Below are 220618 nucleotides of genomic sequence, written 5' to 3'. Positions count from 1 at the left end.
GTTGGAAAATCAGGTCTTATGGTAGTTAATGAAAACAGTGAACAGGGAGTGGCAACAGGACCAGGAAATACCTCGGGTAAGATAATATAAATACCTTGGTATATATATAAATGAAGACAATAGATACATGGAAACACAGGAAAAAAATTGGCAGTGGCTTAGCTCGGCTATGGCAGGATATACGCATCGAAAGCTAAGGCATAGCATGGTTAGCCTTGGTTAATCTTGATTGCAAGTCCAGCTTAGTCTGGTTGTCTAGCTATGTCACGGCCTTTATTTATCCAGTCGCTCGGCACGCTGTTCGCTTATTTCCTGGGCGATTCGTTTCCTCTTCATCTCGTTTCGATGTTGATTCCAGGTCTCCTCCTGCCTATCAGAATTGTCGCCATCCATAATGCCGCCCCAACTGTGGTTGCGGCGCATGCGAGCTCTCCTTTTAAATTCTCCGACATGCGACATGTTATCAGGCATGTGACGCAGCTGGCGAAGTGAGTGGAGGCGAGCGCAACGACGAGGAACGTGGTGTGACGTTCCTCATGTGAAGGCGCGGGGCTGCGCAGCGGCGGAACACCTGTGGCTCGGTGCTACTAGTGGCGCATGCGCAGCAGTGAACATTGATTCGCAGTGGAGGAAAAGAAATAGGAAGCTTACCAACAAGCATGCGGCCTGTAGGGTGAGCAACAAAGAATGTCAAGCGGAAAGCCAGTGAGGCTGAAATAATCTCATCGGTGGCGGCAATGGAAAAGAAACCTGCCAGGAGTAACTACTCAAGAGGCAAGAACGAAATCAGGAAAGAAGCAATTTATGATAACTTAAAGGGAAGCTCATTACCTTTAGAAGCGAGATCAGGATGCTTTAAAGCACGCACCTACAAAGTGAGATATAGGAAGGAAGAAGAATTATGTGCTTGCTGATGTAAAGCAAGGGAAACGATGGAGCATATTTGATTAGAATGTGAAGACATCTGCTCAGCGGTCGATTTAGGCAGCACTGGCCACCTTCAAGCCCTTGGGTTCACCAAGAGCAGTGGAAAAGTAAACATGTCCGCAGTAGAGATTAGTAACAGGCGATTGGAAGATTGGTGAAAGGAAAGTAGAGAAAGAACCAAAAACGGAGACGTCCAAGAGCAAAGTTCGTAAAAGGGAGTCAGAAAATTTGGTTGTGGGAGTTCATGGTGTTTTCTTTTCTGTTTTTCTTTTTTAACCTGGGTAGGAAATTAGGCAGTACAGTAGCGAGAGCTAGGCGGCGCAACCCACCACCCCGTTCCAAAGGGGACTCTCATAATATCACTCCATCCATCCATCCATCCGCTAGGCATGGAAGGTAATGAAAAAAAGACTTGAAGCAGCCGATGAAAAGCTGAATAGGGCCGCCATTGGGAATGAGTATGGTCCTTACAACGGAACGCAGTCCCCCGACGTAGCAGGAGAGGGAGTGATAGCAAACCACGTGGAATGTTTCCAACGTGGGGAGGAGGTAGCTGGAAAGAGCGGCACCTACCTTGAGACCGCCACACACAAAAAGCAGAAGCGCAGGAGTCAGTGCCCCTTGTCAAGTCTGAATCACGCGGAAAAGGACAAACGGAAGCAGGGAGAGGTAGTTGAGAGAGAAATGGTAATTATCGCCGGTGACTCAAACCAGGCTAGATGCTCAGAAACAATTGTGGAGAGGGTGAAAGACGATAAAAGAGGGGCGGTAGGGACATTTGCAGGGTGGACAGTGGGTTTTGTCATGGAGGGGGCGAAAACAAAGCTCGCGGAAAATGCCAAGGAGCGTAACCTTGCCATAGTAGCAGGTAAGCTAAATGACGTCCTAAACAGTAAACAGACTGGACTAGCCCAGCGCTTGGCCAATGGGGTGGACGACTTGCGCGTGCTGTCCCCTCAGGTGCAGATCGTGGTGCGCACGGTCCCGGAGGTGCCTGTACGCCACAGTCACGTACAAAGAGCCGTAGTGGCTGCTAATGAGGCGATATGGAAAATGAACCGAGAGAAATGTTTCGAGGTTGTAAAAGAAAACAGGGAAATGAGAAGGTGTGGTGGTTTTGTACGAGACGGGCTCCACTTCAATTACAGGCTTGCACGAGAAGCGTGCTGGCGACTTGCTGGTGGCGCTGTTGCTTTATTCGTGGGCCCGCGGATGCTCAGGAGGCCAGGAGGTCAGAGGATGCTCAGGAGGCCGATGAATTCTGAGGTTCCCCTAGGGGAACCTCAGAATTGCATCGCCGTCAATAACAGAAAAAAAGAGGAAAACAAGAGAGCTTGCCACGCAATAATAATAATAATAATAATAATAATAATAATAATAATAATAATAATAATAATAATAATAATAATAATAATAATAATAATAATAATAATAATAATAATAATAATAATAATAATAATAATAAGCCAGTTTTATGTTCAGTGCAGGACGAAGGCATCTCCTTGGACCTCCAATTACACCTGTCCTGCGCCAACCGATTCCAACTAGGGCCCACGAATTTACTAATTTCATCACTCCACCTAGTCTTCTGTCGTACTCGATTGTGTTTCCCCTCTCTTGGTACCCATTCTGCAGCCCTAATGGTCCAACGGTTATCTAACCTATGCATTTTTTTCTCTTGATGTCAATTAGAATATCGTCTATCCCCGTTTGGTCTCTGATCCAAACCGCTCTCTTTCTTTCTCTTAACGTTGTGCCTAGCAATCTTCGTTCCATCGCTCTTCGCGCGGTCCTTAACTTGTTCTCAAGCTTCTTTGTCAGTCTCTAAGTCTCTGCCCCATATGGCAGCACTACTAAATTGCACTGATTGTACACTTTTCTTTTCAATAATAATGGTCATCTTCCAGTCAGGAGTTGGCAATGTCTGCCGTATGCTATCCAACCCATTTTTATTCTTCTGTGAATTTCCTTCTCATGATCCGGGTTCCCTGCGAGATATTTACCTAGGAAATTGTACTCCTTCACAGACTCTAGAGGCCGACTGGCGATACTGAACTCTTGTTCCTTTGCCCGGCTATTTATCATTATCTTTGTCTTCTGCATATTAATCTTCAACCCCACTCTTGCACTCTTTCTGTTAAGGTCCTCCATCATTTGTTGTAACTCATCGGCATTGTTGCTGAGTAGAACAATGTCTTCGGCACACCGAATGTTGCTGAGATACTCACCGTCGATCTTTACTCCTAAGCCTTCCCAGTTTAATAGCTTGAACACTTTTTCCAAACATGCAGTGAATAGCATTGGAGAGATTGTGTCTCCCTGCCTGACCCATTTCTTCATAGGTATCTTCCTTCTTTTCTCGTGTGGAATTAAGGTAGATGTAGAACCTCTGTAGATATTTTCCAAGTTATTTACGTAAGCGTTCTGTACTCCTGGATTACGTAATGCCTCTATGACTGCTGGTACCTCTACTGAATCAAATGCCTTTTCGTAATGTATGAAAGCCATATAAAGAGGCTGATTGTACTCTGCGGATTTCTCGATTGCCTGATTGATGACATGCATGTGATCCATTGTGGAATATTCCTTCCTGAATCCAGCCTGTTCCCTTGGTTTATTAAAGTCCATTGTTGCCCATACTCTATTGCATGTTATTTTGGTAAATATATTATTTAATACTGGGATTAAGCTAATGGCCCTAGAAGTTTTTAATTCTTTGACGTCTCCCTTTTTGTGGATTAGTATAATGTTTGCATTCTTCCAATTTTCTGGGACCCTTGCAGTCGATAGACACTTCGTATCAAGAGCCGCCAGTTTTCCAAGCATTTTGTCTCCTCCATCTTTGATTAAATTGACCGTCATTCCATTTTCTCCTTCCTCGTTTCATGTCTTGCAAGGTCCCTCTGACGTCATCGCTAGTTATAGCAGGACTTTCTGTATTCTGTTCATTACTGTTTCGAATTGAGTTATCCAAACTCCTCTGGGTACTGTACAGGTGAGCATAGAATTCTTCGCTGGTTTTACTGTCTAGCTGGTTTTACTGTCTATCTTTGAGATTGCTGGTGATATTACCCTGCTTATTTTGTAGTGCATACATATTGGTTTCTCCTATGCCAAGTTTTTTTCTCACTTATTTCCGGCTTTGTTCATTTCTTACGGCTTCTTCGGCCTTTCTCACGTTATTTATTTATTTATTTATTTATTATTTATTTATTTATTTATTTATATAGTTTCAAATATCACTTATTTTGGCATCATTGATCAGTTTTGACAGTTGTTTTGACAGTGTTGTCTATAATTCCCTAATAGTAACTGCTGCAAACATTTTCCGAGAACTTGGTCTAGCAAATTTTCAACCACTGCTTATGGAAACAGGGGTCGTCAAGCATTATTGGAATTGCGCCTTGAAATTAAATAATGCCACCCCTAGATAACTTTGAAAACACGTCCATTATGCAGCTCCTCCTAGAGCCAAAAGATATGGTGCGGCCAGTCTCTGTGGATATGTGCATAACGTTATTTAAGAAGTTACAGAATAAAATCTATAACGTGACTTCGAAAAGCACTCTGAATGAATTATTGAAGAAGCTATCGTAAATTAGTTAGCTTGCAGAACATTTCAACATCGTAATATTTACTTCAATTTTTTGTCTTTTAAATATAATAACCAAACGCTGCATTGTTCTTCTGTTGCATTTGTTGTAATTCACTTCTTTCTTTCTTCTACATGTCTCATCAATTGATGTATTTCCTTCACCATGTGTATCATGACCCTAGGCACCTCCTACAAGCCAACTGAGGCTTATACTGGCCTTTTCGCATTGTTTTGCAATTTCGGGTGTCAATAAACATTATTATTATTATTATTATTATTATTATTATTATTATTATTATTATTATTATTATTATTATTATTATTACACACGCCGGACACAGATAATTCTTAAGAAATTCGAACGAACACGCGCTAGTTCTCGACACATTATTCTTGATTTCCACGCCATGTTAGTGAAAAACATGTTAATTTATTTCAAAAATGTTAAAGGTAGGATTACAGTTCTTTAGCAACGAGGCTTCTGTGTCTAAAAAGCGCCTTGTGTGTTTCTCTAATTTAGCACAGCGTTTCGTGTAAAACACGATGTGCTCTTTGCAACCAGTGCAACACGTAGGGCGTATTGAAACAGGCTGCCATCCGCATGACTTGCGCTTCATACTTACCTGGTGCCGAGTTCCCGATGATCATTCAGGTCGGGGCTCCGTGCCGAGGCTAACCATTGCACTGCGGTTCGCTGAAACACGCCACTACCCCAAACCGGGGCAGATGGGGCATGCAATTTTTGGTAGTGGGGCTAGGCGTGCGCGCCAGCCCCTCAATGTTTAAATAAAAAATAAGAACACTTCCGTGCTCTCTTCAAGTAGTGCCCGCTCAAACAAAAACGCAGTGCGCCTGATGTTACTTGAGAGGCAGCATATCTAGCTAGAATCCACTCGCAGCTGGCTTTGCTCTGCTAATGTATATGCTAGACAAATTTCAAAACGAAGGTAGTTCTTTTAAGCTAAAAAAAATCACCGCCCGTTCTATTCTGTAAAGATGCTCGAACAGCGAAGCTGTGCTGTTACACCGATTGTTACATCATGCTAGTGAAACTTCGCAAGCAGTTTATAATGAAAACGTTTCGTTTCACCATTACTTAACCTAATTTTCGGTTTTGCGTGCTTCGCGAGGTGAGCATGCTTAAAGAGTGCTTTTTTTGCGGTTCTCCCAGTGCAAAACAAACACAGAAACCTGTTTCTGTCTGTGCGTTGCCGTGCTTTTTTTTCGCGTGCAATTTGCTCAGACTTGTGGTCTTACCATAGTTTTAGCCGAGACGGAACTTGCGGAAACACTAATCTAAAGCTCCGAATACTGGGCGCTAGGCCCCCGGTGGAGATGCGGGCGCTGCAATCGTTTTGATGACTGCTTGTATTGCTTTGACGATTGACGTCTTTGAGTTTCTTAATAAGGTTACACACACGAAGAGCTGCAAATGGGAGATCGACGTCAGTGACGGTTCTCGAGTTTGTTCGGTGGCGTGGTTACCAGCATCAGCCCTGCTGTGCCGCTTCGTCTACTTCGTCAACTTCCCCAACTATCGCTTTCTCTCTCGCGCCGAGGAAGACAAGGTGAACTGTCTCATCCGCCAAGCCTACAAGTCGACCCTTGCGCTCCCCGTCTACACCCCCACTTCTCGTCTGCTGGCGATGGGCGTCCACAATGCTCTTTCAGAGCTTGTTGAGGCCCATCGTAAGGCGCAACTCGACCGCTTTTCTCGCACCCCCTATGGTAGAGCCCTTCTCTCTTTCCTCCGCTTGAAGTATGTGTCCCCTGCCTGTGTAACCCACCCCTTAGCCTCCTCTGTATCTTCCATGCTCACTGGCGACCCTCTTCCCAAGAACATGCACCCTGAGCATCAAGCCGGCCGCCGCTCTGCCCGCGCCTCCACCCTCTGGCCCCAGTACGGCACACAGTCAAACGCTGTGCATATCGATGCGGCACCATACAATTCCCACCCTACCTGCGCCCTTGCCACCACTTCCCATACACTTTCTCCTGTCGCTGTTGCCACTATACCTGCCCCCACCTCCACTGCCGCAGAGAAAGCAGCTATTGCGCTCGCCAATGCCACTACCCTAGCCCGTTTCATATTCAGCGACTCCAAAGCTGCAGTTCACAACTTTGCGAAGGGCTACATCTCCTCCTCTGCGCCCAGAATCCTTAAGCACTCCCCTCCTCCTTGTCGTCGTATCCAACTCCTCTGGGTTCCGGCTCACGCGGGGCACACTAGGATGGCACTCCGGGATGGCCACGTGCCACTCCCTCCTCACCTTCGATGACATCAGCCTTCGTTACCGAAACTCTAGCCTATCCATCCCTCCCTCTCACAGATCCTTGTCTAAGCTCCAACAGAGCACGTGGCGCCATTTACAGGCCCACACTTTCCTCTCTCCTGCCCGACTTGCGTTTATTCAGCCCGGTGCCTTCTCACCCGAATGCCCGCTTTGTAGACACCCACGAGCAGACTATGCCCATATTCTCTATTCATGTCCGAAGCACTCTCCCCCTGCCTCTTGACATGTATTTACTCCGCAGCTGCGGGAGGCTGCTTTGGTCAGCTCGGAGCCGGATGTCCAGCTACGGCTAACGATCTGGGCAGCGGAAGTTGCCGCCATGCATGATCTGGTCGCCACGACCTGCAGCCTGAAGGCCATCCACAGAACGGCAGCCTCTTAATTTTCTTTTCCTTTTTTTGGCCTTCACGAAATAAAGTTTGTACCACCACCACCACATTCAGCGTTTTCCCGGCGTCTTCTGACGTTGCGTCAGCTGGCGTCGCTCGGCGTAAAGTGTCTCAAGGCGCAGAAATTTACAATTGGGACGACGCTCACATCATCGAAGAACAAGTTGCAGCTTGACAGGAATGATGTGCAATGATATATGTGGTTACTTACAAGGTGAAACATAATGTGGAAAACGTTACTCTTCGTTTTTTTTCTCTCTTCGGAATGTTCTTTCGATAAAACAACGTATTCATCACGGTTGATCATTGACTATGACGTTATGCTGCTAAACACAAACTGATGGCCTCCCTCCACGGTGACAGCTTCCGCCTTCCGATGTGAGCGTTACTGAGAATTCCTTACTTTGGGCACGCGTTAAAAAACTCGAGATGGTGGAAATTATTCCCTGCCTTTCCATTATAGGGCTTTTCTTATAACCCACTGTGCTGTTTCAGGGCGCTTATCCTTGCTTTCTTATTTTAACAGCAACCGCAACAACGCTACAACACGCATTCCTTAGGAAGGCTATCACAGCAGCGCTTGCAGAGGCCAAAGCGTCACATAGACAGCCTCTCTATCAGAATTTCGGCACGTTACCCGCGCCAGTGAATATTGCGCACTAGCGTCAAGCGACGGCTGAGTTCATGAATACGTGTAGCACAGCACGTACTTCACACATACATGCAATACTGCGGCAGACTGCACTGCATTACTTCGCGAAGCAATGTGCAAATACGATTTATACTAGACAGTGCAGCAAGTCTACTTACCCGCGAATGCCAGGCAAGCACACTTAACGTGAACACAGCGGACGCTGCGCTTCATTAGCTACAGAGAACAAGCGCTTACTGCGTTCATGTTACGGCAACTGTTTCGCTTCATCGTTACGCTCACAGATGAAACCCGTTACGCGTTCGTCACAAATAAGAAGTCACCTTCAGGATTTATTCGCTGGCATGCACGCGGGAACAAGTTTTCAAGAACACTGGAACCATGACGCTGTGATCAGATTATGATATCATTCAAACAAGGCCTAACTTACCGTATCAATATTTTTGCACGCCTATTCGGGGTGTTTCCTACGCGACTCACAATACTTGAAACTGTGCACTCATTAATGCCGATAGCATCACCTGCTGTAATCAAGAAGTTTTCAGTTGCAAAACGCTGCAGGTCTACGATGACTTGAAGCAGTGGTGGCACGGCCATGCTTCGACCCGTCCGGCGCTCCAAGTCCTCACCCGCCTTTTCTGTCCACCGTTTTCACCGTCGCGTCCGAAGTGGTAACGCCTACGCAGCTGGTCCTCACTCAGAACGTCCAAAGGGCTTGTTCGATCGCGGCAACACACGGTTTCGCAAAAAGTATCCATTCGGTGTACAATTAATAGAGCGAAGATACGCGCACTCCCGCTTGACCAGCCATGCTCAAATGGCTGGTTTGGTTCTAATTGTTCCTAGATTTCCCTCAAGTTCTGGAACACTTTTCTCTGCTTGTCCCCTGCAGAAGCGCAGACTAGAAGTTGTCTAGCGAACATTTAAGAACACGCCCTTAAATTCGTTATTATATTTGTTAATGAATGTTCGTACAAGCCACCCGAGGTCTGGTATATTTGTGGATATATATACGAAATTGTACATTGGAAATTGGAAATATATACGTTTGGCAGGCATTCTCAGATCATGAACAGCAGGTTGCCATTATCCCTCAAGAAGAAAGTGTATAATAGCTGCGTCTTACCAGTACTCCCCTACGGGGCAGAAACCTGGAGGCTTACGAAAAGGGTTCTACTCAAATTGAGGACGACGCAACGAGCTATGGAAAGAAGAATGATAAGTGTAACGTTAAGGGATAAGAAAAGAGCAGATTGGGTGAGGGAACAAACGCAAGTTAATGACATCTTAGTTGAAATCAAGAAAAAGAAATGGGCATGGGCAGGACATGTAATGAGGAGGGAGGATAACCGATGGTCATTAAGGGTTACGGACTGGATCCCAAGGGAAGGGAAGCGTAGCAGGGGGCGGCAGAAAGTTAGGTGGGCGGATGAGATAAAGAAGTTTGCAAGGACGGCATGGCCACAATTAGTACATGACCGGGGTTGTTGGAGAAGTATGGGAGAGGCCTTTGCCCTGCAGTGGGCGTAACCAGGCTGATGATGATGATGATACGAAATTGATATGCGCGCCGAATGTAAGTACCATCAAACGGGCTCATATAACGTTTGTACGCTCTCTTACAAAGTTGTGCAAGTAAGCACATTTGTGTTCTGAATAACATAAAAATAAAACTAATCCTGCATAATACCCCAACAAATAATGTCGTCTCACAGGTATTTCTAAAGCAGATCGCCCTTCTAATAGAGTATTAAATGAATTGATTTATTCAATTTCTTTAAATAATAGAGCCGGTATGTACAACTGGGTGTGCGCGCGCTCTTGGCCAGTCCTCTGGGATGTTTATGTGCCACTGCGACTCAAGCGCAGGATCCTTAATTAAAGGTAGCTATATATGCGTGGCCCATCTCTGTGCATGGCAGCGGCCCTCTCGGACCCGCGGAAGTAGCGAGGAACCAAGACCTCGAGGAGCACAACGCACGAGACTGACGTAGTGGCCGCGTCGCGGTAAAAGCTTGTCCTCCCTGCGTGGAGGGAGCCTAACCGACTCTGCAGGCATATTGAATAAAGTTGTTCTCTCTCTCTCTCTCTCTCTCTGCACCTGTAATCGCCATTATTCATTCGAGAAGCGTCAAACATCATCTTCGTCCTCGAGGCATTGCTGCGCAGACATCTTACTGCGCTCATTCGCGTGATTTGTTCTTGTTCTTGTTCCCAAGTGAAATGTCGCAACCCATTCTTGGGGATCGGCCGTGAATCGGGCGGTGAAGTAACGGTTTGCTTTTTCTTTTCTGAATAAAGTAGGGTGAAATGAAATAAGTATATTGCAATCGGGATTTAAAGTGTCTACTATTACAGGTATGAATAACCAATTATATAGATATTTTTGTGACTTTTGTGAACATTAAAAGAATTTTGAAGAATTCTAACATGTAATTCGTTTTGTCTCACGCAGAAAGATGCAGAGCGCTTCACAAATGTTCCTGTAGCTCTAACCGAGTAACGTAGCCCCAAAGGAAAGAATTATAGGAAGAGTCAAATTCAAGCCAAGTTTTGGAAGGGTTCTTCTAATAATCTTTTCCTTTGAATAATGAAACGGCAATATGCCATAAAGAAGTGCTCCAGGGATTCAATCCCGTTGCATAAAGGGCACAAGGGCGATATAGCCAGACCAGACCTGTGGAGGTAAAAGTTCAGTGGGGGGGACTCGGCACTGTAGTCTTGTAATCGTTACTCAAATTTTCCTAGAGGAGCACCATTTCTTATTCCAAGAAAAACCGAGATGTGGTAAATCAGATGTTGCCAATGATGACTGCGCAAATTTATTTGTAGTAGTATATTTTTTGAATGGCGCCGCATTGATGAAAGCTGACCAAGGGAAAATGGGAATTATAGGACCATCGTGGGATGCTACTGCGAGTGTATCTGCAAATTCGTTTAATTGATGCTAGGCCTTTGTGACCTGGCCCCACACTAACCAAACGAAACGCGTCTTTGGAGACGAGAATAGAATGTTTTTAATGAATCTGACAATTTGGGTCTTGTTAGCGAACAACAGGCATTTGTGTTTGCATTTCTACATAGCTTACCAGTGGTAGTGCTACAGATAAAAGTTTTATTAGAATAATGTTATGACCTTCTTGATGAATAAAAAAACTTTTCTAAATTTTAAAGACGATGCAATCAGGATGCGATGAAAGTAAACAAATATGCATGGATCGTTATTTAGTTATACGCGATTCAATAAACCGCTTCACATAGCTTAGCTTCACATAGTTCCAACATATGTGCTGTATCTGCATACTTTTTGCTGCCAATTCTGTCCGCTAGTGGCAAAGAAAAACTGCGGTATCTGAGCTGCGGTTCCGTTCTGATTCCTCAGCTTACCCATTAATACATCAGTTTGATTAGCCTGTAGAGACCACGTTACAGAGGGCATTATATCATGTTTGACGGAATAGCCGGTGGATTAAAAAAAACTCTGGTGTTTTACGTGCCAAAACCACTATCTGATTATGTGGTGTGCCATAGTGGGGACTCCTGAATAATTTGGTCCACCTGGGATTCTTTAATGTGCAGCTAAACCTAAGTACACGGGTGTTTTCGCATATCGCCCCCATTTAAATGCGGCCGCTGTGGCCGGAATTTCATCGCCTGACATCGTGCTTACAAGCTCCACACCATTGCTTCTAAGCAAGCACGGTGGGCGGAATGGGGGATGTGCCGCATTTCGTCAGCAATGGTGAATCAGTTTTGGCTTCTCATTGTAGTCTGCAGCCAACAATTGTCTTTTACGTATGGACCGGTGACGCAAACTGCTTTATTAAAAAGATATGAATTTTTTTTTGTCGATAAGAAAGAAGTTTAGTTACCCTAATTACCAGCTCTCTCAGAGACGGAGTGAAGATATTTCTAACGTCCTTGTCTTTCAAGGAAGTCCGCAGCACCTTGGAATAAAACTGTTGGACTAGCACATTCCTGGACAGTGCACAGTAAATTTAGACATAAAGTTGCGAACCTACTGTGCATGTTGAAATTGTCACGTGACGCTGCATCCGAGTTCTTTTATTGCCCGTGTACACGAAAAATATATCAACACGTCTAAGCATGTAAAGACAAGTGTATTCAGTACAACTGATTATTCTGGCACAGTTATGTGAATCCGCTTCGAACTGTAAAACACCGAACCGGCCTCACGAGAGATGTCACGTGAAATAGCGGTCGACTTTAGAGTACGTCTGGCTAACATGTTTTTCAGTTGATGTTCTTGGTGAAAACTGTTCCTCCAATCCAACAACACGTTGAACGCGATACATATAAATAGTTGCGCGCAAGTATCAAGAATTTTACGCAACTGGCATTTCGCATAGTTTTTCAATATCCTCCTGGAACACTTGTCCTTGTCGTGTTTGAAGCGTCTTGAATTGTTACGTGAAAACCTGCTTCCGGAAAAGCGGCAAATGATTCTGCCTCAAGGATTTCCAATGTGCAAAATGCTATAAGTGAAGAGGTGTCCAATGCGCAAAGTGCTATAAGTGAAGGGGTGTCTTAAAATTCGGTCGAACTCGTAAGCATAGACACCTTTCACATTTGACATGCATACTGAGGAAACCAACAGCTACAAAATATTATCGCACGTGCCTGTCACGGTTCTCTGTATGGTACAACTTTTTAAAAATAAATCTTTAGAAGTGGCCCCAATGAACTCACATTAGATAAAATCCATCGATCGCAGTATTGAACTCATTCTGCCCATTCATTCAATATTCACAGTTTACAGGAAATGGAGCATAAAGGAAAATATGCTAGAGAAGCAGCCCTGACATCTCCAGGCTCTCTGCTTGACCCCCACAATTTTCTCGTGGTACCGGTTCTGTGTCATATTTACAGCTTTGGCACACAAACTTGCAGGGCAATTTCATAGCATCAAAGTAAAATAATATCATTATCGTGTGTACTGCGCTAAGCAAAACAAATTTCAGAAAATAATGTAGTAAAAAAATTGAACTAAACACAAACTAAACAACATTGAGCCCGTAAGGCACCGCTTTTCGTGCTAAACGTCGCGCGCGAGCATCCCTCAACGCATCTCGTGCGTTCACGACAACGGGCATTTGGTTGCCTTCTTCATTGCCGCCGGGTACGAACACGAGAAGGTAGCCTCAAACTCGTCGGCCTGTCGGGCAGGAGTGTCGCATCGATGAGGGTCTTTGTCCGTGCACATCAGCACACAGGCATCGAGGAACACATTGTGTGCCTCGGCTCTGTCTCTGGGTTTCTCCATGTGGCCTTCGAAAAAAGCACGCACCGTTTCCCGCAGGGCGAACACATCCGCTATCCGTGATGCGTATGCTTGCGTGGAGGATCGGTTAAGCCGGAGACAGCCACCCAAAATGTCCAGGTACCCCGCCAACTTGTCCGCATGTTTGCGATCCGGATTCTTCTGGAGACCCGTGAGAACCAAGTTGTGGGCCAGGGACCTCATGAGGGCCATGCCTAGAAATCCGAAGTTGGGGTGTTCGGTGTCTCTGTAACTGAAGAGTGGCGGGACCAGCAGCACGGCAGGGATGTACGCCATGTCGTAACCGGTGAGGACGTTGGGAAACGCCGAGAGCATGGGCAACAGCGAGTCCGACGTGCGCCCCAGCGAAGCGTTCCAGGCGGCGTGCGCGGCCGCGTCAAAGTCACGCGCGAAATCGCCCGACACGGCAGGCAGGTAAGAGTAGTGGTCGTTGAGGAGCGCTATGCCGTTCTTTCGCGCCGGCACCCCACGCGCGAAGTGGAACTTGAAGAGGCGGTCGTTCATCAGCACTTGCTCTGTCGGCGACAACCACTTGGCCTCTCCCACTGCGCTCGCGACGAAAGTCTTCATTTGGGTAAGGAAGATTTTGACCTTGGCCCGAGACTCGTCCTCACTGCTGGTGCGCAGAAACGGCGCGTGCGCAGCCAGTCCCGCCACGCGCTCGACGCAGTCGAAGCAGCTGTCGGCGAGCGTCTTCTCCTGGAAGCGGGACGAAGCGAAGCACGCCCGTCGGTGGCGGAGAAACTCCCAGGCGAGGTAGGCTTTGACGTTCTTCAGCGCGAACACCTTGCTCAGGAATGGAAGCAACGCGCTGTTGGCTAACTCGACGATGGTGTTCAATCCGAAAGCCGTGCCGCCGTACCGGTTGAGTTCCGCAACCAGAATCGCCGAGCTCAGTCCATACTGATCGAGTTCCGCCAATGTGAACACCTCAGGGTTGTAAACCAGTAGGTTTCCCGCTTCCTTCCAGCTGGCGTGCACGTTGTCCATGGCGGTCAAGACGTCCGTCGCGTCGATGTTGTCTAACGAATCGGTGGCACCTTGGCCGTGGGCTGCCGCGTGTCGCCGTCGTCTTCGATGGCCTGCCGACGAATCCCGGTTCTCGGCATGTCGCGCGAAAAGCCCGTTTCCCTTGACTAGTAGGCGCCACTTCGATTCTCCGCGCCGAGCTGCCACCGTGTCGAGCCAGAAGAACGCGCCATCCTGATAACGGGCTGCAAGTCGCGTCGCCAGTTCACCCGCGGTCTCGTTTGTACCGATGAGGGAGCTAAGTTCGCTGGCGCTGACGCTTTCGAGAACGCTCGTTGACGAGTCGATGTCATCGTTCTCCGCAATTTCACGGCATTCTTTGTAAAGATTGGCGGCGCGATCCACGGCGGGCCACTGCGAAGTGCGCTGCGTCCCATGCCACAAGGCGAGAGCGTCGGCCGCTAGAGCCCGCAGGTAGCCCCTGAGAAGGCCCTCGAACGGCCGGCCGTAGCACACTCCCTCGCCACACACAAAGTGGGACAGACCATCGCAGGGTGATCCTCCACCGTGTCCGGCGCAGGATGCGATGAGCTCCGAGTAGCGCCGGCAGAGCGTCGAGTTGCAGGTCACCGAGCTGAGCAGGTGCTTGGCTGGAACCGGAAGCGGAACGTCAGTCTGGTACCGGTCGCTGCTCGTATGCCGCAACATACTGTCGATGAGGAAGGCGAGGCCCGTGATGAGAGCGAGTAGGAGGAGGGCTATGGCCGTGGCGACCACCCAGCGCGTGAACTCGTTGACGTCGACGCTGTCGACAGTGTTTGGCGTCTGCAGAGACTGCACTGCTCCGAGCCGTGTCTGGGTATGGGTAGAACGTTGCGTGCATAGATGTGTAAGCATTAGATTCCTGTACATAAATTACTAGAGGAAAATATGGCTGCAGTGTCTATGCGAACTGTAAGTATGGCGGCTGACTAAGAATGGCAATGACATGTAGTGTGTGGATTATCCAATATATTGTCCTTTCTTCAGACTACTTGGACAACTTCAAAATTCGTACTATTCATAGGTACATTGCGCTATAAGTGCAACAATTCACAGTTAGGCGCGCGCCAAAAGACAAGTTATTGCCTTTACGCCATATGGAAAAAAGCGAATTCTTAGAAATTGAAAAATTTAGGGCATAAAAGATAATGCCACAAGAACATATTGAAGCCACAACCACTATGCTTAGCCAAATAATGACACGTTGCGTTTTAAATGCAAGCATCCCCAATTATCCATGTGCAAAGAGACTTACTGTATCTATGCGTGCTGAAAAAGAAATTCTCGTTTGGCAATTGAGGAAGACAAAGTCTAACAAATAAAGGCGTGAGAACGTTAAAAATTACGAGAACAACGATTTGACAAATCCATATATACTGCCCATCACTTTTACGGTATACCTGAGTGTTTGTACCGAATTCGCATCTATTTTCTGAACATGGTGAGAGCAAAGCTTGAGCGCTCCAATGAAACACTTTTTCGTGTTGTGCGGGGTTCTTTCAGGCTGCGAAAAACTTTTATATAGGAAGTATTGAGCCACAAGAAGCTGGATCGTAAACTTTTTAGGTTGGTCTGCAATTTTCTCATTGATAGTTTAGCTCCGAGAATAACATCTGAGAAGTTGAACAAATAATAATAAATATTTATTTGGGTGAATGGAAGGAATAGCCTGACTTGCCTGAAACTACGGCACAAAAAAGAACATTACCACATTTGTGTCCGTCTAAGTGACACTTCCATATATTTTCCTTTTAATTTTTGGCACATGTTCCGTGAACCGCATGATATAAACGTTTCGCTGTAGGCTCACATTCACAACAATTATCAATTGTTTTTATAGAATTCTTACCGTGCAATCGATATCAATAAGATTGATTCATGGAGCCGCATAAAATATAAAGGTATATATTGCCGAAAGGTTGTCAAAAATTGTGCAATTCTAACGCACAATTCTGGATCTACTTGCAGTGAACTTTTCGTGAAGCGGTAAAAAAGTAATATAATAGTTCATCTTCTGCAACGCGTTTTGCAGCATAATGCCATTGCTTTCCGGCAAACCAAGGCACAGAAAACCCGACCACGTGACCTACATTTTACCGGAAACCATGCATTACCCGTTATTGATCGTGCTATTTGCGAGATCGGGCTATTATAGTATCGCACTGTCTCTAGAATCGGCCTACCTTACAAGGCATAAAGCTAACGGTGCAAATGCACCAAACCGCGAGAAAAGCTGACATAGAAAATTGTGCTTGAAAAAAGGACTGCGTGCCTTAGGGTGCACATTTCTTTGCAGTGAAGATATCTAGTTATATTTTGTTATTTCATTGCGAATACCGCAACACTGCCGGCAAATGCCACGTCTGTAGGGGCAGTACAAATGGGGCCACATATAAGCGGATTCTTCATGCTGGGGCTGTCCTGCATGCGAGCTATTTGGGAAGACAGCAGCCATGGTCAGCAAAGTAAGGTTGGGTTCACCTAAAACATCTGCTTTAAGTTTAAACGAAGGAACACTTGCGAGATGTAATGTTAGTGAATGAGCAGACTCTGCGCATTGCAATGTGGCGTCAACACTTTGAAAATTAGAAACGCTTTGTGAAGGGTATGTCTGGGGTGACGTGCTGTGCGCCTCGTCTGTCGCGATGACATCTCGTTGTTCTGGACAGTCTTCCAGAGCGAAAGCTGTATATGACTAACCTTCCCTAGGTTTTTCAGAGTCTGGCAACAGAAACTAACTTAACGATTTCTAACAAACCCATACGGGTGCAGTGCGGCGGCGCAGATGTCAAAATGAAAAACGGATTAGAACGCTCGCCGTGAACAGTAGCGTGACGTCAAGGTTATCGAAGTATGTAAGAAGGAGAGGTGTCGTTGCTAAAAACAGCTGCGTTATCGATAGGGCGGACACGTATAGTTCGTGCACCCTAAGAACAACATGCGTACGAGGAGCAGCACTAGAGGGAACAGCAAAGAGAATGAGCGAGAAAGCACCGGCGCGAAACGACCACCGACAAAGAACGTTCCCGCGATGCTGAACGAAAACAACAATCGCGAGCCCGGCCACCTCCGAACGAGCAACGACGCCAGACTCGCAATGCAAAAAAAAAAGTGACCACCATTCCACGTTGTGAAGATGGAATGGCAGCGAAATTAATTTGGTTTTCGTTTGAGAGCTTTGACCGTCTTCAGCTTTCGCAGCCGTTCCATAGTCACAGAGTGGAATGGTGGTCATTTTTTTCCGTATTGGAGCGCTGGTTATTACAGAATTTAATTCTTTTTGATGTGAAATTTTAAAATATAGAAGTCGCCGATAGCACAATTTTAGTCCTCGAGTGGCATTTCTCAAGGAGGTCAGCTCTATGTACACAAGAATGAAAGCACGTATTCGACAATATACAAAATTTTGCGAATTGTTTTCTGATTACTTCACAGGAGATATTAAAATTTACGAAATGTACCATTCTTCTTGAGAGGCACATCCACTGCGAAAGAATTCTGAGGCAGACACGGGCTTCGAGTAAAACTCTTGCTTGAGCTAGTTGGTTCATGCTTCAATGACTAAAGGCAAGACGCAAAGGACCAGGTCTGAAGAAGGACACAAACGATAGGACCGGCGCTGGTCCTGTCGTTTGTGCCCTTCTTCAGTCCTGGTCCTTTGCGTCTTGCCTTTACTCATGCAAGGGTATCGAGAGATGCGTAATTGCAGACGCTGTAAATTTGGTTGTTCAACTTCCTTCTTGCACAGAACACAGTCTTATACATTCATGGAGGAAAATAATTGGAACGCATTTTCGTCGGTCCCTTTGAAAATGGTTTCCGTATCTAGGGTCATCATGACATTTTGTTCTAAGCCAATTCACCCGCGAACTCGCTGGCCGAAATTCATTAATTGAAGCATGTATGTAAAACACTTTTACTTATTTTGCTCGATTTGGACTAAGATAACCCTGCAATTATTATTTTGAACTTCCCGTTCAAGTGGCGTTCCCCTCTTCGAGGAACCGAACTTAACATCTAGAATTATGCTATTTGTCAATAGTAATATTTAGAAAGTCTGAGTGGTCTCAAATAAAGCGCCCGGTATGCGCCGATACCCGTTTGTGGTCCGCAGACTGGCTGTTGTAATTAAGTCATGTGTAATGTGCAAGCTATAAGTCAGGTAACGAACTTTTCTGTGGAATTACCACCATCGCCCACCGCCACCAACTGCTGTTTCCCATTAGGGCTACTTCACTTAGATTGCCACACTTTAGAATAAAGATCGTTACCACGAGCTTAGGTTCAAGCTTTCAGCATTCTTACTAGCTTCTGAAATGCTCTTTGTATGCTTAGAGCAATTTCCTGTTTACAGTGTAGGCTTGTATGAAGCTCTCCTTATAATGAAACTGCCGCCATGGTAAACGTTTTTTAGGCCGTGACTGGTTTAACTCTAACGCCGTATTGTTGCATTATAGCGGTTATGAGCAAGCTGAAAGTACTCGCTAGCGACAACATTCCAGCTCGAACTGCAGGATGTCTCCTGCGCGGGTATTCTCATCTTTGCGCCACTGCGCTGCAGTCTGACATTTGCCAAGATATTAGAAATAGTAGACGTGATGATGCGGCTCAACCAAACATCAGAATTTAAGTCCACGACGGCTTACAGACATGGCTGAACGGCACTTGTGATCACGCGCTCTTGCGTTGCGTCTGGGAGGCCAGTTCGGACTCCTACTGTGAATATACAAGCTGAAAGATATTTTTACAGCATTTTTACAGCATCCTTGAGGCCATCCCTTAAAAAAAGGCGTTTTCGCTACTACTACTACTACTACTACTACTACTACTACTACTACTACTACTACTACTACTACTACTACTACTACTACTGCTACTACTACTACCACTACTACTACTACTACTACTACTACTACTACTACTACTACTACTACTACTACTACTACTACTACTACTACTACTACTACTACAGTACTATTCATATCGAACGATCCACAAATCCGCTCTTTGCACTAACCGCCATAGAAGAAACTCCGCTGGTGCGTCGGATGCAAGCAAACCCTGTCGATTCTGAGCTCACTGGATCCGAGGAGAGGGCCGCGGTTCGGGGCAGTTACCCAAGGAAAAACCGAGCACAAGGCTGGAGAGTCGGTCAGGAACGACGTCCTTCACGAGCTCCCTTGGTCTTCTTCTACCGCCGCCACGAGCTGCACGCGTCTCATCACGCAGCAGCGCACCTTCGATGACAACGATGACGATGATAATTAGAGCGATTTGTTTTTGTGAAAGGAAGAGCGAGGTATGGCATCTTAGAAAGCGCCGAATTCCTGGCCGATGCCCCGCAGTGGGCATGTGTCATTTGAGCAGAGGACCATCGTAATCATCCCCATCGTCACCAGCAGATCGGCAACATTTGTGCACCTCTCAAAAATGACAATGATGATGATTATTATGATGTTCGCATTGAATGGAGGGGATATTTAAGAGGCTTATATCGGCACCGCATTTTTTATCGTACTCTCTCCATATACTCGTAGACCCTAGAAAGGGAATTTAGGAACCAGTTCAGAACACGATGTTCACCTAATTTCTCGTTTTCACAAGGGCAGCGCGTTATAGGTGTTCTTTTTGCTGCCTTGTCTTTTCAATTTCATTTAAGTTCTTTTACTTCTAGGCACTCGGCATAGGCAGTATACAGGATTAGAGAATTATTGGGTGCTGTCTTGAAGCTTCATAAGAGCTGTTTCGAAATTAAAGAAAGGGTCTTCGAAAACGCGAAATAAAATTAAAATGACGTGTATGAACGTATGTGAACGGGCAATTCGGAAATTGACCATAAACCTACCCGCTGGCGTAAGAAAGAACGTGATAGTACATCGAAACGTTGAAGATTCGCTGAGAAATGCAAGACATCGTTCAATGCAAGGTTTGTGGGCGAAAGGCATTGCAAAGATGTGGCTACAAAATAAGATGAAGTGAACCTTCGTCTCAACGTCATAGCAAAACGAGCACAGTGCTAGAATGTAGCTTTACAAAGAAAACCTCCTAATTGAAATACATGCGAGCGCAGTTTCGTGAAGACGACTTGAGGTATTTGTGTGGGACAGAATTTTTAGTGCCGTGGAAATAAGCGATTTCGACGCAGAGCAACATTGGTAATGTTAAAGATGAAGCCGATTAAGAGATAGCAATGTATACAAGTGGTGCTGGGAAATTAGAAAAGAATAAAGACGAAGTTATAAAACATGGCGTACCAATCAGCTATATATCATCAAGAGGTGCTAGTCTCCATCCTTGATCGTCTGTTTTTCCGGGAGTTGCCGCAGAGCGTACGTAGTTGAAAAGCTTAAAAAAAGGGGGGCTTGAAATAAACGCCTGCCGTCATGTGTCATAGAAGTATTAGTAGCAAGCGTTAGCTATTTGCTGTCTGTTATCCATTGGGTATAGCACTCTGGAACTTTAGGATTTAGTATGGCTTAATTGAGCATCTTTTGGATCATGTCCTCAGCACTGGGGCAAAGCCAAAAAAGTTGATGGAACCACCGCAGACAAAGTTGCCGGTCATCGAAGACACGCTGCAGTCTTTTCACTCACTGATCCTCAGGCGCGAATGACCGCACCCGTTAAGGCAATGCCAGCCAGACGCCCCCGAACACAGATATGTTTTACGCGACTATTTCAGAGCCTGTGTACAAAACTAAGAGCTCACACACATTTGTGTGCGATGACATAATGATTGAGACTTGGTAAATTGGACGCCTCTCAGAGCCAGCGGTATACATCCAAGGTTGCATGATAGATTGTTGTATATAAGATCATCATTTCTACAGTTTACACGATTTTTCCGTGAAGTGACAAGCGAACAGCCATGAAACGACCATCGAATGCAGATATGAATTCTGGCGAATAATGACATAGTGAATTTTAAGGAGTTCCGATAAAAATAAGAAGGTCGTAATGCCACCTCATACACAAATTTAGCTACAATTTCAGAGCATTGTATGAAACTTCGCAAGATAATAGTGTACGCCTAGAACTTTCACGTGTACATCCGTGAGCAAAAGTATATGGACCAGGGATTGCGCGATATAACTAATTTTCTCCTTTTTCTGTGAATGCAACTTAAAAGGAAAGATTGCAGTTCAAACTTGGAATTACGAATTTTCTAGTGCAATCGTCAGTTTCCTTTTATGCGTGTGAATTACGAAGAAATTCTGTTTTTTTTTCTGGGGACCCCGTGGTCCGTATACTTTTTCGCGCGGGTGTACATTATTTTGCCTCTAAAGAAACAAATTCTTCTCCAACACTTTCGGGCTGTCTCGTTATTAACCATCATTACGACGTCACAATACTGACAAGAGTTTACCACCATACTAAGCAACATTTCTGGTTCATGTTTAGAGCAACGTAGAACAATCAAATTCTCTTCACGATGAGAAGTACGTCTGTCACCGTCGGTGTTTATTCTTGGTCTTAATTACGGATAGGAGTGAAAGAAGAGCTCCCTCAGAAATGAAACCCGGATTGTGTATGTCGAGCTGAACCAAAGCCTCTTACGTAACACTTACGTCTGTTCCATGCAATACTGCAGCGTGCGCGCCACAAACGAGGACAGAAGGAAAGGGCAACACATGAGCGCTTCCTTCTGTCCTGGTTGGTTGTGTGCCCGCTGCAGTATTATAAGGAATGAGAGCAAACTAGGCTCACTTTCAGTAGTTTCACAATTACGTGACACACTCGACAAACTCGGTCTTGGAGTCGAGACTGAAGCGCTAACTTTCCCGGTGAGAAGAAACCTTTCATCGTCGTCCTCGCCTAAACGCTACATTTACAATACAGCCCTCTGTGGCACCTTATAAATTCTACCAATCTCTACTGCGACATTTGTGGTTCTATAGAAACGGTAAAACAGATGACTTTTTGATTTCCAACACAGAGAAATAACTTTAGACGAAGGCCAAATAAATAAATTTGTTGGTCACCATGCAGTGACGCTGACAAACACATTTGGTCAGAGGCGTTGGTATCCTAGGCAGCGTCAAGCCTAAACCTTGTTGCTTGCTCATCTTCGTTATATTGGACTGCTTGACAGGCTTTAGAAAATGCGTACATACGTACACATCGAAATTATAGAACTTCAGCTCCACGTTGTCTTCATTTTGAATGCAACACATTGAACATAATTCCATCATTTCACATCAAAAAACCCACTTCATGTTTTTCAAATGCATTTCTCTTCTTCCGCCTATTCTCTCCTTTGAGGCCTTTGAATAATTTATCCCCTCCCAGACGCACATTATCACTTAGGCGACTTTGCACACTCTGGCAAAACTTTCTGAGCTTCACGAAACACATTTATCTCTCTTTCGTCTCTGACCGCTAAAGATTTGCAAATGCCTGGCACAAGCAGTTCGGAAAGTTCAGGCTTCGTGACGGATCTGAGGTTGGTACATTCGACACAATCGTAATCTCTCGTTGTGCTTCCTAAGTCGCTTTGTGAACCTACGTACGCATGCCATATGAAGCATCTAGTTGCCGTGTTTTGAATCAACGAATGAAGTTTTGATTTCACAATGTGTCTTTAGATGTAATCGTGAGGAAACAAACGTAGGCTGCTGAGCAAGCGACTCTAACACGTCGGCCCTTATTTTCTGACGACTCCGCTCGTGTTCAGTCCTTTTGTCCCTTTATCGTTGCGTTAGAAACCGTAGTGCCGCCATTTTCTCCAGGATGAGACATGTGGCGCCAGGAGCATTATGAAAAGAATTACGCACAATGAAGTACATCGCCCGCGCCTATATTTTACTTGGCTTGGGCTGAGTATACCTTCGTCTCAACGAAATTTATAAGGCTGAAATTAATTTTTTATTACTCTTGTTAAATGTGAGCCTAACGTGTTGGGGGTCGTGTTATAAGTGTGCATTTGTCCAGTACTTATACGCACGCATTGCCTGACAAGTTAATTGATGACAATTAAATGATGATTAAATGCAGTAAATACTTTCAAGTTAAGTTAACAGCACATAGAATGTCGCCATGAGACACGTAAATAAATATATATAGCAAAAGCTAAATTGCTAGTACTATGAACGCTAGCTCGCTGTGGTCCCCCAACCGGACACATCACAACCATTGTAAATTTTTCAAGCATGTATTGCGACGAGCGGAGCTTAAAATGAGAGAGGGGACTGTATTACTTTATTATGTTTTATTGCATTCTAACGGCTCAGCCAGATCCACCGTAGTCATAGCTGCAAAGTTGTTCTTAATTAGATAGCTCTTCCTGGCGCTTACGTAATTTAGCTGACAGCGTGGAGGTACCATCAAGCACTTGAAGCGGTTGATGAAACTAAAGCGTCAATATCAGCTTTGTCGGAAATAATGTTCCTATTATGGTTTTGATTTTCGGTAACGGGAAGTAGCATATTCTCAAAAATAGTTTGCTGAAGACACCATTTCAAAACAGTGCCGGAGGATATAATGCTCCCACTTATTAATGTTGTTTATGCAAGATCATCTCATGGAATGCATTTTTGGCATTTCCCTTAGTGCTTGAGCAGTGACATTAGGCTAGTCGAAGCGTACACTCTGAGCTTAAGAGTGCTTGCTAAACGTAAAGCGAATAAGTTTGGGTTTTTGTTTGCAAAGGGCTTTGGCACAAATAAAAGTGTAGACCTCGTGCAATCCCCGAATAGGTACTTAGGGTATTTCGCACTTAGGATAATTCGCACATGACAAAACAAGTATAGGTTAGCAGATGTATTATTTTAATAAATCTGCGAAGCATCTGCGCAGTCAACAGCAACATGCATCTAGAGAACATATCTTGCAGGACAAACTTCACACCTGACTTGTTTTACAGCAGAGCTAAAAATGAAAGGTTTTACACATGCCATTTCTACACGATTATGCCGCAGGAATCAATGCTCAAGCACCGAAACATTAGAATTGTGTTTTATGCTAAACATTACGCACAAAAGCAATAAGACTGACAAACACACAAGTGGCAAATGCGTTCACTTGCCAGGAGTAGCATCACTACTCACCGCTGCCTCGCAGTTCAGCACACGCCCGAGAACATTTTCCTTTGAAGTACCACAATGGCACAGCAGAGCTACTGGAGGGCACTTTAATCTCTTTCCACCGTGAAGGTAATCCCATATTCATAGCAGGTAATTGGGCTGGCCTTGGCTGGCGAAGAACAGTTTCTTTTAATCAGACAACATCTTCATACATTTTTACAATACACAAGTTTCCTGTACGCTTCGTGATGCAGTTTGCTTCTTAATAAACAACAGACAAAGATAGAAATCAACCACTCGCGATGGTGTACCGAAGAATTTCGCTCTGACTGAGAAATTTCATTGGCAAGTTATTGTCATTCGATAACGCAACTCAGTTCACTACTAAAACTTTAACAAGTGGCTTCCAACACGCTAACATCGCTATCGAGTTGCGTTCATTCTACGCACTATACCGACAAATGCACGGAAAACGATAATTAAGAGACCTAGAAGGCACCTGTCGGGACATAAGAGGACAAGCATATTGAGCCTCAAATAAATTAGAGTTACATATTTATCAAATGAGTCAGCATCAAACACGAACAATGTACTGTGAGACGTGGCACAACATAAAAACAAACTGAACCACACGGAGTAAATGTATCTTGTTACAAAGTTCCTTAAAGCATAATATTGACAACATAGTATAGTAAACTAATACACCACTCGTCGTCTTCATTCAGTACGATAATTGTATAACAACAACGCTGGATTCAAACTTCGTCACCAGATCCTCAAAATGTCCGCCAAACGACAACACTTTGCGACCGATATTCGGCGCCTCAACTCGATGCGCCCCTTCTTCGACTGAGGGGCAAAACTTGCAACCCACGGGGGCCAAGAGTGGGGTGCGGCATCTCAGGGAAATAGGCTGCACCCGTCGGCGCCGGTGTTCATATGCTTGCCCGGAGCGCACCCGAAAGTGCGCGCGAAGTCCCTCGTCCGCCGCAACATGGCGTCGCAGTGGGGCTCGGCCCCCGGCCACAGATCCGGTACTCCGGCTATGTAGAACGCGGGTGACGGCAGGCCGCCGCCGGGACAGTTTGCGTAACAGGCGGCCACGAACAACAGCTGGGGCAGCGTCAGCGCCTCGAGCCCCACGAGCCGCTTGTCTCCGGCCTCGGCACGCGCCCTGTACGTGTCGAAGAGCACGTTGAACGACAGCACCTGCGCCACGCGTGCAGGAGGTCAAGACGCTCGTCTACGAAACGCACTCATGACCTGCAATGCAGCTGCCGAATGACGAGACGATCGGCAGGGCGAGAGAAGACGAGGCACCACATGAATGTAGCAGTGCGTGCTTCCCATCAAGCCAGTTATGCACCCGATATTACCGCTAGTTGTGACCGGAGAAGTGCCGAATACGCAGCACACGCTTTCTAGACAAGTGACTTGACCTCTGTACGAGGGAGCGCAGAAACTCCGACAGGACATCCCGGAGCAGTACGCCCATTATGGTGACGCCAGAAGCTCGTTAGAAAAAAAGAGACCTCTGGATCGAAATCTAACATCTCTTGAAGGTTGGAAGTGTTGTGGTTCGGTCAGCGTCGAAATGATAGGTAGTACATCGATTTGCGTCACCTTCATCTTTTCTGCCTTGAAATGACTTTGTGACTTTGGAAGTCGATTACATTCAACGAAGTAATGCATTACAAATAGCACAATTTGGAATATATAGGCGCGTGAGCAGTCGTATGCGTTAATGCGATGACTGAGATTATTGGTAGCGAATTGATACAATTATTTATGCGACAGCATCAATTGGTCCATTGAGCCAGAACACCTAAATTCCTATTTGTTGCGACGCCACGTCACCAGCACTCCGTGACGGAGCAGCGCGGGCGAAAGGGAGCACCTGCTGCCGCGATAGCACGCCACGCGTTGCGTGGCCGTAAAGGTCATCGCCGCGATGCCACGTCACCCTCACTCTCGCCCTCAGAAGCCTGTGCTACCCGCGCATTACTTGTCCGCGAAAGCTCTCGCCTGAGATATAATTGCGCCTCGCTAAGGCCAAATCAAAAGTGTGCCGACATTTCCATTGCCAAGCCCGGCTTGAAGAAAGTGGTGACGTCAACATTGCCACGGCTGAGTCCGTAGTGGCCCCATTAGATTCTGTGATAGTCAGAAAAAGTGGCACGGTGTCACATAGCTAAGTGCACTGGCCTTGGCCAAGGCATCTAAGCGCACTCACTTGCCCACGAGGAGTTCATACCTAGAGGGACCGTTCAGCAGCGTTCATCATCATCATCAGTCTGAGTAAACCAACTGCAGGGCAAAGGCCTCTCCCATACTTCTACAACTACCCCGGTCATGTACTAATTGTGGCCATGTTGTCCCTGCAGCAGCGTTGAGTTGGACATTATTGCTTTCGCATTCGCAACTTATAAGCAGTATGTAGATGTCCTCGTATTTTCACATGCGGGGCCTAATAAATAAATCTTCAATACTGTCTGTAGCCACAAGCCCAAAGATTACACAAATCTATTTAGCGGCTACTGAGCAAGCTGAAAGAACGTGATGCAGCATTTCCTTTAATACTATTAGTCTGAAATTTTATGATTATTATGCATGCTCTAAGTAAATCTATACCAAATTCTGTCCTTGCTGATGAGGACAGCTAATGACGCGATAAACAGCTTGCAGACAATTGGTGCTTTTACTGAAAGGAGCTTTTGTTTACGTTTGAACGCTTCGTTCAGACAAGCTTAATAAATCGACTTAAATTTTAATTTGAAGTAATATTATTCATTGACTTCGTTCATATAGCTTGGAGGTTTCAATCCAATTAACATTTCTTGCCTACTTCGGGCTTATTAAATCTATCTATCTATCTATCTATCTATCTATCTATCTATCTATCTATCTATCTATCTATCTATCTATCTATCTATCTATCTATCTATCTATCTATCTATCTATCTATCTATCTATCTATCTATCTATCTATCTATCTATCTATCTATCTATCTATCTATCTATCTATCTATCTATCTATCTATCTATCTATCTATCTATCTATCTATCTATCTATCTATCTATCTATCTATCTATCTATCTATCTATCTATCTATCTATCTATCTATCTATCTATCTATCTATCAAACGGGCGGGCGGGCGGGCGGGCGACCGACCGACTGACCAATGTCCCATTGTCGTCATTCCAGCTTCGTCATCGGACTCTCGTCATGAAGACTTCGTCACGCCTGCTACACCAAAGCAGTTGCCCAAGCTGCCTAATAGCTTGGGCCGCTATGCCTGTGCTCGTGGTGGTTATGCCGTTCTGGCCGTCTTATCCTCGTCATTCTCGTACATCGTCTGATCCGTTTCATGCCGTCGTATTCGCAGGATTCTCATCATACAGTCGTCATGTATTTCTTGTCCTATCGACGTCGTGATGCTGTCGTGGTCGTTCTATCCCCGCCAATCCAGCTTTGTTATCGGTCTCTCGTCTTGCCGTCGTCGTCATACCATCGTCGCCCTACAGTCTATACGTTCGTTAAAGTGTGGCACATATTTGCACATCGCCACATATTCAGTGACCCAAGCTGTTCCAATGGGTACGAACCCTGTTTTCTCAGCACAGCATCCGGACCCTTTACCCATTCGACTACGGCCTACCCATATACCCAGGTAGGCAGGAATATGGTTAGATGCAAACACAGTTTGATAGACGGATAGAGCGCGGAAAGTGCGTGAAGTATGCCAATAGTGCCAACGGATTAAAAATTACTTTCAGAATTCCTAGTATTCGTGATTGAAATTTGTAACCTTCCTATGAAAAGCTGCAATGAGCGCCTAGTGCAAAAATTGCAACTGAACGTGCATATCTTTTACCGTAACGTCGATTGTCTGAAAGCAGGAAGCGTCTCCATGCTTTGATGGCCTGCGAAACATTCGGTATTGCTAAGATGATTACACAGGGTGAAAATGGAACGTTTAGAAATAACCTGTTGCAGATAACATAATTCTAGTCCTTGAGCTGGAATATTCAAAGAGGGACGAATTAATTCAACGAATTAACATAAATTCACTATTTACCTTCCTAATAATTGATATTACGGCAGATATGGCAATTTAAGAACTGTAGCCGGTAGGCTTGGAAGGCCTGCCACCTTGGAAGGAATTGTTTTGGGACGTTAAGCACGACCGGACCGCATCCCGGTTACGGCGCCCGCATTTCCATGGGAGCGAAACGCGAAAACACCCGTGTACTTAGATTTAGGTGCACGTTAAAGAACTCCACGTGGTCCAAATTTCCGGACTCTCTCGCAACGGCATGCCTCATAATCAGATCGTTGTTTTGGCACCTAAAACCCCATAATCTTATCTACCCTTGGAATACATCTCCAGAATGGTGACAGTTTGAAGATATGTGCCATTAAATTTGCCATAAGGTGGACTGTAGTTGCACTTACTTTTTTACCAAAACGTTCTTTTCTGCATGAAGCACAACAGTAACTGGAACCCCCAGATATTTAGTTACACATTTTGGGCATTAATACATCGAAACTAGTGTCAAATTGGATACTCATTTCATGCGGATGCATCTTGTTAGCTCGCCAACTACAGTTAATAAATTGCAATATATATGCCATCAGATAATTAAGTAAGAAGATAATTAGTCATTTTTTGGCACTTGGTTGAATATATGTTCAAATTTATTTGTCTAGTGATGTTCGTCTCTTCAAATATCTAGCTGGACAACAATTATGCTATCTACCACAGGCAATTTTTAAAATTTTTATATAATCTAAAAACGATCAACCTGTATAATTTGCGCACTTGAATGGATGCAACCATGCGAGTGTCTCTGATGTTTCACTTCAGAATCGCAACCACCTTTGTTAAATGTGCTATGCCACAAAATATTTGAGGTGGAATTATGTATTTCATGGTAAACAGTGCGCGACCCACAGCAAGCTAGAACGTTTTGAGCTCATTTGCTTGGATAAAGTTTGCATTCGAGCTTTTTACATCAGCACAAGGGAATTGTACAGAATCCTGGAAACATTGAATCGTGACGAAATAAAATGTGTTCTGTGTAGACAATGTGCGTGGTAAATATGTGATAGCGCTTTCGAATCAGGGTATCTGTGGTCAACATGAGGCACGCTCGAACGAAATCGGCGCACACATGCTTTCAGAATGTTTTAGAGCATGCAAACAACGCAGTGGTGACCGTGCACTTAATCTTACACAAATAATGCTAAAGCAGTGGTTGCTGTTTGTGGGAAGGGCCTAGAGGCTGCTATCCCAAATAAAAGATCCACGTGAAAATGTGCGCTGTGAGCCTACCTTTCAGTGTGTAAACCCGTGATATAAACATGCAGGCCCGTGGCGGGTGTACATGTACGTTGCCCTAGACTTTATCTACGGTACAACGATAAACCGAGAGTACTTGGACGTCTTATGGCCACTTTAAGTGTGGGTTCGATTAGTCGCTTTCTAGCACTCTAACATGTTACCATGTGTAAATTGTTTTTCCGCTGCCTACAATGCGCCTTGGGAATCGTTTACCTGGGGATATACGTTCCCTCCAATTAAATAATTATTTCACCACACTTGACGATCATGGAACTAGGTTGCTATTTTTCAGATTTTGTGCAATTTCAGATTTATTTGTTGTAAAGTGTGCAGTTTCTCAATCTACTTTTGTTGAACCGCCCACTATTCATGCACAGCAAAATGCTTTTCTGTGTTCTTGAAATCGGAAATAAACATTCCGTAGTGAATTTGACAAGCCTCAGATTTGCGGTATTTAGCCTCAAACATTCGCAACTGCCGAAACACTGAGCCAGTGGTGGCGCGCAGCACTGGCCAACACCGCTCACCTGCATCATTTGACTCTCGTCCCGGCGCGCACTGCTGGCGTCGGGCTGGACGCAGTGCATGAACTCCAGGATTGGCTCCCGTGCTGGTGGCGAGCTGCTCCGGTAGGCCGCCAGGAAGAGCTCACCCAGCGCCTGCGCCACCTGCGAAGCCGTAATCCCCGGCAAGCCAGGCGTCAATGCGAGCCCTGGTGGCAGCTCTAGGGAGCGCACATTAAGGAGTGTTCATACCAGTGCTGTGAAACCACCAAAGCCAGTTCTCTCCCTAAATCAAATTTGAAACTCCTATACATTCCACTAAGTCTTTGCAAGATGCTGTTGTTATGTTTGTCATGAAGATTTTCTAGCTATAATTTATTGGGGTTATGAAAATAAGACTGCGGATTTTCCAAATTCATTTCTAAGCTCGTTTAAAACTTTCAGATATTTAAATCACTGTACAGATGTTGAAATGATGCTCCAGCAATGCAGGTTGTTGTGCTCCTCCTGCATTTAGCTATATTCGCTGAAGAACATATTAGCACATTTATACTTTATTCTACAAAAGATTTTTACTACAAGAACTGTCAATATTGACTCGTAACCTTACTCAGAAGAAGGACAGCGCAAAACACATAATGTATTTGTGTGAAAACAGTGTGCCAAATAGCATGCCACTTCACAACACTGGCCTAAAACATGAGGAATAATATTTTCTTCCATGTCGTGTAATGATATAGAAGACCCGCACGCTTACGCGCTTGCACGTCTTTGCAACAGCGCACGCAGATAAGCTTCCAATTTTTTTTCTTTCTTCGATGCCAAAATCGACAAACACGTGACTACTGGGGCTCTGTCCAAGGCTGTTCTGCTAACAGGCGGCGTCCGGTGAATTTTAGTGCACGCCTGCACAGCTGGCCGTTCAGCACAACTGCCCCTTAGAGTTTGGCTGATCCAGCGGGCACGCAGAGTGGCGCGAGCCAATGGGGCCCTCAACTAGCGGGTTGACCCTACGAGGAAGTCGGCGTACCTCATTAGAAATAAATTCTGTCTCTCTCTCTCTCTCTTTCTCAGCACTACGCGCCCAAATGGCTTAGCGGCCATGGTGCTAATCTTGCGTTCGCGGGATGAAGTCCCGGCCGCATATCGATGGGGGCGAAATGCCATAACGCCCGTGTCCCGTGCAATGAGGGCACGTTAAAAATCCCCCCGTGGTCAAAACTAATGCGGAAACCCCGACTACGGCGTGCCTCATAATCAAATCGTGGTATCGGAACGCAAAACCTCAGAATTTCAATTCTCCCGGCCCTATAGGTATATGTATCCGCTTATATATTGATTTGCCTGTGCTATTGCTGCATCGGCTTCTTTCGCTGGTTACAAATCATTATTATTGTGATGTGAATTGTATCGACGCTCCAGGCCAATTTCCGCTGTCGTCATTGTCGCCCTGATGTCTCGTATCACGTCCAGGTGCGATAACATCGCGGCCGCGTACAGCATGCTGTAGGTACGAGGGAAAGCCTGCCAGGGCGAGCCGATATGAATGGTGCTTGATGCGGCGATGTCTCCTCGCGCTCGCAAGGGAAGAAAGCGGGGAGGGTGCGCGCCGTCTTTTCACGCGTGCTAGGAGGCGGGGTAGTAGCGGTCAGGATAGTGCTCATCTCTTCTACTCCAGCTGCGGCGGCTGAGAGCGGCCGCACGAGTCCTATCCTGGAGGCAATCTACGCTGGGTTCACGAGCTCGCAGGCCTGATATAGCTGATGGCTTTGTGTGCACTGTGATATCGATCGCCCAGTTGACATTCAAGCGAGAATCGGCACGAAGGGGACTTCTCTCACTGCTGCTGCTCAATCGTGTCCGGTGTTCTTACAGCGAGTGGTCGCGGTCATCAAGTGATATTTGTCCGTGCTTGCTTGGGCGCGCGTGACAATGTGCTTGTTAATTTAATTAGTAATTGAACATTGACAGCAGTTTATGCTCTTTGTAAAACGATTATCCTTACTTCGATGGCCTCCGAATAATTTACTTTCGCAATCAATGCTACGCCTGTTGGTCGAAACTACCTTTTTTTCTCTTATTCAATATCCGCATAATTCTACAGTACTGCTAGAAATGTACGAATGACAATAGCGTAATAGTTGCGCTTAGTTATCGAGCCTAGGACATCAATTTACGAGATGCACTCATTGTGCTGCAGTGCAATGATGAGTCATGTACCTCGAATGCAGATTTTTCTTTTGTCGTTAATTAAATTAAAACATGCCGTCACTACAGCATTACCAGGGGCAGCTTGCACGAACATTCAATAACAAATATAAGAACAAATTTATGAAAGCGTTCTTGTGCGAACTAGGCGTTGTCTATTGAACATTTATGAATGCGCTCTTGAATACGTTATTATTTTCGTTAATAAATGTTCGTGCAAGCCACCCCAGGTTTCAATAATAAAAAAGATGTTTCTGACGTCTAACAATTTTTCTGTCGTACGTGTCATAGCGCGAAATCTTTCTTTATTTAGCCAAGTATTTCCCCTTTTCCACGAAGAAGGCTTGAAATTTCTTGATCAACGAGCATGCACAATGCTTCTACAGCGAGTAGGCGTGCTTAGAAGACTCCTTAGCCCACCACAGAAGACGAGTGTCTCAGTGTAATTCAATTGTGGCTTTGAAGATCTCAGCGTAGACATATAGCACCGGTGAAACATGCAATTCACCGTGCCTTGGGTTTGAAAGGTGGCTACACTACATACTAGAATGTGTCGCCACTTCTTGTAACCTGTTGGAAACCTGTCAAGCGCGATTGTCGATACTGCAACCTGTACGATCGGATTTCAATCAAAATCGCAAAATGTGTTATCTGCTCAGGAGAAACATAGCACGGCACAGTTTCTGATACAACGTGCTATGCGGAATCCCTCAAGGTGGATAACGCATCATAAATGTGAAAATTGTAATCCAGCTGAATGTGACACGTAGCTACAAGCAAAACCCATACGGGTTTTCCAGAAAGAAAGCTTCGCAGTTGAAGACCAACACGGAACCAATCCCGGACAAGGAGGAATTTTTCAGCAAATGTGAAGCCTGCTTTCTCAGAAAGCTTTGGGTTTCCTTTGTAACTTCGTGCTAACTACAGCTGGACGACAATTTTTCTTTTTTTTGAAGACGAGGGTAGATGACGAACAAGAATCATCAAGGAACAATTGTTAGTCAAGATAAAGTTCGAAAGGCTGCACAGAGCCCACTGAAGGAGTCAAGCCAGTTCGTTCTATATATAATGTAATCCAAATTGTGGAGTGAAGTAAGGTAAAAATAATCGATTAGTAGCATTTGGTAATCCTCCATTGTTTTCGTCATGCACTGACTGGTCACTTGTAAGCCGTCACTTGTAATTAAGTAAGCCAAACTTTAATCGGTTAAATTCTTTTTCTGTAACGTCTACGAGCCTTCTAGAGCATCACGATGAGCCATTTTCATCTTCCAATAAATGTTGGTCTGACCAACTGATGCAGAAAGTAGCCCACTAAACGGCAGCTTCAATATTGCAGCTTCACTATTTGACCTTGCATAATGGACGCAGTATTCTTAGTGATTAAACAAAAAGAAGATTGGCTCAATGAACTGAAACGAAGCAAAGACAGTGATTACTAATTACCATGCTCGATGTAGGGCAGCGCACTACCTCCATCTTTCAGTAATACGTATGCGTAAGAAGGAATACTATAGTACATTGATATTAAAAGCCAAATAGAATTCTAATGAAATTTAGGGAATAGTGAATTATATCATAAAGTTAACAAAACAGGGCAACGTACTCCCACATAGCAACGCATTAGGTGCTACTAACGGAGATCTTGCGGATTCATTTAATGACTACTTTGTTAATACAGGCACCACTACACAAAGCAACCAGGGTGTACATCATAGAGCTTGTTTCCTTTTTATCTGTTTCTCAAATTAACAGATTTGCTTTGTCAGAAATAACAAACACGAAAATCAGAGTTACTGTAAAGCATATGCCGTCAAATACGGCCATGGGTCACGGTGGCATACCGGCAAACTTACTCAAAAATGTATCGAAATCTTAGGCCCAGTGCTTGCGAACTTGGTCAATGGATCCGTTCTGTCGGGTACATACAGTGAATGCTCGTTAGTTCGAACTTCAATAATTCGAATTTATGGATAATTCGAACTGTACGATTTGGTCCGGCCAAGCTCCACAGAAGTCTATGTATAAAAAAGTCCGTTAATTCGAACGCGAGAAGGTTCCCTCACGGATAATTCGAACTACGCTCGCCTGGCACACGTCTAGAGAAACGCGCCTACTGCCTACACACAAGGCTGTCTTGCCTCCGAAACGGAGAGAACGGCGAGAGAAGGCAAAATCGGAAAAAAATCTAACCGACGCGGGGTCAGCCAGAAGGCAGCGGCGGTTGCCGCCTCTCCGTTCTACGTAACCTCCGAGACTTCTTGCCCATTGCGAATCTCGGAGACTTTGCAAATCTTGTACAGCTGCTAATGTTGTGCGGAGATGGCACGGCAAGCTCCAAAACACAGCGAATCAAGTACGTCGCAGCTGTGCTTGCAATCAAGAACCAACGAATCCGGGCCTTCGCCACCTTCACATGTTCAGCGTCTTTCTCTCGGCAGTCTTCATTGGTTGTGCACCTCTGTTTTCAGCTTAGGAAGTATCGGCCGTCGCGATTCATTGTGATGGTGTTAAGCTTCGGCTAACGTTCGTTTCGGTGGACATCGGTGGTGTGGCACAGTCGGACCCAGAGCTTCGACTTGAAGATGGCGTGTGCCCGCGGCACACGCCATCACTTTCTGACACGCCAAATTCCTGACATGCCATACTGCTTCCAAATCGCAGTGTACTGTTGCCCTCCTTCACTTTCGTTAGTTCGAACTTTCGTTAATTCGAACTGAAGCGGCTTCCCCTTGCGGTTCGAATTAACGAGCTTTTACTGTATATTAACTAGCTCAAAATCGAAAGAGTGGTAGCAATACGCAAAGCTGATGACCGAATTACTTAGCGAACTATTGTCCAACAGCTACATTATCATGTATTCATACGCTCTTCGAGAAACAGATTGCAAAGCAGGTAAACAATATTCTTGAAAAATACCGACCACATAAGCGCAAAGAGCCGTTCTCAAATAGGTTACTCTGTTAGAACTGCCGTAAGGTCCCTAACAGAAATGATAAACGAATCAGTTTAGAAGAACTACTTCGGCATCGGCGTATTCTGAGATGCTATAACAGCGTTTTACTCGGTAGATCACGATGTAATGTAAAAAAATTAGAACACATAGTTTTAGAGGGCAAGCATGTGACTTTTCTTGCAGCTATATGAGAAATCGTAAACAGCATGTGGTAGTTGGAGGCAAAGAATGTTTGCAAGGGACAGTGAGAACGGGCGTTCTGCAAGGGTCGGGATATACGGGATGCAATACTCTGATCTCTCTTAATTAAGGATTATCCTAAATGATTTTGTGATTCTATCTTACTATGCGGATGATACATCTCTAATAATTCCACTACAGTCACTACATGAAATAGAAGACATCGCTCCAAGTGAACGGCACAATATTTTAGCATGCATGGTTTGAAACTTTCAAACTGGTTTTGAACCCCCAAAAGTTCGAGTATGTATTATTTGCTTCTAGCCGAAAAACTACTCCTAATAAGTACAACTTCCCGCTCCGACACACAAATGCAACAAATTAGTAGTCATAAACACCTGAGAATAAACCTTGACTCGTTATTACATTAGGCGCCACATCTTGAACATGTAACTAAAGATAGCTTTTGGTTGGCATACTTTATTAAACGCGCGCAAACATTTCCATCCTCAAAGATTACGTCTAATTTATTTCAGCATTCTCCATTACCAAATAACGAACTGCATAGAATCACCGGTTTTCAACTACGCCTCGTACGTTGAACATTTCATGAAAATTGAGAAACGTACGGTCAGACTAATTGCGGCGGCCACTAAGGATGCGCCCCCTGCCGAGCTTTCTGCAAAATTAAGCACGATGTCATATATGCAAGTTCAGGACTATAACACAGTTACGCTAACCACGAACAAGCTAGAGCTCTGATTAAAATTTATCATACCAACAAGGGATACTATACAGGCTGAGCATAGCAAATTAAACTTGCCGAAATTAACAGTGTGCACGGCAAACGTTCCCTATCATTTGTCGGCGCAACAAATCAGAAATGAAATATCCAGCTTTTTTGTGAACTTGTAAATAATGTTCCCTCAATATAACATCACTTTACATCATGTATATAAGATGACCTACTTTTGCCTTTTGCCTTGGATTGTAAGGTATGCTGACTTTTGCGATAGAAATCCAAAACTTGTCGCATCAGCTAAGTATCCAGATGATGCTGACAAGCACTTTGTATAACACTAAGCCGGAATAAAGATTTCTTCTTACCTTGGTGACTGGAGCGGCTGTAAATTACGCTTAATGGAATGACAGAGAATGCGTAAATGCAAACCTAAACCTAAAACATGTGGTTAATATTTATCGGGAATAATTGCAAGATATAGTATATCTCGCAAATTTTGTAGCGTGATTCGTCCTCAATGGAACATAGATCAGTATAGGAGTGTAGTATCCAGCTCCCATGGTATAGTTTGGCCCTCCTTGCCACTGAGCTTAAATACAGACGAAACGATTGCTCCACGGTAAACAAAATTCCAAAGCTAACATTACGAAAGGATTGTTATGCTTTGCTTTTCCAACCAACAACTACTGCTATGTATGCGAAATTTCACCACGCATTGAACAAAGGAGGAGTAGTAACTATGGTGTAAGAAAGAAATGTTTTCATTCTGGTTTTAGCATCGTTCCACTGAAAAAAAATGACGCTCTGGTTCTGCTCCGTTACCAAAAAGAAAGCAATGAGCCGTAATGTTTATAACGGTTTTGGTTAGCCTGCAAAAATTTTGGAAGCAAAGTATAGATAAAAACATAGTTGTTTTTCCTAAGTAAGTGAATTGTAAATTCTGAAATCATGGTCAGTGCTATGAATCAAGGCACTGAGCATGATCTCAGAATTTACAATCCTGAAATCGCTGTTGTGAGACCGCTGTTCCTATAAAAGGAACCTAAGCGAACACACACGACCATTAAAACTTCGGTAACAAATCGTGGTATCCGTACAAAACGAAACAATAGGCTCTTCAGCGCGCAAGTCCTGGTTTCTGCTATGGTGCCGATCTGCTAGTGCACCGATCAACAGGCCTAATGTAGTGCAGTGCTGGACCGGCTATCGCTCGCTCTATTCCTGCCGGAGATACACGCTCATATTCCGACGTCGCCTGACGTCGGTTGTTTCGGATTGCGACTTTTCCTTTGAACTGGAAGCCGCTGAAAATATTTTGGTTTCACCCCGAAACAGAATAATAACTCACGTTTAGCTTACGTGTTCATTCTGGGCAAGAATATCTTTTATTTTGTCGTTTTTCGTTTTGGTTATCGTGCCGTTCAAACACACTGGTACTAAATATTCATGGAAATGACTTCCCGGAGACCAACAGTTCCTACCCTAACAGTTACCCTTAGGGTACCGATACCTCAGCCCCTAGCACTCAATTCTAAAAAGAATAAATGGTTCTGGAAGATGAATTAACTGATTACATATTTAGTAGGGGTGTGCGAATATTGAAATTTTCGAATACGAATCGAATACGAATAAGGCAAAAAACTGTCTTCGAATATCGAATCGAATATCGAATATATGTGTAGTATTAAAATATTGCAAAACGAGGTAACAATAGCTTTATTACCCTTTTAAAAATAATATTGCATTTTACGAGGTTGGTTCAGGTTAAAGAGGCACTCATTATAGGTAATGCACTCAGGTAATGTCAGGTAATTCTCTGTCAGGTAAACGTTTGTTACAGATTATCGCGAAGGAAAATTGACTGCTCAACATGTTCGCAAAGTAAGGGCTCTCTATGCACTGTGACATTTGTCCAGGTAACATTTTCTAGGTGCATATTTTATTGCACATACTTACAAAGCCCGAAAGTACATCATATATTGTTATGAAAGAGCCCTGGAATAAAGCTTGGTAAAAAAAATCGAAACTGATCATGTACGTCGCACGGGTCTTTTGCAGATAGACTGGAACAGAGCGTACACATTCATAGTAAGGTTCGTTAGAGCACTTAAGATCACAGTGCTGTAACGCTGTGTCGTCGTTTGGTACCTTCTTTTGTCCTTGTTTTGTGTTGCGCTGTAACAAACCTTACTATGAATCCCAACCAACTGGCCCAATTTGGCATCTTGATGCAGAGCATGCAGATAATGCGTGGATCATGTGAAGCTCTCAGTGAATAAGCATGTTCTTAGGAGAATGTGGAGCAAGCATATAATTCGTTAATTGCTAAATTATTCACAGTCTGTCCAAATATTCGCCGTTTCGACCATTATTCGGCCTTCCTCGAATATTCGGGAATTTACAAATATGCATTTCTCGAATCGAATACGCTTCGAATAAGGAAAATATTCGATTCGTATTCGAAATTTCGAATATTCGCACACCCCTAATATTTAGACAGACAGACATTAGACAGACAGACAGACATTAGACAGACAGACAGACAGAGACAGACAGACAGACAGACAGACAGACAGACAGACAGACAGACAGACAGACAGACAGACAGACAGACAGACAGACAGACAGACAGACAGACAGAGACAGACAGACAGACAGACAGACAAGCAGGCAGACAGGGACAGACAGACAGACAGGGACAGACAGACAGACAGACAGACAGACAGACAGACAGACAGACAGACAGACAGACAGACAGACAGACAGACAGACAGACAGACAGACAGACAGACAGACAGACAGACAGACAGACAGGCAGAGACAGACAGACAGACAGACAGACAGACAGACAGACAGACAGACAGACAGACAGACAGACAGACAGACAGACAGACAGACAGACAGACAGACAGACAGAGACAGACAGACTGACAGACAGACATTAGACAGACAGACAGAGACAGACAGAGAGACAGACAGACAGACAGACAGACAGACAGGCAGGCAGGCAGGCAGGCAGGCAGACAGGGACAGACAGACAGACAGACAGACAGACAGACAGACAGACAGACAGACAGACAGACAAGCAGGCAGACAGGGACAGACAGACAGACAGACAGACAGACAGACAGACAGACAGACAGACAGACAGACAGACAGACAGAGACAGACAGACAGACAGACAGAGACAGACAGACTGACAGACAGACATTAGACAGACAGACAGAGACAGGCAGAGAGACAGACAGACAGACAGACAGACAGACAGACAGACAGACAGACAGGCAGGCAGGTAGGCAGACAGGGACAGACAGACAGACAGACAGACAGACAGACAGACAGACAGACAGACAGACAGACAGACAGACAGACAGACAGACAGACAGACAGACAGACAGACAGACAGACAGACAGACAGACAGACAGACAGACAGACAGACAGACAGACAGGCAGAGACAGACAGACAGACAGACAGACAGGCAGACGGACAGACAGACAGACAGACAGGCAGGCAGACAGGGACAGACAGACAGACAGGGACAGACAGACAGAGACAGACAGACAGACAGACAGACAGAGACAGACAGACAGGCAGAGACAGACAGACAGAGACAGACAGACAGACACACAGACAGAAACAGACAGACAGAGACAGACAGACAGACAGACAGAGACAGACAGACAGACAGACAGAGACAGACAGACAGACAGACAGACAGACAGGCAGGCAGGCAGACAGGGACAGACAGACAGACAGACAGACAGACAGACAGACAGACAGACAGACAGACAGACAGACAGACAGACAGACAGACAGACAGACAGACAGACAGACAGACAGACAGAGACAGATAGACAGACAGGCAGACGGACGGACGGACGCCCGAAAAAGAGCCAGATTCGCTTATTACCCTGCAACTGGCTTTTGCACAACACTGACTGGAGCGCTTAAACTAGGTCAAATTGATCACCCAAAAGGCTAACCTCTCTGTTATTGCCGTCCTTTCTTTTTCCCCTTCTTTTATGGCGTGTGTAAACAACATACCAACATAACAACAACATAAATAAACTTGAAAGAATCCAAAAGAAAGCAGTAAGGTTTATATATAACACTTACGGACGAGCATCAGTCAGTGACCTCCTCAGAAAAAGTGGTTTACCCTCTATTCCTAACAGAAATCGCATATGTCGCTTAAAGTTTTTCTATCAAATAATTAATAATAATTTCAAAGTTGACACCTCCAATATCCTTATCTATTCCTCGGGGCACCAAACTAGAAATCGCCATTCGCTTTCTATAACACGATTAAATCCGCGAGTTAATTGTTTTAAATATTCCTTTTTTCCAAGGACCATCACTGATTGGAATAACCTCACAAATGATGTTGTCAGACAGACATCATTACATTCATTTCAAGAGCATTTGAATTGATTGTTATTAATTGACCTTGTCGCTGTATTCTCTTGTTGAATTTCTATGTGCAATTTTGCTCTCTTTGTGTCTGTAATTCTGTATCTTAACACAATGTTTTCCACCTGCTATGATCTTGTGTACAAGATCGCAGTATTCATAAATAAATAAATAAATAACAGTGACCTCACCTGGCTTCCCATGCCAGCGTAATTGAGAGCCCGCGCCGCGTCTTCGTCGTACAGAGGGTACGAGAAGGCGTAGGGCAGCAAGAGGAAGTCCTTGCCCACGTTTGCGTGGAAGACGAGCGCCTGGATGGACTCCGCCACGGCCGCTCTCTGCGGAGATCGCGACACGACGCGGGCGGCGGCCGCGGCAAGGCGCCAGTTGGTGACCAGCGAGTCACCCATCGCCACTGGTTGGCCTGACCAAACGCCACCACTGGCCACCGAGCCGACCCCAGACTCGGGACTTGTTCTGTCTACGGCCTGCGTCGAGCGCGCATTCGTTCGCGTTAGCCACACGCGCTCCGGGCCATTGGCCCTCAGTGTTTACGCACGACAAAAACAACCGCAAGAACATGCAAAACAAGAACAACGATGGCGAAGACGACGAGAAACAAAGTTCAGGATGTTTTCTTTTTTATTCTCTTGTTTTTTTGTGTGATTTTGCAACATGCCGCTGAAATAAACTGGTTAAGGGTGGAAAAACGCAGTGAGAAATTTGTCTTCCAACCTGAAAATAGCACGCGGCTAAATTCATACAAAGCCTCAATAAACTTAAAGTCTGTCGAGAAGCCACAACTCTACTACTGACGTTCGGGCATACATTGGAGCACCGTGACATTTCGGCTGGATGACATTTACTTTATGCCTCTTTTTCTGAACTTCGTCGATTTTTGCAGAACCTAATTGCTTGACCAAAGTTCGGGTCTACCTTTGCCACGAATTCACCAATTAGCCCTGTCTTGCGTTAGCTGATTCCAACATGCACTTGCAAATTTCCTAATTTCATTTCGCGACCTAACTTTCTGTTCTCCTCATCTGCGCTTCCCTTCCCTTGTCACCCATTCTGTAACCCTAATGGTCCACCGGGTATTTGTCCTACGCAGTACGTGGTCTACAGGGCTCCATTTCTAAGAAGAAGCGTTTTTTAGCCCTCTTCCTTTGAATTTCCCTACTGTTGCTGATGCCGCTGTTGCGGCGTGCAAAGCAGAGCCACATTAAAGCCCGCCATAGGGTCTAGGAAACACCACGGAAGCGGTCACTCGTCAACTCAACCTATCTGTGCCCGCCGTGGTAGTTTTACGGTTATGGCATTATTCAATGTCGCAGGTTTGATCCTGACTGCGGCGTCCACACTTCGACAGGGGCGAAATAAAAAAAAAATTCTCGTGGAGTTAAACTTAGGAACACGTTAAAGCACACCATGTAAAAACACATCGAGGTAGAAGAAAGGCAAGAGCCGAGGCTGTGCTCCGTTAATTCGGCAGGGAGAAAAACGCGTGCTTTGACGATGCAGCCGAATATCCGAATGGCCAAAAATACACAACCGTAGTCATATACGCAGAGTCCAAAATCAGAACCACATGCAGTGTATACATCAAACACTCAGAAATAGAGGAGGAATTAGCGATTGCGCTGGCCCTCACAGAACAGGAATGCGAAGTCGTACTAAGTGACTCGCAAACGGCAGTAAAGAATTACGCCAAAGGTCGAGTTTCCAAGGAAGCCCTGTCCATTCTGGCCAAAGCGGGCAGATCCAACACCGCGAGCTCGAGGATCATATGGTTCCCCACGCACGTCACCAGGGAAGGCGACGCGCTCCCCAACCTAAACGAGACGGCGCACCGGACGGCGCGAGACATGACCCGCCGCACCGAACAGGGCAGCGCCTCTCGCACGACAGGGAACGCTTCTCGAGCAGAACGGGGCAGGCTCACCAGATAGAACGACATAACCAGTGCATATTCGAACGCCAGAAGGATATACCCACTGCCGAGTCCGAAATTGAACAGGAGGCAGGCCGTCGCCTGGAGGCAACTCCAGACGAACACCTTCCCTAATCCATTCCATCTGAAACGTATCTTCCCAGATAAGCATCAGGACGACACGTGCAATTTGTGCCAGGGAGGACCAGCAACACTTAAACATATGCTGTGGAAGTGCAATGTAGTTATAGGAGGGATGGCAGTTACTCCGGAGACCCTGTCGTCGAGGTGGGCCTCCGCTCTGCGCAGCTCAGACCTCGGAATCAAGATGGGGGGAGTCCGGCAAGCCCTTGAGGGGGCGTTGAGGGAGGGCCTTGACGTTCCCCCGTGGGAGACCTGAGCCCTGGTCGCGTTAAACCTTGCCGGACGCACAAGAAGGTTGTATCCATCCATCCATGGTGTCAAAATTAATCTGTAGTCCACCACTACGGCGTGCCTCATAATTCGATTGTGTATAAAGCTTAATAGTTCTGCCACGATCGGATGAGCCGTGTGAGTGAATGAATATGCTGAACCCTCTGATGCGTCATGAAATGTCGCTGACAAAAACGCCTCAAGCAAACACCTCTCTCTTTGTGCTTTGTGTACTAGGCAGAGAAGCAGCAGTGGTGCACTCAAGGTAATGTTTAACAACTCACCACTCTCGTGTTGGACTAAACATTGATGAGATTAAAGATTCGCCGTCAACGTCACAGCTAACTATTGTCGATCGAAGCAAATAACACAGAAAGCTTCTTTTACATCGCTTTCCACAATGCGTAAGATCTGCATAATTTTTATCTTAATGTCAACTGGAATATCGCCTATCGCCGTTTGTTCACTGGTATATACACCGCTAATTTCCTCTCTCTTAATGTTACCACTAACATTTTTTGTTCCATCGCTCTTTGAGAACCTTCAGGACTTGGGAGTAGGCGTACGCACCTACAATTACATTAGGGACTTCTTGTCAGACCGAGAAGCAAAAATCCAGATTGGAGAATGCCAATCGGATGACATTAAATTAGGCAGCAAAGGGACCCCACAGGGCTCTGTGCTCTCGCCGTTTCTTTTCAATGTGGCCATGATCAAACTCCCTGAAAGACTGGAGGCTATTGAAGGACTAAATCACAGCATATACACTGATGACATTACGTTGTGGATAGCTAGGGGCAGCGATGCCCAAATAGAGGAAACCCTCCAAAGGGCTATCCAGGCAGATGAAGGTTATGTCGGACCTAGGGGACTTAAATGTTCACCGCAAAAATCGGAACTGCTTCTATACCAGCCGAAAGGCAGGGCCAGTAAGGAGGAACCGCAAATCTCTCTCACAGCTGGGGGGATCCCCATTCCAAAAGTGGACAAAATCAGAGTTCTGGGACTTTTTATTCAGGCCAACGGTTTTAATGGCGAAACAATAAGGAGACTAGACGGCTGCGCACTGCAGACCATGAGGCTGATCCGCAGGATCGCCAACAGGCGGTCCGGGATGAGAGAAGCGAATCTAGTTAGGCTAGTCCAGGCCTTTGTGATAGGTAGAATAGCTTATGTTGCTCCCTTCCTCAGTTTTAGGTCATTCGAGAAGAAGAAGATTGATGGCATCATACGTAAAAGTATAAAACAGGCGCTGGGGCTTCCCATCCGCACTGCAAATGACAAGCTTTTAGCTCTAGGGCTCCACAACACGCTTGAGGAGATTATTGAAGCAGTGAGGATCTCGCAGTATGAGAGACTTGCGGGAAGCCCTACGGGCAGGAAAATCCTAGCTAGGCTAGGCATAAACTATGAGGGGCAGGAAGGCATCAAAGTAGACCTGCCGCGAAGCGTGCGGAACCGACTAATAATCCCACCACTACCTCAAAACATGCACCCAATCCATCACAAGGAACGCAGACAGAAACGGGCCGAGGCTCTTGAGAAGCGTTTCAAAAACTCGAAGGACGTGCTCTACGTTGATGCTGCAGACTATGGCAACGGCCGCATGGCCCTAGCTGTAGCGAGCGCTGAAATTGGATTGATAGCCAGTGGCACAGTTCCAACGGATTGCTCTCAAATTGGAGAAGAATCTGCCATAGCACTTGCAATTGCAAGTACTTCAGCCAAAATTATAGTCAGCGACTATAAGGTTGCGGTGATGAACTTTGCCAGAGGCAGAATTTCTCCCGAGGCGAACAGAATCCTGCAGACCTGCAGAGCTACAGGAAAATTGAAATAATCTGGGCACCTGCGCACGCCTCCCTCGCTGGGAATGAGGTGGCCCACGAATTAGCTCGAGGACTCACATTCCGAGCTGGTGGGCTAGCCGAAGGCTTCACGGGGCGAGACCGCTTAGTGTGCTACAGAGAGATCACACAACACTACAGACTAGGGCGGGTTAAATATCCTCCGGCTGATGCATCCTTAAACAAGAGCCAGGCCTCCACTTGGCGCCGCCTGCAAACCAACTCGTTTCCAAGCCCGGTGTCGTGCAGCCTCTACTACCCGGGTCAGTACTCTAGCCAGTGTAAGCTATGTAAAGCCAGGGCTAATCTTAATCACATTCTGTGGGAATGCCCACAGGCTCCCTCTGAGGGAAGAATAACGTCTTTAGAACAATGGGAGACCTTATTACTCAGCTCCGATCCGGAGATTCAACTGAAGACCGTCCAACTGGCCGAAATCGCCGCTAGGGTCCAAGGACTCCTGGCCGTCGTCTAGGTGGGAAGACTTAAAACCTTCCCTACATCTGGTGGACAAATAAAGTTTTACAATCCAATCCATCGCTCTTGGCGCGGTGCATAACTTGTTCTCGAGCTTCATTGTTGAAGAGAACAGGAAAATTGTCATTCACTCGAATGTAGCACGAAGCTGCAAATAAAGCCCATACGGGTTTCTTAGAAAGAACGCTTCGCACTTGAGGAAAAATTCGCCCTGGTCCAGGATTTCAACTCGGGACCAACCCTTTTCCGCGGTGGTCACTCTACCATCTGAGCTAACCAGAAGGCTAGCAGACCGCAGTGCGACAAAAGATTAATCCACCACTCGAAGCACCGGGTCACGGAGCTTCTTTGTTAACCTCCAACTTTTCTTATCAGCGACAGTGATAAGCTTCCATCCATGACTTGGTAATGCGTGCCGTATGCACATCAATTCATTTGGTTAAAGCAAGTTGGCGGGCTAGTTGGTTAGAATCCATGGTAGAGTGCATAGGAGCGACTGAGCGAGGACGTAGAAAGAATTCTGTGTCTGTGTATCTGTTTCTTTCTACGTTCTCGTTCAGTCGCGCTTATAAACTCTACCTTGAATTCATTTGTATTATTCTCTAAAATTCCTTCTCATGTTCAGGCTATCCTGTGACTAATTGACCAAGATAAGCATACTCCTGTACAAACTCTAGACGCCAACTGCTGATCATGAATTCTGGTTTGCTTGCCACGTGCAACTGAACATTACTTTTGCCTTCTGCATACTGAACTTCAACCCTACTCTTATGCTTTCTCACTTAAGGTCTAAAATAATTTGTTGCTATTCGTCCCCGCATATGATCGAGAACCTTAACCGTGAAAGAGTAATAGTAGGGCTGAAGAATATTATGCAAAAGACAAATACCAGGTAAGAGAACACGAATTCATGATCGCCACTGAGCTTCTAGAGTCTGTGCAGGAGTGCAGCAATAGGCAAATATAAAACTAATGCGTAACACAATAAAATAGAGAGACCCAGTCGACACGCTCTAAACCCGCCGTCCCACATCAGTGAACGCTGCGCCACTGACCGACACGGCTCAGTTCACGCTAATCAAAGAACCTCTTGATTTAAAACCCCTTAAAAATTCTTTAGCGATTACAGCTCACCCGAACTCACCAAGAAATTAATGTGTTTTTACTTAACATTGCTGTTGTGCTATATAGAAGTGTTTCTGTGAAGGGTTATACATGTTGTCACATAAATTCCATTCATTCTTTCCGGTATAGGACACATGGGGCAATATAATCTCATTGTATTGACACGTGTACTTGTTTATCCTTCTTCTGGGGACTGCATTTCACCCGCTAGCAATTTAAAGTTATCGCTCAGCGCAAGACGCGCCTGCCTGATTTGGAACTTGCTCGAATGCCATCACTCATTCTATAAGTTCTCTATGTTCCCGCCAAACTTCAGGTACTCCGATTGCATGCGCGACGCGAATAATGTTGTAGTTTCTAGAAGTTAAGCGAGTAACCATCGATTACAGGGGAATCTGCGACAAGACATGTATAAAAGCCGACGAACTTGACCCGCATATCAGATATCGACGAGTATGCTCACTGCTATCATTGTTCTAATTGTTACTTGTTTTTCTGGGCACAGGTTCGCCCAATAAGCAGCTAGTTCCATGACTTGCCTTCTATTGCTGAGGTTGTTCATCGCGACTGCAACGCGCATTCACTCGGCTCTACTAATTTATAATCGCCTACAGCTCATGACTGGGTGATGTTCGCAATAACGTACAGTCGTACACCTTTACGGCGAAGCGCTTGAAGCCTCCGATATCCTTCGTTATACACGTCACTTCATTGTGAATGTCGGGCTCCGCACCGCTCACAACATAACTGGACTGTAATTATTCCTTCGTTATAGAGGTCATTTCTTTGTAGAGACGCTAGATTGTAGATGGACGCTGCTCGGACCACTGAGGAAGCGAGAAATGGAAAATGTATGGGAGTAGTAAACTATTTTCTTCAGCGAGTTAGATCATAACAAAGAAGGATAAAACAGTTGAGAAGAATAAACGAGGATGAGACGACTACGCGGGACTGGCACTGTCCTGTGTCCTCTCCTCATCCGTGTTTATTCCTCGCCATATTTTATACCTCATCGCTATTTGAATAGCATTGTTACATTTTACGCCCCTGGAACTGAGTTCTGAGCGTTCACCTAGTGGAGGCCTGCGCAATATTATTTTTCATTACCAAGCGCTCTTTACCGACAACTTAGGTGCTTGTAAAGGATCTTTCTGCTTAGTGTTTTTTATGTCCTGATCGTACAGCAGCCATCTTGTTTGAATGGCTGCCAACGGTAATCGTTAAGAAGCGATTCGATGAATGATAGATGCTCTAGTGTATGATTACCGACTAACTAGAACACCTGAGGTTCATCAAACGGGGAGTAAACAAAATAATAATTAAGCTACATAGTAATATCCTTAGTACATCTTAACACTTTTGCAACAGCAAAGCCATAACTTAAACCACAAATTAGGGCTGGACAATTACGTAGAGACACAAAAACGAGAGACGGTGGCTTAGAGCACCTCCTTGAAGTTTTCGCAAAAGCTTGACGAGCATGACCTCCGATTCCGAGAGCACGTAGCCGTGAATGAATTGTTTATTGATTAAAAAAAAACGTCAAACTCCAATTTTTCATAAAGTAAGGAATTAACACACTGCAAAGTTTGAGAACTCTTTATGCTCCGAACAGGCCACTTGACAATAAAAAATAGCTCGTAATTTATGACGTCACACATAATGTTCCGGCGCTCAGGTTTGAATAAAGGCTTCAAGAAAGTTTAGTTTTACCTTCCTTTTTTGGCTTTGATGGAAAATTTTACGGCGAATGACTGAACATATGATGAAGGAACACGAGTTGAGGCATGGGAAGAAGCTAAACGTATTTACTTATTCACGATCATAGGAACACCCACGCATAAGGTTGATAACATCTGTTCTCCAGGCTTTATGCCTAATTTTTTCCACGGTGTGCTCCCTATGGCAGTCTGGTTCCAGCATTTGCTCGGTCCAGCCAAGCAAAGGAAAAAAAAAAACAGCGTGCCTTGGAATGAGCTGCACTTAGAGCTACTTGTTAGTTGAACGTCTCTCCATCCACTCGTTTCCTTGTTTAGCGCGTTTTTTTCCTGGGAATTCTTATAATGCACTCAAGTTTGAAATTAGCTCTGAAAGGGTTTTTTAATGAAGTCACTAGCTGATTTGCCGTTGCTTCTTACTGGCCCCTTAACATGGATTACACATTCGATTCATTATCCTTTTTTCTATTGGTATCCACTGAAAACAAGCCCACCACAGCCTGTCGCTCAGCACAAAGTAGCACCGGAAGCAGACAAACCATCCATTGCACCGTACACCATATTTACAAATCGTACACTATAATTTCACATGAAACCCCAGCGTCGCCAGTCCCGGCTGCTATGGATGCGAAGGAAAAGAGACGCCATCCTTACCGAACGACAAACGACGCTTCATCACGCATCTGAACGTTATGCGCCGATCATTCGGAAGCTCATGCTCACACATGTTCGTGCTTCATGGATCTAAGTCGCAAACATTTGCCGTCATATATGGAACATGCGCACTTTATGGCATTTCCCCAGTCTTGATGTCTTGTCCGCGCCTTCAACTCGGCGGAGGCAGATGAGGCTGCCATTGCCTTCACTGCTGTGATCGGATTTACCATCATTATCAGCGACTCAAAGATCACCATATCCGACAATGCACCTTAAATCAAGGCACCAACCACGCTGCCAATACTGCGTCCCTCATCTTCCACCAAACAACAAGATAGTGAAGAACCCAACCCAACTGAATTTATATGGGTCCCGGCTCACGCAGGGAAACCGGGAAACGACGTAGCCCCTAAATGTGCTACAGGATTCGTCAGCCGAGCGGTGGGTTCCGCATCTGACCCGAGGGACCTCGTCAGCGAGCTACTGATTACATACCGGCACTGCACAACGCTTCCACAGACGGACAAATCCCCCACGCCCTCCCAAGCTCACCAAGGAATAAGAAATCAACTAGCGCCGACTCCAAACGCACTCCTTTCACAACCCACAAATATACACACACTTTTACCCTCAGTTGATAGACCTACACTGCTCACTATTAACGTCCACAGCCTCATGAGACCAAATTCTCTGGGACTGTATATAAGAACTCCACCGCCCCGACCAGATCTCCTTGCTGCTCACTCACCTGAAGCATGGGAAGCAATATTCCGGCACCCGAGCTTGGAAGTTCAACTTCGGGCCATCGAAAGAACTACATTGACGAAATAAAGTTGCTTGCTCCTCCTCCTGTCTTTCCTCCGCCACTCATTAGGCTGAGCTTTCTGGCGCTACTATCAACTTTGGAAAGCTTCAGCGCGCGATGCTTCTAAATGGTTTACATATAGACGTCATCGTGGTCGCTATATTGCTGTGCTAGAAAATCGAGAAGCCACGCGTACAAGAAGCGCGACAACACGAAAAGCGCATCTTGCTCCGAACGACAAAACGGCAACAGTGAAATCAATACTATGAAGAACGGTCACCGTTAAAATACAAAGCACTGTGCTCATGTTAGTATGCTGCACTAATATCATCGTGACTGTCATGCCCGGGTCCTGGCACAGTGGAAAGCTACATCCACGACGTTACGGGAACATTATCGACACTTGCCGAGAAGGCGACAGCAGTCGAGTTCCAGTCGGCGACGACCGTGACGTTGCTGTCCCGATGGGGCCACCTGGCGAGCAGCCTGTAGAACTCGCCGCGCACCGCCCTGACCAGAGCGTCCGCGTCCTCACGGGCGCCCGCGTGGCTCACCTCGGCGCTGTAGCCGGCGAACAGCTCGAAGCCGGTGAGGAGGTACGTGTGCGCCAGGCAGAAGACGCCGTGCAAGACGCGCGCGTGCTGCTCGCTCTCGTAGAAGCTGTTGATGAGGCGCTGGCTGGCGAACAGCGCTGCCACCTGTACGGGCGTTGAGTTTCGAGGCTAGAGCTGCTTAACAGCATATTTGAGTGATTGATTGATTGATTTACTTAGTGATTTGTTTAATGGTTGGCTTTCGTGATTTGACGTCCCGAAACAGCACAGCGGCTACCAGAAATGCCCCATTTGACGCATTCATATTAATTTTCCCCACCTGCTGTTCCCGAGCATGTCAGGACATATAAATACAGGAGTGTTTCATCGTTTTGCATTCATCGGAACGCAGCTAACATTGCCGGGCACCGAACAAGCAATCTCGTGCTCAGCATCAGAACTCCATAGCCGGTGGTCCATAGCCCTAGGCCGCCACCTCATGAAAGGAAGTGCGAACAATGATAGTATATAAGTTTTGGGTTGTGAAGTCATTCGTCATTAACTGCATAGACTTGGGGAGGAGCGCTAAACGACGGCGAACGAAAGGCAAACAAAGGGAGCAAACTAACAACCAATTTTTATTTGAAGGCAGTCCAATGAATTTGTCTATAGACGATGCGCAAGTAAAAAAAAAAAAACTATGCACTGCGACGCGAAGTAGTCAGCGCAGGTAGCAGCCCGAACGCACAACCAAGTTCAGTGCTCCTCCAAAAGTTTAAATGTACCAACAAGCTCAATTTACAACTCTTGTACGCAAACTGGCACATATGAAAATACATGTAAATAATTAGGTCTAATGAATCACTTTTCTCATTCATCCACTACTCTTGTTTACTCGGTAACCAGAACAGTAATTCATTTACGTTTTTCAGTAAGCAGTTATATGTAAGCAGCTACTTTGCTTACGCATTAAGCCGTAACACGTGACGTAGCTTTGAGCACTTAATTCTGCAGCAGTTCAGACAGGCTATTCGATGCACTCAGACTTTGTTCCCTCATCTTAATGTTTCACCACCTGTTGGCTGATGAGTTGAGCCTGTGTTGCTATGGCTCGATAACGATTGCCACTTTGGACGTTGATGCCTGTAAATCGCTTACGCACAATATTTGCAGCTTTCCATTGGCCCTACCTACAGCACCTCCTCCCAGCCTCTACAAGATATTGAGCGTTGCGCCTCATAGGGAACCTGGACACGACATGGCAACATTAAGTAACAACGACATTGTGCGGAAGTTGTATATTTTGCGTTCCACCGACACCATTCGGGGATAGAACCATGGAACAAGGGTCTGAGTGCGCTTGTCGGTACTTCAATTGGTTCATGAACGATGCATTTTGTACGCAGAAGCAAGAACATGTTGCAGCATATCGCAGACAAGAAAAACTCAATTATACATGCCAAGATCCCCACACGGTATGATATTGTTGCACTGTTCATTGAAGCGCAGTTTGTAGTGGGCGAATTTGATGCTCAGAAAATTAAGGGTAACTCTTTTAGACAAAAGGCAAGGAGTGTTAACAGCAGCCTTTTTTGAGAACCGACGGCGTCTCCTCACAAAACACGTTTCACTTTGGCACAGATGATCAAGAAATTTGCGGCGACTTCACATTGGACGAGGGACCCTGGTGGTTTCACGTCCACGTTTACCAGAAACACCCGCTGTCTCACCGTGGGCGAGGCGCTGCCGGCGCTCTTCTAACGGCGATGACATGAGATGCTTGGAATGGTACCTCACAAGAGGGCTCGCAGCTTACATGTGGAGTGCTTTATGGGGCTATGTCAACAGGGTCGTCGGCTAGAGACTTAAGTGTAGGACACATATTTGCTTCTGTGGCCCAATAAGTAGCAATACCTCCGAAATCGCGTTCCCCGTAACTTTTATTCGTAGGAAGTGTTCTTCTATGCGCTTCCCCGCACGGATTTAATTTGTTCGCAATAGTACAGCCGGCATCAAATGTATGCGACCCACAGGATGTGAGAAAATGGCCAATATTTCCTCAGCCTGAAAACTAAGCCACGCATTCACATTTTCAACCCGTACTAATATGCACACGAAAGAGTAGTACTGCGAAGTTTATTGGCTATCGTCACAAAGTGCTTGAAACCTAACCCTTTCACAAGATTCCGTGGTCCACAAACATATAAGACTCTACAGTCAAGTTAATATATAATCTGAGCACACCATACGCGCTTTCTTTACTTTTTCTGCGGAGGGCAACAGATATTCCTCATTGGGGCTGCCAATGCAGTCAGCCTCATGCAGCTTCCTTCTAAAGCATTCAGTATTTGCTCCACACAACCTGCAATTGCTAAATTTGCCGTATTTCCTTCATTCTAGGTTTGTCTGAATGCTAAGCGGACTCCAAAATCGGGAGTTTTAGAAAGAATAACTTCTTTAAAGGCAAGCAAAATGTGAGAAATAGTTTTCCGCGGTGAAAGAAACGCGCATTTTAGCACAGTTTCTTGGCTGTGATCACCAGTATGTGCAATGTTTTCGCGCTTTCTTTTTTCCTCGACGTCGCTGGCTTCTTTATCACCAAGTTCTCACTACAGGCAACCGTTTTCATTTCCGTCTAGGGTGCCCGAGACGGTACACTTTCGTAATGCCAGCATTATATATGCTCGCCGTAAATTAGAGCCCCTGCTACAGCAGTCCGGTTCACTATCAGTGAAGTATGTAATGTTAGGGTTGGCGTCTGACACCACGCGTTGAGAGAAATTTCAACCGACCATCTCACCCTGCCTCGTCGAAATGAGACGTGACTTCGCCTGCTAATTTGAGCGTCCTGATCCCCATGCTCAAAGAGCTTTCTGTCACCCGACCTTTTACCAGGCCTCGTCGAAATGAAGCGTGACTTTCTAATTCGCCATGACCGTTTCGAGTGTCTACCTGTCTGCCGGAAGCCCCGCAGTGTACAGGCCTCTTTTGTGTGTGTGTGTGTGCGAGGTGGCAGAGGCCCTTTCCTCGAATTGGACCTAGAAGAGAACTTCCACGAAACTGGAACGCGTAGAAGAAGTGGCAGGCGTCTACAATTCCAGGAGGCGGGACGACTTCTTCATTTCAGCAGGCTCGGTATAACCAGAGCAGGAGGGGCCCTCTTTCTGTGCCGGTCACGTTACATCGACGGAAGCAAGATCCAGCCCACGATTGTAGAGAGCCTATTTAAGGGTTTCCGAAATGTACTTTTAATCACTTCATGCTCTTCTTATTTTCTTTCATCTACCTTTGAATAAACCGTGCAAGTTTAGCACTAGAAATCGTCTCGCCCTTGCTTGGTCGCCATGGTCTACCGCATGCCTGCAGCCCGCCGACAACGCCACGCTACCCAATAAGTAACTTCGGTCGAGTTTCAATAGGCAGCCGCCACTACAACTCGGTAGCAGTACGATACGCTACCCTGGAGTACGCAACAGCAGGCATGTCGACGGCATTTAGACTAGCACCTGAACTTGTTCTGAGAAACGCCTGCAGCATTTCAAGCCTCCTTCGTGTTGGCCTGTAGGCTATCCGACATTACGGCAGCCTCGCAAAGACACCAGCAACATTTATTTTCTCCTCGTGGAGAGTATCTTTTATCGGTGGACAATATTCGCCGGCTGCAGCCAAACCAAATCTTCGTATTTAAGCCCGACTGCTGCTTCCTTATACATTATTTTGTTGAAATATGTGTCTGTCTGTATTCGAGCTAATACGTTAGCTTAGATGTCGCAGGATTTTAAAACATGCCCCTTAAACTACGAAAAATTTAGAAATTTACGTCAAACCTCTGGATAAAAACGAATTACGTAGATGGATCTGCACTGCACTTAAGGTAATTGAGAAACACTATCCGTACCTTTTTACTATAACTCTCCCCTGCTATTCCTAATGCCTATGCCATATTCCCCCACTGCCTTGTCTCCAGTCGGCTTCTTGCCTACCTTGGCATTGAAGTCGTCCATCAGTAAAGTGTATTTTGTTTTCACTTTACCCATCGCCGATTCCACGTCTTCATAGAAGCTTTCGACTTCCAGGTCATCATGACGGATGTAGGGGCTTAGACCTGTACAACCTTCATTTTGTACCTCTTATTAAGTTTCACAACAAGGCCTGCCACCCTGTCATTAACGCTATAGAGTTCCTGTATGTTACCAACTGTATTCTTATTAATCAGGAATCCGACTCCTAGTTCTTGTCTCTCCGCTAAGCCCCGGTAGCACAGGACGTGCCCGCTTTTTAGCACTGTATATGCTTCTTTTGGCCTCCACACTTCACTGAGCCTTATTATGTCCCATTTACTGCCCTCTAATTCCTCCAATAGCACTGATAACGTTCTAGCATTAAACGTTGTCAGGTTCATATTCCAGTGGCGGCCTGTCGTTTTTAAACGTACTCTGAAAAATGGCTGCCTATACATTCGAGTAAATACGTAAAGCCGCTGTAGATGTGTGTTTAATGTTCGTGTTAAGTCTGATGGCGGCATCAACCCAAATACTTGTCCTGTTGCTCTTATATGCATGGAGCGATACCTGCACGATGCACCAGGAGACGAACATGTGCGTCTCCGCTTCGCCATTCGACTCCCAGATCTCGATCAAGGTGCGCACGAAGTCGCTGTTGTCGTTGCGAAGCAGGACGTCGTGTGCCGCGGGGACTCCGTAAGAAGACAGGGCGTCTCGCCAGCGGGTCGCCAGCGCCGGCCGGCCCTTGAAGATTGTGCTGTTCTCCAGTGCAGTGGTCCGCGCAGTCCGGTCGCCCACGATGCTGGCCAGGGGATCCAGAAACTCGGAGTCCACGCGATTGGCGACCTCATAGGCTGCGCTCTGCATTCCCCGGTGGTTTGCACGCAGTGAAGAGGGGTACAGTGTGCATACCGAACTGTCTAGCCAAGTAAGTACAACTGATGAACTCAAAGGACAAACGAACACCAAATATGCGCCAATGAACGAGCCCAAGTCTGTAGATACATGTCTGAACTCATCGGATTGGATAAAAGTGCGAAGACAATTCAACCTCTTGTTGAATTCCATCAAAGGCAACGTCAACCTACGCGTGTTGGGGGTGAGAACGTGGCGGAGTGCTGTGCACTGTGCACACAAATTTATCGCGCTCCCCCTCGTGTAGCTAGGGCCAGTGGGAGAAGCGTTCACTCTTTCTTCACTCTTGTTTGTACAATTTATTTCGTAATATAGCGTATCCCCATACGTGGCTGGTATTGGTCAATTGCTCATATCAGTCAAGAAGGGTGTTTGAATCAACGTGCTTCTTCTCAGTGTTACCGTATATAACTATTGACATAGTTTAATAAACAGGCTGATGTAAGCCAAAATCTGCTTTCATCTTTCGATAATAATTAGGTACTTACGGAAGAAGCCGACGATCGTCTTCTCACGTTCCGCCTCGACCACGCCCGCAGGATCTGAACTTTGGCCATCCTGCTTATCGGCTTCCTAGCCGTAGACTAGTTTAGAATGCTCAATTAGCATCGAACTACGCAAGACTTGTCAGATAATACGCACGATTGCCAGCGCGTGCTCACTCGTGGCCCCTCCGGGTGAACGCCTTGGCAGATTTGGCTTCACAATGAGCTTCAAAATCGGCATGTAGAAAATGGCTACTATCCGTCGGTCAAGCTGGTGGAGTTACCCTCCAGTCCTCACCAAGTAGCTAAGCCAAACAGGTGCAAAGGAGAGCAACCGCACACTCTAACCCTGTCGTGCATAAAGCAAACCCTGAGCTTTCACGTAGCTGTGGTTTGCTACGTAGCGTAAACACCGGGGGCGCCGAGCGGTACAGGGACGAGTCCAATGGCTCATCGCACTGTGGCTCACTGAGGGCAACCGTGTTTCGCGCATTGTAGGCGATAAATCGGAAACAGCAGCGTCTACGTGAACGTCCAAACTCGAATTTGAACTTCTCGCCACGGTGACCTTCACTAGGAGGAGCGTTGTGGGCATGCCCGCTCCACCGTAGCCTTCGCAGTGCGAGGGACATATAATGCAAAACTAATTCAATAAGCTTGAATTCCAATCTCCTGACGTTAGATTTACGTATACGCTGACGCAAACATCGGGCGTTGATCCGCAGCGGAAGAACCCAATAAAACGCTCTCCTCGTTTATAGGAGGTCAATTTTGCTTGATTTCAAAACGACTAACATAGCCTACATTGAGCGCTTTTTGTTATCTAATTGGCTGTCACGATGCGAGAAGCACTCTCAAGTGGAGAGAATGTCGTTGGGCCCGAGCCAGCACATTGAAACTAGATAACCGGACGAAGACGGTAGTGGCGGCCTCTGCGATTGGTCCACTTCCCCTTAGGGAGCTTGCAGTGGCTTCCCTAAAATCGAGGCGGCGTGCAACGGAAGGTAAAGAATGCCGGTAAACCGGATCCTCAGCAAAGAATAGTTGGCAGAGCGATGTCGTACACGTGCCGAGAGGGATCGATAACGTTACACGGTCACGCAAGAAATTTTGTTATGCGCAAATAAACCCATGCTCTCCGCCAGGTACGAGTATCTTGTCACAGAGCGATCGGCGGTAGCCATCTTCTATTCCTTTAGGAAGGAGGCAGCCTGCGGCTATGCAGAAAAAAATGAAGATTGTTCGGCATATAAATGCATCTTTGACGCCTACACGTCACTTTGAGGCAATGAGTTTTTGCAGTTTTGTGACGTCAAATGAAAGACAGGTGGTATGGGTGCAGCCTGAAACCTTTTCACCGATAGCTGAGGGTTAGGGCGAAAAGGCGTCGAATCAGAAATAATTATTTTTCTTTTGTTCAGTCCAATCACGCATAATCAGTGGGTACAGGTCATATCAGATTGCGAGCTATCGCGCTTTTCATGACGTCGCGTGACAGACAGGCGACGTGTGGGTGGTCCAACAGAGCTTTTGACCAATCGTGGAGGGCTGATTGCTGAATTGGAATAGAACGTTTGAATTAGTTTGACTGTATAGCGCCCCTAGTCATTCACTGAATAATGTGCAAAGCAGTGCGTTTGATTGCCATAACTCCGCTTCTGCTGAACGCATTAAAGAATACTTTGCAGCAAAGTATTTCGGAACCAGTGTAATTTATACTTAAGGGGGAAACGGACGCTCATCAAAAAGATTGAAAGAAAAGAAATCAAGACGTTTCGGCTGCCATACGGGGGCCTTGTTCACAATCACAATAGACATTCACAACAGAGATTGTGAACAAGTGCCCCGTATGGGAGTCGAAAAGTATTTGTTTTCTTTCTTTTAATGTTCTTGGTCGGCGTACGTTTTACCCTTGACCATGAGCAATTCCGACCAGACGAGTTTTCGTTGAACTCTTCATTTCAGTGTAATTTAACTTCACATGCATTTCTCAACTTCGATAAAAAGTGATTCAGGGCCCCTTTAAGTGTTTTGACTGCACTACCTTCAGGTTCAGCCAAGATTTTGGACAGCACACGTCCACGGGAATGGCTTGAGATTGCCCTACCTTCGCGACCAGCCCACATGTCGACATCCCACTTTCCGGGATCTGCCCACGGGACAGGCTAGAAATGCATATATACCCGGTCCGGAAAAGTAGCGATAACCCAGTAAGAGATTGTCTTCAATAAAAAGCTGCGGAAGTCATTGTGTGCATGATGTAGCCCAGAAGAACACCAAAACACGTAAATTCTCCATAAATGCTGTTGATTAGGTTTTTCCAAGGGGTCCCTCGCCAGGCCACATAGCAAACTTTGGCTGTACGCTGAAAGTTGGTGCGTGAATTTTAGGGAGCGTTCTAGCACAAGAAATTTTTTCAAAATGGTTCATTAACAGCGGAAATAGCAATCTTTCAGTGTTGCCAGTCCGTGATCTCTGGAAGCGAGTGTTACACCCAACATCTCTCCACTTACCCCCGTCTAACGTCCGCAAGCGAAATTCCATCCCTGCGTTCTCCCATAGCGGAGCTGGAGGATAGCGTGACGCGTACGTAGCGGAGGCCCCGCCTTCTTTCTCTCGCGTTCTTTTTCTTTTTTGTATTGCACAGCACACGTTTGTTGACGGTCTCTCTCCCGCGCTCTTGCGTTTTCCTCGTTTCGCGCAGCGCGTGATTTTGAGGCCTGTGAATGAGAACACCTGACTAGCGGTATAAGGCAGTGCTATATACACGAACACTGAGGCAGAAGCAAGCGGGTCACAGAACATAGCCGCGCGCTGCAACACGGTAAAAAATGACTTATTTTCGCTCTCAGCGCGGGACTGCAGGATGTAAGAACAAGCACACGAAACGGAAGTGCATGTCTCTCGCTGCGGTACGAAGCAAAACAAAAACATGCAAGTATTGTGTTTCTACGTTCCATTATTTCTGTAAACATTAATTAATCTATTGAAAAATTAATGAAATTGTGGGGTTTTAAGTGCCAAAGCACGATCTGATTACAAGGCACGTAGGTAGGGGGGGACTCTGAATTAATTTTGACTACTTGGTATTCCTTAACTTGCACCTAAATCTAGGTAGAAGGGTGTTTTTGCATTTCGTTTCCATCTAAGTGCGCCGCCGTGGCCGGGTATTGCTCTTAGAAGCACAACACAAAAGCCACTAAGCAACCACGGCGGGTTGCAACAGGCTAAACGAATAACTCATGTTACCTTGAATAATTCTCGAAGTCACGTATCAGTATGGGTGAGGTCACAGCGCCACCATGTACGTAGGCGCACTTGTGCGATCGACGTCCACTCTCCGGCTGGGAGGGCGGCACCCGAGAGAAGGGCAAACGCCGTTCGGTTTGAAATTTAAATTCTTTCCGTGAAGCGTAGGGATAGTGAACAGACACCATCGTGAGCGCGCCTTGTATGCACTGCGCCTGGCAGCTCAATGTGGCCAGACCTGGTGAGGGTCCTTTAAAACCTACCCACGTGGAGTGATTTTCCGGCGAAAAAGCGGCAGCTGGCCACGCGGCAGCGTCCGCCTGGAGACCGCGGGCCGAAATCCAACTATTCGCCGCCGATCAAGCTGGGCTTGATACTGTCAGCCGGCGGCCAGCCGGCCGCCGGAAGTGGCGAACACAGGCAGCCAGCAAGGACCAATCAGGGCTCGACTACATCCGACTTCCGGCCACCAATATTGGACGTGCGTAACCATAAAATGGTTGTGGCCACTAAATTGGTGCGCATCACGGATAATTACACATCACAGGCTTGCAGATGCGACGGGTATTATGGGAGTTCACGTGCTCACCACAAGGACATTCGCAAAAGGGATTAGGGTGTGGCACGAGATTCAAGCGGCGATTCAAAGTGGCCCTGGCAATAAGTCAACCATGCATGCATCATTACGGCACCTTTATTGACACATGCGATTAGTTTACATAGACGCTGGCTGTTCCAGTGGCCGGTAAACAGCACCACATGCTGTGGTTCACTACGTTTATAGCGAATTGCACTAAACACTGTTTTCTCGTTGCGCAGTCATTCAAAGTAGGCAGCCGTAGCGAGTATTATCATCGCTCTCTTCTCTAACGATCAATGTTGGCAGGTGCATTTCTGTTCGAAGTCGGGCACGGGGTTTCGGCGCAGTCCGCACTCGACCTGGGGTCAGTGCATTCGATTCCAGCAGCGTGGCCGAGAGGAATGGGGGGCATTTGCTGTCCGAAACTTATCAGAAATACCGGCCCTGAGTGTCCGTGACTCCGAAATGTACGTGTCAGCGCAGGTCAGCTTCGATCGAGACAGCGAGGAGAGACGGGCAGTTTGCGATCGTGCGCGGGCCCGTTTGAGGCGTGTGAGCTTATAGGCTTTTGTGCCACTGAACTCGTGCGCTTGCAGTCTATTGTGTGTAAATCGCGTTGATCGACCTGGTCATCTCAACCATTCAGCTCATAAACCCAGATCGAACTCACCGCTGACACGTCGTCGCCGCCGCTTCCCAGGTTGTCGTTGAGAAGACCAACGTACGTTATACGCGCTTGTCGCCTGGCTTGCTGAGACGAGCGCTTCCGGGCCAGCATGCCGAACTCACGAGATAGTGTTAGCACGACGGTGTCCGTTTGTCGACTCGATGAAGGGCTTATGTGAGGGGGTTCAGCACGGCTGCCTGCGAAAATGGAAACTATTGTATGTGTTATCGAGAAGCCCTTTTGTTTAAATACAAACAGCACAGATGTGTCAGACGAGACGTGATCCAAGTGATCAATAACTGTGGGCGAACAAGGAAAGCACCAAAGTGGAACCAACGTTCCGGAAAGGATACTTGCCTCCGTAATCCGCTGTCAGTGGTTTTCTGGTCTAACAATTATATATTTCATTTCGCACTCATCACTACAGCGGTTTCCTTTCACTATATGTGTATACATCATTATTACGCGTTAACAATGTTCGCGGCTCCGCTGTTACAATCATCGCATTACGCGCAACTGACAACTAAGGTGTCGCTCATCGATTTACACTGATGAGCAATACCTTAGCTTATTGCCAAAGCGTCTGATGGCGTCACTTCACACAATACGTACGGAAGCTACGACAATTACCAGAAGTTCATAAAATAGCAGGGTGGAGCGTCCGGGAACTGCATAATTTACGTTATCAGTGACGCCGTAATTGGAGGCCCCGGATTATTTTGACCGTTTAGCGTTATTTTCCGTGCACAGAAAGTACGGTGCAAGCGCGTTCTCATTTTGTGATAGCAATTTTATGGACACTCCAGGTGGATTTCTGTCGTTGCCGTCTGCATCGCCGACGCCAGGATCTTCCTCATAAGGACGAAGTGCGATAACATCATCGCCGTGCGCCGTATGCTGTATATGCGAGTGAAAGCGGCGAGGGTGTGCCGGTCATGCTAGCTCAATCTCGCACACGCAAGGGAGGAAAGCGGGGAGAAGCGCGTGGTCTCCCGTCACGCGCAAGCCACATGGAGGAGGGGGGTCGTTTCACTACTGTGACACCTGCATATGGCACGGCCGCGCGGGCCATGTCTTGAAAGCGATCTGCGATGCGGACACAGTGCGCCGAGTGCTGATAGCTTCGTGTGCGCTGCGTTCTTGCCGCTTAGTTCGCGTTGAAGAGAAAGACAGCACGAAGGTCAATTCGCTCGCTGCTGCTACCACTCTTGCTCACTCCAGCGTTTTGACAGCGAGTGCGCGCTGTCATCGAGTGCGCGCTGTCATCGATTCCTGTTTGCTCGAGCGCGCGTGACACCATGCTCGTTAATTTAGCTGGTATGCCTATGTTTACAAGTTGACACGACCGATAAAGCTACGATCCTTAATTTGTATAGCTCACTACACTTTTGCTATTGCAATCGATGCTTCGACTTTCGGCCGAAACTGTGGCTTTTGTTTCATTCTACTCCAAATCGAATGCAGCAACCACGGTAAAGAATCGTACTTTCGACCTCGTGCATGACAACGCCGCGCCAAGGCACACTGATCCGCCCGCCGGTATAATTATCGTAACTGAACGTGATCTACTACTGAACACACGAGAGGCAGAGACGAGTGATGAACGTGCCAAGAAACGTAAGACAATACGAATATCACAGTTCTGTGCTTATCTGGTTGCTTTGAGCATTCGGGATTTTACAACAGACTCAGAAATTTGAACACGCAGATGTTCCCATGCCTACCATTGCAATTTAATCACACCGACGGAATCTATGCTTTGAATAGAAAACAGGTACCTATGCGCTTAGCAGGCCACTCTAACAGAGTCTTAGCCAATGACCCCGTACACGACGTACTGTCTGATATGTCCACCGACGAACTTAAAATAGGCTCATTGCCTTTTTGTTTAATGAGGGCGTGCAATCAATTTTCTATGTGTCTATTGATTTAGGCCGGCCTAACCCCAGAAAGAGCAACGTATGAATTTTGATTTGCTGAATTTCAGTTCTCAATACTTCGTCTTAAGTGCTTCGAAAATAATACAAAGACCGTAGTAAGGTTTTTGATGTGCTGGAGGAAAGTTTTAGCTGCCAACACTCGGCCCACGAAGTACCAAATAAATAGTTGCCATGATAGTTCATTTTTGCTCAATCCTTTATTCATTTTTTGTAAATATTGTTTCCATGGCCAGAAATACGCGTAAAGGGGTTGTTCTAATTTTCATTGACGCGCAGTGGTGTGTATGGGTTGTTTGCTTAACGCAAAGGCAAAACCAACCTGGCCGAATGTCAACGTGCAAGATGGCCGTCCAGCCGAGGTGAATGGCGGCGAACAGCAGAGTGTGCAGCGCATCCGGTGTACCATTCGCGCGGCCAGGCCATGCAACGCCAGCCTCGGCAAGGGCGCGCCTCACATTCGCCATCTCGTTTCTGTTATCCCTGCAACCGGACACCGAAAATCAATCAATCAATCAATCAATCAATCAATCAATCAATCAATCAATCAATCAATCAATCAATCAATCAATCAATCAATCAATCAATCAATCAATCAATCAATCAATCAATCAATCAATCAAGAAAACAGAAAAAAGTCAAACTAGCAACCGACCAACTAAGAAATCAATGAGTCAATCAAGCAAAATTAATAATTTATTTTAGTAAGACATTAAATACATAAATATTTTTTTCGATATCGAGCACACAAGGATTGTTACCGAAAGCAGAGGAAAGCTTGTTTTTATAGAGAAAAGTAATAACGACATGATGATGAGCGGCGGAAATAGGCAGAGGTGAAGCTACTCGCATGATTGAACAATTGGCTCTTTAGTTTTGAGAAAAAAAAATCGTCAGGCGTGTCAAGAGTAATGCGTTTATTGCATGCGAGAGAGTTCGCCTTTCAAGGTCTCGCTAGTAACCCTGGTCGCCGCAAAGGGGCGCAAGTTGATCGCATCTTTGCGGGCTGGCACTTAATCGCTATGCTGCAAAACGCGGTGCAAGGGATGAACACTTTTAGAGCATATGTATTACCGGTTAAACAATGTATCGCTTTACATGGATTTTAAGGACAAAGGCTCTCTCTGTGTGTCTGTTCTTTTCTTCTTACTTATGTATTTGCGCCTAATTTCGGAGGAACGGTGCAGTGAATCGAAACGCCTAGAAATTCACCGCTGACGCCAAGTGCGGCGACTCATCTCTCCCTGCGCACGCACCTGATCACGACGTCGCAGCTGTGGAAGAAAGCGGCGCCGATCTGCGCAGCCGTCCGTGGGTGCGACAGTGAGGCGCTCGCGGAGCGCGTGAATCGTGACAGCCTGGAGAGCGCGGACTCCAGCACGCTGAGCTGCACGCTGAGTACGTTGTGCTCCGTCCAGCCCGAGCACACGAAGCGCGTAAAGCTGTCGCACGGGTCGGCGGACGTGTTCATGGACTGCAGCAGCCTCTCGGCGTACTGCATGCACGAGTGGCTGCGACACAGTTCGGGCGGCCTCGACTGCGGCGTCAGGAGCATCACGACCGCGACGACGAGGCCCAGGACAAGCACGGTGACCACAACGCGCACCAGAAGATTGAACACCATCTCGCGGAACGATTGTTTGCCCTGTGCACGCGGCAGCCGATGGAGCGAGCGCTTCGCTGAGCAGAGCATCAGCGTAAACGTGAAATATGGGCCCCTATAACGTAAAACTATTCCAATACGTTTCTATTCCAATTTCCTGACGTGAAATTTGCGTAACCACCGACGGAAGCACCGCGCGGTCACCCGCAGGGTTGTCTGAACAGACCAATCAAACGCTCTCCTCGTTCATGGGAGGTCACTTTTGTTTGCTTGAAAAACGAATAACATTGCTTACACTTAACGGCTTGTCGTATCTAATTGGCTGACAAGAGGCGAGGAGAACGCTCAAGTGGAGAGAGACTCACACAGGCAGAGCCAGTGCACTGAAAATCGATACCCGGATGAAGAGGGTGGTGCCTGCGTCTGCCATTGGTTGGCTTTCCCTTGCTTAGCTTGTGGAGGTTGGTCGAAAATCACGGCGGCATGCAACGGAAGGTTAAGAATGACGCTAAAACTGGCCCTTAGCAAAGAAGAGGGAGCAGAATGAGGTAGTAAACATGCCGAAAGAGTTTGAAAACGTCACATGGCCACGCGAGAAGTTTTGTTACACGCAAATACACCCATGCTCTCCGGCAGGTGCGAGTAGCCAGCATCTCAGCGATCGGCGGCAGCCATCTTTTGTTCCTTTCGGAACGGGGCAGCCTGCGGCTACTCCGAAAAAAATTCAGTTTTGTTCGGCATATTAATGCATCTTTATCGCGTACACGTCACTTTGACGCGGCGAGTTCGTGCGGTTTTTTGACGTCGCGTGACAGGCAGGTGAAGTGGGTGCAGCCTGAAATATTTCTACCAATAGCCGAGGGCTAATGGCGTAAAGCGGTCAAATCAGAAATAACCGTTTTTCTTTTTTCTGTCAAATCATGCATAATCAGTGTGTTCACATCATATCAGATGGGTAGGTATTGCGGTTTTCGTGACGTCGCGTGACAGACAGGTGAAGTGGTGGTTGGTCGAAAAAAGTTTTTGACCAAAAGTGGAGGGCTGTTAGCAGAATTGGAATAGAAAAGTTTGGAATAGTTTTACGTTATAGCGCCCATGCATTGCTTGCAAACGGAGTCAGAGAGCACGAAGGCCAAGCAAGGTGATACCAAGGCGGCTTGTGACCGTCTTGATATCTTCCTGCTTGTCCTTCGTATTCTCTGGCGCCTCTCCAAAGCCTTGACAAGCCGACTATACTGACAATATGCCTCTTTCTTGGACGAGTTGCTTGATGTCTGTTGAACCACTGCAGCGCAGTTGAAGCGAACGCAAAGAGCAGAGGAATGAACTCCACGGGCACAGCAAGTACGAAGCGCACCAACTTTTGAAGGCTTTCCATATGACAAAAAGATCCACTGCTTTTGTCAGCGTCAAGTCTATGTGCCTATGTTCAAGCGAGATTCAGTTTTTCGATTCTCTTTGGTATGCTGCACTTCTACGCGTGCAGATTGTTGCATAAGGTGTTCCTGCTCGGCTGAAGAACTCCAGTAAGTCAGTAGTGACTCTATAGCGGCCGTGGCGTCCGCTCCTCTATTCCTTGCGTGCGTTTTGGTTGGTTTTTGCTTAATGATGCCTGTGACGGCGAAAATGCAGGAAACAGGACAAAGTAACATGCGACGGAGGCAGCAGTTACACAGCAGTGAAGGATTATGGTCCTTGTAGAACAAGCAATTAAAAACATGCAAAAACTAGACAAAGAAAAGTAAAAGCTGAGTGAAACAATCTAAAAGCCACATCATCCCATTTACCCCACGCACACGCCCGAGCATTCCAAAGCACCACAGTTCTGGTGGAAAGAGCGATGAAAGGTTTGCTGATACATACGATAACCTGTGGCGCTATTTGCATAGCTTGAAAAAGACTAAATTAGTTAAGCCCAAGAAATGAACTGGGGTTTCTTGAAACCGCAAGGTGGAAAAGAGTTCGACATGGTGACAATCGGTATTGCACATGACATTGTCTCCATTTGCCGACCAGAAATTCAGCTCTTTTATTGACAGACTGACAGGCGTGCTGACGCGCTCCCCTTCACTTTTGCTGCAGGTTCAGTTTCGTTGCAACGGTGGTGCCCTCTATCACGGCTGCTGTGAAAACACATGTCTAAGTAACTAAATAAGTAAGTGGTCCTGATCTCTTTTGAGTGAGGGCAGGCGTTGGTGAACGCCACAGGAGATGTTGAAAGCACGAAAAGGAAAGAAAGTAAGGCTTAGAAAGTAAGCAGAGAAAGAACATAAAACACAGTTTTGTCACAGTCAGTCTGTGAGGCTGTCTGGTTGGTTTTACTCCAGGTTTTCGGCTCGCCTGCCAGTCATTCCCACCATTCTAGCCGGGTCTTCATATATTCTCGGCGCGTGCAGTTCAGTCCTTCCCGGTTAGACCAGTCAGCGCCAGGCTCTCGGCCAGCGGGCACGACCGGGTAACTGCGGGAAGCCTCGGACATTGCGGTAGCACGTGGAGAAGGGCTTCTTCTGGTGCACCGCACAAGCGGCTCGTTGGATCCTCGCCGAATAGTTCGTCGCGGCGTTGGTTTGTGAGGAGAGCGCCAGTGCGGGCTTGAAACAGCAGTGCGCTGCTTCTATCCCCTCGGTATTGCGGTGATGGGCATGATTGCCGCTTGTGGTGGTAATATAGTGCCAGGCTTTGCTTTTTTGCCACTGTCTTGCGCCGCATCGTTTTTTCAGCATCATTGACTTTTTTGATGACTGCCTTGCGCCACTGTGTCTTAGTGGCGGGGTGTTTTGAATTTTGACTGTATTTCATGTCTAGGGACGTGTATTTCCGAATGAAAGCCATCTTTATGTATTTGTGTCTCAGCTGTAGGTACATTCTGCGACTGTAATTTAAATTTGCCATGAATTTGAGTGTGTCGGCGTATTGTAATTTCGACATCGCCTCCCTTGCTTCGTAGGATGACCAGTACACTTCCCCGCTTACTGCTGCGTTTGCAGTGACTATGCTGCCCCCTAGCAGCCAGCGGCCTAGTTCTGTTTGGTGACGCGCCAGGCATTTTATGGTTTCACTGGAGTTGGCCAGCACATCCTCTGCCTATGTTGTTGCTGGTACTGCTACACCCTTCCACACTGTGTGTCCAACAGTGTGTGAGATGTATGAATGCCTGGCGAAGTGCCAGGTGCGGCCGGTGAGGTGATTAGATTATTTTTGGTAATGCGTTTTGATCTGGATGCAGAAAATTTGGTTGATTGATGAGAGTTACGCCGAGGTATTTGTATTCGGATGTTTTTTTGATGAGGTTCTCTTGGAGGGTGAATTCGTCGCCAATGTTACTTGCAGTTATTCCCATCCACAGTGTGTTTTGTCATTGTTGAACCTTAGCTGGTCGTTTCCTGCAACTTGGGAGCAATTGTCGAGCTGGTGTTGGAGGTCAGCTGCTGATTGTGCTAGCAGCACAATATCGTCAGCGAATGGAAGACATGAAATTTGGATGTATATTTCTTGCCTGTCAGTTGCTATCGTGGACAGACGGAGGCCTGGTCCCTCATTTTCTAATGTCTGGAGGAGTCGTATGATGTATATGTTGAATAATGTTGGGGACAGCGGATATCCCTCTTTTAGTCCTGTCTTTTGCTGGACTTTCTTCGATCATAGTTCTTGTACTGTGTGCACTGTGTGCAATCTGTGTTTAGGTTCTTGAGCAGGTCTATGCTTTTACAATTTAGTCCAATGCTCAGTAGTTTTTGTGAAGCCTCGAGTGGGGAACACCGTCATGGGCTCTTTCTGTATCAAGGAAAGCCAGATGTAGCGCTGCCTTTTCCTTATTTTTCATCTCCATAGATTGGGTGAGAGTGAAATTATGGTCACTTTCCCTGCGGCTTGGTCTTAAGCCGTTTTGAGACTGTGAACATGATGTTTCATTCACAGAACGTTTGTAGTCTTCGGCTGAGGATTGCGCTGAACAGCTTTTGTACATTGCTCAGTATAGATATCGGGCGGTAGGAATTTAGTTCAAGTGGTTTTCTACGGCCCTTGTGCATGAGGGTATCTTTTGCATCTTTCCATTGTGTGGGATTTGACTTGAATCAAGGATGCTGTTCAAGTAGTGCTTTAGTCCCTCTCTTGCTTTTGTCTTTAGCTTTTGCTATCCCGGACAATGACAGATGGCGTCACCGTTTTATTGCAATGGAATCGTCGTGCTCTGCGTGTCGTCGCCGCAGAAAGCGCCCAAGTTATTGTGGACGACGCTGGGGGTATGTGATGCCCACAACTGTGTTGTTAAGAGAAAGGGTTAGTCCGGAGACTGCTGTCTAAATACATTCTAAAAGTGAAATCATTTATATTGGCAAGAACTGCACCGAGTTTTATGACATTTTTTTTTATTTATTTATTGGTACCTCAAATACCCCATTTGGGGTTTTAGGTGAGGGGTGGGCGTATTTAGATCATATTTTCAATGAATGCCTTGAACGATGAATGACTGGAGTGGTGTACCGCTTCAGCATGTAGATGATTCCAGTCTTTCGCTGTTTGAACGGAGAATGAGTTAAGATGAGCGGAGGTGCGAGCTGGAGGGGGATAAACAGCCTTTGAATGGCTATGACGGGATGAAGTGCGATGCGCGGGCGTAATGTCGGTTTGATGAAGTAGTGAGTGATAAAATTTGTAAAAGAGGCACAGTCTTGCTGTTTTGCAGCGATGCTCGAGGGTTGGAAGGTTCAGAGATTACTTAAGTTGATTAACGCTGATGTGGTTAGAGTAGTCAGAATAAATGAACCTTGTTACACGATTCTGTATGGATTCTAGGGCTGTTGTCAGGTTAGATTGGTGTGGGTCCCACACTGAGCATGCGTATTCCAGTTTGGGTCGAACGATTGTTAAATGTGTGAGTAGTTTTACTGAGGGCGGAACAAGATGCAGATTATGGCGCAGGTAGCATAGTACACGATTGACATTATTGCTAATGTTGCAAATGTGCGAGGACCAACTGAGGTTATTGGACAAGTTAATGCCTAGGTACTTACAAGAAATCACAACACATATTTCCGAAACGGCGATAATATAATTAGCTGAAATAAACGATTGGCGACGATGGAAAGTAAGTGGCGACGTTTTTTGACATTGAGGGACATTAGCCAATTATTACACGAAATTTCAATGACGTTAAGGTCGGACTGGAGAGCGCGAGAATCAGCGTCGTTAGTAATAGGACGATAGATTACACAATCATCAGCAAATAAACGAATTTTGGAAGAACAACCTATCGGTAAGTCGTTAATGTAAATCAAGAAGAGTAGTGGCCCCAGGACTGTGCCTTGAGGCACGCCGGAGATAACGGGTGATAAATTAGATGAGCATTGGTTAGCGTAAACGAACTGTTGATGTTTAGTGAGAAAGTTGCGTATCTATTGGAGAACACAAGAGTTAAGATTAAGACATGATAGTTTTAGGAAGAGCCGTTCATGAGGAACCTTGTCAAAAGCCTTTTGGAAATCTAGGAAGAGGGCGTCTATGGGTATGTTTTGATCAAGATGCGAGCTGATGTCATTAACGAATAGAGCTAGTTGAGTCTCGCAGGACATGTCTTTCTGAAAACCAGGTTGATTAGAATTAAAGAAATTAGCCGATGTTAGGTAGCTTACAATATGAGAATAAATTATATGCTCCATTAGTTCAGAACAAACACAGATGAGGGAAATTGGATGGTAATTTGGGCCTGATGATGACGGTCCTTTTTGGTACTGGAATTATTTTACCGATTTTCCAGTCTTGCGGTACCATTCCAGATGATAATGATTGCTGAAAGATATGGCATAAAAATACACTAGAGATGATGTGCGCAGTGTTCTTAAGCATTTTGGAATTGATTCCATCGATGCCGACTGAGGATGTTAATTTGAGGGATTCAATTAGCTTGGTGATACCATGTGCTTCGATTGCTATGTCTGGCATCGTTGGGTTGTTGAGGTAAGGACAGTCTTGGAGGTCAGTGTTAAGTTCAGAAGTGAACACGGAAGAGAAGATACCTTATGGTCTGGAACACGGTTATTAATTGTCGTTATCATATAGTAATGATGGTTTACGGTTATTTGGGTTAATGTATTTTCAGAATTGTTTGGGATTGTTTTGCAGCATATTAGGGAGTGTAGTTGAGTAGCAGGTTCGTTTAGTGGTTGCGGCCAAAGCAACCAAGTTCTTTTGACGTAATATTTTTCCCAGGCCGGCGCGGTATTGGAACGCTTGGCTTTACGAAACAACCTTTACTTTTTATTGTTGAGTTGTTTTAATGTGTTCTTGAACCATGGGGACGAAGGCTGCTCTGTTAAAATGATAGTTGGTATGTAAGTCTTAGTGAGGTCGATCATTTTATTTTTAAGAAGCGTCCAGTTGGTGTCTACTGTAAGCTTCGGGAAATCTATAATGTACCAGTTGTAAAACTCGGTTAGTGCATTGTTGATGGTGCTGTAATCACCTTTATCGTAAAGTGTTATTTTCTTTTTTGAGTTTTTGCACTGAGGTAGCTGCCAGGATAATTCTGCATGCAGTACCGAGTGATCACTTAGTTCTGGTAGACGTTTTACAGAAGAAACACTGTCGGGATGGGATGTTAAGATAAGGTTGAGTATGTTAGAGCACTGTTCATTTTTTTCGCGTTGGGGTAGATACTAGCTGCATCAAACGAAAGGTGAGGCATGTGTTCAGAAAAATTACATTCATGGTTATTTTTTAGACAGTGTTAAGGCTGGTTCGGACCATGTTATATCAGGAAAGTTGAAGTCACCTAGGAGAAGTAGTTGCGCATGATTAAATGACTTCGTAACAGTTTGCAGTGCCTCGTGGAAGAGAATAGTGAAGGAAGCATCTGCGTCGGGGGGTCGATAGCATACACCGATAATAGTTTGTAGGTATGAAGAACTGCACAATACGAATACAATTTCTAGAGGTGAAGTGATATTGACAATGGAGCAACAAAGGCTGCGATGAGCAGCTATCAGAACACCTCCTCCGCGTTTGCCTACACGATCCCGCCTAAAAATGTCAAAATCAGGAAGGAAAGAATTAAGGTGGAATTCAGCCACGTTTCTGTTAGTACAAGAAGCTTACAATCAGAAGAATCGATAAAGCTACAGAGTGCTTCGCCTTTCGGCAACAAGCTTCTAATGTTAGTATAAACCAATGATACAGGGATGCTATCTGGTTTTGCGGTAGTGCGTGATGGTAGCTATGAAGTTGATATAGCTCTATTTGTAGTGTTATCACACTTGTAAGTTCTGTTATCCTTGATTAGTTTATCGTACTGAAGTTTGAAAGGTTTCTGTTGCGACTTGCCGAACTCGATTAGTTGTTTACGTGCATGCCGACTGTTAGCTGAGTAGACTTCCGGTATGCTGTAGTTGGACTCTCTAAGTTGTTTAGCATTTGAAATAATACGTTGTTTTACTTTGAAATGTGCTAATTTGATAATTATAGGTCTGTTTCTATTAGAGCCGTATTTTCCAATTCTATGAGCGCGCTCTATATCTAAGGGGTCCAACTTTATATTAAGGCTAGAAGCACACAGTTCCACAATCTTCTCCGATTCTTGCCACGTTTCCTGCTCGGTATCAGATACCCCCAAAACACAAGGTTGGAACGACGAGCCCTATCGACGAGCCCTTGTTGGATTTATGAGAAAAAAAAGTTAAATTATAGTGACTGTTAGTAAAATTTTTATGTAGGCAGTCGACTTTTTTTTAAATTGCGAAAAATCTCTAATTTTCAGAAGATGAAGCTACCATATTTGTAGCAGTCCAAAGTCAGGAAAGGGGCTGACAGATGGAATAGCACACTGTGGTATCGAGGTCGTAAACAAGAATAAAGCGCCTCGGAAAAGCAGGGCAACGTTTCGATAGGAGGACCTATCTTCGGCAAAGGTGGCCTTGTCATTCTCGGCATGTAAGTTTTAAAGGGTTAGTATAGTGACGTCACGTGCGGTTGTTGTCGGTAGCGGCTGGCTGTAAAGGGAGAGATTTCAAAGAGAATGAGCGCTGTCGCCTCACGTCTGTGAGCGTGGTTCCTAAGACGAGGGTACAAGAGCGGGAGAGCGGGAAGGCGGGCAGAAAAGAAAAGAAAGGAAAGGTAAATAAGTACACAGAGAGGGGGAAAACAAGAAAAGAAAATGAAGGGCATGGGAGGGTGTTTGGGAAGTGAGCGGTTAGGGAGCAGTCAGAGGTGTCGTTGGCGGCATGTTTTTGTGGCTTTCCAAGAGCCGGTCCGGCGGTCAGTCCGCGAGCAGCAAAAAAGACACAAAAATACATCAATTGAAAGGATAACGAGTAGCGTAGGAGCAATCTGTCGGGTAATCTTGACGGAGGTAAAATGGCGGCAAGGAGTCTGGGGTGAAATACATGGGGTAACTGGAAGACAGCGGCATGGTCTTTCAAGGAACGTTAGCCCCAGTATCTCAACGTAGGGGTGTTCACGGCGGCACACAAATGCGTTTTGTGCTTTGGTTGATGATATGATAATTTCAGATTTAAGTTACAGCTTTTAAAGATTCAAAGTGGCACGAGCCAAGTTAATTCCCTTCAGGCGTACGCATTTAAACTTGTGTATGACGTATGATTCCGTATGTTGCCTGTCGCGAGGTGAACGGAAATTTGTTTGTAGTATTAGTTATACAGATATAGTATATAGTGTATTTGTAACAGTGCAACTCCGCAATGCAAAAGTGATATCACAGTCTAACCAATTGCATCTAACAGCACACTGAAAGCGGACAATATTGATACACCTTAATTGACTCTGATATACACCACTAATGTGGGAGTAGGATGTCTGCAAAACCCTGATAAACATTGCAACAAATTTACGTAAGAAAAAAAGTCAGTTTCGCCTGACAGCCGCAGTATTGCTTGCGATAGCCATTTACTTGACAGCTATGCAAAGTAAGTTTAGTCGTTCCATCAGCTGCATGAAGTGCGGTACACATTCGCCTACTAATTAAATCAGTCGCGGGTGCATGGGCAAGCACATACACGTCTCATTGGACGACCATGTGCAGTCACATGTCAGAGCGCTGACTTGATGAAGAGTGCCAGCAGCGAGGAGCAAAGTCGTTCTTTCCCTCGCTTCAACGCAAATTAGACGCGCGAGAACGGAGCGCACACGAAGCTATCAGCTATATGCGGTCGCCTACCCTTCGAACCAAGTGCACAATAATTACCTCCAAGATAAGGCGCGCGCGGCTGCGCTCAGCCGCCGCAGCTGAAGTAGAAGAGATGCGCGTTGATGTGCGCCCTCACCATGCCTACTAGCCTGTTCGCATCTCGCCGCTCATACCCTCGCGCGTGAAGAGGCTTCGACGCGCATTTTCCCCTCCTTCCTCCCTTGCGAGCGCAACAAGACATCGCTGCATCGAGATGCATACTTCTCTGTTCTCTCTCGCACAACCGCATGTGGAACGCAACTGCGATGTTGCCGCGCTTGGACTCTACACGGAACACAACGGCGACGCCGACTGCGACGCATAAATTCTCCTCGACTGTCCAAATATTTTAAAATATATCAAGCTTGTCCACTTTGGATATTCTAATGGATCCGCATGACAGGACTGCGCTATTTGTTTTTGGTGTTCGTGTTCAGGTCCTAAATCGAAATGGCACTTCCCACAGTCACTACAATTGAGCTATGTCTCTGAAATGCAACAGCTTTATTAAAGTAATCCCAAAGGCAATTCCGCAAGGCATTTTGGCGTTAACATGCAATTGATTTTGCGATGATGATGATGATGATGATGATGACGACAACGACATGTTGTGGTCCTCTTTTAAACTAGGTCGACCGACGATCACATGACCTACTTGAGTAAATCAGGTATGCTATGCCTGCTTTGCATTATAGTATATTTCTATTGCGACAGCAAATATATGGCTATAGTGCAAGTGAATTTCCGCCGTACTCATCTGCGTCGCCGTCAGCGTGACGCTCCGTATAAAGCCCAAGTGTAATAACATCGTGGCCGTGTGCTGAATGCTATGTGTGCGAGTGAAAGCATGGGACGGTGACCATAAGATGTCGGTACGATCTCACGCGCGTAAGGGAGATAGGCAGGGAGAAAGCGCAGCGACTTCTATCGCACTCGCGACAGCCGGGAAGGGGTGCGTTCTACTCCAGGGTTGGCTGCGTGTGGCGCGCCTGAGCGCGGACACGCTGGCACTATCTTGAAAGCTATTCGCGATGGGGGATAAAGTCAAGCAGTGCCGAGGGCAGGCAGCTTCGTGGGCGATGTGTTCTCGTCTCTTAGTTCGTGTTGAATTCACAGCCAGCAGGAAGGTCAATTCGCTCACTCCTTATGGGTCTCATTGGGCGATTCGCACTCCATTAGGATGAGCTTAGTAGTCTCCGGATTTTTGCTGCACCGTCCACGTGTCTCATCGTGTTGCGAATATTAGCTACAGTACCTTTTGGTCCTTAGGCAACCAGCTCGCGCCTCAATTGTCAAGGCACTTCCCTTTGTAGTGTCGTGCAGATTTTTGCTTCAGATGAGATTGATGAGACCCATGATCACATGAGACACATGATATCATTTCAGCCTCTCTGACTTTCTGCTTGAGGTTCCTTGTTGCTGTGTTGCCCACCCTACAGGCTGCATACTTGCTGGTAAGCGTCCTAGTTCTTTTCCTTCCCTGTGAATCAGTTTTTCCTGTACCGAAACCTCGACACTCTCCCAGCCCATTTACTTTCTTCCATATTCCTCAGCCGTTCTTCGTACTCAATTTTACTGCGAGCTTCCCTCACTTCAAAACTAGTCTAGCCCATATCAACCTGCACAGCTTCAGTTGTAGTCTTCCCGTGAGCGCCCAATGCGAGGCGATCCACTGACCTTTGGTTCCCGTCGAGCCTTGATTGTACCCTGATTTAAAGCAAGCAACCGCACTTCCAAAAGCAAGTGCTAGAGCCATTACACCTTTCCACATAGCTCGGAGCACCTCGTACCTATTGTATCCCCATAGCGTTGTGTGCTTCATTACGGCTACCTTTCTCTTCCCTTCGCTGTTATCGTTTCTTCCTTTGTTTTCATATATATATTGCCTTCGTTCTTCCATATACCAAGGTATTTATATTCTGTTACCCGAAGTATTTCCTTGCCCTGTATCTCCACTGTCTGTTCATTGTTTTCATTGAACACCATAAACCTGATTTCCTAGCACAAAATTTCAAACCTAAATTGTTGCCTTCCTTTCCACAGACATTAACCAGGCGTTGCAAATCACTTTGCTTGTTAGCTAGCAACACAATGTCGCCTGCCTGAAATAAACCTGGGAGGCGCTGCTCTACTACTGTACCCACCTGTTTGTATGAGAGATTAAACCTGATATTACTTCTTTCTAGCGCCCTCTCCATCCTCACCACGCGCATCATAAACAGCAGCGTGGATAAAGGGCCCCCCTGCCTCAGTCCCTTGTTGATAAGAACTTTGTCCTCGCTTCTCATCCCTTCCCACTTAACGCAAACGGCATTCTCTAGGTTAATCTCTCTCAAAAGCTGTATACAATCGTCACCTAAGCCTTCCCCTTCCAGACTATCCTACAATATGTTGCGGTCTACGATGTCAAAGGCTCCTGTAATGTCTAAAGAGGCCACATAAACGGCCTGCTTTCTACTTTTGATATTCCAATACACTGAGTAAGAACAAATAAGTTATCATCTAAACACCTGCCTAGTCTTAAGTCATTCTGAAGTTCTTCTAAAATGCCATTATTCTCTGCCCGTGCCTGAAGCTTTAATTTGATTGCGTGCATTGCTAGCCTGTATATTACCGACGTAATGGTCAACGGTCTATGCGAGTGAATTCTATATTTCTCCCCATTACCTTTGTAAATTAAATTCATTGTACTTTGTAGCCATATGCCTAGTATTCACCTATCTTATAAAGTTTTTTCCACTGCTTTCACAGAGCTTACTTACCTTTTGGTCCTAGCTCATTAATCAGCCTAACGGGAACCTCGTCTAGCCCTATGGCTGTCCGCTTAGGAATTTTCTCTTCCGCTTTCTTCCAGTAAAATTTGCAAGCACCAGCTCCTATTCCAATTGGGTCTCTTTCATGCTCTTTTTTTTCTTCAAATACAACCTCGTCATTGGCTTGGAAAGATTCGGTTGTTATTTTTCGGATGTAATTTAGTACTGCTTCTTCTTCCAGTCTGTTTTCATCTTCGGCTAGGATATGTTTTTGTATTGTTGTTCACTTCCTGCCTAATAGTTTTATGTGGTTCCAAAGTATTCTAGGTGCGGCCTTCTTTTTCTTACGTATTTCTGACAACCAACGTTCACTTTCACCTTTTAATTTAGCTTGCAGCAGTATTTGAACCATACACTTTTTCTCCCAGTATATTTCCCTTTACTAATTACTTCATCCTGCGGCAACTGCGACTTCTTTGCCTGCCTGCGCCCTCGGGATGCTTTCTGTCATTCGACAATCACTTCTCGTATCTCCCTGTTCCACCAGCTTTTCGGTATCTTTTTTCTCTTTCCAACGCACATGCTGTTTCTCCTTCCGTATTTCTGTCATAATTACACTTAGAAGCTCACCATAGTCCCACTGTTTACTTGGCCATTTCCCAAGTTATTTCGCTACTCTAGTGACTATGTTTGCTATTTGTTCAGCGTTCAAATTTGGACTGGCCATTTTGCGTTCCTTGCTGTCTTTCCGAAGTACATATACCATTTTGAAATGATGCGTTATGGGCACTGCCTATGCTGCTATACCCTTCCTCATCAATGACCTTTTCTCTAAGCTTATCATGAATTCCTTCTGTCATCAGACAGTAATAAATGTTTGATTGCCAGTTTTCCACTTCGCACGTGATCTGTCCTTCACACTTAGGCCCTGTATTCTCGATAACGAGGTTATAGTGATCACAAAGTCTAGCATTGACTACCGGTTGTTGTCGGTATAGCCATCTAAATCTTGTATGTGGGCATTCATGTCACCTAATACGACAATTTCAGCACCCTTCCCGAAACCTTTATTATCAGCGTTCATGCATTTCACTAACTCTTTATTCTTTGTGCAATTATTTCCGGTCCACAAATACGTAAAGCCCGGCCAAGTTTTTTTTCCCACTCATTGTACCTGATAACCAAAGTTGCTCTTAACATTTTCAATTTACTCTTTTCCATATGGCTCCCTGATAGATGAGTATTCCGAATCCACCTCCCCTTCTTTCCGGCTTAGTTCTGTTGCACCCTTCCCAAACCTAATTCTCAATAACTGGCGGCTCTTCTGAGTCTCTAAGGTGTGTTTCTGTAACCGCATACACCCCTATTTGTTCTCCTTTTAACTGCTCCTCAATCTCTGCCCACTTTTCCTTTCTTCAGCCGCCCTGCTTGTTTATGTAGCCTATTGCATGGCGAGCTCTGTTTCTTGCTTTCCTCCTTTTTCTGTTATCGACGACGAAGCTCTTCTGAGGTTCCCCTAGGGGACCTCCTTCATTACTACCTACTCTGGCCTGCTAAGCGCCCGTGCAACCCCTAAAAATGCAACAGCGCGACAGGCAAGTCGCCAGACCACTTTTCGTGCCAGCCTGTAATAGAAGTGGATCCCATCTCGTTTCAAACCACCACATCTTCTCACTACCCCTTTTCCCACGACAACCTCGAGACCTTTATCTCGGCTCATTTACCATATTACCTCATTAGTAGCCACTACGGCGTTTTGTACGTGATTGTGACTTACAGGCACCTCCGGCACCGTGCATACCACGATCGGCACCTGAGGGTATAGCTCGCGCAAGTCGTCCACCCCCTTCGCCAAGCGCTAGGCTAGTCCTGTGCCTTTCCTGTTTAGGACGTCATTTTAGCCCGCCTGCTACCATGACAAGTTTGCGCACGAGGGCATTTTCCGCGAGCTTTTCTTTTGCGCGCTCCGTAACAGAATCTAGTGTCCGCTATGGAAATGTCCCTAGCGCCACTCTTTTATCGCATTTCACCCTCTGCACAATTGCTTTGGAGCACCTAGCCAGGTTTGAGCCGCCGGCGATGATCACGCTTTCACACTCTCTTACATCTCCCTACTTCTCTTCGTCCGTTTCCGCGTGATTCGGGCTCGACAAGGGGCATTGTCCCCTGGGCTCCTGCTTTTTCCGCGTGGCGGCCTCAAGGTAGGCGCCGCTCTTTCTAGCTAAGCCTTCATCACGTTGCACGCATTTCACGTACATTGCTGACACTCCCTCTCCCGTCGAGTTGGGGGTCTGTGTTCCATTGTCACGTACATTTTTGTTCCCAATGGCGGCCCTGTTCAGCTTTTCCTCGGCTGCTCCAAGTCTCTTTTCAACTACCTTCCGTGCATCACGCTCCCTATTTAGCTCATTTTTAGCTCTTCCACCTGTTTGGCAAGATCTCCCTGGAAAGCTCCATTTTATGCAGCCTAGTGTCACCAACACAGTGTGTGCCGGTGGATTCGATGCCCTCTCCATTCTCATCCGTCTCCTCATCTGCCTCGAGGGACCCCCCAGGCACTGCCGGCTTTCCCGGCTTTCTCCCCATGTATTCCATGGCTATTTGCAAATACTATAATACTATATCAATGCAGAGCACGTGCCTTTTAGCAAAAACCGATAGGCACAGGGGCAAAATCCTCAAAATGTCGCAAAGCAACTCTTACCACTGTTTCAAAAGCAATCAACGCCGCGGAGACCGAAATGTATAACATGCTCTCGCACGCGCCCAACCACGCGGCCATACTCTCGCTTTCTTACTAAAACACGCACAGCAAAACCACTAGTAGCAAATAGTCATGCCACCTCCAAGCTACCATTTAAAGACTACAAACACTCAACGACAGTGACGCTACTGGTTGAAACAATTGAAGATTTTGCGAGGGCTTTGGATAACATGGGGTAAATTGACCGTATTTGTCTTGACATGTCCAAAGCCTTCGACAGAGTCCCTCATTCAGAGCTTATTGATAAGTTGGTTCACTTGGCATAGACTACAATGTAACACAACGGTTACGTGCATACCTAAAAGGCAGAACTCAGTACGTCGCAATTAATGGCTTCAAATCGGAATTATTAGATGTCACATCGGGTGTTCCACAAGGGTCGGTGTTGGGTCCAGTCTCATTTCTGGTTTATGTTAACGATATTGCGCAATGTATTAACACAGACATAAGGGTGCGACTTTTCGCAGATGATTGCCTCCTTTGTAAACAAATAAACAGCCAGGATGATTCTAAAATTAATAACGAAGCTCTGCAGGTGGTTGAACAGTGGTCTAAAAGCTCAAAAATGAGAATTAACAGAAACAAAACTTTTGTATTTGTTGTCACCAGCAAGACAAAACATGTTGTTGACTTTACCTAGACCCTAGGTTCATTTACATTTGCCGCCGTTGATAGACTTAAATATTTTGGCGTAACTATTTCCATGAATCTGAGTTGGAAGGAGCAAGTTAAAAACATTTGTTCGACAGCAGAAATGAAACTTTGGTTTTTGCGTAGGAAGGTTAAGCTTGCTTCGAAAGACTAAGTTAACTGCCTACCTATATATGGTAAGACCGACACTGGAATACGCCAGTATTGTATGGGACCCTTATGAAAAAGGATTGATAAACGTGATTGAAAGATTACAACGATGAGCTGCTCGATTATTTTGTCTCGTTACTCGTAAATTGATTCTGTTAAAGAAATGTTGCAATTACTTAAATTACCGAGTAATACTTGTTGGGGGGCTAGTTGGTGCATGTTTCCAGAAGAGGGTTAAAGCGCCGAAAAAACACAACACACAGCAAGCGAGACGGGACAGGCGCCTGTCCCGTCTCGCTTGCTGTGTGTTGTGTTTTTTTGGCGCTTTAACCCTCTTCTGGAGACTTAAATTACCCTCCATAGCCGAACGACGCCATGTAGCCAGACTTAAGTTTCTTTTTTTGCTTTGGAAAGGGTATTTTAACGTAAATGCAGCTTCCTATTTAGCACCAAAACAAGGTAGAACCTCAAGAGGTACACATGAACGTAATTTTCGGATATTTCAACTGCACGTTAATGCATACGCCAATTCTTTCTTCCGCAGAACAATAAATGGATGGAACAGACTACCAATAACCTTTATTCAATGTGATACGGTAACACAATTTGAAAACAACCTGAGGCGAATCATGTCGTAAACAAAATTATGTACATTATGTTAGATTAACAAAGATTGTGTTTATTGTCTCTGCATATTGGTGTTGTATTTGCGCTGTTACTAGTTTCCCTGTTTTCTTATGAATGTATGCTCAAAAAGAGTGTTTTATGTATAATTTGCGTGCATTGTATATAATGTACATTATGTTATTTTTCATTTTCTGTGCTGTACCCCGCCCCTGCAACGGCCTCCATGCCAACAGTATGACTTAAAAAAAAAAAACGTCCTATCCCGCTGCACGTGTTGAAGCACGTGGCGGGAAAGGATGCTCTAACCTTCCTGAAAAACCAAATGTACACGAAGCACACCCGCGCACCCGAAATACGAGAGACAAAGAAAAGAAAGAAAGAAAAAGGAAACCACCCAATTACTATTTAAAGGCAAAAAAACCCTTGCTATATCATCATCATCATCATCATCATCATGATCCTAGTTACGCTCACTGCAAGGCAAAGGCCTCTCCCATACTTCTCCAACTACCCCAGTCATGTACTAATTGTGGCCATGTTGTCCCTGCAAACGTCTTAATGTCATCCGCCCACCTAACTTTCTACCGCCGACTGCTACGCTTCCCTTCCCTTGGAATCCAGTCCGTAACCCTTAATGACCATCGGTTATCTTCCCTCCTCATTACATGTCCGGTCCATGCCCATTTCCTTTTCTTGATTTCAACTAAGATGTCATCTACCCGCGTTTGTTGCCTCACCCAATCTGCTCTTTTCTTATCCCTTAACGTTACACCCATCATTATTCTTTCCATAGCTCGTTGCGTCGTCCTCAATTTCAGCAGAACCCTTTTGATAAGCCTCCAGGTTTCTGCCCCATATGTGAGTACTGGTAACACACAGCTGTTATACACTTTCCTTTTGAGGGATAGTGGCAACCTGCTGTTCATGATTTGAGAATGCCTGCCAAACACACCCCAGCCCATTCTTATTCTTCTGGTTATTTCATTCTCATGATCCGGATCCCTGGTCACTACCTGCCCTAAGTAGATGTATTCCCTTACCAATTCCAGTGCCTCGCTACCTATCGTAAACTGCTGCTCTCTTCCGAGACTGTTAAACATTAGTTTAGTTTTCTGCAGATTAATTTTCAGACCCGCCCTTCTGCTTTGCCTCTCCAGGTCAGTGAGCATGCATTGCAGTTGGTCTCCTGAGTTACTAAGCAAGGCAATATCATCAGCGAATCGCAAGTTGCTAAGGTCATCATCATCATCATCAGCCTGGTTACGCCCACTGCAGGGCAAAGGCCTCTCCCATACATCTCCAACAACCGCGGTCATGTACTAATTGTGGCCATGCCATGCCTGCAAACTTCTTAATCTCATCCACCCACCTAACTTTCTGCCGCCCCCTGCTACGCTTCCCTTCCCTTGGGATCCAGTCCGTAACCCTTAATGACCATCGGTTATCTTCCCTCCTCATTACATGTCCTGCCCACGCCCATTTCTTTTTCTTGATTTCTTGATTTTCTTGGTGGTATTCTCCATCAACTTTTATCCCCAATTCTTCCCACTCCAGGTCTCTGAATACCTCCTGTAAACATGCTGTGAATAGCATTGGAGAGATCGTATCTTCCTGTCTGACGCCTTTCTTTATTGGGATTTCGTTGCTTTCTTTGTGGAGGACTACGGTGGCTGTGGAGCCGCTATAGATATCTTCCAGTATTTTTACGTATGGCTCATCTACACCCTGATTCCGTAATGCCTCCATGACTGCTGAGGTTTCGACTGAGTCAAACGCTTTCTCGTAATCAATGAAAGCTATATATAAGGGTAGGTTATATTCTGCACATTTCTCTATCACTTGACAGATAGTGTGAATATGGTCTATTGTTGAGTAGCCTTTACGGAATCCTGCCTGGTCCTTTGGTTGACACTAAGTCTAAGGTGTTCCTGATTATATTTGCGATTACCTTAGTAAATACTTTGTAGCAACGGACAGTAAGCTGATCGGTCTATAATTTTTCACGTCTTTGGCGTCCCCTTTCTCATGAATTAGGATTATGTTAGCGTTCTTGCAAGATTCCGGTACGCTCGAGGTTATGAGGCATTGCGTATACAGGGTCGCCAGTTTCTCTAGAACAATCTGACCACCATCTTTCAACAAATCTGCTGTTACCTGATCCTCCCAAGCTGCCTTCCCCCGTGGCATAGCTCCTAAGGCTTTCTTTACTTCTTCTGGCGTTACCTGTGGGATTTCGAATTCCTCTAGGCTATTCTCTCTTCCACTATCGTCGTGGGTGCCACTGGTACTGTATAAATCGCTATAGAACTCCTCAGTCACTTGAACTATCTCATCCATATTAGTAACGATATTGCCGGCTTTGTCTCTTAACGCACACATCTGATTCTTGCCTATTATTAGTTTCTTCTTCACTGTTTTTAGGCTTCCTCCGTTCCTGAGAGCCTGTTCAATTCTATCTATATTATAGTTCCTAATGTCCCCTGTCTTGCGCTTGTTAACTTAGAAAGTTCTGCCAGTTCTATTCTATCTGTAGGGTTAGAGGCTTTCATACATTGGCGTTTCTTGATCAGATCTTTCGTCTCCTGTGATAGCTTACTAGTTTCCTGTCTAACGGCGTTACCACCGACTTCGATTGCGCACTCCTTAATGATGCCCATGAGATTGTCGTTCATTGCTTCAACACTAAGGTCCTCTTCCTGAGTTAAAGCCGTATACCTGTTCTGTAGCTTGATCCGGAATTCCTCTAGTTTCCCTCTTAGCGCTAACTCATTGATTTGCTTCTTGTGTACCAGTTTCTGCCGTTCCCTCCTCAAGTCTAGGCTGATTCGAGTTCTTACCATCCTATGGTCACTGCAGCGTGCCTTGCCGAGCACGTCTACATCTTGTATGATGCCAGGGTTCACGCAGAGTATGAAGTCAATTTCATTTCTAGTTTTACCATTCGGGCTCCTCCACGTCCACTTTCGGCTAACCCGCTTGCGGAAAAAGGTATTCATTATCCGCATAATTAACTTTTTCATTATACGCATATATATTTCCCTTTTTTTCACACTTGAACTATTATCAGATAGTGTGGCGAAACACGACAAGCAACAATCTAGAGCATATTCACTTACTACTGAAGAAATATCTCCGTCATACATATAATGCTCCCTACACTGCATCGTCTATAACTTTCTTCATGAACACCGGTGTAATTCCAGCGTATAATCTGTACAAATATCGATTAGGTCACGTCTATAGGGCGGAAGTCTATAAGAATAATTTTATTCTGCATAAACTCACCCAATTGCAAACTAGAGCAGCAAGTTATATCGCAAGACACTTCGATGACTGGACAGTACCAAGACCACGGTCAAACTATGGGAAACAGTGCCTGAGGTATACATTACCCACACTCCTAAATTCGGTTCGTTTCAATCTTTTCTCTTCGTCTCTCAATGAGCTCCGACTGATGTATGTGATTGCTTCGTAACACTTGTGTGAGCATTCTATATGTATTTTTCCATTGACGCTCTTCGTGACTTTTGAGTAATGTATATGATGTGCAATATTAGGCATGTGCGGTATACATGTGTATATATTGAATGGATGAAAGAATGTGATGCTGCCTCTGCCTAAATGAGGGATGGTGGACTTGTCAAGCTGTCCAATGGAGAGTTCTTTTTTCGCCACCCCTCCATCTGTACCTTACAAGGTCTGTACCCTGCAAGATGGAAATAAACTTTCATTTCATTTCATTTCATTTCAAAAGCAAAAGCAAGCTCAAAATGTGCACAAAAACTTATGATTTCGTCGCCGTCATGGAGCTCCGAAAAGCACGTCCATTCGCCACAAAATTCGAAAATGAAAACGCACTCGAAGTGATGCTCGCCATCTAGCGGACGCGCCCAGAAACAGCCGATCCAGGTACAGCCATAAAGCGAAAGAGGTTCTCCTATCATGGTTATACCCTGTGTGCCTCGTACTTCTCGAATGGCCGTGATGCCACGGCGCACATACAAGAAAAAAAAACGTATGTGAAAATAATTTTGCAATGTACCGGTTATGCGTATCATCGCGGTTCAAGGAAAACTGTGTATTATTTGATCATTTCTCCAAAAAAGCAGGCCATGGGCATCAATAAAAACTGTTTCTCATTCTGATTCTGATTCTGATCAGGAAGCGATATGTGTTAGAAACTTGTGTATTGGGCACGTATTGGGTGTGTGTTAAACATGCTTGCTTGTTCGAAACATTTAACTCGGGGCGACTTCTTTATTCCCAGTTGGTAGACCATTGAGACCATTGCTTTCCTTTCATATATTTTTGCTATCGTGCAAGTGTTTCAAATCGCAGAGTTCGCATTCATTCAGGAAGGAGGTTTAATGAATTATGGTGATGTACGCTTATGTTTCATTTGGTTTTGTTAGTCCAGTTTGCAGCCCCAGCTTTAGTGTTACTAATGCAGTGGCCATATTCTCGCTAATACTGTTTTGCCCGCACACAGTAGAAGACACAGTAACTACCTTGAAAGGTCTGAAATTGGTCTTGACACATGTTATATGCCGCGAGGCAGCATCGTTTTGATATCATGCTTTAGTTGAGCGGTGTAAGCATAAGGTGCTGTTTCCTCATTGAACGCAGTAATTTCGCAGTTTATTTGCTGGAAAGAAATTTAGAACGAACTTCAAACAGCGCTCATTCCAGCTTTGGAACATTCAACTTGCGTGCAGCACCACTTGTTCGCATTCCAGCTGTGTCGTTAATTGTTTAAACTCCTCTCCAAGCCATATATTTACGTGATTACAAGTAACTGGCTTGAAACGAACAGCCTCGATAAATTTGGGAAACCTGCTAGAAGAAACCCGATTTGTTTCTATTGTTTGGTATTCACTTCCCGCGTTTCACCAAGGTTTGCGGGTGGCTGCCGTGTTTCGAAGCCCGGTCCCCACCTCTAAGACTGCCTACTGCGAGCGCGAACAAGCACCAGTCAATGAACGCAAGCCATCTTATCATAGGCATCTGCTATCTAAAAAAATTAAATTATGGGGTTTAACGTGCCAAAACCACTTCCTGATTATGAGGCACGCCGTAGTGGGGGACTCCGGAAATTTCGACCGCCTGGGGTTCTTTAACTTGCACCTAAATCTAAGTACACGGGCGTTTTCGCATTTCGCCCCCATCGAAATGCGGCCGCCGCGGCAGGGATTCGATCCCGCGATCTCGTGCTCAGCAGCCCAACACCATAGCCACTGAGCAACCACGGTGAGTCATCAGCTATCTAAAGAGAAAGGTGCACCCAAACTCATAAACAGAACTCTCGTTTGTTCTTATCCCAACACACAATCGCCAGGTAAATATACAGTATTTCAGCCTCGTCTGATCAGTGCACAATCTGTACACTTAGCTCCTGAAAGCACGAAAAACGTTACTGCGCATTATATTGGTGGGTGCTATGTGATATAGTTAACGTGAGTCACAGTGCGGAGTTAAGTTATAGGGTTTTACGTGCCAAAACGACTTTCTGATTATGACGCACGCCGTAGTGGAGGACTCCGGAAATTTCGACCACCTGGGGTTCTTTAACGTGCACCTAAATCTAAGTACACGGATGTTTTCGCATTTCGCCCCCATCTAAATGTGGCCGCCGTGGCCGGGATTCGATCCCGCGACCTCGTGCTCAGCAGCCTAACGCCATAGCCACTGAGCAACCACGGCGGGTCACAGTGCGGAGTGGTTTTAAGTCCGAGAAGATTCTACTATCGTCGCGTGTCTGTATGGGGGGGGGGGGTGCAGCAACCACTCACTATTCGGAGAGGCCTGCTACGCACAAACGTTTTGTTCTTTACCCTTGTGCTCGCTTAAAAGGCTAGTGCTCCTTAACTAACTCGGATTCGCCTTGCTAGGCAGGCCGGATGTTTGCACCCACGGCAGAACTATTTCCGCAGATTCGTCGCTGAAATCCTTGAGACCAATCTAAATAATGTGACCTGCAGCTAGAGCCCTTTCGGCTTCGACGAAGGAACTCGATTCGACACCACAAACGAGAAACTTGAGTGCAGAACCAAGTGAAGAAGACGCCGTGACCGTGGTCGTAGCCATCTTTGTTTATTTGGACAGCGTTGCCAGCCCAAGTGACCGATTCTGGTGTTGGCAATAGGCGGCAATCGGGGTTGCGAGGACGCTAAGGTTAGCTCTAACTCAGAGACTACTATATGAAACCAAGGGAAAGCAGGAGTCGCTTTTCTCGGCAACCACTGCACCCGATTACGATGTTTGTTGCATTCAAAAGAAAAGTTAAACTCTAGTCGCTGTAAAAAGTGAATGTACTGTAAGGGGCGCATGGCGTCAAAAACAATTGTTGGAATTCGCGTTATTTCCAAAACGAACTACGAAGTATAGAACGACGTAACTGAAAAATAAAATAAAAATGATCTGAACATTTTCTAAATTTTGGCTCATGGCACCTTTTAAAGCCGACCAAGCTGATGTACTGTGCGCCGCTCTGAAGAAGACCATCATTACATGAGTTCAACTTTTGCAAAACTCATGTATACATTTTAACAAGTTCACGTAGGCTGTGACTTATTATAACAGATTTCTCCGCTTTAGATGCACCGACAGGTGCGGTATAAGCACCTTTTTGGAGACTAGTTTGCTCTAGAGGAACGAGTAGCGCTTTCGGTGGCTCGCCGCACATTACCTGAGTCGAAACCGCACGAATAAGGAACTGGTAGTGCCTATTGGGGGAATCTGTTGTGAGTCACGTCCGCAGACTGCTGCTGCACAAGGAATAACTGTACTGCCGACCCTTCGCAATGCACGGCTTTCCGGGAGGTTGAAAAAATTGACTCAACCATCAGCGTCGCATCGTGAACTACCAAAGAAAAGATGTCAACCCTGGAAGAGTGACTGCGGCGAGTCATGCGTTGACAAAAGTAGTAGCACCTCTTTCTAGCATAGTAGGTTTCTCGAACGTTATATGCACAGATACCCCCCTCCTCCCTCCAAAGAAACTTACGCACAGTCAAGAATAACTTAATGGTCTCTCTAATCAATGTGCTGAAGCATGGGTGATGGTGACTATACCGAATGAACGCGAATATTCTAAGCTTAACGTTTACTAACGGTCCACAGAGTACGCGCGTGACTTGCAATAACACGTCTTTGCAACAAGCTATTACGCAATATTGAACACCTACGTTCCAAGCCTTGAGCGCAGCAATATTGACACGTGTACTTATCTTTATCGGGCAACCACGTTTCGCCGCTTAACAACAGTAATCGCAGAACGAGGGACGCGCCTGCATGTATCCGACGTTTCTGGAAAGTTATCGACGCTTCTATCCGCGTGTCTGTTGTCGCCGAACCTTGTGTTATCAGATTTCATCGCGTGACACGAATGGTGTAGAACTTTGTGGAAGACACGCGGGTCCCATCAGTTAATCTGGAGCATTCGACGACTGACCTATAAAAGCCGACGCGCTTGACCCGCTGATCAGATTTTCGACGATCGCCGAGCGTGTTCGCCGCTTTCGTTGTGCTACAAGTGTAGCCTGTTTTGTGGGCACAGGTTCGCCCAATAAAAGCTAGTTTTGTATTCCGCCGTACTGCTTCTTTCTTCACTGTCACTACCACGTGACATCTGGTGGAGGTGCTTGTGCGTTCATGTACCGAACGCCCCCGCAAAGCCGCGATCCAAGCCCAAAGCCCGAGGACAAAACTAACATCGCCGAAGACCAGCGTGCTAGCCGCAGACTGCAAGGACTGCCCCCAGAGCACGGACTTCTACCTGAGTCGACAAAGAAGATCGTGGTCAAAACAACCCCAATGGCTGCCCCAGCGTCCCCCGTTATCCTACAACACCCTCGGGACCCACCGACCTTCCATGGAGCAGCGACTGAAGACCCAGAATCCTGGTTGGAGACCTACGAACGAATCGCGACTTTTAACAACTGGGACTCCGACGACAAGCTGCGGCATGTATACTTTGCCTTAGAAGATGCCGCCAGAACGTGGTTTGAGAACCGGGAGTCGACCTTGACGACATGGGACCTCTTCCGTACCGGCTTCCTGCGCACCTTTACGAGCGTCGTGCGCAAGGAAAGGGCCGAAGCCATGCTGGACGCCCGAGTGCAGCTACCTAACGAGAACGTCGCCATCTTCACGGAAGAAATGAAACGTCTGTTCCGCCATGCCGACCCGGATATGCCTGAGGAGAAGAAAGTCCGCCTTCTCATGCGTGGTGTGAAGGAAGAACTTTTCGGCGCAATGATACGAAGCCCACCGAAGACCGCAGAAGAGTTCCTTCGCGAGGCCACCAGCATCGAGAAGACCGGCATCGAGAATGCGGAACCGGCAATTCAACCGCCGTACAAGCTCTACCCACTACGCCCGAGTTCAGTCACTCGCCGCCGACGACCTACGCGAGACTAACCGAGCTGTCGTGCGGGAGGAGCTACAAAAGCTGTTCCCATCATCACAGCCTCAAGTGGCTTCGATTGCCGACGCCGTGCGTGAGGAGCTCCAACAACAACTTGGAGTAGCCCCTGAATCGCCGCAGCGTGAGCCGCAAGCGATGACCTACGCCGCCGTCGCACGCCGTCAAGGACCCCCTCCGCGACCGCGCCAGGGTCCTGTCACGCCACAGTTTCGTCGTCCGCCGCCGCCGCCGCCAGCACGACCACCCGTCGCCCAGCGCACCTACGCGAGGAAGACGGACATCTGGCGTGCTCCTGACCACCGCCCGCTCTGCTACCACTGCGGAGAAGCGGGTCACGTCTACCGACGATGTCCGTACCGGGAGATGGGACTGCGAGGTTTCGCCGTCAACGCGCCGCGTCCACAGCTTGGCGAGCGCCCACGTGACATCGCCGATTACCTCGCCGCTACTCAGTGGAGCCCTCGACGGCCGTCCCGTTCGCCATCACCAGGCCGCTACCTGTCGCCGCAGCGCCGACCATACACTGGCCCAGCCCGGGGCCGGTCAGCGAGCCCATACCCGGAAAACTAAAAGCAGCAACCAATGGAGGTGCGGTTGCTGTTCGTCGAACTGACGAAGATCCTCCGCCGCCGACGAAGACGACGAAGAAACCATCTCGACGACCTAATGACGACACGCCGCCGTCCCGACGAGGTCTGGAAGCCAAAACTACACCGACGAAAGACGACTTGACGACGCGACGTTCCAACTTCATTCCAACACGACACAGCCGTGATCCAACGCCAAGACCTAACTGCAATGCCAGACAAAGAACAACCGACCTAGACGTGCTTCTCGACGGCCACGCAGTCACTGCCTTAGTCGACACAGGGGCCGATTACTCCGTAATGAGTGGACACATCGCCGCCCAGTTGAAGAAAGTGAAGACCGCATGGGAAGGCCCTCAGATTCGCACCGCTGGAGGACACCTCATCACGCCGACTGGGATCTGCACGGCAAGAATAACCATTCATGACCGGACTTACCCTGCCACCTTCGTTATCCTCCAACAGTGTTCACGAGACGTCATTCTCGGTATGGACTTCCAGGACCAACACGGCGCAATCATCAACCTCAAGTCGAAGTCAGTAACGCTGTCGGAAGATAAAACAATGCCGCCGGAGAGCCCTCGTAGTCACCAGGCCTTGAGTGTGCTTGAAGATCAAGTGAGCATCCCGCCTCGCTGCAGCATTGTTATTTCGGTCAGCACCGAAACACCCGCTGACGTAGAAGGCGTCATCGAAGGCGACCAACGTCTACTGCTAGACCGTGAAATTTGCGTCGCAAGAGGGATCGCTCGACTGCATGGAGGGAAAACTGAAGTGTTGCTGACAAACTTCAGCCAGGAGTTCAAGCACATCAACAAGGGCACGACGATCGCGTACATCGAGGAAATTCTGGAAACAAGTAATGCGTTTGTCCTATCGGATTCCGCCGCATCTACCCCGACGACCATGGTTCCCGAACCAGACTACGACATTAATCCAAATCTCCCTATGATTAAGCAACAGCAGCTGAGAAGTCTGCTCCGACGATACAAAGGCTGCTTTTCGACGTCATCGAGGATTCGACAAACACCAGTCGCCAAGCATCGCATAATCACTGAGGAATGCGCTCGACCACTCCGTCAGAGCCCTTACCGAGTTTCGGCGCGAGAACGTGAAGCTATAAGAGAACAAGTCGACGAAATGCTGCGCGACGACATCATCCAGCCATCGAAAAGCCCGTGGGCATCCCCTGTTGTTCTGGTAAAGAAAAAGGACGGAACCCTACGTTTCTGCGTCGATTATCGGCGTCTGAACAAGATCACGAAGAAGGACGTATACCCCCTCCCACGGATAGACGACGCATTGGATCGGCTCTGCAACGCTAAATACTTCTCGTCCATGGATCTCAAGTCTGGCTATTGGCAAATAGAAGTCGACGAAAGAGATCGCGAAAAGACCGCATTCATCACCCCAGACGGCCTCTACGAGTTCAAGGTTATGCCATTCGGACTGTGCTCGGCGCCTGCAACGTTACAGCGCGTGATTGACGCGGTTTTAGGAGGATTGAAGTGGCAGACCTGTCTCGTATACTTGGATGACGTCGTCATCTTCGCCGAAAATTTCGACGTTCACCTTAGGCGGCTGGCAACAGTACTAGAGGCCATCAGGACATCAGAACTTACTCTGAAGCCGGAAAAGTGCCGCTTCGCTTACGAGGAGCTTCTATTTTTAGGCCACGTCATCAGCAAATCTGGAGTCCGCCCCGACCCGCAGAAGACAGCTGCCATAGCAAAGTTCCCACAGCCCATCGACAAGAAGGCAGTGCGTAGATTTCTTGGCATGTGCGCCCACTACAGGCGATTTGTCAAGAACTTTTCACGCATCGCTGAGCCGCTGACGCAGCTAACTAAATGTGACGTCGAGTTCAAGTGGGAAACGCCGCAGGCCGAGGCATTTCAAGAACTCAAACGACGCATGCAGTCGCCGCCCGTACTTGCGCACTTCGACGAGAACGCCGATACCGAAATCCACACTGACGCCAGTAGCCTAGGCCTCGGCGCCGTCCTGGTCCAGAGAAAAGATGGACATGAACACGTGATAGCTTACGCTAGCCGGTCGTTGTCAAAAGCGGTAGGCAATTATTCTACAACCGAAAAGGAATGCCGCGCCATCGTTTGGGCTACAGCGAAATTTCGCCCTTACCTATATGGCAGGCCATTCAAAGTCGTCAGCGACCATCACGCCTTGTGCTGGCTAGCGAATTTAAAGGATCCCTCAGGACGGCTAGCACGGTGGAGCCTCAGACTACAAGAATACGACATCACTGTAACATACAAGTCCGGACGAAAACACTCAGACGCCGATTGCCTATCCCGCGCCCCCATTGACCCGCCGCCGCAAGATGACGAGGATGACGACGCCTTCCTTGGAATAATAAGCGCGGAAGACTTCGCCGAACAACAACGAGCGGACCCGGAACTTAAAGGCCTCGTCGATTATTTGGAAGGGCACACCGACGTTGTCCCCAGGGCATTTAAGCGCGGATTATCTTCCTTCACGCTTCAAGTCAGTCTACTCGTGAAGAACTTCTCGCCAGTCCGCGCCAATTGCCTTCTTGTTGTCCCGTCAGGACTTCGTCCAGAAGTATTGCATGCCCTACATGACGATCCGACCGCTGGACACCTCGGATTTTCCCGGACACTATCGAGGATACAAGAAAAGTATTATTGGCCGCGCCTGACCGCCGACGTCGCCCGTTATGTCAGAACATGCCGAGCCTGTCAGCGACGCAAGACACCGCCGACAAGGCCAGCCGGATTACTACAGCCAACCGAGCCTCCTTGCCGACCATTCCAGCAGATCGGGATGGACTTGCTGGGACCCTTTCCGACGTCAACAACCGGAAAAAAGTGGATCGTCGTGGCGACAGACTACCTCACCCGCTTCGCTGAAACTAAAGCACTGCCGAAAGGTAGCGCAGCCGAAGTGGCGAAATTCTTTGTCGAAAACGTCCTGCTTCGACATGGCGCCCCAGAAGTCCTCATCACCGACAGAGGAACGGCCTTTACAGCGGAGCTTACCCAAGCCATTCTAAAATACAGTCATACAAGGCACAGGAGGACCACGGCCTACCACCCGCAGACGAATGGCCTTACGGAGCGGCTGAATAAGACCCTCGCCGACATGCTAGCGATGTACGTCGACGTCGAACACAAGACCTGGGATGCCGTCCTGCCGTACGTAACATTCGCTTACAACACGGCGGTGCAAGAAACAACACAGATCACGCCGTTTAAGCTGGTTTACGGCAGGAACCCGACGACGACGCTCGACGCCATGCTGCCCCACATCACTTACGAAGAGAATGTTGACGTCGCTAGCTATCTCCAGCGCGCCGAAGAAGCCCGACAGCTCGCCCGCCTACGGATCAAGACCCAGCAGCGTACCGACAGCCGACACTACAACCTCCGAAGACGCTTCGTCGAGTACCAGCCCGGCGACCGTGTTTGGGTATGGACCTCGATACGCCGGCGAGGACTCAGTGAGAAGCTGCTGCGACGCTATTTCGGACCCTACAAGGTCATCCGACGTATTGGCGCACTAGACTATGAGGTTGTGCCAGACGGCATTTCGCACTCACAGCGGCGCCGCGCACGATCTGAAGTGGTCCACGTGGTGCGCCTTGAACCATTTTACGGACGCTGATGAACTTCCTTAGTTTGTTGTTTTCTTTGCTACGAGTGCTTTTCTTTGTTACCTTCGTTTGTTTGCAGCATCGGGTCGATGCTTTTTAAGAGGGGGGTACTGACACGTGTACTTATCTTTATCGGGCAACCACGTTTCGCCGCTTAACAACAGTAATCGCAGAACGAGGGACGCGCCTGCATGTATCCGACGTTTCTGGAAAGTTATCGACGCTTCTATCCGCGTGTCTGTTGTCGCCAAACCTTGTGTTATCAGATTTCATCGCGTGACACGAATGGTGTAGAACTTTGTGGAAGACACGCGGGTCCCATCAGTTAATCTGGAACATTCGACGACTGACCTATAAAAGCCGACGCGCTTGACCCGCTGATCAGATTTTCGACGATCGCCGAGCGTGTTCGCCGCTTTCGTTGTGCTATAAGTGTAGCCTGTTTTGTGGGCACAGGTTCGCCCAATAAAAGCTAGTTTTGTATTCCACCGTACTGCTTCTTTCTTCACCGTCACTACCACGTGACAATATGACATCTACCGCAAATAAGCACACATGTGAGCGCTTAGGCAAAAAATAAGTAAGCAGATCGCGACCGCACCGAGGAACCTTATTGAGTCAGAAACTCGACAACCCGCTTCTTCAAATTGTTTTCCAAATGAACGACGAGAAAAATACACTCATCCTTATTTAATGCATAAGCGGAAAGTTTGGACAGCTAAGAGCTGCTCTCTAGCCCTATTCTTGTAGCTTGTGCTCGCACCGTTCAGAGAAAGCGTAAAGTGCTTCGAAAGCGCTTACATGTCCTCCGGAGCTATGGCCAAAGCTTTGTGTCGCCCACCCAGTCACAGTTTACGATATCAGCCGAAAAAGTGGTTCGCCGAGCTGTTGTGGCGTCATTCACATTCATTGTAAACCCTGAGGCAACGCAGGCAGCTGAGGCAAGCAATGCACGCGTCACCGCGTGTTCAAACATGGCGGCGCCCGTGAGTTGGCTGTGTGAGTAGTCGATACAGAACTGCGATATAGCCACGTCCGCAGACCGCTGCTGCACAAGGAATAACTGTACTGCCGGCCCTTCACAATGCATGGCTTTCCTGGGGGATGAAAACATTACCTCAACCACCAGCGTGCCAAAGCGAACTACCAAAGGAAAGATGTCAACCCTGGAACGTGTGCAAGAGCGACGACCGCGAGTTATACGTTGACAAAGGTACTAGGGCCGCTTTTTCGCATAGTAAGTTTCTCGCACGTTATATGCAGATATCCTCCTTTCCCCCCCCCCCCCCCACTCCCACTGAAATTTACGCCCAGTCTATTGCCCACGTATCAAGAATAAATTAACGGTCTCGCTCTTGAATCAATGTGCTGAAGCAAGGGGGTTGGTGACTATACCGAATGCACACGAATATACGAAGCTGAACGGTTATTAACGGTCCGCCGAGTAACCGAGTGACCAGAGATAACACGTCTTTGCTACAAGCTATTACGAAATATAGAACATCAACGTTCCAAGCCTCGCGCGCAGCAACATGAAATCTACCGCAAATAAGCTCACATGCGAGCGATTGGCAAAAAATAATCAGATCGCGACCACACAGAGGAGGTTTAGTGAGTCAGAAACACGACAAGCCGTTTCTTGAAATTGTTTGCCACGTGAACGACGAGAAAAACACACTCAGCTTTGTTTAATGCATAAGCGGAATGTTTGGACAGCTAAGAGCAGTTCTCTATGCCTATTCTTGTACTGTATGCTCGCACCGTTTAGAGAAAGCGTAAAGAGCTTCCAAAGTGCCTACATGTCCGCTGAAGCTGTGGCCAAAGCTTTGTGTCGCCCACCCAGTCACCATCTACAATATCTGCCGAATGCGAGGTTTGCCGAGCTGTACTGACGTCATTCACATTCATTTTGAATCCAGAGGCAACAAAGGCAGCTGAGGCAAGCAATGGACGTGTCATCGCGTATTCAAACATTGCGGCGCCCGTGGGTTGGCCGTGTGAATAGTCAATATAGAACTGGGATATCTCGTTTTTTTTTTGGGCAGTCAAAGATTTGTAAACGTACAGCTTCCATGTTCTCTAACTTGCTAATTTTCTTTAATATCTTCACATATTCCATGCCCTAAATAAAGTTTTCGCTCTCTACAGTCACTTGAATTTAACTTACTCGCACTATGCAACAAGTTGCATTCAAATCGGTTTAAGGGTTGTCTCATACAGAAATGCTGCCTTTTACGTGTGTTTGAATAAGCAGAGGCAGAGTTGTCTCCGAGATAAAGCGTCCTCTTAAGTAAAGCTTCACGGAAAGTGGTACCTCTGAGCGCAACTTGACGTGAGATCAGCCAGGGGATCCCAAGAAGACTCGTGTACTCCTGACGTTTCCATCTAAAGAGCATCTGCAGTAAACTCGATGTCGAGGTTATCATTACTACGGCGATATTATTTTAAAAACCCTCTCGCACAACTCACCTTCTTCTTTTCGGTTCTCGCAGTGGAAGCCGCGTTGAGCGCCTTGATCCGCTCTTGGTTCGAGCCATGCAGCGAGAGGCGGCGGACGAGCCTAGACCTCAACATTTCCACCACGGGCGTCTCGACAAACGACGAAGACAGTGAGGAGCGCATCGCGCGCCCCACGTCTCGGAAGCGCCGGAACGTCGACATTCGGCGCCCCTCTCTGCGGCTCCCCACGGGGCCGTACTCCTAGGCAACGAGAACACGACACCGAGAATGATGATTTCCAATGGCGTTCCATTTCAAATGGGGCGGCGAGAAATATTCGAGTGGGCTGCATGAGCTAAAATGCAGTTTTCTTGCATCTATCGTAGTCTAACATTTTGCCAATGTCTCCTTTACAATATTTCTCCCCATTAGAACACTATCTCTACTGTAAGGTTATCGATGCCTTTCATCCACCTCGCTGACCTACCCAAATGTCTCTAAATACTTTAAATACTCTAAATGTCTCCTCGCATGTCTAGACCGCTGACCGCTTAACGCTCCCACAAGACTGAGCTCACGCACTTCTGGAAACTGGACCCTGTTAAAGATACGCGCGCTCTCTGCATGCGGCGTCAACAAGATCCCCTCCAGTCACTTGATGATGATGGGCCATTGCTATATGCGTAAAATAAATCAGTGGCCTCCCACTCTATGAAGTAGGATGACCAGCGAAGCTATAATGTTCAGTGTGATAACTATATTGATTGACTAGCAAGAGTGGTCCAATGCAGTGCGTCAAGCTTCGCGAGCATACTAATGTAAGGCTTGACGCCACTAGTCGCTCCTCCACGATGTTGAGCCTGGGAACGTGCAAAACGCGGCATGGAAGCTTTTGCTAACGGATCCCGGCACGTACAACATGCAGACACGCACGTCACCGCACTCCGAGGGTACACACTGCTTCACCGCAGCCGAAGCGATCGTGCTTTGGTCGACGTCCCGCAGTGCAGTAATCGTTCTGAGGTCACTCAAAAACCACAAGCGGTCGCACACAAAACCGGCCACACAAAATTGGTTTCCCTCAAGCTTCCTCGGAAACGTGGCCGTTGTTCCGGTGAAAAGTTGCAAGTTTGTGGGATAGGGGCCACATAGACGTTTCGTATTTCTTTCCACCTCGCGGTCCTGACGGGCAGCACGCTTAGAGGACTGCCACCACGGCAAAGCGGAAGGAAAGGAGATACGCAAGCTCCTGGAACGCCGTCAGAGAGAGAGAGTGGTGCGAACGTATATATGGTCGACGCAGGTCAAAGTGTAGTATCTGTTCTTGTCAGCTTATCTTCTCCACGGGGCGGCTCGGTATTGCACTATCTTCGGGGTCGGCCAACATATGGGGATTAATTTCCAGTCTATACGGCTCGATAGACTCACGCAATTTTTTACATAACGTAGTCACATGCAGCTTCGCTGTAAAAAGAGCATGATGTGGATCCCGACTGCTGCAAACTTCAGAGAGACAAAGTCAATGCAGTGTCGTGATGGCTTAATCATGGAACGTTACCTATATCCAAGACAGGTACCTCACCCTGTCCAGTACCAAGTGGGAGAACATAGTGGTAATCACCCAAAGGGAACAGCAGGCACAAGAGGAACGAAAATTAAGAACCCTACAAGTGAACCTATATATTATCCCGTGAAAAACGCATATCAAGATGCCGGGCTTTTGGCTACAGTATAATTGTAGCGAGGACGTCTGGATACGGCAAAAAAATCAGCAGCGGCACGAAATCGAGAGTGTATTTACAAAAACAACGCGAAGAGTGACAGGTGGGTTACAAAAGTGGAGAAATAAATGATGCTAATATTTACCGACCAATTTGAATAATACCTGATTCTTTGAGGGATTAGAGAAAATAATATTCTGCCACGTAAATAGCTTCTTTAACAAACACTTTACACTTGGAGTGTATCAGCATGGTTATCAACGTGGTAAATCGACACAGACAGCGCTTTTACCTCAAAAAGAATTGATTATATAACAGCATCGAAGAAAAAAGCTTACGCTCGGTGTTTTCATTGACTATAGCAAGGCCTTCGACACCCTAAACCATTACCTTTTACTCCGGAAGTTAAGCGGTTATGGGGTATGTGGTGTAGCTAATTCATTGTTTAGTTCATATCTGTCTGAGAGGAAACAATGCGACTCAAATGCCAACTGTTTTTCTTCATCTAAAACCATTTCTTGTGGCGTGCCTCAATGAAGCATTTTAGGACCAATGCTGTTCAATATCTACAGAAATGATATTAAAGCGAAAGCTTTACTGGCCGCGAACTTGCGATTTCGCTATGGTGGCGCCCCGAAGAGGCACATGATGTCACAACGCGCGCCTCGCCGCGGATATCTCTCCCTCTCTCGCTCCTTAGTGACTACTGCGCATTCACCACTAGTAGCACCGAGCCGCAGGAGTTCCGCCGCTGCCGTTTGGTATGATGTCACAAGGCGTTCCTCGTCGTTGCGCTCGCCTCCGCTCTCTGAGCTGCTGCATCGCATGCCTGATAACATGTCGGAGAATTGAAAAGGATAGCTTGCGTGCGCCGCAACAACAGTTGAGGCGGCATTATGTGCGGCGAAAATTCTTATAAGCAGGAGGAGGCCTGGAATCGACATCGGAGCGAGAAGGAAAGAGGAAACGAATCGCCCAGGAAACAGACGAACAGCGCGCCGAACGAGTGGCTAAACGCTGCAGCATAGCTAGACAAGCAGACTAACCTGGACTTGCAATCAAGATTAACCAAGGCTAACCATGCTAGGCCTTTGCTTTCGCTACGTATATCCTGGCTCAGCCGAGCTAAGCCACTGACAATTTTCCGTTAAGGTAAACAATGGCGCCTCATTTCTACTCTATGCTGATGACACTAGTACTTTTGTTTCTGTACTGAATCCAACTGAAATTGTTTCCAGAAACCAAAGTGCACTTTCATATGTTATGCAATGGTCCACTGCTGATCGCCTACGTATAAATGGATAAAAAAGAAAAGTTTTTTTTTTCAGATCCGGATGCACCGCAGTCAACGTGAGCCAATCAATAACGCTTGAGAGAACACCCGTCGAAATTGTGAAGGAACAGAAAGTTTTGGGTGGGACCTTTTCTGCCCATATGACATGGACGTGTCATATTGAATCACTGACTAAATCATTACCGTGTGCTGCTGGTGTTATGTCACGACGTAGGCACTTCCAGAAAAGACTATACTTCAGACTTATTATGCTCTGCCTTCTTCCCATATAAATTATTGCCTGTTAGTCTGGTGCGCCACAACCGTAAGTAATGTAAAATCAATTCCCCTGTTGTAGAAAAGAGCACTTCGGTATATTGCAAACGTCCCGGGCAATAGTTCTACAGGTACATTGTTTATTCGCTTTGAGACAGTGTGAAACGCATGTTCCATTTTCGTTTAATTTCTGCCTATTTCTTCGCAAAAGAACAATTCAGAGAGCTTATTAAAGATTCGTCTAATCTAATGATGCATAACACTGATTCACGCACCCCAAGTGCCGACAAGTGGCTTGTTTCTCGTTCCCGCACGACCTATTTCTTGCAGTCTCTAAGATTCACACTGCCGTCCCTACATAATAAATATGAAGATAAAGACGTCAACTTTTTTACGTTTACAAAAAAAGGAATGTATTAATTTTTTCTAACTATTCGAATATGATCAAGAATGTTTCATTACTCTTTGTATCTCGTTTGTTGTTTTCGTCATTTTACGATATGTGTTCACGTGAACATTGAATATTTCACCTATAATGTACAACCGCCTAGGGGTGTACTTATATATTGACCTTATTTGTTCTATTGTTCCATTGTTGTATTTGCACAACCTCTTCTTGATTTTTAAAGTGCATTTTTGATTCTATTATTGTAAATTTGTTTTTGAAAGTATAGATTTTAATACAGCTATCATGTAATTCGGTCTTTAGGCATTTTCAAGGGTGTTATTACTGCTTTTCGCCTAAGGGACCCCCAACCACCGCTGGAAATAAAGATTTAGTTGATTGATTTATTGTATCAAAGAGCACCAATCCAGGAGGCTCACCGTGGCCCTGGCTGGACCTTGAATCATGTACCAATATCCATACGTACAAGTCACAAAGACACAAAAGAGCATACTTGAAACATGCTCCGACATGCAAGAATAGTTACACTAAGCACTGATGCATACCTTTTGTCCAAGTGAGTGCATGGCAGTGCTACCTAAACTGGACGAGCTGAACCAAACCCGCCAAAAGGCACAATGAGCCGCCAGAAGCTATCAAGACAGGAGCGGGCTTTTTTTGCTTGATCTAGGCTACGATATCGCACAACGCCCAAGCATGGAACAGAGAAGTCCTCCGTGGCATACGCTAGACCGCGTTACCATCGAACCAATAGTTAGAAACATGGGGGCAGACACACAACTGGAAAGACGGCAAAATCGATCGCAACACCACAGAGACGATACTGAGGACTGAATCTTACACACGGACGCCTCTCTAATTAGGCAAGATTGTTGCGCAGGCGTGGCAGTCAACTCTACACCGACAACTCCACCCATATCATGGCGCCCTCACTGCAATATTTCGTCACAAAATCAAGCGGAACTTACGGCTGTCATGAAGGCCGCCACCATGCCGAACCCACACGAACAAATTCTGCTCATTCCAACACATAGCCAGGCTGCATGCGGGGCACTAACGGCTAGAAACACCTCCCTGGTACTACATTCAAATTACCGACGCACCTCAACGTACATCCTAACAGATCATGTATCCAGTTGATCCCGCTTCGCACGGCGATCAGAGGGAACGAAGTGGCCATTGCCACATCCCGCGCTAATCTCGCGGACCCTTCACTGTGATCGACACACTGAACCTGAATGAGCAATACACCCTCACGCGGGCGGATAGGCGCCAAAAAACTTGAGGAATTGGGCAACTGCATCTAGTTTCCACAAGGAGACACGCACATGAAACGAAGAGAGGCGGCGCTATGGAGGTGTGCGCAGACGCACAAACTCTTGTCTCCACACGTTCAACACTACACACAACGTATGTCTGGCAAACCTGTTTGCATGGCAGGCGACGGTTTCCCAGATAATATTCATATTCTGTGGTATTGACCGGGGAGCCACCCCGCTATTCAGGCTAGCCTTGCCAAACTCGCGCCCATTCTGTACACCTGCGACACTTGAAAGGGTCGCTGTCGGACTCCTTCTACGACTACGTACAAGCCACGATCGAGTTGATCACAAAGCGCGGCTTGGCAGACAGCCAGAACAAAGCAGGAAAACCCGGATCGGGGATCCCGAATAAAATTTATCCTCTCTCTTTCTCTCTAAATCGACAAGCATTGCCCCCACCTGCTGATGGGTACGGTTGGGGTCGTCCGTCAGCAGCAATGCCTCGGACATCCGTGGGCGGATGAGGCGACCAGGCAGTCGTTGAATCTCGGTTGTTGCCTCGTCCGCCTCCTGAGCTGGGACAGGGATGGACGACGGCGAGTGCGGCTGAGTGGATGGCGAGGGCTCCAACAGCTCGACGTCATTGTTGTGGACTGGATCGACTTTCGTCGTGCTCGTGCGCCTCGTCTGCTGCGTCGACGATGCAGAGAGCTTCCTTTCGGCGATGGCAGTGGTCTCGGCTGTCCCGTATGCCGACGGCTGGGCAGTTGCCGCTGCATAGATTAGGCACAAGTGAATTTCTTGTTTAACATTAAATTCATTCAAGCTTTCTGTCCTGTTTGCTTGGGGCAACTGCAGAAAAAGAAGAGTATAAGATCACTTTGCTTGTGATCGCAAACTTCGACTCGGTGCTTCTTGTGAAGGTCTACGAATGGATGTCAGCAGCCGCGAACGCAAGCGCTTTACCTTACCATTGTAAGTCTTGCATGACTAAGGCTTTCTCAAAGAATTCTGATTGCGCCTGTTGAGATTTATTCAAACACCCCATTAGGTCTCCAGGTATGCCGTGTCCTTCTCCTATGTCATCTTAGAGATTTAACGCATCTAGCTTTTGGGGGCAACTAACCACGAATTTTCTTTTCTAACCCAGTCGCCTTCGGAAGGCGATATTTACCATGAAGACAGTTCGGTTTAACATAGCTTTAAAAAGTGGCTGGCGTTAACCGTGGCATGCACCTAGTTATTGGAGTGAAAGCACTGTTAAGCATAGTTAGACATGTTATTGCTGCTTTGAATGTTTTATTGCACGTTGAAGGTTTCTTCACTATCTCGCTGTACCCAGGTAGCACACAAAGTCTTGAAAACGTCGTGTTAAGGGATTCAACGTCTGAAACGGATTTTTGACCAAAATAGACGCATCAAAGACGTTGCAAACAAGATAGATTAAAAACGAGGGGTGAATACATTTTGATAACGTTGGAAGCCAGGCAGCTTAAGAACGAGGAGTGAATACGTTTTGAAAGCGACTTCACATGACTAGCTCTATTTCTTTAGTTATCAAGCGTACCGGGTACATTTTCGACAGCGCCATTTTTGGCGGGAGAATTCCTCGCTTGTCAAACAGCACTCGTCGTGTCAATTGCTCCTCTATTCGACCTATATTAGAATGAGTGCGGCAAGAAAAAGAAATTCTTTAGTTGTGTCAACCTAACGTCAGAAGAGACCAAGGATTGCAAATGAAGTTGGCATCCCAAAAGGAAGTGTTTTGGGCCAGGAGGAAGTGGAGCGTGAGTACAGAAACATCGAAGCCGCCCTTGCGGCAATGGTAGTCGGCCGAGCCTTCAGCAGGAAGAAAGATCTGTATGACTACCCGGTTCCTTCCAGTGTGTTTGGCATATCAAAGGTGTCATCACTAAATGTGACAATGAGCTCCTGGAAAATGAGCAGCGTCGCATGCAAATGCTTCGAAATTCTCGCTGGACAAGGCAGCTTTGCCGTGTTTCCTCTTATTCACAATGCAGGGATGTGAATACCTTACCGCTGAAATAATTTTTTTTTTTTACTGCTGAGGCACGAGGGCTGCACAGTTATCGTGCGAACAAAGCTAACATTTTGTGCCCAATCGTTTGACTAGTGAAAACTGCGGTTTGGTTATAAACAGTAGCTTCATTGTATTTCCTGCTTGTGTAACATAAAGAAGAGAACGCAGTGAAGGTTTTCACTATTCTGGCATGTACAAGTTCACAGTGCTTTTCATAAGTACGTATGCAGTTAACCATTATATATACATATATATATATATATATATATATATATATATATATATATATATATATATATATATATATATATATATATATATATATAATGCGTGTATGTATGTGTGCACATATTTACCTCCATATGAAATTTTAGCTGATATGCATATGCAATACAGTAAGCGTACATTATTCATCAAATAACGCGCTTTCCCCTGGAACCCATGAACAACTTGGAGCTTGGCTCCAGAGCGCTAAATCATGAGAGTCACATGCAGCATAAATAAATGTATCGAGTTAATAAGCGACTTCACTTTTGGTGCCAACGGAGGGACACATCGGTACAGTCGTTTCAAGTAACGGTGCTTCGTAGGAAGTGTGGCAACGAGTTCTATACTGTGAGCACAATGTACATAAAAAAACATTTGCAAAAACCATCGTCGATGATTGTTAATGCAAGCGATTAGACTCAGCGAGCGAGCGAACAAAAGTACGCGAGAGAAAGCGAGAGAGAGAGAGAGAGAGAGAGAGCGAAATATAGTTAGCGTGAGAGCGAACGAACGAATGCGCGAGCGTTTTCCTTGAAAATCAACAGTACGGCGACCGACCACCGACGACTGAACTACGAAAACATCCGACAGAGAAGAGACAGAACGCTATGGGGAACCAGCGCTGGAGTTTTCGCGGCGCCTGCAGCGCCACCCTGGCGGTCATAACGTGCACAATGCAGCCTCCCCCGCGGACGAAAATTGCGTTGCGCGCCCTTAAAGTCGAAGGAAAACAAAAGGGCGCCGTCGATACTGTTGCGTATACAAGTGCCACAACTAAGTCAGGATGAGGGAGGATGTATCCTTCTGCGTCTTTCCATCTAAACCCTACGAACAAGAACGGAGGCGGCGTTGGATGCAGGCAGTCAGGCGAGCGGAGTAAGCTCCCGTCTTGTCGCCCTGTCAAGCGGTGTCGGGCTGGTTTCTAAACCAAATTTCGCATGTATCCTTGGTTTATTCGATAGTGAAGACGGTCAGCCATGGCAGACAGTACCAAACAGCAGAATCTGCAGTTGGTATTTCGTCGGAAACAAAATGAGCAATAGCATGCACCATCCGGCATATGTACCATTTTTCCTTCGCAATGCCACCGCCAAGCCCTTTCCAACGCCACCACACCAAGTGAACGATACGAAAGGTAAAAATTATCCATTCATTGCCAATAATTATGTGGGAGGGAAGCTGCCTTGTAATACGAGTTGTATGCGCATAGTGCCGGCGCACGCGCGACTAAGCCACCTATGTGTTTATAAAAATGCGCATGCGGATGAGGACTCGGCGCTGAGATGCATCCGGCAAATTTATGTAATTAGTACTAAATGTAGCCAGGATTGTTACGGATCAAGCAGCGGAGCACTCAAACTTGCGCGTGTCAGCTGATGCGATAAAGCTTTCTTCTCCATTGACTGCTGTGGCGAAGTAACATCAGAATTTTTTATGTCTAGCCAGAGAAATATGGAATATCTTCAGGCCAACTAATACTTACGAAACCATAGCGCAGCACGACCGGAGCCATAACTGGGCTTCTTCGATTTTCGGAGTTCTGGCAGCCCGCTGGGAGCCAGACGGCAGCCAGCTAGTTCCGGTTCCGACAGGAAGTCACGTGGGCTGGGATCCCCAAGACAACCCGAACCTGCCCGAAGTTTGCAAAATCGAACGCCGGTACAGCTGGCCAAATGTAAACATGCTACCAGCATGGCAGCGCCCGTCGAGGCCGACGCGCGCTCGGCGTAGTCGGCCCATTTGTGCGTTGCCAGCTTGAAAATATATAGTTGTATTCAGGAACACGATCACTTTCGCGCGACTCGGCCAACCTCGCCTTGCGCAGCGCAACCGATGGCCTCCGACGAGGCGCATGACAAGACGCGAAATCGTGATTGTATACTCGAAAGCGATAGCTGGAGGATCCCTGCTCGCAGCGATCACGTCGACCACCGGCGACAATGATGAGTTGGCGTTGTGTCATCACAAGACATGAAAAAGCAGGTTAACGGGTACGTCTCATACGCATAAAATTTCGCGCCGACCTGGTTGGGCTTCGATTTCAGAAAGTTTGTTGTGGCTGATGGTGCTTCTCATTTAAGGAGCTGGGGACGCGGCTGGCGCGTGAAAATGCACGTCGCCTGTGACCAGCGAAACGTTTCACACGAAAAACAACATTGGTCGCAATCATGAGAGCAATAAGCCAATGTACTACCGAGTGCAATCTGTGTATTCTTAGATCAACGGCCTGCAGTTCGAACACATGTCGGTTTCGAGCTGCCACCCAAGCATACGACGGAGAGACGGAGCGCACACGGGCTAGCTGCAAAGCCTTAGCTAACTGCAGAAAAAGGAGATACACCCGCATGCATACGCGAGATATGTGAAAAGGAACGCCATCAGTGAAAGACGAACCCAAAATGTACCGCAATGTGTGAATGAGCGCCTACAGCTTGCGTGGAACACGATGCAGATAACATGCACGCATGAGAGCGCGGCGTGCTGATCACCGCCGCGAAGAAGCAATCAGGGGACACACACACACACACACACACAAAAGCTTCAAACGGTTCACCACGGCTCGTATCACACCGCTTCGCGATGCGGAACGGAGCGTCAGCACCTAAAACGATAACGCTAGAAGTAAGGAAATCCGAAGATGACCGTAGACAGTTGGCTGAGCGAGGTAAGTTTAAGTCCTCAAGCGCCCGTGTAGCAATCCGTGAAGTCCCCGTAAAGATGGCGGCGAGCGCCCATCGCCTCTTTTAGTCGTCTGCTAGCCAGAGAACTTCCAGAGAGCAGCCAGACCAAAATCGTCCTGGCAGGTTCTGGCAGCCCGCGGGTAGCCAGAACCGTCCAGCGCGAGCAAAACGAACGCCCGGCGGAAGTGCGTAGTGCGGTGGGCGGAGCAACCCGAGAAAAACGAAGACGCTCTGGCTGGCTCTGGCAGCCCGCGGGTAGCCAGAAGTGGAAAATCGAAGAAGCCCACTGCTAGATTTGCGAGGCAGGCAGCCACGCATGCATGGCATCGATACACGACGCAACCGTTGAAGAAACACACGTGCTCACCGCGACGCACTGTGAAAAATATATAAAGCTTAAAAAGCTTCTTTCGTCATTTCTTCACTTGATGGCGCTAGCTTCTTTACAAAAACTTTAAAAAAACGGAAACATACGAACTATAAGGCTGCGTATGTATGTGTGTCGTCTGGTTGTGTGGCTGGAATATGCCGTGTTTCGTCGCCAGGGCGGCGTGCAACGCACTCTTTTCGACGCGCCGCCTATCCAGCGCTGGTTCCCCATTCGCTTTAATATTTCTGAAACTCGTCGTCATAGGCTCGCCACGCTTGGGCGCAGAGCGTGGTGTGATCACACTTATGTAGAAGCGGCAATTGTTTTTTAACATGCTGTAACCACAATGACGTGGCACTGAAAGCGGAAAGCGTCCGAAATGAGAGAGGAAACTGAAAGGTTTTGCGGAACGCCCAGTGGCAACTTCCAGCTCGCCACTCTTGCTGCAGGTGGACTGGCGACAGAACAACGGAAGAGCGCGCGGCGTCTGGCTCTGCGCAACATGATTCGCGGGTCGAGAAGTACAAAAGCGCAATGCGCACGACACGCAAGGCGCCAAGCCACGGCGCGTCAGCCTCTTCAGCGGCTTCTACAATATTCAGCAACCCAACAACGCGATCCAACCTTGCGCAAGGTGGCGATACCGTCGCCAGATCATGTGACCAAGGTGGCCACGTGATTCGTGATGCCGGGCAGCCGGGCGAGCCGGGCATAGTTGCGTCAACGCAGTCGCATTGCGCTGCGGTGTGTTTGAGGCTATTCTGAATGTGCTGCCGCTGCCCTTTGCTATGTAAGTGTTGCAGTGTTTTGCTGTCAAGAAAACGATATGCTGTGATTAGTTTGGGTTGTGCGATATGTTTGTGTGGTTTTAATTTGGAAATCAGTAGTGTTTTCAATTGTTACGTGACCAAGGCGGCCACGTTATTCGTGAAGCCGGGCATAGTTGCGTTATCGCACTTGCAAGGCACTATGGTCTGTTTGCGAGTGTTCTGAATGTACTGCCGCTGCCCTTTGTCATGTAAGTGTTGCAGGGTTTTGCCGTCAAGAAAACGACATTCTGTGATTAGTTTGGGTTGTGCGATCTGTTTGTGTAGTTTTAATTTGGAAATCAGTAGTGTTTTCAATTGGAGGGCGCGGACTGGAGGGCACTAATCAGCTCTTCAAGTTCATTGTCATGTTATGTGAGGCGCCTTTTCACTGACGCTGTAATTAAGGCGTTAATGGCAGTATAAGGACGAAAGTTAGAGGGACGAAATCGTGCCTGTGTGTTCCTAGCGTCGGGATCGGCCGCTATGCGTGATCCTAACAAGAAAGCATTTTGCAGAATGCGAAGAAAGATGGCAAAATTTCTGTCTGTGCGCACCTTGCCGATCTCCGCAATAGAGCCGTCGTCGTGCTATTTTAGTCTCCCGTTTAGCAAGAGTGTTGCAGGCAAGAGAACTGGTTCAAACAGGCTTTTTTTTAATGATTCAGTACTAGTGCGGTATCCCAAGAGGTGAGGTCATGTGCTCGCCCTATTTTCTTCCCTCGCGCTATAGCGCACTGACATAATTTTGCGTGCTCCATACCGTGCTTTTATCGTTTGCACTTCAGGTTCTCGATTGTGTTTTCGCCCACTTTACCCACGTGATCGGTATTTCATGGTCTTACCGGGTACCATGTGTGTCCATATATTGTGTCCAATATATGAAACGGCCAAATTCGATTTTATTTGACGCCTCAAATGTCAGTAATGTATTGAGTCCCTTGTAGCTTTGTGCTTGTTATAAATTTAACTATTTGGCGAATGGATACAGCATGTACGCTGCATAACTCGCTTGTGGATACTGCATACATGAGTCGAGTATGCCCTTGGTATAAAATAAGTTGTATGCTTTAGGTAGTACGATAGTTTGCAGTTTGGGACATGTGTCGGAATGTACGCTGTGCGCCTTTCGCGCTTTACGGTGGCCTGCCGAGTTCGTGCGGGTGTCATGTGTGCACATGGAGTTCACTAAGCGCTGTCGCAGTTTTTTTTTTATATACATGTGTTCTGTTCGCGCGCTTCGCACAACAGGGCATGTCGCAGTTCTTTGTCCTTGTGCAACACATTTTCCTAGCGTACGTCTGTGCATTATTTGATACCGGTTTCACACGGGGCTCTTTTAGCCGCTATCCAGTCCGTTACAAATAGAATTTCTCGGTCGTGATTGGCTCCTTTGCTCAAGTTACGATAGTGAGCCAGTCGCATCGATAATTTCTATCCGGGTCGGGCTTGATCGCGATCGAGAGTGGTCGTGTGACACCGGTTTTACACATGGCTCCCACATAGGGAACACTTTAGGTTCAATGCTACTGAGTGAAGAGCAAGTGCATATAGATGCCAGTGGTGGTATGTGGGCAAGTCTTTCTGGTGAAGCCAATACTTGTGCATTCAAAACATTTCAATTACCAGCGTAGTGCATCAATGTGTCTACATCGAAAAAATGGAGCACCAGTGCAGATATCTGAGCATACCTGCCCAGGGCAGCAAGTGTGTCTACATTGAAACCACTACCAGAATGTGCGGCAGTTCTATTTCCAGCAGCGGGACTGCACAATAATCAGTAGGGTGCTCTCAAGCTTATCTATGAAGCTCTGCCTGGACTGTGTGCAAAATACTTTTGGACGTTAAAGTGGCGGTGAATTGGTAAACATCAGTGGAACTGTGCCTGGACTTTGTGGCAAATGTTTTTGGATGTGAAAGTCTGAGTGAACTGGCAAAGAATTTGCTCTGGGCTACATGTGTTAAACGTTTTTCTCATTCAGAGTGCTTTTTTTTTTACTTTAGGAGACTGGAGATGTGCGCAAAGTGTGACATGTCAGTGTGCTAATTAATGTATTTGCTGGTTTGCAAATTATTCGTTGCAAGTTTGTTTTTGCCAGAGAGGTACAACTTTGCCTCTTGTAAAGGGATTTTTAGATAAAACACCTACTCTTTATTATGACCATTTCTTCCTTTGTTACACAAATGCAGCTTCCAATGCATTCCAGCTTATTTCCATGTTTATGTAAGTTTCTAATATGAGGCTTGCATATTCATTTCTCACGTTCTGGAGTGGCAAGATGCAGCATTACTGTCTCATCGTTCGCTGTACTACAGTAGTGTTCACTTGTTACACTGAATCCCCCGTTTATGTATTCTGTACTAATTTCACTTTATTGCTTTTTTTGTTGCATGGTTATTTTCTCTCGCCATTACCTTCTTTGATATATCCTAAAGGCAATATTTCCAATTTTGCATTGTTCCCATTTTTTTATTTCTGTCACAGGATTGTTTTATGATGGTATGCGGTGGTATTTCTTTTTGTGCTCTTTTCAAGCTTCTAGCTGATTGGTACCATTGCTTGGAGGCAGTTACGATCCGATTCATACTCTTGCATTTTTCAGTCTACTTCTTCTATTCGCTCCGATGTCACTTCTGCATAACTCTAGTCCATCTAATAGCACGTGCTCTTTGCTATTAGAAATGAGAACCTTTAGCACACTCCAGGTTTTTCTGTTCATTTTTGTATGTGTACTTGGAATTTTGTTTATGTGCTAGTGCATGTTCACTTTCGAGTTCATTACGAATCCTCTCTGCGACTTTTGTCATTTTCGATGTACTTTTACTCCTATTTGCATTTCTCACACAGTTTGTTCGAACCTTGCATGAGCATTGCATTTTAATAAAGTGTTTTTGCTTTCTCACTATGTTCTCATTTCATGCACTCTTGGCATGAAGGGCTTGGTCTGGCCGCCTGCCAAGACGTGACCATTTGTTCTTTGCAGGATGTCATTCCCATTGTGGTTGTAAGCATCGTAGCTTACTAAAGGCGGTATTAAGGCTTCATTATTCCTAACAGGCTCATTTTCGTGCGACTTAGTAAAGGATGCGCCGGCCATGCGGGGAACAGTGCTTGGCACTGCGCCATGGCTCTTACAGTCAACACCGACGCTTCTACTCATCTGGGGCGCGATTGGAGATCGTTGTTCGAAACGCCCGATCAGTTTCACCTCACGAAATTGACCGTGCCAATGGGTGCGGCTGACGACGTCTGCGCGGCATAGGCCAGTCACGTGAGGCGAAACTAAGCGCGTGTTTTGAACAACGATGTCTGATCGCGCCCGTCACCCGCGAAAATTAGCTTCAGATGATCGTGAACCTTTCAAGACCGCTTCTAGACCAGCTTTTTGATAACGTCCTAAAAACGTTTAGAAATAGTTTTGGCAAAGGGATTACTTGTGTCTTTCCCAATCCTATTTCTAGACCAGCTTTTCGAATACGTCTTGCAGACCTGTTCTAGATCGCCTCAAGAAGGTAATTAAGCCGGACATTGGCAGAGATATACGACGTTTTCCCGCCGGAGTTCTCTCATTCGTGTCTTCTTTAACCCGTTTTTATCGTCTTGGATAAACGCTACGAAAACGTTACGTATCTCTTTTGTGCTACCTGGGTAGCTCGACTGAGTTAATGACTGATTTATGGTCTGCAAAGTAGTTGCTTGCTGTTTGAACTTGGGATACTGTAATGTAATGGATACTCAGGCTCGCGCCAGCGGCGAAGCAATGACGCGCTCACACATGTGCGTGCTTCATCCATGGTGAGAGCAAGCGACTAAGCGCCGGCGCAACAGCAGTTACGCCCTCGCCTGTCACGTGGTACACAATGGCGAGGCTCGAGCGAGCGCAGCTGCGACGCCTCTCTATAGCGGATCACGTGACGTGACGTCACACCTGCGCGTCGGTGGCTAAAGGTCAAACGCGCCGACATTGACCTTGGGAGTTGTACCTCGAGGAGAACTGATTACACACGTAGGGTTGCCCTGCACAAACACTCTGCGAACGCTTTTCTTCGCGCAGTAACGACGGACTCTAGTACTCGTAACATTTTCGCTGTAGTGCCTAATATAAGTGCTTGTGTGTTCCACTTACGCAAGATTTCTCGTTGTCAAACACAGTCATGTACCCTGCACCAAAGTGCTTTCTCGTCTCGGTTACTTAAAACACGCTCTTCGTTCACACGCTTTTTAGCCAATTATATGTTTCACTGCACATAGTTGACGTCTGAAAATATTCAAAAGCTATTCGAAAAAAATATTCCTATTTACAAATAGCCATTGTATGATTCAAGGGCCGAATGAAATGGGACGATATTTGAATCGCCATTTAATTCGCAAAATTTTATTAGAATAGTGCCAAGAGAAGGGACGGGTAGTCGAGGACGGCAGAAAACTAGGTGGGGTGGTGAAATGAGGAAATTTTCAGGCGCAGAATGGAATCGGTTGACGCAGGACAGGGGTATTTTGATATCGCGGAAAAGGGCTTCGTCTTGGCAGTGGACATAAACATGATGATGATGATGATGATTATCATGATCATGATCATGGTGATCATGATCAGACACGAAGACCGAGGCCAACCGTGCCTGCTTTGGCCGGCGATGCCGTCCCTCTCTGTGGTGAGTGTTTTCCCGCTAGAATAAAGCACTGACGGCCTTCGATTTCTCATGAGCTTTTAGTTGTCGTGGAGCATTTAGAGCTTAGCGCTCTTACAGGGACAATGTAAGCAAACGTCTTGTTTATGTTCAAGGTTGTCAGTGCCCGAGCACTGTTCGCAAATCTACCAGGTCAGGATCCAAGCCAGTGGGGGAACACTACCACAGAGCCTGAGGTGCCCTTTGCAGCAATATATGGTATCGTTCAATGCTCATTCAAGCGTTCGCGAACTTATTGCGAAACCAAACGTTGAGCATGAGATATAGAATACGAGATGCAGAAGTAGCTTTCCTACAAAAGAAGAACGAGAAGCGTTGCTCACTTGAGCGTGCGACACGAGTTGACTTTATCTTCGTGGGATATAAGTGGTTGAAGAAGGCGTGCTGCTTTGAACCCGGATGATCAGGTCTACTGACGTTAACACAAGATATTATTACTATAGAATGTATAGTAATATAAAGCTATCGAAACAGGGCTTCCCTTCTTGCATTTATATATACGTGAATCGTCTGCTGCACCGCATTTTCTTCGTGAACTGCATTGAACGCGCGCATCTTGGCATGCACTTTTTCTTACGTGCTATGTCCACCGCCTCTGCGACATCCTTCGGCGGTGGGGACAATGCGGCGGACGCAGGCAGGATCATCGGGGTGGCGGTGGCGTCCGGGTCAGAGCCAGCCCTGGGCGAAGGCACCGCCCTCGTGCGGCCGCTGTCGCGTCGTGAGGAGCGTGACGACCCGGACGAGGACGAGGTGGAGGTGGAGGCCTTGCGATCACTGTGACCCCGCCGCGATGAGCGAGAAGCCCTCCTGGACTTCTTCTCGCCGCCCGTACCCGTTGTGAAAGCGTCCATAGTCGCGCTACCAGATCAACACGGCAAGAGGACCTAGTGGGGGCGGCGACAGTTAAATAAGCCAGTGAATTGTCGGTGAAAAAACGAAGAAGGCCGTTAGGAGCAACTCGCTAGAGGAGACCTACCTGGTTCCGCCGAGGAATTCTGTGAAATGAGCTGGGAGAGGGACCAGTGCATAGACATCCGTACGCCCGCTGGTCGTATTCGTCTTCTTCTAATTTTCAACGTAACGATGATCATGTGCCTTCCAAATGTGGTTGGAGCTTGCAGTTTCATGAAGAGAAAAACGACAAAAAGTTGTTTTAATTAGGCGCTGAGTTCAAAGATCAGATCGTAATAATTTATTTAAGTAATGACTCGAAATATATTTGGAGAAGTGCGTGAATGAACGTGACATTGCACTTCGTATAATTTACAGCGCAAGTCTCACATTTCATGTTAGTTTAACGTTAGGCAGTAGATGGACGACATCGAAGGATGGTTTCATCTTAGGTAAACACTTGCTCCGGAATGTTCTAAGTACTGCCAGTGGTGGTTCCAAATGGAAGGGAGGTACTTTTCTGCTACTCCCTGGCCATGGGCTCAGGCCGTGTCATGTTCTTCGAGCTGAAGCTGCCTATTAAGCAGGGCTGCTGAAATACTTCCTACTTGTAATATGTCTTCAACAGGTAACTCTGGTAACGCTGAAATACTTCCTACTTGTAATATGTCTTCAACGTGTAACTCTGGTACGCCACCATCGCAGGTTCCACCAATAGCTTCAGTGGGCCAACCAAGCAACGGACTTCATTTGCAGAATTTTCCTCGCTTATCTTCGAAGAAACCTGTCCGTGTCTCTATTGCTTAGACTGTCCTCCAAGTTGGGAACCTAATGATACCATCTGATGCAAGGAAAACCGTCGAGGAAGGTCCTAAGTTCTGCTTTCCACGCAGACTTCTCGCATATGTACGAAAAGCGGCTTCTAGACCTAAAGGGAAATGGAGGCAGACAGATTGCGTCTTGGAGGGCGCGGACAAACTAAGTGTCCAAAGGCAAGGTCTTGCATTGATCTAACTCATACTGTTGCATCGCACAAAGACTGCATGAGGTAATATGCAATAAGTCAAGGAAGGGGTTTTGCAGCACTTTCCTCAGAAGACCAACAGCAAAAGGCGGCCACTGCCATCTTAATCAAGTTTCGTCCAACAGAAAGCATTTTAGCGCGCATTTTATCTGAAGAGGAATTTGTGCCTTATTTCGTCGCAATTCGCAAAGACATATGGAAAAGCGCATTAAGGATCCATCTGTGGGCACCAACGCCGCCGTTCTAAAACGATTACGGCAGAACGTATATCACGATTACAATGGTAATGCAGATAGCAGTCGTGTAATGTAGCGACAGACCATATTCTTGAAGTCACGTTTGTTGGACAAGTGTAATAGTGTTTCTGCGACTTACGTTGCTCCGGGTAGGTGGCATATTTCATTTATTTCATTTATTGAACCCTCAAGGCCAAAGGCATTAAAGAGGGGAGTGGTTACAAAACAGAAATACATAAATAAATACAATGCATATTACAGAACAAGTATTATCATCTTCCTGTTATACAATGTTAGCTAGTGCAGAACGAAAATGCTGGTTATCAGTTATGTCGACTATATCTGCGGGAAGGCGGTTCCATTCGCGTGATGTGCGAGGCAAGAAAGACTGAAATGCAGTTTTAGTGTTACATGTTTCAATGCCAACTTTGTGACGATGGTCAATGCGATTTGACACGTATCTGGGGAATGAAATGAGGGAATCGCGTAGCATGGGGTGATGGTATAGTTTATGAAAAAGGCTCAAACGAATTGTCTGCCGGCGGGATGCTAGAAGAGGTAAAGAAAAATTAGCTTTCATGCTTGTTACACTTGCGGTACGGTTAAAGTTGGACAGGATAAAACGAGCAGCGTTATTTTGAACCAGCTCAAGTAAAGTTATCAGTTTTTCATGGTGCGGATCCCATATCGCGGCGGCATATTCCAAATTAGAACGTATTAGTGTTTTATAAAGCAGTAATTTCAAAGAAGATGGAGTTTTGGAAAAGTTACGGCGCACGTAGCCCAACATGCGGTTAGCTTTGTTAGTAATGTATTCAATATGGCGCGTCCAGTTAAGGTCAGTAGAAATATGAACACCCAGGTATTTATATGAAGTAACCGCTTCTAACGCAACGTTATTTAGGTAGTATACAGGCGGAGAGTTGGCACTTCTTGATATTCGCATAATTTTGCACTTATTAGTATTAAGTTCCATAAGCCATTCATTACTCCAACGAGAAATGTTAGAGAGGTCACGCTGAAGAATGTTAGCATCGTCGGGGGATTTTATTTCGCGGGAAACAACACAGTCATCAGCAAACAAAAGAACGTTAGATGATACAATGGAAGGGAGATCATTGATGTAAATAATAAATAAAAGGGGTCCAAGCACTGACCCTTGTGGCACGCCCGAGTAAACTTCGCTGAAAGTGGAGTTAAAATTATTAGCGATATCGTCCCACTTTGCTATGTCACCGACTTGTAAAAGTCGCCCATGAACATGGAGGCATGATGACGACCGTGTGACGCCCATGCCGTGACGATAGACTGATGACGAAGAAATGATATCGAGAGAACGACAAAGGCGTGTAATGACGGCGGAATGGCTACAAATAGATGTGGATTCTTGCATTTTGACGGCGGTATAGCAAGGACAACGTGACGATGACGACATAGGACAATGAAATGACGACGACGACCGCTTGACGATGATGGCGTGATGATGACAGTATACGTTTACCAAGTGAAGAAGCGGGAACAATAAATGCGGCATGACGATGATGGTATAATAACGGATGCATGATAGCGTCTGTCTGAGACGACGTAATGACAACAGCGTCATATTCACAATTCAATGACGACAGCGTCAAAACAATAAAATTACGAAGAAGAGATGACGTCGAACGATCGGAGAAGGTGGTATGATGCCGACAAAATGGCGATAATTGGAAAACAGTAATAAAGGGATGACAATTGCTAACCGAGAGCAGATGACCGTATGACGACAAGGATGTGTCGACGACAGCAGCCCAAGATCCAGATGTGGAAGTTGCAGTGATGAGGATGGAACGACCGCGACGGCATCTCGACGACTGCATGACAACGCCATGAGGACAATGGTACTACGACGACTGTATGATGAAATTAGAGGGACAATGACTATCACAAAACGTCTGTGACGACGACAGCATTAGGAGAATGCCGTAACGAAGCTGAAGTGATGATGATAGCACTACCTCGATGGCATTACGACTTCGGTCTGGCAATGGACGCATGATAGCGACTATCTGACGATCAAGACATGACAAAGGCACCTTAATCAAGATTCAATAGCCACAGTATGAATACAATACAATGTCAGGGAAAGATTGGTGCGGATGGCACGAAAAAGGAGGTATTACGATTGCGGAATGGCGTTGTCGGAGCTAATGCGAGGAAGACCGAGGTGCGGCAGCATTTTGTTTTCAACTGTTGATTTTATTGTTTATGTCGCACAGCGCACGCTGCGCGGCCGGGAGCTAACTTCCTGCTCCTCGACGGCCGCTGCACGCGGAGCGGGTTGTGGCCTGGGCCCAGGCCTGAGACAAGGGGCACTACAGGGCTGCACTCCCCCCCCCCCCTCCTCTTCCCCGTAGTGCGGAAGGCAGAGGAGCCGCCTAGGGAACATGCTCAGATGTGACCGCCAGGGATGATGAAGAAATCGAGGTCAAGTTGAGTGACGGCATCATAGGCCCAAGAGCGGCGACATAGGCAGGTTTGATCCAGTCAGCAGCCACGACGTATTTGCGACGGCTATTGTCTAGCGTGAACGTCTTAGGCGTGCAATAAAGTCCGCGGAATGGTCTATCGTAGGTCGGAGTGAGAGGTGGACGCACGTGTTCATGCCGAACGAAGACATGGCTACAGAAATCAATATCCTGGCTGACAAATACAGACCGGTGGTACCGGTCTGCAGGAATTACAGGAGCAATGTCAAAAAACGTGGTGCGCAGCTCCGAGATGTAGGTGTGAGCGTCATGGGTGGAAGGTGGCGACAACGTCACGAAGAATTCTACAGGGAGGTGAGCCTACGTCGGAATCTAGGTCCGCCTTCAGTGTTCATCGGATGCCCAGAAAAACGGAAAAACGAAGGGAAGTTGAACCCCTTTCCTTGGCTGATAAATGGTGAGGGCAGCCTTCAGTTGTCAATGAAGTCGTTATACCATGTCATTATTGGAAGAATGGGAGTCAGTCGTGTGGATGCGTCGAATGCCCAGGATGTTGGCAAGCGCGGTGAATAGAGCCGATTGAAACTGGTGGCCTCGGTCGGTGGTGACGACAGAAGGGCATCCGAAACGCCGCACCCAGCCGCTCATGAAAGCCGTAGTAACTGCCTCTGGCGTAGTCTGTAACGGGAAACGCCGCTGGCCATCGGGTGAAGTGGTCCACGCATGTGAGCAACAGGTCCCACGTGATTGCGGGAGAGGGCCGACAATGTCGAAGTGGACGTGGCAAAACCTAGCGTCTAGATGCGCAAATGAAATTAGACGTGACGGTATGGCGGTGAACTTTAACACGATGGCACTGAAGGCAGGTTCGCCCTCACTGACGGACGTCTACATTGATGCATGGCCAAAGGAATCAAGTTTTGACAAGCTTCTGGGTCTCTTGAATTCCAGAGTGGCTCATGTTATGCAGTTGATCAAAAATTACGCGACAAAAAGCCAAAGGCACGAAGGGTCCAGGAATTGCAGTGGATGTCTCGCAGAATGTCAACGAGGAAGAAAATCGAAGCTGCCACTCAGTGAGGGACAGGGACATGGATGAGGAGCGAAAGCGATGCAGCTCAGGGTCGTTGCGTTGGGCAACTGCTAGCTCTTCCCTGTCTACTGGTGGTGGGGCCGCGAGGGCATGGACGCGAGAGAGTGCATCAGCGGCAGCAATTTCCCACCCATGCACGTGACGGAGATCCACTGTGAACTCGGAGATAAAGCACAGTTGGCGGATCTCCCCTGTAGTGTAGTTGCTGTGATTCCGATGGAATGCAAACGTCAGGGGCCTATGGTCTGTCACGGCGTGAAAGTCTCGGCCCTCCAGAAAGTGGCGAAAATCCTTAATGGTAAGGTACAGCACAAGGAGTTGTCGACCAAATGTGGTGTATTAAGCTTCAGGTGGCTTCAGTCTTTGCGAGAAAAACCAAGAAGCTGCCAACCAGATACGTGTTGCTCTATAACTGCGCCGATGCCATGCCCAATGCATCGGTGAGGAGACAAATTGGGGCATCAGGAACGGGATGTAGGAGTATGGTGGCGTCTGCCAGCGCCTTCCTGGCAGTGGCGAAGGCATATGCAGCTTCCTCAGTCCCCGCAAGTGGCCCAGCAGGATTTTTTATAGCCAGTAGGTCGGTCAGAGGCTTCAGGAAATTAGCACACTTCGGAAGAAAGCGGCGATGGAAGTCGGTAGGCCCAGGAATTCCCTGAGTCTTTTTAGTGAAGTCGGGGTTCGAAAGTCTTGAATTGTCTTCACTTTACTGGCGAGAGGCGGGATACCTTGTGGAGTGAAAAGGTGTCCTAAGACCTCGGTGGTAGCGATGATGCCGAAGAGGCATTTGTACGGATTAATGATGATGCCGTAATAATATATTCATTGGAAACGGGCGCGCAGGTAAGCTTCATGCTCGGGGCTGGATGAGCTTGAGATGATGAGATCATCAAGGTAGGCTAACACTAATTCGACACCTCGCGTGACCTTGTTGATAATGTTCTGAAAAATATGTGCAGCGTTGCGCAATCCAAAGGGCATTCTTACATACTTGTAGAGGCCGAGGTGGTAATTGCCGTCTTCGGAACATCAGTGTGTTCTACACGAATTTGATGATAAGTTTTCACTAATCAATTTTAGAGAAGATGGTGCACCAAGCCAAATTCGATGTGGAGTCTTGTATTTGAGGAAGTGGATAGCAGTATGGTAAGGTGTCGGCGTTCAGAGTGCGGTAATCCTCACATGGCCTCCAGTCGTCAGGATGTTTCTTTGGCACCATATGAAGTGGTGATGTCCAGTTGTTTGAGGAAGGTCGCAGAATACCGAGTTCAAACATGTGGTCAAACTCGCGGCAAGCGATGGAGAGGTAGGGTTCACAGAGTCGGCGGGGCCGAGTGTTTGGACCCCAACACCGTGTCCGGTGGTCACGATATGGTGGGTGATCGAGTGCTTCCCTCGTGACTCTCCTGCATGCGGCTTCGTAAGCTTGGAAAAATCAGCCAAGATTTTTCCGTATGGTGAAGCGGGTGCAAGAGCTCGAAGCCCCGTCGGCGAGGCAGTGCGGAGTGCACCGCTGATGGAGCGGCGCATGCTCAAATGAGGCGGCTACGAGCATGCATGTCTACCGCAAGGTTGAAGAAACTGAGCAAGACAGCGCCGAGAACAGCTTGGTAGACATCAGCAAGAATAAAAATTCTGCGATACACACGGCGCAATACATGCAATGTTATGTCTAAGAGACCTTTGGCCGTATGTGACGATGGCGGAATCGTTTATCGCTTTACCACATGCAGCCATGAGTTTTCATGGCCGCAGTCGCTCCCAGCACTATTTCATAGTCCACGTTCCAGCTAATAGCGGGGCCCCCTTGACCTATAACCGAAACTTACGAACTCAAGCAGACTCATGCGAATGTATGTATGTTACGCAGCGCAAGAGAACAAAGGCTTCAATTTGTTTGCTCCTTCTATAGATACCCATCGAATAAAATGCTTTAAATGAGCTAAAACTAGGCTGTCTAGTAAATTTGGTCTTGCGAAGTGTGCCTTACGTACTAAAACCACGCATGCGTAGGTGACATGACAATATAAAGAGAGAAGGGTAAATTTGGCTTGTATTGCGCACCATGATTCCGGTGCCCGTGACCCCATTACATCTGCCGTGCTGATTACTGTGAATACATTAGCCTAATATGCGCGACATTGGGACTGCGCCTAGCACAATGTTTCACAACGCCAGCCTGGAGAAATGAGCTGAGAATGCATTCTCCCATCTGATACGTTGCAATTGTGAAAGTTCTACGCACGGAATTGCTGTCATGTACCGGACATACTATAATGCACTTACCTTGCGTCTGCCCAGCATATCCAAGCAATAACCACCGATTTCAACCTAATCAGAGGCAAACACCAAAGCCAGACTACTATTCGAGAAGTCTGTTTTGCGCCCTTGGCCCAGTGCGACATGGGGGGGTGATCTACCGCAATAACAATTCGGGGCATGCTCCAATTGTTTCGCTGAGCAAATGTTTGAACTGGAGACTTTAGGAATGCAGCTCTGTTAGCCTGTATCGTAGCGTAACTGTTCCCCACACTGTTGTCCTCCAACCCTCCTTCCTTTTCCAAATGCAGAGCAGCAAGTTGTGACGCACTGCCGCCCTGGCTGGCTGCTCTGTGTTCCTTCAAAAATATAATTTGTTTTTGCCAAAATGTTCCGTCCTTTGGGCATAAAATGAACGAAAATGCACAGCGATTATACTTCTCTCTTGACTGCAGCAACTAAAGTGATACGACTTGCCATTGTGGCTCAGTGGCTGTGGCGTTGTTTACACGTATTTTTAATTTTTGACGGAGCGCGAGGGCCCGATTTTGATTTCTCGCGGCAATGTCAAATTCGCCGCAAGGCATAACGCAAAAAACGCTCGGTTGTGCTGTTATTTGGGTGCGCACCGAAGTGCAACAGGCAATGGAAAAAATAATCGGGAACACCCAACCAAGGCCCCCCATAGCAAGCTGTGCCGCTTCGGGACGTTAGGCGAAGCATGCAGTTTTATCTACTATCCGTAAAGTGAAAAGTGCGTAGCAGCACAAGGGGCGCAAGTGGCTTTAATTCTTTTCACCAGATGTGAGCGTCGTATTGATGATGAGTGGTGCACCCGTCATGTTGACAGCAATACTTATAGGTGGAGGAAGATCCTGCATATATGCCTGCCGAATCTAATCATGAAACATGTGAGCTGAATAATGACTACAAAACAACGCCAGTAATTTGTCATCAGCTTGAGATGAGAAACAGCGATGACTGATTTAACTATTTTTTTTTGCTTTTATAGCAGAAAGCAAGTTGCTAGAGTGAATTTAGATTGAAGTGGGTGGACTGCTTGCTGCGATGTTGTTGCGCAAATTGCGGGGCGACATGCGAAATTTTCTGGCTGGTCAAAAACCAACGACGCGACAAGCGACAGCGACGGATCGCTCTCCACGACGGCAAAACCTGTCGCCTGTCGCCGTCGCTTGTCACCGTCGCTCGAAAATCGCGTGCTTGTGGTTGGGCCTTCAATCCTCTGCTGATATACGAGGTAGAGGGGTAGATTTCCGACGAAGCTACCCACATTGCAATCCTGCAAAAAAAAAAAGAAAGTCTCCAGCACAGTGTTTCGGCTACTGTCTGAAGAATCCCAGGCGGCCGAAATTGACCCTGAGCCTTCCGTTACTAGCGGCTCCCATAGGACTATTCTTATCTTCGGTAGTGAAACCCCGTCATTCAATTCAGCAATCGATCAAGAAATACACAAAATGTGTCTGCGAGGAACCACGTGAGGTGGACATAGAACGATGGGAATAAAAACGAGTTTGCGGGCAAAGTTTAAGTGCGTTTCATCTAAAACCCGGGATTTGCGCCCATTCTTCTATACACAATTCATCTAGAGTGGCCAAATTTAAGGTGTGGCCAGAACTGGACCAGACGTTCAAAACCACCGCATTGTTGTCCTAAACGAGCACACCAAACAAAAAGCGACCACTCGCGTTCCTCAAGATAACTTGGCGCTATCAATAGCGACGACTGACGATGTCTCCTTTGGCTCCTTGTGAAACGATGTCGTCCTTAAAAACATATATGGGGATTTAATATGACCAGAATCAATTGAAATACGTAAGGGAGGCGCACGTTGAAATCGACGTCATTGAATAAATAGACGACTTGTTATCTGTGCTAGAAAACAAGATGCGAACGATGCATACAATATTTTCATCGATAGCTTTACAAGAATTTACCATAAGCATTTCCCTTACAAAGTTATAAAATCTCCAAGAAAAGCTAGAAAACCATGGATCACTAAACAAAATTTGAAAATGATTAGAGAAAAGCATCGCAAGTACCATTCATATTTACGGACACGTTCTGAGATCGCATTAAAGGAATTTAAAATTTATAGTAATCGGTTGAATGCTGAGCTCAAGCAAGCAAAATACATATATTATCAAAGTAGTTTTGCGGATGTCAGTCGACAGCAGCCGGATGTAATGTGGAAATCGTAAGAACAAAACCAGTGTCCCAAATACAATAATATAAAACGGTTCCGTACTCAGCGGTAAATCACTTGCAGATTTTTTTCAACGAGAACTTTGTTAACATCACCCTCGCATACGCCGATCCCACAAATACACCCTCTATCACCAAAAATATACTTAACACTGTTCAGCAAGCCATGTTTATGCAGCCAATTGATGAATATGAATTTTATAGTACCTTCGCTAGCTTAAAAAATAGCAAAGCAGTCGATATTCAAAATGTACAGGTCAAGCCCATAATATACCATTTATGTTAAATTTCTAATTTACTGGCACGTATGTTAAACCTAGTATTGCAATCGGGAAGCTTCCCAGAACGTATGAAATGTGCCAGAGTTTCAGCAATCTTTAAAGGTGGTGATCACAATGTACCGAGTAACTATAGGCCAATATTTGTATTGCCTGTTTTTCCTAAGTGTCTTGAAAAAATGGTATTGTCTCGTCTGACGAAATTTCTTGGCAAGTATGATGTTTTACCAAATGCACAGTTCGGCTTCGGAAAGGAGAGATCAACAGAGACAGCTCTACTTTCATTAAAGGAATGCATCCTACAAAACATAGAAAAGAACATGTTTACGCTTACTCTATTTGTGGATTTTAGCAAGGCGTTTCACTGCCTTGATCATTCTACACTACTTGGCAAATTGCAGTCTTATGGTATGCGTGGTAATTCTTTAAATATATTACAATCATACCTCAGTAAACGGCTACAGAGCACATGATAAGTGGCGAAACCTCAACCCTCTTACACAATAAATTTGGGGTACCGCAAGGGAGTATGCTGGAACCACTTTTGTTTAACATCTATATTAATGATATCGTAGAGTTAGACAGCAGGCCAAAGTTTATTATATATGCAGACGACAGCGTCATTTTATTGGAAGGATCTGATATACACCAGTTATCATCACAATGTATCGATCTACTAAAGAAGCTATCTATATGGTCTAAGGAAAATCAACTTAGGATTAATGAAACAAACACAAATTTTATTATATTTCATGCGAAAAACAAAAAAAGCAACATTAAACCACACCTTTATTTTTGAGTATCAAGAAATAGAGATTGTTGACAGTTACAAAATTCTTGGTGTTCATTTTTCATCTACTTTAACTTGGGATACACATGTAAGCTATCTATGTAAAAAACTATCCTCTGTGACGGAGTACTCTGCCGTTGTCGCGGCATGCTACCAGCCTCCGCCAAACTACAGATATATTACGGCCTTTTCAAATCATTCCTGAACTACTGTGCATTGGTATGGTGCACGACAACTAAAGCCAATATAAACAGACATTTGATATTACAGAAAACAATTATTCGTCACATCGGAAACCTGGAACCTTTGTCTACGACTAGAGATGCATATAAATTGTTTAATATTGTCCGAGTAAATCACCTTTACACATACCGTTTATTATATGTGATGCGATCTTCTGACACATAAGTAAAGAATTTCATTGTACGTCTACATGCCTAGAACACCGTCAGCCTAGACTAAACACAAAAAAATCTGACAAATGGATTTGTCCACATTTCCGTACATACTGCTACAAACACCAATCGGTAGCCTGCAACGTACCGTTTATTCTCAACAAATATGTACATATTGCAGGGTATAATAGGAACCAACTCAGACAATATTTTGTTAAGTTATGATATGTCGTTTCAGTGATAATATTCCGTTTCCATAGTCTTTTTTTTCGTTTTTTTCTCTTCTGCATATATGCATTTTTGGTCATTACTACGGTGCACTATGACAGTTATTTATAATGCAGTCATGACTATTATGTTTTTTGCCTCAGATATATGTATATGTGCACTACAGTGTTTGATCGTGTGCCAAGTTGAAGTTGCCGTGTAAAGTATCTTGGGCCCTGCCAAGCTACTCTCGTAGCTTTTAGCCCAAAATGACCATCCGGTTTCTCTTTCTTTTACTGGAAAATAAAGATTGAATTGATTTGAAAGCGAAGCATATGCTAAGTCGCATTTCCGACAAAAAGCGGCAGTTTCTTATTTCTCTTGATAATGTTTTACAATCCTATGTGAAAGTGGTGGCTTTTGCTGAACGCACCCAGACACGTGACACAGCTCTTAGAAACCGTACGCTGGCGTACAGTTTATTCCGTATACTAACCTGAATCCTACTGATTCCCGGGAAATAATTATGTGTATTAGTATTTCCTGAAGGTTGAAGTAAAACAAGAAATGCAAGGAGCAGCGATAACATAACAAGTCATTCGTAAATCATTGGCTCCACCGAACAATGTCTTATTCACAAATCGATTACCACTTCGCGCTTCGAGCAGTTAGTCGAATGCTTTCCAACTGACAGCTTATTCAATAACAACCAAGATACTGACTAATTTAATTATTTATTTGGTACCTCAAGGTTCCTTATCGGGAACATTATATGAGAGCAACTCACCTCCTGCGGCACGTGGTCACTCGGCGCTCGGGCCTCCACGACGCTCATGCGTGCCTAGTTGCCCATGCGCTTGCCCTCAACAAGTTCCTACATGTACTTTGTATCTTACGTTTCCTTCGCCCGCACTCAGCTTAACACCCTCGAAAACGCCCTTGTGGGCCTCTACAAGGCAGCTATCAACCTCCCTATCACCACCTCTACTGCTAAGCTCTTTGCCACAGGCCTCTTCTATCCTCTTTGTTCTCTTATCTGTCTTCACCGCGACTCCCAGCTTGCCCGGCTTTCTCTTACCCGTCAAGGTCAGTGGTTACTGGCGCAGGCGGGTATCTATCCCATTCCCGTTTCCACTTTTGCCTCTCCAAAATCCACCCCGGGTCCCAATCTTCGCATCCTCCCCATCGCGCCCAATATGTCCCCTGTCCTGCGTGCCGGCCGTCGTCACGCGGCCGCGCAGCATCATTCCCTCCTCTTTGCCACCGAGGGAATAGCCTACATGGATGCCTCTTTCAAACTTCCTCGAGCTTCCCGCGGCTACGCTACCTACCATCCAGTGGCGTAGCCAGAAATTGCGTTCGTGGGGGGCTCACTTTGCAGCTCGGCCTCCTCCTTATAGAATTCGTCGAGGGATATATATATATATATATATATATATATATATATATATATATATATATATCATTCAAGAACCTTGTTTACATTTTCGTACATATGCAACGACCAGGGGAACACCTCCATGACGCTGTCCTTTGTTAGAATGCATTGCGCAGCAGGAGCAGCTGTTACCGCTCGTGTATTGCGAGCAATTGCTCCGAAATTATAGTCGCAACAGAGAGCGCATGTAAAAAAGCAGGAGTTTTGCAAAATATACGAGGGCGAGTCCAATGAAAGTGAGCCCATGCGAATATATGATAAACGGGGTAATTTATTCAAAAGTGGTCACCATGAGTATTTAGACGCTTGTACTGCTTACGAGTCGCGTAATTCCCGTCTCATAAAACTCCTTGGGTTGCTGCCTCAAAAATCTGTAAATGACTACACGTCATCTTCCGACACGAATCTGGTTCCCTTGAGCAGTTTTTTTTTCAAATTTTACCAAATATGGAAGACGCAAGGCAACAGGTCTGGGCTGCATGAGGAATGTTGCAACGTTTCCCACTTGAACTTTGCCATTTTCGCATTAACCACATCAGTGACGTAGGAACGGGCAATGTTGTGAAGTAAGATGTTTCCAATGCTCAATTTTCCAAGTCGTTTGCCGATCCGACCTTTCAGAATATCTGAAACGATTTAGAGTCTCTCCAGGTTTAGAAAATTCGATCAATAATGGCCCCTAACGATCTAAAAAGAAGTCAACACTTTTCCGGCAGAAATGACGGCCTTTGTTTTCTTTGGCAGTGGTGAATTCAAATGCTTCCACTGTAAGCTTTTCCGTAGTGTTTCAGGCTAGTAGTAGCGGCACCATGAGTCATCCCCGGTCACAATTGCAGACAAAATGTCGTCATCCTCATCTGGGATTCTTTGACGCGCACTTAAATCTAAGTACGCGGGTGTTTTCGCATTTCGCCTCCATCGAAATGCAGCCGCCGTGACCGGGATACGATGCCGTGACCTCGTGCTCAGCAGCCCAACACCATAGCCACTGAGCAACCACGGCCTTTTCAATTGTGTTGGGGATGATTGCACGGTGGCTTTGGCCCGGCCATGGATCGTCTTCGTAACTTTCATGTCCTTCTTTGAACAGTTTGCTACAATGCTTCACAGTGGCCAATGAAACGCAATGTTCAACGCATACGGCAGCCATATGGCGAATAATTTCTTTTTGAGAAACATCTTCATTTGTCAAAAACCTCACGACACCAAGCTGTTCAACTTTTGGAGTGTCCATTATGTCACGTAACCCTGTTCAACCCAGTGTATGAGAGCATTAAAGAACATTTAACCTCACCTCTGCATGTCACTTGTAAATGAGATGCGTATGTGCTACGCGCATGCCTCGAAAATAATGCACCGAACCATTATTGCGCGGAGCGGCTTGTCTCACTTTCATTTGACTCGCCTTCGTACATTAGAAATGCGAAGATACATTGGAATATACAAATATGAAGACACAGCGTGATACAGGTCAAAAATTGGCAATGGAAACAAAGTTCACTGCGCATATAGAGAGAACCTCACAACAAGATGTTTAAATATACGTATAAGTCTCCAATAAATCTACGTACCTAAGAAAAAATCACTAAATACAATGCGTCAAACAAGGCAAATAAACAGGTTGCGCAACCACAGATTCACAGATCACACCCCCCCCCCTCCCTCCACTCCCAAAATGTATCGCGTGCGGCAGAAGGCGGCGCGCTTCTTCCCCGCTTTTCTCCCTTACGCACGCAAGCGAACGCGTTGCATTCCATCGATTCCATGCAGTGCTGGCGGCGAGCGACTATGCATTGTTTCTTTTTCTCGTCTGCTAGCCAGAAAGCGTCCAAAACTCTGCCAGGTGAAATTGCAGTCGGCCAGAGAAAAACGAAGGCGCATCCAAGTGCGCCGCGCGGTTGTCGATGCAGCACGAGAAAAACACATGCGCTCTGGCTGGATCTGCAGCCCGCGGGTTGCGAGAACAAAAAAAAAAGATGAGAAAGAGGCCTAATGTATCCTCGCGAATAAAAGTCTAGGTAGAGAAATAAATAATAACTTAGTTACAATGGTGGCTTAAGTGTCTTGACATGGATGCTTTGGCGCAGGTGAAAAAAAATTCATATTCTTTTCTGTGACATGATGGCACAAATAAGCCACCACAACGCTTTGTCTCATCGGACCTCGCTGCGTGGTTGTCAACTTGTATCCCGATGTACGACTTTAGAAAGGTCAACACACCTTGGGCGTCAAATGTTTACAACACCATTAAACCCACAAAGTTCCGGAATCGAACATCTAAAGCACGACTTTGGAAATGTCAATGCACCTTTCGCATTAAAATGTTATGGGAACATTATACCCACAAAGTTTCAGAATTGAAATCCAAGCGCTCCGTAGATTCCGCGGCCTCCACGAGATGCCGAGACGAGCCCGCTCGCCATCAAAACGCCCTTGAAATTTTGTGCTCGGTGGTGCTCCTTGCGTTACGATATGTGACTCCAGATGCATGGGCGTTTCCGCGAAATCCAGCCCGATTTCGCAATGTTCGCGCTAAAATGTATTTTCGAGCGTGAATTCAGGACATTCTAGACAAAATCGAGCAGGATTTCCGGCGCCGAGAGTTGGGGGGGGGGGCTCAAGCCCCATAAGCCCCCCCCCCCCTGGCTACGCCCCTGCTACCATCCCCACCCCCCAGCGCCTGAAACTTACACTAGTGGGCCGTACCTACACCCTCCCGATGCACTGTCTCTCTCTAGGTCCTTGTCCTTGTACATGCCCTACAATCATTTCCCTTCCTTCCATCGCTCCCAGAGCACACAATATACACCGACTCCCAAGCCGCAATTCACCACATACAGAACCGCACCCTACCCCATTCACTTCAACAGGAGGTCGAAGGAGCGGTCTCCGCACTGCCACCTTCAACCGTTTTCCACTGCTGGGTCCTTGGGCATTCGGGGAATGACGGCAATGAGCTGGCCCATCAGCTCGCCCGTGACGCTTTTAACCGAGCACCGTTGATCCTCTGGTCCAGGCCCACGAAGGATTGTGGCGGACTCTCCCTGCGCCGCACCATCAAGGAAGTTTACCTCCAGCTCCATCTCGACAAGCGCCTCTACCCTCCCCCTCATCCATCACTCACTGTGCCGGAGGCTCGCCAACCGCGGCAAATCCAAATGAATGCACTGGTTACCCCTTCTCGCCTCTTTTTCTATCGCTATCGCTCCGACCGCTCCTTTCCCAACTGCCCCTCTACTTATGCAGACCTATCCCATTGCCTATTCTACTTCCGGCTGCTCAGCAATCAAGTTCCTATCCTTTCCCTTCCCTTTCGATCGCCGCCTTCTCATCTTTTCAACACCCCCCTTTCCATCACCACCTGGCTTGGCGCTGAAGGTGAAGAACAGCGTCGACTGACCACCCAGGCGGTCGATATGCTCAGCCTGTAATTTTGGGCTGAATAAAAGTCTTATACTACTTATGCGAGGGGCAACATTTTTAGGGGTAAGGGGGGTGGGTTTGCACGGAGGTAATTCGGAGGGCTGTATGAAGAAAATGATGAGTGGGGTGAAAAAAAGTCATCTCTCTGTTCCCACGAAATCCGTGAAACGATGTTAACTCATTCGCTTAATAATGGTCTATATCCACCCAGAATCGCGTGGAAACACGGAACTCCAGCCCACACATACTCCGCTTTACTTCGAGTGCAAACGGGACAGAAAAAACAAAAAAGAACGTGCCACGATAAACTTCGTTGTAGAATGTTCAGCTATTCGAAATATTTTTTGCACAAACTTCCACCCCCATTCTGCTCACCTATGTTACTTTCAGCCAAGCTAAGCTGGGCTCAACCAGTATGTGTTCCCTCACTCAGGCCCGCATGCTCCCAGATTCATTCATGCTCACTGAATGCTGTGGATATTCTAGTATGCAAACACATGAGCGATAGGATGCACCGAGCAGCAAGTGGGGTCCAATATTTAGCTAGTCTAAATCGTTCATCTTAAGGAAAGTAACAGCGCTAGACTGACAAAGACTTAGGCAAAGAAACGCCCTTGTTGTGCTCCTCTTCGCCTAAGTCTTTGTACGTGTAGCGCGGTTAGTTTCCGAAACATGAATTACCACCGAATTGCCCATCTTCCCCGTGTAGTTCTAAGCTAAATAGTGTTCAAGGAATTCGCAAATCAATCTAAACTCTGGTTAAAGTCTATTGTAGCGTAGGTAACCATAAGCCAGTCCACACGATAACCTAAATACCTACCAGGTGCCTGCACTTTGGGCACTGAGCCTCTCAGAAACAAAGCTTGTGTTACCCATTGTGTTGGAGAGCTGACATGAACCAGTCTTACAAAAAGTCGAAGTTTCGCCCGAATGGTGCAGCAACGATTCCGGTAGCAATATAATGGAGAGTTATACGGAGCAAGGATGGTAGCCTTATCGACCGTGTGAATTCGTAAACATTCGCTTACTAACAGGATTAATAGTGTCGGCGCGAACAAGCGAACATGGACACATGACACTCGACGAGCACGGATGCTCGCTGCAAAATGCTGGCGCGAAGTGACTGCAGCAGCGAGCACATCAGCCTTCGTGCTGCCTCTCACTTCTGCGCGAGGTAAGCGGCGAGGACACAGCGCACACGAAGCTATGAGCTCTCGGCGCACCAAGACTCTGCACCTATCGCTGATCTCTTTCCAGATCCCTTTCCGGCGGGCGCGTCTGGCCGCTGCCATACGCAGCAGCCGCCGGAGTAGGACCCATTCGCACGACCCATTCGCTTGACCCCATTCCTCCTCTCCCACCGGTACGTTGCGCACGATGGTTGACGGCGCGCTTCCACCCCGCTTTCGTCCCTTGCGTACGGGAGACGGAGCCCCCATCGTCGGCTCACCCTCGAACGCTTTCACACGCATATGCGCGTACGGCACGTGACAACGATGCTATCGCCTTTCGACGTTGTACCTAACATGACGGCGACGGCGACGGCAGAAATGCGCTGGGAGTGTTCATATAATTGCTATCCCCATAAAATGCTCTCCTGCCGATTATGTTGCAATGCCGTTCTCCAAAAATTCTCCCCAATCTCATCTTGTGCAGAAAAAAGTGGAGCGCTGTGATGAGAGAGAGACACAGAGAGAGATTTTAATGACTGATTGCTAATCATGGCCGCCATCACCGACGTGAACAAATTTAAGAAACCTGCCACCGATTTTGTATGCCCCTCCTATCTGTAATGCCACTTGCCCTGAGGGTACTGAAATAAATAAATAAATAAATAAATAAATAAATAAATAAATAAATAAATAAATAAATAAATAAATAAATAAATAAATAAATGTGCAAAGTTGGGAAACAGGACACTGCACAAGGAGAGACATACGGAAAGATCGAGCCGCAGAGGTTTTATTGAACAGAAAGCTGGAGAGGTTAACCGGAAGAGCCTTTCTCTAGCCCAGGATTTCTTTTACCGCTTGAGCGAAAGGGGAGAGATTAAGGAAGAATTAGGATGCTATACTACTACTAGCTAAATATACACACTTCCAATACGCAGCACGCATGTTTGCTTTATAGCGATGCACGCAGGTGTAATGCCTCCACACAAAACACGTTCTGACAAGCATTCCGTACTACCATGTCACGGAAATGGTAGACCGCAACGTCCAAGCCGGTCTCACACAGAAATTCCAAAAGCATTATTACGTTAATACGGGCACGTACGACGCCTCCTGGGGCGGCCCAAAACTTGGAAAAGGGGCGACAGACCAGGTGGTCTACTGTAGCCTTGAGTGCTCTTCGTTCTACAGGCCAAACATCACCTGTGTGTGCCGGTGCGGCTACGCATGCGCATGCGAACGCATGCGCATGCGTAGCGAACGCATGCGAACGCTACGCATGCGAACGCGTACGACAGATCGTACGCGTTCAAGCGCTGCGCGAGCATGGATATCTATTTCAGACAGATATCGGTGCTTTGGCTGTGTCGCGTTTTGACGTGCCTGGCTACACCAGCTACGTCATGAGAAAATGCAGATTCAGTGAGGCCTATTTATGGCGATCGAGAATGTGCCTTTTGCTTTACTTTTTCGTTGATCTAGTGACTCTAAAAGTAAAGGCACCGTGTTTATCAATATGTCAGCACTTCGAAGCACTGTCAATAACAAAGCAAGAAACGATGTCTCTCAAAATGTTTATGAGAGAAGCAAGTCTATGAGTGAACCACAATGTCTATGAGTGAATGGAAATCCAAGGCCCGCCGGCGCGACATTGCGTGCGTTGCAAGCCTACGCGGGCTCTGGGCGTAAGATTGTAAAAAAGATGTGATATATCGTGTCTTAAGTATATATGACCGACGCAGCAGTGAGACTTTTGTTGTTGTGGTTGATGTTTACGTCACACCAGGTAACTTCAAGCGTACATCCATTCAAGCAGTAGCACAATGTAACAGGAACACAAGCCTTTATATACATTCCGATACACTGCATACATGACAACGTAAAAAATAAACGCTATGGTAATCTAACACAATCACAATATATCGACGCGTTACCCCGACAGGCAAAAAAAAGAAAAAAAAACGCTGTCGTCGCAACGCATAAGTACAGACATCGTTGAACCTAACCAGGTAGTTCACCCACCATATTGTATCACGACAACTCTTGACGCAATATTAGGTCGCACGAACGGCATAGTATGACAAAGGCCGAGCGGTTCCCGAATTGCATTTCATTTTGATCCCGCCGGCAGAGCGCACGGTTAGTTACGATGAAGGAATCTCTTCTCCGATAACTGTATATCATCAGCCTGTGCCCAAATGCAGCTCTTGTGGTGTAGTAAGCTACTATACAGGCCAAAGGCGACAGCGCCTGGATAAGCCTGCACGTGGCAGCGGCCATGACCGCAGAAAGGTACACGCGTGTCCTCGAATCTATGCGCACGCACGGATGAGTTTTTCCCCCGGAAGGCGCCGGCGATCTGCCGCAAAGCGCGCGTACGACCTCTGGCGGAAGAGCGCGTCGCTAATAAAAACCCTCGCGGATGAAACACCAACTCCTGTAAGCGAGCGCGTTCTCGTCTGCCAAAGGGCACCACGTCGCCACTGGTTGTCAGTTTCGTAAAAGGGCGCACACCGCGCACAGTGTAACTAACGCCTGTTACGTCACGCCTGAACGACTCCACAACAGTGAACCCCACGCCATCACGGACGGAGTAAGGCGCGCTTTAGTCTCAGCAAGGAGAATATCGACCCCTTCTTAACTCGCCGACTCCGAACTAAACGTCATTTTACCTGGTATCTCGAAGGCTCCGTTTCGCAGCGGTAAATGGGAAGCGGTGTGAGCTTAGCTGTCGAAGAAAATTGGCCCTGATCACTCGCACCTTGCTTGGTAACGATAACATAAGGAAAACTCCACTAGTAGAACGCCGTTATTTGAGCGGCAGGTGTGCGAACGTCACTGCTGACTCCTGGTTGCTTCGTGGCGTGTCTACACAAAGTCGCAGATTACGATTTCAGTATTAAACAGTATAGTTGGCTATCCCTCCACGAGTTGCAATGGTGGCTATCGCGCAGTTTCTACCCAGTTTCGTCGCGACCGGCTTGGGCCTCGCCCTTAACCTCACTTCAAGACTCCTTCCGAATAACGCCAAAGATGGAAGAGTCTGCACCGGAATTGTGAGTTCAACTCTTTTAGGGGTTTGCACTGTGATCGTAGGGCGGGCTCTTCTTTGACATAACTCTTTGACTCTTTTTTTTTTTACTCTTTGACTCTTTTTCTCTGACACTGAACCTGTCTGCTTACTTTGAATTGGACGCCAACTTTACAGAGTGGTTCGTATGCTAGCGCACTTCTTACGAATTAGCGCCAACCAACGTTGATAGTGAATGAGGAGAGAGTGAACGTGATCAACCTATATAGAGAACATGTAACGTAGCAAAAGTGTTATAAGCATGATAGCAATGTTTTCGCTTAGTTTATAGACAGCAAACGCCGTGGGTTAGCATAATGCCGCCTGGAAGAGTGCAGTTCTTGAAGGGGGCTTTCTCGTTTCTAAAGCCAACCAGCAAGCTCTAAATCCGGTATGGAACAGTTGTACGAGGGTTCTAGACTCGTCCAGTCGGTTTGCTTTCTATGTGGCTAACAGGTGTAGTTTTCAAGACAGTAACTAGTTCCAACTTGTTCACTGCTTCGACTTTGCAATATAGTCGTATCAGTTGCATACATTTAGCTTTATGCATTCCCCACCTCTTGTGTCTTTGGCCCTTCTGTTCTTTGGTCTTTACTATTGAACATTATAGCACATATGAGTAGACATACCGAAAGTAATGCCTTGCCAACTGCTGGACGCGTTGTAGTTGTTGTTGCCCAGAATCGTCTTATATCGCTCAAGACAACAACAACAACAACAACAACAACAACAACAAAACAGAAAAGGAGAGAAACGTATTTTTTGTTGGTATTGCCATTAGGGTTACCAACCATCTATAATTTAGCAGGACACTCCCGACTTTTCAGTAAATATCCTGTGTTCCGACTTGATCCACTTGGGATAGCCAAATGTCCCAGCTTTGGTTTATTTATTTTCTGAGATAATTATAAATAGACCAAGTTTCCTTTTTATAATACCTGACAGTTTGTTTGCGCATCCTTCCTTTTTTGTGTGCGTTCTTTTGCATTTTCATAAACAAAAACGCGGTTTTGATTATGTAGTGTCTTTTGGTCTGTTGTAGTCTCTACCCAGTGACATTACTGTTATCCGAATTGGTAGCCTCGTTATTCAGGAAACTACACCCCGCCCCTCCTTTGGATGCCACAACATTGAGTACAAAATAATATATTTCAACTTTGTTGAACGTACCAACTGGCGGCTTCTGGCACTCTGACTGGGTAGGTTGTCGCAAGCCACCGGCTCGTCCCCCCCCCCCCTCTTCATAACCTCTGTAATTGTTCTTAGTTCGTCCACTCGAGAGCTGCCAACCCTAATCGGAATCTACGGTCACGAGTCTCATTGTTTGCTTCAAGATGTGCCTCCGAGCTGCACAATTATAGAATACAGTTGGGCTAACGGCGCATACTACAGACATAATAGTATCATGTAATAATACTATAATACTATTAATATTACAGACATTGTCGCGTGTGCTTCTCGCTGTAGTTGGATGTCTACTTCGACCTAGTTAATGATGTATCAGTTCCGTGTTCTGTTGAGTTCCAATTGCGCGTTGTGGTTGCCGTTTATTCAGTTTACGTGCAGGTTTTAATGCCGCGTATATTTTAATGTAAAGGTGGGAAATTTGAGTAATGGGGTGGCAACTGGGCCAAATAACTCGACTGTACAGCTAGTGCTGGTGACCGTGCCCACATGTCTTGCATCTTTGTGACTTGTTTCAATGCATGCAATGCTGTTACTTGCAACTTGCTTTTTCTTAACTTTCTTTCTGACTTTCTTAGTGTGATATTTGATATAGCATTCCCTTGAAGACCCAACCTTACCGTTTTCCTTTATTTAATTTAAAAGAGCTGCTTGTATCAAAGCCGAATGTACAGAGAAACACCGATGTCCTCTGTCCACACTTCGCTTTGTTGCCAGGAAACCCTCATCGGCAATAACGGCTACCCCTTGGAGACCCACGAGGTAGCCACCGAAGATGGCTACATTCTGCAGGTGCATCGAATATCCCATGGAAGGATGGGTTCCTGTGCTCACGTCAACGCATCTAAGGACCGCTGGTGTGGAGGACGTGGTCCGGTGTTCGTTATGACGGGCCTTCTCGCCGATTCTGCGTCCCTGGTACTCGACTACCCTGACCAATCCCTCGGTGTGTTCATGGTGTGTTCCTTAGCCCTTACAGTCGTTGTGCCTTCATATGGTGCTGCGATTTTTTAATATTCCGACTAATGACGACAAGATAGCAAGCAAATAACACATCATATAAATGCAGCCTTCTGCAAGCAAAAACAAAAATTGCATGTCGTTTTAGTAAGAAGAGTAATTCGAAACAATAGTATTTTAAAGGTTACTGTAGCAGGTTTGACGAGAAATTCGACGTGTCATTCCCTATTACAGCTTTAGACTACTGTTCTTTTCTTGTGTCAGAGAGCCCTCAACTGGATAATAATCAGTGCATCTACTTGAAAGAAATATTTTCCAACAACCTCTTCTACTATTTTATGTCATCATCTATAAAAGGTGGATGCCTGTAATCAACTAAGTTTTTAACTATGACGACTGGCCTTTGTATAACCTACATATTGATGCTACAGGTGCCGCATATCTTCTGCAAAGTGTGCGCCGTGCTTGCCAAAAAATATAAAAATTAGCAGGCCCCAATGAGCAGGATACGTTGCCTGCTGCAAGTGAACCTAGCATTACGTGAGTCGTCGTCTATTGCTCCAACCGAGCGCGGTCACTTATAAAATGTGGTCGGGCCTAAAGCCCATCACATTCGATCTGGCAACATAACTAGATCCCGTAGGATGAGGAACTTTGTAAGCAGCACAACAGTCTACATATCATCAATTTCATGTCGAACCACACGCCTCATCATTCACACTCCAGCGCTGTATCACGGAGGAAATTTAGGAAAAGCCGAAGCGCCTGTCTTTTAAATATCTAGTGCCCTAGCGAGAACAAAGTGCCACTTGAGCTTCAGTGTGCGACATCTTGCACTTTAATTCATTTATTATTACTTATAATTCTTCTTGAAATAGAGGACATTAACAGATACTGGTCGATGTCACTAATACCTTGACAATGCATATACAATGATGATGAGCGAAGTTTTATGCTGCATTACGACGATGAGTTCGCGCTTATACTGTGCGAATGCGTTAAAGGAGAGTGGCTTCAGTTCTGTGCAGTCCCTTAGTCACACAAAGTTGGTGTAGCGGAGACGGCAACGAAAGCAAGTGGCTTACGACAGACGGGTTCATGACTCTTTTTGCGTCCTCAGGGGCCTTCTATGTGACGTCAGAACTGCAACACTCGGCCCGACTGACTGCCATCGGCTTTGTGTCCTTCTACGACAATATGCGATAATAGACACTGAAAAACAATTGTAAAACCAGGGCCCTTCAATGCTTTTCATCCGTTGATGTAGCTTCCCCGAAAGTTTTATGTAGGGGCATTAGGTGGCACCAGAGGCGCTGGCGTAAGTAGAAAGTGAGCAATCTGCCGATCCAGATGGCTGGGCGGTGCGATCATACAAATCTTTCACGAGGAAAGGTGCCTCTTCCCCATTTATTTCAGCATGTTTGTAGAGCGAGCACGCAACGGGAACTTTCGGCAAAATAATTTAATGTGTTGTGCGTTTGTATTTCAATTATACACTGCACCGTTTTATTATTGACGTTGCCCTCCTCTTCCCTAGTAGCATTTCTTGCCCAAACTGTATCGCTCGGCTGTCTCTCTTTGCACTTTGTTTAGTTAGCTACTTGGATAAGTCGGTTATATTTGTTTAGCTAGTTCAGTGTGTTATTTTAGTTGATTATTTAGTGAGTTATTTATATTTTTTTGATTATTATATGTAGCTGATTAGTGAATAATTTTGTCACTTCAGTTAGATAACTTAGTTTATCAGTTGGTTAGCCTTCTAGTTTGATTAGGTAATTAGTCTTGTTAGTTACCTTATTTAGTTAGTTGTGTGTGACAGTTATTATTAGGCAGTTAACATATAAGTGAAGTTGGTTTTGCTACCGTAGTTTGCTACATCAATTAGCATTGAATTTAGATGGTGAATTTACTTGTTACATTGGTTAGTTATTAGTTTGACAATTAGTGCAGTTATTTGATAAATAGTAGAGTAATTAGCTTAGTAAGCAGTTGGTTAGCTTGATAAATTTAGTAGTTCTCTATGGTTTAAGCAGTTGGTCAGCTTTGTTAGTTTGAAACGCTGTTTTTTTTTACCCACGATTACATAAAAATGTGGCATGAATTTGTTCTGTCATCGGTGGCTAACGATATAGTAGTCCGATTGTGCAATTTGAATTAAGAATTAAGCCGCTGTTGCGAACGTAGTTACATGATCCTGGAAATGAAACAAGGCGCTGTAGTTGTTTCGAAATTGTTCGCGTTTAAGATATTCTACACTATACAGAAACGTGGCCGCGATTTACATGTTATGTTGGTAATATTTGCACGGCAATACGGGCAGTAAGAGCAGTGCGCAATGGCAAGCGTAAGCACAAACGCCCGTGACGTCCGTTCGGCATCTCCTCTAGTCCACCTTGAGCCAGCGCCGTGGTGACTCCACTGCGGGCCCTATACGAAGGTCTTCCATGGCTTTACGCGGAAGTTTCATGACCAGATGAAAAGTATTGAAGGATTATAGTAAAACCGGTGTTTTCTGATTGTTCATTAGTATGTAAGCTACTATTTGATCTTGCCGTTGCGTGGCGGGAGATGACCGACGTTCAGGGGGACTTAGAGAAATTAACGTTTAATCACATTATGCACAGGAATATAACAAAGAAAAATAACAGTAAAGACTCATCAATGACCAGCTGCAAATTGGACGCTGCAGCCCAGGGCACAAGAACGTCTCCCTTTATTGGTGTTTCTCAAGATTATAACCCCTTCAGTCCGTCGGAGTCACGTCATGTTCATCCAATCGTCGAGCCCGTGTTGGTGTGGTCATGTTCATCCGATCGTCGGGCCCACGCAAGTGGCGTCACGTTCGACCAATGGGGACACTCCTTGGGCTCCATTCTCTGACGACTGCCTCGGTCCAGCTTTTCCTCACCTCAGGGAAGGCAGTAAGCTGGAGGAGACGGGTCGTCCTTGAACGATATTCCAATACTGCGAAGGTCAACGACCTCGGATCATGCCGGCTTCCAATTGCTACTTTGGGAAACGTCACGTAGGGGCAGACAAAAGCGCCACGGCGGCACACGAGGGCAGAATGGCCAACCTGTCCGACAGGTTCGGTAGCATCGTAGACGCGGAGCTGCGCACCATAACTGGAATGCGATTTCGCGTAGTTGTGTTCAGAGAACTTGAGTGATGCTAGTTAATTTCCTTGATCTAACACAACGCTGCATACACTTGTCAAGGTTAACCCACGCTGTAGTAGTTGCAGCTGCACTTTAAATTCCGGAGTTTTACGTGCCAAAACCGCGATGTGATTATGATACATGCTATATTTGAGGACTATGAACTAATTTTAACGACATCGAGTTCTTTGACGTGCCCCCAAAGCGCGGGACCCGTACGTCATTGCATTTCGCCGCCCAACGAAATGCGGTCACCGCTGCCGGAATTTGATACTACGACCTCGTGCTTAGCAGCTAGACATCGTAGCGGCTGAACCTGCACGGCGGGTTGCCTGAAAACAGAACGGCAAGTTGCGGCTAGTACAACTTTAGTTACCGCAAGGCTGCTTCGATGGCGACATGTTCAGATGCCGTAGAAGACGCGATGTGCTCAAGCCTGGCTGGCCATGAGACATTGAGAACCTGGTTCACGCTGCATTAGCTCCATGATCTTTGTCAACACAGTCGTCAGTGTATAAATAGAGATGGTGGTCGTACATTCTGTCTAGGTGTTCGAGCACCGGAGATATTGCTTCTGCCATAGGTGTAAGGCGCTTGGCGCGAATATTTTTTCATTTTATTTATTTTCAGGTACTGTTGGCTGATTGAGCCGTTACAAGGCTGGGGTACAAATATTGCACAAAAGCCATCACTGCTTACATAAAGCAGCAATATATAGCTAATACATAGAATTACAAATTGGAATGGAATTATTTAATTGAATGTGAGGAATGTTTAGCTCACATTCCACTTTTATACATGATTCGCGACTGAAGTGTTCAGTGTCTTGTTCTAGAAGAATAGACTGTTGGTCTAGTTGGTCGTCAATATTTGAAGCAGTAACTTAGCGCGATAAAAACACGGAAACAAGAAAGGCCGACAAGGACAAGCGCTTGTCCTTGTCTGCCTTTCTTGTTTCCGTGTTTTTATCGGGCTAAGTTACTACTCCAAATAGAGCCTTGTTCACCAGTTCAAATAATAAATTTGCGAGCTTGATTCTCGGACGCCGCGTCATGCAACTCATTGCGGTATCTTGTCAGTATGGGTAACATAAATTAATTTTAATGATGGCTGGTCATATGCTACCAAATATAACCGGAAAGCACGTGATCACATACACGACAAAGCCGTTTCTAGAACGACGCATAATAAAATTTTGTTATATAGGAGTTACGGGCATACTTTCATATTGCAAGATATTGGGTTAAAAGCTAATGAATCACCTCTTGGTATAATGTTTTTTACTGGAAGTTTTCTTCGAGTACGCACGAGTTTAATTCAATTCAAAAAGAAGAACATCGCGAAATGGTTGAGATTTATTAAGGTTGACAGAACAATAGGTTTTTATTGTGCAGTAAATCTAGATGCAATTACTAGAGTGTAGTTAGTATCACCCTAACATAATTCATTGCTACTACTGCCAATGTGGGAGCCCGCGACTTCATGTTCTGCAGCAGAACAGCTGTCACTGAAATACCGCGGTGCACAATGGGATTTGTTTCCTGTAAGCTACTAATATACCCTGCGAACTCTAAGCAATAGACAGACAACTATATTCCCACCTATATCAATATCAAGGGCCTAGGCCGTTTCTTCGTGCATCGACTGGTCAAAGCACAGATCACTCATAGAGAAGCTGTGCCAGGAAAATGAAGGTTCACTCGAAAACCTAGAAGGCATATAACCATAGCTGCTACTCAAAACGCTGCCTGTAATTTTATGCCTTCGTTACAATTTTGTGGTTATGAAGCGTAATTGGAACGACGCCGAGCAAACCGTCGTCGTGCTGAACAATGGCATAGGCACACGAAATCCACCTACGACTTGACGGAGGCGAGACGTTTCCAGAAAAAAATGCAGCGTTGAATAAATGCACTCCAATCTCTTAGATTGAAATCTTCATGCGAGCTGCTTGATCCACACAAGTCTATCTCAAATATGCAGAATTGTCGGCAGCTTATGAACATTGCCCCAGCAGCATCACCCTTTCAGGTGCCTTGCTCTCCACCAAGGTCGTCGAGAATTGAAGTAGTAGGAGACTTTGGCGCGAGCGTTGCCAGTAAGGCCGGGCCCGCATTAACCGCGAGCAATCTAGGAAACACGCCCACGTCAAGAGATTCCCGGATGGACTATCTGCTCTCTGTAGAAGAACTTCAAGCAGCTTCGGCAGCACGCAAGCGTTACCCATCACCTGGACCTTATGGTATCACTTACATGGCCCTGTGTAACCTCGGTCAAATAGCTCGGTGTGTCCTTACAGTATACTCGAGTTATATAACAACATAACTCGTGGTGCAAAAAAGTAGTTCCTCCTTCGTTAAAGTCCAGCCACCTCGTTTCTCTGCTCAGATCAGGGAAATGTCTCCTGGACCTGGCCTCCTTCGTCCTATCGCACTTGCCAGCTGTCTTGAAAAGGTGAGGGAGAAGATGGTACTGACTCGCCTACAGTGGTGCCTGGAGAGCATAAAGAGATATACCCTCATGCTATGACCGGTTTTCAGCATGCAGGGTCCTCAATAGACAACGTGATTGATATTGGTCTTCTGTACAACAACAAAAAAGCCTAAAAAGATTATCAGCAGCGATGTTATGAGACGTGAAAGGCGCGTACGACAACGTGTCACATGAAACTATTCTGGATGCCTTGGAGAACATTGACTTGGAGGGCCGTGTCTACCAACGTATTTACTGTTATTTGAAGGGCAGAAGTTCGTAGTTTGCAAAAGCTTGAAGTTAAGAAGTTTGCAAGGACAACATGGCCACAATTAGTACATGACCAGGGTAGTTGGAGAAATATGCAACAGGTCTTTGCCCTGCAGGGGGCGTAACCAGGATAATGATGATGATGATGAAGGGCAGAGCCTTTTTTGTACAAACAGAAGGTCGTACAACGACGCCCTATTGTACTAGTCGCAATGCGCCTCAAGGTAGAGCCCTGAGCCTCATTCTTTAACCTTGCGCCGATCGACCTTTTTGACGTACACCCGTCAGCAAACGCATGCGCTCCACAGGATCACCGAAGAAACTGAGTTTCTTCGGAATTAACAAAGATAAACTGGAATTAACGAGTACGCTGAATAGTTCCCAATGCCCGAGTTTGGACTTCAATCCTCAATTTGCAGTTGCGTTCACAGACAGAGGGAAAAAACGGCTTTATCGCACAGCCCCTCGTCCATACACTTTTGCTCACGGGTGTACTTCCACGGTCCGTGCATCTGTCAATATACGCAGACGACATCTGCATCTGGGCATCAGGGCTGACGCGTGTACACGTACGTGCCAGGCTTCTTTCAATGGACTACCTTCAAGGACAGTGATTAGAGCTGTCGTCTGAGATTTGCTCACTCGTTGCCTTCACCCGCAAGGTGATGGACCCATACGCCATTAAAATCAATGGACATGCTATTAGTTATCAGAAGACCCACTGTTTCTCAGTGTAATAACTGATCACGACCTGTCCTGGAGCCCTCACATCGCCTACAAGAAAAAGATACTCACCAAGATCACCCAGGTACTAAGATTTCTTGCGGGAAAATCTTGGGGTCCACCTGTACGAGCCATGCTTCAACTTTCTATTGCCCTTTCCTCGAATCCAAAAGCCAAAAGCCATTTCTGGAATCCAAAAGAAAGCACAATCGTTATATTCAGCCCTACAACAGGCTACACTACTGCTCCTGCATAAGAAACACAGCGGACACCTTCAGATTTATACGGATGGTTCAGTTTCTTCTGCAAGTTCAGCAGGAGCAGTGGTAATTCTCGCGAAATCCTTCACCATAAAATTCAAAACGTTGCATTTTACATCACCGTCGGCTGCAGAACTCACCGCCCTCAGTGCTGCTCTAGAATTCATAATTGAAAAGCCGTGACAGACATGGTCAGTCTTCTGAGACTCCAAGGCCGCTCTCCAGTGTATTATGTCGTCATTTTGTTGTGGACCGAATGAACAATTAGTCGCTGACATAAGAATTCTTTATCGCCACGCAATAGAGAAAAAACACAACATAGTTTATAAATGGATACCGGGCCATTGCAGCGTCTACGGATATGACTGTGCAGATGAGGCCCCCCGATCTGCTGGTTATGGTCTCCACTGCGAAGCTATAGCCTCATCCAGAACAGGTTGCAAGTACAGCGCTTCATTCGCTCGCACGATAACTTGCATTTCAACAGAGGAACTCGTTTGAATTTACCAACGCTCTTCTCCACAACTTGGATCCGAATCTACGATTACGTCCTCCGTCAGGACTATCTAGAGCTCAGGAGACGCTTCTGTGTGGCTTGTGGCCTGGCGTGGCCTTCACAAATGCTTACTCATTTTGGATAGGAATGGCCAACACCCCCACATGCGATAACTGTAGCTGCAAGGAAACAATCAGTCACCTCCTCTGTGAGTGTCCCCGCATCAGTGCACCCAGGAAAGAACTGTCAAGAGCGTTAGATATTTTTTACAAACGCCCTTTGTCGGAGGAAAGGGTCTCGTGACACTGGCCGAGACCGTCTTCAGCACAGAAGGCTTTGAAAGTGTTGTTGCACTTCTTGCCGAAAACTGGTCTTAGAGACAGACTTTAAGCAGTGCCGTATTATCCTTTCCTTCACCCCATCTTTTTGGTTCTTGTTTGCTTTTCGTAACTTTATATTCCAATTACCTCGTTTCACCAGCACAGGGTAGCCAGCCGGTCTGAGAACTGTCAAGCCTCCCTGTCTTTCCGTCTATTCCTGCTTCCTCCTCCTCACACAACTACCACGTGCGTCGCATAATCTAACCGTACATTCATTCAAGTTCCTCCTCGTATTTATGTATTCCACAATTCTTTTCTGGACTCCTTCTAATAACTCAAGTTGCTCGAACTAAGCACCAATCCAAGGTCGAAGCCACATCATGTAGGAGCCACTTGCTTGGCCTAAAATGAAAGGACGGCTATGAAACACATTTTTATTGCGAAGAATTCTTGCCGGACTCAGCCCAGGGATGCTATAACGTTCAAGCTGATCCTAATTGTTTCTATTCCAATGCTGCAATCAGCCTCCACGATTCGTCAAACATTTCTCGCACAGCCCCCACTTCTCCTATCTGTCATAGATAGTGACGAAAACCGCGAGAACTACCCATCTACTATGACGTGACCACAGTGATTACGCGCAATCAGACAGAACAAAAGAAAAATAGCTATTTGCCATTATACGCTTCTTTCACCGTTAGCATTCCGCTTTTGGTCGAAAGGTTTCGGGTGGCATCCACTTCACGTGTCTGTTCTGCGACGTGAGAACGCCGCGAAAGCTCACCACGTCAAATGGACGCGTACGCACTAACGCTGCATTAATATGCCCAAGAAAATTGAACTTCTCTCAAGATAGCCCAAGGCTGTTCCATTCTGAAAGGAATAGAAGGTCGCTGCCCACCGATCACACTCACATTGGTAACTCGGAGCTGTTGAGGAGAATGGATTTATATGCGTATAACAAACATTTTTGCATGACCGCATAACGTTGTCGATCACTTCCGACACGTTTACGGCATCATTATGCTAACACTTCTTCGCTGAGGATCCGCTTTGGCTGCATTTGTAACTTCACGTTAAACGCCCCCACAATTTTTTCACTAGCTGCCGCAAGCCAAGTAGCGGGAAGCGAGCCAATCGCAGACGCTGGCACCACCCTCCTCATCCTGTTATCTACGTTCACTGCACTAGCTTGGCCCCACAGAACCCCTCTAGACTTCTGCGTATTCCTAGCTTCTTGTGTGCCAATCAGATAAGAAGCACCTGTCAACGTAGGCAAGGCTATTCGCTTTGAAAGCAAGCGAAAGTGACCTCCCAAAAACGAGTCGAGCGTTTGATTCGTATGTTCAAACAACGCTGTCCGTCACCGCCCGATGCTTGCGTCGGCAGTTACTTGATTTTGACGGCAGTAAATTAGAATAAAAAGAGATTGCAGTTGTTTTACATTACAGGGCCCAGCCATTCTGACGTATATGGGCGTTTTTCGTGGGCTGGTCCCGAATATTGTGAACTGCATTGTGAACAGCGAGATGATCGGAAAAGTAACGCGGACAAGGTAGATGTGGTATTCCCTGTCCTTCTCAAAGACAGGTCACTGGGTCTTTGTCTTATTCTCTGTGTTGAACGTAACCCAATTAACCAAGCTTAGAAAGTTCGCGTACTTCATTCAGTTCCTCGTTTCGCGAAGCTGTGAACGGAAGTAAAAGCAAACCAGGTGTTCAGCGGAGCGGACGAGGCGTAAAAGTGATCAGGTGTGTCCGTTTGCCTGTGTAAATTTCAGTGCATGTGCGTGGATTCGTGAGTGGGTTTGTGTTTGTACTGTCAGATCGATGGCTCTAGGTTGACGCGGTTCACATTTCAGCCACCATTTCCACTTTGGCTATTAGATGAAGCTTTTAAGCGAGCACAGTAGTCTGACAAAATATGATATGCAAGTTTGAACACTGTCTTCAAACTTGCCTTTTATTTTTTTTTGGCAGGAAATAACTGATAGCTAGCGGAAAAATTGAACGGAAGCCTTTTCTTGTTTTGGAGATCTCCCGCGAAAACTTCAGCATCGAAAGGTTGGACAACAGGAACTATTTTATAGCATTTTATTGTATCTGCCTGTTATATTGCAGCAAACGTTCTGGGCACTAGCTAAACGAAAGCTTAATCCTTGGCTTCTTAAAAATCCAGAAGACGAACGTTTTTGATTTGATTTAATTTAGAATGATCTAGTAATAATTTCTTAGCAGTAAACGATTTAATAGACGCGAGCAACGGCTGTCAAAATTACTCGCGTCACAGTATCGTGGTGCGCAAAATTCAAAGTAGACTCGCCACTTCTTTGTTGTTTTGGCGTCTTTCCTCCCTTACCAAATGTCTTGTTGGGTGATAGCACAAGGTTTAGTTGCAGCAGCGTAATTTATGAATATGTTATTTATTTTGCGTTTTTTATTTTACTGACAAGAGTTCTTCAATAAGAGTACAACAAGCAGTGCATTTCAGAAATAAGTACGGTGTGCTCATTCATGCAAGCTAGCTAAATGTGCCGTCAACTGCAGGGTTCGTTCTCGCTGACCATGGCTACGACGTCTGGCTCGGAAACACGCGTGGGAACACGTTCGGCAAGAGGCACCAATCTTTGGATGTCAGGTCAAGGCAGTTCTGGAACTTCACGTGAGACAGATTCCATTCTTTTCATAATTGTGCTTGTTTCAAGTGGAAGAGGTAATAGGGCTTCGTATCACTGACACCCAGCATGCAGATTGACTGATCCAAAAAAGCAAAATCGTGGTGTTATCGCCATGACTTCAATGTCATTTTGCAGCAGAATCCTACGCTCATCAGCTGCCCCACCTGCTCATTCCTTTCAGCCTCGTTCTTCCTTCGAACTGCCAATAAACATTCACTGCCATTCCTGCTCACAGTGTTGCCATCACTTGCCCGGCGTCATCCCAACAGCGTGTGCCTGATTACTTCGGACGTTGCTGAAAATTTCTATAATCTGTAATACAATCTGGGTATATCACATCCAGAAGTAACCAGCTCATTTACATTCGAGCAGCCAATCATCTGTTTTGCAACAACAAAAAAGAAGTGGTGAAAGAAGCAGGTTCATAATATAGGCAGTCGATGTGCAGCCGGCAAGCTGATCTTCACTGTGCCTAAGAATACAGCTACGTTTGTAGGGGAGGGCATATTTTCCGTGTATATTACGCAATTTATGTCCCACAAAAAAAAGCGCGGAAGCCGCGGTCTCAGAAGTGAACAATGATTCCGTGTGGAGAATACGTGCCAATGTTACATGTGGCCCACGTATATAGCTGTGCCTGTTTGCCGGTTTGCGTACATCGATGTGATCGTGTTTAGGTTGAGCTATTTGTAAGTATGTTATTAAAATAAAGAAATAATTTATGCTGGAAATACCTATCTATAGCCCATCAAAGTCAGTACAAGAGCACTTCAATGAAGATTCACGAAGACATGGTTGGGTAATGCTTTTAAACTTCTCTTTACGCGTTCGTTGCAGTAGCTTCTCGTCTTCTCTGCTCAGGGAGGCGAATGATTGCCTCACTTGTTTTGCCTACTATAACTTGCGTTCACTTGCTACATCTGCTTGCGTATCATGACGGCGGGGCTTCTCGCACTTTCAGTGCTCGTCCTATGGTGGCAGCTATCTTTCGAGCTACCTGAACAACTGCTGCAAAGGCTTACTCGCTACAGTTTTATGCATATCGTATATTCGTGTCGTCAACGATCCCGCTGTTTGGTGGCCTTATGCCTCATGGATACTTCGTAGAGCTCAATCAGTAATCTGTATCCGTCACTACTTCATTCCGACAAACTTGCAATATGTAGGCATCACGCAGCATCGGAGTACGATTTTTGGCGTCATGGTGGAGATGTCCACAGAATTTAGAAGCGCTGCCACTCTCATCGTATCTAGAAGTAGGCAAAATAATTATCTCGAATTTGAAAGGAAGATTATTCAAAAATATGTGCTGCCTGCAGGTTCCATGAACACGCTATCTACGATCTTCCCGCTCAGATCGACTACGTGCTGAGTAAAACAGTGCAAAATCAGCTTCTATACATCGGCCTCTCTCAAGGCACGCTCAGCTTCTTCACCATGATGTCCGAGAGACCCGAATACAACCACAAGGTATGTGAGACACGTGACAGCAGTACGTCGTGCTACTTGACGCCTCTGCTCGAAGCCTTTGGGAGATTGCATTGCCACAATGTTGTGGTCTCGAAGGCTCGCTACGGTTTAATGCATGCTTCGTATCCGCCCCAATGCGTGGCTCCATATGGCGCGGGCTGAAATTAACAGAGCCTTATGTAAATAGATGTACGGTGACACCTCTCACCGCAGATCAGTTGGTGCTGCACAGCACGCACTGTACAGCGTTCTTGAATTCGACTCCCGCGAATGGCAGTAGTACTTTTTGAAGGTGTTCATTTTTGACTTCACGTTGTTAAAAATACGACATATGCTGCAAATTTTACCTCTTTACCCATTATTTAGCTCATCAACACATCCGCCATTGAGGAAGTAGCTAATTAACGGTTAGGATTGCTTCCCACATTACCGGCATGTTGACACTTTGATATAGCTCGAGTTATTTATTCGCCGTTGTATAAAGATATTTGACTGTTACAAATAATAACACCGACACATTCTGAACAAGCACAGCGTGCCAGAGTGTCACAGTAGATTAACGTACCCTCATAATGATGTCCAAGCATGGGATGATTTGTTTTTCTTTGAATCGTCGGTTGTTTTAGCTGTTTTCACTCTTTTTAGATAGATAGATAGATAGATAGATAGATAGATAGATAGATAGATAGATAGATAGATAGATAGATAGATAGATAGATAGATAGATAGACAGACAGACAGACAGATAGATAGATAGATAGATAGATAGATAGATAGATAGATAGATAGATAGATAGATAGATAGATAGATAGATAGATAGATAGATAGATAGATAGATAGATAGATAGATAGATAGATAGATAGATAGATAGATAGATTCTTGTCAGCTTGAATATAATGGCAGCGCCTGGCAGACAGCGAACAATGAGACTAATGCACAGAACTAAAGTGCGCACGTTAAAGAGAACCGGGCCAAATGACTTGTAGCACAGGAAACTAAGAAAAATAAAATATCTACAGGAAGAAAGCAGCTGCAGATCCAAAAGGAATGGCAGCATTTTTGAATGAAGTCCATAAAAGCAGATCACAAAGTTGTTTTTTTTTCGGACAGTATATAGACTTATTCCGGAACACACTGAGCGGTAGTGTATTGAAACGAACAGGTACCTCATATTGACGTGTGACGTGTGCGTTTTTCATGCTGGAATGTGGAGCGAGTAATACCATAGGGATAGTCTGGCCTGCAATGACGAGCAGGAACACATGGAATAGTCAACTGACTGTGCCATAATGTTTTAATACAACAGTCTCTGTTACCATAGCGTCGAAGTTTGGAAGCATTAGTCTTCTGAAACATATCAATGCCATTGTCAACGGACAGGTCGTAGGCAATATTCTTTAGAATGGAACGCAGAAGTGAATTCACCCTTTGTTGCCAAGGAACCTGTACAGTGGGTATAGACAGTGATCTAATGTCTAAGCACACTCTACACTAGAGCAGGCACAACACAGTTACGGACGGCACAAGCCACGAAATATCTATAGTTATACAAAAAGACACGGCACGAAGTCTTTGGCATGAAAAAGAAAAGTGCAAGTTCCAAGAATGATCACTGTCGAAAATCAGGTCTCAGTATTTCACCGATTTAGCATAATTCACTGGTTCACAGTTGCTCTGAAAACAGTTGGAAGTAGGCAGACGAAGAGGGTAACTCAAATGAAGTTGTTTTAATTGGTTATGAAACCATATAAGCTTCGTTTTAGACGTAATAACATTAATAAGGTTAGAATGAAACTAGCCCGTGGCTTTAAAAGCTGCCTTCTGTGGTGCCGTAAGTGCTTCTATGTGTTTTGTTGCGCGTGAAACAATAACACCGTTGTCATCCTATTGGAATAACAAAACCGACACAGTGTGCGCCAGATCATTAACATATAAGTTAAATAAAAAGGACTCACATAGAACCTTGCGGAACACCAGATTCAGTTACCGTAAAATCGCTATGAAATCCTGAAGTTGGCACACACTGACGCCCATCATGTAAGAAATTACAAAGGAATTGCAAAAATAAACCATAAATCCCAGTGCTGCCCGTCCATCAAGCAAAACAAGGTGGCAAGGGCCTTGGTTACGTCAAAAAAGTGAGCACGTGACTTGGTTGTTATCAAAAGCTGAATGTAGCATACCAGAGAATTATTCAAGACGTACTGTTGTTCTTTTCCTGTTATGAAGCCGTACTGACAAGGTGGTAGTGCGCTGTGAAGTTATAAAGAATTTGGCATAGTAAGAAATAAATGCTTTTCGAAAATTTGCCCAATGCATGTAAGGATTTAGATTGGTCTATAATTGATCATAAGGAAGCCTCCCTGAACAGAGGAATAATTTTAACAGTTTTTATTGAAGTGGGTATTATACCCCTAGGGATCATACTGTACGGAAAAGCTGGCAGGACTCCTTTAATCGATTTAAAGTTTCCGCACAAGTGCGAAACAGAGATGCCATCATGTCCATGAGAGTTGCTACGTTTAAGACTACAAAGAATAAACATTGGATAACTTTCGGTTACATCAGGAAGGTAAGCAGACTGCATCGCAGTGGGAGGCATAGGACAGTCGAGAGGCGGAGTCCAAGGTAAACGAGACAAAAAAGAAAACAGGCTGTTGAAATCATTTGCTATGCTCTGTCCATCTTTACGTAAATGTGAGATAAAATAAGTATCATAAACAGGAGCGCCCATACATTCCTTGAAGTTTGTTCACCAGCGAATATGTTTTTTTTTGCTGCTAAAATGCTCACTATTAAATTGAGTCTAAAAATGGTTGCGCTTAGTCAGGCGAATCATGGCATTCACATTATTTCGTTTGTGCTTCAATTTCGCTCGTAGTTCACAGCAGTTTGTGGCACACGTTGGTCGAGCCCAAAGTAGATACGTCTTTTTTATTGCCTTAAGTAACATGGGTGACATACGCATATTGTATAAATTCCGTCGCTCAGCCACTACTATGCGTCAAGAATCGGTTTCGGGTGAACGAGAAATTTCGACGAAGCTATCATATAAGTAAGCAGGAGACACATTTTCGACTAAAGAATTCTAATCGTGCTTTGCTGTTCGCTTATTGAGACGCGTATGATCAAGTACTGATACATTTTTGCTGACTGCGGATAGATGCCAAGTGGCTGGACCTGTCTTTTATCGAGTAACAGGCGAAACAATGATCTGCTAGCTTAACCTCAACCACAGCAGACCGCACGGACACGATCTCGGAAAGCACGTTTCTGTGGTCAATGCAAGAAGCGATAAGTTGCCCAGATGAGAATTCCTCACGTACTGGGCTGTGTATTTTGGTATCTAGTCGCCATTTTGTTAAAGGGTCCAGATTATCTGGGAGTATTGTCACTGTGAGGTGGCGAATATCAATATTCATATTCAGTTCACTTTCGTGAGAGCAAATACCCCAAGAGTTGAGTGAAAAGGGAGAGTTACAGCACCAAAGTGGTCCCAGTGTTCCCGTATACTGGGAATATTATCGTGAGCACACTGAAAGGACGTGCCTGTGTGCTATTGGAAGCACTTTTGGCTTCGGAAATATCAAAGAATTTCATGAAACTAGTGTCAGACGTTATTATGTTCATTACCTACCAAAGTTTCTTTGATAGCATACGTGTGTAGTTATGAGATGAAAAGTCAGTCAGTCATTACAGTTATCTTGCCACGTGTGACGTGGTACACTCAAAGTTGTTCAATAAAGTGTCTTTCAGAGCCCAGGGCTGCAATTTTCACGTGTAAAGGCGCAGGTTTAGACCGGCGCAGCGTGGACGTGCGAGGCGCAGTTACATAACGCAGGCGAAATGTGGACTCCCTGCAGTCTAGCGTCCCGATCCGGCCAGGGTGACCCACAACCTCGAGCGCGCTGTGGCACCGCCGGCGCGGAAATATAGCATGCCCCGTCTCACGGCGTAGCCCTTAGACTAGAGCGTATCGTGCGCGCTAGCTTGGCTTGCCGGCAGGATGCTGGCCTACAATTCGGGTGCACTGAAGATGCCGTGCTAAGTTTGAGACTTCGTCAGAAGACTTCGCCACGCGCGTCAGTTGTGTATGCGCTGCGTCCACAGCTGATGACCCCGTTTCTGCGGGCTGCCATCAACCGTTCATTCAGCGCGCCGAATGGCACAGGGCACAAAATATAGGCGACCCTGACGTCGCCGTCGTGATGTATCCGACTTCGCCGGCGACTGCCCGGCACGCTGGAAACACAAAGACTAATGCGCGCCCTAAGTGTGCGAATCGCTGGTGCCACCTGGCAATGCGCAGGTAAAGGCGTTCGCCGGACTCGCCCCCTTCCACAAGCTGGCTCACATTGAAGTGCCGCCACTTGCGGTCTTTGGCCCGTACGCGGAGTCCCCTCTGGTGAGTACAAACGTCATGATCACCGATGGCTTTATTTGCCTCATTGCTTACACCGGCAAGATATTTCGGCAAAAATGTAAGCCGAGAAAATTGTCTTCGACCCATGTCCATGGCTTAAGGCCACCGTGCTTAAGGCCCAGTCATGCGCGCGGTTTGCCTGAGGAAGCGATCATTTGTTGGTGAATTAGGTAGGGCTAAATAATGATTTAAACTAAGAAAAAATTGTATATCTTGTGTTGCTCACGAGAACAGTGAACTATACTAAGTTCGTTGCGTTCTCGAAAGTGCACATGCGGATTGTTTAAGACTAGGCACGAGTTGGCTGAAAAATCATTCTATTAGGGAACGCCGGCACAATTTGTCGTAATTCTTTCTATTTTTTTATGGCAAAGGAATATTGCCGGGCAGAACTTGTCCACCTTTGCCGACTTCTAATATCGATGACCTTTTTCTCAAACGGCTATCTCCTGTGGCACAGATCCTTATAACCAAGACCAGAGCATGATACGTCATAACAGACCAGATTATGCCAAACGAGCCAATTCCCGAAGATCGTAGTAAAAGGCGTGGAGGAGCGTTAGGAGCAAGGCTGCGCACTCGGAACCTTCCTTTAGCGTGCCAAACGCAAGGACAGTTAGGCCTGCTGTCTACCTTCCGCGGTAGCACCTAATGCATCGCAAACCGGGACATTGCGTTACTTTTGCGCGGTGTGAGTCGCCTATGAGAGCCTTGTGTTGAAGCTTTTCACAGTGAAAGTAAAGCGCTAGAAGCCTCAGTCTAGGGAGTGGTAAAAGCGCGGGATAAAAAGGCAGGGAGGTTAACAAGACTGTATCCAGTTTGTTACCCTACACGTGCGCAGGAGAATGGGAGAGCAAAGGAGAGAGACGGAAGGAACACCAGAGTTTAGATCAATGGCAGACACTAGGCAAAGTGCATCGTGTGAGCCGCTGGACAGCACGCCTTCGCGTACTATAGAACAGCACGTGTTGCATCGCAGTTGGCATGAAGCGCGCCCACCATGGCACCTCACATCACTTGTCGAAAGAGAACTGTGTCTGATCTCTGAACATGTTGAAGTACGCGTGCTGCGAATGTCTGGGCGTTTTCTCGACCGAGATGCATTCGTGATTAAGGGCACCGAGGGTGGATGAGCGATGAGGCATGGGTCATTGCTGATACTAGTGTCCTTTCATTTTCTTGTTATCCCTCTGGGTCTGTAGGCGAGGTTGGGTCAATAGCACCCTCTGACCGTTGCCGGACGCCCACAGGAACAACGCAACTGGTCGCCTGCTATCGTGATCACATTTCATTAATGTTTGCAATAATAGCGCAAGGAAGACTACGACACCAAAGAAAATACAAGAAAAGAGCTAAATATAAAGTTTATGCGCGACGAAAACCAATTTTTCCCACCGTCACAAATACATAAAAGGTGTGGAACTTCTTTGTTTCTGTGACAATGGTTAAAAAAGTGCTTTTCATCAGAAATGAGAGCTTAGGTTAAAGTGAGCTCGTGTCCTGTCGTACGCTCTTGCGTCGTTGTTTCTCTTGCGCTATTGCGGCCATACCTGCTTACGTAGAAACTCGACCAAATATCAGTTTTTGTCGCATTACATTCATTGTGCTCGCAGCGTCTCGCACAAGCGGTGGGTGCTTATGAGATGCTCCCCAAGGACTTCCAGCTCATGAGCCTCTTGAGGCTATTGTGCGGGAGTGTGGCGAAGCCTGTCTGCACTTTCCTCGGTGACAGGCTCAACAACCTCGGAAGCAGATACATCAATCTGGTAAGCAATTCGCTTAAAAGGCCGAGCACCAATTGCGTGCCATTTTCTAGGAAGCGCAGGGCGACTCGGTGGTCTCAGAAATAGGGGCAGCGCCAGGATTTAATAGCGATAGCTCTACAACTACCTGTACAAATCCAGAAAACGCCTGGTTCCATACCTCTGACCTTCAAGCTCAGCCAAGGTCAAACTGGAACGCGCAGAGCACCGAGAAGCGTCCGTGTGTTTCCCATTAATCCCACCTCGTGTGCCATCGGGGAGGCGACACCAGCAACGCTGCTGGCACGCTCATCATGCCAGCCTCCTGAGACGCCTTCAGTGCGACGCTAAACCGCGCCATCACTTTCGATGCTTCGCGTTCGGGTAAAACTGACAATTTTTATGCGATGCACATTACTAGAGCTCAACCCAGCTCCTCAGGCGCGGCGGTGTCGCCTTCAATACCACGTGACACCGTGACGTCACGACAGAGGAGAAACGGGGCTGCAACTCGCGCCGTCACCTTCAAGGCTGACCACGTGACACCGTGACGTCACGACAGAGGAGAAATGGGGCTCCAACTCGCGCCGTTGCTCGCGGCGTCGCGGCGGTATATAAGCAGCTGCGCTTGCCTCTGCTAGACACTCACGAGGTGAGATGCCTCCTGGAGACAGAGCTGCTCGTCGGAATGAGAAGCGAAGGTTGCGGCGTGCTACAGAGACTGTTTCTAGGTGGCTTTGCTACGGCGCAGCGACTACGCGCCCCGCATCGGACGCGGTGAGCGTCGAGCAACGCAGCGTTCGGCGCGACAACGAAATGTGCGCCTGAGCAAGCGCCGCACGCCTGAGCCGACGCCGACGACACCGGCTTTTCGGCGACACGAGCTCCTTAACGCTGTCGCGTTGATATAAAGGCTAGCATGCTTCGCATCCTGGGCTTAACCTTCGCTAAGCCACAGCCAGTTTTTTTTTACGCGAAAACATATTATGCCCCATGATATAGGAGGTCTTGTTGAGCAAGTTGGTCCAATATATGTCCCGTTATAGGAAAATCGGCGTTGCATCCTGCGGCGTGACTGAATGATGCTAGCGAAATAGGCCGACGGTAAAGAATAAAACCACATCAAAAATACTCGAATTGACGTCAAAGTTCTTAGGCAGGTTTCTTCAAACAAAGTAAATTTATGCCTTTAAAAAGAATATTGGCGAAATTTCGCCCTCGGTGGGACACAAGCCCATTTTCCCGACGCACGACGGCTCCACGGTTCTGGTTCACTAAGTGTGTGCCTAGTGCGTGCGTCATTGCGCACGTCACGTCGCAGCCATCTGGCTGACTAAACGTGTGGCCTAGTGCACGCGTTGTCAAGCACGTGACGGCGCAGCCAATGGGTAGGAGGTGGTACCATGTCAAGAATGTATAAAATGAGTGTACGAAATAAGAGTAATTTACGTCCAGTTGAACGGCGCTGAGCGGTCCTTCCGGTTATGAACTCCTTGCGGGTAACCAAGCGCCTTGAGACGCATAGCGCGTTTTCATTTTGCCTTACCGATGTGCAGTTAAAACCTAGGCGAGAGCTTGCCTGCATCTATAATACTTTCGCGTCCCCATGTATAAGCAGTCTTAAGTGTCTCAACCGCATTTTTTTTCACTTGGAAGGCGAGGAAAGGGGAGAGGGGGTAGGAAAGCAAAGGCTGACTGTCCATCTGATTTGGATAGTCAGGGGTGCAGGAAAGCACTTCACCACTTTACACTCGAATGTGGTAGGATGGGACAGGAGTTGAGAGGAGTGGCGAAAGGTCACAACTTGTTAGACCGGCGCGCGCAGCGCGCGCCGATCTAACAGGCCGTGCAAGAAAAGCGGAGTTGCTTTGCCGCCCTCCCGATAGATGGCCCCAATTACCTCTGGCATGGAAGCGGCGGAGTTTCCGAGGCCGGGCTTAGATTGCAACCTTGCGTCGGATCTGCGTGTTGTCTTTTTCAAGCGAAGTTTGGATTGGCTCAGAAGTGGCGTTGTCGTAATCACGAGATAAAGTCCAGGTTCTCCCATAGCAGAGCATCTGCGGGAAAGGGTGGCTTGATGAGTTGACAGGTGCGCAGGCGCCGGAGTGCGAGTCATTAGGAAGGATTCCAGCTGCATAGGCACGTGCTCACGTTACGTGCGTAGCCAATCACAGCCGGTTTGCCTCCACCGGGGAGGGAAAGGGTGGGAAAGGGTATCGCGCACACTGCACCGGCTTCGTTTTAGTTCAGCTCAGTCTCGGGAAACGAATGGGACGGCGAAATGTTGTGCACAGCCCCGAGGGACGGGTAGCATTCGACGAGCGGCGGCGAGAAGTCGCCCGTGAAAGGGCTCGCCGTAGGCGTGCCAATCCAGCCGTTAGAGCAGCCCGAGCGCAGGTAATCCGACAACAACGAGAAAACCATGCCGAGTTGAGGCAACGGGAGGCCGAAGCAATCCGGCACCATTACCTGTGGGTTAATTAACCTTGACGAAGGTAAGGTGCACGGGGACAACCTTTGCTTACTCCCATTTTCCGGTAGGGGAAGGGGTTGGTCAATTTTTTTCCTTCTTTTGCGCGAAAGCGTCAAATGGCTCATTAAAGCCAGCGGCGTCTGTAGCAGGAAAAACATCAATGGGCTGCGACGCCACATCGCGGGCGCGGCGCACGAGAGGCGCTCGTGACGCTGGCTCGCGCTCGGGCCTCGACGGAGCAAAGCGGGCGAAAGGGGATGCGTGCTGCCGCGGTATTGCGTAAGGGAAGAGGGCATCACCGTGACGCAACGTCACCCTCAGTCTTGAGCTCAGAAGCCTGTGTTATCCGCGTGTTCCATGTCCTCACAAACTTTCGCCTGCGTTCTAGCTGCCCCTCAATAAGGCCCAATCAAAAAGCGCCAAGCGTCTCAACGCGCCCGCTTGCCCGCGAAGAGCTTGTAACTCGAAGGACCGCTCAGCGGCGTTCAACTGGACGTCGTTTTCGCATTGAAAACTCAAAAGAAGTGCTTAGACAGAAAGAGAGAGAAAGACACACACACGCAACTTTATTAAAGGGAAGCTGAAAGGTTTTCCAGAAAAAATGAGTGAACATCTGTACATAATGGTTTCCAACCCTCCGAATTCGAATATCGTATCGAAATTGAGCGAAAGAAAGCGCAAATATATTTTATTTAAACGAAAAGTGCAGCAGCGGACACTCCCAGCTCGCGCGTCTTATTTCCGCCTGTGACTGGTCGGTGCGCTTCGTGACGTCAACTCTAGTAACCGACCGCTGCCGCTACTCATGAAGCGCGGTGCCAGGTAGTTTGGTGCTGTTTTTCTGAGACGGTAATGGAAAAATTTAGAGAGACTGCGTTTTTCTGAGGAGTTCGGCGTTACTCCCTACATGTACGAGCCGATTGCGAAGAGCCGGCCTCTCGAAGAAGCAAACGATGCTGGTGCGAGCAGTGCTTTCGACGCGAACGAAATGAAAGTCTTGGGATCTCCTCGTGTTGGAAATGCTCTTTGGTGAGTATGTTTTTTTGCAAAGCGATCTAGTGAGCTCGCCGATCTTTCGCCGATCTAGTGAGCTCGTGTTCGGTCAAACAACTGTAGTGTTGTGTTCCTGCATGCCACCTCGTGGAACGTAAGCGGGGATGCGATCGTCGGCATATGTGCGCTGTCCAAAGCTGTTCGTAATCTACAAAGACGGTTTAAACGCGTGAAAAAACCCGCCGTGGTTGCTCAGTGGCTATGGTGTTGGGCTGCTGAGCGCGAGGTCGCGGGATCGAATCCCGGCCATGGCGGCCGCATTTCGATGGGGGCGAAATGCGAAAACACCCGTGTGCTTAGATTTAGGTGCACGTTAAAGAACCCCAGGTGGTCGAAATTTCCGGAGTCCTCCACTACGGCGTGCCTCATAATCAGAAAGTGGTTTTGGCACGTAAAACCCCAAATATTATATTATTATATTAACGCGTGAAAAGCTTCCCGGTTCATGCAGTACGTGTAGTGACCTTCATCTGTTGACTACCACTCACGTTGACTACGATTCACGTTGATTACCACTCACGTTGACTACCACGCACGTTGACTACCACTCTACATACACGCAGCCGCACCAACAAAGGAATGCAGGGTCGATCGAAGCAGATTACGATGGCACGCACGCAGAAACAAGCGCGGTCAGGCACGGTCCGGACACTGAGAAGGAACGAAACACTAGAGTTGACGTCACAACACCGTGGTTTCCGGCCTCCGCTCACTCACTCGACGGGGGGCGGAGCTACAGCGCAATTTCAACCGATAATTACGTCGCTCCTAATTGAAAAAAAAAAAAAACAAATTTTACCTACATGGTATATAAGGTTCCCGCATCCGTATATGAACGTCTTATTGAATTCGACAGACTCTTCAGCTTCCCTTTAAATGTCTTAGCTGTGGTAAAGGGGGTGGGAGCCGGGGAACTAGCCCAACCGCTCGGATATTTTTCGCAAGCATATGGCAAATAGCTTCGCCTAGAGGTTGCCTCATTTGATGGCGTCATAAATAGCTCCAGTAGAGCAAGTATATTAACGCTTCTTCTTCGCCTTTCTTAATCTTCGTTTTCTCGCTGCCTCGGTGCCCGGTGTTGCACTTGAACGGTTTCAATGTCTTACCAACATGACCAGCCTCAACGCTCGTTGTTTAAATGGTTACACAAAGGACTGTAACGAATTTAAAATTTCTGCGGTAAATTCAGGTCTTGTAACTCGAAATTCTAAAAAATGTTGCGCAATCACTCGAACATAATTGACAAAGCAAATGAAAAGCTGGTTTAATGCCGACCCCAGAAATCAAATGCAGACACTAGCACTGCTTTTGACGTATACTGCTGATTTCGGTAAAGGTGCTTGATGATGTCGGCACAAGTTATCACTGACATATCTTGCTTGACGGCGTGACTGCCAGTCACGCCTGACGTCAGCCTGACGAAGACACCAAGATAACAACAGAATCGTGACAACGCGAAGACGATGGCACGATAGCGATTGTGGTCCTCCGCTCCTCGTTAACTGCATGGAGCACAAATACTCCTTGGGCCATTTGCTTTGAGATAACCCGGATTCCACGCACTAGGATAGTCAGTACAAGGATGTCATCAGGCCATCTACGCCTACCCACTGGCTCAAGCTGGCTACTAACCTGAGTCACTACATATGTGCTCGTAGTCATGATGCCGTTGTCGTCATCATCACGCCATCTAGGCCGACACAGTGCCCCAAGTTGCTTAACAACTTGGTCTAATAGGTATGTGTTCACGCTTGTGATGCCGGCGTGGTCATTGCACCTTTGTCATTCCAGCTTTGTCATTCGACTCTCATCATACTGTCCTCGTTACGCCATTATCGTCATACAGTTGTCATGCATTCATTGCAACACCACCGCTATGACGTCATCGTGGTCGTACTATCGTCATCACTCCAACTTCACCCTGTGGCTCTCAACATGCCGTCGTCCTCACGTCCTACAGGCTTCGGATATAACCTTCGTCATCTCATTTTCCTCATACCGCTGTCATACGATCGTCATCGTTGTGTCGTCGTCATACATTCGATGACATACCATTGTTGTGATGCCGTCGCGATCGTTCAATCATCATCATTCTAACTTCGTCATCAAACTTCCTTATGCCATGGTCACCACGCCACGGTCGTCAAATCGTTGCCATCATACCATTGTCGTCTTGCATTTATCATCACACAGCGTTCGACGTGTCATCGACGTCAATCCTTTTTCGTCATTCGGCTTCTACGAAGTTGTAACCAAACAGTCATTACTAGGCCGCCGCCGTCATACCATCACAGTCATTGCGTCATCGTCGGGCAGTCACTATTATGTATCCGTTCTCCTACCGCCGTGGTTAGGCCGGCTTGGTCATGTCATCACTGTTTCCTCCAGCTTCGTCGCCCTACTCTCGTGATGCCGTAGTCTTCGTCATACCATTTTGTCATGCCATCGTCGTCACGCTGTCGTTTTGCCATCGTCATCACTTCAGTAATGTGATCACATTGTTGTCATATCATCCTCGTCATAGCACATTCGTCGATGCATCTACATCATCCTTTTGTCATTCTATCGTGGTCGTGCTGTCATCACTCTGTCGTGATTATGTCGCCATTGCCATGTCATCGTCGTTGTTGCATCGTCATCGTGATGTCGCTATGATGCATCCATTTTAATACCGTCATCATGCCAATACTTTCATGTGATCGTCGTTACGCTTTGGTCGTTACACAATCGTCATAATTTAGGAATTGTCCTGTTATTGTCGTCTTGTCGTCGTGGTCATGCCGCCATGTTCAAGAGCGAACTTGACAATGGAGCGTCACCGGAAAGTGGGGTGGTAAGACAGCTTTGTGCATATAGCCAAAGCAAAGGAAGTGTTAGAATGACCACTACAAGATGTTTAATAAACGTGCCTTCATAAATGAGGGGCTTCGCGACATCGCTTGAACGCTAATCGCATTACCGGCGACGGTAGCCGTGAGATGAGTTCTTTGGTAATTTTTTAAACCTCCTTGAGTCGATTTAAGTGACGCTTCTGGTCAGCCGGCAAGACTAAATGGCACATCACGGCAAGAGACGCACATCTGACTTCGGCGACGAATGCGCCCTGCATCTGTCAACCCAGGTGGCAGAGAAACACGACACAGTACCACCACTGATAGCAGGCTGCATCACTCAAACCTTCAAACGCCACAAACCGCTCTCTCCATGGCACGTGCCTCTCAAAGAGCTAGTTGGAGTTCGGCACGCACCGGCATCGGATTATGTCCCGATGCCGGCAACCGCAAAAACTGCAAAGAGCACAGAGAAACGCTATTCTCTTTAAGGGAAAAAGTCGCAGTTCCGCCGGAAAGGCGAACCACTGATTGCGATATCAAATTAGTAGGTAGCTGTACGAAGTAAGAATAGTAGTCTTATCTGTATTATAAACTTGTGAACATTCGCTTACTAACTAAATTAACAATGATTGAATGCGTAAGCGTCGCTCGACGAGGACGTAGAAAGAAACACACATACGGACACAGCACTGTCTTTGTATGTCTGCTTCTTTATACGTCCTCTTTCAGTCGCGCTTGCACATTCTGTTATGGATTCAAAACAACAGGCCCGCCAAAGTGTTTAACTAAATGAACTAGCATGGTGTCACGCGCATACAGGTAAACATGAGCCCACATCGCTCGATGACAGCGGAAACTGCCTATGAAAACGCTGCAGTTAGTAATCGCGGTCAATTGAGCCTGAGCCAATTGACCTCCGTGCATATGTCGCTTCAACGCGTACGAAACGTCGAAAGCACAGCGCATAGGAAGCTATCGGCACTATGTGCACTCTGCAAACATGGCAGATCGCTTTCAGGATGAGGCCCGCGAGGGCGCGCACTTTAGCCACGCCGCAGACCACTTTCAAGACAAGAGCGCCCGCAACAAAGGTATCTACTACGGCGTCCGCGCTTCTCGTGGCCAACGGCGTAGTAGACGACGCGATTGTGTTCGCTCTGTACGGAGCGGCAGGCGAGGAGGTCATTAAGGCACCGTTGAATAGCACTGAAGCAACCGCCGGAGAACTCCCCTCCTCCCTCGCCTCATCCCCCAGCCTCGGGCACCACAGGAGAAAGCACGCATCGGGCGCCGTTCCTCGCTCGCGTACGCTAGATTAAACCGCGTTCGCGAGTTCACTCACACGCTTTCCCTCATACGGACCATCAGGGCGACGTCGACGACAAAAATCCGCATGTAGTGTCCGTATAATTGCTATTGGAATAATATACAGCCGCCATCGATGATGACATCGGCTGAGATTTACTATCAGCAACTTTCTCCCACAATGGAGACGACCGTTTTGGTTTTTCTTGATTGTTTGTTCCTAAAATCATGCCGCGAAATATTGGAAATAGTCGGCGTTGTGTCTTTACTTCATTTCGCTAGCTGTTTGCAGTGCTGTGGAAGGTAGGGGCCTCTTAGCCAATCAGAGCTGCAGGAGCACAGCAAATAGTCCGTCAAATATTTCTACACTTTAGGACTAGATCTGAAACAATAAACAAGAAATTAAAAACAGTTTATAGTGAAAATTTTAAAGTATAGTGAGCGCTTCCAATCAGTCGCGAAACTCATAGGAATGACCCGCACGAACACAACTCCTCGGAGGCCTGTTACAAGGCGGTGATGCGCCGTCTTTCGGCAGCAAGGTGTCGCCCGATTCATTTCTGTCCCCTGTATGCCGTCCGTCGAATGTGCCCTGTTTACCCAAGCTGGCGTAGCAGATAGCTTTAAGCGTTCTTGAAGGGCTTCGCGTAGAGTGTGGAGGCAGTTCAACCTTGAATTCGCTTGTCAAGACGTCTGCAAGACTTAACCAGGTTAGTGAGCGGACGCTCTACCAGTGGACAACGGAGACAAAGTAGGTGGGCAGAGTGTTGTGACCGAAGAAGCGTTGTAGTGGAAAAAGGCGGTGAGCGGACAAGGAACCTGGACGGTTTTGACCCGAGCGTGTTGCGAAGGGTGGTGCACAGCTGCTTCCAGAGAGGGGAGATTCCGACTCTCGCCACGGTGGTGCAGCGTTTCAAAGGGGATGACACGCTAACCACTGTGTTCACAGCAACGATGCAAAGGATGCTGAAGAAGCTCGGCTTCAGATATAAGAAACGGTCTCGGAATGCACTGCTTATCGATGCGACGCACATCGTGCAGTGTCGCCGCCTGTACCTGACCCAAGTAGCGGATAACGTCTCCAATGAGCAATGGCAGACGCCACAGTGGAGTGCTGCGGAATAATTTTGGGCTGCTTGTGTGTAGGAAAAGAAATGTGGCCAGTCCTTTTGGAACAGGCATATCCTGTCCAAAAAGAAAACAAAAAGAAAAGATTAGAGAGACAACAGCGCCACCTCTTACAAAGACAAACAAGCTAAATATTAGTACACTTCCTTTAATATAGCACGAGCCACCTCTCAATATTATCACGGGGTGACAGGCGCTTAGGAACACAATTTCGTGTAGGAACACAATTTCCTTATGCGCTCCATCCTAATTGGCTAAGCTGACCCTACCTTCCACGGAGCTGCAAACAGCTTGAGAAACGAAGCATACAAACAAATGCATGCCGTAGCAAGGACAGTTCGATAACTTGGCGCATGGCCATTGGAGCCGTGTTTAAAGGCACCGCTAACAATTCCTAACCTTGAGAAGCCTCCGCACTTGCTCTGGATAATCTCCAAATTTAATATGAATATAATATTCGTATTATCGTTAGCCATTGAGTAAGAATGTAAGGGATAAAAAATAATTTAGACTCCTAATATATCTTTTAATTAACCATCCACAAATGCAAAGTCAATATTTGCCAGAAACAGTGTTACTAAATTGTTTGCTACAATGGATGACTAAAAGAAGCGCGCAGAAACCAAAGGCGATGATTGCCAATAGTTGTGCACTATGATAAAAATGGGCTCCAGTTCACCCCAGCGATGCTGTGTTATCACCTGATCCGTAGCCTTGAACTGGGTCCTGCCAAGCCTCAGCACGGCGTCGTTGTGCATATAGTCTTTGCTGTTCCTTTCGTCGCTCATCGTATTCGCGCAGCTCTTCAGGCGTGCTAGCTGTGCATGGCTTGCTTTGGACAGTAACCGCTGCGTGCAGCATAGTCTGAGCACGACGTCGTTGCGCCTATTGACGTTGCTTTTCCCGTTGCCACTCATTGCGTTCACGCTGCTCTGCGGAAGCCCTAACTTGACGTGGCCTTTCTGTAGCCTATTAGAACACTAATGAAGTCATTTGCTAGGCGGGTTCTTCTTTTACATATGAAAGTGTAGTTACGTCCATCCCTGCTTCGTATGCTACAGTCACGGCTTCCCCGCAACTGCAGCTTATTCAGCCCTAATCATTACGGGAAAACGCTTGCAGCGAAAGCTATGTGCGAAGGTGAACTTTGTCGCACAAATATTTAAAAAGAAAAATAAAAATAAAACAATAATAGCAACTGCTAGCATCGAGAGGGAACTCTGTTTTTGTACGCCTCCTTTGCTTGTGATCTCCCTGCTTTTTTACCACCAAGATTCAGATCCCCTCGTAGCAATCCCTTTCCCACCGCTTTCCCACTACTATCGGAGAATCGAAGGGCTTTCAGGAGGCCAGAGGAACCTAAATCGACTGCGGGGTAGATATTTTTTTTTATATTGAAGTGAAAGTTAGGAGAGGTTGGCGCCTTTATGTGGTGGCACCGGCTACTCCTTGTCACTTGGCTGACGAAACAAATTTACGCAAAAAGGGAGAATAGCGACACTGAATATAGCACTCAGTAGAACACCGGATCAATAAAAAATATACAGTCCAACAGTACATTAGTCGCAAAGTTCTGTGCTCTAGTTCAGTCCACGTACGCATATATGAAGTCCGATGTTTTGAACAGGCAAAACACACAACAACACTTGTAATTCACTCCAAGTACAGGACAGAATTATACGTATTGCGTAAAAGTTGCGATCACCACATAAACCAACTATGCACCACGAACAACGTTTATGTAGCTCATTTAGCGTATTCGGATTATCCAATACTTAATATTTTCCCAAAATGTTGGTGTCCTCTAAAAACGTTTTCAGAGCAAGAAGCGCTCTTTTTTGAAGGCCCGCAGTTGGCCATGGGCCAAGTATCTTTTTTAGAGTGAATGGTCTTCTGTCTAATATAAACAAATTAGCTTGCAGTACCGTTCTTTGTGTATCGTATTTCGAGCACTCGAGAAGAAGATGATGCACATCTTCGTCTGGATGGCCACAAGAACACTGCGGACTTGAGACACGTTTTATTCTGTACAAGAAGTGTCTCGTAAATGCAGTACCAAGACGCAGCCGGTGTATCAAAGTTTCAAATTTTCTGTTGTTTCTTAGAGTTTCCGGCATTGATAAGTTTATACATGGGTCTAATGAGTATAACTCCGAGTTTTTAGTTTGCTGGTCAAACCAGGTAGTTTTGCTGAGACGACAAGAAATCTTTCTCAGGATCAGACGGACTTCACTACGCAATAGGGGAAGATTGGTGGTCTCTGCGTTATTGTGCGCTCGATTCGCAGCTGCATCCGCTGCAGTATTGCCAGGAATATTGCAGTGCCCAGGTATCCATTGAAATGCAATTACGTGGTCCATTGCGTTTGCTTTGGTAAGTTCTTTGAGCGTCTCATACAATAGCGAAGTGTTCAAAGAATTTTTCTTATTGCTCTGTAGTAATGTGAGAGCGGCTTGCGAATCGCTAAAGATAACCCATTTTTGCGAATGTCTTTCTGATGTTATGAAACGCAAAGCACACAGGATTGCAAATAGTTCTGCCATGGTGGAAGATGTCTCCCGCGATAATTTGAAAGTTTGCTCTAGCGCTAAATGTGGTATGACGAATGCTGAAGTCGAGGAATTTTTATGACACGAACCATCTGTATAAACATGGATGTACTGGGGATGTAATGAGTAAATTTGGAAGAGTGCCAGTTGCTGTGCGGCTACTATGAACATGTCTCTCTTTGATATAATCCCGTCAACCGATAATTCTATTTTAGGGCATGTTAACATCCAGGGAGGGTAACTTACATCCACTTTGAATAATTCATATCTTGGTAATAATGCTTTATGTTCTCGAAGAACATCGTGAATTTTGCTTTTGTTTCTTTCGGTGAGCGCGAGGTTTAATGGATGCTTCTCGTGTTGGGTTGAGATGCGATAAATATGTCGGCATGTTTCAACCATTCGTATGACTGGAAATGGGGGGTGACGAGCTTCAGCAATTACTAAAGAACTCGAGATAGCCTGCGGAACCCCAAGACACACTCGCAGCCCCCTTGCTAGTAAACGCTGAAGACGTTCCTCAGAAGTCTGCGACAAACCATGGAGAATAGGTGCCGAGTAAGCAATTTTTTGTGTTACGAGTGCGTTATGAACTTGTAGTAGCGAAGAGACTGATCCCCCCCACGTTGTGCCTGCGAGTCGCCGAAGTACGTTTATTACTGCATTGGTCTGTTTTTCAATTGCGCGGATGTGTGAAGCCCATGTAAGTTGGCGATCAAGAATAACTCCAAGGAATGTATGCTCTTTCACAAACATCAAAGCTTGCCCGTTAAGCCTAAGTTGGAAATTAATCAACTGTCGTCTAGTGAAAGGAAGTACGGCTGTCTTTGCGTATGAAAGACTCATGCCTCTTTCTTTTAAAAAGGTGTCGATACTATCAAGGCCCTCTTGCAGCGTTGTTTGAATGTCTTGTATATTAGCACCAGAGGCCCATATGCAGATGTCATCTGCGTACAGAGAATACCGTAGACCAGACGGGAGCTTTTGTGGCAAGGCTGCCATGACACAATTGAATAAGAACGGACTGAGAACACTGCCCTGCGGAACACCCTGCGTGATGCTGTGATAATTACTTTCTCCTTCTATTGTTTCCATAAATAATTTTCTATCTTTCAAGAAGTTGGACACCCATCGCAGCGTTCGACCGTGTAGGCCAAGCTCTAACATACCAGCAAGGACGTGTATGTGACTTACAGTGTCGAATGGTCTTTGAATGTCTAAGAATACTGCTACTGTCACATTTCCGCAGCTTCGTTCCTGTTCGACGTATGTGGCAATATCTAATACTGCATCCATTGTACAACGGTTTTGTCGAAAACCGGTCATGTGGTCGGAAAACACATGTGTGTGTTCACACCACCATTGCAGTCGACTGTCTATCATCTTCTCCATTAGTTTGGAAAAACAGCTTGTGAGACTGACGGGTTGGTAGGAGTCAAGACAAAGTGGAGTCTTTCCTGGTTTTAGCACTGGAATTACCCGAGCTAGTTTCCATGAATCCGGCAAAGTCTCTCTTATCCAGATATCATTAAATATCTCCAAAAGAGTCATTCTTCCTACTGGACCTAGGTTCTTCAACATCACATACGTAACACCATCTAAGCCTGCGGTTGTCTTTGTACGGCATGACGAAAGAGCACTTTCCAATTCATTTATTCTAAACTCACAATCAAGTTGTGGATGTTGTGACATAAAGCACGCACGAAGCTTCTGTTCTGCTAGTGTTGTCGAACTTGCAAATTCTTGGCAAGTAACCCGAATTCCTGGTCTGGATATAAGTTGACACAATTCGTCAGCAACAGATGTTTCCGGAGTGCTTCGAGCTACGGCAAGGGCTCGAAAGGGATGGCTCTGGGTAACTGGACCACTAAAAGATCGGACTACGGACCATATTCTGGGAACTGGAGTAAACGGAGACAACGACGCGCAGTATTCTCGCCATTTTCTTGTACCTAATTTTTGTAAGTGTCTGCGCGAAGTTGACTGAACTTTCTGTGCCATTTTGTAGTCATCCAGCTTTTCACTGCGGCGGTAAGCTCGTTCCGCGCGCCTTCTAATTGCTCTTAGGCATTCATATTCGCCGTCGACTGCAGCGTATTCATTTGGAATAATGACTTGCTTTGTGCAGTTCTTGTAGGACTCACACAATGTATTTGCAAAACTTTGAAAGTTCGGATTTTCACCTAATGAATTACTTAAATGGTGCCGAAAACTTTGCCAATTAGTATACTTTGAGTAGCGGCGGGTCCCTTCACTCCGTATGAGGCGATGTTTGACCAGGATCGGAAAATGATCACTACCGTGCGTGTCTATGTCCGTTGACCATTCAACACCATCAAGAAGGTCTTGGGAGCAGAGCGTAACATCTATACAGCTTGAGTAACGAAACCCCCGCAAGAATGTTGGAGAGCTGTCATTTAACACAATCAGATTACTTTTTTCTGCGGCAGACTCTATAATGCTTCCACGGGAGTCATTGTATTCACTGCCCCAGATGACGTTATGTGCGTTGAAGTCCCCACAAACCAGCACATGTGAGTTTGCGATACCAAACACATTCACCAAGCTTTCTACTGATATTTTGCTAGAACATTGTAGATAAAGACTGATCACTGTGACGCTTGTATTTCTAAAAGATATCTTGCATGTTACGAACTCCGGTATGTTTGAATCGCTCGACTGTATTAAATAGGATGGCAGGTCTTTTCTCACGCATAACATCGCTCTACTATTTCCAGCAATGCGCGATGATTTATATATAACATAGTTGGAAAGACGAAAGTCATCTCGTACGCCTGCTTCCTGTATGCATAAAACAGGAAAGTTATGTTGAGCTAGTAGTTTGCGAAAATCAGCTGACTTATTTCGAAGGCTATTAGCATTCCACTGAAATATGAAAACATTGTTATAACGATTATTCATTGTAAGCCTACAGTGGAGCTGTTGGTGGTTGTGGAAGCACCAACGATTCCATAGAAAGCAGTGCTTTTACCTCTGGAAGGTTGTTTGCGTGTGGAATGGCACTGAGAATTGCGCGCAGAGCTGTGAATAGCACGGGCAGGATCATCTGTGCCACGAGTAAAGACGCGTAGTCACCAAACGACGCTGAAGCTCCATGTGTGCTCGAAGCAGGTCGCTGAAGAGCTGACTGAGATGGTCGCTGGGATGACAGATGCGGTTGAGGCGAATGTTGAGGTAGTCGCTCAGATGTTAGGTGAGGCTGCTGTGTCAGTGACACAGGGCGTTGTTTAGAAGGTCGGCGAAGTTCACTCGAAGCCTGGACAAGATGAGTAGTGTTCTCTGGAGGTGGATCGTGTCGCTCGCTGTCAGAATGTTGTCGACCTGAGTGCTTTAAAGCTGCAGAATAGTTCATATTGACCACTTGCTCTTTCTCTTTGTTGGCAGGTGGGGGCGCGCATCTTACAGCATCAAGGTTGGGTGGGGGCGCATTACGAGGAGGTAGCCTTCCGTATTTCAACTCATGTCTGCGCAACCTTGAGGCAGCTCTGCTCTGAGGGCACCCGGAGAAGGAAGCTGTATGGTTTCCGCCACAGTTGGCACACTTTGGCTGACACACAGACTTGCACTCTGAATGGTCGTGGTCTTCTGAGCATATCTTGCAGCGACGTGGACTGCGGCAGTTCTTCGATAAATGTCCAAATCTCTGGCAGTTGTAGCATCTCAGAGCAGGGCCGTGATATTCTTCTACGGGATGACTTGTGAAACCTAGATGCACTCGTTGCGGCATTGGTTTGTCTTCTCTGAAATGGAGAATGACAGGTCTCAGAGGGCTTGATTCTACCGCTCCATCTTCTTGGCGATTGTTGCGTGCCTGACGACGGGCAGATGTCACGCCAAAGTCCTTCAGGAAGTCAACCAGTTGTTCTTCTGTATACTCAACTGGCACATGGCGTATCTTGCCGACATTCTTGGTATAAGATGCCGGAATGAACGGTTTGACTCCCAAACCAGCCACTTCGCTCATCGACAGAAGATGTCGTGCAGATGAGACTGAAGTAACGTTGTCAGCGAAACTTCCATCTCTGTTCACGCGGAATGACTGTACTTTTTCCTTTGCCGCGGAGACGATTTCCGACGCAGCGCGGTTTGGATTCACTTGCCAGAAGTTGCGCCCTTCCTGTGAGGGTCGAAAAACAACTGGAATTCCCTCAGGCCGCTTCTTTTTATACGATACCAAGGAGAACGGCGTGTCATCGCAGTCTATGTCTTCATCGTCACATAGCTCATAGGTAGATGTCTTGTCGTCGTCAACCCGTGGTTACTTGGCTTCACTTTCGCCTGTCTCAGCCACATTCACTGAAGGTGCGCTTGAAGGTAGGGCAGCGTTGAAAACTAGTGTCGCCGGCTTGATGACATTAGGCGTGTGGTGTGGCACTTCCGAGTGCGGCGCCGATTCTGCGGCGCTCATGCGTCTCGGAATGCGCTGTCGGACGTATGGCTCGTGCCGGTGTTCTTTGCCACCCACCGCCGTGGCAGGCGTAGATGGGCTGCGGAGCGCAGCAAAACCACGCGATACTGTGCGCGATCTCCAGCACACAGGTATCCCACGGGATGTCCGTTCTCTCTGGACAACAGCGAAGTCTCAACACAGCACTGATTCTTGAAGAAAACAGAAAACAGAAAACAATATCTCACCGAAGAAGCGGCGGCCGCTCGGAGGGACTTCTTCTCGGGTAGATATCTTCATATTCTAATAAAACGTGTTTCATCTTTTCCGCAGTTTCCCACAGCATGCGCATCCTTCTTCTTCGTTGTTGTACCTGGTTGTATAAGTACACGTTCTAATGCATCCTGATCTCGCTTCGAAAAGTAAAGTGCTTCCCTTTGAGCTACCACAGAATGCTTCGTTCCTGATTTTGCTTTTTCCTATTAGGTAGATTTTCAAAGCAGGTTTCTTTTCCATTGCCGCCGTCCATGAGATTGTCTCAGCCTCTGTGACTCTACGTTTGACGTTCTTTGTTGCCATGTTGCTTACTATACAGGTTGCAAATTTGCTGGTAAGCTTCATAGTTATTTTCCTCCACTATGAATCAGTGTTCTTCCTGTACAAATATCTGAACACTCTAGCAACACATTTTTTTCCCTAATCCGAAGTCGTTGTACCGAATCTATTTTACCTGCAGTTACTCTTACTTGAAAACTTGTCCAGCTCATATCACCCTGCAAAGCTTCATTTTTAGCGTTCGCGCGAGTGTCCAATGCGAACCGTCCCACTGACCTGTGGTTGCCATCGAATCCTGATTGTACCCCTTACTTCAAACAAACAACTGCATTTCCAAATGTAAGTCCTGGAACCATTCAACCTTTCCACATATTCCTGATAACCTCGTACTTATTGAATCCCCACAACGCTCTGTGCTTCATTGCGGCTGCATTTCTCTTTCCTTTCGCTATTATTACTTTTTCCTGTGTCTCCAGATATCTGTAGCCTTTGTTTATCCATATACCGAGGTATTTGTATTCTTTTTCTCGAGGTATTTCCTAGCCCTGTAATCTATCCCTTCACTGTTTTTGTTAAATACCATAAAACCCGATTTTCAACGCTATATCTTAATCCTAAATTGTCGCCTTCTTGTGAACAGATATAAGCCAGACGTTGCATATCACATTGCTTGTTAGCAAGAAACATAATGTTGTCCGCATAAATCAAACCTGGGAGCTGCTACTCTACTATGGTGCGCGCCTGTTGTAGAAAGGACAAACCAGATATTACTTTGCTCTAGCGCCCTTTCCAGCCTCACCGTGTACATCATAGACAGCAGGGGGGATAAAGGGCACCCCTGCCTCAGTCCCTTGTTGATGTCAACTTTCTTCTCGCTCGTCATCCCTTCCCATTCAACGCGCGATAGGCAGAGGCGAGCGCCATCTGATTGTGCTACAAGAAACCCTGCGGCGCACGCGGTGATCGGTTGAGTTTTAGGCTGCGGAGGCGAAGAAATCCCAGGATCCTAGTCATATATGTATATCTCCGATGTAATAACTGGTTGGAGAAAATGCACGAATATCTGTACCTCAAAAGGGTGTACACGGAATGGAGGAAAAGGTGAGGAAAGTTGACAAACAAACGCAGGGTAATTGAAAGAATAAATGGACAAGCCGGAGTCGCAAAAAAATATCACGCAGAAACTCACCTGATAGTTGTCTAAGTATGTATAAACGTTGTGCCACTTGCTCATCTCCACGCTTCCCGGTGTCATTATGAATGTTATGGAATTTATTCCGACCAGTATAAACCCTTATCAGCCCTCATCGGTCGTTGGCGTATCATGTTCGATACGCGATGACAACGAATATACAACGACTTTATGACTACGATGGCATAACAACGGTGCGAGAATAATTTGGATGATGATCAGTGTAGGACCGAAATGACACGATGACAACGGTATCACGAATCTTGTATGATGACGATGGCGGGATTACGGTGGTGCGACAACGTAATGACGATGAATGCGTGACAGCGGCGGCATACTTACCGATTGAGTGGCGACAGCTTCATTACGATAGGATGACGAAAAATGATTGAAGTCAATGGAACGTCGAATGCTGTATAACGATGGTGGTGAGACGGCGATGGTATATATATAGACAATGACTTTGAATGACGACGGACGACCGCGACAGGATTAATAAACATATCATTGAATGCATGGAGACAACTGCAAGGTGAGGACACCGTGATGACGATAGCATGACAGCGGTATGAGGACAATGTCATGACGAAGAATGTGTGGCGACAATCGTGTGACGAAGATTTTATCCAAAGCCTGTATGCCGACCATGGCGTCAGAACGGTGGCATGACAAGAGTGAGATGACGAAGCTGGAGGGATGACAATGGAACAGCCACGACGCCATCACAGCGGGGGTGAAACAAATACATGACGACTGTATCACGACGATGGCCCGACAACAACGGCATGACGAGAGTTGGATGTCAAAGCTGGAATGACGATGATGTAACGACCACAACGGCATCACCATCATGAAAAAGACAACTCAAATCCATCTGAGCTTTTGTTGGCGATGCAATAGGATTCCGAGCTTTCTGGCATTTTTACTGTTTTCGTTATTTACGTATAGTTTCGCTGACATCCAAGAAACTGCTTATCTTCCAAAAGACAACAAAAATAGAAGACATTTCAGCTACAGGAGCGTTTCTAATTTTTAGTCACCATTTACTATAGCAGACTAACTTATCGCGGTTCTAATTTATTGTAATGTGTACAAGCGGCTTAACAGTGTTGGTATCGATCACTTCAGCGCGTTCTGCCCGATGCAAGGAGTAAACCCTCAAGGATGCCTTTTGAACGTCTGCACCGAATTCAACAAAAAAAAATGGTATGTCCAGTGCTGTAAACGAAAGGGGTCACCAGCCTCGGGACTGCATCCTCAGGTGAACAAGACGCCGAACGACTTTCTTATAATTATACGCCTGATGGCACAGCCTTGCCAGCAAATCAGTATCATAAATTAGTCGTATAACGGCGGTAGATAAGAGAAAATACGTGTGAAACACCATGGCAGTTCCGCCATGATGCTTCGGTTCACGCTCTCAGCACAGTATACCAGAATGACTCGCTGGTGTACTTCAAGTCGCGATTAATGTTTCCCTGCACAGGACGGCCCCAAGTTTGTTTTGTTCACCGCGGAGCGTATAGCTCTTCCAGAAAGTGCTAATGAATTCACAATGCCAAGCATGCAATCAACTTCCGCTGATGCGTCCGTGCATGACTTAGTCATGCCATCGGCTTAGAGACATCTGTAGTCGCAGGGTAAAGAAATGGTATACATAGGTAAAAAAAAAGCAGACGCAGCTTCTTCTTTAGTAAATAATTATTGAGACGATGTGCGTGATGTACGAGATTTCTTAACGCATAGATTAGGTTATTTTCTTAACGCATAGATTAGGTTATTTATTATGTCTCTACGAGCAGGTAGTTTTCGTATTTTATGGCATACTTTTGTTATTTTCACATTGGCTAAGTTCTTGTTACGGGCTTCGCTGCTAATATTGATGTTTGGGGACTGCTTCACCACGTCGGTGTTGTTTTACTTTTACCGATTCTTTCAGACAAGGACTACTGTCTACCTGTGTCACATTCCTGCGGGGACTTCCACGAAAAACGTCATACACTTTGGCCAAGTGAGTAACGCAGCTGTTTGTCCTGCTACGATAACTACGCAGGTAAACTTTCCTGTTATTCTTTTGCAGCATACTTACTACGATATTTATGCAGATAAACTTTCCTACGATTCTTGTGCAGCATAGTTACTGCTATAATATGCCGATAAACTTTCCTGCCATGGTTGTGCAGCATAGTTACTACGATACCTACGCAGACTAACTTTCCTGCGATTCTTGTGCAGCATAGTACAGAAATACCTGTGCAGATAAACTTTTCTGCGATTCTTGCGCAGCATAGTTATTCAGATGAGCAGCCCGCAGTTTCACGTATTCTACAGAAAGGTTATCTATTTATTTTATGTAATCGGAAACGTACGCATTTGGGCTGGTTGGTTCATGATTACCAGCAGTAGAACAGGGCTAGACAACAGGACGAGGAGAGGGACAGCGCTGGTGTCTGTGTCCCTCTCCTCGTCCTGTTGTTTAGAGCAGCTGTTTCATTGCTCGTAATTATGTAATAAGAAAGTTTAGGCTTTCCTAAGTCAGTTTTTCGGACAAATATGTACTTTGTACTTAAGCGTAAGGTTTAGTGTTCTGCAGCAGTGCATGGACTTTATTTTATTGACACTGATGTATACGTGACATTTGATTGAAATTTGGCAATTAATGTAATACTGTATGTTATTTCGCATAGATGAAAAATATGCCGTAAATTTTATGTATCTTTCATAAGTAATGGCTGCACAGTTTCTCATAAAAAAATTTGTGCTTCAGCAGGCTGGCAAAACTGCCACTGTATATGAAGTATAATAAACATATGAGCGTGATGATGACGCAACCATGTCATTTGAAGGTCTTATGGTTTGTTTTAGTTGTTTATGGTAGTTATACGAAGAAACATTTACCTGGCAGAGAAATTTAGTCGGACGGACGCTTTGAACATTTAAAATATGCTTGTAACAAATCAGTGGATATCCCAAATATTTATGCGTTATATGGAGAACTTTCGCTTATCATAAGCTTAGCAAGAACGAAGTCTTGTCCGTCGCAAATTGCCAAATTGCTACACACGTCACTACGACACGACCAAGGAAACGCACCACATGCAAAGGCCGCTAAGACTAAGCGTCATATTAAAGCGAAGCTTTCTTTGCGAACGCGTCCACACTTTCGCGACTGTGGCTGCTGGGTGCGGCTGTCTTAGAACTGAGTTACACGTGAGGCGGTGGGACCAAATTTGTTGGTGCTGTTGTTGGAACGCTTCCTGCATTCTGACACTACTTTCCCGCAAGACGAAAGCTCTCAAGACGCTGGATAAGAGACTGCGCTTTGCTCGTTTTAGCTTTACGACTTTAGCTCACAATTAACACACGTTTTTTGTATCTTGATGAGATAGGTAGTCTGCAAAAACTCGCCCTTGCGAAAAAGGATGCTGACGGCGTCGGTAATCGATGCATGCGCGAGAGCTGCGAACGAATTTTCAGCGTATGGCCTCCCGCTGGTGTCACTTTGTCCGTAATGCGTCGATTCATTTTACCAGAAAATTGTTCACACCGGCCGTATTGGCGTAGTCGCCTTGTCGTTGCGCTGCTAAGCCGACGCTGGATGAAATCGCGGCCGTGGCGACCACATTTAGATACGGGCTAAACGCGTAATTCCTTTGTGTACCATGCCTGTTAAATAACCCTAGATGGCCAATAATAATGCGGACTGCCCACTATAATGTTCCTTATGATGATATCGTGGTTCTGGCTCGTAAACACGCAGACTGTGTTTTTTTGTGATCACTAATACTTTCTGACTAAGGCCCTTGAGGTCGAGTGAGTCTATGAAGTCCCCCTTTTCAAAAATGGCATGTAATGTCAGTGAGATCAACACGTCCTATTCTTAACGGGAAAGCATTACATGCCGCATTACGTCAAAATCCGTCGTAGTCGGCGGCGTGACCGAATTATGGTACCAAAAATAGCCGACGGCGCTAAGATTAAATACACTTAAAAAATTATCGGATTGACGTCCGATATCTCAGGGATGTTTCTGTAAACAAAGTCAATTGGTGTCTTTGAACAGAACATTAGGTAAATTTTTGTGGGGGTGGGAATCGAACCCGTGCCTCTAGGGTGCGAGACGAGCCCGCTTCCCTGATGCCACGGTGACTCTTTCTTTTTCGTACATGGGAGCAGAATCTTCTCAAAATAAGGAAAAGCGCTGCAAGAATTTAAGGGGACCGAAAACACATTCAGAAGTCAGAACAGCACGAGCAAGCGTCCAATAAAGGCATGCAATCCGGCAATGTTTCTTGTGCGGCCTACGCCCTACGAATGAAGGCAACAAATTCCTGAAAAAACGACCGAGTGCTTCGCGGTGGTTCCGTGTGCCTGTCACACATTCTACTGCGCCAAAGGCTATGTAGGCCAAACAATATGAGCATATCATATAGTGGGTCAAAGGGACCTTTAAAAGGCAGGAAACGAACTGGTTATGGTGTAACATCTAAATGCTTTATAAGTGTTCTTTGGAGAATGTCCCTGAAGAACACGGCTTCCCCACAATCTACAAAACAGTGATCAATTATTTCAGCGTGTGGACACAAGGGACAGTTTATCGACCATGGCACCAGACAGCCCCATTTTTTAACCAGGTTTGTACAGGAAGGGTTGCCGAATGTAGCCCAAAGAAAAAAAAATGGCTGTGGCTTAGGTAAGGTTAAGCCCAGGATGCGAAGCATACTAGCCTTTATTTCAGTTGTTGAACCACTGTTTAGCTTGGTGAACTGCTGTTGCTTGGCTATATTTGGTTCGGCTGGACGAAGAAACAACTCATGCGTCACTCTGCTTCGCCTTGGGCGCCCCGAATTGGACGCGGTGAGCGTCGAGCAACGCAGCGTTCGGCGCGGCAACGAAATGTGTGCCTGAGCAAGCGACGGACGCCTGAGCCTTAGAAACAGCTCGTTTCTAAGGCAACACCACATTCACTAGAGGCGCTTTTGTACCGCTTTGATGGATGGATGGATGGAAAACTTTATTAAGCAAGTGAGTTTGGACCGTACAAGGTCTCAGGGCCACCGCACAGCCCTCACATTACGCGCATGTGTCCAGGCCACGTAGGGCCATGGCACTGGCACCCCGGTTCACACAGCGAAGTTGCGCGTCCGGGTCCTGCGACGCAAGGAGGGCCTCCCATTCCTCCCATGTACCGATGGCGGGCTGTCCCTGCGGGGGAGGATCGGCAGGGCAGCCGAAGAGGATGTGGTCAAGGGTGGCGTGCGATTCTCCGCAGAGAGTGCACTCTGGGGAAACATGGCGGAAGTGGGATAGAAGCTGAGGGGTAGGAAGAGTTCGCGTCTGGAGTCGCCTCCAGAGGATTTGTTGGGAGTGGGATAGGCGGGGGTGGGGAGGGGGATAGAGTCGACGGGCAAGGCGTGCTTGTTGAGTTACTTCTGAGAACGTGTGTGCCCGCTCCCTCGAGAAATCCCGGCTGGGGTCGCCATTTGCCCGGCAAATAAGTCCTCGGGCTATGTTATCGGCGGCCTCATTTCCGGGATTGCCAGAGTGAGCCGGAACCCACACGAGCTCAATACACCTATCGGGATTTAGGGTGCACATTCTCAATATCTGCCACGCGGGGGGATGGACGCGTCCGCGGGCGAAGTTAAGAATGGCTGTTTTGGAATCGCTTAGTATATAAGCCGCATTGGTTTGGGCAATGGCTATTGCTATAGCTGCTTCTTCTGCTTCTTCCGGGGTACAAGGTGGGTCTATCAAATGGGTAAATGGGGGGGCTTCTGGATGATAAGCCACAGCTACTGAACGGTCTGTACCACACGCGGCGTCCACCCAGCGCACATCCTCTAAAGTGCCATATTCTTTATGGAGAGCTTTGGCCCGCGCGACTCGGCGGGATTGATGGTATTCAGGGTGGACATTCTTAGGAAGGGGTTTCAGGATAAGCGCGGAGTGTATGGCTCGAGGGAGAGAGATGAAGTCTGTCGTGTGTGCCGGTATGCGAATTCCCAGAGAATCCAGTATATATCGTCCAGTTTCCGTGCCAGCCAGACGAAGGTACTGTGTGTAGCGATGTGCATCTATAAGTTCTTGTATAGTCTTGTGCATTCCTAATTTTAAGAGTCTGTCCGTGCTAGTGCTCTTTGGTAAGTTTAGCGCTGCTTTGGTAGCCATGCGGATAAGAGCATTGATCTTGTCTTTATCCGAACAGGAGAGGTTCAGGTAAGGAGTGGCGTAAAGAATGCGGCTAAGCACAAAGGCATGCAGCACCTTCAGATTATCTGCTTCGTCTAGACCGGCTCGTGAATGTGAAACCCTTCTAAGAAGATGGATGACTGAGTAAGTGGACTGTTTTAGTGCTTTCAGGGTAAGGTTGTTTTTCCCCGTGTCCTGTAAATGCAGGCCAAGAATGCGGAGGGTAGGTGTTTGCGGTATGGGAGTGTCATGCAGGTAGATAGTGATGGGGGAGGTAGGGACGCGCCGCGGGCGGATTATGAGGAGTGCTGACTTTGTGGGGGAGCATTCAAGCCCAATGTTTGCCGCGTGAGTAGCGATAGTTGTAGCGGCTTCCTGAAGGGTCGATTCTATGTCGCCATCCGAGCCGTATGTGGTCCAGACCGTTATATCATCCGCGTAAAGTGTGTGTCCTAAGTGCGGGATGCGGCTGAGAGCCTTGGCCAGGGGGATGAGGGTGAGGTTGAAGAGGAAGGGAGATAACACCGCCCCTTGCGGGGTACCAATGTTACCAAGCGTGAAGTGGGGGGTCTGTATATCATCTATATGCAGTGAGGCTGTGCGACCGTTTAAGAAGGCCCGGATATAGTTGTAGGTCTTAGGCCCCAACTGCAGCTCTTGGATGCCCTGCAGGATGGCGCTGTGTGTAACTTTGTCGAATGCTTTGGTGAGGTCGACTGCCAGGATTGCTCTGGTGTGATGTAACATGTCATTGAGGATAGCGTGTGAAATCTGCAGTAGGGCGTCCTGTGCCGAGAGGTGGGATCGAAATCCTACCATAGTATGGGGATATAGTCCATGGGATTCCATGTGTTGCGTGAGACGGGTGAGGATGACATGCTCAAACAGTTTGCCCAAGCACGAAGTCAGCGAAATGGGACGGAGGTTTTGGGCGTTAATGGGCTTGTTTGGTTTAGGAATGAATATTATTTTCCCGTGCTTCCATTCAGCAGGTAGCACCCCCATTTCCCAGCACTCATTGAAGTAGTCGGTGAGAAGGGAAATTGAACGGTCATCTAAATTTCTGAGCATGACATTTGTGATTTGGTCCTCCCCAGGGGTTGAGTTTCGGAGCTTGATAAGGGCTGCTCTGACTTCAACCTCCATAATGGGGGCGTCGAGGGAGGGTTGATCGGGGCCTACATAGTCGGGATATGATACAGCTTGGCCCACAGTGGTATAAGTTGATTGGAGTTGGCGTAACAGTGCTTGATGATTTTGGCGATGTTTATGGGTAAGTCTTTTTAGTGTGAGCCGAGTTTGCTTTTTAGTTTGAGTGGGGTCTATCATATGTCGCAAAAGATGCCAGGCCCTGGTGGAGGAGAGATTACCTCGTAATCCGTCACATAATTGGTGCCAGTTAGATTTACTGAGTGCGGCACTGTGTTCTTCTATTTGTTTCTGTAGTTGCGCTAATTTTAGCTTAAGTTTCCGATTTTGCTTCTGGGTTTTCCAGCGTGTGAGGATAATGCTTTGAGCTTGTAGTAGGTGCGCTAAGCGACTGTCTGCAACGGGAGTCTCGGGGGTGGCATCTAATGTTTGCGTGAATGCCTGGACATCCTGTTTCAGCTCTGTCATCCATGTGTGGAGGTTAAAGGGGGATTCTAATGTTTTGGCCTCTCTGTGCTTCCGAAGATTATCCCAGCTGGTAATCCTGACACGGTAGGCTTTAGCTTTTATGGCGAAATCAAGCTGTATAGTTATGATATAATGATCACTGCCCAGGGCCTCATTTGAGTTTGTCCACACTGGTGTGGGAAGGTTGCGACCAAAAGTAAGATCTGGGCTTGTGTCGGCAGTGACACTATTGCCGATTCTTGTAGGTGTGCTCAGATCATTATATATGGACAGGCCGTGCATCTGAAGGGTGTTGTGCAATTCCGCTCCTCTCTTGTTAGTGCGTGTGTACCCCCAGTCTACATGTGCGCAGTTGAAATCCCCTAATATAATGAGGGGGTCCTTTTTTGCAGCGTTGGAGGCGGCTTTAATTAGAGAGATTAAATCTGAGACCGGTTGCCTCGGGAGGAGGTAACAGTTGAGGATGAAGAGGGGTTGAGATCTGTGAGTGGAGGGGATTAATTCTATGAATGTGTGAGCTACCGGCGAGGTTAGTACATGACAAGTGTATGGTACGAAATGTTGGAGATACGTCGTAACCCTGGGGTTTGGAGTGGTGTCGGAGGGTACCAGAGCGTATCCTGGCAGCGATAAATTTGTGCCAGCATCCTGAAGTGCTACTATATCAGGGGGTGTGGAGGAAGCAGAGAGGAGCAGCTGCAGGGGGTCTCGTTTGCGACGAAACCCCCTGCAGTTCCATTGTAGGATGCTTAATTGGAGATTATTGCCCGTCAACTGGGCCATGCTGAAGGGTGGGGGGGCGGAGGATGGGAGCAGCTGTGGGGTTGCTAGCTGGGATATGTGAAGGCATTCCAGCAATTATTTGTGGAATTTGTTGTAGAATAGTAGAGGTTACTTGACTGATAATAGTTTCTGTAAGCTTAGTGATGGCGGCTTCAATGTAATTTTGAGTCTGAGCCAGAATACTGGCTTCGAGCTGTTGGGCAAAGTTTTGTAATTTAGAATCCATGTCTGGAATGTCTTCTGATCTACGTTTCTTTTGTGGAGGGGGTGTGGAGGGTTGGGGTGTAGGTGAGGAGGTTTGGGGTGTTGGTGAAGGAGTGGGTGGAGAAACGGTAGGAGGGATGGAATTAATGGCTGCCCTAAGATGCCTTACCTCTTCCCGCAGGAGAGCTATCTCTTCCTCCCGCTGTGAGGTTTGGGGTGTACTGGTGGGCTTGGTCCAGGCTCGCTGGCGATCTTGATGAGACACTAGCGGTGGAAAGTCCTTTGGCGTGGGCACTGGTTGCTTGGGTTTCGACGCGGTCTGTCTACGAGGTGGAGGGGTCCTGGCTTTGCACGAGCCGGTACCGGTAAGGTGGGAACCACCACAAAGAATGCAGCTTGGCGTGCATGGGGTCTCTTGAGGGGTGTGCTTCTCGCCACACCGCGGGCACAGTCCAGCCTTCGGGAGAGGGCACACGTCGTACCTGTGTCCAGGCTTCCTGCAGTTTGTGCAGGCATCCGGGCTTCCCTGGTATTTGGTGCAGCGGTGTACCACACACATATATTTAATTGTGTGAGGCACGGGACCTGAGGCAAAAGTTATTAAGATGGACGTTGTTTTACCCATGCGTCGGGCCGCTATAATGTTAGCGTCCGGGTTTCTGTATTGTAAGTCAGTTAGGATTTGTTCTGGTGTCTCGTTCCAGTAGGCCCGGGAAATGACGCCCTTGACTGCCGCTGGAGGGGCCGCGATGTACGCGGCTACCGGGTATTGTAGTCCATCTAAGGTAATTTGCTGGATTTTGACCAAAGCGAGAGCTGTTGCCTCCGCTACCGTCGCCACTGTAAAGGTGTTGTTAGTTGGATGGATCCTTATGTGCAACTCGCCTATCACTGAGCAGCTGAGGGTCGAGTGAAGTGCCTGCAGGATACTGGGAGCCGGGATCTTCTCCAGGGAGAGGCCGCCTCGCGGGCGAAAGACTACTCTGATGGTACCCGCCGGCAGTGCGGCGAGTTGCTTGCTTCTATGGACGACGACGCGCGTCATGCGTAGGAGCTGTGGCGTCTCCTTGAACGCGCTTCGTTTGTTCCCAGATGCAGCGTCCGGTGGCGCGCCGGCGTTGCTGGCGCTTGGTTTAGGTTGAACGGTGGCCGATACCGGGTGTTTTGGGGGCGAATTCGAATCCGTGGTCCGATTACGGTATGCATGGAGCACAGTTTTCCACTCACCAGGGCGGCAGTCCGACGGGTTCGAGGTCTCTCCATCCACGGGCTCCTCCATGGCTGTTGGGGAGTGAGGAACGCGGCGCACCGGCGAGGCTCGCCTCGACGAGGCGAGGCTTAGCGCAGCGGCGTGGCTGCCAGAGACATTTTCATCAGGTAGCTCACCGAGGTCATTGGACACATCCAAAAGATGGTAGCGTTTGGGGTCCGTGAACCTTCCAGGATCCGTTGAGGGCCTTGGTGGGTCCTAGAAAGGACTTAGCTGGGCACAGGAACCAGAAATTGGCGGAGCCGATAATAAACGCGTCCGCTCACTCGGGCCCCATAGCGGCCGACCCCTACCGCTTTGAAGCATCGTACTCGTGGCTCAGTGTCGTCGGCTTTCGTGCGCGTCGGACGCTGGGATCTTGTGCTCTCTCCGAGCGGTGTCAGCGGCTTCAGGCCGTGGTTCTACTGTATCTGATGAGGATTACAAGGTTATTCTGCCCCAACTGCCAACTGGAAACGCTTCCCTGAACACTGTATTTCTTCATTGCGATGTGTCTGCCAGGCCCTACCGAATCAACGATTTCGAAGCAGAAATTGAGCGCCTACAAGTAGTCAAGGATGTAGCATCGATCGGTGTCTACCAGATGAATCACGTCTGGGCGCTAACGACATATTCCATGGCCGCAAAACAAGTGCTCGTAGATGCAAAGGAACTGCGCATCAAGGGTAAAAGATGCCTTGTCATCGACCCCAACGACAGTCAGGTGAGAGTCAAACTTCACTGGCTTCCTTACCATATCAGTGACGACGCCGTGCGAAAAGCGTTGGAACCATACGGGAAAATTGAAGAAATGAGTAGAGAAACGTAGATGACTGGAAAATTCAAGGAAGCGCAAACCTCATCTAGGTCGGTGACTTTGAGACTGAAACACGGATTTACTGTCGAATCGCTTCCGCATCAGATTCGTATTCAGGGCAGCAACACTCTTGTAATTGTGCCTGGACGACCACCCCTGTGTCTGCGATGTAAAAAATCGGGCCATATAAGAAAGGATTGTCGTATCCCGCGGTGTTCTGCATGCCGCAAATTTGGTCACGAAGCTGACGACTGCAGGAAAACTTACGCTGCCATGACACGGGAAGACGGCGAGAACGACGACACAGATGCGCTCATGGACGAGGATGAAGCTGTAGAATCTTTACAGCCTCGTAACATCAATCTTTCCTCGTGGGTGCCTGAGCCTGCAACACCAACCACGAAAAAAGAAGCTGAGGCCGACTCTCCAATGAAGCCTGTATCACCTGTTGTCGCTGTAACAACGGATAAAATCTCGGGGGAGCCCGAAGAAAAGTGCAGTGTAGTGCTTCAAGTTCCGTGCCCTTCAGTGCCTGTGGAGGCGCCGACGGCGTCTAAAGTGAGCTACCCAGCAGAACTAGAACGCCTCGAGACGCCCGTGGCGTCTGACGACGCAATATCTGCGACAGAAGCAGGGATTGCGGACTTAGGAGCGGAATGTCCCAAGACGCCAGCGGCGTCTGAAGCCCCGTACCTTCCAATGGAAGCGGAGACGCCAGAGGTGTACCATTCCCTGGAGTCTGAGCCGGAGGACGCAAGCAATAGGGCCACAAGGATGCCTGAGTTTGGTTCGGACGAGGATGAAGGCACATCAGGGAGCATTACAGAGATGAGAAGCATGGTGCAAAAAGTAAAATCGAAAGCGGCCATGAAGAGGAACCGTGTTACCACGGCTTCTCGGATACCGCCCGTGGAAAAACGTCACAAGCGCTCCTTGTGAGCCGGAAAGACCACGCCTCAAAGGTATGCATCATTGGCCGGAGTATCGGCAGTTTTATCACTATGGCTTACTTAAAGCTAGCAACCTTTAACTGCGTGAGCTTGGTCGCACGCAGGAGGAAGCAGTGGTTTCTCAATCTTCTACTGCAAGAAAATCTTGACATTGCGTTTATTCAGGAGACAAAACTTTCATCGAGTGTGCAGTTGGAAGAGATGGACCACTTTGTTCGTAACCATTACTCGTTTTATTTTTCGCCTGCTTGTGGTTACAGCGGAGGGACGGCAGTTTTGGTGAAGAAACACTCAGCGGTACTAGTGTACCCCGAGTGGGACAAGGACCGAAACGGCCGTGTATGTAGTGTGGATTTGATATACCGGAATGAACCATACAAGCTTGTTTCCATTCATGCTCCGAATGACGCACCGCTACGAAAAGAATTCTTTTCAGGCCTGAGGCAGTATCTTGACTCACCATGCCGTACCATATTTGCCGGAGACTTTAATTGTGTTTTACGTGCTTCAGACTGTTCGAAAAAGCGATCGCCAGATACCAGCCTAGCAGAGCTCAGGAAGCTTTTGAGAGACTATGACTTGCAAGATGTTACCGAGATTGCGCCAGGAGATAATGATGGTTTTACACATTGGCAAGGGGACTGTCATTCAAGGCTTGATCGGTTTTACGTGTCTAGTGACCTCTCATCGTACAACGTGCGTTATAAAGTGCAACCTGTTGCATTCTCAGATCATGCATTTGTCACAGCTGTATTTGAAGAAAAGAAAATAACAAGAAAGAGGCACAGAGTGGCAGTTGTGGAAGCTGAATGAGAGTCTGCTGGGTGACAAAGAAATATTCGGCAGCATTAAGAATCTAATCAAGGAAAAAACGAAAGGAGGACAGGTAGATACGATATTGTGGGAAGAGATAAAGGAAGAATGTAAGATGTTTCTACTTGCAAAAGGACAGGAAAAATCAGCACTGAAGAAGAGCGAAAAGCTGAGCTTGCTACGAACTCTCAAAAATCTAATCGAAGCCGAAAACTGTCACCCGGGTACCCTCACAGAGGATATCAAAGAGTGCAAAGGCCAGCTGCTGTCAATCTTGGAGAAAGAATATAAAGGCGCTATGATCAGGTCTAGGACGGAATCACAGCAGAGAGATGAGGAACCGCTCAAGATTTTCAAGACAAAAGAAAGACAGCGCGGCATGAAAAACAGAATAGAAGCAATACAGAGCGGGGACAGTATTCTCAAATCACAAAATGACATCGAGACTGCCTTCACTCAAGCATACAAAGGCCTCTTCGAATACGGAAGTTACACATGCGACCGTGAACTCTTGCAAAAGTATGCCTCAACGTTAAACTGCATAGATGACGAGACAAAACAGCTAACAGATGAGTGTATATCAGAAAGCGAAATAGAATGGGCCATACAGCAGCTAAAACCAAGAAAATCGCCAGGAGTAGATGGACTCAGCATTGCCTTTTACAAGAAATTTTCACCGGAATTAGTCCCAATATTACGAGATGTGTATGATGACATTTTGAAACGAGGATTACTGCCTCCATCTATGCGACGAGGTCTTACTGTCTTACTGCCAAAGAAGCATTCAAGGCAAGTGCCGACAGTGAGCGATTTCCGCCCCATTAGTCTTTTAACGACTGATTACAAAATACTTGCTAAAATTATAGCTAGACGGCTGGACTTTGCCCTCGGAGCAGTTATAGGCAACCATCAATCTTATGGCATCAAAGGCCGTCGCATCAGTGATAACCTGCACGCTATGAGGATACTGTGCGAAGCTACCTCCGTTGGTGGATCCAGGGCAGCGGTTTTGCAAGTGGATCTGAGCAAGGCTTTCGATAGAGTAACACATGACTTTCTCTTCAACTTGCTTAAGGCCTGCAACATTGGGGACCGACTCCTAAAATATATTGGTGTCTGCTACAGACAAGTGACGACGCGACTGGTAATCAACGGACAAACAACTCCCACCATACAGCTCAACAGATCCGTTAGGCAAGGATGCCCCATGTCACCAGTTCTTTTTGCTCTGTACTTAGAACCCTTGTGCCGAACAATTCTGAACGACAGCAACATAACAGGCTTCAGTTTCGCAGATACTTCTCTGAAAGTCCTCGCCTACGCCGACGACCTTACGCTTGTGGGTGCCTCCAGAGAGGAAATCCGCCAAGGTGTGCAGCATGTCATGGACTTTTGTAAAGTTTCTGGTGCTAAAGTGAATCGAGAAAAGTGCGCGGGTGCATGGCTAGGTGCCTGGGACTTAAAACCAACCACCTTCCTAGAGGTGAAGTGGACGTCTGAAATCATCAGCTACCTCGGTGTGTGTTTTAATACTGCCAACCTACAGAATGGACAAAATACAATTCGAAGTGGTACCCTCGCGGCAAAAGTGCAACAGTGGCATGGGAGAACGGTCCCGCTTATGAACAGAGCTTTTGTGTGTAACACTGTGTTCTTTCCAGCTATATGGTACTCAGCGCAGGTGATGCCCTGTTTGCCGGCTCAGGTGAATCGAGTGCAGAGATTTTGCGCAACATATATTTGGGAGTCGCGGTTTGAGCGCATGAGGCGCAGTAACTTATTCTTAAGTAAGGCAAAAGGAGGCCTAGGGCTGGTAAACGTAGAGATAAAACTCAAAGTTCACAGGTACCTTTTTTCAAAAACCAAACTCATCATATTATACGTCATTCTTTCAAACAATTAGGAGGGGGGTACTTAAGCGAGTGGATCGAAGGTGCCCAAGGAGTCCCACGAGCCCGCACTCTAAAATTCTACAGGGAGGTGGAGCAGGCAGCTCGCTTCTTCGAGCAGCGTTTTTCTCAAGAGTATCTAAAAAATGTGAAACGGAAGAGTCTGTACTGGAACACTATAGATATGCTATTCCCACCACCCCTATATCGGTCTCGAGTTGGGAGCCAGCTGGAGTCTGACGTTTTCAAGCTTCTGCCAAAATATCCTGTAAAAACAGCGATTAAGGATTTCTTTGTTAGGTTACATGTCGAAGTTCTACCTGTAAAAACATGGCTACGTAACAAGGGTTTCTTCGTGCCGTGGTCAACGGACTGCCCTCTCTGTCCCTATCCAGAATCGTTGCAGCACGTATTTTTGTTTTGTACAAATGCAGTACTATTTTGGCACAACATACGAATTGTGTTTGACGTGCAGATATACCCAAATTGGGATAACGTTAAATATCTGACACTGGAAGATGACAAAAATAACAGTGCTGAAACCCTGTTATTGCTAGGTTTGTATGCAATTTGGAGATCCCGAACTGATTACGTCCTAGCACTAGAAAACGCAAAACCTGCGTGGACGCACTTTTGTGATGCTTTTGCATATACAAGTTCGCTGCTGGGCGGCGAAGATGAGTTTAGCAAGCGATGGCAGGTGTGGCAGAAGCGCCTGCAGCAAAGATGAATACTCATATAGATGTGCAATTCGCAGTGTATGTGTGTGTGTGTGTGTTAGAAAAGCTGTGAACAAAGAACGCTTCCGTGCATGGTACCTGCTATGGAAAAAAAAAAGTACTCGTGGCTCAGTGGTAGCGTCTCCGTCTCACACTCCGGAGACCCTGGTTCGATTCCCACCCAGCCCATCTTGCAAGAGTTGAGCAAAAGCCACTTCTCCTCTGTCGTGACGTCACGGTGTCACGTGGTTTCAAGGTGACACCGCCGCGCCTGAGGAGCTGGGTTGAGCTCTCGTAATATGCTTCGCATAAAAAATTTTTCAACCCTGGCGGAATGTTCATTCGACGGACACGCTTGAGTAAATCTGCTTAATGACGTTCCAAATAAGCCGCATGATAATGGCGAACAAAAAAAATGTGTTTATGAGTGCAGCTTTGTACTTAGAACCGCTTTGCGCACGAATTCTGAAGAATCATACCTTTCATGTGTTCAAATTGTTATCCAATGAGATCCGCGTACTTGATTATGCAGATGACATAGCTTTCTTTTGTGCTGATAAGAACAGTGTAGAGAATGCCCTCGCCATAACGCAACAGTTTTGCTCAGCTTCTGGTGCAGCAGTAAGCTTTGAGAAGGGTTCAGGGTTTTCGTTTTGATTTGGTCGTTGTTGTACGATGCCAACCCACTTCGCCGCTATTCAGTGGAGGCAATACTTAGGTGTACCTCGTCTCAATATCGCAACAGTAATCCATACTGGTCAGCGGATTTTGCAGAAGTACAACCTAAGGTTAAGTACAAGTACAAGTACAACATAAGGCAGAGACAGCAGTTGTCCATATTTAGCCGAGCTGATGCTCGCAATGTGTTCCTAGCAGTTCGACTTATGCATGTCCTGCAGCTATTCACTGCTCGCGGCTTAGGCTGCAAGCTTTCCAACGTGTGTTTGTTACCTATGTTGGTGCTCACGCGTTGAGGCCATGCGACGCGATAAACTTTTTCTTCCTCTTGAAAGTGAGAGCCTTGTCCTAGTTCACTTTTTTGTTAGGTAACTTCACTTCCGGTCATTCTTCTTTTGTGATGTAAACAGTCAATTTCTAAGAAAAATGTCACAATCAGTTCCCAGAAATAGTTGTGTCGTCATCTGTCAGAGATGAACCCCGGGCTCCTTGGGACTTCTTGAAGGAGCTTGTCGAAGTCTTTCACTCTCTGAAGGCCCACTTTAGTATGAATTATATTTTCAGTGCCTACCGCAAAGAAATTTCTGCTGCACTCATAAACGCCACGGCGTCTACGTGGTTCCGGTTGACTGAAAGTGTGAATAGTGCGTGCGTATTTGCGCACGTCACGTCGCTGCCGTCTGGCTGGCTAAAGGTGTCTCGTAGTGCGTGCGTCATTGGGCAGCTGATGGGGCAGCCAATGGGGAGAATATGGGGCCACGTCGTGTGTGTATAAAATGAGTGTGTAAAATAAAAAGCATCATTGTACAATTTAAGGACGCTGAGCGGTCCTTCGAGTAGTAAGAACTCCTCGGAGGCAAGCGAGCGCGTTGAGCCGCAGGGCGCGTTTTGATTTGGCCTTATGCAGGGGCAGTCAGAAAGCAGGTAGGAGCTTGAGCGGACAAGAAACACGCAGAAAGAAACATTTCACCAAAGGGATTCCAATGCTTTCGCATTTCTACGCATAAACAGTCTGAACTGTATGCCGATTTTTTAAAATAAACGGCTTGTTGCATACAAGGTAAATTAATTGCAAACTACTTTTAAGCCCCTCATTTACCCTATACCACAGTCAAAAATTCAATAGTTTTGTTCCATGATGTGGTTGTGGCGATTTCATGTGTCTGCTATCGGCCACCAACTGCACCACTGTCCTTCTGTAACGACCTGCACGATGTTGCCAATCACCTCTTTGTCAGATACCCGAAATCGCACTTCTTCATGCTTAGCGACTGTTATTTTCCAGGCATCAGCCTGGGAAGCGACTCGGTTTTCATAAAACACAAGTAAGCTGGAAGCAAAGAATTATTAACATTTTGTCAGCACGTCAGCTTAACTGAGATCGTTCACTTTCAAACTCGAATAACCATCACTTCCGCTAATGGTCTAGACCTTATACTTACCACTAAACCAAGCTTAGCTTCCTCCTTAACTGATTCACCCAGGAACTACGGAGCGCTCTATAATTCGCTTCACTCTACAGGCAGTTCTAATCTAAGTTCTAATCTAATGTTCCAGCCGTTCAAAGAGAATGCTGCAATGTTTTGAAGAATGTGTTTGTCACTCATTTTCATAAGAGTACCCCTACAGTATTTCTGCATACACCAAAGACCTACCACTTACCAATGCATCCTATCACTATTGATTCAGTTGGTGTCGAAAGGCTAACTCTCAATTTAAAGGTATATTCATCGACCGGTGCAGATGGTACCTCATCAAAAATGCTGAACTGTACACAAGTTTATTCTTTATTTATAGTGTCAAAGGTTTTTAAACAGTCATTACAGATGCCTACACTGTCCTCTGACTAGAGTATAGGGAATGTGGTCCCTGGGCATAAATTTAGTGATGTGCATTCCCCCAATAGTTACCGTCCCATATGCTTAACATCCTTTCCAGTAACAATTTAGATCATATAATATACTCCGACCTCATTGAATTCCTTTATTCCAATTCCTTCTTAAATATTTGTCAGCATTGATTCCGTAAAGCAGTGTCGTTCGAAATGCAATTGCTATGTTCTCCTAACGACTTATTCATTAACCTGGTTTATGACTGTGATAATGATTGCATAGATTTGGATTTTGCTAAAGCATTTGACTGCGTCTCACATGATCTACTTGTTTTCAAGCTTAATGAATTTAACACAGGCTCCAGTGTACTTGCATGTAAAAAGGAATTTTTCTCTAACCGTGATCAGTGGGTGATAGCTAATGGCTTTTGTTTCCCTAATTCTGCCATAACATCTGGTGTCTCTGCTCTTATTGACTTCTAATAAGGACCTTCCTACTTGCCTTTCTTCCTCAACTGTCCAACTGTTTGAAGATGACTATGTAGTTTGCCAGAAAACCTAACCATGCCGATAAACTCATTCTGCAACGAGATCCGGCTAGGGTACTTGAATGGTGCAGTAAACGGTTCATGACACTTAATACAACTAAATGTAAAACCATGTGAATTTCTAGCCACACCACGACTAATTGCCCTAATATAGCATAACTGATGACTATGGGTTCAAGATTGCTTTACAAGATGCCGTGTAATTTTTTGCTGTCAGCTGCACGTCTTGTCATTTTCCCCACTCCTTTCTATACTGCCTTTGGGCTCCGAAATTATTTATATAAATAATAAATTAGTAAAAAAATTACACTGAGACCCTAGAGGTTCGATGGCACACGCAGGTCCTATTTTTGGACGACTGTTTGGTGTCAATGGGATAAATTCATTCCACTTTGTTAAAATAAACGGCTATGTGCTTTAAAGTGAAAATTCTTGTAACCTATTTCTAAGCAAATAATTTACCCGTACCACTCAAAGAATTTCAAGAGGTTTTTCAAATATATATGTCATTCTTGGAAGGGAATAAATATAAGTGAACGGGTGCTTTGGCAAGTGGCCCCATCGAAATGCGGCAGCCACGCCTCCGCCAATTGAACTTCCGGCCTCATGCTTAGCATAGACATTGTGAAGCCACAGTGGGGCTGGAATTGAGGAGTGCGCTGCAAGCTTTGATTTGCGATTGCATCATTGCTGTGCTCAGCTCAGCGCGCTCACATTGCACAAGCACTCTTTATTTCTTTCTTGTCTTTTTTATTCTAACTCCAGCAGTATTCTGTTGGTGCTCAAGCAGGACAAGACATTGTCATGTGTTGAACGGAGAACACGCGTGTTGTTCAATATTCCCTATTGAACATATATATATATATATTTATATATATATATATATATATATATATATATATATATATATATATATATATATATATATATATATTTATATATATATATATATATATATATATATATATATATATATATATATATATATATATATATATATATATACATATACATATATATATATATATATATATATATATATATATATATATATATATATATATATATATATATATATATATATATATATATATATATATATATCGTCTGGAAGTCCCGGATCCGAACCTCGGCTAGCTGTCGTGTGCTGCTGCCTTCTTTGTGAATTCCTTGCGCCTTTCCTACAACGTTTCGCTCAAGTATGGTTACTTCCCAAATGGATAGTTCCTAGAAACTGTTTGCGCGTCCGTGCATGCGTGTGTGTGTGTGTGTGTGTGTGTGTGCTAGAATTTAGTTGTAACATAATTTTTGCACCTCCAGCTTGTTTAGAATTGATATCACCATCAATCGTCTTTGATAGTTCAGGGAGTTTTGCCGTGCCTATCCACAAATGCGGACTCCATGTCTGAACTTTCAGAAGCAGTTCAGGTGCTGCAGCAATTATAACCCAGACTATTACAAATGTCAGGGTGCCCGGAATACGGTGACCCAATTGAAATAGTTGCCAAATGTAGACCGCTGCTGTCAAAAGCTTCAACAGGAAGCCCGCTAAACGAAAACCCAGTGGTGTAGCAGCAAACACGCACGTGACTGCATTAGGAAACTTAATGGGACAAGTTCATTGCATTAGAATTTATTTCAGATAGCCGTTCCAGTTGAACGTATCTTACAACGTAGGCGAATCATTCTACAATAACATGTGATTTTCATTCTGACTTCTAGTTTATGGCCTCGTGGCGGGTTCATCTGTCCACGGAGCATTTAAAGGGATTACGAAGAGGCTGGATACCATGGAAACAAAGCGCACTTAGGCCCACACACAGTGGGATAGAAAAACGAGAGCAGTGAACTTGAAACGTAGGAAAGGGATTGGTTACCATTCCAGTGTAACGCACGATAAATAAGTCAAATACTATGTACTGTACTAAGGTAAACTTATTAGAATAAAGCTAAAAAAAAGCTGGAGATATGCTGGACTAACTCGAGTTAAATTAAATTAGATGCGGCATATAACGCGTGCTACGCAGTGCAACAATACAGCCATTCAGCTACCTCGGTGGTTGGACTGAATTCAACAGTGGTGCCCATTTCAAATGTACAGATGCAAATAAATCAGTGATCGCCTAGACTTCACAGTTACTTGCTGTTCCTTTTTTTTTGCAACAGCTCGTGGGATCAAAGCGGCCTCAAAAGTTCGACTACGGGTCTTCGAAGAACCTGGAAGTGTATGGTCAGGTGAGAACTCAAGATGACACTCTCCGTTCAACTACGTTTAGTAATGTTCTTGAAGGGGCTAGTTGGTGCATACTTGAACACATAATGGGGCAGCGCGAAAATGCAAGGACGATGACAGGAACCTACACAGGACGGGCGCCTGTCCTGGGTGCGTCCTTTCTTTCATCGACCTTGTTTTTTCGCGCTGCCCTGTTATGCGTTCAAGAACTACTTTCGATGGGCAATACTGCCCAATGAAGGTAATTGCGACACACACACAAAAAAAAACTGAACTGCATTCTTGTTTCAAATTGATAGAAACTACAAGCGTGATGGCAAAACCGAAATTATATCATTGAAAATCACAGTGTTTGGCGACACAGAGCAAAACAGATGACGGAAAGGCTTGGCGTGTTGACTTTGAGCAAGAGAAGATGGAACATGTCAGACCGATTGGCACCAAGGAAATAAAATAGGCTCGGAAGCAAAGTACACACGCAGCATTTCCCACAATATATATATATATATATATATATATATATATATATATATATATATATATATATATATATATATATATATATATAGAGAGAGAGAGAGAGAGAGAGAGAGAGAGAGAGCTTTTTTATGAAGGGGCTATAAGTGAGGGTAGCGGACGTGGCGTTATTGCGGAAATGTTCTTCGGCGAGGCGGACAAGCATTGCCGCTCGTAATGTATCAGAACAATCAACGAAAAATTGTTGTGTAACTTTTTTGCTAGAGCTTGGAGGCAGTTCATTTAATAACACATTTGTAGGCAGTTTTACTTTAATACACTCATACGCTTAAAAAATGTCGAAAATTTGTTCGAGATATTCATAATCGAATTTCAAGGCTCTATGCAGGCAGTATCGAAACCGAGTGCGCGCCGCAGCCAAGTCACATGGTAACGCCCCGTGACGAAGTGTGAGACGAAGTTTTTGTGATGACATGTCGCGGCGAATACTAACGCAGCACGTCGCGGCAGGTGCTTAGCATGCAAAACATGTGGTCAGGGGGCGTTTGCGTCGGATGTGATAGCAGGGCCGCCTTTTCTGCGCTGACCCCTTCCTCGCTTTCGATATTCCATGAATTGAGCGTTGAAATTTGATAACTAAGTTCTTGGATTTGGTGCTATTTTCAAGATGTTTTAAAGAATGAGGTGTATATTAAAATGTGACTGCCTCCACATTTGCCATTTAGACACTTCCCCCTCCCCGCAGGTCCAAATAAAAAAGATAATGTTTTTTTGGTAATCAGTATTGTGGAATCTATGGTATTAGCGGCAAGATATGTCCTCCCCGTCAAAGAACTTATCAGCAAGGACACCACGTTCGCTACGCTCATGCCTTTCTATAAGAAATCTCTATGGCTGAAACTACCCACCATATATATATATATATATATATATATATATATATATATATATATATATATATATATATATATATATATATATATATATATATATATATATACATACATACATACATATACACGCACATTTGAAAACACACACCTTCATCTCCTTTCATCTCTAGCAATAATTCCAATACAGACTAATATAATTCTCACACTTCGTTGCGTTAATCCTATTATTGATGTGCTAATCTCGTACAGATTTGTCGATGTGTAATAGGTTACGTATTAGTCCTTGTGTGGTGCCGATTAGGCTCATATGAAGATTCGTGATTCATGCAAAGGGTTTTCAAACGAAAGTTATAAGTCAATTTTAAGACCACAGCGCACGAAATACTTGGACATTGTTTTTCAATACATGGTTTGAGTCGGCGTACATCACGCCTACATTTTAAAGGGACACCTAAGGGGAACATTAAACCGTGTATCGATAGGCTTAGAAGTCTATACTCGTTGTCTGTCTGCTAATATACCATTTTGTTGCATAAAAAGTTTCCACTGAAAATGCCGCTGCTTCTCCTAGATTAGAATCGCCGGTGAAAAAACGATCTTGTAGACGAAATCCCCCACCCCCCCCCCCCCACCCCTGAGGTTGCTGTGTGCGGCTTTGTGTCAGTAAGCCAGTGCTGACGTCATATGAGAGGTGTCATAGTCCAAAGCAGAAGGAATCACTCCAATTTTCCATTGCTGTTGCCATTTTCTCGCTCACAATATCTCTCATTTCGCTACGAATAGATATTTTCAGTAAAGACGCCTCATCTTTCAATATAGCTCTACCTAATCTTTTAATTTAGTGTCCCTTTAAGATTACCATTGAAGCCACCGGTTGGCAAAAGTATTATTTAGCTTGTGACTTGCAAAAGTTAAGGATCATAATGGAATTGAAATTGTGAACCCATTCTCTGTTCACACGATTCCTCAAGCAGAGGCTGTAGTTTCCCATTTCACTTGCATGTCTACATGAATGACCTAATACACCTGTTAGCGCCAACAGTAATAGACCTACTTGACTAACACAAACGGTTAGCCCAGTCGTATTGGTCTCTGATCCTGCTAGGCTTTTCATATTTGTCTAATACAAATGCACCGATTTCCGTGCTAATAGCCTAATATGCTATATATTTGTGTATTAGAATGATTGCAATGTAAAATGTGTCAGTGTGCATTGTACTGCAGTATATCATTTATTTTGTGCTGCTTTCGATTACATCGTTCAACGCCCTGGGAGTGAAAGTATTGGAAAGTCAAAAACGTGATGACGACGACGATGATGATGAGAGCGCTACAAAGACCTGCGTATTGTTGGTTTCTTATGCAGTACTATCAGTGCAATGAAATGATTGTTTGAGAGTAACGTGCAGTTCTGTTGCGTTGTTAGATGTCCTAGCACCTCGCGCAAAAACGGGCTAACCGAGAATGGTGGAGAAGAAGCCATTGTACTTTTATCAAATTCTGCCTATTGCGACTCGCACTGAGAAGAAAAAATAAAGGAGGCTGCGTCAATTTCTGCTTGTGTATTGCTAATGTCTCTGCATGAGCATTGCAGCTGCCCTCCTAAAATTTCAGGCTTGCAGTATACGGGGTGTGACAGCGCTGGAATCTTTCGAATGACGGGTCGAATATCGTCAAACTGAATTAGGTTTTACAATCTAATAGTGACTGTTCGTAGACACAAACGTTTTTTGAATAGTTTTCAAGTATTTCAAACCATCAACTGCGGACGACCAATGATAAAGTTGAAGCGAAAGCGCGAGAATTTACGTAGCAGAGCACACTATACGTCACTAAGTATGCCACGCATGTCCGACTAAACCACTATTCTTTGCACTTACAAGGAGGCCTGAGTGTGGGAACAAACTGCCTATTTCTTTTCAGTGCTTTATTTAAGCTTGAAATTAGCAATGCTTCGTAATTTTCAGGCTAATTGCAGAAGCTTGCTTGCGTTGTGAATATAATAGGACGTGTAGATTGCTCTGTATTAAGTAAGAAATTGGATTTTCATTGCTCCAGCTATTCAAGAAGTATAAAATATTTGATCTTATTTGCTTCTGATACTATTCGCATTTGATTCTCCAAAGTCACTGTTCGCACACGCCTGATGTAGAGAGGGAATAAGCATCAGTGCTTATCGCCTGATCAGGTTCTTTATAGATCCAGGATGGCGCTGATATGGAATGATTTACTGTAACATTACAGTGAGGAAAGGACAGGAAGTGAGCCAGCTCTCAGGGATGTGACACGAACACTTCGCAGCATTATTCTTTTTTCTAGGAAGCTTTCAGAGTTTCTTCTTTTTTTGAGTGGGAAATTTCCCCAAGAATATCTGAAAAATGTTTAGTGTGCACACATCCATCATGCGTTACCATGCATGTATAACGGTAAACTAATAAAGAGATATGACATAGTCGCAGCAAACATTTATGCACACTGTGTAGCCTCAGTTCCGCTCTCGTAGCCTGCTCTTCGTCGGTTAGCTTCGAATCTTCTCTATCACAAAATGTGAAACTTTCTTTTCATAGACTTTTTACCTTACTTGTGGAACTCCGATACTGCCACTCTACAGTATCCGTCATAATCAACACGATATGTGGCCTAAGCAGTTCTCCGTCAAATATTCAAAATGATGCCGTTGCTAAATTCTAACCCATGTTGGCATTGTTTATTAGTTATGAAATGTTGCTTTTACAGCTAGATGTACAGACAGATGGATGTGCAACCTAACCCATGTTTCCTTGTGTGTGTGTGTGTGGTTGTTGTTGCCTAAAACGAGAACAATGCTCATTATGTCATTACTGACGAGAACGAACACTTCAACAACCTTCACAAGCTTTCTCTTCCTCTAATGCCCTTCTCCTTGCAAAGCTACGCATAAGTGGGCATCCACATTTCGTTACTTGTAGCTTCGCACTGGCTTCAATATGCAAACCTATGCTTTTCGTTACCCCTCTTGCCTTGGTCGTCAAGAGGCAGCTGGTGTATACTAATATATAAAATTGAATAAAAAACAGTCATACTTCGTCATGCCTCATTCGAACGCCATTTGCCACCAGCGCAAGCCACCCGAGTACAACCTGTCGCGCGTGACCACGGACGTGGGCATCTTCTGGAGCGAGGGCGACCAGTTCGTGACGCCGAGGGAGGTGGACGAGCTGCGATCTGCACTCGGTGCCAGGGTCAAGCGGGAGTGGTACATCGGCGACCCTTTCTTCACGCACCTGCACTTTTTCATCGGCCTGGCGAGCAGGAAGTACCTGTTCAAGAACCTGCTGGATTTCCTGGCCGGATATCCGATCGAACAAGAGCAGCTGGAAGAAGACGTGGCCACAGCAACGAACGCTATCTACTCAACCCCAAATTCCTGATTTCGGGCAAGAGAATAAAGGGAACAGCTTCTGTTGATCTTTTCTTCGCTAGAAAGGCGCCATTTCTTGATCGCAACTTGACTAAGAGTTCGGACCGCACTATACCTAAAGATGCGATCAGGACGTATTTAGGCGACTAAAACGTAAAGATAGAGGAATCCTTGCTCTATTCTCTCTTTTATTTTCTCCTCTTTTATTTCTTTCTTTATAGGAGGAAGGGTGGATGTGAGAGGTCAGATTAGCAGGCTTTAGTTGCTCATATAGTTTGAGCGCACGTAGGTTCTGCCGAAGTCGTTGCGATACTTCGCAGGATCTTAACAGAAAATGGCCCGCCCCTGTACACGCAAACGTCGAGGGGAGCTGCAAGCGCCCAGAAAAGCTACAAATCAGCAGCGAAAAGAAAGCGGGTTGGCCGAGGGGGCCCGATCTTTATTAATCAGATCATCAGAAGCCAACAAACAATGACACAAAGGACAACATAGGGGCAATTACTTGTACTGAATAAATGCATTAAGGTTGTGAGAAATTAGTGGAAAATAAAATGGATGAAGAAACAACTTGCCACAGGTGGGGAACGAGCCCATGTCTTCGCTTTACGCATGCGATGCTCTACCAATTGAGCTACGACGGCCCCGTTTCCCATCCAAGAAAGGGGACGGGAAATTTCCTCTATGTTGTCCTTAGTGGTATTGTTTGTTGGCTTCTCATTCAACTATCAGCGAAGCATCACGCAGTAGTCGTACAATGGTAATAATGCTTGGTCTGGCGTCGTAGTCACATTTATCACTAGTGAATAAAACGTGTGTGCATTACAGATGCCAAAGAAAGCGGCGCTGGTGGTTCAGGTGAATGGCGTTGGGCTACCAATTCTCGCTTGCTTGGGGGCTTGCTTGGCTCGTTTGGCTTGCTTGCTTGCTTGCTCACTTTTTTTTTTGTCCTGAGGCATCCTGCGAAGGCTCGGGTTCTATTTCAGACTGTGGTGACCACATGCCGATGGGAACAAAATACAAAACGTCTATATAACTTCTTATGTGCACAGTAAATAAATCTTGGTAGCTGAAGTTCATACGGCTACCTGACCGCTACATGTATGCACTTCTGTCATGTGGTGCGTGTGTAAGGTAACGCGGGCAGAAATATGCACTGACGGTGTTGCCCAGTATAATTCGGTAACAGTTATCCCCGTACCTGGTTTCAACTCCAGGATTCATACTTACTAATTCTTTGCGACCATCGATGCAATTGTACGTACCCTATAAATAGCATTGGGAATTCTAAGAGAGCACTTCTTTCGGGACATTTGTCCTCTGCTTCAGCCGCGATGAGGCAATTACACTGCCTGCGCTGCAGTGTCTTAAACATCTCGGATGCTACGAGCTCAAACACTGAAAAATGGATTTAATACCGTCGGTTGATATACTTAATGTGACCCGATAAAGGAACTTCATGAACTCGCAATGTCCATAGCGGAGCTTTCTTCGCCGCAATTATTACGTGGTTGTGTAGTAGGGATGGAACGATCGCTGCGGAACCCAGGAAATTGAGGAACATTTTTTTTTTCATTTACTTTTGTTTCCGAGGCTTCGCATATTATGCTACCGGAATACCTCATTACCTAGTCCATAACTGATTAGCGCTGTAGATAATGGCGTCATGTGAGATTACCAGATTGGGTCCGAAGGTTCAGGACAACACAGTGCCGGACGGTAAGGGAAAAGGTGTTTTGGTCAAATTAGAAACATGGAGACAGATGACGGAAGACCAGAAGTGACTCGACGAAGCTGGCAGTGCTCTTTGACCTGCCAGTGGACATAAATGTTGGGACGGCGCTGTCGGTTATGGTGAGTGGCGTCTTGGGCGCGGTGAATAGGAAGCCAGCAAGAAGAGCAAAGTTCAATTTATAGCGTTAGCCCTTTTTGGAAAATTTAAGGGACTCCGACATTGATATCCAACACCTAGCTAACAACTGCTTATCACATTAAAACTAGCGCACATGAGACGTAGAGCAAGAAAGCGGACAAAGTTGTACGCCCAGATGTACCTCAAGAAAGACTTGGTTTCGCACTGGCAAGCGTGCTGCTCATCCTAAATTTTTCTTTTTTATCAGCCTCCTTAGTGCGAATAACGTTTACCACCGTGCGTACTCTGCTTTTCTTGTTGTTGTTCGATGCCCAGGAGCACAGCATAACTGCAGAGCACACTGAAGAATACGCACTTTGTACAGCAGCTTCTTCTGTTCCGCATTCTTGTGTTGTCTACGCGAATGCTGTTGTCTCTCAAGGCAGTGTTTCAAGGCAATGTCATTTCTCTTCCTCGTTCTCTCTCTTCCCGTCTATATAAACGACTTCTCGCGTTTCTTCGCGCGTGCGATTCTGGCGATCGCGTGATTCACCGTTACATTTCTTGTGACACTGACCACAAGGCTTTAAAAAAGACCTTTGCGCGCTGAATGGTTGGTGCACCTTGTGGCTTAGGCATTTTTTTTCTAAAACCAAAACTATGCTTTATACTTACTATACTTTCCGAATAAAAAGTAATTAAACAATTAACAGCCACACGGTTTAGCGTACAACTACGGTGTAGTGCACTTGACACCCGACCTATTATGGCATTACCACATCAACCATAGGCTGGCCTGTGCCAACCGCTCATTAGGACTCTTTAAGCGCAACCTCCAACACACTCCTGTTCACATTCGAAAACTTGCTTGGATGTTTTTTTATTCGTCCAAACATTGATTACACATCTGCCATCTGGAACCTGCAGCATGCTTCACCTACATTGTTATAGAATCTTTGAAAAACCATGTTGTGCGCTTCATTTACTTATTTATCGTTCCACCCCATATGAACCACCTTCTTTTTGAACATCCCAAGAGCTGAAAAAAATTTCACATGTTTGTGGAAGTTCAAAACTCGTTAACCACGTTTATTTTTTGTGGCACGAAAATGTTTAGTATTTTGTCAACAATTCATTTTTTCCTCCATAGCTTAGCTAGAAGGCATCAATCAACATTTTTAAAGGCACATTATATGATCCAGTCGTTCAAATGATGTGTATGGCCAGACAGTGAAGTGGTGTATGTGCCAAAATAGCCAATTTTGAAATGTTTGAATACTTCGAATGCTTTTGGCACCGGCAAACCCAAGTAAAATTGCAAAGTTCTGATATTTCTTTTGCAACACAGGACCACACCAAAGGCACAAATTACATACAGAGTAGTAGCTCGGTTGACATAGCATAACCGAATAATATTTTTCGGCTGTACTATGTCAACCGGGCTTCCATTGTATATTTAATTTTGCCTTCTGGATTTTCCTGCAATCCTAGCAAAATTTCAAACTATGCAATTTCACTGGCTTTTGCCGGTGCATAAAGCACTAGAAGTATTAAAATATTTCAAAATTGATTATTGATACACCCTCTGAATGTCCGTATCACACAACGTGCCTCTTAAAAAATGTAATTGTAAAAAATTAATTGTGCAGGGATTCAATCTTGAAGTCTCGTTTGTCGTTTTTCCGTTGCCTGTATAGGGTTCTTGCGTTCACTAAATTGGCAATTTATTAATACTTCCTCGTTGTAATATTTTACGTTCGACATTCCTTGTTTTGTAGGCTATGCTTTATGTTTAAGTTTTTCGTTTCTGAATTTACGATAATGAGCGCTTTTTCATTCACCGGGGCTTTTTTTCAGCGTTCTCCTTTTTTTTTGCAGTCAACTTAGCTTTTCACTGATGCAATAACCAGCTATTTTTCTCCATATTGTACAACTTTATCTTGACGACTAACCATGTTGTTTATCGCTTATAATACCAATCACACCCGAGACCACTTGATAATTATGTAATATACTTGCACTGTTTTAATCTAATGTATGAGATATAACGGTACTAACTCTATAATGATATATGTTTACGCGATAACTTATAAGCCATATTAGTTCACCTCCCCCTTCTTGTAATACCCTCCATTAGGGGCTTTTTAGGGTATTGTAATTCTTCTAGCAATTCTTCTTTAAGGGCACTGCTGAATAAATAAAAATAAATTATGTGTTCTTGCTTCTCCGTGAATGCCTTACCTGAACATCCTTGCCAACTGAATTCTAAGAGAAAGTACTGGTTCGCGTACTAATTATAAAAAACGATTCGGCACCCCGGCCCTACGGAAGTGGACGTCCAACGAAGCTGTTGAAAACCACCACTATAACTGCCGAAGGGGGGCATGTAGTGATTTACTGCTTTAGAGTAAAGGTAGTAATAGTAACTTAGAGTAAGGTAGTAATGGAAGTAATGGTAATTATGACATCATGCCGTCTCCCATAGCGGTGCGGCATCAACATTGAAATCAGTTGCTAAGCCATTTTTTTATATACGAAAGGCTAGGGACGTCACACCCCCGTGGCACGTTGCCGTCGCCGCGGCAGCTTTTCCAGTCTCTTCTGGAATCGTCCGATCCCATTCCCCATCCGTGTAGAGTAGCATGCCAGTGGTTGTATACGCGCCAGCAAAAACCAATGTTTTTCTAATACAGAGCCTCTCTCTGTCTCTCTCTCTCTCTCTCTCACTCGCTCGCATGCTCCCTCTGCCTTGCATTGTTGTAAACAGCACCTTATCATCAAGTATGTGGTTCGGACGCTTGCTTCGTTCTTGTTATTTATTGAAAAGTATGCTGTTCTGTATGCTGTATGCGTGATTCAGAAGAATGTATGCACTCTTTGGTTCACCTTGTCGTGTTCGTGAAGCCTCTGCCATGCGGTGGTACGAGCTACTGCCCCTGGCCTGCACTGCCGCCGGAATCTACCCACATTTTTGCTAACGAATGCGCGGGCACGAAAAATTCCCAACATCGAGAGGCTAACAGCTTCGCTGTGAATAAATTTAAAGCTTGCATTTCCTCGGCGGGCCCTGCCAAACCGAAACTGGCGTGCGCACGTGGGCTCGCGTACGCGTGCTACTCGATGCGACACCTGTTGTATAGGCTTGCGTTTCTTCATTTTTTTCTTATTTGCTTTAAATGCAGCCGACCGCTTCGGGGTGAGTCCGCCGTTGTAGGTATGTGGCGTGGTGTTGAAATCGCCATCATCATGATCAACGCGAAGACGCGCTTGTTGGCCGATCCCCCATTGAGGGTGTGTGTCATAGTATATGGGGAGTTATAATCATCAACACACTACCTAATTGTTAGAGCATCAGACTGCTGCCCTGAAGAGGGGGGGGGGGGCGTAGGGGGCGTGTTCGAGGTTCGAACCGCTCTATGGGACCCTCTTGAGTATTCTTTTGTAAAGTGAGTGCGAATCTAGACGTCGAGAATTCTACCAGCCACTGACCGACCGAACCTGGCGAAACCATGGAACGGTAAATAAAACTTCATTTTAAAGATACCGATTAACATGGGTGAAGGAATCAAAATGGTGGATGATAAGGTGGCATGCTTACGCACAACTTTAATAAAGAGGTGGCCTCAAGGCCGGCAAGGCGATGGAGTGAGAATATCGCCCCGCGATATTCTCACAGCACGAATGACTCACAGCGGTGATTCGCAGCAGGGAGTCGAAACCAGACTCCGAGACACAAGGGAGCCCGCGAGTTTGCGTCATCAAGTGCCGTTCAGCCACGCATACAGGCAGTACGTGTTGCATGAGGACTTTGGCTTGGGCGGCATGATGGCGTCTTATACCCTCGATAGCTTCATAAGTCAGTGGCAAGTGTAAGGTGTCCATGTGCTCATCGTCTCGATCGTACATGGGGCGCCTAATGTTCGATTGGCTGAATTCACAGGCACAGTAGTTTCGCGTTCACTTTTCCGTGACGAGAGGGGTCAGGGCCACACCCAAAACGAAGCCCGCGTCTCAAAAGCGCATCTTCATTCGTTTAGCCCACGAAGGATGACCTCATATAACAAAGCAATTAAGGCACGTGTCTGACGACAAAGGAAAAAGCAGGACGTTCTTGACACGTTCTATCTTTCCCGGTAAAAAGAATACATCTCTTCTCTCATTGGATCGCAGCATTCAGGTGCGTGAAATATACATGCATAAGCAAAGATGTAAGTGAGAATGAAAACAAAAAAGAAAACGAGAAAATGAAAGCCGACAGGAATGTAAAATGTGACATAACAGTTACAAGTTGTAACAACCGACGTACACAAACAGCGGACATTAACAAGTCTGGAATGCGTATAGTGCAATGATACATAGCGCAGACTAAATGCCATAAGCTGTCCGTAATATTGTCACTTTGAAGCGACGGTGAAGAAGCAAACGCTGTGAAACTACGAATTAAGAATTGAATGCTTTATCTGGCGAACTTGAGCCCTGAACAACAAGCAGTACTCAAAGCACGACGATAGCGGTGAGTGTGGTCTTCGAAATCTGATATCATGGCTCAAGCGCTTCCTTTTTTTATGCACGAATTGCGATACCTTCCTGGAAAACATCTCGCGTTCACTGGCCTTCCGGAATGTACACAACAGCGTACGCACCGCGCACGTAGCCTCAACAGATAGATAGGGCTCTGTCACTACAGGATCTGCAACAATATTCAATAAAATTGCACCAAGCGACAAGCCGGCAACAGGGTCAATCCTTATACGAACCGGAGATTCCCTGGCAAAGTATATTTCGTGCTTCCCTTATGAACGTAATTTCAATTTGGTACTGCAGGTCAAACTTGCAATTGAAGAGTTTTTCAATGCTGTCCTGAATTCTTTTTTTTTTTTGGTGAGCCTGTGTTCTATATGCTTTTTCTCGCAGGTATGCAGTGCTGCGTGATTGAAATGCGATAATGCCACCGGTGAGCGATGGCTTCCAAATGTTGTCCCAATAGATCCAAACGGCTCTCTCCTTTGCTACTATGTACCACAGTGTATCAGCTCAGTGTGCCGCGCGCTCCCACCCGTTGTGCAAAAAGCGCCGGCAGCCATGCGTTCCAAGTGCGGCGTTTGAACAGCTATACCACTGTACGCTTGATAGTACAAATATTAGCGCACAATACGCTAGCGAATAATACTGACAGCCTCGACAGCACTGTTAGCCTACTGTTAGGCCTACTAATGTAACGCATCCGTCGTCCACCCGGCAATGCAAAGAAATAAAGGTGAATGCGGCTTATGTTATTGTGCCGCATGATCCCGCGGCGCCCGTGACCGCGTTACGTGCTACGTCGTGCTCATCACTGCGAATAAATCAGGCTCGTGCGCCCGGCGTTGGGACAACGTCGAACGGAGTGTTTCGCAACTCGAGCCAAGAGAGATGCGCGGGGAATGCCCACGTGCATATGTAGCTCGGAACAATTCTCAAACTTTCATGTGTACCGAGATGCTGCCATGTACTAGAAACGCTAGCGCACTCGTTTTGCGTCTTTCCAACCTATGGAGGAAGACGACGAAGGCGCTTCTGTGCGCATGTATGCGAAACGGGGTCCGCTATCTTGTGCTGTTTCGCCAGGTTCCCGTGGTCCAAGGAAGGAACCGATTGCATCCTCACGTTCAACAAGTCAAGCGGCATCGACAGACACCACTCCCACCTCGGTACGTCGAATTTTGACCGCTTTCTCGCCTGAAAACCGCCGTTAGGCATAGCTCCTGTCTGAAGTGGTCGGGGCCGGACCGGCCCACGACGCCACGCCAACATGGAAGTCGTCGTGGATGGGACGCCCATCACCCCCGAAGACCTCGCAGATAAAGGATGGCGCACGCTGCAGCGCGACAAACGTACCCAATGCACGTCGGCGACAAGTTCGCCCCGCGAGAAGGCGAGCACGGCCGGAGTCGTTGTTAGGCCTAACCCGGCGCGACGTCCCAAGCACCCGAGGGAGCCCCCTATCCCTCCGCACTACTTCAAAGTGGTGTTGCGAATCAGCGGTGGTTTTAATGTGTCCGGACAACGCCCATCAGCCGTCATGGAGGCATTGTGTGTTTCCACGGGACTGTCAAAGCAAGCTTGCGGCAAGGACATGGTACGTTTGGACGCTGTCGGCAACTTCGTTGTCGTGGGTACCGAGGATGGGGACCGAGCCGACAGTTACGCGAAGCTATCGACGCTAAAGGTGGGAAGTCAAACCTATCCGAATAATGCTTACTTCCCAACTGAAGATCAAGGGAAGGGCATTATTCGCCAAATTCCTCCGCACCACACCCAACAGCAAATTCAGGAGTATCTGTCCGAGAGCGGCATGAATCCCGACATAGTGGGGTTCCGCCGTCTAGGCGAGTCCGAAGCCGTCCTGCTGGTCTTCAGGAGACAGGAAGTTCCTCATTACGTCATGTACGGCGGGGCATGGCACCGATGCAATTTTTTTCGGCGCAGAGTACAAGCCTGCTTGATTTGCTACCAGACCGGGCATCGAGAAGACGTCTGTCCGAATCGAGGCACGACCAAGAAGTGTAGAGAATGCGGAGCACCCGACACGACCGACGGGCACGAGTGCACGCCACATTGTCTATTGTGCGGCAAGAGCCACGTCACGGGAAGCCGGGAGTGCCGGAAGAAGTTTGAGACCCCTTTCATCATCCGCCAGCGCCGACGCCAGCGCCGCGATCGGCAGGCTCGAGAGCGGGAAGAGCAGCTTCATCCACCGCAGCCACGGGGTGACGACCACCGCAGCCGGTCTAGGGAGAGGCGCTCGTCGTCAGTCCCCTTCGCGGACGGGGAGTCGACCGGTGACGGCGGCACCACGGCCGGAAGACGTCGGTCAAGCAGCCGGGGTCGGAGCCGGAGCCGAGGTCGGAGCCGGAGCTGCTGCGGCCGGTCGAGATCGCGGAGCGCCCCGAGGCAGCAGCCGGGGAGCCAAGCCAACCGTGGAGGCCGGGGCCAACAGCAGCATCAGCAACGAAACCAACAAGGAGCCCAATCACAGGTGACGTCCCAAAGAAACTGGGCCAGCATAGTGGCAGGGAGGGGGAGCGAGGTGCATCCCGAAATAGTTACACTTGACACAGTTAAGAGTCTACAGCAAACCATCCAAAACATGCAGACAAAGATCGCACAACAGGATACAAAGATCCGCGCCTACGAGAGGGGTTGCTTCCCACAACCAGTGGACAGGGACCGACACCCTAGCATGGCAACTAGCGCCCTATCAGTTCCCTCACCGACTTCGGTGCCTATTAGCATACCAACAACTACCGAAAGTGAAGAGTCCGATATGGACTCCCAGGGTCCACCGAACAAACGAAAAGCCAGCCTCATTCACTGGACTCCCACTACAGCCCCAATTGAGGACGCAGACCTAATGAAACGCGTAGAGCAACACGTTGAACGCGCGGTCAAGGCGGCCATGGACGCCATCCTTCCTGCGATTTTTGAACGCTTCCAGCAGTTAGAGAACCGCATGACGGCACTCGAACAGAACCACAACACGCTAGCCGCACAGGTCGCACAAATCGCACAATACATCCCAAAATTAGCGCCCGTCCAGCCGGAGCAGACTCTCCCTCACCCCGCGGTCGTTCCTCAGGTGGCACCCGGCAGCGCAGCGGCGGTCCTCCGCCCATCCCGCCTGGACCTGGCCGTCCACACACTCCCCAACAATCAACATGGCTGTAACAACCAATAGCACCTATCACGTTTGGCAGTGGAACTGCCGCGGATTCAAAAAGAAGAAGGCCAACCTTCACCAGCATGTTAATAACACGGCACAGCAAGAATCATACAAACCTGATATCATAGCGCTACAAGAAGTCAACATGGAAGCCGGCCTCTTCTCTTACCGGGCTTTCCATTGCCGTAACAACTCCAAGAAAGTCGCTACGCTCGTTCGCCGAGAGCAGGTGACGGCGATCCACGACATCGAAACTTCTCCCCCCTCGGGCATCCCCCATGTGTTCGTGGAGATCATCCCAACGAGCACGTCAGATCCCAGCCTATTCATCCTCAACGTATACGTCGCCCCGCATGCAGACCCGAAGCTCGATGCGATTTTTCGCTCGGCCCTCAAAGTCAGCCGCGACTGCCCCCTGCTCATCGTTGGGGACTTCAACGCCGGTCATACTCTGTGGGGATACCTGGGCGACACCCGCAAGGGTAGACATCTAGCAGAAGCCGCGCAAGAGCTGGGTCTCACGCTAATCAACGATACTACCACCCGCACCAGAATCGGCAGCCGAGGTCAGGTAGACACTAACCCTGACCTGACGTTCGTCGTCCACTCGCAAGACTACGCATGGACGAACACCGGCGAAACTCTGGGAAGCGACCACTGCATCCTTCACACGGAAATCTATGCACGCGGCAAGCGTCGGCGGAAGCATCGCTTCTCGGTTACTAACTGGGACAAATTCCGCGAGTCCAGAAGAATGCGAGCCAATGAGGGGTCCATCGCCAATATCTCATCCTGGACGAGCCAACTCCTGGCCGACGTGGAAGAGCATACGGAGCATCTTGACCCGGAGGACGCCCCGGAAACCACCAACGTCGACAGCAGGCTGCTCCACATGTGGCAGGCAAGATCGAGCATGCTCCGGCGTTGGCAACAGCAGGGGAAAGATAACCAAGCCCTAAAAGAAAGAATCACTCGACTCGACGCAGAGATCTCCGATCACGCGACCGAGGTCACCCGGCAGCAATGGTACCAAATATGTGATCGCATGAGGGGACGCCTCAGCTCAGCCCGGACGTGGCACCTCCTACGCCACCTCCTGGATCCGGACACCACCAGGATCGAAGGCAGAAGAAACATGTCCAAGTTAATCCACAGGCATGCTCAGGACCCGGGGACGTTCCTGGCAGAGATGCGAGACAAGTACATCGGCCCGCAACTCAAGACACCGTTACCTGCGGCCTACCAGGGCCGGCCGAACGCGCACATAGACGAAGACATTACGTTCGCTGAGGTGTTGGCAGCCGCCTACAAGCTGCGGACGAACTCGGCGCCGGGTTCGGACCGCGTTACCAACAAGATGCTACGCAACCTGGACGAGGCCGCAATGGAGCAGCTCACAGAGTTCATGAACGAATGCAGGAAGACGGGCGCCATCCCGGAAGAGTGGAAGACGTCAACGATCGTCTTTATACCAAAACCAGGCAAACCACTCAATGCGGACAACCTCAGGCCGATTTCACTGACATCAGGCGTCGGCAAACTAATGGAGCACGTGGTCCTAGACCGTCTCAATGAACACGTAGAAGATGGGGACGAGTTACCCCACTCTATGCTTGGTTTCAGGCCACACCTGTCCTCCCAAGATGTGCTCCTTCAGGTAAAAAGGCAGGTGATGCAACCCGAAAGTCCGGCGGACGCTCGCCGATTCCGGTGCCTCCTGGGCCTCGACCTGAAGAAGGCCTTCGACAATGTCGCCCACGCAGCGGTGCTCGAGGGCCTGACCCAACTGGGTGTCGGAAACCGAGCGTACCAATACGTCCGAGACTTTCTCACCGACCGGAAGTGCCGGATCAAAGTCGGCGAACATGAAACTGAATTTATAGAGCTGGGGAGCCGAGGCACGCCACAGGGATCAGTCATCTCCCCTTTTCTCTTTAACGCGGCGATGCGCGGGCTCCCGGAACTGCTGTGCTCTATCCCTGGGCTTCACCACAGCCTTTACGCTGACGACGTGACGTTATGGGCAGCGGCGGATGATGCACAAGCTCTTCAAGAGATCATGCAACGCGGCATCGACGTCGTACAAGCTTATGCGGAGTCAAGGGGCCTGACGTGCTCATCGGAAAAATCCGAATACCTCCTGATCAAGCCCAGCAGGAGTAGCTGTCCCAGGGGATTACCACGGAGAAGCCGCTTCCTTGAGCTTAAAGTCGGAGAACTTACCATCCCGGAGCGCCCCAGTATCAAAATATTGGGGCTAGACTTTCAGAACACGCTGCGCTGCGGGCTCATGTTAAAGAAACTCCAGAGGGCGACCAACTACACTCTACAGCTCATTCGCCGGGTGGCTAATCAGCACCACGGCATGGGCGAGGGCGATCTGCTTCGACTTGTGCAGGCATACATAACCAGCAGAACCATGTACTCGACACCATATGTCAAACTCGCAGTCACAGATTTAGCCAAATTAAACACCATGATTCGACGAAGCACAAAGGCAGCCTTGGGCCTTCCGGACCACGCGGCCACCGCAAGGCTAGAGGCCTTAGGCATGCATAACACGATCGAGGAGCTCTTAGACGCTCACCACACAGCCCAAGTCCGTCGTCTCTCGCTAACCCCGGCTGGCCGCACAGTCCTCCGGAAGCTCAGTCTCGAGGCTATCCCCGAAATTACAGAGTACGTTACGATTCCGCGAAAGGTGAGGGGGCATATTTATGCCCCACCTCTATCCCGCAACATGGACCCCGAGTTCCATCAGGGCCGTCGGCAGGCCCTAGTGAAGCCATTTGGCGACGCTATAGCTCGCAAGATGGAGTGGTCTACACAGACGCAGCCAGACACCCTCGCGGCGACCTCATGACTGCGGTGGTAGCTGATCACAATGGAGGACTGCTAGAACATACAACAATCACGGCTGGCCGAGTGGTGGAAGCGGAGGAAACCGCGATTGCCATGGCCATGCATGCGGACGCAAATACCGTCATCAGTGACTGCAAGCAGGCCATCGGCAATTTCGTCCGTGGTAGAATTTGCAAACAGGCGTACCATGTCCTCACACGACGCCCCCTAAGCGGCTTGAAAACCCTCGTGTGGACCCCCGCTCACGCGGCTGTGCCCGGCAACGCGTCGGCTCACAGTTTGGCTCGAGATCTCGCGCGTCGAGCCTCGTCCGCGGATGCGGACGGCGTGAATGAGGAGGAGACACACGAGGAACCCTGTGAGACTTATTATGAAATAGCCCATCGGAATCGCTTGAGACGTCGCGCGCTCCCACCACCGGCCAAGCAACTCGACAAAACGCAAGCGGTCGCGTTTCGGCGACTTCAGACAAATACATACCCACACCCAAAATACATTAACAAAATCACAGGGGGCAGGGAAAGCGACAAATGTAGGCTCTGTTCAGAAACAGGAACACTCACACACATAATGTGGGAATGCACCTCGCTCCCGTTCTCTCATCCCCCCGTCAGCAGCGAGACTGACTGGACAGCCTGGCTCAGTTCCGGGGACGTCGACCGACAATTGGAACTGGTGGACTGGGCGGAAAAGGCCAAGCAGGCCCAGGGCCTTACTTGAGCCCTAACGCTCAGCCACGTCCCTCTTTACCCTTCCCCCTTTCAATAAAGTTTATCACCACCACCCAACCTATGCGAGCAGGAACCGGAAGAGTCTAGCTTTTGCTCTGGCAAACATCAATTCCACACCACAGGCCGAACGACTTCAGTTTGAATCCAAAATTTTAAACTATTGAAAATGTCCTACAAGAGCAAGAAACCTTTAAAGAAAAGATTATTCCTTTTGTCTAATTAGTATGGTGTGCACGAGCAACGTTCAAAATTTATAGCCCTTTTGTTGACAGAAGGAGGGTACACTGAAGCATAAGGGCGGTAGCACACCATTTCGCGAGCTTTTCTTATCTCTCTTGTGAGCCTTCTTTCGCCCTTTCCAGCAGTGTGTATATATAAATCCCGTGTCAGGAATCACAAATAAGTAAGTAAGTAAATAAATAAATAAATAAATAAATAAATAGAAAGATTAATAAATAAATAACTAAACAAATCTTATGCGTGCTGTCCGCAAGGTCAAATGCGAGACGAAGCAGAAGGATGTGAATCAAAGTAGGGCTAGTCCCAGGTCAGTCCCAATAGTTGGCAAAGCTTTTCAGAGTAAGTTAGGTTTGGGTAGGTTAGGCTAGAACAGGTTATGTTATAAAGTCGTTACCATGTTCTAATCAGTTTCCATGGGGTTTGCTTTCGGCAAGGTGAATTTTAAGCACATGGGGATCGACCCTGCAGCCTCGGTCATGGGCCAGTCTAAAGAGCCGTTATCTCCTGTCTGTTATGAAGGTTGACAGTATACCAAGACATCTACCATGATTCGGAGTGACCAGTTTCGCTTACTACAGGCTTGTAGTTTAGTCCGCTCTTTTCGCAAAGTTGCTTGTGCAGGCTGTTTCATACACAGCGACTGGAACGAAATTGTTCCGGTAAAAAACCAGCGATAATGATTATCAAGGACGGCGCAAATTCCTTTGAAACCCGCTAAAATTCCGTATTCCTTAGAGTACCATTTTCTGTAAACCACCTAAAGCATGAAGCAAGAAAAAGCCTGTCATGCATCAGAGAAGAAAGTGGCGTGTTACGCAGTAACTCCTCCCCGTGACCTACGTGTCTGCAGGTTATTTTGCTGGAACAGACCACTTTACATGGCGGAAAGCGGACCGAGCAACCTCTCCCTCAAGGATAGAAAGCTTCGCGTTATTGAAATGATTATATGCTTGAAGACGAATATTTCTCGTAGTGAGAATATTTATCGGTACTGTTTGTTGTTTGATTGCACAATTCTGTAGAAAGTAGAGCTGGTCATTGGCATATCTACGGCCACCGTACAGCTGGCTATTATAAGCCTATTAGCTATATGTGCGCTGTACTTCGTGCATGTGACTAAAGGCTGCTTTGGATGGAGCGACTGCAGTAAAAAAAAAAAAAAACGTTGCTCTCACTAAGGACAGCGAGTTCTGTCGAAGGCATCGGCCTTCTTTTTTTCACATAAAATCCACAAGAAAATCCGATAAATACAGGCAACAACCAAAATAACGTTTAAAATATCTTTTATTGCATATGCGTGAAACACGGTTGAAAAAAGTTACACTGGATACTAAAGTCTGTTTAATTTCTTCCATAATAGAATAAAATATATAAATTATCACTTCTTTGAACGACTATGAAGTGGCGGAATTAGCGCCTTTTTGTGCGACTGTGAAGTGGCGGATACGCATCGAGAAACGAAGCTAAGATCTTTAGAATCACTGGCCGGAAAACAGGTTGAACTACCGGGTAATGATTAAAATTACCGAAAAATGTCTTCTGTTTCATCTTGGTATGGTCGCGCGTCCTCTCTGCATATCTGTTCACTGACGTGGCTGAGTCTAGGGTCGGTGTCATCACTGACCCCGTAGACTTCTATGGTGCGGATCTTGCGAACAACGCCCTGGGGCAGCAACGTTGATTGTGCGGCGCTCAAGTGCTCCGAAGTCAACAGCTGCAGAGTTAGCGCGCACGAAAATAGCGAGGCTTCCTTGAGCAGCGCGTGGCAGCTGAGACATATTTTGTGCCACTTGCGGTATTGTCGGCCTAAGGGAACGAAACATTTCAGCAGTCGTAATAAATGTTTCTTCGTAGCAGGGTGCTCGACTAAGTCCCCTTCCTTTGCAGAAAGTTCTGCCTTGCAATAGCGGCACTTGACTCGTCTGGTGTCCCCTGGCACTTCCATCAAGCAGTCTCGAAGCGTTGGCTGCAGTAGCGATTATTCGCTGATTTCGGGGATGTATTTCATCGGAGCCTCTTCACGAGGCAAAGTCCCCTGAAGCGCGTCGGTGAAAATGGCGAAGAGTGAAACTGCTTATGGCTTGTGGATCTGCTACAGCTGTATTAACTGTAGTAACTCCCTCTGCCTTCCAAAAGGGCATGAATAAGCTGCACATTTGCGACACGTAACGTAAAAAGTATTCTCGCGAACATTTCAGTTTTTGTACCGCCAGAAAAGATGCCAACCTTACATGAAGAGCGCTAAAAAACCTGCCGCCCGCAAGAGAGCAAGTTTTCCCGCTAGGCAACGCAAACATCCGCTAAATCTAGTGGGGAAAACCACTAAATTGACAAACTGCAGTAAAAACAGGCGATAATACTGAGTGTCTACTCAAGCTGTGAGCACGGTGGTTCTGCCAGCACGATAATATCATGTACACAGAACTACGAAGGTATACGTGCTAATGGTAGCGCTCCTACCATAAGAGCCCCTGCGTCCTACAATGACGGCTTGTGCAGACACAGTAGCGCCATCTACAGTTCGCGTGGGGTCAAATTCTGGGTGGCAAAAATAATAATCGTTCGCCGTTCAAAGTTTGCTGCGCGACGTCGTCTACTGCACCAGCTAACATCACATCATGTTTACTACATTCACGCAGCACAGGACACTGCAAAGGAAGCGTGAGAGTATTCGCCGCAACGTCGCGTCGCAATCCATCACTTCTGGCACACCTGTATTTATAGCCCTCAGTATATAGCGGCAGGAAGTACAACGGCGAGCCTTGAGAGTTTTGCAAGGATTGAGGACGATGTCTTCGAGCCCATTTTGACCTAGGTACTTTGTGCATGTGTAATCCCCTCCACAAATCTGTTGTTTCGGCGTCAAGATAAAATCTACACTATACTGAAATAACTCACAAAGAACATCTTCACCTTCACAAACGCGGCATGCGTGCCACCTGCAGTTTTTCTCTTGTACTGCAAACGTAGCTAATAGTTATTATTTAGTGAAAAGGCAGGTAAAAAATAACGCTACTGATAAAATCTTACAAAGTTACTACTATTTATATTGCCAATATTTTTATGGCTACCCGTAATACAGTTTTGATACCATTATGATGGTAAATACGGTAATGCAATCTCCGCACATGTCAGCATACGTCGCCACGAGCGAATTTCCGAAAACCTGCACAATTTCGCACTCATAATTATTTGTAGATGGAAGCAAACAGCCTGTAACTGCAACTTTTCCTATTCTAACGACATTGTCGGTACTTTTTTCAAATGTATCCATTGGCGCTGTATTGGATGCATAATGTTTATCAACTGGTGTTTTGCCCCACGAGATGTAGTCGCGCTTCACTCGCACAACCACGACCACTTAGATTTGATGTACTAAATCTCTCAGGGCAACTTTAAACCGACTGGACCTGAGGCCGTTCTCTGAGTCAAAGATACCCGTGCCGTGGCTACACCCGTCCCTGGCACAAAAAGCGATTAGTGCACCAGTACACTACTTGAAGCGCACCGGTTTAACAGACCACTTGTGCACCATCCCACCTATACTCATTTCTCGCGCTTTCGCTCTTTTTCTGTTCCCCCTTTCCCTTATCCCCGTGTGCGGTAACAAACCAGATGCTCATCTGGAAGACCTCTCTGCCTTTCCGCTCCTCGCTCTTTCTTTCCATCTCGTGGAAAAGCTCGGTGAAAAAAAAAAAAAACGACAGCCACAAAGGCTCCGCCATGTTACTATGAGTCATTCTTGTCACACTAAAGATATGGAAAATATGTCGCAAAATCTAGTATTTGCACGTAGCACGTACGTATTGATAACGTAGAAAGTTCATTCCGCATATTTCTCAGAAGTATCGGAAAGGTATTTATAAAATTTGCATGTAATATTTACGGTTTGTAAAATCCTACGTTTGCAGGTGGCGGAACTAGAAGGTGCCACCATACTGGGGGACAATCGGGATCCCGTTGATTGCGCGTCTCGTCTGAATCGCATCTCGCCGTCTGCCCCTACACGCCTGCGCAGAGTGGCAACATGGCGGCGCCGTTGCTGCTCCCGATTTCAATGAATGGGTGCTATGGTGGGCTTTTGTTCTAGAATTGGTTACATTAACTCATGCACGACCATAACTGATGTCGCTTCTCGTTGGTTTGGAACCACATTTCAGCCTCGCCTTCGCAACCATGTAAATTAACCTTGCAGCAACCTTAACTTTGTCACCCGCCGTGGTTGCTCAGTGGCTATGGTGTTAGGCTGCTGAGCACGAGGTCGCGGGATCGAATCCCGTCCACGGCGGCCGCATTTCGATGGGGGCGAAATGCGAAAACACCCGTGTACTTAGATTTAGGTGCACGTTAAAGAACCCCAGGTGGTCGAAATTTCCGGAGTCCCCCACTACGGCGTGCCTCATAATCAGAAAGTGGTTTTGGCACGTAAAACCCCATAATTTAATTTAAATTAACTTTGTCTTCTTGGCTTCGAACGGCTTTGTGACTTACCGAATTGGTCATTGTCAAGAAAATATTGAGCTGTAAGTGCGGAAATTCACAATATGCACGTAACTCAAATTGTTTCAGGCTTTTGAAAAGATTGTTTGGGGGTTTAGAAATATATTGCACAACAATGAACCAAGAAATACGCTCGAAGCCACATGCATGAATAATAAACAGATCCTTGTCCCATACCCATTATTCCATGGTAGTAGCTGAACAATCACCGTACCGTGTTATCCCCGGTAATTTCGTAGAAAACTCCGTCTCTCCCGAGGGGTAGGCCCGTATTTGCAAGAACACCTAGCACTTGAATTATTCGTAAGGCAAAATTTCAGCCAATCCTGGTGCTAGACGTAGAATTATTGAAGCCGCTCAACAATTATATGATCATTTTATTATGGTTGCTATTGATTATAACTGCTATTGATCACTCAATAGCAGTTGCCAATGACTACAACACTCTCACGACCGAAACACTGTTAATTCGGCCCCTGCTCTTTCTGCCGTCTGCTTGCCTGACTGGCGTCTGTCTCTGTGAGTCACAGCTCGATACATCTGACTCAAAAGTTATAGCCAGGAGGCCAGAAAAACTACCAGGTTCCTCGAAAGAAAAGCCTCGCAGTTGGTGAAAAATTAACCCTGGTCCGGGACTCGAACCCGAAACCACTGCCTTTCCGGGGCAGCCGTTCTGCCATCTGAGCTAATCAGGCGACTAGCAGATAGCAGGGCGAAGTCGAACTTGTCAACAACTCGAAGCAAAGGCAAGAGTTTGACGGAATAGTAGTTGGACGCTTGGGCGGACGTCTCATTTTACCTTTAATTACCACTCTCCACCGTGCGGGTTTCCACAGAACTATTAAGTCACACTCTTGCCCTTGCTTCGAGTTGTTGACAAGTTCGACTTCGCCCTGCCATCTGCTTGCCGCCTGGTTACCTCAGATGGTAGAGTGGCTGCCTCGAAAAGGCTGTGGACTCGGGTTCGTGTCCTAGACCAGGACGAATTTTTCTTCCACTGCGAAGCTTTTCTTTCAAGACCCGGATAGGTTTCCTTTGGAGCAAGCGCTTCGATTGGGCGGGCGTCTCATTTTCCCTGTATTAATGCAAGTACAAAAATGTCAGTGCGTTGCCCTGATGTGATACATTCCAATCGTCCCAACACGTACGCTTAAGTATTTGCAAACTGAAGCTACCATGGGATCTGCCAGGGGACGCTCAGTGACGTCAAGGTTAGACTTTGACAAACGCCTCGGCAATATCACTCGTGTTGTAGCCTTCTTTTTTTCCTGGGCGTTCTTCGTTTATTTTATTCCGCCGGGAGTGCACCCTCTTAGGTACGACGAATGAGTTATTTTTCTACTGATTACAAGTCGTGAGGCGAACTAATATGATGTCCTCCAAATTGGCTGCTGCGGTTGTGAGCTGCTAACTGGGCCAAAGCCACCACCAGCTCAGCCAACACACAGCGGTGACCCTGACCGCAGAATAGGTAGCACCGGTGCCCTCGACAGTAGGCGCTCACACGGATGCGTTTTTCCACCGGGAGGCGGCGGGAAGCACGAGGACGACGTGTGGTGGATCAATGCGTCACAAATAAAAACTCTCGCCGATAAACCCCCGCCCCCCATCGGACGTTGTAAGCGTACTCAATGTCGCAGGCCAAGCGGCACTGCATCGCCACGAATTGTCAGAACAGGGTGCACTCCGTGAACGTTGAGGCGCCTCTTTACGCCGCGCCTGAATGACCACATAGAGAACCACCCTCCAATCTCGACGCTCGTAGCGCAGCCTTTTGTGCGAGCAAGGAAAACCTTGCCCACTTTTTGACTCACGGATGTCAAGCGAAGCGTCATGCTTGCGGGTACCCTGAATACTCCGTTTTGTTGCATTACCTGCGCATTTGCGTAATCAGCCAACGACGGGGGACATTATCGGTCGTGGTGACTTGCGTCTTCTAATCTTTGTGCACTCACCGGAGAACGACCTTAGGCCGAAATACCGAAGTATCGGCCAGCAACGTACGGTATAATTCGAACGATATGCGCTTCTGCTCGTGAAAACATCACTGCTGACTTCTGGTCAGGTTGATCTCATTTCTGTACTCCCGCTTTTATTACGGGAAGCCACGGGTCAGGGTTTCAGTTGTGAGAAGCATTGTTTATCACCTCCCAGAGTTGTCATGGTGGCCATCTCCCGATTTCTGCCTCGCTTCGTGGTGACCTGCTTCGGCCTCGCGCTTAACTTCACTTCAAGGCTCATCCAGGATGGCGGCAGAGATGGCAGAGGTTGTCCCGGAATTGTGAGTTCAACTCTTTTCTATGTTTGCGTTACTATTGTTGGGATCAAATTATAAGATCTCGCTCGTGGGCATCCTTCGAATCGCGGAACCCATGTTTACACAGGTGTTCGTATGCAAGCGCGCTTTTTACAAAATGGCACGAACCAATGTCGATAGTGAATGAGAACAGAGAATGTGGGCAGCCAATGAGGATGAGTCTGAGCGAAAGAAAAAATTTGCGAACTCCCCACTAGTTTCGCAGTTACGCGATCGCTTAAACACAGCATTAAATTAAATTATGGGGTTTTACATGCCAAAACCTCGCTTAAACACAAGACGGTTAAATAGCTTAATGTCGTCTGTAGAGAACGCGTACAGGTGGTCCTTCAAGGGAGCCTTTCCCTTTCTAAAGGTATGAAAAGGTATCTCTAGAACGGATGAAATACGGAGTAGAATTGGGCCCATAGTAGAAAAATACTTTTAGGATAGAATTGTGCGTAAGAAGAAATCCCAGCCAGTCCTAAGGCTGGATATATTATTAACGAAGCCGGCCAGCCAACAACCACGAGCACTTACGAGCTGAAAGCTTTGCGATTTCAGCCCCTGCTGCTTCTGCGAGAGTAATTTACCCTATCTAGCCTTCACTGCCGTGAACTCCAGGGTGTGACACAATTCACAGTGCAATTGACTTTCTTGTCGTTATAGTGAAAGGTGATAAACATAAGGAATTAAGAGGTGAGGTGCTTGAAGCTTTGCGCTGTGTCCTTCTACACACAAAACATTATTTATTCATTTATTTATTTATTTATTTAAGATACTTTCAGGGCCCAAAGGCACTACAGAAAGGAGTGGGAAAGAAATGGCAAGGCGTGCAGAAAACAAACAAACAGAAGTATTACAAGGCGTCTTGTAAAGCGATCTTGAACTGGTGGTCATCAGCAATGCTGGCGATTGTGGAGGGAAGGTGGTTCCATGCGACACTTGTTCTAGGAACAAAAGGGTCATTACACAATTTTGTGCGACAAGAAGGTAGCCCCACCTTGAAGCAATAATCGGTCCTTGAAGAAATGTAATGAGGTGGATGAAACAAAACATCCTTCATCTCGTTGTTATAACAATATATTTTATGCAAAAGGCTGAGGCGAGATGACTTTCGACGCAACAAAAGGTCAGGCAAGTTTAGGGTTTTCTTCATAGATGTGACACTGGAATGATGTGAATAATTCGACAAGATGAAACGTGCGCCGCGATTCTGAATGGCTTCAAGAGTTTGAATGAGTGTTGTCTGAGTAGGATCCCATATGGCGCATGCGTACTCTAATTTAGAACGTACCAAGGTTTTGTAAAGTGTTAACTTCAGGGACGATGGGGCACCAAAAAAGTTTCGACGCAGATAACCAAGCATGCGATTGGCGTTGTTAGTTACATATTCTACATGCGTATTCCACGATAGATTAGAAGAAATGTGAACACCAAGGTATTTATAGCTGTCAACAGATTGTAATAGAATATTCTTGAGGTGGTAAGTACGCGGACAATGATTAGTGCTGTGGCGAGAAGCCTGCATACTTTTACATTTAGTTGTATTAAGTGTCATGAGCCATTGACCGCACCATTCAAATACCCTATCTAGATCACGTTGCAGATTGAGATAATCGTCATTGTTAGTAATTTTCTGGTAAACCACGCAGTCATCTGCAAACAGTCAGACAGTTGAGGAAGAAAGGCAAGTAGGAAGATCATTAATATAAATCAAGAAGAGCAGAGGGCCCAAAATGGACCCTTGCGGGACACCAGATGTTATGGCAGAATTACGTGAAGAGAAGTCGTTAGCAGTCACATACTGACTACGGTTAGAGAGAAATTCCTTAATCCATGCAAGTACATTGGGGTCTATTTTAAGTTCATTAAGCTTGAAGATAAGTAGATCGTGTGAAACGGAGTCAAATGCTTTAGCAAAATCTAAATATATGCAATCAGTATCAAAGTCATGATCCGCGTTAATAAACAAGTCGTTAGTAAAACATAACAATTGCGTTTGACACGAAACTGCTTTACGGAATCCATGCTGATAAATGCCGAAGAAGGAATTGGACTCTAGGAATTCAACGAGGTGCGAGTATATTATATGTTCTTGGATTTTTACTGGAATGGATGTTAATGATATGGGGCGGTAATTATTGGGGGAATGTACATCACCAGATTTATGCACTCGGATCACCTTCCCTATCTTCCAATGAGAGGGTAGTGTAGACATCTGTAATGACTGTTGAAAAAGCTTTGACAATATCAGTGCAGAATAAACTTGTGTACACTTCAGCATTTTTGATGAAATACAATCTGGACAGGCCGTCGAAGACACTGGACGATAACACCTTTCTGGATGTATAAATAGTGCTGGGTTTTCCTATAGCTTACGCCCTCACGTTTTATGGGTAGGATCGGTGGGGTGAAATGAAGTTTTCATGTTTGACTACTTATGGTGGCACGTAAAAAAATGATGATTATTACGACAGACGACACCAAAATGGCATTAAGCTCTTGCACCTATCGCCGTAAAAACTCTAGAGTGAGTGCGCAAATATATATATATATATATATATATATATATATATATATATATATATATATATATATATATATATATATATATATATATATATATATATACACACATATATATATATATATATATATATATATATATATATATATATATATATATATATATATATATATATATATATATATATAGTCATAAAGATCAGGAATCCCATAAGAGAAACGAACACCCTTAAAAATGTCAACATTTACTTTGCGCGTTACTATGTTTGCAACGACGTAATACAGCAACAACTGTTGCCAACAAAGTAAGACAACCATAGCTCATGTCGTTAGGGATACAGTAGAAATGTAAGCCTAACGTTATGCATCCTCCTTTTATGACGTCCTCATTCCGGCTTCCGCTGTCAACAGTGCCGAGTAGGAGGTATGCGCGTAGACGTGGTATAACTAACGCCACGCAAAAAGTAGGTCTTGCTGCTGTCGCGTGTTAGTCCTTCTCCCTCGTTTGTGTTGTCTGGTACTGTTAGGGCCTTCGCCTGATCCTCGTCGTGAGCTTGATAGTCTGAAGGCTCTCAATGAATTTTAGTATGAGAGCGGACTGGACAAGGGACTTTGAAGAGTCTTGGAGCTTGCAAGATTTTCACTGCCATCTTCATTTTCATAATCAATGTCTTCTCTGTTATTTCTTTCTACGCCTTCTCCCCTTCCCCCAACGTCGAGTAGCAGGTCAGAACATTGATTCAGGCCGATCTCTCAGCTTTTCTATCATATTAAATACCTATCTCTTCCTCTATTCACTGGCTCCCGTGTTTGAACACCTTACCTTCTTTCACGGTGAATACCTTTTCGTTTCTTTTCACAAGACACGACAGAGACCAACGTCCTTCGCATCTCGATTTGTGATTTGTTAAAAAAAAGCCCTCTTATCCCCGATAAAAGCTGCTTTATATTAAGAATTGTCATAGGGCAATTATGTCTTGCATGTGTGCTATAATTCCTGTGTTACGTGTACGTCTGCGGAATGTTTTGTGGGATCTGTTGTGTACCAAGGAATTAGACACGGCGTTGCAACCAATGCCTTCGTGCAGAACAAGACCGGAGCGTTTCGGTTGTCAGAAGCTGGAGAAGTTTATATTAAGTGGTGGACATTTGCTCCTGGGGCTACAAGCGGGCATTCTTTACACGTTACATAAGGTGGAAAGTGCGGCCAGTTCCACGTAAAGGTGACAGCTATTGTAGGAGCCAGTCCAGCCCGCTGCCTTCTCGAAACATTATTTATCGTAGTAAGGCGGCAGGAGAGAGAGTGGTCTTACGACGGGACAAAAGCACGTGTGTCCAACCAGGGGGAATCCGTTTGCCAGTACATCCTTCCTCCACTGTCCTTCCCTCCTTCCCCACCAAAAACCACTTCTCGAAAAACGTTGAATTAAAATGAGCGGCGTCGTGCTCCGGCGTCACATTCATTTTTCCAGGAGTCCCTCATCGGCGATAACGGTTACCCCTTGGAGACCCATGAGGTAGCCACCGAGGATGGCTACATTCTGCAGATGCACCGAATACCCCACGGAAGGATGGGTTCCTGCGCTCACATCAGCGCCTCCAAGGACACCTGGTGTGGAGGACGCGGTCCGGTCTTCGTCATGACAGGCCTTCTCGCCGATTCGACCTCCCTGGTGCTCAACTTCCCGGGCCAGTCACTCGGTGCGTTTGTCTTGTCTTCTCGAAACTTGTGTTCATCTTTCAAATTCAGCTAATTATGAACAACTGTGACCTCACATCATGTTAAGGCGCTCTCTGAAGCTGCATGTCAGACATTATGCAAATCTCCTACTACTGCTACGACTGCAACTACTATCATACAAATGGTAATAATCAATAAATCAATGAATCAATCAATCACTTAGTTACCCTGCTCAATAACAGCCCTAAGATCTGAGTCGCTGGCACTAACGTTCATTAACAAAACAAAACAATATCTACAGGGGAATATAAATAAAATAAAACACAATAAATACAGAAAGCAATTCTGAGAACAAAGTGCTTAAAATAAAGGACAAGGTAAACACGAAAGAAAAAGAAAGAGAAAAGCCAGTTAAACAATGTGTGAGACTATAAGAAGAATAATAATGCCTTTATTTGAGTTACATCTAGGGCACACGACACAGAATGCCAGCAGTAAAAGCTGTCATAAATGACAGCTTGACAAAGCCGCAGGCCCCCCCCGAAAACCACAACCCAAATCTCGGAAAAAAAACGCAATGATTGCGAGTTATGAAAAATATCGAAATCATGTATATAAGCGTTTTAAAGACAGTATTTTGTGGACATTTGATTGTTGGCGATGATAGGCAGGAGCATGAAAAGGCCTATGTTCTCTGGGGATCTCGCCCGCAATATCAAACATGATACAACTGAGGAGTTCGGGAGCGGTGAGGATACCGGGAAGGAGTTTGAAAAGAAAAAAAAAAGTGAGCGACTACGTCCGCAGCGAAGTAAGGGCAATGACAATAATCCAGTAGTACTAGAACAGGGCCCACGCTAGCAAAGTGGCAATAATGTATGCTTAAATGCTTTTTTTCTGGACGCGATCTATAATGTCGCTGCTGGATCGAGAAATGCCATTGCAGAGAACCGACGCGTATACGGGCTGTGGAACGCAGATTGTTGTGTACAACGTGTGGAACGGCGTAGAAGAATCGAATTTCCTCGCTAGCGTAAAGTGGAGCCCAGACAACGCGCACCCTGAATTGCAACGGCTTTAGTGTAAGTAGAAAAGGGCTAGGCAATATAAAAAAGCAGACCGATATGATTGATCTCGCAGACCTTACACAAGGGTAAAGCATTAACAAAATAAGAAAAATAATTGTTTGCGGTTTAAAGAGACCGATATGATTGATCTCGCAGACCTTACACAAGGGTAAAGCATTAACAAAATAAGAAAAATAATTGTTTGCGGTTTAAAGAGTTTAAAGTTTTTATTAATAATAATAATAATAATAATAATAATGTCATGACTTTGTTCCTATAGCAGCATTCAAGGTGACGTTTAATCTTTGCACCATTCAGAAAAGCAAAACAGGTCAGAGTGAAGAATGTGACAGTCGTCAACACTGTGAAATTGTTTAAAAATCTTGATGTCATCGGCATACAGAAAAAAAAAAGAATTGTGAATAGCAGAAGGAACGTCATTATTAAAAATTGAAAAAAAAAGGTGTGGTCCCAATACTGGTGCTTGATGGACGCCACTATTTGCCATGTACAAAGGCGACGTTTGGTCATTGGCATCGACGTAGCATGCTCTATCGGGAAGATAACGGCTCAAGAAATTGACAAATGACGAGAAACGCCCAAGTGCAAAAGCTTGGCACGCAGTGGTAAGTGGCTGACTACATTCAAAGCTTTGTTGAGGTCACAGTAAATGGTGCGAACTTGCCCCCTAGGATGTATCCGCGCGGATATCTGCGTCACAACACTTGTAAGTGGAGCGGTCATAGAGAATTCCATACT

General features: G+C 46.4%; 4 protein-coding genes and 1 non-coding gene across 5 annotated transcripts; 2 read left to right on the top strand and 3 right to left on the bottom strand.

The window, feature by feature from the left end:
• Nucleotides 1-5137: 5137 nt before the first annotated feature.
• On the top strand, nucleotides 5138-5299 carry LOC135911215 (U1 spliceosomal RNA). Its single transcript, XR_010567252.1, has one exon. It is a non-coding gene; the product is annotated as a U1 spliceosomal RNA (small nuclear RNA).
• A 6602-nt stretch (nucleotides 5300-11901) lies between these two features.
• On the bottom strand, nucleotides 11902-19377 carry LOC135911201 (uncharacterized). The gene is made up of 2 exons (XM_065443402.2): nucleotides 19188-19377; nucleotides 11902-14983 (listed from the first exon to the last, which is right to left on the bottom strand). The coding sequence occupies exons 1-2, from the start codon at nucleotides 19191-19193 to the stop codon at nucleotides 12956-12958; spliced, it is 2034 nt and encodes a 677-aa protein (XP_065299474.2). The 5' UTR covers nucleotides 19194-19377; the 3' UTR covers nucleotides 11902-12955.
• Nucleotides 19378-24943: 5566 nt separating this feature from the next.
• Nucleotides 24944-140357, bottom strand: LOC135911200 (endothelin-converting enzyme 1-like). Its single transcript, XM_070538405.1, has 13 exons — nucleotides 140295-140357; nucleotides 111464-111601; nucleotides 111062-111371; nucleotides 100091-100404; nucleotides 94724-94954; nucleotides 63139-63527; nucleotides 62205-62365; nucleotides 59949-60157; nucleotides 54617-54910; nucleotides 49920-50210; nucleotides 40731-41027; nucleotides 30066-30206; nucleotides 24944-25401 (listed from the first exon to the last, which is right to left on the bottom strand). Exons 3-13 carry the CDS (start codon nucleotides 111336-111338, stop codon nucleotides 25093-25095), a joined length of 2913 nt encoding a protein of 970 aa, XP_070394506.1. The 5' UTR covers nucleotides 111339-111371; nucleotides 111464-111601; nucleotides 140295-140357; the 3' UTR covers nucleotides 24944-25092.
• LOC135911212 (lysosomal acid lipase/cholesteryl ester hydrolase-like) lies at nucleotides 131848-194430 on the top strand. Its single transcript, XM_070539388.1, has 9 exons — nucleotides 131848-131886; nucleotides 133357-133585; nucleotides 143845-143959; nucleotides 145295-145445; nucleotides 149757-149852; nucleotides 151484-151636; nucleotides 171049-171120; nucleotides 189566-189634; nucleotides 194101-194430. Exons 1-9 carry the CDS (start codon nucleotides 131848-131850, stop codon nucleotides 194410-194412), a joined length of 1236 nt encoding a protein of 411 aa, XP_070395489.1. The 3' UTR covers nucleotides 194413-194430.
• On the bottom strand, nucleotides 174113-179441 carry LOC139059881 (uncharacterized). The gene is made up of 2 exons (XM_070538402.1): nucleotides 178075-179441; nucleotides 174113-174314 (listed from the first exon to the last, which is right to left on the bottom strand). Exons 1-2 carry the CDS (start codon nucleotides 179182-179184, stop codon nucleotides 174183-174185), a joined length of 1242 nt encoding a protein of 413 aa, XP_070394503.1. The 5' UTR covers nucleotides 179185-179441; the 3' UTR covers nucleotides 174113-174182.
• Nucleotides 194431-220618: the final 26188 nt, after the last annotated feature.

This window comes from Dermacentor albipictus, chromosome 5, assembly GCF_038994185.2.
Source record: "Dermacentor albipictus isolate Rhodes 1998 colony chromosome 5, USDA_Dalb.pri_finalv2, whole genome shotgun sequence".
NCBI lineage: Eukaryota > Metazoa > Arthropoda > Arachnida > Ixodida > Ixodidae > Dermacentor > Dermacentor albipictus.
Note: the sequence above shows the minus strand (reverse complement) of the source record. Positions and strands in the feature narration are given on the sequence as shown.

Excerpts from the sequence above, each read along its gene's own strand:
- LOC135911212 (XM_070539388.1), top strand. The coding sequence starts at position 131,848 with ATGGAACAGTTGTACGAGGGTTCTAGACTCGTCCAGTCG. Across the intron at positions 145,446-149,756 it reads GACCCGAATACAACCACAAG|GTAAAGGCGTTCGCCGGACT; the intron begins GTATGTGAGACA and ends GGCAATGCGCAG. Across the intron at positions 189,635-194,100 it reads ACCTGGAAGTGTATGGTCAG|CGCAAGCCACCCGAGTACAA; the intron begins GTGAGAACTCAA and ends ATTTGCCACCAG.
- LOC139059881 (XM_070538402.1), bottom strand. The coding sequence starts at position 179,184 with ATGGAGGAGCCCGTGGATGGAGAGACCTCGAACCCGTCGGACTGCCGC. Across the intron at positions 174,315-178,074 it reads TAGCTCTCCTGCGGGAAGAG|GGACAGCCCGCCATCGGTAC; the intron begins GTAAGGCATCTT and ends CCTCCCCCGCAG.
- LOC135911200 (XM_070538405.1), bottom strand. The coding sequence starts at position 111,338 with ATGGACGCTTTCACAACGGGTACGGGCGGCGAGAAGAAGTCCAGGAGG. Across the intron at positions 100,405-111,061 it reads AGAGGCGGTGGACATAGCAC|CGGCAACTGCCCAGCCGTCG; the intron begins GTAAGAAAAAGT and ends TAATCTATGCAG. Across the intron at positions 94,955-100,090 it reads CCAACCGTACCCATCAGCAG|GAGTACGGCCCCGTGGGGAG; the intron begins GTGGGGGCAATG and ends CTCGTTGCCTAG.